Source organism: Lepisma saccharinum, chromosome 26 (genome assembly GCF_977018435.1).
Source record: "Lepisma saccharinum chromosome 26, izLepSacc3.1, whole genome shotgun sequence".
Lineage (NCBI taxonomy): Eukaryota > Metazoa > Arthropoda > Insecta > Zygentoma > Lepismatidae > Lepisma > Lepisma saccharinum.
Window position 1 is genome coordinate 1,231,054 of NC_139254.1, and position 288,358 is coordinate 1,519,411.

Consider the following 288,358-nt stretch of genomic DNA (forward strand, 5'->3'; position numbering starts at 1 on the left):
AACCGGATCCGGATTTCGGATCCGCAAGGATCCGGATCTGGCCACCCCTAGTCTGGAGCATGATCACTCATTTCGTTGCCTTCACTAATAGCTTTCCCCCGCCGTTCTCTTACTTCCCCCAGGTATTTCCCCACTTGCTGCCCCGCTTCCTTTATCTTTATTCTGTCGTCTACCACTTCTATCATCTCCCTGCCTGTTAAGTTTGCCATCCATTTGTCCTGTAGGTCACGTGTAGAAGGGCAATTCAGTAGGATATGCTTGTCCGTCTCCCCCCCTTCGCACAAAGGACATATCGTTTCCCCTGCTTCGTTTCTTTTTCTTAGTTGTTTCCATCCCCCTAATCTGAACCATGCCAGCGCGCCTCTTTAATTTTTTCCCACCACCTGGATATATTTCGCTTTCCCCCATTCTCTTACTCTTAGCTGTTCCCTGATTGAGATCTTTGTTTGGCAGTCTGCTATTATTTCTTGTCTGTCTATGTCGAGTAACCTGTCCCTGATTTGATTTTCTGTTGAGATGCCCCCCCCCCCTTCCTCCCTCTTCCCATACCCAACCCATTCCGCTATTATATAAGAGATTTTTCACTTCCAGGCCCCAGCTGTAAACGTTATCCTCCCTTGTCTGTATTTCCAAACATTGTCCCCTCAGCGTAGTTTGGCCCTCTTGTGATAATCGCATCCAATATTTAACAACCCTCATCCGCGCTTGTACCGCGTCTCTGTTCAGGCCCAATTCCTTAAGAATCCCACAGTTGGCCGTACCTCTGCTTACGCCCATTACTCTCTTATAAAATTCTGTTTGTGTGCCAATTAAAAAACCTCTGGGGAGGACAGACGTGTTTTTTTTAGTGGTGCTACTTGCGACGTTGCCGGGTGGTAGCTCTTAAGATGGGGACGGAGAGCACGTGTGGGGCGATGGAACGCCCGTAGATGCTCAAGTGCTCGGAAATCCTTCGACGTACATAAAGGAAACGTGCACACAGAGACGGCCATTTGTGCCATTCTGCTTACCTTATAAACTACTGAGAGCTGCTACCTGTACCAAAGACTTCGAAACTTATTTTGAAGTAGGAAGGAGAAGTGGGTGGGCATTCCACCACTTCAATTCAAAATAAGTTCCGAAATTCCGTGTATATATAGGGTAATTCCGGGAGAGATGGACCAGTTCGTTATATATAACGACATATGCTAGAATGCACTGGAAGCGATGTTTCCTGCTAATGGTGGAAGTTGGTGACACGCTGTGTTGTTTTTGTGTTCAATGAGCAATTATTTTAGCCAAGATACCGTTTCAATTGGGATCAAATGGGTTAAAGTTCTTTCACTATTTACATGGAATGGTTATACCCGACAATATTTCTGAACCAGCGTCTCCTGAAATGAAAATGATGTTAGTCAATCGTTGTTCTTTGTTGTGCGGTATATATGTGTAAAAAGGACGTTTTTCGACAGAATTATTGATAATTGTATATTTTTAAGAATGGTACTTCGGTAATCCAGTCCATTTAAGGTGTTTTTGTATAGGAGTACTGTAATCTGTCTATATTGGATGCCCCCGCACGAAATTTTGCTCTTTAGATATACTAGATAATATGAGGTTTTTGGCTTCTTGTGTGCCAGAACTAAAATATTGTGACGATAATGTGGAGGCAAGACGGAGAATGTTCTACAACCCTGAGCATACCCCTGTTATTGATAATATTGCACGTGTACTTGTCTTGCGCTTTTGGTGTTGTCGGAGCGAGCGTGGGGATATGTCTTTTAATTTTCACTGAAAACATGCACACGATTTCATTGGGAAACACAAAAAACTTTTGACGTCAAACTCGCTATATTACATAAGCCATATGTCCATATTAGATACACCCAAATGCGGCACAATCACAGCCATTGGACATAGTCACAATGTGCAAGGACAAAACTTATCTCAAATTAAGAAGAACGCTGTTTATAAATCTGTATTGAAAAAAGTGCACAATTTCAGGCGCAAAAACAAGGAAGGTCAAAGGAAGAACATGTCAGCGTACACTCCCCTCCAAGGAAATGAATATACAAATAACCTATCAAAACCGTCGAAATTATTGCATGGAACACTTGCAATTTTATATCTGATGAGTAGAATATAGGTATAGATATTTTAAAAAAATCATACGGATTCGTTCCCATTAAAACAGCATTGCAGTTTCATAACATTTGAGACTCAGCAGTTCGAATTATTACATGTTCGATGTTTCCCATAGATGTCTCTAGCGGCGCTCCACAAGTTCAAATATGAAAAGTATTGTACGGTACATGTAGGGAAAAGGACATCAACGCTTAGAAACTATAAGTACAATGTAGCTAACATAGATATGGTGAAAACTGCAAAAAGCTGTAATTCCAAATAAAAGTAAATAGAAAAATAATAATGTAGCTTAAGATGGCATTACAAGAAAGTGGTGCAGTTTCATAAGGTGTAGGCCACCCAATGTTTGGTATTTTTTAACTTTATCTGAGCGAAATACAAGTTGGAAAAAATAATAATAAAAATTTACCAAAGGCGTTGGTTTTAAGTGCAAACCATAACATTTGTATAATATAAATAGCATACCTGCAATAAATTATTTTGGGAACGCCTTGAAATATGTCTTTTTAGGAGCACCTGTTCCAAATAAGGCCCACCCGTTACAATTTCATGAAAAATGACACTTTTCAAAAATACTACGTACGTAATAACACGATTACTTACTCGTCCATAAACTTGGACAGCAGCCGATGTTGGAGCTTATAGATGTTGCAGAAGGTGACCGCCGGGAAAGGAATGTTCCACACAGGGTACGTTGTGGTGTCGATCACCGTTTGTGTGGGAAGGTTGCGGAAAGAACCCCAGGTGAACCACATCACGACTAAGGCTCCGATTGTGGCGGCAAGGAAGTTCAGAAGCCACAGGCATCTGAAAGAGAACGTCGAGAAGCACAAGAATTAATATTCATGCACAGTGGATTGCACAAACAGTGCTCGGCAAATTGTCCATGACCATTGTTTCGTGTTCCTTTTTAATTCTTGAATCTCTCATTGCATAAAACAAAGTGAATAAACACGATGATGGACAATTCGCTTGGTAATACTTTTGAATCCCACTGTACGATGATTACTACGTCTACGATCTTGGTTGGCACCCCTGACGAATGTTGGCAATATGACAGACATGACTCAGTTAATACCCCTCCTGATTTTTCCCCCGAGTACGCCCCAGATATAAACAATAAATACTGTGCGTTACTTCAGAAATTGTTATGCAACAAGTAGTAGTAATAAAATTGATTGATTCAGTTTATTTTACTTCGCTTTTTTTGCCTCTTGGCTAATTTGCGAAGATGGGGGGGATGAGTGATGACATGGGGGGATGAGTGATGAAATGATGAAATTGATGAATGGATAGTCACAAACAACCAAGCCCGAGCGAGATTCGAACCCGGGACCCTTGGTGTCGCAGCCCGGTGCGCTAACCAGTCGGCCACAGGGTCTGGCTAGTAGTAATAAAAATCTTGATTACAATTATATTTACTTAAAATGACTGAAAGAATATTATAGCATCTACGAAGTTTCAATTGTGAACGCCCATTTGAGACAACTTATTACATAACCCTATGTGCATGCAGACGAGGAAAAAAAGCACAAACAGAATTATTAACCACAGCTTTCCACGTAATAAATTTGTAGTGCAAAGAAAACAATAACGCCCTCTGATTCAAGGTATGAAATTAGAGTCAATTGCAGTACATACGTGATGATGTATTGTAGTTTCCTTCTTTGAATAGCAAATTGAGATTGGAGATAGACTGAATAATTCAGCCTCAAACCTAAAATGAAACTAGTCATAACCATCTATGTGCACAAACCATTTTCATAATCACGCAAGCTCAAATAGGCGGTCACGAGACGATTACTAGCGACATCTGGTTGCTTGTGGTATGTTGACGGCCAATCAATCGCAGATCTTCAATATAACACGTAGGTCTAGTTTAGAGCTCTTATTGCTGAGAAGGGGGAGGGGATGTTTGGAAGTTCGAATCTTACGAAACAACATCAAAATGATAATAACTTTAAAAAATTTACATTAATTTAACAAAATATCAATCATCAGCGTCGTTATCTTTCAATTATCGGTGGAAGAATACTGTAAAATACACATAGGCTATGTATAAGAGGGTCACTATTTATATTTTGAGCCTAACAATGAAAAAACAGGAATTTGACATTGAAAACTGCTTTATTGTTTTTCGAAATATTCTCCTTTATGGTCAATACACTTTTGCATTCGTTCGAACCATTTGTCAAAGCAGTTTTTCCAATCTTCTTGAGACACCTCCATAATATGGTTTTTGAACGCATCAACGGCGTCTTCCACCGACGAAAATCGTTGTCCACGCAATTTATTCTTGACATTCGGGAACAATAAGAAGTCATTGGATGCCAAATCAGGACTGTACAGCGGATGACCCATCAATTCGATTTTTTGACTGTTCATAAAGTCGGTTGTTAGACGAGATGTGTGACAGCTGGCATTGTCTTGATGAAGAATGATCCGACGGCGTTTGTTTGTTTTCCGTATTTGACCGAAGACCTCTGGCAAACAAATGGTTTGTACCATTCAGAGTTGACCGTTCTACGTTCCTCTAAAGGCACAGTTGCCACATGACCAGTTTTCCCGAAAAAAACAGGCGACCATTTGTTTCGATGTGCTTCGAGCGCGAACAACTTTTGTTGGATTGGGTTCATCTTGAAACACCCATACAGTCGACTGCTGTTTACGTTCCGGCTTATATGCATACACCTGTTACAATCTTATATACGTCTTTTGAAGCACCACGATTGTATGTATTGAGCATTTGTTTGCACCAATTGACGCCAGAGTCTTTTTGAGTTTTTGTCAAATTGTGTGGGATTCAACGAGAACATACCTTTCTCACAGCTAAATGATCATGTAATATTTTATATATGCTGGTGGAACTAATGCCTATGGTTGCCTCAATCTCACAGTATGTCACATGACGATCTTGCAGTATTAGGTTTTGCACATCATCAATGTTTTCTTGAACAACAACTGATTTTGGACGGCCACGATTAAATTCGTTATACCAGCGTTTCACAGTGGCAAAGGATGGGGCTTCATCGCCAAATGTGGAAGTAAGTTGATCGATGCACTCTTGTCTTGATAATCCACGTCGAAAATCGTAAAACATCATCGCACGAAAATGTTCACGAGTTAATTCCATTTTATTGTTGTCGCGCAATCTCCAAGGCAACATAAACAACACAAATGAAGCTATTGACAAAACATTTGAAGTACCTTATGGTCAATAATGCCAGACGATTCCGTGCAAACGTCAAATCGTGCCTAACTTCAATCAGTGTTGCCAAGGCTCAAAATATAAATAGTGACCCTCGTATATCTACACATATTTTTCTGGATTATTTTAGGAGACGTGTTCCCCACCCCCTTGTATTCTCTCCCCTCCCTCGCTAAAGACGCCCGTGATTTTAATCGCAAGTCGAATATTTCACTGAAAGTTTTGCAGAGCACTGCTAATATGTTTAAACAGTTTCTCTAAGGAATATTGGTCATCTAAAGCAATTTCTGGATGCGTCTAAAACAAAGTTTTTAGATCCGAAAATTCAACACGGTTTCAAAATACGAGCAAAAAAGGAAGAAATATCTACCTGTCTATCCAGTAACTGTTCTTGCTCGCGATGTACTTTAAGCCATGAAAAGACGAAGCTTGTAAATATTGAACACCATAGGACAGTCTATCGTTTTTAATCTTTCCATAACTTTCGTCCATCTTGCAATCAGTAGAAAAAACATATTCTAGGTGGAAAACTGAGGTTACATTTCTGTTCTATCTGTGATAGTGTATTGAGATAGAGAGAGTTAGCGCAACAAGAGCTTTCAAGTTCGTATTGTCTAAAATTAATGCTGTTTAATGATGAGGCACCATTTCAATACACTTCTCAAGTGTGAAGAAGCAACCATCACACACTTCACGCCTTTTGAAGTACAGTTGTTAAGGAATTCATATTCCTGACAAGAGAAGAGAGTCATCGGAACAATACAGTACTGGAATGTGCGTGGATAATTTGAGTAAGACGTGCTTCCACATCTACCAACTTAAAAAAATATTACAAGACTTTTGTTATATTGACTGTATAAATCAATCAGGTCTCCACTTTATTCAACATACACGTATAATAAACTAATCAGTGCTTCCAAGCAACCACCAAAAAAACACCAGGTTCGCTTAATTTGGATAACACAGCAGTAGTCGAAGGGATGAGATGGTTGGACTGTTCCCCAAAAATCCACAAAATGTGTTTTATATATATGACAGATACACTATGCCCACAGATAAGGATATATATACCCTTATCTGTGCTATGCCCCTACAATAATTCAAAGGCAATAACACGTGAGGATAGCACTTTAATGCAAATGCGAATTAGGGAATGCGACATGACGAATCCGAGACAAATCTAAGCCTCGTCTCACCTTTTTATATGCTATTGAAAACTTTTCCTAAACCACGTTTAATTTATTGTGGAACTTCGAATATAAAAGTGGGTATATACCAGGTGGTTATAATTAAAGTGACGGTGTTCAGAGTGGTACAGCACGGGCTGTAATGAGAGTAGCAGTCTGAAACTTCGTAGATATGATAATGAAGCAATGCGCTCGCGAATTATGCAAAAAAAAAAAAGTTCCAATTCTCGCCACCAGGGTAAAAAATGGCGCTGTAAGCAGTCAAAACGTGGAATTTTCCGTAACTCTGACGTCAAAGTCGTTGACATTGCCTAACCATTGTGTGAGCTCCCTGGTTGTTGTTGGTGACGCTTGTTGCTTTTTTTTTCCTTTAGTGATGTGAATGTTCGCCGAACATTAAAAGTTTGATTTTTCCCGTGTAAAAAGCAATGGCTATTGCGAAGAAAGACCGTGCACTGCTAGTGAAGTTGTTTTACCAGAATGGGAGCAATAGTAACGCTGCACTGCGGAAATATCGCCAACAGAAAGGGCTGAGAAGAGGGCCCATGTCAATTAATGGGCTGAAGAAGATGATGAAGAAATTCGAGGAAACAGGTGAATTGGGTGTTGCACCAGGGAGAGGAAGGCGGCCCATCCCCGTGGAAGTTGTGGACGAAGTTGCTGTAGCTGTAGCTGACCGTGCAGCACATGCCTCAACTTCTGCAACCAGTGCTAGAGCTGTGGCACGTGAATTGTCACTCCCCTGGTCAACAGTTCGCAAGGTATTGCGGTGCATTTTACACTGGTATCCCTACAAGATTCAAATTGTGCACCAATTGAAACCCCAAGATATTCCACAACGCCGTGAGTTTGCCCATCGGTTTTTGGCACGCATGGAAGTGGATGACATGTGACCGGGGAATATTCTGTGGACTGACGAGGCGCATTTTACTCTGGTCGGTACAGTGAATACTCAGAACTGTCGCATATGGGGTTCCACTCGTCCACATGTTGTGCAGGAACAACCATTGCACTCAGTTTACGTGACTGCTTGGTGTGGGTTCACTAGCTCCTTCATTCTTGGTCCGTTTTTCTTTGAGGAGATGACACCTCGAGGGCCTGTTAGGTGTACAGTGACATTATAACAGATTATTTAGAGGACTGATTATTTTTTTCTTCCGAGAAGAAAGAGGTTAAAGAGATTAACGCCCCTCGGGGAAAATGAACTGTCCTTACTATGCTAAGACAAAGGGACAAAGAAAAACGCGGGGAAGTTTTTCGAGTAGTGTTTGTAGAGCCTTTGAGTGAAAGGCCGCGTTGCTTCGCGCGTTGGCTGCAGAAGTTTACATGCAGCAGTTGGTGTCGAGATCTCTTTATATGGAGAATTCGCGAATTTGATAGTGCTATAGGCAGTAAGTTGCAGTTAGATATTCGGGGACTGTTTTTGTAGATGTCGTTTGCCTAGTGGACAGTTAACAGTGATCTGTGTCCCGGAGATCTGAACGTTCGCGTGATTGGGAAAAGAGCGCGCGGAATTTTATTTAAATACAGACTGTTTTCTCGTGGCAACTTTTATAGCGCAAAAAGTGAAAAGAACACTGCAAGTGTGTAGTTGTGAACTGAGAATTGCTAATCGAGATGACGACGTAGATACCAAGTCCGACCTTTGAACTATGAATGCGACGGTGAATTACTTCGAGGGATAGACGTCAAAGATCTTCGAGGGAAAGAAGTCATCAAGGAGCTTCTGCCAATAGTGTCCCCCCCCCCCCCCTAGTGTCGAGAGCTCTCGAGATGTGTACTTTTATATCGGAAGTGTTGATTACAGTCAAAGTGAAAGCGCAGCGCTGAGTAAATTTCGTAAGTAGGTCGACCATATTCTTTTAATTGAGGTTAAAGTGTTTATTTTCTGTTTATTAATCTATGTTACTAACCTAAGATTAATCTAAGGCAACTGGAGGTAATTTTTGTATTAGTTTTAACTATGTAAAACAAAGCCCTCCAGCTTTCCAGGGCAAATTAAAGATTTATTAACCGCTAGTTTATTTTAAAAGTTTGTAATAAATAAAAATAAATAAAAAACAGTAAAGAATCCTTGGGTTTTCTTAAGTAGTTCTAGCGTAAACGAAACTGCGACGTTAAAAGTCCAAAAGCAACTTGCAATGTTATTATTTTAACGTTATAACATCTGCACGTTATAGGGACCTCCTTGTGCAACACGTGATTCCAGCTTTGCAAGAACGGAACTGTGAACACACCACCATTTTCATGCAAGATGGGGCAACACCACATGTCGCTCGCCACGTGAAAGATTTGCTGCGAGAAACCTTCACTAATGACCGCATCATCTCTAGGCAGTTTCCAGATGATTGGCCTTCCAGATCCCCCGACCTTAATCCATGTGACTTCTGGCTGTGGGGATATTTAAAAGATCGTGTCTATCAGGGACATGTCCGGTCTCTGCCTGATCTGAAAGCTAGCATACAACGACATGTCGCTCAGATTTCACCAGACATGCTGCGAGCAACTGTCGATCATGCCGTGTTACGAATGCAGCATGTTGCTGAATTGGGAGGCCATATTGCACAGTTCTTGTAACCATAGTTCCTAATAAACATGCCAGAATCATTGTTCTCGTGTGTTTGATCTTTCCTGCCTATTTCCTGTAACTATACCACGTTTTGACTGCTTACAGCGCCATTTTTTACCCTGGTGGCGAGAATTGGAACTTTTTTTTTTTTTGCATCATTCGCGAGCGCATTGCTTCATTAGCATATCTACGAAGTTTCAGACTGCTACTCTCATTACAGCCCGTGCTGTACCACTCTGAACACCGTCACTTTAATTATAACCACCTTGTACTTCATTATTTGTTGATAAGCAGCATATTTTGCTTATAGTAATTGCAAAGTTAATCCACTAGTGGCAATTATGAACCTGTGATGCGTATATGTATTCTCAGAATAAAAATATTTTTTTCGAGAAATCGTAGCGTTTAAAGTAGACGTCAAATTCGAAAGAGTTATTAGGAAAACTTGATTATCTGATTGACCACTGCCGGACCCCGTGGCGGAGTGGTTAGTACATTGCGCTACGACGCCAGGGGCCCCGGGTTCGAATCCCAGCCTGGACATGGATGTTTGTGAGTGTCCATTCATCAATGTCATCATATCATCACTCATCCCCATCTTCGAAAGTGGCACAAGAAGCGAAGTAAAATAAATCAAATCAATTAATCGACAAACCAAATGACCCCTATACGCTGTGAAAGTTATTGCGATGACACGTTGTATATGTTGCTTATACTACGAGACCCGAGACGAGAACGATCACTTCGAGACGTAGACGAGACGAAACAGGCACAACATACAACGACGAGTCTCGATAACATCTCTAATGCGAATGACGGTACCTTTAAGGTCTGGCCGCACATTTCAGGAATTGTTCGTTCCGTTGTCCGAAATGCTATCAGTGCACAGAAATGAATCGTCCCAACTTCGAGAAGTTGTGGAGCATCTAGAGAGAGGGATGCCACATTCTTTTTACTGGTGACCTCCGTGACAGAGTGGTTAGCACAGCATCCCGAGTTCGAATACCTACCTGGGCATGAGTGTTCTTTGTGAGTACCCCTTCATCAATTTCATTACATCATCCTCGCCTTCGCGATTAGCCAAAAGTGACAGAAAAGGAAGTGAACTAAACCAAATCAATAAAAAATCATCCAAAATTAGATCGTAAAGTGCTCAAACCAGGTCAGAACTGCATGCTTTCCCATTCTACTAGTTGATCCAAAAATAGCAAGGTCCAGTCGACTTGAAATAAACATATAATACGATTCCTGGGTTCGGGTTGCACAGTGGTTCGGATCCCACTTTAAACTGTAGGTCCATTTCCGTTTAGCCTCCCTGTGCATAATGTGGACTTAAAACAACAAATCAATCAATATCACGATTCAATTACAAATTTATTGTAACAAGCATACAATTAATTGTAATTGAATTATTCGGCTAGTAGGTGGAATATAGAAGCTGACGTAAATTTAAACCAGAAATGTGTCTTGCATTACATTCCAATCTAGTGGCAGTGTTGCATTGGAAACTTTATGTGCTTTTTACAAGCTGCAGTTGGCAACTCTGTTGGTGGAATGCAAACGAATCAAGAATCGAAGCCGGCGAGTACCGCGAGTCACTCTCTCGCTGCAAAACTTGAGGAAAAGTTTCGATTCATCATGGATTTTTAGTGGCAAGCGAAAAATGGGTTCAGCATGCACCACAACATGTATGGCCAAAGGGTTCCAAGGTGACGACAAGGGAACCCCTCAGTTTAACGGAAGAATTAACGGGACCAGAGGTTGTTCGCAGGCCGTGAGTGAAGATGATAATCTGATCAAGAAACCTCTGGACAAGACTGCGACGACGCTTTTGCCCAAGCTGCGGATATCTCCAAATGATAAGAAGGAGTACAGGTAATTACTGCTTGGTTTTATGTGCGATTAAAGTCTGCTTCTTGATCTGGCTATTGTGGTTCCAATTTTCTAACTGTTGGGCTACTACGAGACACGAAGAAGGGAAAAATGAGATGTAATTCTAAACTTGTGCAGTTAGACAATATGTATGAACTAGGGATGGCCAAATACGGATATCCTAATGATCCGTTGCATCCAAAACGGATATCGGATAATTTGAAATCAGGATAACCTTTATCTGGATTTTGTGGCCTAGTATGACCAACAAAACTTGCCTCCATTAAGTACATTGTATTTACTGCATAGTTTCAAATACAGGTACTATTTCGCCAGTCTCCGTGGCGGAATGGTTAGCATAATGTACTACGAATCCAGACATCCTTCGTTGGAATCCTGAGTTAGTTTCATTGTGTTCCTCCATCTAATTCCAACATTTCACCATTAAAATGTATCTACACTATGTTGCCATACGATATTCAGGAAAATTATATATGTACTTCTCTCTCCCCCTCCGCACGCGTGTGTGTGTCACAAATACTAAATACAGTATAATTTTGTGCCTGGATAACTGGGTGACAAAATTTGTGGAACTATAGGTGGTACTGGAAACTATGGCAAATCGATAGGCACTTCGATTCCTTGTTGGTCGATTGTGTGTTAGCCGACCTCCGTGGCGGAGTGGTTAGCACAGCACGCCCAGGGGTCTGGGATCGAATCCCGGCCCGGATATTGATGTTCTTTGGGAGTGTCCCTTCATTAATTTAATATCTTCAATCATCCTCATCGTCGCGATTACCAAAAAGTGGCATTACCCAAAAATCTAATCAAAATCAAGCCAATTGTGTGTCGACCCTTGAGCAAAAACCATTACAATCTTATCTCATTTTCTAATTTTATTATCGATTGGTGATGTATACCGAGAGAAAAATGTCAAGTGCAAATGACAAAATCACATGGCATACACGACCTTCGGAAAAACCACTTGGTCAGAGCGGTTGCTATGCAACAAGTAAACACGCCGCATATTGATTTACATGACGGAAACTTGTTTTCCTCGTGCAACCTACTTCTGTAACGTGCGAAGTGTTTGTGATCTATCGATTGTTTAAAAGTGCAGTCTTCCCAGCATTTGGAGAGGATAGTTTTCAAAACTCTAACATTTATCTAGTTATTTTTTAAATAACATAATTGTTATGATAAAAAGATGAGAGTAGCTATGAGTGTTCTATTGGAAGAAAGAATGTTCGTTCACTTTGAGGAATCGCACATTATTCGTTGTTGAAGTAGAATTAAGTCCTACGAGTAAAGTGCCTGCCTATGTATGGGCGCAGCTGAAATAACCGCTCGTGGATAGATCGAAAGAAAAAACGCTCACAGGAAGGATGACAGCAAGAATTCTCTACCCATTTATAGCGGCAGATAATAGTAATACACCTTTGAGGTGGTAGTAGAGTCCAGCGGCGTATACTCTGGGTCACCTAGGTAATCGGAGATGACCCGGCTATAATTTTTTAAAAAGTTGTTTTTTTATTTCTTCACAATATTCTTCCGAACCAATCTTTGTCACATATTTCTTTGCTTCCAGCGCGAAAATGTTTTCAACCGTTTGCCGCGGAATGTCCGTGAGGCTTTTTCTCCAGCTGGTGGAATCTGGTGACGTCATGGTGAGATTCCACCGGCTCCCTTTAAATCCCTTACGGGAGGGGTAGGAAACACTGCTTCTCAGGCGCGGTTATTCCGTGGCAAGGGTAAGCTCCTTCTGGAGAGAGTCCATCGGTCGCACTCTCCACCCCAGAGCCTTTGCCGTTCCCTCGGCTGGCAGTGGCGCCCTCTTCTGCCATTCTTCCCCGATGGCCTTTGTATCGTAGGAGCTGTGTTGTTTACGACAGGGAAATTTCTCGGGGAAAAAAAACAGAATTCTGGGTTCACAAATTGCGTACTGAAAAAGAAAGTAGAGAAAATACATCTGAAAATGCGCGAGAAACAGGGAAATCTGAACAACATTTGCGAACCAATTCTATGTTAATTCTCATTTTACATTTGCTTCTGTCTTACTGATCTCTGCTATTTCAACAGATATTGTAAAAGGAAAAAAAACTTTAATATTGAAAATGAAGGTAATTAAATAAATTAAAATTTGAACTAGAAATTCAACAAATTACACCGACCTCCGTTGCGGAGTGTTAGCACAGCTCCCTACGACGCCAGAGCTACAGGGTTCGAATACAGGCCTGGGTGTTCTTGGTAAATGTCCCTTCATCAATGTCATATCATCACTCGTAGTGATTAACCAAAAGTGGCAGAAAAGCAACGTCAAATAACAATTTAATCAATCGATTAATGAAGTAATTAAACTATATGCTTACTTTTTTCATTTTTGTATTTTAAGATGCGTGATTACTTTCTTTGTAGCCTTCAAAACCAGTACTTCTTTCACAGAAATGAATAATTTTTAAAAGGGAAAGCTATCAGAAATAAATTATATATATATACGTACACATAAATTAGTTAATTTAAGTTGTTTTTCCCCCGCTTTAGATTAATAATGATCATAAAGATAAAAGATGTATGAATAAAATATATAAACAAAAAAAGCAATGATTCCAACTTATAAAACCTTGCGCATCGCAGGGAATTTAAAGCTGGGAAAGGGAATTTTTCAGCATCCATAGGGAATTTAATTCTGAGTCAAGAAGTAAGGAACCACAATAGAAGATTGGCGCAGGGAATTGAATGCGTGTTGTAGGTGGCTTTGTGCTGTTCTTCCTATTAGCGATTCGAAAATGTAATATTTGTTTAGCTGTTAGTGGTTTGTATTCGTGCTAGTGCTGTGTTTACTGAAGTTAAAAGCAATGGATATAATACAATATTTGCGTGTGAAAATATTTGGAACGGGATCTTTTCCGGAGAAATTGGAAATAGTTAATGTAGGTAGGCCAGTAACATCTCTTGTACACAGGTCTTGAACTTAAACTTCCATGTATACAAACAAAAATCGGGAATGCACGAGTAACTGGACACTGGGGTAACTTGAATTTTAGACTTCAATTAATATTGACGGTTTTTATTTCACTACCGCATTCCTTTCATATTCGTTGTTACAGGTTTTTTCTTATAGATTTATTATATTTTCTTGTTTTATTATTTGAAATTCTAAACGTAGATTAACTGCAAGTGCAATCACAACAATTATTCGACAGTGGTCGCAACAATAAGGTAACATTTTTATCACATATATTCATAAATCCTGTATGGATGTTGAGGTAAATTTGCAGGGAGACTTGAGGAGTGGGTGGATGAATCAAGTGTCGGAGATTACCCACTAGTTAAAACCAGGATACGCCACTGGTAGAGTCACGGACACTTCTGGGTTGTAATAAATACATTTACAAGTTATCCAACCTTCTGCATGATTCTTCTCGTGATTTTTCGCCTGTTAATGCTACCCTCTGGTGGTCGAGCGTTTAATTAAGAGTGGTAGTGTAACGGGTCTCACTTATTGCACAACACTTAAGCAACCTTGTGTTCTGACGTCACGGGAGAAATCTTTATATAGCATACATTTTCTGTGGCTCGGGCTATGATACTAATTGACCCATACCAAACTTAAAATTTGTAGGTTGTAAAAATTATAAATATTTATTTTGTAGGAAGACTGATGTTTATTCATTAACTTTAACAACGCCGCATGTAAGAAACGTTTAACGAAAAAAGGAAACTAAATGTAATTAATTGCATAGTTGCCGTTTACTGTGCGGTAAGGGACTAATAGAATGATCCAAGAACAACATTGAGATGAACTTGTGTTATTAGGTGCAAGGCTGCTTGACTGCTAATGCATGAAAATTTATTTCTTTAGAGGATATTTAATCCACGATGCCATGGTCAGGAATTAACGTTGAAATGAGTGGATAATTGAGGAACAGCATACGGACTATTCTAGTGGATCATTATCAATAGGAACTGTTCGCATCTGACTATTTCTTCAGGGCTATTTTTATTTTTTATTTACCCAGTGATTGCTCCTGAGAAATAAGCATGTCATCGATGACATTTGGCCAAAAGTCATTTAATGCAATTCCACCAGACAAAGGTAGTTTTCCATTGGATCATTATGGCGATTGTCAAAGAGTGATGGTAAAGTATATGATATGTTTAAAAGACTGTGGATACGATAGTTCTGCTTGTCGGAAAGAAGCTAAAGAGTACTTGTCGTGCCGCATGGAAAAACAACTGATGGCAAAAGAAGACTGGGCCAAGTTGGGTTTTAGTGACCTAGAAAGTGGGGAAAAAATAGAACAGAAGCCAGATTCCAGCTCTTGAATAGTAGTTGTGAAATCCTGATAGAATGGCATCTCAGGACAAGAACTCGAAAGAACAGAAATATCATATTCTTCTAGCATGTACTGGAAGTGTTGCTACAGTCAAGATTCGAGAAATAGTGGACCAGCTGTTAAGTTCCTCCTATGGGGCACAAATTGAAATTCGGTTAGTAGTGACAGAGCATGCATGCCATTTCTTTCAGTTGAATGATATACCTAGTGCTGTGAAAGTTTATGGAGATAAAGATGAATGGTCAATGTGGTCTAAAAGAGGGGATCCAGTGCTCCATGTAGAACTGGGAAAGTGGTCTGACATCATGGTCATTGCACCATTAGATGCTAATACGTTGGCAAAAATTGCACAAGGTTTATGTGACAATCTTCTTACATGTACTGTAAGGGCTTGGGACACTAAAAAGCCACTGGTATTTTGTCCAGCAATGAATACTAGAATGTGGGAACATCCTGTAACAAGCCAGCACATCAATATATTGAAGTCTTGGGGCTACAAGGAGATACCCTGTATTGACAAGACACTAATTTGTGGTGACAAAGGTCTGGGTGCGATGGCAGATGTGTGTGATATAGTTAAAATTATTTTGAATCGGCTAGTTGAAAGTTAAATATTGTTCAATTGATATCAGGAATGCTCTGCTCTGTTGATAATGTTAAGAGTCTGTGCAAAAGTCAGTGCTAATCAGTAGTTGTGCACTTTGTATTTATTATTATAAGCAGAGCTACACAAGGTTTGTAAAAATATAGCAGTTGTAATAGGATATAAGTTCTTAATAAATTGGTAAACAGAAAAAACAGATTTTAATGAATAAACCAAAGCTGTAATTTAATTATTAAGATATATATATAAGGAAATGCATATTTTGGCACCAACAAAATGTTGGAATTTTTCACTAGGGTCAGGATATGTGCAAGTAAATATTGTTTGACCAAATACCTGGGTATGTACCCAAAGTGAGTTAAATCATGTTTTTATTTTATTTTATACACTAATCAGTACAAAACGGTAGTATAAAAAAAAGAGTGAAAGTACTTCAACATGCTATAAAGAAATGAAACAACATGCACTAGTCCTTTCTTATCAATTTGTACTAACAGGGGTAACAGTTCGTTATATCGGAGACACATTTCTTCATTTTTACAGAAGAAACTACTTACGCAATTGAGTTTCTCCAAGCTTTCCAACGTTCGTCGATGTTTTTTCTTTCATCGTGGAATGTATTTGACCGGGAAATAGTGTATTTTTCAAGAGAAATATCTCACCAACTCACAATTGCCATTGCTTTCGCTACGTGAATTGCATGTTGCATACGTTTGATGACGTAAGCCCCTGTCAGTGTTTCCAACCCCCTTTTTTTCACTATGCTTGCCTAACCTAACCTTATCGGAAATGGTTCGTTGGGCTATCCGTGAATGGTTCGTGGGGCTATCCATCAGCTACCATGCATAATGTAAAATTTTCACACGTGACGAACACGATAGTAGGTATTTTTTCGTGAAGAAGGTTGGAAACACTGCATAACCACAACGTGAGTCAAAATGTGCCCACCATATTGTGTGTTACAGGAGCGAAGAAAGGAATAAAAAAATCACTCTGTATGTGAAAAATTGCGTTTGTTTTTGTGTAAAAGCATAATGGCACCTTGAACTATGTTCCGCAATACACAATTGGTAAGTACGAACCATGCGAAACACAAAATATCAGATTTTAATGTGTCTCTGATATAACGAACTGTTACCCTAACAGGCTGTTTAAATACAATTGTAAGTCGGTAAGTAGGTCACAAATGTTTATTAAGAAAATACTAAGTGAGATACTGATTTAAAAACTTTTTTTTTTCTCAAGATGATCTCCACCGCTTGTCCCATCGCTTTATCAGTTCCTTAAAACCTGCTACATGAAAAGTCTTTGGGCTGCTGTCCCAGCCACAGTTCTACATCTTCTTCATCAAAATGTTTGACCATCTTTGCAAGAATTTTTCGACCCAGTTGTGCACTGCTTTATGCGACAACACACTTCCCAGTGTAAGCAGGAAATTTTCCTTATGAACAAAGTCCTTTTGCCCACAAAAAATGCACAACAGCACGTAGACTCTAACGTAACAGTTAATCCAATTTCTACATAGCTCTGCAATAGTAAAAATAAGCATGCGAAAAAATGAAAATTAAATAATAGAAATAAAAGAAGATTTATTTTGAATTACCAACATTTTGGGGCAACAACATAGACATTGGATGTTTTGAAGATGATTGAGCAACAAGTGGTGAACCAGTTTACACAGAATGCCTCATGTGGAATCATCAAAGCTCAAGTCTCCCTCAGACATACTAGAGACCACTCCACACAGGTAAAACAGCGAATAGTAAGATGAAGCCAGGGCTAGCTCAGTTGGTAGAGCAATGACACAGAGAATCAGGTTTGAATCCTGATCAAACTTGCATTTTTTGCTAAAATTTCTACATACTAGAGACCAGGCTACATTTTTGTTCTTGTAACATCAAAATATTGGTTTCTTTTCCTTTATATTGGAAAACATCGCAGCTACAATCATACATAGAACAAAAAGTAATCGCAAGTAAATTAACTTTAGACATTTAATATGCAATTTGTAATAATTATCCACTTCTTGGGTGTGGATGCCTCAATCTTAGTTCTCTCACATTTCATCACAAGTGAATGTGATACATACAGGGTGTTCTGAAAGACATTCCCCATATGTTAAATTTACTGTGATTCGTAATTTGACCCACCTCTGCATCAGAATGAATGCTCCAGATTATGTTCCCTGTTTACTCAACAACCAGCGATTCCACCTACAGACATGTGGAACTCGACGTAGGACACTGTGAATGAATGCTGCGATTTGGCCTATGGTGCAGGACATTTCAGACACCTTGTATATATTACTTTCCCTAAATAATATTCTTGTTGGATTTCTTAATTTTGAAACCACTAGCAGGTTTTCTTCAGTGTTAAAATTCAGCATCAAATAGTAGGATTAAAAAAAAATGTTAAACAAAAATTCATGTGATGTTCAACCTTTAATCAAGATGGAAGACAAACCGTTAAAGGTTTTGAAATCTCGGAATCCAACTAAAAGGTACGAAGTAAGGTATGCATTTTTTTAAACATTGTCTTCCCTTGTAATATCATTATGTAAATTCAAATAGGCATTTATAGGTGTGTTTCACCTACATCACAAAGTGTTCAATTGTGGCTTCAAGCAGCCATGATTGAGGCTAGTTCTTGTAAGCAGACAGAAGTCAAGCGTGCGGGCCGTATACACTAACACACACATTCGTGATTTAAAACACATGTGCAGTTCGTGCAGATGTAATGACTGTTGGGCAGTGTACCACTTGCAGGCAAGATTATTGCCAGTCTGATATAGGCAAAACACATTTCACTCGTCCATTTCGTCATTTTTTACATTCCGACTTACCTATTATGCATTGCGAAACATTATTTAAGGTGGGATTTTGCTTTTTTCACATTCGAGTATTTATTGTTCGTTGCTTTTTCACTTCCTTTACACGCAACATGGCAGGCAAATCTTGACTAGCGTTGTCTATCATCTGTGGGTATGCAGTGTTTCAAACCATCTTAACCGAAAAATTCCTACTTTTGTGTTACAGATTTTGTATTTTTTCCCAGGTTCCAAAACCCCACAAGCCATGCACGCATAGCCCCACACACCATTTACAGATAGTCCCACAAACCCTTCGATTAGCCCCGCAAACCATTCATAAATAGCCCCACGAACCATTCATGGCAAGGTTAGGTTAGGCAAACAGTTAAAAGTGTCATGTTCAGGGAAAACAATGGCATCATTGAAAACACTGACCGGGGGTTACGTCATTGAACACACAGAACATTTGGTTCACGTAGTCGAAGGTAATGGAGGCAAGAGCTTTTGTGCATCGCAGAGACATTAATGTCAAAAAAACATGTTTTACTGGCCGAATAAATTGAACGAGGGGAGAAAACACTTCCACGACCTTTGAAAATTCTACAGAAACTCAGTTCCGTAAGTACTTTCTCCTGTAAAATTGAAGAAATGTGTTTTGTCTATATCAAAATGTTACCGGCAAGATTTTTTGTTGCATTTTTTAATACCCCATACATTTCTTATTTGTATTTTTTTTTATGTTGCCTTTCTGCAAGTTTTGGCTAATCACAACAATGAGCATGGTGGTGATTAGGTGAAATTGTTAAAGGGAGACTCAAGCCTGGGAACTACAGTGGTCAGATCGAAAGGCCACTACTTATGCTCTTGCCCATCAAGCCATTTGTATTTGATTATTTTAGTCGCTACAGAACTAACAACAACAAAACTGGTGGTTTTTTTATTATTATTATTTAAGTAAGTGAATGCATAATGGTTCCGATTGTTTTATGACTTTTTTCAAATTCTCCTAGCAGAGAGACTAATTATTGTAGAATTTTGGAAATCCTTGTCACACGAAATTTGAACCTTCCTTAAAGTATTGAGCACTCTTTGGATTCGAAAAATTACCTTACGCAAGCATGCCTGCTTCCCATGGACAAGGTATTCTCTGTTGACAAGCGACAGTAAGTGGGAATGAATGTAGAAGTAAATCGGAACATTAGTAGAATGCATTTAGGGACTTTATTTCAATGCTAAGAGAACCAAACCTGACCTGCCTAACCTAACCACGAACAAAATCTTAAGTAATCGCTAAAACTCCACAGTATGTGTTAACAGACATAAATCAAAATCGAACCATGTAAAAATTGCATTCGTAGCATGATGAAATTGCAATAAAAGAAAAGGAACCTGTCCTACTGAATGTTTCAACATGTTTCGATATCTCTTTTTTGGATAATCAGAAAGTTTAGATACCTATTACCTCAGTTACAGTTGGGTTGTTACATGTGACTACACAATCAGTCTGATAAGATTTAATGTCCTGTTCCTACTTCTTTTAATTTCATTGCAACAGCGAGGATAAACAATGATTGTATGAAGTTACTGAACATCATCAACGCCAAGACTAGAACTAAACCACAATTGTTGAAAGTGGAACTGTTTGTTGGCAACTCAACATGCTTGTCCTTAATAAGTTAAAACATAAAATAGGTGCTTGCAAATGGTTCTCATACATACACAGTCTCTTTCTCTCACACAGTATCTACAGTATTGGTCAAATTATTAGACTCATTGAAAAAAAAGAATCACATTTCCTTGTTTTGAAAGTGTTCTAACTAAATATTTTTGACGGTTGTTGTAACTTTTATAGAATTAAACTGTTTGTCTGCTTCCATATTATCTTGTATCTCACAATCCTTTCTTTTACTGTGTACAAAATATAGGTGGCAGCACAATTCTTTGCACATTCGCAAAAATGCCTGGAAAAATGCGTACATTGTTACCATGTTATTTATTCTATTTTTTTGGTTATAAGAACTAACTAACTAACTAACTCTCTAGCCTTCTTAAACCCGAAGGTTCATGGCTGCAGCAACACAGGCCTTCCATCTGTCCCTATCTTGAGCAAGATCTATATACTCTTTTCCATCTCTACCGATTTCCCTTAGGTCCATCTCAACGTTGTCCCTCCAGGTTGTCTTGGCCTTCCTACAGGTCTCTTACCATCTGGTTTCCCAACAAGAATCCTGTAAACTCCTCTCTCCTCTCCCATTCGTGCCACATGGCCTGCCCACCTAAGTCTTCTTGATTTAATTATTCTAATAATATCTGGACATGAATACAACTTATGTAGTTCTAAATTATGTAACCTTCTCCACTCACCTGTCTCCTCATCCCTTTTAGGTCCAAATATTTTCCTAAGGATCTTATTTTCAAATACTCTCAATTTATGTTCTTTCAATGTAAGGGACCAAGTTTCACAGCCAAAATTACTGTTTTGTATATTTTAACTTTTAGTTTCTTAGATATTAAACGAGAAGACAAAAGTTTATGAAGAGAGAAGTAACATGCATTTCCTGAATTAAGCCTACTTTTTATTTCCTCTTTAATATAATTTTCATTTGTTAATATTACTCCTAAGTATTTGAATTTGGAAACTGGTTCAAACAAGTTTTTATCAATAATTAGATTTTGATTATTACCTAACACTTGGTTTTGGCCTGTAAGCATATATTTAGTTTTCTCTTTGTTAACTTCCAAACCTATCTTTAGCAGTTTTGAAAAATATTTTAGCATTATTCTTAATTGTATTCACATCATCCCCCAGTAAGTCTACATCATCTGCATATGCTAACAACTGAGTCACACCATTTAATTTTAGTCCTTCTTTAGTTTCTTTTACCTTCCTAACAGCATATTCTAAGGCAAAATTAAAGAGCAATGGAGATAATGCATCTCCTTGTTTTAACCCATCATGAATTGTAAATTTGTCAGATATATTAATACCCACACGAATTTTACTTTCTGTTTCACTGGTGCATATTTTTATCATACTAATGAGCTTCTTAGGTATTCCAAACTCTACTAATATATTATATAATTTATCTCTTTTGACCGAATCATATGCTTTTTTGAATTCAATGAATAGCTGATGGACATTTTGATTATATTCCCACTTTTTTTCAAGTGTCTGTCTGATGTGAAAAATTTGATCTGTAGTTGATCTGTTACGTTTAAATCCACATTGATAATCACCTATAATTTCATTAGCATATGGGGTTAGTCTTGTTAAAAGAATGTTAGACAATATTTTGTATGTTGTTGAGAGTAGAGAAATTCCACGGTAATTATTGCAGTTCATTTTATCACCTTTTTTAAACACAGGAACAATTATGGATTCTTTCCACTGTTGAGGGATTTCTTCTTTATTCCATATTAAACAAATTAATTTATGAATTTGACATATTAATGAATTTCCACCATATTTAATTAACTCAGCTGGTATTAAATCAATGCCAGGTGCTTTGTTATTCTTTAGCCTTTTAATAGCATCTTTAACTTCACTCAAGTTAGGTTCTGGAACTAAAGGTTCTGCTGTGTATACTTCATTTACTTCTGATTTATCTCCTACATGGACATTTAAAAGGTCATTAAAGTAGTTCTTCCATCTATTTAGAATATCGCTTGGGTCAGCTAGAAAATCACAGTCTTTATCTTTTATCAAGTTTACTTTAGGTTGCCACCCCTTTCTAAACTCATTTACACCTTTATATAAATCTCTGATATTTTTATTTTTGCTGTTTGTTTCAATTTCGTTAATTTTGCTTTTCAAGTAATCTCTTTTTTTACTTCTAAACGTGCGGTTAACTTCTCACTTTATTCTATAATAATTGTTTAGATTTGTATCATCAGAGTTATTTAACCACCTAAGTCTAGCCTGATTTCTTATTTCTATTATATTATGACATTCATTATCAAACCATGACTTACTTTTTCTCAGTTTATGGTATCCTATACTTTCTTTAGCTGCTGATTCTATTGCATTACGTATGTGCTCCCAATTCTTATTTACATCTGTTTCATTTATATTTTCATCATCATTTAAATCCTGCAAAACATCAAATCTATTTGACAGTTTAATTTGGTAATCTTTCTTAATTCTTTCATCAGTAAACTTTCCTGTATCAAATTTTAGAACTTTTAGATTTTGTTGCTTATGATTTATCGCTGAGAGCAGGGTCCGGCTTTAAAATAATGAGTCCAATAATTTGGCCAATACTGTATATAAAATTTTAATCTTGTCAACATACCGAACTACGAGCCGCCACTTCTTTAAATTAATAATGAAAAGATTCTCTTGGAGTATCAACCAGGTGGGTTGTGGAAAGGATTCCAAGCTTTCAAGAGCTAACATCACTCATTGTGAGTTTTTCATAATTTGTCACCAGGAAAGCTTCAAGGTTTACTTTACACTAATATACGAATGACTACACATATGCTCTACATATTTTCATACGATAGTATATGCTTCAGAAAATAGACCTGTATCAAGACTTATGCAACTTTTTCAGAGCCATTCGTCTGGCAAATGGTTTAAGGGCTCTGCTTATAGCAGACCTGAAAAAGCCAACAAACGAATCGTCGCAAGAGACCAAGATTTCAAATGGCGATTCAGGCACAGTTAATGGTAAGTATGTTGTGCTCTTGAACTCGATTCTGGAGATTTCCATTCTGCACATTTTTTAAAAGAAGTCACATTCCATAACACACTATTTGTCTGAACGTGTCGTCCTGTGGGTGGACGCTGCTTTAACGCATTTCACTAACACTGTGCTTGTCTGTTGTGTCTGTGTTTATTGCTTTTCTCACTTCACTTTCTGAACTGAGAGTTTCGGTGTTGAAGCACCTCCTCAACATTTTTCATGCATTTTTTTCCTACAGCCACTGCTTGTTGAATAATAGCCCGTGATCTGCTCCAGAGCCGAATACTTAGTGCCCTTTCTTTTGGGGTGGGCACTCCAAGGTTCAATACCTGCTGGGAACTCCAAAATATTGGTGTTCACCAATCATTGTGAAGATAATTGGGAAGCTACTTGAAAAGAAGTATGTAGTGGACTTCAGTCGTGAAAGTCAAATACCAGCGGAAGTCAATGCATTTATAGCCATCGCCCAATGTACAGGATGAGTCAAAAGTCAGGTTACATACGAAGTTTCTGACCGAGTGATGGAAGATGCTGACAAAAGGGGTGGAGTACTTTCCTGAGTGGCCAGCATGGTCTCCAGACCTGGAACAAATGGAACTTTTTCTTTGGGGTCATTTAAAGGTGCTTGTCTACTCAGTTAAGATTCAGACCAGCATCTGAAGGAAAGTTTTGTGCAATGTGCAGACGTTCTGTAGAACTGGAAATGTTGCATGCGCAAATGCATTGATATTCAAGGAGCACACATTGAAGATATACTTTAAACCCCTATGTAACTCAACTTTTGACTCACCATGGATTTGTATTTCTGTTATTTAGCATTGCTTTTTTGCCACTTTTGGTTAATCTTGATGAGAGCTGACCTCTGTGGCTAGAACAGCACACAACACCACCAGGTGTCCCAGGTTCGAATTCCAGCTGGGGCATAGGTGTTCTTTGTGAGTATCCCTTCATTAATTTCACCATATCATCACTCATCGTAATCATTTCGATTAGCCAAAAGTGGCAGAAAAGCCACTAAGTAACAAAAATCAAATCAAATCGCGATGATTAGATTAAATTGATGAAGAGAGACTCACAAAGAACATCCATGCCCAGGCAGAGACTTGAACCTTGGTACTTTGATGGCGAGATCAAAAGCCAACCACTTAACACATCCCCGCCTGTAAACGATCGTGATCATTTTAAGGTATGTGCTTGTATTTGCTAGCATTTTTTTCAGTTTCTTTTTTTGCATTTTCTCTCCCCCCCCCCTTCCCATGTTCCCATGTTGATTAGGAAGCAAAAAAGGGGTGCACCATGTGACTTTGAAAGGGGAGGTCCGATGCAGTACCCGAGAGCATGACCAGGGTGTCAAATTACCGAGGACTCCAGGCGGCCTCAAGACATTCGGATCCTTGGATGACCAATGGGAAGGGAAGGGGAGGGGGGCATTGCTTGGGGACACCAACAGGAACCCTCAAAATGGTCTGGTTCCTATTTGCCTGGCTGAAAAAGTTGATGAAAAGAGTGCAATTTGCAGCCTCCACGGTGCCATTTTGAAAAACTCAAAAATTTGAGATGGTCACCACATTTTTTAAAAGTAAGTTTGGATTCAGAAAATGCCTGGGCTGGCCGTTGAATTGTTCCTCCAAGAGCTGGGCATGAATGTGTCAATATACTCCAATGAAGAGGTGCTTGGAAGACCTTGAAAGTTGAAAGGGATGTTGCACAAGAAGAAAAAAATGTTTTAGTGGTGGTCCAAAACAAGTAGCACCACCTTGGTAGTGAGCAAATTCAGTGTTTGCCTCAATCCCTTCATCAATTGCATCTAATCATCATTCATCCACATCATTGCTTATTAACCATTGCAGCCAATCTGGTATTAATAGAATTTATTTTTCAGGATTGTCAGAAAAGGAAGCAGAGGAAATATCAAATACCCAAGTAGAAGAAAACATCCAAGAAGATGACGAAACAGAAAAGGAAGAGAATATGGTAATATGTACAGAATGAGCAAGCTATGCCTGTGTATATGAATATCTATGTACTACAGTCCCACCTTCCTTTTATCTGGCACGGTAACCACCTTTATGGCTGTGACCCTCTGTTGCAGCATTTCCCTACGAAGGAACTCGTGGTCAAACAACCAATTAGGCCTAGTGCTTGGGCAAGAAGCGATAACATTTAAAAATCCTTCTCTCCAAAGTAACCAGTAGGGAAACAGCATTTTGTCAAAATAACCGATCTGCACTGTGATGGCACACTGGTTCCTACACCATCCCGGGAAGAGAGTATTCTGAGAGTTGGTATTTTTTCAGAAATTAAATATTTTAGTCCTAAGTTATTACATGCTAGAAATTAGTGGTTCTCACGCAAACACCAATGTGGTGATCTACACTTATGAGATCTCGCTCTCTCTCTAGGCTTCTTAAACCCAAAGGTTCAGGGCTGCAGCAACACAGGCCTTCCATCTGTCCCTATCCTGAGCAAGATCTATATACTCTTTTCCATCCGTACCGATTTCCTTTAGGTCCATCTCAACGTTATCCCTCCATCTTCGTCTTGGTCTTCCTACAGGTCTCTTACCATCAGGTTTCCCAACAAGAATCCTGTAAACTCTACTTTCCTCTCCCATTCATGCCACATGACCTGCCCACCTAAGTCTTCTTGATTTAATCATTCTAATAATATCTGGGCATGAATACAAATTATGTAGTTCTAAATTATGTAACCTTCTCCACTCACCTGTCTCCTCATCCCTTTTAGGTCCGAATATTTTCCTAAGGATTTTATTTTCAAATACTCTCAATTTATGTTTCTCTTTCAATGTAAGTTTCGCATCCATATAATAATACAGGCAAAATTACTGTTTTGTATATTTTAACTTTTAGTTTCTTAGATATTAAACGTGAAGACAAAAGTTTATGAATAGAAAAGTAACATGCATTTCCTGAATTAAGCCTACTTTTCATTTCCTCCTTAATATCATTTTCATCTGTTAATATTACTCCTAAGTATTTGAATTTGGAAACTGGTTCAAAGGAGTTGTTATCAATAATTAGATTTTGATTATTACCTAAAACTTTGTTTTGACCTGTAAGCATATATTTAGTTTTCTCTTTGTTAACTTCCAAACCTATCTCTTTAGCAGCTTTGAAAAATATTTTAGCATTATTCTTAATTGTATTTATATCATCCCCTAATAAGTCTACATCATCTGCATATGCTAACAACTGAGTCACACCGTTTAATTTTAGTCGCCACCCCTGGAAATTTTCATGTACTTTTTTTCAATTTATTGCAATTTATAAACTAAGCACTTTATTTCACCTCATTTTGCGTCATTGTTTAAAAATGGTCTTAAGATATCAAATTTGGCACGAAACTTTCATAATTTGCAACACTGAAACTGTTAATTTGTAACTTTTACATGTTCCGAAGCTTCTCATACTACTGCGTTTGCTGCTGCTACTAATGTTAGAAGTAACTATTATGTAATCTTGGTTGTAATAAGTACTATATTATTCATATAATAAACTTATTCGATGCTAAAATATACTAAACTAAAACTGCTACTGATGCTGCTTCCACTACTACTACTACTATTAGTAGTAGTAATAATAATAATATAATGATAATAATAACAATTTAAAATACAGATAATGCAATAATTTTAAAAATGAACCCCCCCCCTTGACATACTTCTGCATATGTCACTGGTCTTTATCACAATATTTTTGAGCGGAGGGGGTGTCCTCGAGATCTTTGATTCGACCCTCCTAGGAAAATTTCTGGCGACGTCCATGTACATGAACATTTAAGAGTTCATTAAAGTAGTCCTTCCATCTATTTAAAATATCGCTTGGACCGGTCAAAAAATCATCATTTTTATATTTTATCAAGTTTACTTTAGGTTGCCACCCCTTTCTAAATTCATTTACGCCTTTATATAAATCTCTGATATTTTTGTTTTTGCTGTTTCTTTCAATTTCGTTAATTTTACTTTTCAAGCAATCTCTTTTTTACTTCTAAACGTGCGGTTAACTTCTCACTTTATTCTATTATAATTGTTTAAATTTGTACCATCAAGAGTTATTTAACCACCTAAGTCTAGCCTGATTTCTTATTTCTATTGGATTATGACATTCATTATCAAGCCATGGCTTACTTTTTCTTGTTTTATGGTATCCTATACTTTCTTTAGCTGCTGATTCTATTACATTACGTATGTGCTCCCAATTCTTATTTACGTCTGTTTCATTTATATTTTCATCATCATTTAAATCCTGCAAAACATCAAATCTATTTGACAGTTTAATTTGGTAATCTTTCTTAATTCTTTCATCAGCAAACTTTCCTGTATCAAATTTTAGAACTTTTAGATTTTGTTGCTTATGATTTATCACTGCGAGTGTTTCTCTTAATTTAGCAATTACTAAATAATGGTCACTGGCACAGTCAGCACCTCTATGTGAACGAACGTCAATTATACTAGTATGCCTTATCAATGAGAATATGATCTATCTGATTATGAGTTTTACCATCTGGAGAAGACCAGGTATATTTATGGATATCTTTATGTTTAAAAGTAGTACTTACTTATGAGATTGATAATAATTAAATTACTTTCTTGATATAACATTTATTTATTACTTCTGAGGTTATGCGCCAGTCCAAGCTCATGGCATTGAGATGTCTGTGCTAATTTTGAGTAACAATATTCTTACGTAGGAAAGGTGTCAGGTCTCTCTGACTAACTATTGGTTGTTTGCAGGCAGCCGCAGCATTGTGCATCAAGGCAGGCAGCTTCAGCGATCCTCCAGAAATCCCAGGATTGGCCCATTTCCTGGAGCACATGGTGTTCATGGGCAGCGAGAAGTACCCAGAAGAGAATGATTTCAGTTCATTTGTTTCGGTAAGATGCCTTACTATTATTTTAAAACAGAGTTTGAGTGACGGAAGAAACTTTCTTACACCTTGTACTGCAAACAGCACATCCTTTCCTATTGCATGCAGTGACATATTTTAACTAAATATATATACTCTATGTGATCAGAAGTATCCGGACACCCACCTGAAAATAAAGTACAAGTTTGGGCAACCCTCCATCGGGAACACTGGCTGTCAATACAGTGTTGGCCCACCCTTAGCCTTGATGACAGTGTTCACTCTCACAGGCATACTTTCAATCAGGTGCCGGAAGGTTTCCTGAGGAATGGCAGCCCATTCCTCGCCAAAATGAGAAGAGGTATTGATGAGGATCGGTGTGGTCTAGCATGCAGTCGACTTTCCAAAACATCCCAGAGATGTTCTATGGGATTCAAATCAGGATTCTGCGCAGGCCAGTCCATTAGTGGGACATTGTTGTCGTCAAACCACTCCCCCACAAGCCCTGCAGTATGGACGGGTGCTCGGTTGTGTTGAAAGACATAATGGTCGTCTTCGAACTGGTCTTCGATGGTAGGCAGCATGAAAGCTGTTAAAATGTCAACGTAAGCTTGTGCCGTGACATTGCCATGTAAAGCAACAAGGGGGCCAAGTTCCCTCGAGGAGAAACATGATCAGACTGTAACCCCGCCACCTCCGAATTTCACTGTCAGCACTATACAGGCTGGTAGGTGTCGTTCACCAGGCATTCGCCACACCCACACCCTACCATCGGATCGCCACATTGTGTACTGTGATTCATCACTCCACAAAATGGTTTTTCACTGTTCTATGGTCCAGTTTCGACCCTCCTTGCACCACATGAGGTGGCGTTTGGCATTTGTCTGTGTGATGTTTGACTTATGGGCAGCTGCTCGGCCATGGAAACCAAGTTGCCGCACCTTGCGCCAAACAGTCATGGTACTTGGAGTAGATCCTGATGCAGTTCGGAATCTCTGTGTGCTGGTGGCGATGGATGATTGACGATAATGCTGTATGACCCTCTTCAACACTCGATGGTCTCTGGAGGTCAACATGGGAGGTTGGCCTGCACGCTTTTGGGTTGTACACATCCCTTCACTACAACATCGGAAACAGTGGACAGAGGGATGTTTAGGAGGGTGGAAATCTCACACACAGACTTCCTACACAAGTGGCACCCAACCAACTGACCACGTTGAAAGTCTGTGAGTTCCTCAGACCATCCCATACTGCTGTCTCACACTGTCTGCAGACTACTGAGTTCGCTGACTATGTGTTCCACATGGTAAATGGCAGTACTGTGTCGCCCTCTATGATAAACACACGTTTCGTGGTGTGTCCGGATACTTTTGATCACATAGAGTATATTGGAGGCACATAGTGGTTTGGATCCCACTTTAAACTGTAGGTCCAGTCTCGATTAGCCTTTCTGTGCATAAAGTGGACTTAAAACAAAAACTGCATCAACTTCTCATTCCTATCATCAGACCAAATGTTTTTATAAATAACCATTTAGCCATCTGGGATTGAATTTAACATAATGTGGTGTTTATGACAGTAAATAGTGAATAAAATGTTATGTACATTCGTTCCTTGAAAAGGAAGGTATGGTAGCTTTCCTGGCGACAGGATTCGAACAAGTGTTCTCGGGTTACCAGCCAGGTTAAGTCGATGTTGGCTTCCAACGTTTCGAGCGCATGCATTGCTCTTATAATCAGGGAATATAGAAATGGAAACCACTGTAGGGTTAAATATATGACTATTATGTGACAAAGTTTGGACTCTTGTCTTCTTATTGACTCACTCTGGATCCTGGTGTTCTTATTGGCTGGAGCTTTGTTTTTACGGAGGAGTGAGTTCCAGGCGTGACTGAGCTGGAGTCCCACATCCCTATAGAGATTGGTGCTTTCTTGTGATACAGGGACATGGGACTCCAGCCAAAGCTCCAGCCAATAAGATCACCAGGATCCAGAGTGAGTCAATAAGTAAAATAAAGTAGAAGCCTGTGGAATGTGAGAAGAAGAACGATAAACTTAATAACAATTAAAGGAAATTGTATAATAAAAAGAATACTATTCACCATATAAATTGTATAGATGTTTTTCCAGAATATATTTTTGGTTTAGACCTTCCGTAGTGGGTAAACCTTGTGTTTTCTTTCAAGTATAAACGTTATTACTCAATCCTAATAGCCTTAGGTATATTTTGTTTCTACCCAGAGCTAAGCTGGCTCGTGTCAAATAGAACGTGGCAAACAAGAATCCTGTAAACTCTTTTTTCCTCTCCCATTCATGCCACATGGCCTGCCCGCCTAAGTCTTCTTGATTTAATGATTCTAATAATATCTGGACATGAATACAAATTATGTACTTCTAAATTATGTAACCTTCTCCACTCACCTGTTGCCTCATCCCTTTTAGGCCCAAATATTTTCCTAAGGATCTTATTTTCAAATTATGTTCCTCTTTCAATGGAAGGGATCAAGTTTCACATCCATATAATATTACAGGCAAAGTTACTGTTTTGTATATTTTAACTTTTAGTTTCTGAGATATTAAACGAGAAGACAAAAGTTTATGATGAGAAAAGTAACTTGCATTTTCTGAATTAAGCCTGCTTTTTATTTCCTCTTTAATATAATTTTCATTTGTTAGTATTACTCCTAAGTACTTGAATTTGGAAACTGGTTCAAACAAGTTGTTATCAATAATTAGATTTTGATTATTACCCGACACTTGATTTCGGCCTGTAAGCATATATTTAGTTTTCTCTTTGCTAACTTCCAAACCTATCTCTTAAGCTGCTTTGAAAAATATTTTAGCATTATTCTTAATTGTATTTACATCATCCCCCAGTAAGTCTACATCATCTGCATATGCTAACAGGTGAGTCAGACCATTTAAATTTAGTCCTTCGTTAGTTTCTTTTACCTTCTTAACAAGGACACCAATTTCACACAACAAATTCTCAAATCTCAATCATTAAGAACAAACACTAGTATTTTACTGCCTTCACGTTTCATAGGATTATTTTTTTCTACTTCCAGAAGAATGGTGGTACGTTCAATGCCACAACAGAGAGGGAAATTACTATATTCTACTTCTCGATGCAGCAGAAGAACTTTGAAGAGGGCCTGGATAAGCTAGCTCAATTCTTCATATCTCCCCTGATGAAGGAGGATGCTATATCGAGGGAAATCAAAGCTGTGGATAGTGGTATGCGTCGCACGAATGAAATAGCATTCAAGCATCCATACTACATTACACACACCTTGTGACAATTTTTTGGTGCAGTGGTGACCATTGGCATAGGCAGGAATGGGCCAGCACTCCCGATATTTTGCCAAATTACATAGTTCCACAATGCAACTTGTAAATGAAAAAGTGGTCGTTTTAAAATACATTTTCAGGTGCTGAATTTGAAAAATTACACTATCTATTCTTGATTAGCTTTAGCTTTTTTTAAAATGCAAGGCAATGCAACTGAAATCAACACCCAAATGTTATATTTTGTATGCCCCGTATGCAAAGACCTTATTTTTTGTGAATGCAATAACACCGAACATCTTAATCATTCCTTGAAAGGGGGGATTCTACTCTCCTCCTTCCCCACGAAAAAGCCTGCAGATGTCCTTGTTGAAAATTATCTGGAAAAGTTAGGGAATTTGGTTTTGCAAAATGTGAAGAAGCCCTGAAGGTAGTACATGTGTTTTCATATTTGTATTTGTATATACATGTGTGTTGTTATCAGGGCCTGGATTTTGATGACGGCATCTTTTTTTCTTATGTAGTATGCATTGCTCTTAGGTATTAAAATCCTGAATACGAACTTCTGGTTATAAAAATGTGAATTTTATTGTGCATTTTTACGTCATATTTTCTACTTTTCAAGTTTTACGTCATTTTTGGTCATTTTTCACGTTTTAGATCTTTCTCGGGTCTTTTTTTTCTGACATAATTGCAAAAAAAACGTAATTTGCCATAATTGCATTATGTTTCACTCACTGATTTTTAGCCAGGAACTGACATTTATCGCCTTGATGTTTGTAATAATAAAATGAATTCTATCGCCACACAATTGTAGGAACGAAGCAACATGCTGTGCGACATTAGAGGCAACGCGTTTTCGGAACATCTCTGAGTTCTGTCGCTTCGCTAGTCAGCGAGCCTAAAATGGTCTTCTTCCTTCTGACGGCGTAGCAGGTTGCGCAGAACGACATGCTCAGAAATCATTCGTGAAAGTGTTACCGAGGTGCGAGGATCTGGTTTCTAGACTTGAGCGTGCGATTTCGTAGTGTGTTCCTCACATAAAATATGCCTCCTGTTCATTCCAAAGTTTATCGTAGAACGCTTAGGGTACAAACGCGTGAAGTTGTGGCAAACGTCTTGCAATTCATGCAAGAAGAGGCTGACCAAAATGATTTAAAGTTGCCTCTTAAAAAAGTCATTGACCGTGTTTGTGCTGTGACAGGTGTATCTTTTCCCCCATGGCGCAGTGGTAGCGTCATTGCCTTGTAATCGAGGGGTCCCGGGTTCGATACCCGGTGGAGGCACAAGTGGTTCGGATCCCACTTTAAACTGTAGGTCCAGTCCCGATTAGCCTTACTGTGCATAAAGTGGACTTAAAAAACACCAACTCAAACCAAGACAGGTGTATCCTTAAGTACGGTAAAATCAATTAAGAAGGAAAGTTCGGCGGTTCGTGCTGGATCATCGTCATCATACAGTACGCCCCGTAGAAATAAAAATCGTCCGCGGCCGTGTACAGATATAGATGATTTTGACATGTGCGTTGTTCGGAGAACAATTAATGAATTTTACACCGTAGACAGGCAAGTCCCAACAGTAAAATCTGTGCTTGCAAAATTAAGGAAAACCATCGGATATAAAGGGCAGGCAACCAGTTTATTGAAGATCTTCAAAAAACTTGGGTTTAGGTGGAAGAAAGTGGAAACTAATAGACGTGTGCTTATTGAGAGGAATGACATTCGGAATGCAAGGATTGCTTATTTACGGGCCATCAGTAGATATCGTCGGGAAGGCCGTCCTATTGTATACACCGATGAAACATACATTCATAGTTCCCACACAACCACTAAAACATGGTGAGACGATAGTCTCGAGGGCCTGAAATCTCCAATATCCAAAGGGCAACGTCTCATTATTGTCCATGCAGGCAGCGACAAGGGGTTCATCCCTAACGCCCTTCTGATATTTAAATCCAATCAGAAAACTGGAGACTACCACTCGGAGATGAATTCCAGCAATTACATGCGGTGGATAAGAGAAATGGTCATTCCAAATTTACCCTCAAATTCCGTCTTCGTAATCGACAACGCATCCTACCACAATATTCAGAAAGAAAGATGCCCTTCGTCTAACACCAAGAAAAAGGAAATGCAAGAGTGGCTATTAAAAAACAATATACCATTTACGGACGATATGTTCAAGCCTGAACTATACAGCCTTATAAAACTGCACAAACCGAAGATGAAATCCTACATTTTAGATGAACTGATGAATGAACATGGCCACACAGTCCTTCGCTTGCCTGCATATCATCCCGAATTAAATGCTATAGAGAAAATTTGGGGCATTTCTAAACAATGGGTTGCAAATCGCAATGTGACTTTCAAATTAAATGATGTGTGGGAACTTTGTAAGGAAGCGTTTTCGGTGATTGGAGAGGAGGAATTGGAGTCATGTTGCAGCAATGTTAGAAAAACTGAGGAACAATACATTCGGACGGAGGGTTTGCTGGAACCAGAAATAGAGCGTCTGGCTTTCAGGGTTGGCGACAGTAGCAGCAGTGCGGACGATTCATTGTCGAGTGCAGAAGATTCTTGTTGCGAAATGTCCGATTCAGGTTCTGAACTTGACGGCATAGAAGACCTGGAATAAATCATTGGTTTCTTCATTTGATCGTATTTGCAGTATTTACAACACATAAGGTAAGCTTATTGTATTGTTTTCGCTAGTGAGCTTTTGTTGTTCTACAATTCTGCATTGAGTCATTGTGGCCCACTGTTTTTTTGTTCACTTGCAACGCTGCTTGAGAATTGTAAACACGCGCCAACAGTCGCGCGTTGCAACTCCCTCACCAGCTGATTCGGTTTCTGTGCGACTCGCTTTCAACTTGCGCATAAGAACACCTCAGAGATGTTCCGAAAATGCGTTGCCTCATTACCTACTGCAATAATTCTGAATAAAATAAGATTTTGACAGATTTTTATACCTAAATTTCACATACGCGTACACCTTGTAATTCTAATGTTACAGAAGTAAGAACTGTACCGTACGAACTGTCATACCCTGAAATAAAGACAACATTTTCAAGTCATTTTTTATGTCATTTTATTGATATTTTTAGGTCATTTTATTGATATTTTTAGGTCATTTTATTGATATTTTTAGGTCATTTTATAGATAATTTTTTTCTGATATTTTTAAGTCATCAAAATCCTGGCCCTGGTTATAATACATATACTATACAAAATTTCTTTGCTTGACAGAATACGAAATGGCTTTAACATCTGATGGAACAAAACTGGACCAAGTTCTCTGCAGCATAGCAGAAAAGAGCCATCCAATCAACAAGTTTCGCTGGGGAAATAAAAAGACGCTGCAGGATGACGTGAGCGAAAAGGAACTGTATAAACGTGTGCACGAGTTCAGAGAGCGACACTATTCCTCACACTACATGACGCTTACAGTCCAAGCATGCCAAGATCTTGACACGCTTCAGGAATGGGTGGAAAAGTACTTTTCAGACGTTCCCAACAATGGACTTCGCTTTGAGACATTTGGCCACTTCGGAAATCCGTTCAGCAATTGTCCTAGTTTTAATAGGATATACAAGGTTATTCCTAGTAATGATGTTCGTCAGGTGAGTAATAATTGTAGGTAACCTTAGTCACTAACTGAATGTATTTCGAAAGATGGAAAATAGAGTACAATAGAATTTTTAAATCGTGTGCAGAAAAAAGTGCCTTGAAACCTATTTGCTACAGAAGGGATACTTTTGCACCACCAAATACGAGTATATTGCACTGGTTCAGTGGCGTATCCTGGTTTTAACTAGTGGGTAATCTCCGACACTTGATTCATCCACCCACTCCTCAAGTCTCCCTGCAAATTTACCTCAACATCCATACAGGATTTATGAATATATGTGATAAAAATGTTACCTTATTGTTGCGACCACTGTCGAATAATTGTTGTGATCAGTGGCGTGCCCAGGGGGGGGTTGGTGGGGGTTAAAACCCCCCCCATTGGTTTCGTCATTTAAAAAAATTCAAAGCAGAAATACATTTTATTTCATAAATCGCCAATATTGTAAAATGTTTACATTTGGCAATTAGAAATGTATTACTTTTGATAATATTGGAGTTGAGTTACAGCAATGCACAAGCATTCATTCATTCCTTAGTCACTGAAAAGGAAGTAGAATTTCCTTCTCAGTATGGTCAAGAAAAGAGCCGCAACCCTTGGAATGCGAACTGAAGGAATCCCTCCTCCCCTTTCTTTCACCCACGATGACCCTCTTAGGAGAATGACCCTCCCTTTCCTGTTACGACAGTGCTGCTAACTTCCCTTTTCTTTCTTTCCCCTTCTTATACCATTTATGCCAGCAGAGCAAAGTTCTGTTAGATTTGAATCACTACAATTAGTAGGCAAAGTAAGTCAAAATCTTATTTCGCACCTGGATGCATATTTATTTCAAAATATCAATAATTATAATAATAATAATAATTGTTGCAGGCAGTAGCGAGGCATGGTTTTACGAAGGAGGCAAGCGATGTTTTGTACAATAGCATGCCGGGAGGGAGGGAGGGATGCGTTATATAGCGCAACTGGCCCAGTCAGTTTCATAAACAAAATAAAAGCAATTAATGTGCCAAAATATTATACGTTTTACTCTTGTGCTCTTTACAAATTAGATATTTTTTTCTCAACCAATTTCCAGCCTTCAGTTTATTGAATTTTCTTGTAACATGTGTGAAAGATCTCACTTGAATTTGTGCGTAAATAATTAAGCAGTTGCCAACACTACTGACACTACTGGTTGCTGTCAACACTGGTGACGTAATTTGAGCTGGACCAAGTTGGATGCATGTTTCAGACATTCGACCGCCCGGTATCTTTGTCCCAAGTCCTGGTGTTCTCTGGGGTTGTAGCGAGTTGCAGTCTGCAAGGTAGCAAGTTGAAGTGGTTGTGTTGTGTGTTACGTTTCTGCGTGTGTAATAGATTTTTGACGTGGAACTAAAGATGGATAGAGAAAAGAGGAGAAATACGTATTAGATTATTTAAAAAAGAAACAAAAAATGGAAGTTGAAGCTTCACCTTCCACAAATAGAACGTCAGAAAAGGTCGATTTAAGTTCAGAGGAATTCCATCCGAATTGCGAGAGTGAAACGTGCGAACTTTCAGACTCTTGATATTCAACAAGAAGGCATAACAGAAGATATTGCAAACCTTGTTGCAACATTATGTCAAGGAACTGTCGAGGTAAGTGACGTTCATTATTTGATAGCAGATATATCCATAGACGGATTTAGAATTGTTTTTCTGGGAGGGCACAGCATGTGCTGTAAGCATACAATCGTGTGTGTGCAGGGGAGGGGGGTACCCGCGTGTGTATGTCTGGAAGACGTGTGTAGGATGTCACCCTATATCACCAATAAACTTTCGCAGGGCGAGAGAACATGAGGATGAACAAGTTCCCTCAATGATTTCAGGGGCCTCACCGATGGTGGTGTAATCAAAGAGGTCCTGGGTTTGATCCCCTGTGAAGGTGCATTGCACAGTGGTACGTATCCCGATTTAAACTTTAAGTCCAGTCCCGATTAACGTATCTGAATATAAAATGGACTTTACAATCATTTATTTTTGTTTTGTTCACGAACCCTCGAAAAACGATAGATCCACCAAGGCATTTGAAACCCTGGCATCGGAGCAGTGGCACTAGTGTCGCTAGTTAAAGTAACGGGGAAGCCTGTGGTTCACGTATTTTCCGAGGTCCCAGAAAGCTTGGTGCTACTATACAGTGTATATGTATGCAACCACATTATAAAATCAGTTTTATTATTTTGTAGGAAAGGGATAAAATTTGTATTACGACACGGGATAGACTAGATAGGCATCCTATTAACTGTAAATATTCCTTACAAATCTTCTGAATATTTCTCTTATACAAACGCAACAAATACAATAAGTAATATACGTGTGCAGTAATAAATTCATTTTCTGAAAGCATCTTTTCTGGCATCAGTGGTCGAAGTAGGTGATGCTGCCTCCAGTTAAGAAAGTTTCACAAATCATACCCCCAATTAGAATAATTTTCATATTGAGCATCCTCCACCTACTGTATTGTCTCCATGTTGATCCATACAAGGATGTACCCCATCGTATTTCCAAAATCGATCAAATATCCCCTCCCTTTTCGGCTACGAATTTCTATTTCGAGCACTGTCTGGCAAGATTTTGTCGGGCTCAGTGACAGATCCTGTGGTGCGGTACTGGGCTTCGGAGGGGAAGGGGGGAGTGGCCCCTTCAACAGTTGGTTTCGCAGTTCCATAACGTTAACATTATACACAATTCCTCTCCATAGACCTAATATGAAAATGAATATGACACATTAATGACACTGTAGTAGAAAATGTTAATTACTGAAGGGGTTCGTATTTGTTTATCGACTGTCAAACAAATGTTTTGACCAATAATATAATAATACAATGCCAAAAATGTACACAATATTTAGCAAATCCATCTCCACAACAAGTACAATGTTGATTGAATTGATGTTTTAAATCCACTTTATGCACAGTAAGGCTAATAGGGACTGGGCCTAAAGTTTAAAGTGAGACCCGAACCACTATTAGCCTCCACCGGGTGGGTATTGAACCTGGAACACCTTGATTACAAGGCGACGACGCTCACACTGAAATGAAACTGTGGTATCGTCATCTTGCAGCAATGCAAAGACGTCCAGTAAATGCTCTTGAAGCAATTGATATATGCATTGAAGTAATATTTCCCTGGGTAAACACACGTTTGCGCATATTATGTACAATCCCGGTAACAACAACATCAAATGATAAATCATTCTCAACTTTGAGGCGTTGAAGACCTATCTTCGAAATACCATTTGCGAAGAAAGATTAAATGGGTTAGCTGCTCTGAACATTCACTGGGATATAAAAGTTACTTGTGACGACATATTGTCAGAACTCGCACAGAAACCTCGATGCCTAAATTTCAGAATTTAAATTGTTGAACTGTGGTACCTTATTTATTACTGTCTTTAAGACATCAAGTAGTCTTAATCTCTTTAATGTTGTTACAATGTTGAGTGTACATTTTTTGTTTAAAAATTATATTTGAGCAATTAAATATAAAATATTAATAATTTGGAAATATTCAAGCAGGTGCTTTTATATGATGCAATAAAAACATGAAGCATCCATAGCAAATACATTGATTGCGTTCATTGGGGTAAAATCCAAGTATATTAATTATCTAATTTATTACAAGAAATTTGACCTGTGAACTGGAAAATGTATTGGATTCATAACCCCCCCCTTACGAAAATCCTGGGCACGCGCCTGGTTGTGATTGCACTTGCAGTTAATCTACGTTTAGAATTTCAAATAATAAAACAAGAAAATATAATAAATCTATAAGAAAAAACCTGTAACAACGAATATGAAAGGAATGCGGTAGTGAAATAAAAACCGTCAATATTAATTGAAGTCTAAAATTCAAGTTACCCCAGTGTCCAGTTACTCGTGCATTCCCGATTTTTGTTTGTATACATGGAAGTTTAAGTTCAAGACCTGTGTACAAGAGATGTTACTGGCCTACCTACATTAACTATTTCCAATTTCTCCGGAAAAGATCCCGTTCCAAATATTTTCACACGCAAATATTGTATTATATCCATTGCTTTTAACTTCAGTAAACACAGCACTAGCACGAATACAAACCACTAACAGCTAAACAAATATTACATTTTCGAATCGCTAATAGGAAGAACAGCACAAAGCCACCTACAACACGCATTCAATTCCCTGCGCCAATCTTCTATTGTGGTTCCTTACTTCTTGACTCAGAATTAAATTCCCTATGGATGCTGAAAAATTCCCTTTCCCAGCTTTAAATTCCCTGCGATGCGCAAGGTTTTATAAGTTGGAATCATTGCTTTTTTTGTTTATATATTTTATTCATACATCTTTTATCTTTATGATCATTATTAATCTAAAGCGGGGGAAAAACAACTTAAATTAACTAATTTATGTGTACGTATATATATATAATTTATTTCTGATAGCTTTCCCTTTTAAAAATTATTCATTTCTGTGAAAGAAGTACTGGTTTTGAAGGCTACAAAGAAAGTAATCACGCATCTTAAAATACAAAAATGAAAAAAGTAAGCATATAGTTTAATTACTTCATTAATCGATTGATTAAATTGTTATTTGAGGTTGCTTTTCTGCCACTTTTGGTTAATCACTACGAGTGATGATATGACATTGATGAAGGGACATTTACCAAGAACACCCAGGCCTGTATTCGAACCCTGTAGCTCTGGCGTCGTAGGGAGCTGTGCTAACACTCCGCAACGGAGGTCGGTGTAATTTGTTGAATTTCTAGTTCAAATTTTAATTTATTTAATTACCTTCATTTTCAATATTAAAGTTTTTTTTCCTTTTACAATATCTGTTGAAATAGCAGAGATCAGTAAGACAGAAGCAAATGTAAAATGAGAATTAACATAGAATTGGTTCGCAAATGTTGTTCAGATTTCCCTGTTTCTCGCGCATTTTCAGATGTATTTTCTCTACTTTCTTTTTCAGTACGCAATTTGTGAACCCAGAATTCTGTTTTTTTTTCCCGAGAAATTTCCCTGTCGTAAACAACACAGCTCCTACGATACAAAGGCCATCGGGGAAGAATGGCAGAAGAGGGCGCCACTGCCAGCCGAGGGAACGGCAAAGGCTCTGGGGTGGAGAGTGCGACCGATGGACTCTCTCCAGAAGGAGCTTACCCTTGCCACGGAATAACCGCGCCTGAGAAGCAGTGTTTCCTACCCCTCCCGTAAGGGATTTAAAGGGAGCCGGTGGAATCTCACCATGACGTCACCAGATTCCACCAGCTGGAGAAAAAGCCTCACGGACATTCCGCGGCAAACGGTTGAAAACATTTTCGCGCTGGAAGCAAAGAAATATGTGACAAAGATTGGTTCGGAAGAATATTGTGAAGAAATAAAAAAACAACTTTTTAAAAAATTATAGCCGGGTCATCTCCGATTACCTAGGTGACCCAGAGTATACGCCGCTGCACTGGTTGCATAGGTCATTTTGTCATTTAATGTATGCCCCATTAGAGAATACTGTTATACAGTGCGTTCAATTTAAAAGCAGTACGTAAGGTATATTTGAGTCCTGTTTTTGTTGTTGTCGTCCGTTATGTTCCGTCTGTTCCGTTATGCCCACTGTTACAGGAAAAGTTTATTGTAGCGGAAGAGAGGGAAGGGGAGGTGACGAGGAGGGAGGGAGGGGATGGATGCATTGTCAGTTGCAGGTGTTCCGCTGTACTGCTGGGTTGTGTTTGATCTTCGTTGAGTTGAGTGAGTGAGAAATTGCCCTCTACGATGCCATTTAGTGTTCAGGAACGTGCGATTATTATTGAACAATATTTCAGAACAAATTCATTCAAAAAAAGCTGCAGTAAATTCAGGGAAATGTTCGGTAAGAGTGCTCCGACTGTAAGTTCAATTCAGAAAATGGTCAATAAATTCCGTGAAACAGGGTCTGTATGTAACGTGAAACACCGACGTAGGAGGACTGTACTAACACAAGAGGCAGTGACTAATGTTAATGAAATAATGACAAGATCTCCCCACAAACCTTTACGACGCCTAAGCCAGGAGACGCAAATGTCCGTAGGATCAGCCCATACAGCAGTGAGGAAAATGTTGAAATTATATCCACATCGAATTCAAGTTTTTCGGACTTCATTGGGAATGACATCACTGTGTTGGACTACGTGTTCTTTTCCGATGAAGCATGGTTTCACCTCAATGGTTACGTGTCTTCGCAAAATTATCGAACATGGAGCTCTGAAAATCCCCATCTTTTCGTGGAGTCCCCCCCTCCACCCTCAGAAAGTTGGTATCTGGTGTGCCATATCCAGGCGGCGAGTGGTAGGGCCCATATTTTTTAAAACACAATAGATAGTGAAATTTACCAAAACATTATAATGCAGTTTGTTACAATGTTGGAACCAGATGAACGTCGGTGCTGGTTTCAGCAGGACGGCGCAACTCCGCATACTTCTAATGAGACTATGGCCATGTTAAGAGATTTATTTGGACACAGGATTATTTCAAAGGGACTGTGGCCCGCCAGATCCCCAGATCTTTCAATTTGAATTTGAATTTGAATTTAAAATTGTGGGTGCGTCAGCACTAAGGCTATTTTGCACCCGTCACATTATACGGGGTCCAGTCCCTTATCGTTACAAATAACAACTCTATCGTTGCAACTAAAATCATAAAATATTAAAATGTTCTGACTTTCGTTAAAGGCTGAGGCTGTAAAGGGGCACTCAGCACACATAAGGACAAAAAACAGGACAATACAAACAAAATTATACTGACCATGGGGCCAGTCGCCAGAGCCTCGTTAGTCTGCAGTCCAGGGTGTACTATGTGGAAGTGAGGTTGACATTTGGGTGTACTACGTGGAAGGTCACCCCTTACATCCCCCCAGATCTTTCAAGTTCGGACTACTTCTTGTGGAGGGTTTTGAAGCAAAAAGTATACAGGCAGAATCCACGCACCTTAGAAGAGCTGAGGCACCACATCACTGAGGAAATTAGGAGTATAACTGTAGATGTCCTCCATAATGTTGCAAGAAATATGGAAAAACGTGTTAACATATGTATTCAAGAATAAGGTCATCATTTTCAACATTTGCTTTAAGAATCTTACTTGTATATTTTGTATATTGTATATTTGTGCTCCATACCGCTTTTAAATTGAATGCACTTTAGTGGCCGCGGTGGCTCAGTCGGTAACGCGTCTGACTACCATGCTCAAGGTCCCGGGTTCGATCCCCGGCCGGTTCAAATCCGGGAACTTTTCTAACGGTGGAAGCGGCCCCGGCGCCTACCCAGCGTCGAATAACATGGGTACCTGGGGGAAACCCTGGGGGGTAAAGGCGGTCAGGGGCGTGATGCTGATCACATCACCCCCACTCACGACCGGATCAAGAAAGTGTGGGGCGTTACCCCCACACCCCCTATACGCCTTCATGGCGTGGTGCTATGCACAGGGGAACACTTTACCTTTTATCTTTTTTACTTGTATGTTAAATGATCATAAATGTTTTGTTTATGGCTGAGCTGATTCCGATGCTGATACTCTCTGCGATTCCCACAGATACCGATGCTTGAAAGTTGCATTAATTAAAAGTTGTTAAAAATATTGATATTAGTATGTAAAAAAACTCCGTGGAGTAACAGCCCTCGAAGGGCCAGGGCCTGCCAGAGCGGCTTTTCATTGGCTGATGCGTGGTCAGCCCATCGGATCCCATCGCCACTGTTTTCTGGCTTTCGTGACCGGAACCCGCTACTTCTTGAAGTAGCTTCCCAATTGTCCTCACGATGCTGGGTCAGTGCCAAAATTTTGGGGACACCCACCATGAATCGAACCCAGGACCGCTTGCACCAAAGGCGAGAGTGCTAACCATTTGGCTACGGAGGACCCCTGTTAGTATGAAGTATTCCACTTTAATTATGCAGCAATTTAACAGGAGTTTTGCTTTAAAATATTTGAGAATTAAATCTGAATATTAATTTACATGTTATGTTAGCACAAAAGTCAGTCTCTTCAAACAAAACTGGTGCAAAATAAAACATAGTTTCCAGGATAATTTGATTCCGTGAACGTACTGTCCAGTATTTTTGGCAGAGTCTACAAAAGAACAAAATGACGAAAAAGTATCAGCAGATGTCGGTAAATAAATTCCAGCCGATACTTTCCCCTATCAATACTACTGGTATTCATAGCATTTTATAGGTTTGTCGCGTGTTACTCACAAATCCAGAATATAGAAAAGGAAAGTTAAAAATTGTACTTACGTATGTGAGTATAGTGCTCTTATTGTAGAACGACGTTTCAGAGATTGACTATCTCTTTCCTCAGGTTCGTATAAAAACTAAGTACTTGGCATAGTACTGCGTCAAAAATGTAATATGAGGATTGTGGTTAAGGGTTGGTTAGGGTACATTTAAAATATTAAGTTTTTGCTATTAGAAGTACGTAAAAACCAAGCCGTTCCCTAATAAAACTTGTACAGTAGACCTATTCACAGGTAAAAAAGTTAAAATTCTAAAAAACCTGCATAAATCACAATGCAACCTGCAGGTTTGGCCTTTCCTACCCAACTGTGCTTATCTATCCACATGAAGGTCAATTCTCAACGAATATTTCCCCTCCCCTTAATTTTCTCGTTTCCCCTTATTACGTCACAAATCCAACGTGAATTCACGTTCCTCTCTTGCAGCTTGCATAACTTCCGGAGTGACGTGGAAACCGATATTGGGTTCAATCTTCCAGGCTTTATCCCATTTTTTGAGGAAATTGATCCACCCTTCTTCCAAATTTCCTTCGTCCCTATTAAGATTACTCTTCCCCCCCCCTACAAATACTCGCTGTTTCATACACGTTTCTTCCTAATTTCCTCCCCTCTTTTCTGATTACCTCTTTTTTTGCGATTCTATGCCCACTTTCCAAAATATGTTCTGAGAGACCCGTTTTGGGAACTTTTTCCCTTATGTCCTTTTCATGCTCGCTCCATCTTTTACCCATATTTCGGCCCGTCTGTCCTATGTACTCCTTCCCGCATTGGCATTCTATTCGATAAACCCCCTTCTGTTTTTCCGGTATTTCCCTAGTTGTCTTTCCTTTCTTATAATCGGTGAAGTATTTTTCTACATTCTTTGGTGCTTTCATCCCGCAAACGATTCCAAAATCTCTCGTTATTTTTCCGATTTTTTCCGATACGGATTGATGGTAAGGGATGCCAACGTACTTTACCCTCCTATTTTCGATTTTTTCCCCTTCTTTTTGATCCCCTTCTTTCATAATAATTTTCCGTGCTCTCTCCGCTATCTTATCCATTTCTCTATTTGTGTATCCATTTTTTAATCCTGTTTTTCTTATCCACCGAATTTCGTTGTCTTTTTTCTTTTTCATTATTGCATAGTCTACCGGCCCTAATAAAAAGGTTAAGGAATACGTTTTTCTTTGTTATTTCGGGGTGCGCCGATTCCTTGTTAATATATAAGTTCCCCGATAGGGGTTTATGATGTACTCCTGTTCTAATCCTATTCCCTTCTTTCAAGATACTAAGATCCAGGAAATTGATTTTTCCATCGCTTAAGTTTTCCCTAGTGAAGTTTATTCTTTCGTCTTGTTTTTCTAATTCTTCAAAAACCTTGTTCAGTGCTACCCCCTTTCCTATAATCAAGATATCATCAACGTATCTCCCATAATATTTAATACACATTCCTGTTTTTTCCAAAGCTGCCTTCTCAATGAAGTGCATAAAAATGCTCGCTACTATACCCGAAATGGGGTTTCCCATTGCCAAGCCTTTTTTTTTGTCTATAAATACTGTCATTGACATAGAAAAAGTTATATTCCGTTACAAGGTTATACCATCGTACATATTCCCAAGCAGTTAGGATGTCTATTCCTTTTTCTAACAGCCACCTTAGTAAACAATCTCCCGCCTGCCCCCTCGGTACACTTGGGTATAAGTTAACAACATCAAAACTACTTATTGTATCCTCGTCATCAATTTCCAGATTTTCTATACATTCTTTAACTTCTACGGCATTCCTAACGCTATATTGGGTGTTCTCATTTACCTTCCTTATTCTTTTTACCAGCAATTTTGCTAGCCCATATCCAGGATGTTCGTATGTTGGTATAATAGGTCTAAGTGGTATGCCTTGTTTGTGTGTCTTAGGTATTCCAAAAGCAATTGGTATGTTGCCAACTTTAATTTCCTTAATAAGGATTTTCTTTTCGCTAGACAGGGGTAGAGACAAGCATTACATTGGGCACAAGCGAAAAGAAAATCCTTATTAAGGAAATTAAAGTTGGCAACATACCAATTGCTTTTGGAATACCTAAGACACACAAACAAGGCATACCACTTAGACCTATTATACCAACATACGAACATCCTGGATATGGGCTAGCAAAATTGCTGGTAAAAAGAATAAGGAAGGTAAATGAGAACACCCAATATAGCGTTAGGAATGCCGTAGAAGTTAAAGAATGTATAGAAAATCTGGAAATTGATGACGAGGATACAATAAGTAGTTTTGATGTTGTTAACTTATACCCAAGTGTACCGAGGGGGCGGGCGGGAGATTGTTTACTAAGGTGGCTGTTAGAAAAAGGAATAGACATCCTAACTGCTTGGGAATATGTACGATGGTATAACCTTGTAACGGAATATAACTTTTTTCTATGTCAATGACAGTATTTATAGACAAAAAGAAGGCTTGGCAATGGGAAACCCCATTTCGGGTATAGTAGCGAGCATTTTTATGCACTTCATTGAGAAGGCAGCTTTGGAAAAAACAGGAATGTGTATTAAATATTATGGGAGATACGTTGATGATATCTTGATTATAGGAAAGGGGGTAGCACTGAACAAGGTTTTTGAAGAATTAGAAAAACAAGACGAAAGAATAAACTTCACTAGGGAAAACTTAAGCGATGGAAAAATCAATTTCCTGGATCTTAGTATCTTGAAAGAAGGGAATAGGATTAGAACAGGAGTACATCATAAACCCCTATCGGGGAACTTATATATTAACAAGGAATCGGCGCACCCCGAAATAACAAAGAAAAACGTATTCCTTAACTTTTTTATTAGGGCCGGTAGACTATGCAATAATGAAAAAGAAAAAGACAACGAAATTCGGTGGATAAGAAAAACAGGATTAAAAAATGGATACACAAATAGAGAAATGGATAAGATAGCGGAGAGAGCACGGAAAATTATTATGAAAGAAGGGGATCAAAAAGAAGGGGAAAAAATCGAAAATAGGAGGGTAAAGTACGTTGGCATCCCTTACCATCAATCCGTATCGGAAAAAATCGGAAAAATAACGAGAGATTTTGGAATCGTTTGCGGGATGAAAGCACCAAAGAATGTAGAAAAATACTTCACCGATTATAAGAAAGGAAAGACAACTAGGGAAATACCGGAAAAACAGAAGGGGGTTTATCGAATAGAATGCCAATGCGGGAAGGAGTACATAGGACAGACGGGCCGAAATATGGGTAAAAGATGGAGCGAGCATGAAAAGGACATAAGGGAAAAAGTTTCCAAAACGGGTCTCTCAGAACATATTTTGGAAAGTGGGCATAGAATCGCAAAAAAAGAGGTAATCAGAAAAGAGGGGAGGAAATTAGGAAGAAACGTGTATGAAACAGCGAGTATTTGTAGGGGGGGGAAGAGTAATCTTAATAGGGACGAAGGAAATTTGGAAGAAGGGTGGATCAATTTCCTCAAAAAATGGGATAAAGCCTGGAAGATTGAACCCAATATCGGTTTCCACGTCACTCCGGAAGTTATGCAAGCTGCAAGAGAGGAACGTGAATTCACGTTGGATTTGTGACGTAATAAGGGGAAACGAGAAAATTAAGGGGAGGGGAAATATTCGTTGAGAATTGACCTTCATGTGGATAGATAAGCACAGTTGGGTAGGAAAGGCCAAACCTGCAGGTTGCATTGTGATTTATGCAGGTTTTTTAGAATTTTAACTTTTTTACCTGTGAATAGGTCTACTGTACAAGTTTTATTAGGGAACGGCTTGGTTTTTACGTACTTCTAATAGCAAAAACTTAATATTTTAAATGTACCCTAACCAACCCTTAACCACAATCCTCATATTACATTTTTGACGCAGTACTATGCCAAGTACTTAGTTTTTATACGAACCTGAGGAAAGAGATAGTCAATCTCTGAAACGTCGTTCTACAATAAAGCCCCTATCACACGGAACTGGATTTCAAGTAGGAACGCTCTAGTTGACGCTGGACTGGCTACCCATTTGCTAGTTTTCGCCTCACACGGTACTTGTTATACCGTACTTGTCGATAGTCTTTCGTTCCCATAATGGCGGCCGCGCGAGAAGTAAACAACGTATCACATTTTTAAAATACGATAACTATTCAACCGATAGGAATATCGCTTCGTATTAAATGGTTTTAGGTAAAGAAGAACGGCGCTGATAAAATACATACTTTACGACGTTTACTCTACACGTATGGAAGAATATTTTACCTTTTTAATTGTAAACATGCCTTTCGTGCTGTATGCACTCGGAAACCACAGACAAAAAAAAAGGCTACTTTGCAAACTCACAGATTATCTTCACATGGCCAAACTTTGCTCTGATTGGCTGTTCCACAGAATCTAGTCGAAGAAGTTAGTAGCAATTAGAACATGTCCTATTCCTCAAAACCAGTCAAGCAGTCAGCCAGGCGGCCATAATTTCTACCTAGAAAGTCAGTTCATCGCCAACTAGGGCATTCCAACTAGAAATCCAGTTCCGTGTGATAGGGGCTTTAGAGCACTATACTCACATACGTAAGTACAATTTTTAACTTTCCTTTTCTATAACCTACTGGTATTCGCCAATAGTGATACTTTGGCATCGGCTCAGGCGTAGTTTTGATACTTGACAAGAAAATAGAAACCTCTCACGTAATGAAAGATTTATTTGATTACAGTTTTTCATATACATTTTTATTCTCAGATGCCTGTCCCTTGCACTACGGGGTGCGGCTAGCAAAAAACTGGACTGTTGCTACAAAATCTTTTATTGGTTATTTTGTACATATGAACATTATCCGCTTCAAAGTACTCCCCTGCACTATCAATACACCTCTCCATACGAATCTTCCATTGCTGGAAACAGTGCTGGAAATCATTTTCCGAAACCATGTTCATGACCTCCGTCGCTTTTGTTTTCACACATTCTCGGTCTTAAATCTGGTTCCTTTCAGTGCTGATTTGACCTTTGGGAATAAAAAAAGTCGCACGGAGCGAGATCCGGCAAATAGGGTGGATGTTCTAACACTGGGATCCCATACTTGCCTAATAAAGCCTTGACTGACAATGCCGTGCAGGCAGAAACATTGTCCTGATGAGGAATCCATGACTTGCTTTTCCACAAATCAGGTCGTCGTCTTCTTACTCGCCCACGAAGGGTCGTCAGCATCGTAATGAAATATTGTTGGTTGACAGTTTGACCTTCGGGTACACAATTCAAATCAATTCACCAACATTTGAAATGTTTGATTCCGTTTTTGACGTGCAAGACCATCCAGGATGCTTGTCGTTCGCAATCACTTCTCGTCCCTCTCTAAACCTTTGAAACCACTCAAATACTTGAGTGTGTGATAAACACACATCTCTCTACACTTCCTTCAACAAACCATAAGTTTCTGTGGTGGATTTTGCGAGTTTGATAAGAAACTTCAGATTGATACGCTGTTCCACTTTCACACTTAATTTATTTTCTGACGGAGCACAGATGTACGGTTCACTTCGTCCACAAACTACAGAAGAACTGAGCGCTGCACACCCTGGGCAATCGCACAGTCGGTAGGCAAGATATCACGTTATACACCCATGCAACGCTTATCCTTGACATGCTTGCCGTTTGTCGACAGCAACATCAATCCTTTTTTTTTCTAGCCACACCTCGTTATGTACTGAGGAATTTAAAGCCAACCTATTTTCTGCTTTCAGCTTCAGTTGCTTTGGCCGTTGCCATTCATGAGGAATCTGTACAAAACCAAGCCAGGGATTTACGTGGCATGGTTGGTAGGCCATGAGGGAAAGGGAAGTGTGTTGTCATACTTGAAGAAAAAGTAAGTTGGTAAATAACTGTGGCGGAGCTATATATAGACTCTCCAAAAATGGGCCTTTTTTGCGGAGCATCTATATGTAGACGGTATTTCAAAATTAACAGTTCGTAGTCATTTTTATAGACACCATTTTTTTGTACTTTTAGTAGTCTATGTGGGTTATTGGCAATGAAACAATCCATTGTTGACAGGCACATAACGAGGGGGAGGGCTAAGGAGGCTGAAGCTCCCATAAAATCCTACAAATATCTAATTTAAATAGTGTATAGTGGTAATTAATTTTACTTCCTTAGTAGGAAGTAGATGGAAAAAAATTAATGTATAATAGAGGAACCTGGTTATATTTTTATATTCTACCATTTAAACCAAAGAATAGGTAAATGGATCCAGAGCTCCCAAAATTTATAGTTTTCTTTGTGAGAGGTCATACAATATAAACTTTATGAGTAAAATTTGGCCCTAACTTTTAAAGCCTTGTTTTGAATGGAATGTGTACACATTAATAACAAAATACAATAACTATGAATTTCAGTACACTAACTGTACAAAATGTAAGGAAAATAATGGACACTTGTGTTCGATATTCACCCATACAGTGCATCGAGTAGCAAAGCTTCTCCATGTACAGATGGGGGACAAAATAATACGAACACCTGCGAAAAAGTATGCCACATTTCACACCGGCAGTACAGCAGCACCACCTGGCACTGAAGTCTGCCACCTAGTGGCTGTGAAGGGGAAGGTATTAGTTTGCCAACAGCAGTCATTGGTGGTGCATTTGTCTATCATACGCTTTCAAGAGACACTGCAATGTCAGACCTGACAGAGTTCCAAAGAGGCATGATTGTTGGAGCACGTTCAGCTGGAGCCACGTGACTGAAACCTCAAAGCTTGTTGGGTGTGCAAGGAGCACAGTATCAGCCGTTATGACAGTGTACACAACACAAGGTAAGATGGCATCTTCAAAGCACAACAGTGGACGAAAGACAAAGCTTGCTGCTCGGGATAGAAGGGTGTTGAAGCGCATAGTGGCCCGAAAGCACAAGCAATCGTTATCCGAGATAACATCTGAAATGAACAGGCATCTCCAGGACCCCATTTCAACCAAAACTGTCAAAAGGGAACTCCATGCTGCAAACATTCATGGCCGAGTGGAAATTCGTAAGCCATTGGTGACATCACGTAATGCTGTCAAGCGACGCCAATGGTGCAGAGCTCACAGAAGTTGGTCCCCACAGCAGTGGCAACAAGTCATCTGGTCTGATGAATCAACATTCACGTTATTTCAGACCACGGGGCACGTTTATGTGTGGAGAACGCCTCGAGATGCATTTCATCCTGACTGCCTCTTGCCGACTGTGAAGCATGGAGGTGGGTCCATTATGGTATGGGGCGCGATATCTTGGCATGGTGTGGGACCACTTGTTTTTCTGCATGGGAAGATCAATGCCAGTCACTATCGCAGCATTCTGGGGGATCATCTCCATCCTTTTGTCCAGACTTTATTTCCTGGGGACCGACTGCTTTTTCAAGACTACAACGCTCCTATCCACACTGCCGGGTCTGTCCAAACATGGTTTGAAGAACATGACGATGAAGTAGGACATCTTAAATGGCCCCCACAGTCTCCTGACCTGAACATTATAGTACATTTGTGGGGATATTTGGAGTCCAAACTTCGTGCTCGAAGTCCGCCTCCAGCCACACTTTTGGAATTGGAGACTGCTCTGGAGGAAGAATGGCTCCATATTCCCTTAAACATTGTGCATGACCTCTATGCGTCCATCCCACGTCGCATACAAAGTGTACTTCAGTCACAGGGTGGTCCAACCCCCTATTAATAAAGATTTTCTCGACATTCACAGGTGTTCGTATTATTTTGTCCCCCATCTGTATATAATAATAATAATAATAAATTTGGATTATTTTTTATTTTTTATAACTTATAATAGTTATTATTGTAAAATGACAAAGGTAATTATTATTTCTACTAATCAAGTTTCATCAGTGGCGTGCTCCGCTCTACAAATATTTCTGGCGATGCCTGTGCTGATTAGGGATGAGCCCCGCCCCCGCGAAATAAAATCCTGGCTACGGGCCTGATTGTTGATGTTTTTTTCAGTTCCTGAAAGGTTGGGTGTTCTAAGGTCGGAATTTTACCAGCCTTGTCCATGCATAAAGTGGCTCTGGCGCTCACCCAGCCCCAAATATATGAATACCTGGGGGCAACCCTGGAGGGTAAAGGTGGCCGGAACATTGTGCTGATAACATCACCTCCAATTTAGCCGAGATCGAGAATATGTTGTGGTGCCCTACCCTCCAAATACCCTAAATGTGCCTTCATGGTATGGTGCTGTATGCAGGGGGAACTTTAACTTTTACCTTATCTAGTATGTAATGTTTATTTGTGGCAGAGTCTACATATAGCTTGTTTACCTTAGTTTCATTTTGCGGAAAGTCTTTTTATAGTTAGATTTTGCATTATTTACAATGAAGCGAATTTAAACACACTTCTCTTCAAGGTTGCTGCAGGGAAGGGGTATAAGTAAGCTCATATATTTTCTCCACACACATATAATAGTAAAAATATGAGTTAAGAGATGGTCAGTAACACATAAAGACACTTACTTGGGAAGAACTCCTATATTATGGCAGGTTCATAGGCCTCGACTTTTTGGGGGGAAGGAACTTTCTCCACCTTCCCTCAAAATTTACATAGATAGCCAGACATTACATGCATATTTATGCCAACCTTGCCCCCCCCAAAAAAATATTATAAGATGCTGCCCCTGAGCAGGTTCACTGTTTTCAACAGAGTCATTTTGTACTTGTACACACATGTAGACAGAGAGATATGAAGAATTGTATGTTTACGTTGTATGTGTGTGAGTGCGTGCTCACTGTATATACACCAATCATCAGAATTTATTTGGGCATATTTTGGTAATACAAAAGTTTATTAGAAGTAAATCAAATCAAAGACTTTTCCGACTTGCAAATGCGTACAACATCCTAGTAACAAGTGTATATTCCAAATCTTGATTCAGGTTGGAGAGGGGAGCAAGCAAAGATTTTTTCCAGGATGGGGCAGAAAAGGTGTCCCCCCCCCACTGATATATTTCGAAGTTATCATGTTCTTGCAACGATCTATACTAGTCTTAATTGCACTTTACAGTCCTTTATAAAAATTAACGCAAATTACTGTTAATCTTTTGAGTCCCAAGGCCATTTTCACATGTAACACCCCTTGGTCCCGAGCCGATTTTGAGCAAAATGCAGAGTTTTAATTAAAAGAGTGTAGATCGGAGGCTAATTGCCCTAGAGAGATGAGTGATATACCGTTGTACGCGGAATGAACCAGAGATTCAGACTATATGAAATTTATGCAAATTCGGTGTATATGTGGCGGGTGGGAGGGGGCTAACTCTCAAAATTCCAAAATTTTGGAAAAAATGGGGTCCCCTCCCCCCAAGGAAAAAGTACATGACAGTGTCGACATGCACATGGAAATGATTGCTGACATGTAAGAAACACAAAAACACAAAAACACTTGTGCTTAAAATCAAAGGTTTCCTTCAGCGCGCCTCACAATGCATTCTCACAATGCAGATTCAACAACCAGTCTTCCCCCTCCCCCCACCCTCACCCCCTGCTTGCGCCCGCACGGAAAACTTTCATTTTGACATCGGATACTGATAAACAAGCTTCCTTCGAATTCAGTTAACAGGCGGGAGTGAAAAGCATTGCTTTAGAACAACAAAGCCGGTCTTCCTATGTCGGCAAAAATTTTCCCTTGAAAAGAGACGCAAAAGAGAAGTCCCTTTCCCCACCTTCTCCCCTCCATTTTCATGAAGAAAAAAAAGTGCAAGAAACATTTCTGTTAAATACATGTGTTAGGAACAATATATATATAGAAAAGTTATAACGTAAAAACTACGACCTTGACACAGCGTCTCGATCGAAATGCTGGGGACCGCGAGGGTTACATTTGGGTATCTCGACCGAGATGCTTGGGACCCAAAAGGTTAATGCAATCAAATTATATGTGTGAAATATATAATTTTAGACTGACATTCATTTTCCAAGGGGCAACAGCCTCCAGACTTAGGAGCCATTACAATACGTAACCAAATGAAATTTTGTGAATTGCTGGAAAGCTATACTATACTATACCTTCACCCTATTAAATATTATACAGTACTGATGCTAATACTTCCATGGTCATAAAAGATTTCTCTTCTTCCAGGGTGTGGGCCCTCTCGCTTGATGCTGGACTAGAAGAATACGAAACTCACTCGATGTTCATAATTTACATCACCCTGACGGAAGAGGGGCTAGCAAACCTTCAACATGTAAAGAAATGCACTAACGTTACTTATGTTAATGTGTTCTGTCTTTCATTAAGTCTCATGACCAGGGAATGGATTTATATGTAAATGCATATTTATGTATGAAGCTGAAATCAATTATATTTTGTATTATATTTGCGCATCATGGCATGTAGACTTGAAAAATTATTTTCAATATTTTTACATATGAAGGGCTCGGGTGTAAAACATGGTAAGTGACATTTTGGTCATTTTTGAGTTGCAAAGTAAAATATGCCATCCTTCAATTTTTGAGTAAAATTGCCGTGTCACAATTTGCATTGGACTCAGTGAAGCCTTCTGAAATTGATAAACACAACAAGAAAACAATTTATCTACAGTATAGCTTCTAATAACCTTTATTCTTAATGAACTCAGAAATGTCCAAAATGTCACTTACCATGTTTTACACCTGAGCCCTTCATATATTAGGTTTTGGTGGTGGATGTTGCCGTTGTTGTTGTTTTGGGGGATTTTTTTATTTGCTTTTTTTGTGATGGAAATTTTTACTGAATAAAAATTTCAGCATTGGACAGAAGTTGAACATCGTTAACACATAATAATCACTTCATATACCACTAATATACTGCTAAGTGACAGGTAATAAGTATTATTTGGGGGGGGGGGTACAGTGTCCTGTTCTTATTAAGTTTTAAATTGTCTTATGGGGAGATCAAGCATTAATTTTTTTGGGAGGGAACACTACAAAACTCTGGACTATCAATGTTAAGTGATAACCACTCTGCCACTAAGTTTGGCAGCTGCATTACACAGCACGAACTACAATACTGTATACTACAATACGAGGCTTATTTGAATGTTTTAGTAAATTTTCAGGAAATGATGCCACAGTTCGTTAGGTGAATAGATCACTTTCACAATAGCTCAAAAAGTGCTTCTTCAACAGGAAAATGCACCATCCCACAAATCGAGCGTCAGAATAGCGAAATTGAATTAATTTATTCCCCATCCAGCCTATTCACAGGACTCGCCATGTGCAATTTCTTCCTGCAGGTGCATCATTTTAATGATGTTCTATTAGAAATACTACTGTATTGTCTATTCCCTGTCCTGTAATAATTTTACTAAATATAATTCATAGTTGCGCATTATAAGTAACCTGATACAACGAATAATAAATAATATAACTTGTTGCAGGAAGTGAATTTTGCACTTCAGATACAATCCAGAAAATTTTGACTGAAATTGGAGGAAAATTTGTTGCAGTGGGCACTACATTCTGTTTTCACTGTCTACAACTCTGTGTATCAAACAATAATTGAATCAGTTAAACGAACAAACCAGTTTTGGTTAAGACAAAAGCAGTACAAATAGTTGGGGTGCCCACTGGGTTTGGGGAGGGGTGGAGCTGATGGTGCTGCAGCTCCTGACATTTTTGGAAAATTAAAGTTTTCCAATGAAATCAGTAAAAAAAGGCAAAATGATAAAAGCAAACTCCCCTTAAAACGACCCCAATTAACATTTTTGTCGTTAAATAACTTTTAAAAAGAAGGTAAAAAATGATATTTACAAAATATTTTACACTGTATCCCGTCTCCTCTCAGAATGTAGCTATGTAATATCTACCTTTACAATTCCAACCCCCTCGAAAAATAAATCCTGCATGCATCAATAGTGTGCTCAGTTAGTTTTTCTATCTTATCATTAAGTTGCGGGCTTTTCAACAAAAACGTACAACATTTTAAGATAAAACTGTCTACCGCTTTACAGCTATTGCATTCAAATTAAAATCAGTTACTAAATAGTTATCATTATCAAAATAATTTTGGAGGGGATTATGATGAACGAATTTTGGGGGACTGCATCCAGGGTCTTGGGGAGGGGGGATGGGTAGTAGAACAACAACATATCAAATGCTTGGTTTAAACCCTCCCTTTGCAATGCAGTTCTTGAACCATGCTTGCTTGTGTGATGAAGATTATGTGTGGAAGTGATTTTTAAAATACTTGTTGCTATATAAATGCTATACTAGTATAGCCCTCAAAATATAATTGTGTAACTGTTTTTTTTTTTAAATGAATAATACACTATAATCAATATAGACCTTAATACTAAGGGCGTATGCTGACCTGGTAATACCTTGCTTACATAGACCTTTTTTTTTTTCAGGTAGTTCAAGCAGTTATCAGTTACATCGCAATGCTGCAGAAAGTGGGACCCCAGGAGCATATTTTCAATGAAATTAAACAGAAAATGGACACCGGATTTAGGTTCATGGAAGAAAATCCAGCTATGTCATATGTCAGTTTCTTATGTAGGAACATGCACCACTATCCTCCAGAAGATTATCTAGGTGGACCTTTTTTGGTTTACGCTTATGCTCCAGAGGTGGGTAAGCATGCAGCTGTTTAGTTGAGATGATTTTTACAAATTGCTTTCTCAATTTTTCGTTGTGGAAAATTCAGCTGAATACAATTTGTTAAGAGACATCACAATGAATGTTGGTGCTCAGTTAATGTAATTTTTAAAATAACTTTTTTGTTATTATCACATCAGTTTTCAGTGAAATAACTTCTCACAATTACTAATAACCACCAGATATCTGAAGTAACCCAGTTGCAGTTACCATTATTTTAAAAAGTTACCCTAAATTCAGATAAGATGAAAGTTGTGGAACGTGTGGACTGCAAATAGACTGTTCTATTTTTAGTCTTGACCATCTGGAATCAACAATAATTTTCATTAAATTATAAAAAGAAACTTCAAAGAAACAGTTGAAAAAGTTACATTGCCAACATAATGTAATACACACAGGTCTGCTCATTGCTGTATTTGTGTTATTTAGTGCCACTTTTGACTAACCAGGACAATAAAGATGAATGGTGATATAAAATTGATGAAGGGACAAAGAGCACCCATGACAATGCTGGGATTTGACCAGAAACTTTGGTGCAAAAATCATAGGTCGACCACTTAACCAAGTCAGCCCCTGCACATTTCAATATACTGTGAAGGCACTGAGGTAGGGCTCCGGAAATTCACAATCTCAGCCATTTATGGAAGTGTGATCAGTTTTGACCAACTTTACTCCTTCCCTCTAATGTATCCACTTATTTATTTATTTATTTATTTATTTAATAGAAGATTCCAAATACAGAATTAGACATTTTACATTGGAACATATTAACAACAGAAAATAACAACAAAAATAATAGCATGAACTAAACTTACATGTGGTTAAGAGACTTACATACTTTTAGCCAACAGTCTTCTAAAACATGCCAGATTATCAAGAATGTCTATTTGGCTTGTTAGATTATTATATTGGCTGGGCAGTGTATGGAACAGTGAACACTGGATGAGGCACAATTCTTGGCTTCTGAGAAGCCAAAAGTTGAGTGCTTCTTGTTGAGCGGGAGCTACACTCGGAAGGGAATTTCCTGAAGAAGGCGGTCACTGCTGATGTTGCCATTCACTATTTTGTGCAAGAATATATGGTCCACCAGTCTATGTCTCTCGTGAGGAGTTTGGATATTTAACATCTTCAGAAGAATGGGCTTTTGCAAGTGTTTTGTGCTGGAATTCGGTGACTGTCAATGACCAGGAAGAAATTTAGGATGGCATTTAGTCTATCTAAATTTAAGGGGCATGCGATAGACCATATCAGAGAGCAGTATTCAATTTTTGGTGAAACAAAAGATTTGTAAAGAGTTCTGAGTGCGCACAGGTTGTTTATTTCAGTAAAACAATAGAGTAGACTGCGGAAATAGTGACTGCGGAAATGTGCTCAGAAAAGGAAAGTTTGTTGTCAAAATATGACGCCCAGGTCCTTCTGTGCAACAACTCTTTGAACACAATTATGTTTTATGAAATATTTTGTATTTAATATGTTTTTCTTTAAGGAGAAGGTCATCATGGTACATTTTTGAGGGTTAAGTTTTAAGTTCCATAATTCACACCACTTTATTAGAGAATCTAAATTCTTTTGCAGAAGTGCCATGTCACTGAAATTTGAGATTTTACTATATATTTTGTGACACTATTTGGCATGAAACACCAACACTTCACTGAATTTATCCGTATCTGATTTTATCCATCAGCAAATCACTAAATATTTGCGTTACCTCAAACCAAGGCCAATGAGCATACTGCTCCTGTCCAAGTCGTTAGAGAAGGAAGGGATTTGTAACACGATCGAACCATGGTTTCAAGCACAGTATTGTACAGAAGGTTAGTACATCTTTAAATTTTGTCTCTTTTTGCAATCTTGCATTTTAAGAGATATAAAAGTCACACACTTTCTTTTTGTCACTAATATATCTCATTCCTCTCAAATTGAAGTTGCGATTCATACTTCTTTTGCTTTACTTTTTAGTGTTCTTATTTATATATTGTTAATTATTCCTCCTTAATTATGTAGCAATGATTTTTTTAATCAATTTTTTTCTTGAACTTCTGCCAAACAACATTGCATATTCAAGACTTCTATGGATCGTAATCAGTAGGGAGCGGAAGTTAATGACCTAAAAATATAGGTATATGACCTATAGAATGTCCTAAAAAAAATGGGGGAAAATGACGTAAAAAATGGAAAAAATTACCATTAAATTTGTTAGTTTCAGGTTAAAAATTGAAATGAAAAGGAAATTAAACAAAATGCATCATGCTTCAAAAAAAAAAAAAGACACCAAATTCAATTAAAATATGCAACGAGGATTTCCAATGGAAACAACCCAATAATTTTAAAACAATTTAATGAAAAAGTCATATACACTGAATGAATTGGTGTGAAATGCATTAATTTCCCGCATCTTTGCCTGGTGATGTAGTGTGGTGTGTTTTTGTGGCACTGTAAAGAAGAAGAAATTATCACGATCCACGTAAGACAATTTTTGTTTAGAAATTTAACAAATTGTATAAAAAATAGGGAAACCAAAATCATGGACGCATCCGGGAAAGGGTTCATAGACAGGGCCCCCAGGAAAAAGTATGTCTGAAAAGTAATTTTTAACATCAGAAATTGTTTGACATATCTCACATATAAGTGCACTTTCTAAATATTTAACGATTTTTTCCACTTACCTTACACAGAGTTGCAGTATACCACCATTGTCTTTCAGAGGTTCTCAAACGAGAATCTTCTTCTGTTGTCAACCAGACTCAAGAATATTACCAAAATTAAAGAAGTGACAAAATATGATGAAACAATATACCGAATATTGCGAAAAATAATGGGAAAATGCCAAAAATAAAGGAAAATGACCTAAAACCTGAAAATTGGCAAAAAATGCAAAAAAATGCTCTTTAAAATTACCTTTTTTGGGTTCTAGACCAAGTGTAATATTGTGTATACTTAATGGGTGTCGTGTCCGAGATGTCAGAAAAAAGATGACATTTCATCAACTTCCGCTAGTAATCAGGCACATATCTAGAAATTTATTTGGGGGGGGGGGGTCCAAACCAAGTATCTCAGTAATAATAATAATAACTACATTAAATTAAATTAAATATTAATAAAATATGTAAATTTAATTAATATTGTACTGTTATTATTACATGAATAGGTAAAAAGATTGCATAAGAATAGAGATATAACAGTATGTATTCATTATCTAGCTCATGTGTACCCAGGATTACCAAAATTTGTATAAAACAATTGCTCTGGTAAGAAAATTAATGTCAAAAAGAAAAAAATGCTTTACATTTATTGAATAATAAAAAAGAATGTTTTATCCAGTTGACAAAAAGTGAAGTTCCCTTTAATATTTCATGCATATTATCATAAGTATTAATGTGCACAAATCTTCTTTCGTACTGTCCTTCAAATCTGTATTCACTAATCTTTGCCTTCCAAGTTTGGAGGAAATAAATAAGATTGTATACAATAAATGCTAAAGAAGTGCATTTTCATTTTTTATGTACTTCATAAGGCTTTCAGGGGGGTGAGGTCCTAACCCCTGCACCCCCTAAATATGTCCTTGGCAGTAATACAATTTATAATAGGAACAGGTGTAGTATACGCTCACCATGAGCATTTTTTAAAGTGTAAATTAGTCTAAATGCAAATAACATTCATCTCAGTGAGTCATACACGTATGCAAGGCTCATTACATACTCTTGACTTAGGCTTATTTACACTTAAAAAATAAATAAATATTCACTTGCACATGGTGAGCATATACTACACCTATTCCTGCTATAACTGGCACAGTATGGGGGGGGGGGAAGTCTTACATAATGAAAGTTTTGAGCAATGAGCGGGTAGATTGGTCATTCACTGATATGCTTCCAATAAAGTGGTGATTAATCTCTTACATTCCAAATGAGAAGAGCTGAGCAGACACTGATGTCGTTACCAGCCAATATCAGTGGTATTGGTATTAGAAAGTATCAGAATTTATTTATTGATACAGGCCAATACTTTTCAAGAGTTTGGGTATTTCATGGCATCTGCATTACTTCCATAGAGTCTAATTATCTTGAAAATTCAAAATTTGAAGTTTCCATGTATTCTGCATCAGGGCCATTTCACGAAAAGTGGTCCTACGCCATGTTAATAAACAAAATGTATTAATATGAAAATTATTATTGTTTTTAATTGCATTAAGGTTTAGATGTTTGTGAATGCATATAATTTGCACATTTCACCAATAGAAGTTACTAGCATCTGCAGCCTGTATGCTTCACAGGCAAGTGAAGTCAAAATGTGTTACATTTTTAAAGTGTCACTCGTAACATACTTTTGTTAATGCTTTTCGCACGTAAAGCCTATGCCATCATACTAAAGGTTTTTTTTCATTTGTTAGCAGGCACCATAAAGTACATCATAATTCTATGAAATCAGTTCATTATGAATATTTTAATCCAATATGTCTAGAATGTTAAATTTTGTGTGTAAAATGTCACACACATAACGCTGGAATGCCCCATCCGCATTGTGTGAAACACTGAATTTCTTGATTTAATAACAGCTATATATTTACAGCCTCCATTCATATTGGGGGTTAGGCGTAGAGCTGACAACTCTGCACTGTAAAAAGCCATGTCAAGAATCAGCAATATAAGGCCATGGATGTTCCCAAGGTAAAATATTCCGGAGGTAAAATAGTCCCCCGTTCGGATCTCCGGGTGGGGACTACTTTGGGAGGTCCCTGGACTAAGGATAAGATCTACGTTAGGAATAAGGATATTAAATTAGGCACCTGGAATGTTCTGAGCCTTTACCGGCCTGGGGCATTTCAGTGTACAGTTAATGAGATAGTGAAGTATAAATTAGATGTAGTAGCTGTCCAGGAAGTTAGGTGGCCAGGAGAAGGAAATTGTAAAACAAAAAATTATACTTTTTTCTATGGTGGTACTGAAAATCATAATTTCGGAACAGGCTTTTTCATAAATAATAGAATTATCTCGGCTCTTAAAACAGTAGAATTTATTAATGATAGGATATCATATGCAGTTTTACAGGGTAGGTGGTGTAAAATTATTTTAATAAACATACATGCACCAACGGAAGATAAAGATGATAATACTAAAGATGATTTTTATACAGAGTTAGAACAGGTCTTTGATAAATTTTCTCAGTATGATATGAAAATTCTGTTAGGTGACTGTAATGCACAGATTGGCAAAGAAGAGACATTTAAACCCACAATTGGTAAAGAAAGTCTTCATGAATTAAGTAATGATAATGGTATAAGATTGATTACTTTTGCAACCTCAAAGAATTTAATTGTGAAAAGTACCACTTTTAAACATAAAGATATCCATAAATATACCTGGTCTTCTCCAGATGGTAAAACTCATAATCAGATAGATCATATTCTCATTGATAAGAGAAGGCATACTAGTATAATTGACGTTCGTACACATAGAGGTGCAGACTGTGCCAGTGACCATTATTTAGTAATTGCTAAATTAAGAGAAAGACTCTCAGTGATAAATCATAAGCAACAAAATCTAAAAGTTCTAAAATTTGATACAGGAAAGTTTACTGATGAAAGAATTAAGAAAGATTACCAAATTAAACTGTCAAATAGATTTGATGTTTTGCAGGATTTAAATGATGATGAAAATATAAATGAAACAGACGTAAATAAGAATTGGGAGCACATACGTAATGCAATAGAATCAGCAGCTAAAGAAAGTATAGGATACCATAAACCGAGAAAAAGTAAGCCATGGTTTGATAATGAATGTCATAATCTAATAGAAATAAGAAATCAGGCTAGACTTAGGTGGTTAAATAACTCTGATGATACAAATCTAAACAATTATAATAGAATAAAGCGAGAAGTTAACCACACGTTTAGAAGTAAAAAACGAGATTACTTGAAAAGCAAAATTAACGAAATTGAAACAAACAGCAAAAATAAAAATATCAGAGATTTATATAAAGGTGTAAATGAGTTTAGAAAGGGGTGGCAACCTAAAGTAAACTTGATAAAAGATAAAGACGGTGATTTTCTAGCTGACCCAAGCGATATTCTAAATAGATGGAAGAACTACTTTAATGACCTTTTAAATGTCCATGTAGGAGATAAATCAGAAGTAAATGAAGTCCACACAGCAGAACCTTTAGTTCCAGAACCTAACTTGACTGAAGTTAAAGATGCTATTAAAAGGCTAAAGAATAACAAAGCACCTGGTATTGATTTAATACCAGCTGAGTTAATTAAATATGGTGGAAATTCATTAATATGTCAAATTCATAAATTAATTTGTTTAATATGGAATAAAGAAGAAATCCCTCAGCAGTGGAAAGAATCCATAATTGTTCCTGTGTTTAAAAAAGGTGATAAAATGAACTGCAATAATTACCGTGGAATTTCTCTACTCTCAACAACATATAAAATATTATCTAACATTCTTTTAACAAGACTAACCCCATATGCTAATGAAATTATAGGTGATTATCAATGTGGATTTAAACGCAACAGATCAACTACAGATCAAATTTTTGACATCAGACAGACACTCGAAAAAAAGTGGGAATATAATCAAAATGTCCATCAGCTATTCGTTGATTTCAAAAAAGCATATGATTCGGTCAAAAGAGATAAATTATATAATATATTAGTAGACTTTGGAATACCTAAGAAGCTTGTTAGTATGATAAAAGTATGCACCAGTGAAACAGAAAGTAAAATTCGTGTGGGTATTAATATGTCTGACAAATTTACAATTCATGATGGTTTAAAACAAGGAGATGCATTATCTCCATTGCTCTTTAATTTTGCCTTAGAATATGCTGTTAGGAAGGTAAACGAAACTAAAGAAGGACTAAAATTAAATGGTGTGACTCAGTTGTTAGCATATGCAGATGATGTAGACTTACTGGGGGATGATGTGAATACAATAAAGAATAATGCTAAAATATTTTTCAAAACTGCTAAAGAGATAGGTTTGGAAGTTAACAAAGAGAAAACTAAATATATGCTTACAGGCCGAAACCAAGTGTTAGATAATAATCAAAATCTAATTATTGGTAACAACTCGTTTGAAACAGTTTCCAAATTCAAATACTTAGGAGTAATATTAACAAATGAAAATTATATTAAAGAGGAAATAAAAAGTAGGCTTAATTCAGGAAATGCATGTTACTTCTCTCTTCATAAACTTTTGTCTTCTCGTTTAATATCTAAGAAACTAAAAGTTAAAATATACAAAACAGTAATTTTGCCTGTAGTATTATATGGGTGTGAAACTTGGTCCATTACATTGAAAGAGGAACATAAATTGAGAGTATTTGAAAATAAGATCCTTAGGAAAATATTTGGACCTAAAAGGGATGAGGAGACAGGTGAGTGGAGAAGGTTACATAATTTAGAACTACATAATTTGTATTCATGTCCAGATATTATTAGAATAATTAAATCAAGAAGACTTAGGTGGGCAGGCCATGTGGCACGAATGGGAGAGGAAAGAGGAGTTTACAGGATTCTTGTTGGGAAACCTGATGGTAAGAGACCAGTAGGAAGGCCAAGACGAAGATGGAGGGACAACGTCGAGATGGACCTAAGGGAAATCGGTAGGGATGGAAAAGAGTATATAGATCTTGCACAAGATAGGGACAGATGGAAGGCCTGTGTTGCTGCAGCCATGAACCTTCGGGTTTAAGAAGGCTAGAGAGTTAGTTAGTTAGTTAGTTAGTATATATTTACAGTCCAATACTTGCATATCAAAATCAATCAACAGTTTGTTATAATTTTCAATCATATCAGTATTGGTTCAAAGTCCTACTGACCCAACTCTAATAGTAAACAATTGAGTGCTCTATATCCTTTTGATTATTGATTTTTCCCTTTCTTTCAGAAATTCCCGATGAATGGCTTGAATCCTGGGATGCAGAGAAGATAGGAGAGCACTTTCACCTCCCGGAACCGAACATCTACCTGTCCACCAACTTTTCTCTCCTGCCTTTCGATTCCAAAGATGAGCCACACCCGGTAGAGATACTCAGAGAAGACTGTGGTGAATTGTGGTACAGGCGAGACACAAAATTCAAACTGCCAACAGCATCGTATAGTTTCCAAATTATTTCTCCAGTGGCAGAATCTTCCCCACAGAAGTAAATTTCTTTTCTCATTGTATTTGTATGTGGAAACAACAGTATTTTGTTATGTCTGTGCAGAATTCTTGTAGTCGTAACCTTTTGTATTCCTAAGCTTGGTACGAGTCAAGTAGCATTGAGCCATTTGCAGACATTGTGCTTACTTCAACTCCTAAAAAAGGGAATAAATGTGCATGTGACTGTACACTCATGCAATTCACGGCTTTTATATGTCACTCTTGCCCAAGGTGCAATACACAAACTTTCTTTCATTGTTTTTAAGTATTACTTCATATATTTAGTCTTCAATTCTTGTTAATGAAAATTAGTTTTTTCTATATAATTAATTTTAGAAAACATTAAAATAAGTGCATCAGAATTGCACTGTATAAAATGACAAAATACTACTAAATTACTTGACTGAACATTGTCACATAATGAAGAGAGAGACTTAAAAAAAAATGGTTGTACTTGATTGATTTGAAAATTATGGGCATATCAGCACATAGGCTATTTGTACCCATCATGCAATATGGGGATAAGCTCCTTAACTAAAAGTAAATAGAACACAGTATCCTAACAAGAACAACTATTATTTCTCCTGAAGTCTACGGTTGTTAAAACCACAACAAAAACTGCATTTTTTATGCTTGTAACAACCGCACTACAAAAGAATAATTCTACAATGCAAGCGATGCGTACATACAAGAAAAATTACGAACTCTGTGTGTTATAACTTCCTCAATGGATTGATAAAACTAATACTACTAGGGTGAATCAAAAAGTAAGTTACACCCGACCCATGTTCCTGTACTAAGAAAGATAAAATAATCACGCTTGGTGGCATCACTGTCTGGAATACTTTCTTCACACACCAGAAGCAGCCATGCTTCAGCTGGTTTAGTATGTGAATAGTCACAGTGTGAGTATGGTGCATCGTATTGAAGTGGCATCCAAGATTGAGGTGCTCTCCGTCGTCCAATTTTTGTGAGCACAAAGGCATGATTGGAGCAAAATCCATTGCCAAATTGTTGAGGTATATGGTGAGAATGCGATGTCATGCCCCATGATCGCAAAATGCTGCCAGATGTTCGAAGAGGGAAGATCAAACGTGAACGACGAACTGCATGTTGGGTGGCCTGAAACTGTGAACACTATCGACAATGCGGAGCGTGTGAATGCAATCATTGTTGCTAACCACCGCATGGAAATTAAAGAGATTGCAAGTGAACTGAACATATCGTATGGTAGTATATCTATGCTAATTCTTGATCAGATGGGTTATCGTAAACTGTGCTCTCGCTGGGTGCCATGCTTGTTAACCGACGGGCACAAAAATCAACATTTTGATGCTGTGCTGTCATTTCTTCGGCGTTATTCACGGATGGTCTGCAGTTTCTGAGCTAAATCATCCAGGAGAAGAGTCCTGGGTGCACCAATACACTCCCGAGACAAAGAGGGCATGCATGGAATGGAAACACAAGGAGACTTTAAAGAAGCTGACAAAAGCAATTAAAGATCGAAGGCCTGGAAGATTGAGTGATGGGGTTGTTCTTCTTCACGACAACGCTACCCCCCATACAGCTGGTGTCACACAGGATTTACTGCAGAAAATTCAAGTGGGAAGTGTGGTCTCACCCTCTCTATAGCTCCGATTTCGCACCCTGTGACTACCACCTTTTCGGTCAGCGTTTCGCGTCAGATGAGGAAGTGCAGGAAGCAGTCTCAAAGTGGTTCAAAGAAATTGGACGGAATTTTTACACACGAGGAATCGAAAAACTGGTCACACAATACAAAAAGTGCTTGGAACAGCTTGGTGACTATGTTGAAAAAAGTTAAATATTCATGCCTTTTCGTCCAATAAAAAGAAAATGAAAATTATGGTGAAAAAAGTGTTACTTACCTACTCCTGGCAACCATGCAATGCACGTAACAGGCAGTGTAGCTTTACAAAAGATGATGAAAATGATATACATGATGAACGCTATACAGTTGTACGCAGAATGAATCACAGATTCAGACGATATATAATTTATGCACATTCGGCGTACATATGGAGGTGAAAAGGGGGGAAATCCCCTGAAAAAACTTTTTTTAAAATGTTGTTTCTCCTCCCCGCCCCCCCCCCCCGAAAAAAAGGATATGAAAAGTTCAAAATGCACATAGAAATTATCGCTGGCATGTAAGAAACAGAAAAACATTTGCATCATTGTCATATGACCAATGTTGAAAAAAGTTAAATATTCATGCCTTTTCGTCCAATAAAAAGAAAATGAAAATTATGGTGAAAAAAGTGTTACTTACCTACTCCTGGCAACCATGCAATGCACGTAACAGGCAGTGTAGCTTTACAAAAGATGATGAAAATGATAACCATTTTCCCTGAGGCATTCATCAACACGTTTTATCATGTTGGAAGCAACTTTATGCAAGGTTGATTGGTTTATATTGTTAATGGCTGTGCAAATGTTTATTTTTAGATCATCAAGTGTTCTTGGGTTATTAATGTAAACTGATTCTTTTGTTCTCGTTGGGTGGGCGCTCTTATCGCATTGCATGGTCGCCAGGAGTAGGTAAGTAACACTTTTTTCACCATAATTTTCATTTTCTTTTTTTCCTGTTTCCAGTATTTCCATGTCATAGACCATCACTAAACACACCTTTTGTTGCCTTCAAACATCAACAGTGTTGCCACTGTACCTCATAATTTTTTTAAAACACCCATTTGGACCGGTACGCCTTTACAAGGCATTTCAGGATTCTATACGCGAAAACGATCGGTTTTCTTCTCTGAACTATAGATGGCGAAATAGTCCACCTACCCAAGGTGGAAATTGACGTCCAAATTTCCGTACGAATGTTTGACATGCAATTTTCCATGCTTTGTGGAAAAATAAATTTACACTTTCACTTACAATTGGCAACACTGCATGAACAACACTGCACCCCATTTGTTGTTTCTATGTTTAAAAATATCTACTTGGACAGGGCTAACATTTGGTGTATGACTTATGTATGTACAGGTTTCGGTTACAAAGTAACGCCACTCTTAATTCCCAGTTGCGCCGTTCGTGGGACACCCTGTAGAAAGGCAGGTCCCAGTCCTGAAAGGGCTGTTGCACTATCTAGTTTAGTTTTATTATTAGATTTTAATATTCCAGTTCTCATCAACATTCATCAACGGAAAGTAGTTTTATCTAAATCCTACTTATCCATACAGTAGACTCACGATTATCCGAGCTAATTGGGACCGAGATTACATCGGATATGGAAAAACTCTGATAATATGGAGATAATGTGTTGTAAATGACGAAACAACACTTAAAACTGTTTAGTAATTATTTATTACTAGTACAACATAAATGAGAAGATTACTTTTTCCGCTTAGAATAGGCCTACACAGACTTAAACACCACCGTAACAATCGGATACACCGACAATGTAACGAACACGTGCAGCACGAAGGGTTACTTGACTCCATAAACAAACAGGGGGGTGCGTTATGAAGCGTGATGTTTTCCAACCACTCCCTCGATTAACCCGGAGCCTCGGTTAATCAGGACTCAGTTAATCGTGAGTCTACTGTATTATCAATTTTAAAATTTCAAGTGCCTTTCATTGCTTTTGCCAAATTTTTACATCCTTCCGACAGCCCTAAGAAACTTCTTTTTTTTTTTAAATTAAGAATTCCGTTACAAGTTGTGCAAGGTCAGGAACCCATAAATTTTTATGGGTTCTATAACAGGACGAGAAACTGTTTTCTCGCACAATATAAATTTGGTCCAAGTTGCATATTGTTTCATTTCAATACGGAACTTGGACCTTATTTAAATTGATCTGGAAAATGGTTTTTGGACCAAATTAAAATACTTTACATACAAAAAGGTTCTTTACGGTTCAGAACACTCGCTGATTTTCCATTCCGGACCAGAATTGAATTTATTTACAATTTCTGGACCTTTAACAAACCTGTTCTGTTATTTCAGTGAAGCAATGCTGGCGATGTTTTCGTACTTGTTGAGTGACCAGATGACAGAGGAGGGATATGATGCTCAGCTTGCTTCTCTCAACTACTTTGTCTCCTCAGTGGACAAGGGGATTGCCATCAGCATCTCTGGATACAATCACAAGCTCTTGGTAAGTGTTTTGGTTCGAGTTGGCGTTTTAAGTCAATTTTATGCACAGTAAGGCTAATCGGGTGTTGGTATTAATGTGTCTGACAAATTTACAATTCATGATGGGTTAAAACAAGGAGATGAATTATCTCCATTGCTCTTTAATTTTGCCTTAGAATATTCTGTTAGGAAGGTAAAAGAAACTAAAGAAGGACTAAAATTAAATGGTGTGACTCAGTTGTTAGCATGTGCAGATGATGTAGACTTATCAGGGGATGATATAAATATAATTAAGAAATGCTAAAATATTTTTCAAAACTGCTGAAGAGATAGGTTTGGAAGTTAACAAAGAGAAAACTAAATATATGCTTACAGGTCGAAACCAAGTGTTAGGTGATAATCAAAATCTAATTATTGATAACAACTCATTTGAACCAGTTTCCAAATTCAAATATTTAGAAGTAATATTAACAAGTGAAAATTATATTAAGGAAATAAAAAGTAGGCTTAATTCAGGAAATGTGTGTTACTTTTCTATTCATAAACTTTTGTCTTCATGTTTAATATCTAAGAAACTAAAAGTTAAAATATACAAAACAGTAATTTTGCCTGTAATATTATATGGGTGTGAAACTTGGTCCCTTACATTGAAAGAGGAACATAAATTGAGAGTATTAGAAAATAAGATCCTTAGGAAAATATTTGGACCTAAAAGGGATGAGGAGACAGGTGAATGGAGAAGGTTACATAATTTGTATTCATGTCCAGACATTATTAGAATAATTAAATCAAGAAGACTTAGGTGGGCAGGTCATGTGGCACAAATGAGAGAGGAAAGAGGAGTTTACAGGATTCTTGTTGGGAAACCTGATGATAAGAGACCTGTAGGAAGGCCAAGACGAAGATGGAGGGATAACGTTGAGATGGACCTAAAGGAAATCGGTAAGGATGGAAAAGAGTACATAGATCTTGCTCAGGATAGGGACAGATGGAAGGCCTGTGTTGCTGCAGCCATGAACCTTCGGGTTTAAGAAGGCTAGAGAGTTAGTTAGTTAGGCTAATTGGGATTGGAGCTACAGTTTAAAGTTGGATCCAAACCACTATGTGCCTCCACCGGGTATCGAACCCAGGACTCCTTGATTACAAGGTGACAACTCTACCACTGCGCCATCGGAGAGGCCGGCAAGTCTTTGGGATTTGTACTTTTTAGTTATTTCAAAGTTGCTGGATTATCACTTTAGGTTCATTGCAAAAGTAAGGATGAATGATGATTAAATAGATGAAGGAACCTACGAAGAACCCTGAATTTCTGGAGACAACCAACAAAGGGTTCAGAAGCACGCAAAAGTCAACCTCACTTCCACATAGTACAACCGTGTAACTGCAATGTTGCAGGCTAACGAGGCTCTGGCGTCTGGACCTATGTCTCAGTTTTTAATAATTAAGGACATTTTAGTACTCAGAGATAGTATAGTTTTAGGTTGTGTTAAGCAATGAATTAATTAGTTTTCAAAACTTTTTAATAGATATATTTCTGTCCTCAGTTTTGTTAAGGGGCATATCCCTGTATTGAATGACGAACAAATATAGCCTGTTAACTAAAGTGCCATAATATCAAAATCAATTAAAGGTACTTTTTTACCATAATAAAGTAAACACAGAGAAACTAGTACTCACTTTATCCTCAAAATTGTTTTCTTCTTCTTTGTTGTATTATTATTTGTTGTATTATTAGGTATATCCAGAAAGTAAGTTTCCCTGGGGTCATGCACAAAAAGGAAACATTATTTCATTCAATGATTTATTGCCACACTTACAGCATTTGTCCAGTTACTTGTCAACATAATTCTCGTCGGAATTCAAGCACTTGTCATAGCGTTATAGCCGCCTAAGCCCCAAACCACTGTGTGACAGCCGTCTGAACCTCTTCGTCGCTGTGAAAATGTTGACCGGACAGGAACTTTTTCAGGTACAAGCACAGGTGGTAATCACTGGGAGCAAGATCCGGACTGTACGATGGATGATCGAACACCTCCCAACCGAATCTGTCCAGAAGGGCTGCAGTGCACCTAGCCATATGTGGCTTCGCATTGTCGTGCAGCAAGATCACCCCGGCACTGAGCTTATTCTGAATGGCTTGTTGCAATGTCCCCAGTGTTTCACAGTAACGGTTAGCATTCACAGTCTCACCTCTGGGCAGAAACTCAGTAAGCAGAATGCCTTGTCTGTCCTCAAACAATGTGCACATCACTTTTTGTGCCGACACAGTCTGTTTGAAATTCGTCTTGCATGGAGATCCACTGTGACGCCAATGCATGGACTGCTGCTTGCTTTGTGGGGTGCTGAATGCAACCCTCATTTCAACCCCTGTGATGATCCGGTTGAGAATTTCGTCATTATCATTGTAACGCTGCAGAAATGTCAGTGCCGTGCCCATGCATTTTTCCTTTGTGTTCGGGTGTCAGTTCATTCAGCACCCACCGAGCACACAATTTCCAGAACAAGAGGCGTTTGGTAACAATGTCCTGCACCAACGTCGCACAATCTGCTTGCTCATGATGTGTGGTCCATACACCTGTTACAGCTGACGATGAATTTCAATTGACTGTATGTTTTGTGTGTTCAAGGACTTGGGAGATGGAATAAGAGCCGCCATGTTTCATCGCTGTCGCGACGCTACTGAGGACTTTCGGGAGGCATTCTTTAGGACATTCATTAGCAATACATATGACCTGCCACCTGTGAGCAAGTGGGAAACTTACTTTCTGGATGCGCCTAATAATTTCAGTGGCCACTGCCACCATCCTCGTTGGAACTTGTTGTATTGTTGCTTGGTGTGCTTCTATTGTTCTCCGGCTGCCGCTAGGTGCGCTGTTGTTAACTGTACATCTGTGTCCATGTCATCTATTTCCCGGCGCTAACTGTTGTAGTGGGAGAATCCAAGTGTGATGTGCCTGTCCGCTATCGATGTTTAGCTATTTTACAATAGCCATAAAATACAACAGGTACAAGTCAAGCACACTGCCCACACACTCGTAAACACCAAAATTAAGGAAACACATGCCACATGAGTTAAACATCGATAGCGGACAACCACACCATACTTGGATTCCCCCACTACAACAGTTAGTGCCAGGAAATAGCAGACGACACGGATGCAGATGTACAGTTAACAACAGCACACCTAGCGGAAGCCAGAGACCTACAAACAATGGAAGCACGCCAAGCAACGGTACAACAAGTTCCAACAAGGATGATGGCAGTGATCACTGAAATTAATAGAACGAAGAAGAAATAAATAGTTTCTCCATATTTATCTACTACCATTTCTCTCTTCTCCCAATTATGAATAAGAAAGTAATTCTGTATCTCTGCTATTCATTTCAGTACCTTCTGAAAACTATTGTGAAGAAATTAAAAAAATTCAGAAGGAACATTGACCCCAAGATGTTCGAAGTCCTGAAGGACCAGCTAAGTAAAGGATACTACAACAGCGTCTTGCATCCCAGCTGCTTGGCTGAGTAAGTGTGACGTCATCACTCTTCCTTTTGGACAATGATAAAGGCACATTGGTAAAATTGCCAACCTTACAATATTTCTGTATCTAACAATACCAATTCTAGGCTAGGGGAGAGGGGGGGGCTGAAGCCTAGTGCACCATTCGAAGCCTTTTTAAAGACAGCAAAGAATATGCAATGGAGATATTCACTCTACTATACTTACGGTTAATTTTTCCGTGCACTTTTTGTTCGTGATCGATTTTGCTAGCTGTCTGGTACAGAGTGACCACTCTAGGACTATGATAAAATTCAAGTATAATTCCCAGTTTTCAAGGCGAACTTTCCAAAAATTCAAGGCTACAAGCAGATTTTTGCTCTATTTCAACCATACATGTTACCACCTCTCACCACCCACACACATACTCACAAAAATATATTAACAATATAAAAGGTGTGTGTGATTCCAAAGTATCCAAAAATTCTCATAAAATTAAATTAAACAATATATATATATATATATATATATATATATATATATATATATATATATATAAAATATTAAATTTAAGGTGCGGAATTTACATTTGCCAATTCACATGCTCAGACTCGATATACATATACAAGTGCAAGTTACAAATGTTACGGGAAATACTAATTTACATTAAATACTAAGTCGGCACATTCAAGTACATACTATGTCTCAATTATTTGTGCGAAGCGAGTCCGAAAGCCCACTGATCCAAGCCATAAGAGCCTTTCTGCTCCCTCTACCTGCCGTTGAAAACAGCACCAAGGAGGTGTGCACTTTGCAATTTTGCTCACGTCATGCGAAACTTATTCGCCACGCTTGTGGGATAGAAACACTGACGTAAGGAAATAAATGGAAGGAGATGTGGCCCGGGAACATTTTGATGTTTTGAAGAAATTATGTTGAATGAATCAATATAATAAAAATTACTTGCATTGCACATTTATTTGGGTTTGCACATGCGAGTATGCGAACAGGCAGCAGCTGCTACTGCATTTAGTTACAGCCTACATTAGATACTACACTACTGGAGACAGTGTAATTTGTTTGGAAGTTGCCTTCATTATTACTTCACGTATTGGAAAATTGCCCAGAAATATGATATGTGGTGATAAAATCAAATGCCGAAGCTAATAACTTGATAAAATCTGGTATTTATAACATCGGAATTTCTTATAAAACATGATTTTCCAACTACGATACTCTTGTCTGCGAAACTAGGTTTTATGATGTGCTCACTGAAATTAATGAGGCATCATAGAAACCCATTTCACAGAGAAGTGAGTACTTTATTTCAGTACATCAATTTGCGACTGTGCCTTTCATTTTCCAGAGCATGAATGATTTTTCTGCACATATTTCTCTCTTACAGCGAAGTCCGCCTGTCCCTCATCATAGAAGTGTACTGGATGTCTATTGAAGATCATAAAGCTCTTGAAGATGTGACTGTTGATAAGATCCTGTACTATATGGATGATTTTCTGAGGACATCATATATTCAGTGTCTCGTTCAAGGAAATGTTTCCCAAGAGCAGGCTGTCAATGCATATAATATGGTGAAAACCATCCTGCGACACGATTGCCAAGGATCGCCATTAATAGAGGTAAGCCTAGTAAAAGCGTAGAGAGTTTGCCTTTACTGGGGAATGCCTAGTTCACAACTTGATATGTTCATGTTCATTGGTTCACAATAATGTTGCCCGACCCTGTGGCCGAGTGGTTAGCACATTGCGCTGCGATGCCAAGGGTCCCGGGTTCGAATCCCGGTCAGGCTTGGTTGTTTGTGAATGTCCATTCATCAATTTCATCATTTCATCACTCATCCCCATCTTCGCAAATTAGCCTAGAGGCTCAAAACGCGAAGTAAAATAAACTAAATCAATCAATCAATCAATAAATCACAATAGTGTTGGGCAATATATCATCCAGACGATATATCATTGTAAAAAATATTGTCCAGGCGATATTAACTAGATGATATATCGTGATGATATTTTGGCGATATATATCATCACAATATTTGGCAATATATACAAGTATCATGTTGGTGATATATCATCACGATATTTTAGCAATATATATATTGCTGATATCATGATACTTTAGCAATATATATCATTGATATCACGATATGGAAAAATATTGTATCGTATCGTCTGTGACAATATTTTCTTGACGATATATCACGATATCAAATTTCCTATATCGTTCATCCCCAGTCCACAACAATGTACGTCGTCCGTAGAAATTTCAGCAAAAAATGCAGACTTGACCGGGGCTCACACCATTCTGTTCAGTTCTAACTTACTTTTCAACATACTTTTTAAATTTTATATCAGATTGGTATCGGTAAATTTTGTATCAGTACCTTATTGGTATCAGCCAAAATTTAATTCAGTCAAACCCTAATTTATGGAATTATGATAGCAGTGACTACAGTTTGTACAGGAAACATTTCTTTTAGCATTTCTGTACACAAATGAGACATGTTGTAGAAAATCAGTTATACGAATATGTGAAAAGGAAAAAATAACTCTATTCCCTGGGTTTTCCAGTTTTTAAAAAAATATTTTTATGAAATTACCAGACTTTCTAGGTCACAGGAAACCTTGCAAATAAAGCTTTGAGAGTTGATCTTTGGTCTGCTGTGGACAGTTTTGTCTCATTGCTTTGAGCAGTATAGGCCACCCAAACCACACAATAATTCTGAATTACTTTGTATACTTGCTTGAAAAAAAAAAAAACATTTCTATTGCAATTTCTGCCTCACAGCATGTATAACTTTACAAAATTGCACATTTGTGTGTATATGTGCAGACCATGCATCAGTAGAATTCCGTCAAAGTTGAAGTTGAAGTTCATGCTAATTTTGACTTCAGCAGTAGTTAGTCCTTGATGAGTTGAGAGACCAGACGTGTGTGTAAGACATGCAGAAGGTCGAAATGGCCAAGTTAGTGAGATCGAGTGTGGAATACAATCAGAGAGCAACAATTATTGAAGGTCACTGACTGAAACAGTGGCGTAGCGTGACTTTTTCAAAAGCGTTACCGGCCATCAGACGTTATCATCTCCACCCTCCCCTCCCCCCCTAAAAAAAACATGCCTTTGATCTGCATTTTTTTTCTAATCCACTCAATGATTTATTTAGCCACAATCACTCCTAGAAAGAACTACCACTCATGACAGAGTTACCGTGAAAATTCAGTGAATAGTAGTTGAGCCTTGTCAACAATCTCTGTTTTTTTGCAAAGAGGTGGAAAGGGGAAGAAGAACCACACATTCGGGTCAGTTTGACATTTCTGCTTTGAGCAGACGACAGAATGCCCCTCCTCCAGCAGTGGAAGGGAAGTCCAGATGTACATACTACTGTTGCCAACTTAGTTTTTTGGAGCAAGGTTTGTCCAATTCACGAATCGCATCAAGTACTTATCTTTTCGTCTATTACTAAATGGTCTCACTTGTAGTTAGATCCAGCTTTGGCTTTGCAGTCCAGCTCTTGTTGCTTCAGAGAAATAGTATCCCCGTTTTAGGTGGGATTTAGCTCTTTTCTGGAAATCCAATGTGACAACACTTGCTGATCCGGAAGGACGCAGCGGCAACAGGGCCCCTAAACAGGCATATGAATAACCCCCTAGCACAATTGCCTCCAAGTCTTTCCCCGCTGTTCCCTCGCATTGGCGGGCACCCTTTCCTCTTGTTGCCTCTTGAGGGTAGCAGAACAGCCTGTCTCTTCACTTTTGTCGGCTGCAGAAAAAATGTCCTCTGCAATATACACTCAACTGCAACGCTGTCGGTTAGCTTATTTAACAATGTTGTTATTTTATTGAGGGAAAAAACTTCTTAATTTCTTTACATTTTGCTGTTACCTGCGGTAACACCGGTTACATGCACGCCATGCCTCTGGTCTGAAACCATAAGTTTCTTCTGGTACCCAAGATCGACTGACATTGACCACAAGTATGAGACCTCAGAGAAGTTTGAGGAAGGTTCAGCTAATCTGGCAAGATAGATTCTTTCAAAGACGAAGATGGCTAGGACCGGCAGTTGCCCAATGAACCCAACACCCAGGGACATCATTTAGAAAATTGGTGAATATCTTATGGGTGAGTGAGACCACCGTGATATCCAGGATGCCACACGCTGGTTAACACAAGCCATTTAGTGCAAAACTGGCTCTCTGACAATGTGGACATGTTCTGGTCCAAGGAATTCTGGCCTCTGAATGATACAGATTTAAACCCTCTGGACTATTAAGTGTGGAGCATTATTGAAAGGGTTACTAACAAGTCCAGGCATCCCAACATGGCATCTCCCCAGGATGCTATTGAGGCAGCATTAGCAGATTTGGACTGAGAGCAGTTAAAGAGGTCATACTCGTGCTTCAGAGAATCGAGGCAGTGATGGAAGTGAAAGTGGGCTACATTAAATAACAGGACACAGAAAGGATCCCTTCAGTAGAAGCATATAAAAGCTTGTTTTGTAAATGTAAGTTTTTGATGAATAACCACTTGCTATAATACACCGTTTGTTTTGTCCGGAATTTGCTGACACACCATGTATACTGCTTGCAAACTGCTTAACAACACACATACTACATGATATGATTTTTTTTAATCCAGTCTAGGGTTGCCCAGGTGCCTTTGGGAGAATCTGCCTGCCGAGTGAAATCCTTCAACGATGCAGACACAAACTCCATCATCCACAACTACTACCAGTTTGGTCCAAAGTCCCTCAGAGACACCTGCATCATAGAACTCGTTATGGTAGGTTCTTCAAACTATGTGCATTACATGGAAAAGCAAACAACTGGGTTTTGTTCTTTTTAATACCAATAGGTACTGTGTGCACACACAACTATGGGCCTAGCACAATAACAAATTTCAATGTTTCATTGCAATAATCTCTTATGTCATCAAGAGGGCAAAGTCTGGTGAGTATACAAGTTGCAACCACAGCTTCAAACTTTAGCAAAAAAAGTTGCTAAATCTGGTGGATTTGTACAACAGTTGTCAACATTTTTTTTTAAAAAAAAAAGTGACAAAAGGTATAGAGGTTGCAAGCACAGTTGCAAACTTTAGCAAAAAAAGTTGCTAAATCTGGTGGATTTGTACAACAGTTGGCAACAAAATTCAAGCACAACGTGACAGGCAACTTTTCTGGCTACTTTCAGAGTTCTTTATGAACTAATATGGAAATTCAAGCTTCAAAAATTTATAATCAGTCCTTTTAACAACTTATGTGGTTATTTAGCAGTACTACATTCAAATTGTTAGCAACACTGGTTGCTGGACATGCTATATTCCTCATTACTTGTGCCATAAGTAGAGGCTGGGTTTTATAAAATCACACAAAAATACGTAGCAAATATTTTGAAATATTTAATTAAATTTTTAAAAATGGTAAAGCTATGTAACCTCAAAAAACATTTTATTTATTAAACTAATATTTATCCATTCACAAATTTTTGATAAATGTTAGTACATTTGACAAGTAGGCAATGTACAGGGTGGGGCAAAAAATGTTACCACCAAAAGGGAAACATACACATTTAATATACCCCTTCAACCTGTGAATACATTTGAATACATTTGAGCATTCTGTCAACCATTGAGTCCATGACCCTTGAACACATGTCTTGCGGTATAGAGCGTATCATTGTCGAAATTCTTTGTTTAAGGTCTTGTATGTCCCGAGGTTTGGTGGTGTAAACACGCTCCTTTACCATCCCCCACAACCAGAAATTGCACGGGCTGAGGTCTGGTGATCTCGTGGTAACATTATTTTGCCCCACAGTATAAGTGGTAACATTATTTTGCCCCACCCTGTATTTAAAAATGTGGTATTTAACTTTCCTACTTTTTTTTTCAAATATGAACACATTTTTAAATTCATATTTTTATGAAAATCTATCAAATCTTATTGGTTCGGTATTGTGCGTTTTACTTATTTTGTATGTCTCCAGGCTAATGACAGTGATGAGGATGAGTGATAACTAGATTATACTGCTGAGACAACAAACATGCTCATGCCCCAGCTGGAAATTGAACCTTGAACCTTTGATGGAAAGATCATAGGTCAGGGAGGTAAAGGAGGTGTTTGGAAAAGTATATACATGAAAGTTGCGTGAATGAGAATACAAGAATTCAGGGCGAGAAGGTAGTAGTTTTTTACATGAAACAATTTACATTTTTACATGTAAACATAATTGAATTTTTTACAGTACTGTAGAGATTACACATACACTTTGAATAGGGATGGCCAAAAATTTCAGATAGTGAATATCCAGATTTCAAATTATCCATTGGATGCAACAGATAATCCAAATATCCAGATAATTTGGATAGAACAGATCTGATGAAGGATATGTAGAAAATATGTACAGTGAAATACGAAAATGACAAATGAAAGAATATGTGGATAGCCTGTAAAATGGATAAATAATAAAACTGACCAGATAATGCACACATTCGGATATCCAGACATTTAAGATAATCTAAAATCTGGATATCAGATATCTGGATAATTGGACAATTTGAATATCTAGATAATCTGGATATCCAGATATCAGAATATCTAATATCTGGATGTTTGAAACCCGGATAAAAAATTATCCAATATCTGGATAAAATTTTATCCGGATTAAAAGTAATTGTTTGTGTACAGTTTGTTATTAACTTATGGGATGCTGGTGCTTCCAATCAAGCAACTAATCAGTTTTTTTCCCCTGACTACAGGGATTTTTTTGGCACACTTAAAAATATTGAAAGTTACTGATAAAGTAATAAAAAAAATTGTGTTAAATATTTCAATAAAAATAATTAATGTGAATTCATATTTTAATGAAATCCTAAAATGAAAGTATTATTTTACACAAAACACGTAAATTCATTACTGTGTCAAAATTTAATGAAAAGTAAACAACAGGGCCTCCCTGATGGCATAGTGGTAACACTGTTGCCTTGTAATCAAAGGGTCTTGGGTCCTGTATATCTATATAATCTGAATATCCAGATAATTGGGATTTTCGGATAGTAAAGTTTTGATGACGAATTGGTAGAAAATCCATACAGTGAAATATGAACATGACGAATGAAAGAATATGTGGATAGCCTATAAAACTGATAGATGATAAAACTGAGAATAATGCACACATTCAGATATGTGGACATTTTGGATATCAGAATATCCAATATCTGAAATCTGTATAAAATTTTATCTGGATTTGGCCATCCTTAACCCATATGACTCCATGGCATTTCTGCAATGTGCGGGGGGGGGGGGGGGGGTAACTTGAAAAAGGATTTTAAAAAAAATGAGTGTCCTCTTGGTGAAACAAACAGCAAAAATAAAAATATCAGAGATTTATATAAAGGTGTAAATGAATTTAGAAAGGGGTGGCAACCTAAAGTAAACTTGATAAAAGATAAAGACGGTGATTTTCTAGCTGACCCAAGTGATATTCTAAATAGATGGAAGAACTACTTTAATGACCTTTTAAATGTCCATGTAGGAGATAAATCAGAAGTAAATGAAGTACACACAGCAGAACCTTTAGTTTCAGAACCTAACTTGACTGAAGTTAAAGATGCTATTAAAAGGCTTAAGAATAACAAAGCACCTGGCATTGATTTAATACCAGCTGAGTTAATTAAATATGGTGGAAATTCATTAATATGTCAAATTCATAAATTAATTTGTTTAATATGGAATAAAGAAGAAATCCCTCAACAGTGGAAAGAATCCATAATTGTTCCTGTGTTTAAAAAAGGTGATAAAATGAACTGCAATAATTACCGTGGAATTTCTCTACTCTCAACAACATACAAAATATTGTCTAACATTCTTTTAACAAGACTAACCCCATATGCTAATGAAATTATAGGTGATTATCAATGTGGATTTAAACGTAACAGATCAACTACAGATCAAATTTTTCACATCAGACAGACACTTGAAAAAAAGTGGGAATATAATCAAAATGTCCATCAGCTATTCATTGATTTCAAAAAAGCATATGATTCGGTCAAAAGAGATAAATTATATAATATATTAGTAGAGTTTGGAATACCTAAGAAGCTTGTTAGTATGATAAAAATATGCACCAGTGAAACAGAAAGTAAAATTCCTGTGGGTAATAATATGTCTGACAAATTTATAATTCACGATGGGTTAAAACAAGGAGATGCATTATCTCCATTGCTCTTTAATTTTGCCTTAGAATATGCTGTAAGGAAGGTAAAAGAAACTAAAGAAGGACTAAAATTAAATGGTGTGACTCAGTTGTTAGCATATGCAGATGATGTAGACTTACTGGGGGATGATATAAATACGATTAAGAATAATGCTAAAATATTTTTCAAAACTGCTAAAGAGATAGGTTTGGAAGTTAACAAAGAGAAAACTAAATATATGCTTACAGGCCGAAACCAAGTGTTAGGTAATAATCAAAATCTAATTATTGATAACAACTCGTTTGAACCAGTTTCCAAATTCAAATACTTAGGAGTAATATTAACAAATGAAAATTATATTAAAGAGGAAATAAAAAGTAGGCTTAATTCAGGAAATGCATGTTACTTCTCTCTTCATAAACTTTTGTCTTCTCGTTTAATATCTAAGAAACTAAAAGTTAAAATATACAAAACAGTAATTTTGCCTGTAGTATTATATGGGTGTGCAACTTGGTCCCTTACATTAAAAGAGGAACATAAATTGAGAGTATTTGAAAATAAGATCCTTAGGAAAATCTTTGGACCTAAAAGGGATGAGGAGACAGGTGAGTGGAGAAGGTTACATAATTTAGAACTACATAATTTGTATTCATGTCCAGATATTATTAGAATAATTAAATCAAGAAGACTTAGGTGGGCAGGCCATGTGGCACGAATGGGAGAGGAAAGAGGAGTTTACAGAATTCTTGTTGGGAAACCAGATGGTAAGAGACCTGTAGGAAGGCCAAGACGAAGATGGAGGGACAACGTCGAGATGGACCTAAAGGAAATCGGTAGGGATGGAAAAGAGTATATAGATCTTGCTCAAGATAGGGACAGATGGAAGGCCTGTGTTGCTGCAGCCATGAACCTTCGGGTTTAAGAAGGCTAGAGAGTTAGTTAGTTAGTTAGTCCTCTTGGTGTAATTTATTGATGTTTCAGTACTTTGTGTAATTAAATATGCTGGATAAAATATGTACATAATTACAAAAAAACCTAGGGTTCAGTTATAATCTCAATATTCATTACCTTTATTTGTTAGCTAATAATGGAGGAACCGGTGTTCAATATTTTAAGGACAAAGGAGCAGTTGGGCTACAATGTCTACTCTATGGATCATGACACTAATGGAATTCTGGGATTTTCCATAACAGTTAATTACCAGGCTCATAAACATAAGTAAGTTGATTCTTGTTTTATTTCTTTATTCTGCTGTCTTTGCATATATGAATTCCATTACAGCTAGTCTGATACCTATGATAGCATGTACGAGGGCTGATTCAAAAGAATTGCTTGGAATTTAATCACCTACACAGGCTGATAGTTTCTGGAGTCCAGCTAACATCATATGCCCATAAAATGACACTTTTTCACTTAGCCCATATGATCTCCAGTCCCAAACCCATCAAATGCTGCACATGACCCATATATTGGTCGCAAATGACAAATTAATATGTCATCAGTAGAAAAACTGGGCATATATTGGGATCAAAAGCTGTATATAAAATGGTATTTCACTGTTAAAATGTTGAATGTAACCCGAAATTTGATTTAAAAACTATACTTACCAGGCTGTCCCAGAAGTTCTGCACCATACAAGGGCGAAGATGAAACACAGAATATCAGAAACAAAGACAGACTTTATTCAGCAAAGTACAGGCCTCCATGTTCAATTACCTTCACCCATCTCTGCGACAACAGTTCAATCTGATGGCGATACCAGGTGGCATGTTTAGAATTGAAAAACTCAGAACAGGCAGAATTTACCTCATCATATGAATTGAAGTGCCGACAACACAGGAAATGTGAGAGAGAGCGAAACAAACCGTAATCCGATGGTGCGACTTCCAGACTATAGGCGGGATGAGGTAACAACTCAAATTCGTCAAGCTCAGCTAGTGTGTTGGTCACTCTTCGAGACCGCTGACTGGGAGCACTGTCATTTTGCAGCAGTAACCTCTTCTTTCTTGTTAATGCCGGGTATTTCCCGTTTAGAATGGCATACACTCAGCGTAATTGTTCAGAATTGGTCACTCTTCGAGACCGCTGACTGGGAGCATTGTCATTTTGCAGCAGTAACCTCTTCCTTCTTGTTAATGCCGGGTATTTCCCGTTTAGAATGGCATACACTCAGCGTAATTGTTCAGAATACAGTTCACCTGTTACAGCATGACCTTCTGGAACAAACTCATAATGGACAATCCCGTCAATATTCCACCACACATTCAGCATGAGCTTTTTCCCAAAGCTGTCCTGTTTCACATGGGCGATGGCCTCCTGTCTTCTTTTCACCCACTGTTTACATGTATCAGGGTTTTCAGAAACACCCACTTCTCGTCTCCTGTCACAATTCTCCTCCAAAAACGAAGATCACGCGGGTTTTGTAGCAATGTCTGGCAAATTGCAACTCTGCGCTGGGCCTGCACCTCTGTCAGCTCGTGCGGACTTTGTCGGGGCTGTTTAATGGTGTAATCCATGTCACATAAGCGACGGTTTACTGTCGATTTGGATGTCCAACCACTCTTGCTAACATACGTGTGCTGGATTGTGGTGTAGCATTCACAGCATCCTGCAGAGACTTCTTAATGTCCATCGGAGGTCTTCCCGTGCGAGGGGTTGTCCGCGAGGCGTAGATCACCTGAAGCGAATTTTTTGAACCAACGGAAAGCTGTCGGTCGATTCACCACTTCTTCGTTCTCCACACGACAAATTTCCTCCGCTGCCGCTTTTGCTGTTAGTCATTTTTTTCTATAAAAACCCGTAGCACTGCACAAAGTGCAATTTGGTCCTCACTCATCGTGCCCACTTTAACTTCACGGGAACACTCGCTACACATGCAGTGCGTGCCTTCACTTGATCCCACGAACCTGTCCTCTATTCCTGCCAACAGCCTTTCACCGGTGGCGACACCTACCCTTGCAAACTTCAGCTCTTGGAGCTCAGTGTACTGATGGTGCAGGACTTCTGGGACAGCCTGGTATTACACAAATAAACATTTCCCTTCTAATAGCACATTTTATGTAGTTATCAGAGTATTAAGTATATTCCTGTGCAAAGGAGTCCATTTTTGCTCCTCAAATATTTACAGCAGAATTAATCAATTTTCAGTGATTTGCATAATTCTCAGGATAATTCAGACTTCAGAAAGTGTCGTGTCAGTAAATAAACTTTAAATTTCGTGTTTAAGAGCTTATTTTTCATTTTGAAGTTTATTTCACATCGTTTCATGACAAAACATAGCAGGAAAATGCACTTCACACCTTTGATAAACATGAAAGTGTGTTATTTCATATTTCGTGTTTCCGTCAAAAACAAAATATGCATGCCTGTAGTCATCAGATGTCGTCTAAGTATGGCCCTTTGATAATTTCATACATATTTTATTCACCCAAAAGTGGTATTCTAGAAAAAAAGGAATAATGTTGACTTTCATCATTGATGAATTTACAATATTTCCTACATGCAGTAAATTAATAAAGTTAAGCATTGAAAAGATATCTCCATGGATGAGGCTTTTTAATGTAGAAAACCAAATGTAAATATATCTTATGGTTTTCATGTTATGAGCCACTTTTGCCACACAATGTTGGCACAAAATGAATGAAAATTGTGCATTCTGTATTTTTTCAGGATATTGAGACTGCAAGAAAGTTGCACGACATTTTGCAGGTCTCATGAAATATCCAGACTACAGAATAGTGAGAATGAATGATACTGGTATACATTGGTATTGATTCAGTCCTGTAATAATTCATGTAAATTTACTGAGCCTTGTTCAAATTTATTAAGCAATCTTCAAATACTAATGAACAAAAATTTAAATGATCAAAAAGTGAGTACACTTGACTTCTTGTTTTAAGTCCACTTTATACACAGAAAAGTTAATTGAGACTGGGCCTACAGTGTAAAGTGGGTTCTGAACCAGTGTCTCCACCGGGCATTGAACCCGTGGACCTCTTGATTACAAGGCGACGATGTTATCAGTACATCGGGGAGGCTCTATCAAAAAGTGAGTTAAGACAAAAAGTAAATTTATTTTCATTCTCTGATCTTGCAACATAAGCATGCAGGATCATTTTTGTTTGCTTGCACTGTGTTGCAATATGGATAAAATAAAACTCTTCTAGTTTAGTGTAGAATTCTGCCATTTTGTTATTTCTTAATGAATATAAAAAGATATAACTCACGTACCTTGGTTTTTACAAAGTAAATGTCCGAACACCTGGTTACATGCATTAAGTGGGTGAACATTACATTCAGATTCTTAATTGAAATTTCAATTGGTACAATATTGGTTGAGCAATTTGATTAATTGGTTATATTTCCTTTGCTTTTCTGCCACTTTGACTAATTGCAAAGATGAGGATGAATTGTGATATGATGAAATGGTTCAAGGGACAATCACACAACATGAGCCTCCCAGGGGATTATACTGGTTGAGAGTCAGACACCAGAGCCTTGGGTCTCTTCTTACATTCTGATAAGCAATTTGATATCAAATCAGAAGAATAATGGTTATCGGTATTGGTTATGTAATTTTATGTTGGATCAGTAGAATATTGGTTAAGTAATTTCATAGTGCATCATTAAAATATTGGTTATCAGTAGGGCTAGAATTTTGATGACATTAAAATTGTCAAAAAATGGCCTTTAAGAAATGCATTTATAACCTAATACATGCAAGAAAATACCCTATAAACTTTAAAAAATGACCTAAAAATTCTGTAAGATTTGGAAAACAAATTTATAAACTACCAAGAGAAATTCAAATTACAAATTAATGTTACAGTATCTATCACATGTTCATTACGTATGGTAGTACAATACAAGTAAGAAATATCACTTTTTGTCATCTTTTACACTTTAAGTACTGAGCTGCAGTACACAACGGAAAACAAATGCAAATTTTCAAAAGTGAATGATGTTGGTTGTCTGACAAGAGAGCCTTGACTTCCACCAACACAAGAGGAGCAGAATTTCTCTCTCTCTTCAAACACAGTCATTCAGAACTGAGCTGAAGGCAGGCAATGAGACGAGAGTCGAGAACCTCTCTCCTTCAAAGGGTTACACTTGCATGTAAAATGCCCCTTCTTTCACCAAAATGTAGAAAAATGCATAATATGACTTTTAAAAGGCTGAAAAATGACAAATGGTTTAAAAAGTTTAAAAAATGACCTTTACTCCAAAAAGGGCCAAAAATGCAAAAAAATGCTCTAACAAAGCCATCCCAATATATTCACTTACATGTAAAACACGTTCCTATCTACTTATGCAATGTTTCTACCTTAACAAAAAGAAAAAAACCCAAAAAATCGCATTTGCATCAAAATTCAAGCCCTAGTTATCAGTATTGATTAATCCTTAATTTAAATTAATACCAGTAGTGATTTGTGTGTAGTAATTAGGGATGGCTAAATCCAGATATTGATCATTTTCTATCCAGATTTCAAATATGGATTAAATCTGGATATCCAAATAATGGATAGCATTTTGTAGGTTAGTCACGTGTTACTCACAAATCCAAAATATAAAAAAGGAAAGTTAAAAAATGTACTTACGTATGTGAGTATATAGTTCCTACTGTAGAACGACGTTTCAGAGATTGACTATCTCCTTCTTCACGTTCATAAAAAAACTAGGTACTTGACATAGTACTGAGTCAAAAATGTAATATGAGGATTGTGGTTAAGGGTTGGTTTGGATACATTTAAAATATTATGTTTTTGCTATTAGAAGTACGTAAAAAGCATGTTGTTCCCTAAGAAAACTTGTACAATAGACCTATTCACAGGTAAAAAGTTAAAAGTCTGAAAAACAATGCAACTTGCAGGTTTGGCCATTCCTACCCAACTGTGCATCCTAATCCACATGAAGGTCAATTCTCCACGAGTGTTTCCCCTCCCCTTAATTTTCTCGTTTCCCCTTATTACGTCACAAATCTTTCCTAATAATTTTCTGTGCTCTCCCCGCGATCTTATCCATTTCTCTATTTGTATATCCGTTTTTTAATCCTGTTTTTCTTATCCACCGAATTTCGTTGTCTTTTTCTTTTCCATTATTGCATAATCTACCGGCCCTAATAAAAAAGTTTAGGAATACGTTTTTCTTTGTTTTTTTGGGGTGCGTCGATTCCTTGTTAATATATAAGTTCCCCGATAGGGGTTTATGATGTACTCCTGTTCTAATCCTATTTCCTTCTTTCAAAATACTAAGATCCAGAAAATTGATTTTTCCATCGTTTAAATTTTCCGTAGAGAAGTTTATTCTTTCGTCTTGTTTTTCCAAGACAGGATTAAAAAACGGATATACAAATAGAGAAATGGATAAGATCGTGGGGAGACAGAAAATTATTAGGAAAGAAACCAAAAAAGAGGAAGGGGATTAAAAAGAAAGGGAAAATATCGAAAAGAGGAAGGTAAAGTACGTTGGCATCCCTTGCCATCAATTCGTATCGGAAAAAATCGGAAAAGTAACGAGAGATTTCGGAATCGTTTGTGGGATGAAAGCACCAAAGAATGTAGAAAAATACTTTACCGATTATAAGAAAGGAAAGACAACTAGGGAAATACCGGAAAAACAGAAGGGGGTTTATCGAATAGAATGTCAATGCAGGAAGGAGTACATAGGACAGATGGGTCGAAATATGGGTAAAAGATGGAGCGAGCATGAAAAGGATATAAGGGAAAAAGTTCCCAAAACGGGTCGCTCAGAACACATTTTGGAAAGTGGGCATAGAATCACAAAAAAAGAGATAATTAGAAAAGAAGGGAGGAAGTTAGGAAGAAACGTGTATGAAACAGCGAATATTTGTGGGGGGGGAAGAATAATCTTAATAGGGACGAAGGAAATTTGGAAGAAGGGTGGATCAATTTCCTCAAAAGATGGTACAAAGCCTGGAAGATTGAACCCAATATCGGTTTCCACGTCACTCTGGAAGTTATGCAAGCTGCACAGGAGGAACGTGAATTTACGTTGGATTTGTGACGTAATAAGGGGAAACGAGAAAATTAAGGGGAGGGGAAACACTCGTGGAGAATTGACCTTCATGTGGATTAGGATGCACAGTTGGGTAGGAATGGCCAAACCTGCAAGTTGCATTGTTTTTCAGACTTTTAACTTTTTACCTGTGAATAGGTCTATTGTACAAGTTTTCTTAGGGAACAACATGCTTTTTACGTACTTCTAATAGCAAAAACATAATATTTTAAATGTATCCAAACCAACCCTTAACCACAATCCTCATATTACATTTTTGACTCAGTACTATGTCAAGTACCTAGTTTTTTTTATGAACGTGAAGAAGGAGATAGTCAATCTCTGAAACGCCGTTCTACAGTAGGAACTATATACTCACATACGTAAGTACATTTTTTAACTTTCCTTTTTTTAAATAATGGATATTCAGATTATCTGAATTATCCATATATATAGAGATTATCTGGAAATTCAGATTATTCAAAATGTCCGGATAACCGAATGTGTGCATTATCTCGACAGTTTTATCACGTATTCACATATTCTTTTATTTTTCATGTTCATATTTCACTGGTGGAATTTCACTGGAAATTCTTCATCAAATATTCAAAATATCTGGATATTCAGATAAAGGAATTATATGGATATTTGAATATCTGGATTATCCGTTGCATCCAAAACGGATGTAGGATATTTTGAAATTCAGATGTCAGTTATACTGATTTTGTGTCCATCCCTAATAGTAACCAGACTGCCTTTTATTGCCCCCACAACAGCGCTGACCATGTTAACGAGAGGATTGAGGAATTTCTGAAGACCTTCAAGGATCAGATGGAGAACCAATCAGAAGAAGAGTTCAAGAATTTCAAGAAGTCTCTAATCAAGAGCAAACAGACTGTTGATCTCGATCTGTATGATGAAGTTAGCAGCAATTGGTCTGAAATCACATCTCTGGATTACATGTTCAACAGAAAGACCCGGGAGGTATGCACTTTTAAAAGAAACATTGATATTCAGTTGTACAGTTAATTATAAAACGTAGTTGTAATTTATGTTGTGTAGAAGTTAAGTATAGACAGCAGGAGCCAATGCCTTGCATTGTTATTAAAGCTCAAGCAATATACAGGGTCAGCCAGTGAATCAGGCGATTTTTAAGATTGGATATCATGATGCAGTTACATTTATTACGAAGGGCATACCTTAGCATTTGCAGAAACCATTCCACTCAAAATATTACATCCTCAAGATGCCCTCCATTATGCTGCACACACTCAGCAAACTGATCGTGAACGTAACACATCTGTGGGGTGCGAACAGTTTTAACATTACCACCTTTCTTCTTAACAGTTGAGCCGATCTCTTCAAAGTTGTTTACCCACCTTTTTGTGCCATGAGCTGATGGCACTTTACTGTTTTGATGATGAATCCCAAATTTCTTGTGAAATTCACATTGGGCAGCATAGCTACCATTGTTCTTATAAAATGCTTTACGGCGAATGCACACTGTGCAACAGTCCAGGACTCCATTTCAAACTGAATGCTATTCAAGGCCATGCCACTTGGCGGTATCATTCCCTTTTCCCGCTCATGCTAAAAATAGAAAACACTGTTGCCGATCACCGGATTCACTGGCAGACATGCTAATAATAGAAAACACTGTTGCCAAATCACCCGATTCACTGGCACATCCTGTACTTGTTCTTACTGATTCCAGACAGTAAAATAAGAATAGTTATAATCTTGAAGAGGTTTTCTTGCACATTCAGCCAGGTGATTTCCAGATAGGCTTCCGAGCTATCCAGAGCTAACGTCACTCTCATCTTCAGTGATTTAAGTGCAGAGATAAGTTATATGTATTTGGTGTGGGAGGGGTCCGGAGTAGGTGGCGTTTCTCAGACATCCGTGCTCCCAGTCGACTATCGCTATCCAGGCTGGGTCCAGTTTGAGTCCCGTGTCCCTGTTGAGGTTTTCCATTTCTCCGTGTATGGCTATTGCTTCTTTGATGAGACGCTCCCAGTAATTTGATGATTTATTGATGATCTCGGTGGTTGTGAAGTCAATTCTATGGCCCTCCTGGATGGAATGTTCTGCTAACCCTGATTTTTGGGAATGCAAATTCTTGATGTAGCTGCATGTTCTTTGCAACGCTGTTCTATTGACCTCCCCGTTTGTCCAATGTAGGCTTTACCGCAGGAACAGATGATGTGGTAAACCCCAAGTGTCTTCTGTCCTAGGTCGTGTTTAGGGTTTCGAATGTATGGGACGATGGCTATCTTCTTGTCTTCTTGGTTATCAGGTGGGTCCGGGTTTGTTCGTTGGTTGTTCCTGTGTGTTACTCTCTCTAGTGTCCTGTTGATAATGCCTTCACTGTATCCATTCTGTCTCAAAGCTGTGCGCAGGTGTCTTATTTCCTCTTGAAGGTGCTCTGTGTCGCTGATGGCGATGGCTCAGTGAAACAATGTCAAGATTACGGTTGATCGCTGCGCTGCATGGTGAAAACTCTTTGCGTTGAGGACACTGATCCTAAAATCAGGGTTAGCAGAACATTCCATCCAGGAGGGCCATAGAATTGACTTCACAACCACCGAGATCATCAATAAATCATCAAATTACTGGGAGCGTCTCATCAAAGAAGCAATAGCCATACACGGAGAAATGGAAAACCTCAACAGGGACACGGGACTCAAACTGGACCCAGCCTGGTTAGCGATAGTTGACTGGGAGCGTGGATGTTGGAGAAACGCCACCTACACCGGACCCCTCCCACACCAAATACATATAACTGCACCCTGACTTATCTCTGCACTTCAATCACTGAAGATGAGAGTGACATTAGCTCTCGAAAGCTCGGAAGCCCATCCGGAAATCACCTGGCTGATTGCTCAAGAAAACTTCAATATTCACAGCCAGGAAAGGTTCAAGAGTTATAATCTTATGCAATATTGGTGTGGCCACTCTAGTAAACAAACTTTAAAAACAGTTCCAGTTTTTCCTGGAATATATTTCCAAAAATTTCAGACTTGATCTTTTGTGATGAAGTTGACAATAAGCTAAGGACTGACGACCTTCACTAATTTTCAGAACCAAGCCATGATTCCACTGCTTTTACATATTTATTTTAGATAATGTTGGGCAACCTTAAATAAATAAATGATCTTATGTAGCAAAATGCAAAGTGCAAATTTACAGGGGGATGTCAGGGATTGCCCCCCTCACTAAAATTTTGATCCCCAGCAGAATATTTTTTTTTAAATCCCTGCCAGGGATATTTTTATCCCCGCCAAAGAAAATGAAATTGCATATGATATACCATTTCTTAGTTTTGGAACAAACACCATTGAAAATCATTCGGGGAAAACAGTTAATTAACCTTTAAAACAATTGCATCCTACTTAATGTTCTATTTTTAAATATCATTATTTGTTTATTGTTTTCGGGTGCCGAGGTTTTATAAAAAAGCTTCCAGAGTAATGCCGTTGCTTTGTACATTGTCAAATAAACTACGAAAGCCTAGCGCCATGGCAAGAAGAGCAGATCTTGCCAGGTTTAATTGTTGGAGTTATGTAGATCGAATTTCTCGCCGCACGCTGTCATTGAGTCAATAGCTCTTTTTGTGTATGGGCTTCCTTAGAATTTAAATATACTGATCATAAATTATGTCTAAATATCATCATAAGATTTGATGCATTATGTAGGTACTTAGAACTGGAAGGCAATATTAGAATTTACTAACTAGTAGCATTGATACACAACTTTGTATACCTAAAGAAAACCAAGTCTGTCCTCCCTGCCAGAAATGAAATGATAAATACGGCACCGAGTGGGCAACCCCCCCCCCCCAGCAAAAAGCTTAATTCGTAATTGGCAAAATGCATAAAAAGACTAGCACAAACTCATGAAACACAACTGGGGCTGATTACATTGTCACAGATAGACTTCAGGTAAGTCTTTTATTACTTCTAGATTAATTTGTTCATAGCCATTTTTCCTGTTTTAGAAGAGCTGAGCAAGTGATTATCAAAATGATTCTCTTTATTCTTCACCAGGTGCAATGCATTAAGACACTGACGCAACAGGAAGTTAAAGACTGGTTTTTCAATCTGATTGCGTGCGGCACGAAAAAGAATTTCCGAAAGTTATCCATTCAGGTAGAAACATACGTAACAATCATTGCTTGTTTAAATGCAAGTGTGTAGCACTTTCTAAACTGTAGTCATGGACACTTCCGGGTTGTAATGACAATATTGACTTCCAACAGGATTGCTATTACATAGAATTGTCCATGACTGTATATTCATTGCACACATACAATATACTCGTATAATTATAATTGACTATGATGATTACGTATCTCAGAGTTGCATAAAAACAAGTTTTGACATGTTGATATCAATCATGTAGGTAGCTATAAGCACTGGTGTTTTACAGGGGGTGAGCCGATGGGGCTACAGCCCCTCCAAAATTTTGAGAAAATCAAAATTTTCAAATGATAACAGTAAAGAACTCAGGAAAAACAAAACTTGTAAATGGAAACTCTCTTTAAAATGACTCCCGATGACCATTTTTATCTTTGAACAACTTTTAAAACAAAGTAAAAGATTGCATTTATGAAATACCTTATAGTGTATCCCCCTCCCACCTTTCCAGAATGCAGTTATATAATATTCACTTTCACAATCCCACTCCCTCGGAAAAAGAATGCTGTGCATACGCTAGTGGCTATACATCCACATGTCATTCATTTTGCAAGGGAAAAGACAACACCACCCTGATGCCGCATCCTGCAGCTCCACTTACTGTGGTATCTTAGGAAGAATTGATACTAAACAGTGAATGAATACTAATCAAGAAATAAGGAAGACTAAATTTTGCTGCACACTGGAATTGATTGATTCAGGATGATAGATGGATAGCAGAAGGATGGCACATGAACTCAGTCACCTATCATAGATCGCTTCAGTTGGACACCAAATAAGGCAGTATTCGACCTGGCTGCCAACACAGAGTTCCGGTAAAACTGACACATTTCTTGTAACACCAACATGTAGGCAATAAAAAGGGGCACCATGTTATTGCTCACCAGGCTTATATACTAGAGAAATACATGGCTTCCGAGTTGGACATCTTACATGGAGTTCAATGTCTTAGAACTTGTGTGTGTGTTAGGTAAGGTTCATGAATCATTTGCACCTTACAGTCTACAATACATATGGGTTATAGAATAATTTGTTATGATCCTGTACAGTCATGGACACTTCTTCTTTGTAACAACCCTATTCAAACTTAATGAGATCCGTACAATCCAGAAGTGTCCGGGACTGTACAAGATATCCTTCTTCATTCTTGCATTTTCTTCTTTCTCCCCCTCCACTATCTTTCTTTTTCTATTGATGTGATAACATGTGCAAACATGAATAGCAGAAAAAGATTAATAAAAGTCCAGTTTACAGCTTTAAACTGGACCTTGTGACTGTCTAGCAAACACATTTTTTTCTCAAATGTTTCCAATTTTGTTTAGTGCATTTGCAATAATCTTTACATGGATTGTGTAGATACTTGGAAATAGTTAATGATCCTACGCAACTTTGCAAATAATAGACAGCAGCATGTGCAATTCATACCAAGTTTTTCCTGATGACTCAGAGCAAAAATCTAAACTCATTTAGAATATTAGAGCAGTTCTTGAAACATTTTGAAAAAAAAAAAAATGTTTGTACCAAAACTTTTTAGGTCAAAGGTGAGTGGAACACTTTTAAGTGCACTTATTTAAGCCTTTAAGGACTGAGCCTATACAAGTTCCGATGTACTGGTATCAGCCAATACCAGTGATACCAATCTTGGATTGATTGATTGATTGATTTGGTGTTTTAAGTCCACTTTATGCACAGTAAGGCTAATTGGGACTGGACCTACAATTTAAAGTGGGATCCAAACCACTATGTGCCTCCACCGGGTATCGAACCCAGGACCCCTTGATTGCAAGGTGACGATGCTACCACTGCACCATCGGGGAGGTCCACCAATCTTGGAAAATGTAAGTTTAACTTTAATCACCGATACCAGCTTTCTCAGTCTAAATATTCTGGAAATTATACAAAATGAAAATTGAAAATATTTTTACTACTTTAGATTGTTTGAATTTCCCAGTATTGACATTGGTATTGGTGGGAATTGTTAAAGAGTATTACATCAGAATAAGGCCAGAGTTGTATCGGCTCACCACTTTTTTTATGTACCACGGATGACAATATTAAGGTTAGGCATGAGCACTATGTGTGATAGCACAACACTTTGCAAAGTGTATACCGGGTGGGGCACCTAAAAGTACCACAGGAAATATTTATAGTGGACAACAATAAATATTGAAAAACTGCTTTCGCAGATATATAGGTATGAGAGGGGCTCATGAAATTAGTGGACACAATACGTTCAACTACGTAAGGAAGTACGATTTTCAACAGAAACTTAGTTGTTGTTTTCTAAATGAAAAATCCCATTTTATTTTCAGCTCATTTGAAAGTACGGAAAAATTCATCAAGAATGGAGTTTGTTACATTAGTTCTCAAGTAATTGTAACCTGAAGCTGGCGCTTGAAACAAACATTCTCACAAGTTGATTAGTGTGTCGTAACACATATATTCCCCTTTTGACGCCATTCGTGCATTGTAACAAACATGTTAATCTTCTGGAAACTCTGCGTTGTGTTTAGGGAAGTTGTTATGTTCCAACAACTGCGAGTTACAATAAAATGTGTAGTTTATACATGAGTAAGCTTTGACAAATTATCTAAAAGGTTCTAATACTTCTTTCAAAGTTAACAAATATTTGTTAATTAAAAAGTATAAATTTTAAACATTCCGCCATCAGTTACATACATAAATGTTAGTACATTAACATCTTTCTAATTTTTAATTTTCGTTCATTCATTTACATCATAATTTTTAGTATATCGGAACTATCAACTCTTCTTGTTTGGTCATGACAAATCTTTCAACTTCTAACTTTGCACCTTATACATTTTTCTTTCTTTCAAATTGATTTATTAAATAAAGCAAGGGCGTAACAAAGTACACTAATTAACAAGACGTTTGTGATAGTGTACATATGTCAGAACTGTTGCTGAGAAAATAGTATTTTCAAACTCTGAACAGGCCGAGATGATACTTATCTATGGCAAGTGTAGGAAAAATGCAGCACAAGCACCTTCAGGTTACAATTACTTGAGAACTACTTGACGTATTTTAATGTAACAAATGCCATTCTCAATGAATTTTTCCGTACTTTCAAATGAACTGAAATTAAAATGGGGTTTCCATTAAAAAAAACAACAACTAAGTGTTCCTTACGTAGTTGAACGTCTTGTGTCCACTAATTTCATGAGCCCATCCGGTGGTACTTTAAGGTGCCCCACCCAGTATATGTACATAACTAACGAGCCACAGAATAGCTTAAGTGTATGTAACTAACTATCGAAACAAATACTATAGATCCACCAACACATCTGAAACCCTGGCACGGGAGCAGCGGGGAAGCCTGTGGTTCGCATCTTTTCCGAGGTTTCAGAAAGCTTGGTGGATGTATTAACAAGATATGTGACAAGTGAAAAGTGGCACGTAACCTAGCATCAATCTGGCATGCTGTGTTATGTTGCCTCGGTCTGTTTGCTGACCGTGTCTTGAAATTGCAGTGAAGTGTCCCACACCACTTGTTGCTTTCGGCGAAGAACTTCCATAAGACTGGGTGATGCAGTGCTAATCTAATTTTATGTCCTTTTCCTACCCATTTGGTCTAATCCCAGAGCCTTCAGAGGTGAGATTGAGCCCACCAGTCAATATAATAAGCCACCTAGACACCAGGCAGTGGTATACAAACACAATGAACACAGTCAGCAACATTCAAACTAGGGATGTGACGAAGCTGAAAATTTACCGATGCCGATGTACTCACCAATAATTTTTGGAACCGATGCCGATACACAGAATTATTAAAGAGAAATGGGATGTTATTTTCAGCATGACAAAAATAAATTTGCTATGTACATTTCTATTTCATATCATATGTATATACATATATATTCTCAAGAGGTGCGAATGTACATTTGCATCTACAAAATGTTATGTGAACCTTTAAGAAGAACATGGATTCTCAAGAGATTTCACATTAGTAAACAAGCAGTTCTTTGAAATGCAAAATGAATTCCTTTTCTGCCAGATTCAACTTCAGAAATACGAGATTTGGAAGCACTTCAGGAAGTTACCTACTTCTTCTCTTATCTCGAATCTGTTCAGCAACACTGAACACTCAATCACTAAACACTGATGCAGCAGGTATGCCCAAGTATTTTCTCTGAACTTGCTTCAGGTTTGAATATTCATTTTTGAATTTCCAATACAACAGCAGATCCTGGTTCAGCAATGTACCAGTTATATGAATGAGAGTTTGCAATAATTTTATTACAAAAACTCTACAATAATGACGAATCATAACCAAATTTTCAATAAATCTTACAAAACTAGAATATAAAACTTATTAGAAGTTATCTAGTATAACCTGTAATATGGGATTTTTGCCGATTCCAATACAGATGCCGATATGTCAATTTCTGCCAATTTTCATACATCTGTAATCGGCTTCGGCACATTCCTAATTCAAACCAATGTAAAACTCTATTCTGAAACTGCACAGGGCTCATATTTTTCTCATGTGTATCCATTCCCTGTAATTTGTAAAGAATATCACAAGTTTCACAAATAGAACACACCATTTTTTTGCACATTTGTTATTAAATGATTCCTTTTGTTTCTTTAGGTTAAAGCTCGGCTGGATCTTTAGCCAATGCCAGCAAAACCATTTTCAAAATTTTCTCTTGATTAGCTGCTATGATATTCCAAATTCATAAAAATTACACATGGTTAGAATTCCTCCTAGAGTATTCACATGAATTTTCATGTGGCTTACTTTCCCTGTTGTCTAGATTAAAATATATACGTAAATATTAACTAACTAACTAACTCTCTACCCTTCTTAAACCCAAAGGTTCATGGCTGCAGCAACAGAGGCCTTCCATCTGTCCCTATCTTGAGCAAGATCTATATACTCTTTTTCTATCCTTACCGATTCCCTTTAGGTCCATCTCAATGTTGTCCCTCCATCTTCGTCTTGGTTCCTACAGGTCTCTTACCATCAGGTTTCCCAACAAGAATCCTGTAAACTCCTCTTTCCTCTCCCATTCATGCCACATGGCCTGCCCACCTAAGCCTTCTTGATTTAATTATTCTAATAATATCTGGACATGAATATATATGTAAATATGCATTATCAAAATAATATGTAGCTAAATATGTAATTTTGATTGATTGATTGAGTTGGTGTTGTAAGTCCACTTTATTCACAGTAAGGCTAATCGGGACTGGACCTACAGTTTACCACTACGTGCCTCCACTGGGACACCTTGATTACAAGGCGACGACGCTACCACTGCGCCACCGGGGAGGCCCTAAATATGTAGTATCCAAGAATAATATTAATAATAATTGAGTATCCAAGCAATTTCAAGAATTCTGCTAGATATTTATTTTATCTGAACATATTCAACATAATTTTAAGGACATCAGTTGTTCAAATTAAAATTTGTATCAAATTTATAAATTAAAAAAAGCATACAAACGTGTACAATGTAATATTTAAGAAACCAATTTTGTCAACTATTAATTACTTTTCACATCACAAATTATTGTAGAATATGCAAATATGTAAGAGAGCTCTGTGTCACTTTCGAAACACAATGTAAAAAGAAGCGTCTACAGAAAGAACAATCAAATGAAAATACAGTTACTTTTATACTTTTTGTACAAGGGAACATATTGTGTAACTCGCAAATTCAGGAAAGTAGCTTTCTTGTCCACCGATGCCAAGTCTCTAGGTGCTTTGCCTAAACCTAAAAGCTAAACGAAAATAGGTACCCGGAAAGGGGGGAGGGGAAAAACTCTAGCATCTTTCGATAAATAAGTTCCGTTTTTTTTGTTTGTTTGTTTTCAGCCTGTCTTTCGACTTGGCAGCCAATTTTAGGTGACTGTAAGCACTGATTTCTCACTGATTAGAAAATATGACATCACATAAGCTACAAATTTTCTTCATGTTCCAGAGATGGAAAACGTAGGAAAAAGGATCAAGATAGGGAAAAAATACCAAAATATGTTGTTTTATGTACACTAAATTAGCAAATATATAAAATATGTAATATCCTGGCAAATATGTAAAAATATACAACATAAAACTTGTGCAAAATCATGTCAGTTATGTAATTCGTTGACAATTTCCTGTTCAAGGTATGTATCTAGAAAGGAATAGAATATGTAATTACATACAAATCCGAACTCTACAAATAAGATTGAAAGCAAATCACATGATGCTCTAGAAATATTTTTTCAGATTTTGAAATATCAAAGCTGTTTCCTGAAAAGAGAGGAAATTTTGAAAATGGCTCTGCTGGCGTGTCTCAAAAGTCCAGTTGAGTCTTAATGGCAATGTTGAGTATAAAATTAATACCAATGTACTGATTGAAACCCAGATTCTGCTGTGGCAAATTAATGTTCTGTAGAGTTAGTACCCACTTCTATACTGGTCGCATTCCCAGCTGGCAGCTGACATTCACGGCTATTTCTGGCACTTTCTATCCCCTGATCGTGGCTCGATGAGTGTAAACAACCTGAATTGCGAAGTGAAAGCTGTAGGGGTAACATCGCTCTCCCAAAGCAATGTTGCCAAGCATACTTCTGATTTTGCCAGTTGCATACCAACCTGTGGGTGCTTGTTCCGGAATGGTATGTTTGGCAACAAGTGGTGTAACCGACGCACATTTGTTTCATCCTGCTAACAACATTCGGTGCCTTGCGACTCGAAAATGCCCGATGTCAGTCGCTGATTCACTGTTTCCCAGCTGCCAGGTGAAAATGTGATCAGTATAATGCAACCAGTACACCTAGCCTAGAACAAACATTTCATGTAAGACATCCAAAATGTTTTATGTAACTGAATCACAGCTGTTTACTCTGCAGGTAATTGGAAATGAAAATGCATCCACAGCAGACTCAACTCCTGCACCCACACCAACACCGGCACCTGAAGTGCCTCGTGCCAAAACCAAACGCCAGCTCCTAAGAAGGAAAAGCAGTGAGTTTCTTTTGTCTTCGTCTAACATTTACAGACCATTTCCTAAGAGAATGTAACTAAATAGTTTACTTTCTTGCACAGACTCATCTTGAATTCTCCAAGATATTAAAACTCCAAGTTGACTGTAAGTTCTTGCACTTCTAACCTTTGGCAGGCAGAAGCAAAGTCATATCTTGCACTAGTTGATTGATGCTTAGTTCTCCAGCTGCTATATTCTCTATTTTGATCTGTACTGTATATTACATAAAATGTAAATTATTTTGTTTAATATTATCCCTCCCATAAACATTTGCTGTAGTGATGCTGTGCTGCTAAAAATGCGCAAAATTTGTTGCAACTAAATCTGCCGCAAATTCAATGCCGAAAGTTGGAAATTTCCCTTAAATTCATGGCCGAAAGTTGATTGATTGATTGATTTAGTTTATTTTACTTCGCGTTTTGTGCCTCTTGGCTAATTTGCGAAGATGGGGATGAGTGATGAAATGATGAAATTGATGAATGGACATTCACAAACAACCAAGCCCGACCGGGATTCGAACCCGGGACCCTTGGCGTTGCAGCGCGATGTGCTAACCACTCGGCCACAGGGTCGGGCCATGGCTGAAAGTTGGTCACACTAATATTGGTTTGGTTTGAGTTGGTGTTTTAAGTCCACTTTATGAACAGTAGGGCTAATCGGGACTGGACCTACAGTTTAAAGTGGTATCCGAACCACTATGTACCTCCACTGGGTATCGAACCCGGGTCACACTAATATTGATCGATAAAGACAGATATCAGTAAAATTGCCAATAATTTTACAGATCAGATATAAAAAGCCTGTACTTGACTTCTGCGAGTTTATTTCTATGAATATAACCACTGAGGTACTGGTATGAAACATTCGCAGATATAAAAAAAAAAAGGTATTGATATAAAATCAATTGATATTGATAGGTTGTCTCCACACTTTTGGCCCACCCTATATTATTTTTGCAAATGAAATAACATTTTTATTGTCATTAATTCTAGTATGAATGTCAGTAAGAGGACAATATGCTCATATTTCAGTTGTCAAGATTGCTATACATCTGGAAAACAGGAAGGTGTCAGGGAAAAATCAGCGAATTTTGAGGATCACCTGGAATTTATGTGCATTTTGTCTGGGATTTATATTTTGGTGTAGCAAGAAATGAAATTTTGTTAGCAAGATTATAGAACTAGCAGAATGTTACGTAATGAATGTTAGCTGTTGATTCTGCATAATAGTATTAAGTACATGAATAGTGCAGAAAGTGAACATAGTGTCATAGAAAAAGCTGTTGCTTTTTTTAGTTTACGTTTATAAGTGAACATCATCTGGAGAAATTATTGTTGCATACCCTATAAAGTCTAAATATTTGGGGATCGTTGATAGGCTATGACGGCCTTTAGCCACTCGCTTGCTAAGCGAGAGGAACGTTGTAAGAGAAAGGGGGTAGCTCTGAAGAGCAACGTCGACACTCAAACTGCAAGGGGGCTAGCCCCGTGAAATAAGAACAGACGGGACATATATTTAAAAACACTACCATTGACTGAACAGGCAGGGTGAGAAAGGACATAAGGAATGTTTGTTACCTGAAGCTTGTTGGAAGTTCTCGTCCTTGGAAGTCCTTGCTTCGATGTGGTCGTACCCTGTAATAAAGACGGATGCAGGAGTGCTTCTCGGGGCTCCTAAACTCTAGACTTGCGTATACCGATGTTCTAAATAATATTCTTCAATTTTCCGCTTGTTCTTCCTTCTTCTTAATTAACAATAACTCAGGAGCTCTCTCGCGATAAGTGAATTGACGTTAAAGCAACTCAGACGGAGTTCTTTCACAACTACTGACTTCGATGGAAAACGGGAAACAACTAAGACTGAGATTTTCTCACGCGACCTATTTAAGTTAAATTCGAACTATCGGCCATTACGACGGTTGCTTCGATCGTGTCCTTTGGCAACGGCAATTCTCAGGAAAAACGCTGATTCCTGATTTCATTTTCTAATGCAATGTCAGCGGAGTTTTTCCAACTCCGCTGAAGGTCGCTGTTGCAATGAGCTTTTAAGAAGCTCATTTTCAATGCTTCAGTGGAACCCTTTTTATAACGTGATTTGCAAAAGCTGCAGATTTGCAGACCCGGGTCCTAGGTTCAATTCACGTCTGCAGCATGATACGATACAGGAATGGTATAGCAAATCAGCTGAGAAACTTTGTATGATTATGAAGATTATGTTGTTCATGAACGTTTTCTGTTGTTTTTAGATCGAGGATATGTGTTATGGTGAAACAATGTACCTCTGTTACCTTAGCCTGAAGGCTAGATGCAAGTGATTATAGCACCCAACATGTTTGATGCCAATAGTAATTTCACATTATTCTTCAAATTGTCTTGTTTTTTTTGAATGTGTAGAAAAACTTGCTTTTTAAAAAATTGGTGAATGCGAACAGTTCCCTTCTATCTCTTTCAGCTCAACTATCAATGAGCCTGGATGCTCCGACCGACACCAAGTACCACTGCCTGCAGTTTCTGAAAGATACAGGCAGCAGCTCAGAGGACATCACCTGGATCGACAACATAAAGGCGTTCAAACAGCGAGCCTTCATCTATCCAGACGTACAAGGGAAATCGTCTCAGTACAACATGAAGCTTAAAAGAAAGGCTTTCTTTGGAGACAGTGAAAACTCATATTATGCACTTTGAGTTTGGAAGCTTTTTTTATTTCAGCACTCTGGCCATTCATGCTTGGCTTCAAAGTGACTATATTCAGTATTATGAACTGTGATATTTCAGAGAAGTGTTACTCTTCGTTTTTACCTCAATGCCCAGTGCTGCTGGCTGGCACCACTTTGAACTGATGTCCTTACTATTACCAATGTTTTGACATCGTGACAACTTAAAGTTGCTCAGAATAATCAGACATGCTAGTACTGTGGAACCTCGATTTTATGTTTTTCAGGGAACTAAGCTGAAACAAAACCAACTTAAAATGTGTGAAAATATAAATCCGAGGAAAATTTTATAACATTTTGCTATGATGGATTTATCATATCAAGATTGAATGTATAATGCAGGAAAATGAAAATCTGGGAATGTAAAATCGGGGTTTCACTGTTTATAAGTACACCATTGCAACCATATCAATGTACCATTTTGCAGCCTAAAAATTATTAGAGAAAAACATGCATTACTTGGTACTCAATCCATATCAACCAAAATTCTCAGTGTACTGGAGGGATTAGTGATAGGGTGTCTCTCAGTCTGGAAAATTTACTCTTGTCTCGAAACATCATTATTTTGTACTAGAAAATCTCGTACAACAGAGAATGCTGAAAAAAACAGTAGACACATTCACTATATCCAATAAGAAATATCTGAAAGGAGTGGTCATGATTTACTAAGAATACATTAAAAACTATAAAGTTGATTATGTTTGGGATTCTAAGTTTTAATGTTAGTTAAGTACAGTGACTTCTTTACACAAGTGTTTATGTTCATAAATTGCCCTAATGATCTGGTTTGGAAAAGTCAGGGAATTTTGTTTTCATGAAATTGTAGTCACTGTGACTGATGATTTTTCCAAGCTGATATTTTATTTTTCAAATGGCATGCTAAGTATCGTCAAATGCAACAGAATGCATGTACAGACCAGCATGTATTTTAATATCGACAAATTTAAGAACGGCGATAGCAGCATATCCACGTCAATAATACGAATATAGATATCAACATATCAAATACTGACATCGAATACTGATATTGACATATCAAATATCAACATTATCAATATGGAAACACTGTGGAAAGAGAGGAGTGGTGGAAGACCAGGAAAAAATGGAGAGGCTTGTCTTCTATGACGACCCAGCCAGAAGCAGGAAACGGCGAAGGATGGTATTGCTGATTATCAACATCAATATCGATGCTTCGATGTTTCAAAAATATAAACTCGATATAGATATATAGAAATATCACACAGCTCTATTTTGAATCCCACTTTAAGCTATAGGCTTAGTGTTGATTGGCCCATCCGAGCAAAAAGGAAATCCAACACAACTAACATTAAACCAAATTTCTACAATTTGTTGTTCTTAGGTAAAAACCATTTGCAGTTACATAATTAATGAGGTGATTAAACCATTCAGTACAATATCCATTGTTGGTATATGTTTGCTTTATATCAGCATTTTATTGGAATGAAGTAAAACTTAATACCCGTATGTTCCTACTAAACAATATCCATAGCTTCATGTAAAAGGTGAAGAATAAATGACCAAAGAATGGTGTGATGTCACTGCTTGTTCTATTAGAACGTTTCAACACCATGCACAGGTATCTTCTCAGTTACTCTCACATTTACAATATTTGTGCACCTATTATTTAAGCACAAAATCAAATTTTCACAGAATTGGAAAAGAAGTCATGCAAACTGCACATTTTGATTAATTCTCAGGGTGTGGATGCTGCAAAAGTGTCTGTCTGTAGTTTGCATGTACGCTGGTGCTTACAAAGACTACAAAAGTACATTGGGTAGTATTGGTGTCATGGGTCATGGTGTCATTCTGCTTTAAATGCTACAAGGGTCATTCAAGGTTGACTGAGACTTTTATTTCTAGGAAAAAAATTGGAAGTCCTACAAGGATCACTGCGAGTCCCGCTGAGCATTCAGGCACCTCTGCCCTCATTGTGTCAGTTCCTTGAGTCCTTTGGTGTAGAAGGAAGTTGGCTGCTGTCGTAGATGCTGCAGGATATATTTTGTCAGTGCATCATCTGTCTTCAATTTCTTTCCCCTCATATGCTCACAAATCTGGTTATCACCAAGGGCTAAGTTTGGAGTGTAAGAACATGTAGCAAAAACCCTTTCAGAGAGTTGTTGCTGTCAAATTGACCAAGTGGGGCTGTGTATTGTCATGGTGAAGAATGATATTTGCAGACAGCATCCTCAGTCTTTTCTCGCGAATGGCATTACGTACGACACCCTTCATCAATGTGCAGGACTTCTGGGTATTAATCATGACCCTTTCAAAAAAAACAAAAAAACTTGCATATCCCAGTTGGACAAATGTGTCCATGCGGTTCATTCATCAGCTACTAGTGTTCTTCGCCAAAGTGTTGACAACATTCGTACACTCTTGCCCGTGACATCATTTGTTCCCCATACTGTGCTTGCAATCTTCTCAAAATTTCAGCTGGCTTCAGGCTCTCCTTCACAAGGAATTTCATCGTATACCGGTACTGCACAGCTACAGAAGCACTACTTGCTGCCATTGTTGCTAACACTACTGCGCATGCACCAACTTCATGGGATCGAAAGCACAATACTTGAGAAGGATGAAGGTACATCCTCTGGCAGTTTTATCCTTCTCCAGATATTTACCACTTTCTCATTCACAAATGTCTCGGTCAGTTTTGAACAACCCTTGTATTTCGCACCGTAAAATGGAGAATAGTATTTATTATTTCTTCTGCTGTGGTGGGGAAAGAAAATTGTATGACCTCCTCAGTTGTATATATGAAATATTGCCAATACCACAGATCACTGTGAGCAGATGTTCACAAATATGAACCCAGGGACCCATATTTTTGTTATATTCAATAACATTACCCACACTACAGTCACAAAATGCACACATTCCTTTTGCTGTTTCCTGAACTCGTGGATCAACCTCAAGTCACTCTTTGTCCAAGATTGTGTTCACGGAAATAGCCAGCAATTTCTTGAGCTTCAACTTATACTGTATTATAACAAAACCAATATTGAATGCAAACATTTTCATGTTTCATCAAACTCCTGTACATAATTCTCATTGTTTTATCAAAGACAGTACGCACACAATAAGAACAACTCGATTTTTAATGTTTCAATGCAATAAACCAATTGTATACTATTTTACAGGAAACAAATTATATCTGGAGATGACATCTCATACTGTAATATGTTACCTGCAAATATGAAAATATTTTTGTAAAAGTTGGGATCATTTGATAACTGTGTTAAAATTCACAGCATTGCACATACATGGGAAATGTTAATAAACTTGTTTAGTTATTTATAGTATAAATTTCTCTTTTGCATGCTACCCTCAAGTTGAGCAAACATAACTGATTCAATATTTAAAAAAGATAAAAACTTTGCTCCCAAATATACTTACATAATTTGATAAATATCAATAACATTGTCATCAAGAATTGACAGAAGTCACTGAAATTACTAAAGTTACGTAAGTATAATTGTGGACTGATTTTGTTTTTGAATAAACCATGATTCCCACTTTACATAATAAAAAGCTAAAGTTATGGCAAGAAGAAATTTAAAGGTTCGTTGATTTGGTGTTTGAAGTCCACTTTATGCACAGTAAGGCTAATCGGGACAGGACCACTATGTGCCTCCACCAGGTATCACACCATCATGTAGATTTCAGAAAAAATGTTAATTCGGCTGTGAACTGGGATGCCCAGCCCCGTGCCCCACTATGATGGCATCACTGGTTCCAACCCACATAGACCAACTGTTGTCATAATTATACATTTTGCACGTGACGTGATATTGTTATATTGGCTGCGTCCCCCCCCCCCCCCAGCTACTTCTTTATACCGCCGTGTTTGACGTTAAAATTGATATAATATTGTTGTCAGGGAATTCTTTATTTTAGATTTCATAACCATCGATGGATTATTGAGATGGGCGATGCTGCTGGATCTAGATGTTGAAAACTAAGAATAAATTGTCAGCAATTTAGAGTTAACGATAATAGCAGTGACAACTAACATTATCCTAGGAGGCACTTTATCCAGCCTTCGTAAATCTAGCTCCATGGAAATCAGTTTTAACTCCATTTAAGGTGAAATTAAGTTATTTTATGCGCATCAGTTTTGGCAACACTGCGAGGAGGCAAGGGGAAAACATTGATCATATGGGATTATGATTTGATTCGTTCTCTTTGGAATATAAAACTTCCGATGGAATAGAAAAATATACCAACGGGAAGAGGACAGTTTGAAGATGCATTTCAGCAGCGGAAAAGTCAAAACTTCCATTTGATTAGCCGTAACTTGATGTTGAAGTTGATTCCCCATAGTGAATACATGGGATTTCGAAAATTCTTATTCATCATATTTTTCAAACATCGTGTCCAGCTTAATAATCAACATAGAAAAACGCTTCCACTTGCAACATGGAGAGAAATTCATGCTTTTGGAAACACCCAGGGTTATCTTTAGTAGCAGTGCCCATTCGGGCGATATTGAAATAAATGCACAATTGGTGCGTAACTGTATCTCCTCCCCTTAATCAAAAAACTGAGTCTCAACCAGGTTTCTGGCATACTGTGCCATGCTTCTTCCAATTGAGCTACCCAACCAGCCCTGCTTTTACTAAATTTGTTTTACTTTCGCTGTTTTACCTGGGTGGAACTATTCTGTAGGAGTACAATCAGGGAACAACATAGCATAAGCACTGTCTGTCAGTAGCTCTGAAAGTGGGAACTCTCAGTAAAAACTTTTTCGTTCTGTTCCTCTCTGTTTGGGCCCTTCACAGTAGAGCCAAGGCCACCAAGTCAGTCTCACTTAGAATATTCAACAAACCAGCTCACAATGACACTACATATTACAGAAAATCCATTTGCATTTGGAAAAGATGACAGGCGATGACATGAAATTGATGAAGGGACGCTCACAAAGTGCCCAGGGCAGGTCTCAAACCCACAACCTCCTGAGACACCAAACAACAAGTACAGTGGGATCCATGAGTATTACCATGCAAATTGCCCATCACGATGTTCGTGCACTTTATCTGACCCAATAAGAGCTTCAAGAATTAAAAGAAAACTCAAAACAAGCTGCAGGCAACTTCTGCACCAGCATACATAAAAATACATAGCTTAAAAACACACAGGATGCAAGAGAAAAATTAATGAAAATAGTCATGGACAATTTGCATGGTAATACTCATGGATCCCACTGTACAAAATCAAACCCACCACCGCATACAAAAGCTAAAGAAAATTTCACTTAACAAATTCAAGAAATAAACATATATTTTTCTGCCGAAAACTATTTCTATAAGAATATCAACAAAAGTGAATACATCACTCTTTGTAAAAAAAACTGTGCTTCTATCTGTACATAAAAGTGCAATATAAAACAAACATACGTGATGGGAACGTGCGATGGCACACAAGCATACAGTATCTGCTACTTAAACAGTGGAAATTTTATTTTCAGTGCTCCTAGTCCTTCTCACAACACACGCACACCTCTCACTTCAATGCATATCTGGAAAAATGTAGCAGTGCTTCTTGAAAGCATTTATGTTCTCAATCCAAACAATGTCATTTGAGCTGTTAATCGGCTCATTCAAGAATTGCAGTGTGTGTTCAATACCATTTTCCAGGCTTCCTATCTCTGGAACTGGAATTAAAACATACAAATAATTACCTGATGCAAAATGTTTAAAAACATGACACAAAAAACTGTCTTACACCTTGTGCTGGAAAACACATTTGTATCATGAAAAGATTCTCTTTGGTTATCGACCAGGTGAGTTGTGGAAAATATTCCAAGCTTTCGACGGCTAGCATCACTGCACTGCACTTCTACCGTGAAGAAAAGAGTGAAGTCAAAAGCTTGGAATCTTTTCAACAAGTCAGTTGGTCGATAACCGAAGAGAATCTTTTCATCATTCGTCGCCAGCATACGAGGGTCACTATTTATATGTTGAGCCTAACAATAAAAAAACAGGAATTTGGCATTGAAAATTGCTTTATTGTTTTTCGAAGTATTCTAATTTATGGTCAATACACTTTTGCATTCGTTCGAACCATTTGTCAAAGCAGTTTTTCCAATCTTCTTGAGACACCTCCATAATATGGTTTTTGAACGCATCAACGGCATCTTCCGCCGACGAAAATCGTTGCCCACGCAATTTATTCTTGACATTCGGGAACAAGAAGAAGTCATTGGGTGCCAAATCAGGACTGTACGGCAGATGACCCATCAATTCGATTTTTTGATTGTTCATAAAGTCGGTTGTTAGACGAGATGTGTGACAGCTGGCATTGTCTTGATGAAGAATGATCCGACGGCGTTTGTTTGTTTTCCGTATTTGACTGAAGACCTCTGGCAAACAAATTGTTGTGTACCATTCAGAGTTGACCATTCTATGTTCCTCTAAAGGCACAGTTGCCACATGACCAGTTTTCCCAAAAAAACAAGCGACCATTTGTTTCGATGTGCTTCGAGCACAAACAACTTTTGTTGGATTGGGTTCATCTTGAAACACCCATACAGTCGACTGCTGTTTACGTTCTGGCTCATATGCATATATCCATGATTCGTCGTCACCTGTTACAATCTTATATACGTCTTTTGAAGCACCACGATTGTATTTATTGAGCATTTGTTTGCACCAATTGACATGAGCGTCTTTTTGAGTTTTTGTCAAATTGTGTGGGATCCAACAAGAACGTACCTTTCTCACAGCTAAATGATCATGTAATATTTTATATATGCTGGTGGAACTAATGCCTATGGTTGCCTCAATCTCACAGTATGTCACATGACGATCTTGCAGTATTAGGTTTTGCACATCATCAATGTTTTCTTGAACAACAACTGATTTTGGACGGCCACGATTAAATTCGTTATACCAGCGTTTCACAGTGGCAAAGGATGGGGCTTCATCGCCAAATGTGGAAGTAAGTTGATCGATGCACTCTTGTCTTGATAATCCACGTCGAAAATCGTAAAAAATCATCGCACGAAAATGTTCACGAGTTAATTCCATTTTATTGTTGTCGCGCAATCTCCAAGGCAACATAAACAACACAAATGAAGCTATTGACAAAACATTTGAAGTACGTTATGGTCAATAATGCCAGACGATTCCGTGCAAACGTCAAATCGCGCCTAACTTCAATCAGTGTTGCCAAGGCTCAAAATATAAATAGTGACCCTCGTATTATTTTTTTTTTTAAGTAAAGTATAATTTCACAACCTTTCACTTGTGTCAATAGAGTTGGAAGAAAACATTTGTATATTACATAATTTTATGAATGAATTGTAAGATGTTCCATTATTTATTGTTTATTGGAGACCTACGAACAATAGAAACACACCAAGGAACAGTGCAAGAAGTTCCAATAAGGATGGTGACAGTGGCAACTGAAATTAACAGAACAAAGGGAAAAAAAAAACAGTTTCACGAATAAAGTGAGTACTAGTTTCTCTGTATTTATTTTAGGGATGAGACCGATTAATTGGTACTCTATCGGTATCGGCCGATATAGGCATATCGGTGTATCGGTAAAATTACCGATTATTTTACCGATCCGATATATCGATAAATATCTGATAATTTAGTGCAAAATTCTGTCATTTTGTTGTAATTTTTATGGATAATCTCCATGCCCTACTTTCTAAAAAAGTAAATGTCTAAATATGCAGTAATCTTGAAACATACATTTATTAAGGAGGTCAATGAACCTTTCAGGTTCTTCAAGGACCATTTCTAATGTTATATCGGATCGGTAGAATATCGGTTATCAGTATTGGTAAATTTAATATCGGTACTTTATCGGTATCGGCCGAAATTTCATATTGACCCATCCCTAATATATTTATTTCTTGTAACTGAACTCTTGATCTCACTGTTGTCAGTAACTGTATTTACATGTCAAACTTTTTTAATCACTAGATTATATCATCTCAATTACATACCATATTTACTCGTGTATAATGTGCACTCTCTTCCAAAATGTTTGCCCCCAAAACTGCGGTGCGTATTATGCACGGAATAATTCAGACAGCCAACAATGAAACCAGGCATGTTTTCACTATGTCACTGCATATAACACCACATATATATATCAACAGGTGCAAATACAAATTACCAAGTTGGATTTCTTTAGAAATAATAATTTTAAAAATGAAATAGCCATTTCCCATGATTTTTCACTTTGTAATGGAATATTTTGCGACACTGAAAAAAGTGGCACTGCGCCATTCTGGCAGAATTTGATTTTGCACCTCCTGTCACATGGAATATGCAAAAAAAGGTAAAAGGTAAAGTGTTCCCCTGTGCTTAGCACCATGCCATGAAGGCGGTGTGGGGGTAACGCCCCATACTTTCTTGATCCGGTCGTGAGTGGGGGGTGATGTGATCAGCACCACGCCCCTGACTGCCTTTACCCCCCCGGGTTCCCCCAGGTACCCATGTTATTCGACGATGGGTGGGCGCTGGGGCCTCTTCCAACGTTAGAAAGACAAGTTCCCGGATTTGAACCGGCCGGGGATCGAACCCGGGACCTTGAGCATGGTAGTCAGATGCGTTACCGACTGAGCCACCGCGGCCACATGGAATATGCGACAGTGGTATTTGTTGGGCAAGAAATAATAGAAAAACTGAGCCCTGCAAATCCATAATGTAATTTTGATCTCACTTTCTTCTACTACAGAATAAACAAGGTGGTTACTGAAGTAAAAGCTTTGGGATGCTAAACACAGTGGAGGGAGAGAGGAAGGTGGCGTGGGAGGCGACGCAATGCATACACAAGAGGATATTCTCCTCTTGGTCCACATAGCAACAGGTGACTCATTGAATATCTATGATGTCACTCACTCTTCATCGGCATAGCCACAGCTTTACAACCTACAACTAAGAAAGCCATTTCTTGAAGCTGAATTGTGCTGAGCATTATACATGAGATATAATTGTTTGTCACCACGGTGCGCATTGTACACGCATACTACACAGAATTTTCTTCAGTGTTCGTTCCCAAGTGAAGAAAGGTTTCCAAATTGATTAATTTAACTTTTTTGCTTTGTTGTTATAACTGTGATGCCTTCTTTAATGTTCCTTACTAATTTATTATTTTTACTTGTTTAACCTACTTGACAATATACACTGTGGACCAAAAGTCACAAACGGAAACTTTAAGTGGAATCCGAACTTGAGGCCCCTTGATTACAAGGTAACAGCGTTACCACTACACCATTGGGGAAGTTCACTTTGCAAAATAATTTTGTGCTAACTTTTTCATAATGCACTTTGGGGAGGGAGGGGGGTACAGTCCCATCAACTCAGACTTTAATATCACCCTATGCAAATACCAAACAGAATCTTAAAATTACTATGAAAAATTGATGAGCTAGATTAATCAATATAGTGTCTGTATATTGGTCCATTAGTAATATTGCAGGAAAAATAACCAATGCAAGAAATACTGGGCTACCGATTGCACAATTTTGCCATTTCAGCAAAATAAAATTCTACAATGTATTCTTTCAAAAGACACTACAGTTGCTTATACACTAAAAACACTTCACACATGAAGTTTACAGCCTATATCAGGGTGTCTAGACACAAAAACACATGACCATGAGATTGTTAATTCTTATCTTGGATGTTTTCTCTACAGAAATGTACGTGCATGTCGCCTCTTGACAGTTGGCTGATGGCTCACCATCACTGACAGGTGGTTGACAGTGCCAAAACTAGAGATGGACCATATCGGAAATTTGATATCATGATATATTGTCAAGAAAATATCATCACAGACGATACGATACTTTTTCTGTATCGTGATATTGGCGATATATCATCTCTACGATAAATATCACCAAATATCATGACAATATATCGGACACAATATATATCGCTAAAATATTATGATGATATATTGCCAAATATCATGACAATATATCATTGACATGACATATATCGCTAAATATTGTGACGATATATCATCTAGTTGATATCACCTGGATGATATTTATTTATTTATTTAATTAAAGTTTCAGATACAGTACTGAAAGACCATTTTATACTGAAACTGTAACAACAAGAAGAAAATAAAAACAATAATAAAAATATAGTGATATATCGTCTGGACGATATACTGCTCAACACTATTCAAAACATCCAAGAAAGGACTAACAACCTCATGTGTTTTTGTGTGTCTACACATCCTGGACAAGGAACTTCACTTCAAGATTACTAAGTATCGCTAATCTACCCTTCTTTCATTTCAGCTACCTTTCCTTAACACATAGCTCAGGATATTCTGCATATATCAGCCACATCTGTTATCTATAATAAACCTTGTTATTGTTAATCATTACGTATGCACCTAATTATGTCTACACCTTACAGGTTCTCCTATTTAGTATTAAGACTCTTCCTAGATAATAATGCATTCTCTTTCAGCTCTACGCCCAGACATCTGAGTTACATAACCCCTAACGGAGGTGCTTGGGCACAGGCCCGACAACCGTTACAATGTGTATCAACACCTTTCTAGTTGTGCATTACTTCATTTTAGTTTAGTTTTCAGTCTGAGAAAAACCCTGATATAGGGTGGAAACGTCATGTGTAAACCATTTTTAGAGTATAATGGAAGTCGCACACCATGCCCATGCAGACTAAGGTGCAAGCTATGGAATGCACGCAGGTACGAATCTCCTGGGGGAAGCGTAACAACTTTTCTCCAGATTTTGGCAAGTGTATGGAATCAGTTGCCACCCACCATCGTGAGGAAATTGGGGTACTACAAATGAGTAGAGTAACCTTACAACAATGACTGGGGGTTCACCGTGCTGATTACACATCACCCTGTAACTGATTGGACAATCTCCCACCTCAGCATATACATAAGAGTGAAGCCAGCAGTCTCACGTAGTGAGCAACTGCCGTAGTGAGTTAACATGGAAACAAGGCTTAATAGTGTTACTTTTTAAAAAATGAAATACTCCTCAGGATTGTACAGTATGGCCAGAAATGAAGTATACTGAAAGTTGGCAACATTGTACACAGTTGGTAACAGCAGATGCAGGGAAGCAAAGCCTCAGGTGAAGCCAGTTGCTCATAGAGAACAGGTGTGGTGAACGGCGGGTCATAATGGCGTTGAGTATTCGTTGAGTACTATTTCCGATCGTACGGAAGTGGCCGTAGTGTAAAACAGGTGCTGATCTTATTCGAGCAAGAGTTCCGGAAACCTTCTCCAACAAACCACACCATTTTGTTGCTAGTGGCAAAATTTTGTCAAACGGGGTTGGTGCTGTGTCAGTGTTGGGGTTAGTACTGGAGAAGATTCTGCGATCTCCGAGAAAAAGTCAGCAACGTATTGTGAAAGAACAGGGTATGAAGAGAATATCCATGCAGACACTTGTCTGTGAACTGGGAGCTTTTTCATATCGTATGCAGGTGTGTCATCTGTTACGAGATGTGGACAAGAATGCACTGCGTCTATTCTGCGCCCGTACATTGGCCAATGTGTACGAAGATGAAAATTTCCTTGTCAATATCTGGTTTTCAGATGAATGCCACGTTACCCTGGATCGTTACTTGAATAAACAAACGACACGATTTCTGGAATTTGAACAACCTACTGATGTGATAACATGACCTTTGCACCCACAAATGGTTACTGTGTGGTGTTTCATCTCCGGTCATGGCATAATTGGTCCCTACTTTATCGAGGATGACTGTGGAAATCTACTTACTGTTAATCAAGAGATGTACAGAGACCTGGTTGTCTCGAGGTTTGTGCGTGATCTGAAGCATTTTTGTCAGGCTCGAAATCTGTGTTTTAACACACAATGGTTTCAGCAAGACAGAGTGACACCCAAGACTACTAGAAGGAGAAGGCTGGGGCCATACCTGATCACGTAGTCCTTCGACGAAAGCATGACATCATTGGGCAGACAGATCGCTCCGCACCCCGGTTTGGCAGCAGAAATTATGAACAAAGAGGATCCTTCGTTATGCCCAGAAGCTAGTTGGGACTGAATGTACAGATTCCCTTAGGATCCGAGGTAACGCATGTCTTCAGAATTGGATAACACAGCTATTAACATTTGCATTGCAAGGGTAGTTTTTAGGTAGTCACATTTCTCTGTGAAACGTAAAGTTTCATGTAAAATTGAAGTTAATATGCCTGGCCATGCATTTTGTTAAACGTAACGATAGAAAGCACAAGTTATGGATGTCTAGAGTATGTGAAAACGAAAAAACTTATCTACTGCTCGTATTTAGGAGTGAGGGAGGAGCTATTTTCACTTTAACTTCTTCAATTTGGTAAATTTGCTTCACTAATTTTCCTTATTAGGATTCCAGTTCGGAGTCTTATGAATCTTTGAATTTCACTAGGAAGAATGTGAGGAAGTTCACAAACACTTTAAAAACCTTTAGACTTGGAACGAAAATTTTTAAAAACATACTGAAGAAAGTGGGGAATCACTTTCTGAATCTTTGAATTTCACTAGGAAGAATGTGAGGAAATTCACAAACACTTTAAAAAACTTTAGACTTTGAACGAAAACTTTTAAAAACATACTGAAGAAAGTGGGGAATCACTTTCTTTACATGTGCAAAAAATTATTCAGTAGGTTGTGAAATAGGGGCCCATAGGAGGGTTTGTGGAAGCTGGTTGTGTCCACCTAACTTTGGGGGGGGGGGATTGTGATGAAAATTTGACTGAATAAATAATAGAGCAATAAAGAACGGAAGTTGACTATGTTGTCATTTAAACATCACTGCTATATAAATAGAAAGTTGTGGATTCCCAAGGGAATTATAACAGTTACTATGTATTATTAGAGTAGTTTACAAGACTACACACGAGAAGGGATGAAATTTTCACGAGACGAGACAGGCCGAAGTGTCGTCTCTGGGCAACACTATCTACTATTTGAGGTGCACAATGTCCAGCTATTAAGTATTATACCTTAAATTCCCACATGAATTCTAGTTGGGAATTACACTTGGTAGGGGAAGTTTCCAACTCTAGTAAGGTTTGATTGATTGAACTGATGTTTTAAGTCCACTTTATGCACAGAAAGGCTAATCGGGACTGACGTACAGTTTAAAGTGGGATCCGAACCTGGGACCCAATTTTAGTAAGGGAATTGAGCACTATGTTGGGATATATCCAAGTCTTGAGCATCACTATTGTGCTGTTACCCTGCCCCCGTGTCAGGGCAACAGTGTTTTTTATCTTATTGTAATATATATTAATATGTTAATTAATTGGGTAATCAAGTGTATAAACATATATATGTGATTAGTGTAAATCAATTTATTATGCAATTTTTTAGGTTCGTATTATTCCATGTATAGATACCATGTAGCTCTGTTCTTTCTTCGGGTTTCGAACGTTCATTTCTCTAATTATTTATCAGGCCAAACTCTAATTTTGATGTTGGAATCTCTATTGTTTGTACCTGGATGCTTTACATTTCATGAATTACATCGGGAGTACGCTTGTCACAAGGTAGACTCGCGTTACTCCAAGAAACGTCTTAACAGGCGCTAGGCCGCCCGACGTGTACATTTCTCAACCTCCACGGTGACAAGGCACTAGGCTGCCCGGCGCACCGTAATTACTTCAAAATAACATCCAGTACAAACTACCTTTTTACCTGTAAACTGGACACCAAGGCACTAGCTTGCCCGGCAATCCAATCTCTTACAGCATCCGTTTCGGGAGACCTGTCCTCCGGTCCTAGCTAACCGAAGCAAAAACAGCCTCTCCCTTCCAAGTCTCAGTTCCAACAGCCGACCTCCCCTACTCTCATCTGGGAGTTTATATACGTTTTGTTGGCGTCTGTTGCCAACGGCCCTTCTTTCAAAATTTTTAAGCCCGCCTTTCTTTTGAACGTTCGAAACCCGAAGAAAGAACAGAGCTACATGGTATCTATACATGGAATAATACGAACCTAAAAAATTGCATAATAAATTGATTTACACTAATCACATATATATGTTTATACACTTGATTACCCAATTAATTAACATATTAATATATATTACAATAAGAAAAAAAACACTGTTGCCCTGACACGGGGGCAGGGTAACAGTGCTTAGACTGTTGTGGGATTTTTGGTGTGAAGATTGAGAATTAAATTATTTGGAGGAGGTCAATATTCAACTCCAATAAATGAACCTAAAATTATGATGAAAATCTTGGTGGGGGACTGGATATTAAATTGGGGGGGGATGCAGCTCTGATCTTACATGGTCAATTGATTTCTGTAATGTAGCACGGTTGAACATTAAATTTTGGCAGGGAAGAAATTAGCGATTTGGTATAAAATTGGTACACTGATTTGCTATTTTCCTAAAAGTGCCAGTGGTATTACTTTATATTATCATGGACAACGGACCCTATTAAGATGTTCTGTTGTTGCGGACCACCATCCCAAACAAAACTGAACTCGATATATACTCGTGAGAATCTTTATTATAACTTACAATATTAATTTATTATTGTAATAATTGTAACCCAATTGAAGTGTATGGAGCCTGATGTGTAATGAGACTACTGGTATCGCAATTCACTAACAAGTCTCGTTATGTGCATTTGGTTCAGTTATATATTATCACTCGCTGTGTCCTATTTTTCGTCGGAGACCACGTGCCTCAACACTTCACTCTGAAGGCATTATAAATAGCAACACTTCACAACCCAACAATCCAGAAATACAAGAAAAAAAGAGCGAAAAGAACAAAACAGATCAGCCTTTCCAAACATTTCTTTCCGTATGGGGTAAAGGCTCCTCTGGGGTTTGTCCGCCGATGACATCACAACCACGCCGGTCGTGAAAAGAGGCGTGTCTGACCCCAGACTTTCCTTCTAGTAGTCTTGAGCAACACCACACACCAGCTGGGAATCCCTACAGCTTCTGCAGCGTCACTTTTAGCAGCGCATCATCTCACGGCGAATGAATTGCCCGGTCCCTGTCAAATCACCTGATCTCACCCCACCTGATGCATATTTGTGGGGGATGCTGAAAGAGCTTGTCTACCGTGATCCAGTTCCTCGTGATATTGATCACTTGAAAATGAACATCACGCACGTATTGCATTCAGTTACAAGGGACACAACTGCAGCAATGTTTAGCAATTTGCAGTGTCGCTAAAAGAAATGTTTGGTGTTGGACGGAGGATATTTGGAACATGTACAGTAACTTTGCCTTCTGGTCTGTTCAGCTGTGTAGATACACGCAACGTTTTCATATAAGACGTAAACGAGTTACTAAAGATATATCTGCGAAACTTACTTGTAAATGTTCCATTAATTTCGGTGGCCTCTGCCACCATCCACTTGGGAACTCGATGCTTCATTGCTAGGTTCACTTCCAGTTCCTGTTGTTGTTTCCTCGAATACCGCTAGGGGTGCTGGTGTAGCCATTTCATCTGGTGCGTGTGATGGGTTTAAGCTGTTGTAATAGCACACATCACACACCCTAATCGACACCAAAATCAGAGAGACGCATGCAATTATGCACTTTCCGCATAAGCTGAATATCTACAGCGGTCAGGCTCATCATATTTGGCTCCCGCTATTACAACAGCTCAAACCCATCACGTGTAGCAGACGAAATGGCTACACAAGCACCCCTAGTGGTAGTCGAGGAAAGACATGGACCGTATGGCAAATATCTTCACCGAATTGGCAGTGCCCTGGAACCGAAATGTACCTACTGCGGAGCTACGGAGGATTCTCCCGAGCATAGAGTCTTCTTCTGCCCGGAAACAACTGACAGGATCAAAACTTTGCGAAGAGAACTTCCTACGTTTGATATTAGAACACTTCTATGCGAGCAGCAAATTCAAAATCTGAAGATCTTGGCTGACGAAGTCTCAAAAGAAGAAAAGAAGAAATTCAACCCACGACACCGTAACACGGCCCCCACAAACAGCCAACAAACACCGGAAGAACCTAGGAGAAGTACGAGAATACAAAGGCAAAGGATCACCCCGGCCCTCGAGCAGGAGGAAGAGAATGATGAAGAACAATGAGGCACCACCAACTGTATCAAGAAGAAGGCACTACGTGGTATCAACTGGAAGACGGGAAGCCACAGAAAGAAGAAGAATTCGTCCTGTTCGGATGCTGGGGGAAAAGCACAAAGATTATTTGTTGAGAGTGGCGGAAGCCAGGTTAAAATATATAGTAATTAAATAAAATAAAAATAAAAGGTTAAAAGAAAATATGGTATGCTGGTATTCCAGCACCCGGTGACATTGGCATTCCAATGTCTAATCTAAACCCCAAACTAATTAACATCAAATTAAACAAGCACTATATTATTATTCATTTAAATTATTTTTATTCAAATTCTAACACTCAAAAAAAAAAAAAAACAACTTAATTCACTGTATGTCATATAATGAAGATCAGAGTGTACCCATTTTGATCGACAACTTAGCATTTCAATATTGTTTTATTTTATTTTTTATTTTATTTTATTGTTGTCATACCTTATTTCCTCTTTTGTACAATTAATATTAACTTTAAAATATTTCAAACGCAACTCAAGCTACATAAGTCATGGACTGAAATAGGAGGAGTAGGACGAACCGACAGGGATAAGAACACCTAGCCTCTGGGGTGAGCAATCTCCCAAACAATAAATTCAAATAACTAAAGGTCCTCAACCTATTGCGATCTGTCCTTGGCGGTTCGTCTTGCGGCATGGATCAAGCATACTATAGATTCCGGGAGTCAGGAATCCGGATCACAGTGCATACATAAAACAAGAAAAATAATGTGAAAAGAAATAAAATAAACATAACTAAATAAAAATGACCCAATTATACTAAAATATAACTATGTGCTGGTATCTGTGAAGACCACTAACGATACTGTAATGTGTAATTTGTGACTTGTAATTTACATATAATAATCAAATCACTGTATTGGGAACCATGTATATGTATATGTCTTATATATTTTCTTTACTGTTATTTTTTTTTTCTCTTCTTATATTTGTTTTATATATATATATGTGTACTGTAGTAAAGGATAATTTAAATAAAGGTAGTGTGTGCAACAATAATGGGTGAACCGTAATACGAGCAACTGCCGTCCCAGTTTATATCAGAGGCACTGGGACATGCGCATACCCTCGAATGTATGCGGGTGGAGGTTAGGATACATTCGGGGGTTCCCCCATTATTGTATAGTCGAGGAAAGAACAACGGGAACCGGAAGTCAACGTAGCAGTGAAGCATCGAGTTCCCAAGTGGATGGTGGCAGACGCCACCGAAATTAATAGAACATTTACAAGTAAGTTTCGTGGATATATCTGTAGTAACTCATTTACGTCTTATATTATCAACCGCGTTGTTTATTCCCCTCAACATGAACGTTTTCATGATCATTATAAGTTACATTAACACCTAACAAATTAAGAAAACAGTATGTATTTCGGTATACTTCTTTACTTCCCCGTCTCCGCTGTTACCGACTGTGTACAATGTTGCAAACTTTTGGTATCCTTCTTTTCCAGCCATACTGTACATAAATTAAGGAAGTGAAATATTCATTTAGGTTCTCCATGAAAGGATTTGTGTAAGTAAACTTTATGTTTTATACTTTCATATATTAAATGAAGGAAGCTCACCACTCTGTTTCCCAGCATGGCCCTTGCTCTTCGAACGATGAACTTTCGACTCTGAAGCTGACTCACCTGGGGCAGCCTTTTCATTCCCAACAACCTACCAAAGGAAATTATGACATTGGCAAACAACAAAAATACACAACTTGTCTATGTATTAGTGACAAAGTGTACCATCTGCGGAACAATTATTACTTTTTTGTTATTTCACCTTATTGGGTGGGGTAGAAACTATGACCTATGAATTTGATCAGTGCCATATCCTCTTCTCCACCTAGCCCAGGGGTGCCCAAACGTTTTAATGTGAAGGGCCAGTGAAGCCAATCGAACGATTGGCCATGGTCCATATTACATTTACAATGCAAATAATAATAATATTTTTTTTAAGTACTGAAGAGGGGCATGTAAAACACTGGTGGACTAGTCATAGGTTGGGCAACCCTGTTTTACCCTTTCCGGAAATCTAGAGTGGCAAGTATGATTTATAAAAAAAGTCAATGCTTACAAAACAGAGCATGACCACCACTGTGATAACTAAAATTATTATTAATATTAAAATTATGCAGAGAATGTATGAATAAAGAGGACACAGGTGTAAGGTTGCTGCAATGCTAGCAAGTTCTTTTTACACTTTAATACCGTATTTACTCATGTATAATGCGCACTTTTTTCCAAAATTTTTGCCCCCAAAAACTGTGGTGCGTATTATGCACGAAATAATTCAGACAGCCAACATAAAACCGTACAGGGTCATTCCATGATTTTGGGACACTTGCATTGATTTTTCATGTTTACGGAACCCTATCATATTATATATCGTTGTAAAGCTTGAATCCTGCAGTTTCTGAATATGGAAACAGTATTCCATACAAGATAACGACACTAATGTGAAATGCGGTTAAAATAAGTTCATCAAAAAATGAAGAAACGTTCTGATTTTTTATGGTACTTTGGATGAAAGAAAACATAAGGAAAGAGATAAAAAAAATTAAAATGTACCGTGCGTTCATTTCGATCTGCAGCCGAGAGATCGGGAGAAGCGTGGCGGGCGGCGCTGACGGAGATGCCGACATTTGCGGCCTGTAATGCCCGCTTATTTTTATGGACTAATGCAGACATTTATATAAATATTGCAAAACGAGCACTAACCTGTGTTATAACACGCAAAAGTTCTTCTGTAATTCATCACACAAATAAATACGCTTTAGAAACAATGTTAAGAGCCACAGATAATAAAACATTTTAATCATAGTTTTGACCAGTAACGTCCTGCTTAAGTTTATATCCTTGAAAAAGTTTTGTATCGATGGGGATCGTTTGGAGGTTTCGAATGTGCAACACTGTATCAAGATTACGCTGCAGACGAAACCGTCAAAAGTCAATGGTTTTCGTGAGCTTCCTTGCAATCCGAAATCTCCGAGCTCGAGTTTTTGTTCCTTCACGACTAGATTAAGACAGAGCTGTGAATATAGTGGCGAGCAGATGTATACCAAGAGCGTGTTAATTTCGTACTGTGCGCAAGAGTGTTATTCTTGGTTACTTGTCGTTACTTGTGTTATTGCAGTGTGTGTGTGTGTTGTGTCAGTGAGACGATTGGAATGCCAGCTCAAGTTTCACTTTAAAACAAAGAATTTTTATGTATGACACTTACGTGAAAACAGACTCGTGTCGGGAAGTGTGTAGGCAATTTGTACATAAATTCCCAAGCATTTCACCTCCACATAGAGATACGGTTAGACATCTTGTCCTTAAATTACGATAAACTGGATCGTTAAATTTTAAAACACCTAAGCAAAAACGACGGATTCTAACCGAAGCAAAACTCGATGATATTGGTGCAGCGTTAGAACGTTCTCCAAACTAACCTCTACGCCGTGTTTCACAGGAGATGGGCGTGTCAAAATCATCAGCACATACAGCCACTAAGGTACAAAAATTAAAACCGTACTCTTATAACAAAGGTTAGTGCTCGTTTTGCAATATTTATATAAATGTCTGCATATGTCCATAAAAATAAGCGGGCATTACAGGCCGCAAATGTCGGCATCTCCGTCAGCGCCGTCCGCCACGCTTCTCCCGATCTCTCGGCCGAAGATCGAAATGAACGCACGGTATTACTGGCCAAATAATATCACATACATGGAGCGGTAAATTCCTTAATGGAATAAATCTTGTGCTGCTGGAAGGTTCTGAATGTGCCTCGTATAAATGTTACATAAGTTACGGAAAGAAAAAGTATATATTTTCAAAAAGGAATGAGCAATTGAATAGGTATGACATCATTCACTCTTGATCAGCATAGCAACAGCTTTACGATCTACAACTAAGAAAGCCATTTCTTGAAACTGAATTGTACTGCTCATTATATACGAGATATAATTTTTTGTCACTTTTACCCATCCAAAACCAGAGTGCGCATTATACACGCACGCACACTATACACGCGTAAATACGGTAACTTTACTTTTCTGTATTAGAGCATGTTGCCACATGGCACAATTATTTCATTAACTTATCAATGTAACATTCATAAAAAAAGAAGATTATATTTAATGCCATGTGCCATCAACACGTTAAAAATAAGATAAAAAAATCACAACATGGGCTAACCTTATTGCTTCAGGTATAGGGAAAAATAATGTGTACAGGAAAGCTTAAAATACTTCAAAAAGTTTAAAAGTATAAAACAATGTTGTCCTGTTCATGTTGCAGAAGCAATCAACTGTTCCTTCCATCTACCTGAGGCAACACATTTTTATACGTTATACATTTCCACCAACACATTCTTCCCTCCCAGTACTCAAGATGGGTCAAAGTGGGTCTGGAAATTTGGAAGACAAAACAAAGTACATGTTGTGATTTTATCTCATTCTTAATAATGTAACAATGTACTCCCCCACCTACCTGAATTGACAACTTCCTGAAATTATTTCTTGTGCCGCATGCAACCTGATCCATAAACCATTCCCTTGCCTCGTTGAGTGTTATGGTCCTTATGCAGTCCACCTGCAAGATAAATGCTCAAATTGAAATAAGGTAGAGCATGGTTAAAATTCACTAGAAAAAAAACAAGAATCTATGTGTGCATTTCCCACTACACTCTGTCCCAAGTATCTCTTGAGCAAGCGAACGAAAACAAGTCTCTGCGCAAGTAGTGATGCGAGACGGCTCCACCAATGAACACGTGAGGGGGAACGGTATTGCATTCACTGGGGAAGGTGACTGCAGTTACCAGCGTTCAACCAGTGTGTACTGCTTCGCTCTACCCACTAGATTCCCCTCGCTTCTCTGACGCTATGCGTGGCCTTGCTCCAGAGATGGTTGGGACAGAGTATACATAGCTAGAGCCAACCCTATACTATTGACTGCAAGTATCTGCTCTAGATTTATCTTGTAAAACAATGAAGGATACATAACATGTATCTTGGCTAATAGTAATAACAATAACCCACGATGCAACAGCCTATGATGGCCAGGGCCTACCTACTGACTGACGGCGTCACTTCCACCAGAGGTGGGAATTCATCCAACCGGTTGCAGGAGATGCATGGTCAGCACGACGAACCCCCAATCATTGTAGTAGGTTTCCATGACTGGATTACACTACTCATTCATAGCTCCCAATTTCCTCACAATGGTGGGTGGCCACTGTTCCCATACACAAGCCGAAATCTCAGGAGACATCTTGGTTAATTAATATGTTGGAAATGAAACACAATAATCAATACTCAATCAATCATAACTAATCAGTAAAATAAATAATTTTATCCATTTGAAATATCCATGAAAAGCATTTTGCTATTACTTCCATTAAGGGTAAGCCACTTTGAACTAATACTGATATTCTTACTGATTGCCACCAATACTGATACTTCACTTGAAAGAAGTTCAGTGTGTTTACAAATTTTAATATATATTGTAGCTCTGCAGATCTCGCAAACTCCATACAATTGCCTTCCTTAGCAATCCTACAAAAGAGCACCAGCTCATGACAAGTTCAAACCCTCTCCTCCAGTCAAACTCCAAACCATGCAATCTGACAGGTCTCCAGGTGGCGCTGCAGTCTCGCAGTCTTGCAACACAATTATCCCACCTGGCGGCCCAACAGCGAACCAACTCGAAGCGTTATGTCACACAGTGCAAAACTTGGCGGAACAAATACAATAAAAAAACGCCGATCAATTTCAGACCTGGCCTACTTTTACGACCAGGGGAATGGCAACCACAGAGGTTCTACTTGCAGTATAAGACGTAATTTCAGATCTCGAGGTGGAAATAAGAACCTAGTCAGGGGGCGACAAAATTCACAGTTTTCACAATGCCAGATTTGTTTCCGTTCAAATCACTCTACCAGGGACTGCTTTTATAACCCAAATAATGAAAACAAGGTCAATTTAAACTGCAAAGCTGTGTGAATGAACGGAACAGATTCGCACACAAGACAAAATTTGACAAAGTTCCTATCCTTGGAAAAAAAAAACCAACCTTTCTTCATCCAAGCTCATGTAAATAATAGCCCCCTAGTATTTGTCCCAAACATTTAATTCCACCCAATGCAAAGAAAATTCAAATGACAGCATCATTAAAGGCGTCACTGGTAACAGACTTCCCCTACACATAGGAATATATAAAGAAGTACTACCATCCCTTCAGAGTTGTGCAATCCAAAGAACTACAACCCCTCCTTGGCAATGACTTCTTGAAGACAGAAATGTGACATTTCGCTCAATACTAACTTATCATAAATATCATAAATTGTTGGCCGACTGAGTTGGAAATGTCCCAAGGATTGTGAAATTCCTGTCGACTACACACTGTGAATGTACATTTGGAATAGTCCTACTACATGTTTTTTTGGCATCTTTTACATGTTCCTCGATCCATTCTTGAACAGTGTGGATGGTTCTGCCGATGTAGCTGTCATGGCATTATCTTTTGAAGTTAGGTAGGATTATTCCGATTTGGGATGTGGGTTTGTGTGCAAGTTTTATGTTAAAGGGTTTGAAGGCCTTGGATAATTGGCCTGACGTCGTGAAGTGATATGGAAAGGCAATCCGTTTGGGTTCTTGGTCTATGTTGTCTCTGTGCTGTGGGTGTTCAAACTGGGTTTCTGCTTTTGCGCACCACACTGATAGCTATCATGTAAAGTAGCGCCAATCATCACCCAGCAATGCCAACCAAACTAAAACAACAGCCAGCAGAAATCACAGCAGACGACACAAGCCAGGAAACACACACACCAGCACCACCACATGGGAGAATATGGAACTGCCACCACCTGGGAACAAACAAAAAAAGTGAAGTACCATCCCACCCCAGATGCTGTATCCTCTGTGAAAGAAGGCAGTTAGCTTTCAAAATTAATCGGAAAAACTATCAAATTACCAAAGTGGAAACATGAAATTTCTCTTAGACAATACTAAAACAGCATCCATCATGAATATCTACCTCTTTCTTCTTCCTATCGAATATGTACTCTAGAGAGGTTACTTCGTCCCAGTTTCTGTTGACCTCCTCCTCCAGATGCAGATCGACGCTCATCTTTACCTTGATCAGGGACTTCTTCAAATCCTCAAACTCCAGCTGCGACAACTCTTTCAGGATGCCTTTGAAGGTCTTTAGAAATGTCTCAATCCTCTCGTCAACGTACCCTGCACTGGTGGGATACAACAATCAGTAAACATGGAGCAGAAAAATTGCTGCTCTAACAGCTGATATTAGTGTGCTGGTAAAATGTCCACAATTTTACTGATGTGATATTTCTATAAATAGCGTGAAATTTAGTGCAAAATGTTGCATTTCTAAATGAATATGAAGGTACAGGGTGTTTCACTCGCTCTCGGCCCCTGATTTTCACTTATAAAAATCAAACTATTGGTCATAATGTAATAAAATTTGCTAAGGACATACCTTGTTATAGTCATGCTTACAGTACAGTTATGAGTCGGTACTCAGTGGAACAGCATTGTTTATCGTTCGCACGTACTGGGAAAGGAAAGGTCTATCGCAACAAGCCATGGACTATCATGGAAGACAGCATTCGCCGGGAAATTGATGCTGTGACTCGTGATGTGTTGGTGTAACATGGAGAGGTACGTGCAGGCATGAATTGATGCTAATGGCGACCACTTCCAACACTCGTTGTGATATCACCATACTTCTCATACACCAAGGCAAGTCCGTAGCAAATTTCATTACATTATGACCAATAGTTTGATTTTTATAAGCGAAAAACAGGGGCCGAGAGCGAGTGAAACACCCTGTACCAAATTTACTTAATTCTAATTTTCCACTCCAATTTTCCAAACATTCAAATGAAAAAAAGTTAAATTTGTGTAACAATGGGTTTATGTTACAAATTTTTAATTTGATTATAATATATGTATTAAACAGTATTCTGTTTAATACAGCTACGGGCTTATGTTAAGAATTTTTAATTATATACAATATAACACTATCCTTAGTTAAACTATTTTTTAAAAACTAAATCTGCAGAATACATTGTAGTTGAATCCAGATTGATTTGGTTTATTTTACTTTGCTTTGGGCCAATCAATCGTGAAGATAAAGATGAGCGATGATATGATGAAATTGATGATGGGATGCTCACCAAGAACACCCATACCCAGGACAAGGTTCAAACCTGGGACCTCTGGCATCAGCATCCCGTGCACTCGACTCTAATATGTCATCAATTCTAACACATACCTTCTTAATTTTCAGAGACAAAATTTGACAAAAAAAATGGACATAAGGTTGAAGTAAAATAGGTACAGTCTTGTAATGCTACAGATGCAAAACACTTCAGTTAACAGGGAATGAACATTTACCTGATAAAATCATAGAATTTCCTTCTTGTTTCATTTGCAATGAATTAACAGTACTCGAGATACAAGAAGGCAACTCACCTATGCTTGTGAGCCTGGGTGCTCACCGTAATGGAGTACCCAAGGATTCCAAACGTGTCCCGAACAACAGAATAGACATTGTATCCCAGCTGCTCCTTGGTCCTCAGCACATCAAACACTGGTTCCTCCATCAGAAGCTGGCACAATACGAAAAATAGAAAGCATCAATAAATAAATTCTACAATGTTGCTCAAAAACATGGTTATTCCAATTTGGTTTCCTCCTTAAACTTAAGTCCCACACCGTGGCCGTGCAGTCTAAGACGTCATGCTTCAGCTATGGTTATGGAACACTCGCAGGTTAGAATCTCCTGGGGAAGCGTAACAATTTTCCTGAGATCTCAGCCAATCGGACCATATTGGGGAAATTGAGGAGCTATAACTTGACAAGTTTAAAAACAAGATGCTGCAAATAGCTGTTGCACACCTCACACCACATTTCCCCACTCCCTTCTCCACGTCGACGTTAGTTCGCAGTGTTGCAACCTGGAGGGAGCGGAATGGTCTGAGGATTTTCAACGAAATTTGTATTAGCTTTTTCCTGGGATGTTTTCTACCTGTCGGAGTACAGAAATTCAGCTCACCTTTCGCCGACGACTCTTTTCCTTCTTTTAAAACTTGAGAAACCATCTATTTAGATATTCCCGTGGCGGCACTTGTGGACTCGACAACATTATACTTAAGTTTATGTAACTCCTCCTGAGTTCACCAATATGTTGCAACATTGTAAACAATTTCTCTTGCCTGTCCTCGAAGGGGCTTTCCAGAGCAGATTGTGGATTTCGTTGGACCCGGCATGATTTGATTCTTGCATTTCAAAAATATGCAACGAAGAGTAAAGAGCAAGAACATTTCAATGCTTTAAAAAAGAACACAGGAAAGCATGTTAGTAGTGCAGGTGCACGGGTTCTGCGCCCGAAAGTGGAGCTCGGTGGAGCTCGGTGGGGCTCGCAGTGTTGCCAACCGCTTATTCGAAAAAATCACCAAGGTTTTTGGTCTAACCTAACCTAAAACAGCAAGGAGTTGGCAACTTTGCTTGAGAGTTCAGAAAACCGGAAGTGAGGCTCGGTGAGGCTCGCAGTGTTGCCAACATTTTACTCGAAAAAAAATCACCAAAGTTCTTGGTCTAATCTAACCTAAAGCAAGGAGCTGGCAATTTTGCTTGAGAGTTCTGCAACCGAAAATGGGACTCGCAGTGTTGCCAACATCTTACTCGAAAAAAATCACCAAGGTTTTTGTCTTGGTCTAACCTAACCTAAAGCAAGAAGCTGGCAACCTTGCTTGAGAGTTCTGCAACCGAAAATGGGACTCGCAGTATTACCAACATTTTACTCGAAAAAATCACCAAGGTTTTTGGTCTAACCTAGCCTCAAGCAAGAAGCTGGCAACCTTGCTTGAGGCTTGTTTTACAGTGCATAAAGCAAGGTTGCCAACCTACTGGTACTTTTGCCATAGTTTTTTACAAAAAAGAGAGAGGAGAGAGAGAGGGAAGAGTTAAACAGCCGACAGCCTACCTACAGCTTTTTTTTTTGTCTAACCTAACCTAAAGCAAGGGGCTGGCAACTTTGCTTGAGGTTTGCTTTACAGTGCATAAAGCAATTTTTGCCAACCTACATATACTAAACAAAGAGAGCCGGCACTGCCGTAAAAGAGAGAGATGGATGGATAGGAACACTACACGGGTTCAACGTCATCAAATAAAAATCGCCTTAATGGTTTTTTCTTGTAAGGCACGATCTCTATTTTCTCGCAGTGCTGCCAACTCCTACCTACACTTTTTTTAGTTGGCAAGGGCTAGAGAGAGAGAAAAACTTATAGCTGGGAACGGTAATGAGCGAATGTGCCATATCGTAATTTTCCAACTCCCGGGGGCCAATGTTTGTATATCGCGACCTTTGTAAACCTTTTTCTCTCTCGGGGGAACGATGTGCCGCGCACACACACACACACACACGCACACACACACACACGCGCGCGCGGGGCCAAAATTTTTGAATTTACGGCTGGAAAAATGTTTTTCTATGACATGTTTTCGTTCGAGGCAAATTCGTAGGTAGATATTGTTAAATAAACATTAATATTGTAAATATATATATATACTTATTGTATTTAGTTTTTCGGTATCGAAAAGCGACTGTCATACAACTTCGAAGTTTGCAGATGAAGATGAGCATGCAATAACGAGAGGAGTACAAAACGCACCCAAAAATACATATTTCATTTGGATGAATGCTTTGTACGCCACCCACTATCGCATGCGCTCGGTAGATGCACCATATCATGTATGGTCCAACAGCGCTACCTGCATGTTGTACATTTTCTGTGCATTTTTTGTATATTTGTATGCGTGAGTGAAGAGGTGCCAGTTTGAGGTAGATTGGTTTGGTAACACAAGGTTTAAAAAAAGCCGTAAAAACAAATTCTGCCAGCTGACTAGCTAAACCCAATTCATAACGTCGAGTAATTCTGACGGAGGCTAAAACCCAACAGACTGTTCAATGTATAACGTCAAGTAATCTGCCAGCTGACTAGCTAAAACCAATGCATAACGTCGAGTAATCTGCCAGCTGACTAGCTAAAACCTAACAGGTTGCTCAATATAACATCAAATGTAGAAAATAAAAATAACGTTTACATTGGGAGATGATGATTAGTTTATTAAATTTTGTACATACTGTGTAGCCTCAACTAACACGCACGTTGAATAAATATGTTTGTTTGAATTGCATCTAAGCTAGTTGCACTGGCTCCCGTATTTTTCCAAACACCTCTCAGTCGAATGTACCACGCGTAATTCTACTCTTGTACCTCGTTTACATCCGGCTAGTCACGCTGGTTCCCACGACGCGCCGATTGTTCCGAAACCTTTTGTTTGCAGCTAGTCGTACTGTCGGTCGAACACACCCATCCGGCTTCGCATCTAGTAGCATCCGCTCCAAACCACTCGAAGAATAGGACGCCGTCATGCCTGCTTGCTATTACATCCGTACGTGCTCCGGATGTTTATGGGCCCCCATCCTGTTGCAGCAGTCGCCGCCCAAGTAGTTATCCCGAAATCAAAAATTACACGAGGCGACAACCTCGTGCTTCCTGTACCCGTCGCTCGTAAACACAATAATACAAATTCAACAATACGTAGGCCTTGGGACGACGGAAGTTATACTTCCTGTTTTTTTTAGTGACGCCAGTTAAAATGATGTGGCTGAAATGTAGGGGGGAGAATGTTCTAGAGAATTTGGTTCTTGGATTTCTATTGGTCCACGTTGCGTTGGCTAACATATCATTTTTGACGTTATTAGAAAACCGTATAAAACTTAAAGCGCTGGTGTAGAAAGTTGTGTTTTATTTTCAGCGTTAGTGAAGAGCATTTCTGCAGAATTTCTAAAAGTAAGTAACTTTGTTTCTTAGCTTGCATAAGTTGGCTTTGATTTATAAGTATTTCATGTCTCTCTCTGCTTTTATATATTTGAAGCATGCATCTTGGTAGCTAGAATATCTTTTTTCTTCCGTGTGCCGTTGTTGGTAGGTAGGAAATATGTGTGTGGGGCATATTTCAAAAAAATAAATGTGTTAAATTGTTAGAAAAAGACAGAAAAAATAGAAAAGAGTTGCGTGTTTTTGATATCTAGTGGAAGTACTGATTAATTAATCGAGTTGGCGTTTTTTTTGAAGCCCATTTTATGCACAGTAAGGCTAATCGGGACTGGACCTACAGTTTCAAGAACCACTTGTACGGGTATCGAATTCTTGATTACAAGACAACGACGTTATCGCTACGTCATCGCAGAGGTTAGTGGAAGTACTGATTGATTTGATGTTTTAAGTCCACTTTATGTACAGTAAGGCTAATCGGGACTGGACCTACAGTTTCAAGAACCACTTGCACGGGTATCGAACTCTTGATTACAAGGCTATCGCTGTGCTAACGCAGAGGCTAGTGGAAGTACTGATTGATTTGATGTTTTAAGTCTATTTTATGTACAGTAAGGCTAATCGGGACTGGACCTACAGTTTCAAGAACCACTTGCACGGGTATCGAACTCTTGATTACAAGGCTATCGCTGTGCTAACGCAGAGGCTAGTGGAAGTACATAGTTATTCGAATCTTATTTATTTAAAACATTTAGTTTTTTTTTATGCACACTTATTGATTTTAAACCTAAAATTAAATAAAATCCGGCAATTATATCCAATTATACTTATGGCTACAACGAGCATTGAGATTTTTTTTGCTACGTAAACAAAATGGCTGACATGCCAAATATGAACAGGCTATATAGATTTGAGAGAGATGGATAAAAGAAGTTAATTAAAATTTAATTTCATGATTGCAACACGGAACTTAATGATTGATTTAGTTTATTTTATTTTACGTTTTGTACCTCTTGGCTAATTTGCGAAGATTGGGGATGAGTGATGAAATGGACATTCACAAACAACCAAGCCCGACCAGGATTCGAACCCGGGACCCTTGGCGTCGCAGCGCGATGTGCTAACCACTCGGTCACAGGGTCGGGCAAGTGTTGGTATATACATAGACCAAAGTTACATGGTTCTAGGCCCCATAGGAGCCGAGAAAATCAATGTCTTGGAAAACGTCTTAAGACAAATATCTCAATCTTTAAGAAAGTCGACTTCCGGTATCTCAAGATGTTACTTCCGGTCTGTCAAGAAAATTTTCTTAAGACAAAAATCTTAAGACGTTTTCCAAGACATTGATTTTCTCGGCTCCTAATTAAGCTAGGATGATGATTTTAGGTTTGTTGGATAGGATTCGACGAGAACTATTCAACTAGCAAATAAAATCGATTCCACCCCCTCAAGTTTCGAAAATATAGACAATTTTTTTAATTTTTTGAGAAACTTGATTTGCTGGCTTAGTTTTTACCCTATTTCGAAAATTTTAATGACATTTGATAAAAAATTAAATGTACTCTACAACCTATTGGAAACATAATGATTAGTGCTTACTGTTTTCGAGTTATTTTAAATTTAAATTTCAAGATGTGATTTCAAAGTTGTTTTGTAACTCGTAAACTGGGGGTCGTAGAAAACCCATTCTTGTTTTATCTGCTATTGCCCGACAAATACTATAAACACAAATAATGTTTATTGTTTTGATTTAAAAAAATCGAAAATAACTTTGTTTTCTGAAAATAACTTTGTTTTCTGAAAATAAAAAATGTGTGTATGGAAAAAAAATACGATTGTGTAATTTTTTATGATGTATGTTTGCATGTAAAAATAAGTATACCTGAAAGTTTTAGAATTTCAAAATAGCTATATATATATATATATTTGCTATTATATCAGCCGAAACAATAGAATATATATAAACAAGTACATTTTCATAGTTTCATACCTCTACTAGATTGGTAGAAAAATATACTAATGGTCAATAAAATCTGAAGAAGATTCGTGTCTAGCAAAAAATAAACTAAATAGAATTACACATGCATACAATATTTATTGTGCTTTTTCCTATCTACAATCATATTTTTCTTATATATTTTTTTAAATTTTTTTACAGGGTTTATTTTGTAAACACTCTACCACCAACAGATCACATATAAATAAACATACCCCCCCAAAAAAATGCGCTCCATGAAAAGTTGTCCTGTGTGCAAGAAACCCAAATCAAGCCAACATTTTGCAAGACATTGTCGCACCTGCGTGCCAGGCAAGCATTTGGCTGCCACTGAACTATGTCCCGGATGCAATATACAGTTCACAATTGCGTATGTCGAGGAGCATAAGCTTAATTGTCTAAACAAAAATACATCTGGGGCCCAGCCTTCGACCTCCACCAAGAGGAAGGCAGAAGCAGCCTCCATCAATGCACCACCCACGAAACGCGTCAAGCCTGTGGCGAAAACGAACCAGACTGCTTTCGAGCGGTTGTTAGAGGACTTTGTCCTCACTTCGGAGGGCTCATGCGACGTGCGTAGCTTTTTGGAGAACGTGCAAGCCAAAATCATTTCCATCCTCGGCGATGCACTGGCTACGCACTCCACTAAATTCTACGCATCGCTACGTTGCCAGTACAAAAAGCCGTCTGACGAAATTTACAGCTTCTGCCACAACACCAAGGCGAAGACGCTGCATCTGGCGGATGTCGACAACCTCGAGGTCATCTACAACCAGTTTACTGATGAGCTGGTGGCAAAACGGGAGGAACATCAAGCTAAAGGCTCGGGGGGTTCGCTGTGTGGCGAGCCTCACGAACTGTGCGTCAAACTTTGTAAGTTCATACCTCTCTCCGCCTCCAGCTACGCCCTCTTACCACCTACCATTGTGGCAAAGAAGGCTGTCCTGAACATTCAGAACAATGACGACAAGTGCTTCGTATGGTGTGTTCTGGCAGCGTTGCACCCAGTTGAGTCAAAAAACCATCCACACCGAGTTAACCACTACCGACCCTACGAGGCAGAGCTGGAAGTTGCGATGGCTGGGATCAACTACCCGGTGGCGCTTTCGGACATTCGAAAGTTTGAGGTTCGTGCGCGGTTGGCTATCAACGTTTACGGTCTCACTGACGAAAATGCGGTGTACCCCATCAGGGTGAGCGACGTAAATGTTGATGGTGCGCAGGAAATTCACCTTCTGCTCATCAAGGACGAGACCCAGCACCACTACACCCTTATCCGTTCCCTCTCTAGACTTATTTCGAGCCAGCGGAGCAAAGACAAAACCCACGTCGAGGTGTGTCGCAGGTGCTTGTCTACATTTCATAATCAAGAACAGCAGGATTACCAGCGCATCAGAGGTCCCAACATCGCTGCAGAGAAGCTCGCTCGCCACAAACTTTATTGCAATGCCAACGAGCCTGGGGTGGCAGTCTTGCCCAAACCTGGCACTGTGGAGCGTTTCCACATGCACGGTGCCATGGTGGAGCACCCCGCTATCATCATCGCGGATTTCGAGGCCTTCCTCAAACCCCTGTCCACTTGCGATCCCGACCCTGAAGTTTCTTCCACCACCCCTTACCAACTCCACGAGGCATCCAGTTAAGCATACGTTGTGGTGCGACGAGACCAGCATATCGCCCCCGAGCCCTACGTGTACCGTGGTCCCGACGCAGCCAAACACTTCCTCGAGAGGATGGTTGTCGAGGCCAACGAGATAGGGAAGGTACTGTTGACCCCCAAGTCTATGCTCCCACTGTCTCCCGACGATCAGCGTAGACACGACGAGGCCATCGCTTGCCCTGTCTGCGTCAAGGAGTACACCACCAACAACCGTAAAGTCCAACACCATGATCATTTTAACGGTAGGTATGTTGGTCCATGGTGCAACGGATGCAACCTCATGGCCCGGGACCCGCGCTTCATCCCTGTGTTTTTTCATAATGGCTCGGGATACGACTTCCACCATCTGGTGCCTTACTTTGGGTACGACGACATGCGAATCAACGTCCTGGCGCAGAACGAGGAGCGTTACATTAGCTTGAGCAAGTGGGTGCGAATCTCAGGAACACACTCTACCGTCGAGCTTCGCTTCCTCGACTCTCTGAGGTTCCTCCCGGCCAGCCTCGATGCTCTCGCAGGGAAGCTTAGCGACGAGCAAATGCTCATCACCTCCGCGAACTTTCCGAACTTGGACGCAGGTCTCTTCAGGCGTAAGGGTGTCTACCCCTATGAATACGTCACAGACCCTACCAAGTTCGCAGAGACGTCGCTACCTCCTCGAGCAAACTTCTATAGCAAGCTGCGAGGCTCGAACATCACCGACGAGGAATATCACCACGCCCAGTCCATGTGGCGCGAGCTGGGCTGTCGAACTCTCGGGGACTACCACGACGCCTACCTCAGACTTGATGTGACGCTCCTCGCCGACGTGTTCCAGACGTTCCGTGCGACGGCGAAGACCATCTACAAGCTGGACCCTGCATACTTCTACAGTCTCCCCGGACTGGCATGGTCAGCCATGTTTCTGGTGACGAAGATCGAGCTGGAGCTTCTTTCGGACGTGAACATGGTGCTGTTTGTGGAACGTGCCGTGCGGGGTGGAATGGTCCAGGTGTCGCAGCGACACTCGCGCGCCAACAATCACCACATGTCCACCGGTTACGACCCCTCACAACCGTCCAGCTACATCATGTACACGGACGTCAATAACCTCTACGGACACTCCATGATGCAGCCACTCCCCTTTAGAGGCTTCGAGTGGGCTGACCCTTCCAACTTCGACGTCGAAAGCTTCGACGATTCGGAACATGGGTTCTTCGCCGAGGTGGACCTTGAGTTCTCCGAGAAGCTGCAGGATTTGTTCTGCGATCTTCCCCCTGCACCCAAGTTCAAGTGTCCACCCGATTCCAACCAGAAGAAGCTCGTCATGGACTTCGAGTCCAAAGAGCGTTATGTCCTGCACTACCAGAATCTCCGGTGGTTGATGAAGCAAGGGGTTACCGTCCGCACAGTACATCGAGTTTTGATGTTCGAGCATTCTCCATGGTTGAAGCCATACATCGAGCTCAACACCGAACATCGCACAGTCGCCACTTCTGATTTCGATCGCGATTTCTTCAAGTTAATGAATAATGCGGTGTTTGGCAAAACTATGGAGAATGTACGGAATCTCATGGACATAAAATTGGTAACGAGGGAAGCACAATGTCGCAGGCTCGTAGCAAACCCATTATTTAAATCGAGGACCATTTATAATGAGCAGCTTGCTCTGGTGCATATGAGGAAGAGTGAGGTGAGGCTCGACAAGCCAATTTATGTTGGTGCCTCAGTATTAGACCTGAGCAAGCTGCACATGTTCGAGACGTACTACGACATATTACGTCCACATTATAGCCACAACATCTCGCTTCTCTACACGGACACGGACAGCTTGGTGTACCACGTCCACTCAGCCGATGCATACAGGGATATAGTCATGGCACCAGCTTTGGTTAACCTCTTCGACACCTCGGGCTATCCCCAGCCGAACCAGTACGGCATCCTGCCCCGAAACAAAAAAGTACCTGGCAAACTCAAAGACGAGAAGGACGGTTATGTAATTCTCGAGTTTGCAGGTCTTCGCGCCAAGGCCTATGCCATCAAAGCCGAGGGCAGCGTTACCAAGAAGGCCAAGGGTGTCGGCAGACAGGTAGTTCGGGAGCATCTCGCATTCGAGGACTTTGTTGATTGCCTCAAGACCAGGTCGTCGGTTCTAAGAGAAGAACAGCGCATCCAGAGCGTCGACCATGTGTTGACCACAAACAAAGTTAGAAAAATTGCGCTGGATCCCAACGACGACAAGAGGTGCGTCCTCGAGTGTGGTATTCACACATTGCCGTGGGGGCACTATCGCTTAGCAGAAAGCAAAACCTGCAACATATGTCCATCTTCAACAGAAGATTCATAAAAACAAAACAAAACAAAAAAAAATCATGTTGTTAGTTATTACAAAAAAAAACATTGACTGTCATTACAAAAAACTTTGACCGTATTCTTAAATAACCAGCATGCCTATGAATTTGTTCGGTTTCAAAAAACAGATCATTATGGAAACCATACCAGATCATGAAGTCTTACCTTCCGTGTTACCTAAACTCAACGGTCTGTTGATCATTCACCTCAACAGCATTTGGACGAAACTGAATGACGATGTGGGCAAGATGTTTTATGTTTTTAATAACAATTTACATTTCTACGAAATTCCGATCGACGGGAAACTTCAAATCACCGTGAATCCGGAAAATGCAGGCGAAATCAAAATTTCTACCGGCAAGAACATTTTTCGAATCAAGCACGACAAGATGCTTTCTAACATTACGTACGATGTGTCCGCAGGAGATTATCTTTACATGGAACTCCTCGGAGATTACGACAAACTCATTCCTCTTTTTGTAGAATTACGAATCATCTATCCTATTATAAATAACCGTTAACCAAAAATGCCTAACTACATTTTCGGCAACACCAAGCGTGTAGACCACGCAGAAGAGATTCTCATGTTGGACATTCAAGTTAAGAAGTTGAGGACCGATTTGATCGCTTTGCAGGAAACCTTAAACAAAAGTTTAGAGTCGGAAATCGCTACGCTCCAAACGCAATGTCTCGACCCCATTCTGAAAATCGATTCCGAACTGAAGATGCTGATAAAAAATTATGTCGACGTACCTTCTTACGACAGCGTTCAAAATATACAGTTGAGCGTGGATTCGCTTCAAAATGATTTGGCCAAATTACAGCAATTTCAATCGAAAAATGAAGATTTGGAAAAATTGAAACTCGAAATCGAAGAACGAACTTCCGCAATAGAAAAGAATTTCTCTGAACTTCAAACCGTCGTGAACATTATAGATGCAGAACGCTTGCATGTCGTTGTTTCCAAATTACAAGAAGAATTCACCAGCACGTTGGAAGAAATTAAATCCAAGTTGCAGACTTTGGAAGATACAATGACGAACCTACCATCGTCGGACGAACTGCAGGTCATCGGTAAAAGCGTCGCGAACATAACAATTCAATTGGAGGCCTATCAAGATTTCGAACACATTCAAACCACCATCGCCACGCTTCAGGCGTCCTTGGAATTGATCAACGAAGAAATTAAAAATATTCACGCTGAAGCGAGAGCGTTGACGAGCATTCAAGACACGTTAAGCACGGTTCAGCAGAAGATCGAATATTTAGAAAATTTAAACGTCGAAACGAATCTCGCTCATTTTCATCATGTACTGGACAACATACAGGGTGACTTGGAATCGTTACGGACGAGCGTACCTTCGAGCGAAGATTTGGAAAAATTGAAAACGGCGGTGACGGCACTATCCGATTCGAGCGACATCAAAAGTTCTTTGAGCGATCTCGAGAGTAAAGTGGCCAATCTCCCCACCTCCAAAGAATTGCACGCTTTGAAAAGGAACATATCTCGAATGCTGAAACGATTAGAAACGGAAACGGCGAACGTGGAACAGATTCGAGACGAAATTAGTTCGCTGGTGTCGACGCTGCCCACTTCGCAGAGCGTCGCCGACCTTCACACGCAGTTTACAGAGATGCGAAGCATCGTGAACGATCTTACCGAGAAGAGCTCGAAATTGAATCAAGTCGAGAACCTTCAGAATATCGTCGTCAACATCAGAGATCAAGTTGGAGTGCTGGAATCCACGCAGGAATCGACGCTGGCCTCTTTCGGTGCCAAGTTGCAAGAACTCAACGAAAACTACAAGCAGTTGAACGTGGAAGTGAAAATCAAACCGTCGTTTTCTGCCGTAACGGATACCATAGTCGAGCATTTGCTGCCCATCGAAAATAAACTCGGACAAGTTCACAGTAATCTGCTCGGCGTCGACACTAAATACGCTAAACTGCATTTTCTGCAAGCCATCGAAATCAACAGCGTACCCAATCAACAGAGAATCTCCACGTTCGTCGAAGGTAACAAACTGTACATGTTGCATCCTTATCATCCGTACTACAAGTTTCTCCTCGATGGCACGATTCAGATAAACGAATTTTCGTACTGGTCTCACGGTAGAAAAGCTAGCGTTCCCACCATGACTTTGATATCGAATCGTGGTGTCCAGAAAGCAGGAAACATTCCTCTGGCACGTTGGAACGAAACGCGCAACATATATGAAATACACGAAGACGAAGATCTCACCGTTTTCGACGTGAGTGCTGGCGATAAGCTGATCATTCAAAACACGAGCGAAGTGCCACCCTCTTTGAATCCCATCACGCTTGTGCTTCTCTTGAAACGTAATCTCTAAAAAAATGTCTAGGCAAGCCATCGTCGAAGAATTGCATAAACCTGCACGCCGTAACTACGAACGTTTGGCTGTGGTAACCAAGGGCATCGACGACCTCTGGCAAAGCGACCTCGTGGAGATGAGTAGCGGCAATTTGAAAAACGTACATAAATTGAACAAGGGCAACAAGTATCTTCTCACCGTCATAGACACATTTTCGAAATTCGCATGGGCTCTACCTTTGAAGGCGAAAACGGGAACATGCGTCACGGAAGCATTCAAGACAATTTTTTGCGAAAGCGGCGGCAGACAACCACGGTTTCTGCAAACAGACAACGGTAAAGAATTTTACAACGCTGTATTCCAAAAGTTTATTCAAAAACACAAGATTCGACATTATTCGACTTTCAGTCACATCAAAGCCAGCATCGTGGAAAGATTCAATCGAACCTTGAAAACACACATGTGGAAACGATTCACGCTTCGGGGAAATTACAAATGGGTCGACATCCTGCCGGAACTCGTCGACACCTATAATGATACGGTACACAGAACGATAGGCATGAAGCCAGCTGACGTTACGAAATCTGACGAGCAGCGTTTAATTTCTACAGTTTACTGTCCAAAGTACACACCCACGACAAAAAAAGCTAAATACAAAATTGGAGACCAGGTGAGGATCAGCAAATTCAAACGCACCTTCGAGAAGGGATTCACAAAAAATTGGAGCACGGAACTCTTTACGGTGGTTCGAGTTTTACCCGGAAACCGACACACGTATATAATAAAATATAGTAGCGGCGAGATTTTGAAAGGAAGATTTTACGAAGAGGAACTCTCTAAAACGAAACACCCTGACACGTACCTCATCGAGAAAGTATTGCGTAGGAAAGGTGACAAACTGTTTGTCAAATGGCTGGGACTTCCGGAAAAGAGTTGGATCGACGCGAACGAAGTGATCTTGTGAGTACGTGGAACGTGGTGAAGCGTCTACCGGATCCGGAAAATCAAACGAGAAAAAAAAAAGAACGGCAAGTTGCTTCCCGACAGCATCCGCTGTCTGATCGTAGGTCCTTCGGGGTGTGGGAAAACGACACTGCTCGTGGACAATTTTCTCCTCGCACCGAATTGGTTAGATTGGAAGAACAGGCACCTGTACGTGTTCTCGAAAAGTTTGGAGCAATCCAAATACCAGCAACTGATGAAACTGTACGATGGTCTGGACATTGCAACGTTTGCCTCGGAAATAAAACCACTTGACGATTGTCGTGAAAATTCAGTTGTTGTGTTCGACGACGCCATCCTGGAAAATCAAAATGAAATTCGCAACTTTTTCACGCAAGGTCGTCACAAAGGAATGGATTGCTTCTACCTAGCTCAAACGTTTTCCAAAATTCCAAAACAGTTAGTACGAGACAACGCTAATTTCATATGTTTGTTTCGTCAAGATCACACCAACCTCAAGCACGCGTACGATGACTACGTAGGCGGAGACATGAACTACAATCAATTTTCGGAAGGCTGCTCTACTTGCTGGAACGGTGACGATTTCGGATTCGCGACGATCGACATGACGAGAAAACCCAACGACGGAAAATACAGAAACAAAATCAACGACTTTCTAAACGTTGCAACGTTGTGAGAAACGACGTATATAAATAACGTCATGACGAAACGAAAAATCGAAGACGAAAATCTCAAGCTTCGCGATTACCTCGCGAAACGCTTCCAAGGTTGGAAATCCGAGAATCGCGGATTCTACGAAGAGAAGAAACGTCAGGATCAACCTGTGATCGATGCCATCAGCAGTCTAGGTAAAGAAATTAAAAGTGTCACGGAACAAAATAAAAATTTGATCAACGAACTCGTGCCGCTCGCAGCTAAAAGTTACGCTGTACCCACGCCCATTTCGAGCATTCCTTCGACGCCGTTCGAACTGAAGGATGCACCGGCACGACGTCGAGCCATTGGTAGCACGTCGTCGTCTTCGGATAAAATCGAGTTGGGACCTTTGGCACGAGACTACCTGAGCACGGGGAAATTCGACAAGGATGAAGTGTTCGGATTGTATCCCAGCATGGAAACCAGCGAAGGCGGCGGTGTGGTGTGGAAGATTGGGAAATCGAAGGTGACCTTCGAAGGCAACGACATTAAAGTCAATTTAGGCGACAAGGATAGTTGGAACAGGTATCCGGGTACGGTGGGACTGTGGGAACTCGTCGCCAAAAAGCAGCCGAAAGATTACACCGACGAAGATTACCAAAGTTACAAGGAAATTCTGATCATGACGGATGCCTTGTACCAGAACAACGACGCCTCGCAGAATAGGGTGAAATCGAGCAGTGGTGAGAAGTACAAGAATCTCATCAAACCGATTTGGAACCAGGTCAAAACAGGCAGCGGTGTCAAACGCTACAACACGTTACCCAAAGAATTCGTTTGGGTGGACGACGTTCGGAAGCTCGTGGACCGATTGTTGGTGATAGCCGGCGAAGAGAATGCAGGCAACCGTAATTTCTACAACGAGAAGGTTGGCATCGTGGACATGATCAGCACGAAACTTTCCAACTTCATCGTGAACGACGACAAGGGCATAGGTTACCTGATCAAAATCATCAACACGCTGCCTCCGAAATTTTGGAACGTGGCCGAAGGAAAGGGACTCGTGAACGACATCATCAACAAGTTACCTTTCGAGATGCATCTACCTGGCTACCAGTACTGCGGACCGGGTACCAAACTCGAGAAAAGATTGGAGAGAGGAGACAAGGGTGTGAATCCGTTGGACGCGGCATGCAAAGATCACGACATCGCTTACAACACCACGCAGACGGATCTGGACGCACGTCACAAAGCAGACAAAAAATTGGAACATGTAGCTTTCGAAAGGTTCGTGAGCAGAGACGCATCGTTGGGTGAACGGGTCGCCGCACTGGGTACCACCATCGCCATGAACACAAAACAAAAATTGGGGTGGGGTATATAAATAACATACCGTAAAAAAACTACACAAGAAAAAATCTCAGAATATATATATAAATAACATACCGTGAAAATAACACATAGAGCATCAACATGAAGCCCAAGGGTGTCGTGTACCAGATACCATACTCCAATCTAAAAAATCTAGGTACCCTCGATGGGTTACTCACCAAGAAACAACGCGAGAAGAAACGTTCTTGCTTGTCGAAAGGACACGGAATGAAATTGCTGCTCAGCACACCTCAATTGAAAAGATTGCAGCGTTCGCGGAAACAGCAAAAGATCGGAGGTTTCATATTCAGCATCCCGGCCATCCTGGCAGCATTGGGGGCCGTTGGAAGTTTGGCCGGCGGAAGTGCCGCCATCGCGAAAACCGTCATCGACTCAAAGAAGAACAAGGCGGAATTGGAAGAACAGAAACGTCACAACCTGGCCATGGAGAAGAAAAAGGGGAAGGGCGTGATGAAAAAGTTTAAAAAAAAGAAACAGAAGCACTCACCAACCGAGACATTGAATCTCTGATCGAACCGTTACAAATCAAACACTTCAGAGGAGTTTTCATGTCCGACTCGTTACCTTCAAGCGTTAAAAGAAGAGAATGCGGAGTAATCAACTTGGACGGTCAAGAAAATCCAGGCACGCATTGGATATGTTACCACAAAAACGACAATGATAAAGCATTCGTTTTCGATTCTTTCGGAGGTGTTCCACCTACAAATTTAATTCATTACCTGAAAACGAACAAAACCTCTATATACTACAACGACGAACGCATTCAAAATTTCGGAGACGTGAACTGCGGTCATCTCTGCCTCTCCGTGCTCGCGTTTCTCTCTAAAATAAATAACCCTACGATCGAGGATTTCCAGAAAGCATTGTGGAACCTCAAACAGCATCACTAGGATGGGCGTGTTCCATCTCACGAGCGAATCATCGATCTTGAAACTCACGCTGCACGACGACATCGTCTATCCTAAATCCGTGGCTCTGCGTGCATTCTACAGCATGTACCTCATACCCAACGTTGCGCAGCACAACAACAAAATTAGCGCCGGAAGCGAACACATCGTCGTCACGCCAGGACAATACAATCTTTCCACTTTGCAAGCTCAATTACCCAAAGGCACATACCTTTCTCAAAATTCGGTCACGCACAGAGTGGAAATCCTATCCGCGACGGAGACCGTGGACCTGGGCACCATGGGAGAACTTTTAGGTTTCGAGAACGACACCAAACTCGAAGCTGGCATCAAGCACGTAGCAACCAACATTCCTAAATTCTTGGCCATAGAGACTCTGAACGTACACTGTAACGTGGCCGAAGGTATGATCACGAAATCTTCGGACGGATTGTTAGGAAGTCACAAGCAGACGGGAATCATAGCCACTTTCAAACCAAGTTCCGAGTTCATGGAACCGATCATCTACACGCCCTCTTCGCCGATCTATTTTCCAGTATGTCGCAACCGCATAGACGACATAGAGTTGGTGGTGACGAACGAGAAAGGAGACGTGGTGGATTTCGCAGGTGCCACTACGACGGCCATCGTGGAGATCAACGTATAATAAATAACCATACATGTAAAATGGAGCAAATCGAAAGTTACGAATTGCAATCTTTCCCTCCCAACCGTCGCACGTTCGCCAATCTGAACGAGGCGAACAGGGAGATCGAATACGACGTGGACGTAGGCGATGGGTTCGTTCATCCTCACAGAGCGGACCTCTACCTTCAATTCGACGTGGTGAAGAAGGAAAGCGGAGACGCGTTTCCCGCAGCAGCAAACTTGATACTCGTGGACAACTTCGTGCCTCACCTGTTCTCGCAGGTGGAGGTGAGGAAACACAACACCGTCATCGACAGAATAGATTATCCAGGCATCACGTCGACGGCAGTGGGAACGTTGAAATTATCCAAAACGGACGCAGCGTACTACCAGGCCGGGGGATTCGAAGCCGGGACCAAAATATCGACGAGAAGTCACACGGTGCTCTTTCCCATGCGTCTGCTGCCTGGTTTCTTCTCGGACTACAAGGAGATCATGTGGAAGGGAGGACTGCGCGTTACATTTCGAAGAGCGGCCAACGACAACGACGCACTGATGCGATACGCTACTTTGGGTCCGGACGGCACCACGCCGATAGCCAACACTTTACCCGAAGCGGCGAAATGCGTCATCCGGAGCATGGAATTGAGAATGCCGGTGGTGGAATACGAAACGAACTACGCCCTCAAGTACAAAGCGGAGATCTTGACGACGTGACGACGCAGTTCAACAACATACAGTTCGACATGCCAGATTTCGTCGTAGTGCTCTTTCAGACCGGGAGGGACAAGAATCAGGAAAAAGATTCCAGCAAGTTCGACGACTGCAAGATCAAGAACGTTTATCTGAAGAACGGACGCAACGAAGTGTTCCCGCGCGAGAATTACAACCTCGACGTGACCAAAAACGATTACCTCAAACTTTACGAAGCTTACACAGCTTACAAACGCGTGACCGAGGGAAGCGTGGACATGTACTACACGCCCAGCGAGTTCAAAGCACGGAGACCCATGACCGTCATCAACACATCTAAGAGGAAGAAGGTTGTGGTCAACGATCGAACCAACATCAAGGTCGTCTGCGAGTTCCACGATGCCTTGCCCGAGGATACCCTATGCAGTGTCATCCTGATTGCAGAGAAGTCCTTCGCCTACGACGTGAAGAACGAGAGGATCACATAGCAGTTTTAACAAGTTTTTAACATCTTTTCTTGCACAATAAGAAATTTTCTGCACTAGCACAATCAGTTACAATGGCACAATACGAATTTCACTAGTTCAGATCAGTTACAAATGTCAATTTCATTAGTTATCAGTTACAATATCTTTTTTTGCACTATAGCACGAGACAATCAGAAAATTTGCACAAAAAAATTTGTTGTTGTTTTTTACACGTGAAAATTAACAATAAAATTTCTTTTTTTATCGTTTCAGATGCTGTCGAAACATCAAAAACACATACACACACACTAGAAAAAAGCATGCAACTTTATTTGTAACACGCACATATTCTCCATCTTCATCAAGAAAATATTATAATAAACATAATTATTTTTATTTATATCTCACAATAAAACTCTATATCCAAAAATATCACAACATCAAATAACACTAGAGTCGTTAGTACACGTTGCATGCATTACGGAGGTCCTCTGTAGGGTTTCATGGAAGTTTGGGGGAAAAAAAAAACACGTGAAACTCTACAGAGGTGCGGTAATCTATAACCGCAGCCATTAGAAAACTTTTACATTTTTGGTTGGGCGAGGTTATAGGGGCCAGGCCTCCTAAAAAAAAAATAATTATTATTTTGTTTGTTTGTTTGTGTTACAATACATACGCGCGTGCGCGCGTGTGTGTGTGTGTGCGCGTGTGTGTGTGTGTGTGTGCGCGGCACATCGTTCCCCCGAGAGAGAAAAAGGTTTACAAAGGTCGCGATATACAAACATTGGTCCCCGGGAGTTGGAAAATTACGATATGGCGCATTCGCTCATTACCGTTCCCAGCTATAAGTTTTTCTCTCTCTCTAGCCCTTGCCAACTAAAAAAAGTGTAGGTAGGAGTTGGCAGCACTGCGAGAAAATAGAGATCGTGCCTTACAAGAAAAAACCATTAAGGCGATTTTTATTTGATGACGTTGAACCCGTGTAGTGTTCCTATCCATCCATCTCTCTCTTTTACGGCAGTGCCGGCTCTCTTTGTTTAGTATATGTAGGTTGGCAAAAATTGCTTTATGCACTGTAAAGCAAACCTCAAGCAAAGTTGCCAGCCCCTTGCTTTAGGTTAGGTTAGACAAAAAAAAGCTGTAGGTAGGCTGTCGGCTGTTTAACTCTTCCCTCTCTCTCTCCTCTCTCTTTTTTGTAAAAAACTATGGCAAAAGTACCAGTAGGTTGGCAACCTTGCTTTATGCACTGTAAAACAAGCCTCAAGCAAGGTTGCCAGCTTCTTGCTTGAGGCTAGGTTAGACCAAAAACCTTGGTGATTTTTTCGAGTAAAATGTTGGTAATACTGCGAGTCCCATTTTCGGTTGCAGAACTCTCAAGCAAGGTTGCCAGCTTCTTACTTTAGGTTAGGTTAGACCAAGACAAAAACCTTGGTGATTTTTTTCGAGTAAGATGTTGGCAACACTGCGAGTCCCATTTTCGGTTGCAGAACTCTCAAGCAAAATTGCCAGCTCCTTGCTTTAGGTTAGATTAGACCAAGAACTTTGGTGATTTTTTTTCGAGTAAAATGTTGGCAACACTGCGAGCCTCACCGAGCCTCACTTCCGGTTTTCTGAACTCTCAAGCAAAGTTGCCAACTCCTTGCTGTTTTAGGTTAGGTTAGACCAAAAACCTTGGTGATTTTTTCGAATAAGCGGTTGGCAACACTGCGAGCCCCACCGAGCTCCACCGAGCTCCACTTTCGGGCGCAGAACCCGTGCACCTGCACTACTCATGTTATCAGATTGCCTTCTCGTAGTGATTGTTGTACGATAAACAAAAGCCACTTGGCTTTAAAATAAAACCAGGCCACTGCTCGATGTTGCATTCAGAAAATGAAGTCATTCGTCCTGAACTTTCTCTTCGTTATAAACCTTAACGTGCATGTGTAACACTACAGTTTACGATCCGCGCACCGCATGCATTTTCAAAGACCGGATTAAATCAATTGAACCACTAATAAACTGATATAATATGAGCCGGCACAGTCACTCTGCACAGTAAAAATTATTTGTCATATTTGTTTTAGCTTAATTTTGCTGATTTGGCACCACTGGTACTCTCAAGTGTGGTGGGGAGGATGACGTAATAGGAAGTGCTCCGCAGCGATCTGCACATATTGGGACTTAACTTGTCAGATTATATGAATGAGTAGTGTAACCTGGTCACTGAAACCTACAACAACAACTGGGGGTTCGTCGGCAGGTGGGAGTGAGCCTGGCAGTCGGTAGTAAGCTCTGACCCTCACGAGCTGTTGCGCCACGAGTTAATACTTTAAGTAAGCTTAATAATACAGTTGAACCAATAGCAGTCAATGTTATGCAATTGAAACAATTGATAGTAGTTCAGAATATTTATAATACAAGATTAATACATAGTTTTTCATTACAACTATACCATATCATTCTATGAGAGTTTTCTTTTAAAATATTCAAAATTTCACAGAATGTAATTATCAAACGAAGGGCTCCAGGGAAAGAAGGGGGGGAGTAAAATGTGGTAAGTGACATTTTGGTCATTATTGAGTTCATTAAGAAGAAAAGTTATTAGAAGCTAACTGTAGATATTTTTTGTTGTTGTGTTTACAAATTTCAGGAACGTTCAATGAGTCCAATGCAAACTCCATGATATGGCAATTATACATGAGAATTGAAGGATGGGTCTTTTTACTTTGTAACACAATAATGACCAGAGATATCACTTACCATGTTTTCCCCCCAAGCCCATCAAATATTACCTTACGTAACTCATTTAGATTTGATTGATTGAATTGGTGTTTTAAGTCCACTTTATGCACAGTAAGGCTAATTGTGACTGGCCCTACAGTTTACAGTGGGATCAGAACCACTATGTGCCTCCACTGGGTATCGAACCCAGGACACCTTGATTACAGGGCAACGACGCTACCACTGTGCCATCGGGGAGGCCCGTAACTCATTTAGAATTGGTCCCTTATATTAAAAGAGCAACAAAACTTAAGAATATTTGAAAATAAAATCCTTAGAAAAATATTTGGACCTAAAAGGGATGAGGAGACAGGTCAGTGGAGAAGATTACATGATTTAGAACTGCATAATTTGCATTCTTGTCTGGATATTATTAGAATAATGAAATTAATAAGACGTAGGTGGGCAGGCCATGTGGCACGAATGGGAGACGAAAGAAGAGCTTACAATCTTCTTGTGGGGAAACCTGATGGTAAGAGACCTTTAGGAAGGCCCAAGATGAAGATGGAGGGATAAAGTTGAAATGGACCTGAAGGAAATGGGTAAGGATGGAAAAGATTGGATTGATCTTGCCCAGGATAGGAACAGATGGAAAGCTTGTGTTGCTGTAGCCATAGACCTTCGGGTTTAAGAAGGCTAGAGAGTTAGTTAGTTAGTATTAAAAAATGGCACAAAATTTATGTCTCATATCATAAACATGATGGCAACTTATTAGCATTTATATTACAAAGATCATTAATATATTATTAAAATACTAAACTGCAAGATGTGTGAATATATTATGCTGTACAAATTATTTGCTACTATCAATGCAACTGGCTACAGTGTAAATGTAGATTCAGATGTCTTACCAGGATGAGCTCCAAAATGCACATGTCCCTCATGGTCACTGGCCCAAACTGGTAGTAGTTGGTGATGACAGAATTTGAGTCTGCAGCGTTGAAGGACTGGATTCTAAGGCAAGATTCACCATGAGGCACCTGGACCACTCGCATCTAGGAAATACATCACCGATAATGAAGCATTAATTTGAAGAATAAGTACATGGAATGGCCTATAGCAATCTGTTAAATGACATTGATTGAACATGGACATTCATTTTCTGTTACCAGGATGATTATTCTAGCAACGTTAAAATTCCACCCAAGCATTTTCAAATATACAGGGTGTTTCATAAAGGACTTTACAACTTTGTAATGATATATAAATTTATTCACACAACTTACAGAGGTGGTTTTGGTATAATTTTGTAGCAAAATACATCACGTTTTTACCCTATAAGTCAGTAAGGTTCAATGTGACTTCCATTGCTAATTTGGCAGACATCCCATCTGAAGTCGATTTCTTGCCAAACCCACTAGAGCATGTCAGGCGTAGATTCTTGCTTTGAGATCAGCGAGTGTAGCAGGTAGGGCTGGTCTGAAAACTTTATCCTTGATAAATCCCCAGAAATAAAAATCAAGAGGTGTCAGGTCTGGTGAACGAGGTGGCCATACAATAGGTTCACCTCGACCTATCCACTGATTTGGAAAGCAGTTGCTGAGGAAATCCCGGAGGTATCGTTGAGGTACTGCGGCGGTGCGACATCGTGCTGGAAGTGAATTTGCAAACTCTGCAAACACTCGCTACAAACCAGTGAAGGCAGCAATTTTGGTACAACTGTCGCTTGCACTAGCGGTGGTGTGACTCGGAACTATGCTACTATGTGAGTAAAACTTGATGATTATATATAATTACAAAGTTGTAAAGTCCTTTATGAAACACCCTGTATTTACAGATTACTGTACAATGTTCTAAGTTATTTAAATACATTTCCAGTATATTTTTGGAGTGAAATTACCACAGCCACTGGAAAGAAAGAAGGAAGAGAGGAAAGAAAATAAGGAAGAAAGAATGATGGAAAACACAAAGAAAGAAAGAAGGAGAGAGAGAGAAAGATTGCAAATTTCAAGAGTACTTCTTGTACAAATATATAATAATTCCAAGGAACCCAAAAACTGAATTTACTCACCTAACAATTTCAGTGACTCAACAACATCCTGTGAACGGCGACAGTCGATGAAATTGATAAACAAATAAATCAAGTTTCTTTTTTCTTCACAAAAGTTACATGAGTTGTTACATATACCGGGTGTGGCAGAATGAAGTCCCACATTTGAAAGGTGAATAAAAAAGGTACATAAAAAACATTTTTATTTTTTTATTTCTGAATAGTACATGTAATAAGGTTGCATTTCCTTAGGATTTAAAAATTATGTCGTGCAAATGGCGGCCACCATGGGCTATACACATCCGAAGTCGTTCCTTGAAGTTCCGCATCACTCTCTAAAGCATATCTCGACGAATAGTGGCGATTTCTTCTATCGTCTCCTTAAGATGTTCGAGAGTTTGAGGCTGATGTTTGCAGACCTGAGCTTTGAGGTAGCCCCACAAAAAGAAATCCCAGGGGCTCAGATCAGGGGAGCGAGGTGGCCACTCAATTACGCACTGTAACAAAATCAGATGTCCAGGAAGTATTCCTTGCAAAATGGCAGGGGAGCGACGACTAGTGTGGGATGTAGCCTCATCCTGCTGAAACCAAGTGCTCTGGATCATGTTCTTGAAATCTGCCACTTGGGCCTGGAAAAAGTTCTGGGACATGCTACAATAGCGGTCGGAAGTCACAGTTACGGTGAACTCACCCTCTTAAAAAAAAAAAAGGGCACCACAATGCGCAACCTGGACACCGCCCACCACACAGTCACTTTCGGGCTCTGAAGAGCTCTTTTGTGGAGCATTCGGGGGTTTTGTGGAGCCCAGTAACAAAAATTCTGCTTGTTGACTGTTCCAGAAAGATGGAAATGGGCTTCGTCGCTGCTCCACACAATAGCATCGGGAGGCACAGCTGCAAGAATTCCCTGACACAAATTTCTCTGTCTTTCCCAGTCCTGCTGACTTAATTCCTGTGCAATCATCATTTTCTACGGGTGGAAATGCAGGTCCGAGTGAAAAATTCGCCTCACAGAACGAACAGAAATCCCAAGTGCAGCAAAATATTTTTGAGCCGAACGCCTTGGAGACTGCTCTATAGATGCTCTGATGGCAGCGATGTTTTCAGGCATTCTAATGCTCCTTGGACGGCCAGCTGGTTTTCTCGGTAATACAGAATGAGTTGCCTTAAATTTGCGATCCTTTTCAGTATCATTTTTATCATTTTCTGAGCTGGAACTGCCGCGTTCGGATTTAGATGGAAGAGAGTAAGACACGTTGTTCACCTGACCAAGGCATGGTGTCTACTGGCAAACCTTATCGCCCACCCGAGCGAATGAGACCCACCCGAGCGAATGAGACCCACCCCCTCTACCTATGCCTCAGCATTGTCAGTGACCTTGTGAAACATGGGACTCCATTCTGCCGCACCTTGTATGTGTATAAAACATGAATTTAAAGTCGTCAAATACTCACTTCTGGCAGTGATGTGGAAACCGAGGAGTCGCACTGGAAAACAGTCTTCAAAATGTTAAATGCATTTACGGCCTGCTTGTCAGACACGTTCCCCTGGATGAGGCACTGGACATACACCTGGCGCAGGAATCTGTTCATGAACGTCAGAAGCTTGTTGATGGTCACGTTGTGCAGGGCTTTGTGCTTCTCAATCGTCATCCAATGCACCTTCATAAGAACTGTCATCCGAGAATCCCTACAATGCAAAATATGAATACAGTGGAACCTCGATTTTATGTTTTTCAGGGGACCAAGCTGAAAAAACTTAAAATGTAAAATTTGGGAAGATCTTGTAACATTTAGGTATGTTGCGGCCATCAAGATAGAATGTATAACTAGAGCCATATATTTGTGGTAAATAAAAAAGCAACATTTTGGTACGAAAACTAAGTCAATTCCAGATTCAAAAGCGGTAAATAAAATAAAATTTCGCTATTATAGGGGTGAAAAAGCAGTATATATAAATTTACATTTTGGTTTTAAAAATGTGAATATAATCCCAAATTTGATTTAAAAGCTGCACTTACTACACAAAAGAAACATATCCATTCTAGTAGCACATTTATGTCGTTACCAGAGTATTAAATTTATTCCTGTATAAAGGGGTCCATTTTTGCTTCTCAAATATTTACAGCAGAATTAATCAATTTTCCGTAGATTGCATAACTCAAAGGATAATTCACACTTCAGAAAGTGTCGCATCGGTAAATAAAAACTAAATTTTGTGTTTAGGAGTCTATTTCGCATTTTGCAGTTCACTTCACATCATTTCGTGAATAAACAGGGTAGGAAAATGCACATCTCACCTTTCAGAAACATGAAAAATTAACATTACAATGTGTTATTTCAAATTTCGTGTTTTGGTCAAAAATGAAATATGCATGCCTCTATGTATAACAGTTAGAGCCACATATTTAAGATGAATAAAAGATCGAGATTTTCGTACAAAAATTGGCCACATTTTAGGATGTAACGCAGCATATAAAATGTTATTTCAGTGCTAAAATGGTGAACGTAACTAACTAACTCTCTAGCCTTCTTAAACCCGAAGGTTCATGACTGCAGCAACACAGGCCTTCCATCTGTCCCTATCTTGAGCAAGATCTATATACTCTTTCCCATCCCTACCGATTTCCTTTAGGTCCATCTCAACGTTGTCCCTCCATCTTCGTCTTGGCCTTCCTACAGGTCTCTTACCATCTGGTTTCCCAACAAGAATCCTGTAAACTCCTCTTTCCTCTCCCATTCGTGCCACATGGCCTGCCCACCTAAGTCTTCTTGATTTAATTATTCTAATAATATCTGGACATGAATACAAATTATGTAGTTCTAAATTATGTAACCTTCTCCACTCACCTGTCTCCTCATCCCTTTTAGGTCCAAAGATTTTCCTAAGGATCTCATTTTCAAATACTATCAATTTATGTTCCTCTTTCAATGTAAGGGACCAAGTTTCACACCCATATAATACTACAGGCAAAATTACTGTTTTGTATATTTTAACTTTTAGTTTCTTAAGATATTAAACGAGAAGACAAAAGTTTATGAAGAGAGAAGTAACATGCATTTCCTGAATTAAGCCTACTTTTTATTTCCTCTTTAATATAATTTTCATTTGTTAATATTACTCCTAAATATTTGAATTTGGAAACTGGTTCAAACGAGTTGTTATCAATAATTAGATTTTGATTATTACCTAACACTTGGTTTCCGCCTGTAAGCATATATTTAGTTTTCTCTTTGTTAACTTCCAAACCTATCTCTTTAGCAGTTTTGAAAAATATTTTAGCATTATTCTTAATTGTATTCACATCATCCCCCAGTAAGTCTACGTCATCTGCACATGCTAACAACTGAGTCACACCATTTAATTTTAGTCCTTCTTTAGTTTCTCTTACCTTCCTTACAGCATATTCTAAGGCAAAATTAAAGAGCAATGGAGATAATGCATCTCCTTGTTTTAACCCATCATGAATTGTAAATTTGTCAGACATATTATTACCCACACGAATTTTACTTTCTGTTTCACTGGTGCATATTTTTATCATACTAACAAGCTTCTTAGGTATTCCAAACTCTACTAATATATTATATAATTTATCTCTTTTGACCGAATCATATGCTTTTTTGAAATCAATGAATAGCTGATGGACATTTTGATTATATTCCCACTTTTTTTCAAGTGTCTGTCTGATGTGAAAAATTTGATCTGTAGTTGATCTGTTACGTTTAAATCCACATTGATAATCACCTATAATTTCATTAGCATATGGGGTTAGTCTTGTTAAAAGAATGTTAGACAATATTTTGTATGTTGTTGAGAGAAGAGAAATTCCACGGTAATTATTGCAGTTCATTTTATCACCTTTCTTAAACACAGGAACAATTATGGATTCTTTCCACTGTTGAGGGATTTCTTCTTTATTCCATATTAAACAAATTAATTTATGAATTTGACATATTAATGAATTTCCACCATATTTAATTAACTCAGCTGGTATAAAATCAATGCCAGGTGCTTTGTTATTCTTTAGCCTTTTAATAGCATCTTTAACTTCAGTCAAGTTAGGTTCTGGAACTAAAGGTTCTGCTGTGTGTACTTCATTTACTTCTGATTTATCTCCTACATGGACATTTAAAAGGTCATTAAAGTAGTTCTTCCATCTATTTAGAATATCGCATGGGTCAGCTAGAAAATCACCATCTTTATCTTTTATCAAGTTTACTTTAGGTTGCCACCCCTTTCTAAATTCATTTACACCTTTATATAAATCTCTGATATTTTTATTTTTGCTGTTTATTTCAATTTCGTTAATTTTGCTTTTCAAGTAATCTCTTTTTTTAATTCTATACGTGCGGTTAACTTCTCGCTTTATTCTATTATAATTGTTTAGATTTGTATCATCAGAGTTATTTAACCACCTAAGTCTAGCCTGATTTCTTATTTCTATTAGATTATGACATTCATTATCAAACCATGGCTTACTTTTTCTTGGTTTATGGTATCCTATACTTTCTTTAGCTGCTGATTCTATTGCATTACGTATGTGCTCCCAATTCTTATTTACGTCTGTTTCATATATATTTTCATCATCATTTAAATCCTGCAAAACATCAAATCTATTTGACAGTTTAATTTGGTAATCTTTCTTAATTCTTTCATCAGCAAACTTTCCTGTATCAAATTTTAGAACTTTTAGATTTTGTTGCTTATGATTTATCACTGAGAGTCTTTCTCTTAATTTAGCAATTACTAAATAATGGTCACTGGCACAGTCAGCACCTCTATGTGTACGAACGTCAATTATACTAGTATGCCTTCTCTTATCAATGAGAATATGATCTATCTGATTATGAGTTTTACCATCTGGAGAAGACCTGGTATATTTATGGATATCTTTATGTTTAAAAGTGGTACTTTTCACAATTAAATTCTTTGAGGTTGCAAAAGTAATCAATCTTATACCATTATCATTACTTAATTCATTAAGACTTTCTTTACCAATCGTGGGTTTAAATGTCTATTCTTTGCCAATCTGTGCATTACAGTCACCTAACAGAATTTTCATATCATACTGAGAAAATTTATCAAAGATCTGTTCTAACTCTGCATAAAAATCATCTTTAGTATTATCATCTTTATCTTCCGTTGGTGCATGTATGTTTATTAAAATAATTTTACACCACCTACCCTGTAAAACTGCATATGATATCCTATCATTAATAAATTCTACTGTTTTAAGAGCCGAGATAATTCTATTATTTATGAAAAAGCCTGTTCCAAAATTATGATTTTCAGTACCACCATAGAAAAAAGTAATTTTTAGTTTTACAGTTCCCTTCTCCTGGCCACCTAACTTCCTGGACAGCTACTACATCTAATTTATACTTAACTATCTCATTAACTGTACACTGAAATGCCCCAGGCCGGTAAAGGCTCAGAACATTCCAGGTGCCTAATTTAATATCCTTATTCCTAACGTAGATCTTATCCTTAGTCCAGGGAACGTAACTAAATTTGATTTTAAAATCTACACTTATTATAAACATTTCCCTTCTAATAGCACATTTATGTAGTTATCACAGTATTAAGTTTATTCCTGTGTAAAGGAGTCCATTTTTGCTTCTCAAATATTTATAGCAGAATTAATCAATTTTCCATGAATTGCATAACTCTCAGGATAATTCAGACTTCGAAAAGTGACATGTCCGTAAAGAGACCTCTAAATTTCGTGTTTAAGAGTTATTTTCACATATTGCAGTTATTTGCGCATCATTTCGTGACAAAATATGGTAGGAAAAAGCACCTTACTCCTTTCAGAAACATGAAAAATGATCATTAAAGCAAAGTTATTTCACATTTCGGGTTTCCCTCAAAAACGATTGATTGATTTGGTGTTTTAAGTCCACTTTATGCACAGTAAGGCTAATCGGGACTGGACCTACAGTTTAAAGTGGGATCCGAACCACTTGTACCTCCACCGGGTATCGAACCTGGGACCCCTTGATTACAAGGTGACGACACTACCACTGCGCCATCGGGGAGGCCCTCCCTCAAAAACGAAATATGTTCCTAAGTGGAAAATGAAAAATCTGTGTTTTTACTCTATATTACTGGGTTAAATTGCAAGCCTGAAATGGAAGAATGAACATCATAACAGGAAAACTGCTACCCTGTTCTTAACTGAGCTGACTATCTTCAGGGTTGACATTTGTTTTGCAAAACCAAATTATTTGACTTCTCCAGGGTTTGCAGGTATTTTTTTAATAACTTTCCAGACCACTGTATAATGAATTAACATACTAATAACTTGGTCCACTCGGTAGGGCATATAACTGCCATGGGGGAAACCTTGGTTTGATTTCCAGGGTGTGATCTAAGGTAGTAATTTTTCCTAACTTGTATAAAAATGGTTCTGCGGTTCACCCAGCCTCTCAATGGGTACCTGAGGGCAACCAGGGTGGGTTAAGGTTGTTGGAGCATGATGCTGATCACATCACGTCTAAAATGGCCAAGACCATAAATATGTGGAGCCCTACCTCCATATTCCCTGTATGCGCCTTCATGTGCAGTGGGATGCACAAGTATTGCTCGGCAAATTTTCCGAGTCTATTTTCATTCATTCTTCTGTTGTATCCTACATGTTTCTAAGGACTGCACTTTTGTGTATGCTTGTGTAAAGGTTGTCAGCAGCTTGTTTGGTGTTTTGACACAAAACAAAAGAGAATAAAAATGGACAATTTGCTTGGTAATACTTATGCATCCCACTGTGCTATTACATTTCACTTTTTATTTTCAACTCCGCATGTTAATCAAACAAATAAAGTTTAGTCAACATTGATGAAAATAAATTTCAAAAATGAAATAGATCAATATTTGTCTAGAAAACATTCCCCACCCTAGTCATAACATACTTTATGGCTCATTTAACAATCCGAACATGAAACTCCACATCATAAACTGAGGTACAGGATGCTCTGAAAGTCACCTTCAGGGGTAATATGTCTTAGCTCAGCATTTAAGTGCTAAACCTAATTTCTTTCTTACACGCAAATAACTCAGTTTTTAATTAACACTCCTTGTGCACACAATGTTAATTTTGTTCTAATTTAGTGCACAGTGGCATTTCATTCCTTGTGCCTGAAAATACATCTACATATTAATTGTGCTAGTTGTAAACATTTCGCTAAACATCCCAATCTATGAATTTCAACAAACCAGTCATTACCAAGGCAATTGTCTGGAATAGTCAACCCATCCTAAAATCAATTAATGATGTTTTTCAGGTACATGCATTGTAAGCAATCATCACTTGCGCACTTCTGGTCCTCCTATTGGCCTGCAGGAATTTTGACTTCTTTCTTATCTTTCACCAGTTTGCAAATCCTCTGAGTGCCACAGTTCTGGATATACTATTAATATAAAATAGGGATGGGTCGATATGAAATTTTGGCCGATACCGATAAAGTACCAATATAAAATTTACCGATACCGATAAGCGATATTCTACCGATACGATATAAAATTAGAAATGGTCCTTGAAGAACCTGAAAGGTTCACTGACCTCTTTAATAAATGTGTGATTCCAGGTGACTGCAGTGCAAGATAAATTGCATATTTAGGCATTTACTTTTTTAGAAAGTAGGGCATGGATATTATCCATAAAAATTACAACAAAATGGCAGAATTTTGCACTAAATTATCAGATAATAATCGATATATCGGATCGGTAAAATAATCGGTAATTTTACCGATAAACCAATATGCCAATATCGGCCGATACCGATAGAGTACCGATTAATCGGTCCCATCCCTAATATAAAATAATAACCCATGGCTTGACAGCCCTTGAAGGGCCTTTGCCTATCTCCGGACTGCCAGTCTCCCTCCCACAATCCAACCTAGAGATGTAGAGATCTTCAACCAGTAATGGGGTGACCTGGGGTCAGCACATCGAACCCTCAGTCATTACAGGACACTCACTCATAGCTCCTCAATTTGAGGTTGCACCTGTCCATACACAGGCTGAACCCAGGTGGAATCGAACCCATGCCATCCTGCAATCATAGTCCAAAGCACAGTGCCTTAGATTGCACGGCCACGGAGGAGGACTCTGGAAATACTAGCACCAAATTTTCAGGCACCAACAATCGTCCTCCACTTTAAAATTCTCTTCTTTGTTTCACTTGTACCACACATGTTAGCAATCCCAACACAGACTGAAACAATGAAAGTGGGCACTGTCTCCTTGCAACATCTGTTGGTGTCGCTGCATATGATACAATTAAGTGAATCTTCAGTGCACAATCAATAAAATACTTAAAATAAGCACAAGACAAAAATAACATACTTACTTGGCCAGTGAAGAAGGCTTAATGAACGAATTGTAGTAAGCTTTACTCTGTACATCTTTGAGGGCTTTGAATGATGAAGGGTCAATGTTTTTGCTGAATGCTTTGAATTTGTTCACTATAGTTTCCAGAAGTAGCTGCCAGACAGAAACAAAGAACAATAAATTTCTTCATTTTAGTATATTAATACACTAATAAAGTTCATGGTGGTTGCGGTAAACGCGGTTTAAAATTACTTACGTGAAATTTAAAAGATTTCGTAATTCCGCGTTGCACAATTTAATGGTTCAATCCTATTAATTTCGAAGATCCACTGTCTTCATTCACAAAAGGGTAAGGCGTTTGAAGCGGAGATGGTACCGCGTCAGTACATTGTTTGTTCCGGCTCTGTCATAGAAAACACCATCAAAGAAACCCATGCTATCATCCAGCAGAAACCAACACTAAACCTGGACATTGGACAAGCACACCCAACTTGGCACCCTGTCCTCAGAAAGATCCCCGACCTGAAAAAGAAAAGATGCTATGCACATACTCGACCCCCCTCCAGCCACGCGGGGAACAGGAACGGCACATTACCGAGCAACACGGCCCAGCCCCCCAACCCCCAACTGGCAACGCCACCGGACAACAGGAAGCAGACGACGCAAACCAAGATGCGCGCGCCAGTGCTGCCGAACGGGAAAAATCGCAACCACCGCCGCCCGGGAACAAACAATGTACTGACGCGGTACCATCTCCGCTTCAAACGCCTTACCCTTTTGTGAATGAAGACAGTGGATCTTCGAAATTAATAGGATTGAACCATTAAATTGTGCAACGCGGAATTACGAAATCTTTTAAATTTCACGTAAGTAACTAATAAAGTTGACCACTTTTTCCACCCACAAAATCTCCCATGTAATTCCTAGAATTCAAGATTCCTCCAGTAATCATAAGATAATCAGAACAATCATTCTAGCCCTGTGGTGCTTAATACTTCGAACAGAGGTTCCAGGTTCGAATCCCAGCCTGGACATGGGTATTCTCTGTGAATATCCCTTCATCATTTGATTTGATATATCTTTGGTCGCTTTTCTTCCAATTTTGGCTAATCACAAAAATGAAAATGGTGAAGGGACAAACACAAAAGGATAGCACACAACACGATTGATTGATTTGCTTTATTTTACTTCACTCTTTGTGACACTTTTAGATAATTTGAGAATAAGTGATGTGATGATATAATGAAATTGATGAATGGATACTCGCAACAGGTCGGGATTCGAACCTGGAACCCTTGGCATCGTAGCGTGATGTGCTAACCACTCTGCCACGGGGACGGCTGCACACAACACGAGCCCCATGTAGGATTCTACTGGCCACGAGTCCAGAGAGCAGAGCCTCACTTGTCTGCAAAATGCAGTCCAAGATGTACTACGTAGAAGGGAGGTTGACATTTCGTTGTCTTCACAAAGGGTCACCAATTTCGTATCATCGCTCATCCTCAGCAAAAAAAAGTGACAGAAATGCAAAGTAAAAATAAACCAATCAATACTTCCAATAGTGTGGTACAGTCAATGAAAATGGAAAATTAAATGTATCTCAAAGTATTTACTAGTGAAGGGGTAGATTAATTGGTACTATTGGTATTGGTCGTTATATAGGCAGATCGGTGTACCACTTTATCGGTAAAATTACCGATTATTTTACTGATCCAAAATATCTATAAATATCTTAAAATTTAGTGCAATACTGTGCCATTTTGTAAAATCATGATTTATATTAAAAAAAATCATTTTTGATGATTTTTTTATTTAAATCGGATTTTTTAAATTTAAATCGATTTTATTTTATTTTTTAACAAATCACACTTAAAATTGCTTGCATGGTTTTTGGCACCATGTATGTTTTTCATAGAAAAGCTTTTTCTAGTAAACAGCACTGTAAAATATTTGAACAGTTTGATTATAGCAAATACCAAATTACATGTAAATATTAGGGATGGGACCAATTAATCGGTACTCTATCAGTATCGACCTATATAGGCATATCGGTGTATCGGTTTATCGGTAAAATTACAGATTATTTTACCGATCTGATATAACAATAAATATCTGATAATTTAGTGCAAAATTCTGTCATTTTGTTGTAATTTTTATGGATAATCTCCATGCCCTACTTTCTAAAAAAGTAAATGTCTAAATATGCAGTAATCTTGAAACATACATTTATTAAGGAGATCAATGAACCTTTCAGGTTCTTCAAGGACCATTTCTAAATTTATATCGGATCGGTAGAATATCGGTAAATTTTTTATCGGTACTTTATCGGTATTGGCCCATCCTTAGTAAATATACATTTTTTTTGTTTCTGATATCGTATATATGAACCTACTATGGAAATGTTTGTTGAGTGTGTTAATGAAACTAAAATATTTATCTACAGTTTAATGATAATGATACTATTTATGATTTAACATGATTAGTATTTTCTATATTTTTTAACATAAAATGTTTGCTATTTTTTGCCCATAAAAATTATTGAATTTGAAATCAAGAGAAATGCAAGTGTGTTTACAGTTAACATATTACATTTCCTTTCGTATGATCTTCACCACATCAGTACATTTATTGTTTCCTTTCATTGAGCCTAATAAACACCATTAAATGCTTACGAGATTAATGTACTTTCACCAAAAGTGATTCCGATATCTACTAAATCCTTACATACACTATTCTTTAAAGTTATATAAATCGTGATGCAAATCAACCGTTAACCTTTTTTTGAGTCCCAAGGCCATTTTCACTGGTAAGCCTCTCGGTCCCGAGCCGATTTTGAGCAAAATGCAGAGTTTCAATTAAATGAGTGTAGATCGGAGACTAATTGCCCTAGAGAGATGAGTGATATACCGTTGTACGCGGAATGAACCAGAGATTCAGACTATATGAAATTTATGCAAATTTGGCGTATATGTGGCGGGGGGAGGGGGTTAACTCTCAAAATTCAAAAATCTCTGAAAAAAAATTTGGTTCCCCCCCTTAAGAAAAAAGTACATGACAGTGTCGACATGCACATGAAAATGATCGCTGACATGTAAGGAACACAAAAATATTTGCATTATTATCATATGACCAATGTAACTTGAGTTGTACCCCCAAAAGGAATGGTCGGCACGCCACTGATTGAAGCTTCAAAATGCAGTGGTACCTTGAAATGACTATAGCTCAGAAACTAAATGCCCTAGAGATATGAACGATATACCATTGTACGCAGAATGAATCACAGATTCAGACGATATATAATTTATGCACATTTGGCGTACATATGGAAAGGGAAAGGGGGGAAATCCCCTCAAAAATACTTTTTCTTAAAAAAAAAAAAAAGGTGTTTCCCCCCACCCCCCGAAAAAAATGTGAAAATGCAAAATTTATGCAAATTTGGCATATATATGGAGGGGGAAGGGAGAAAACCCCCAAAAATTATTTTCAAAAATTGTCACTTCACCCAAAAAATGTCCTCGCACTTGGGCACAAAACGACACCTACACACAACATTCACGGATGAAAAGCTAGAACGCAGTGAAAAATGAACGTCGATTCTTGCAGCTGCTTGAAATTCTATTTTTAGACAATGCAGGGTAACCTATGTTCAACCTTGTGGAACACTTGTGCTCACAAACAAAGGTTTCCTTCAGCGTGCTTCGAAATTCCATTCTCACAAAGCAGATTCAACAACCAGTCTTCCCCCTCCCCCCACCCACTGCTTGCGCCCTCACGGAAAACTTTCATTTTGACATCGGATACTGATAAACAAGCTTCCTTCGAATGCAGTTAACAGGAGGGAGTGAAAAGCATTGCTTTAGAACAACAAAGCCGGTCTTCCTTTGTCGGAAAAAATTTGACCTTGAAAATAGATGCAAAAGAGAAGTCCCTTTTCCCGCATTTTCCCCTCCACTTGCATGAAGACAAAAAAAATGCAAAATAACATTCCTGTTAAATACATGTTAGGAACAATATAAAAAAAAATCGAAATTCTAGCCAAAAATAGAAAAGTTATAACATAAAAACTACGTCCTTGTTTGGATATCTCGATCGAGATACTTGGGACTCAAAAGGTTTTAAAGTATATTTATTAAGGAGGTCAGAGAACCATTTGGAGTTTTATATCGGATCGGTAGAATATCAGTTATCAGAATCTATAAATTTTATATCGGTACTTTATCATATCGGCCCATCCCTAATATTTACACTGAACTGCATGAAATTTAGTTTCATTGAAGTCACAGAATACTAAAAGCTGCAAATCAAACTTACCGAGAGCTTATCATTAAAACCAGATACTTTGAGGATGATTCCTTTATCGGATGGAAACACTGTGTATTCCAGCTGGGCCACCTGAGCACTGTACGTGTCCTCCACTAACTGCTGCTTCAAGATGCATACAAACAGGTCCAACATTGCCGCACTGAAATTATACATTACTTTTAATAGGGATTGGGTAGATTAATCGCTAGACAAAGTCTTCTGTGCTGATTGAAAGAATGAATGAGTAAAAATTTTTGGGTTCATTGACCAACATGACTATTTTGCACCCTTCAAAGTACACAAGGAAAATTACCCTTATCTAAAATCCTTACCTGAAAGTTAAAAAAAAACTAAAAATTCCCTTTGAGAAAGGTTAAAAGTGCAAAGTTGTAAAGTCAAATAGAAACGTTTAAAAGATAAGAAGATCCTCAGAAACAGTGGGAAAGGCCTCAAAAGTTAAAAATATTAGTTAACCCTCTGTTAGGTGTGTAGGGTACAGGTGTCACCCATCAATATTCATTGTCAGATTCCAACACTGTCATCTATATTTTTTACATAGAATTTTATTTCCTAAACAGTATACAAGATATGGTTACATAGAACGATTATTATTTTATGTATACGGATAAAAGTAGTCAAGCTACTTTCGGAGGTATGTGCTTATGCCCTGGTACCTGAAAATTAACCCAGGGTGTCAGTTCCGTGAATTTTTTATGGATTCCCCCGCTTTTCTTTGATACATCCTTGATTTCCATTATTTTTTTTAATTACAATAATTCACTGTGACATTGGCAAGAATGTCCCAGTGTGAAGAACCAAATTTGTTCGGTTTTCCTGAACAAAGTTGCTTTCACATCATTCTACAAGGTAAGAAGATTAAGATAAAGGTTAGAAATAGTAGGAAGTAAATAAGTGTTAGTGTTTAACATTAATATTATTTATGATCACAGATACGAAATTACATAAGTGTGTAATTGGCTGGGTAATGTTTTCTTAGGATAAGTTTTATTGTGTGTCGTGTGCATTAGTGTTGATGGATGAGATGAGGAATGGACATTAACACGATTCTATGAATGTTAAGCAGGGTCTATGTTCTAGTATGCACATGGGTGCTTTTGTGTAGGTGAATATTCTTTCTTTGTCTCTGTTCTAAGCTCAGCTGTGTTGTTCTGTTGCACTTGAAAGCCATGTAATATTATAAACATCAGTTGCATGCTTGGGGGACTTCTCCTCCTCTTTCCCCTGTATTCCTTTTTCAAATGTCTTCCAGGGTCTACCTCTTGTGTCCTTCCCTCGTTCTAGCTTCCATTAATTGTTTTGTTTTTCTATCTTCGTCCATTCTTACCACATGTCTGAATAATTTTAATTGTCTTTGTGACAGTTTCTCTTCTATTGGCCTCTGATTTAATTCATCTCTGAGTCATTCATTACGCACTCTATCTCTTCTTGTTTTACCAACTATTCTACGGAAGCATTTCATCTCTATTTTCGTTATTAGTCTTGCTTCCTTTCCTCTTACTGGCCAGCTTTCGCTTCCGTATAGTAAAATTGGTATAGTGAGGAAGGGATAGACAGGTAGGTGTGTGTCAGTGACGAAAGCGAACAAGACTGTTCTTACGTATTTAGGTGCAGGAAGGGGGGATGTTTTTTCCAAAGCATGTGACCGACATTAATCTTAATGAAGATGTGATGGAATCCCACACATTCACGATATTGGCCATTTCTAAGAGGTAATGTGATCAGCACCATGCTCTGGCTCCCTTTACCGCTAACTACCAAGAACTTGTCACCTTATCCAGGGACATTGTTGTAAAAATTCCTATACTGGGAATTAGGGATGTGCCGAAGCCGATTACATATGTATGAAAATCGGCAGGAATTGACATATCGTCATCGGCAAAAATCCAATATTTAAACCGGTACAGATAATACTACAGTTTACCTTCTAATAATAAGTTTTATATTTTAATTTTGTACGATTTATTGAAAATTAGGTTATGATTTTTCATCATTTGTAAAGTTTTTGTAATAAAATTATTGCAAACTCTCATTCAGAGGATCATCCTACCTCAAAATCAGAAATGAAACAGTACATTGCTGAACCAACTATTGCACGTGACCAGGATCCGCTGTTGTATTGGAAATTCAAGAGTGAGTATCCAAACCTGAAGCAAGTGGTGAGAAAATACTTGGGTGTACCTTTTTCTGAAGTTCAATCTGCCAGCATTAAATTTACAACATTAAGAACAAGAATTCATTTTGCATTTCAAAGAACTGCTTGTGTACTAATGTTAAATCTCTTGAGAACCTATGTTCTTAAAAGTACACATAACCACTGTTTTTTTTTAGATGCAAATGTATCCAATAGAAATATACATAGCAAATTTATTTTTGTCACGCTGAAAATAACATCCCATTTCTGTTGAATAATCTTATGCATCTGAATCGGTTAAATATTGGTATCCGTTCCAAAAATTATCGGTGAGTGCATCAGCATTGGTAAATTTTCAGATTCGTCACATCCCTACTGGGAATCAAACCCGGTCTTCCTGTGGAAATCAGACACCCTACTTTCTGAACCAACGCAGCTCCAATTAATTGGTACTTTATCATTATATGCTGATATAAGCATAACAGAGTATTGTTAGAATTGATAATTTTACGAATCCCATTTCTCTACAAATAGCCTTAACTGAGTGTAATATTTTGCTTTTCGTTATTTTTTGCAGGAATTGGAAAGTATAATTATGCACCCATTTTGTAAAGTAAATGTATAAATACACAGTTTTATTTTCCACAGCAAAAATTATTGCAGCCCTCTAGTCACATGCCATAAGGAGGTGAATGAGTCATTCTGGTTTTTCATGTAACGTTTGCAATTTTGTATCAAAACCAGTGAGGGGGTGGGGAGAGGGAGAGAGAAATTATCTGCTATTCTTTCAGGAGCTACGGTGATCCAATCAGCAAAGAACCATCTGCTTGCCACGTGGCAGATAGTAATAATAACCTGTGTTGCAACAACCTGGGAGGGACAGTGCCTATCGACTGCCGACCTCAATCCCAAATGCCTCAGCAGAGGTGGGTGATCACCCTACCAGTTACAGATCTCATTCATCGCACCCAAGTTGAAGTCCACTCGTGCTCTGCGCGTTATGCCTTCATTGTTAGATTAGTTCTGTTATCAAAAATTATAACTTTTTGGTCAATCCCCGAAATATTGCATTGTATTTATACTCATCATCGTCATCATCCTTCTCAGTTTCCTACCTCTGGCTGGGTTTGCATAGAAGTCAAGCCTCTCCAATTTTTTGTCTTCCACCACTTCTCTCTTTCCACGGTGTTCCAATCTTGTTCTCTTCTAACATTCTCCACTATCTGCTCTTTCGACATACATCTTGGTCTCCCCCTTGGCCTTATTCCTACTCCTTGTGCGTGGTAAGTTCTTACTGGCAGTCTTTCAACATCCATCCTCTTCATGTGTCCAAACCACCTCATCTGTGCCTGATCTATCCTGCCCTGAAGCTTCACCACCCTCATTGTCTGTCGGATCTCCTCATTCCTTATTCTATCCCTTCTAATCTTCCCCAACATACTCCTTAAAAATTTCATCTCCACTGCCTGCATCTTTCATTTGTCTCTCTGTCATTGTCCAAGTCTCTGCTCCGTACATAACTATTGGCACATAGTGTGTGTTATATATTACCTTGTTGCATTTCATAGGTACATCCCTGTTCCATATTAATCTTCAAACGCTTTGACTCCATCCATTTGTCCTCTTCTGTTTTACCTCCTCATCTACTCTTCCACTTCTCTCAATTATGGTTCCTAGATATTTGAAGCTTTCCATTACCCTCAACACTTCCATGCCCATCTTTATTCTTGGTTCATTTCTGCCTCTCTTTCTTGTTATTAGCACCTCACTCTTTTCTGCACTGAATTTCATTCCTGCTCTTCTGATTTCCTCATTCCAACTAAAAAGCTGTCTCTGTACTTCTTCTTCCCTGTTCCCCATATTACTAAGTCATCAGCAAACAACAGGGCCTTCATCTCTTAGTATTTATACTAACAGAACTAAACCTAACATACCTATCCTTACAATGAAGGCATAGACATCAGAACACAAGTGGACTTCAACTTGGGTGCAATGAGTGAGACCCACCAGTTATGGGGTGATGAGAGTTCAAAATGATGAACCCCCAGTGGTGGTTGTACATTTCCATGACCAGGTTATACTACTCATTCCTAGCTCCCCAGTGGTTCTTGTAGGTTTCCATGACCAGGTTATACTACTCATCCCTAGCTCCCGAGTGTTTTTTAGGTATCAATGACAAGGTTATACTACTCATTCCTAGCTCCCCAGTGGTTTTTGTAGGTTTACATGACCAGGTTACACTACTCATTCCTAGCTCCCCAGTGGTACTTGTAGGTTTCCATGACCAGGTTATACTACTCATTCCTAGATCCCCAGTGGTTCTTGTAGGTTTCCATGACCAGGTTATACTACTCATTCCTAGCTCCCCAGTGGTTCTTGTAGGTTTCCATGACCAGGTTATACTACTCATTCCTAGCTCCCCAGTGGTTCTTGTAGGTTTACATGACCAGGTTATACTACTCATTCCTAGCTCCCCAGTGGTTCTTGAAGGTTTCCATGACCAGGTTATACTACTCAATCCTAGCTCCCCAGTGGTTCTTGTAGGTTTCCATGACCAGGTTATACTACTCATTCCTAGCTCCCCAGTGGTTCTTGTAGGTTTCCATGACCAGGTTATACTACTCATTCCTAGCTCCCCAGTGGTTCTTGTAGGTTTACATGACCAGGTTATACTACTCATTCCTAGCTCCCCAGTGGTTCTTGTAGGTTTCCATGACCAGGTTATACTACGCATTCCTAGCTCCCCAGTGGTTTTTGTAGTTTTACATGACCAGGTTATACTACTCATTCCTAGCTCCCCAGTGGTTCTTGTAGGTTTCCATGACCAGGTTATACTACTCATTCCTAGCTCCCCAGTGGTTCTTGTAGGTTTCCATGACCAGGTTATACTACTCATTCCTAGCTCCCCAGTGGTTCTTGTAGGTTTCCATGACCAGGTTATACTACTCATTCCTAGCTCCTCAGTGGTTATTGTAGGTTTCCATGACCAGGTTATACTACTCATTCCTAGCTCCCCAGTAGTTCTTGTAGGTTTCCATGACCAGGTTATACTACTCATTCCTAGCTCCCCAGTGGTTCTTGTAGGTTTACATGACCAGGTTATACTACTCATTCCTAGCTCCCCAGTGGTTTTTGTAGGTTTCCATGACCAGGTTATACTACTCATTCCTAGCTCCCCAGTGGTTCTTGTAGGTTTCCATGACCAGGTTATACTACTCATTCCTAGCTCCCCAGTGGTTCTTGTAGGTTTACATGACCAGGTTATACTACTCATTCCTAGCTCCCCAGTGGTTTTTGTAGGTTTCCATGACCAGGTTATACTACTCATTCCTAGCTCCCCAATTTTCCTCACAATGGTCGTTGGCCACTGGTGCCATACACTGGAAGAAATCTCTAGAGAAAAGTTCTTATGCTTCCCCCGAGGAGACTTGAACCAGCGCTCATCCTGTAGCAATTGCATGGCCACATGGTGTGACCCAAGGGAAAGGAGGAGGAGGGTTTAAGACAGCCAGAACACAATGCTGATCACATCACCTCCACTACGACTATGATCTCTACCTCCACAATCTCCATCTGCCTTCACAGTATGCTTCAAAACACAGGAGACAGCTTGATCCATTCTAGATAATGACCACAAAAACATTGATTGTGAACAAAAAAAAATCATACCCAACTCACACTTCAAGTATTCATCTCATTCATTTCTAAAATAACTATTTAGTGTGAACAAAAATAATACTTACTTCTCAGGGCATGCCTGCACCACAGGAGAAATAATATAGAAGTTGAAAAACGCTATGGGTAACTTGAATTTTGTGTCACGGCGATACCAAACTTCACCGTGGCTATCCTTGTGGATCTTGATAGGATACGGCTCTTCCCTGGAATCAAAGGGGAGCAGAGAGAAATTGGCAGCCAGGAAGATATTGGGTTCCGGGAGATGAAAATGCTCCTCAGTCTTCTTCCCTTCCCATGATTTCACCCACTCCTCAGGTATATCTGCAGAGGGGAAAAAAGTAGGTAAGTTGTGCGTTTTACATAGGGCTGAGTCAATACTAATTTGGTTTTAGAATATTCACAATTTCACACGAGATAATAATTTAATCATAAAATCCATTTCTCCCCTCAACGTTACCAAAACGAAAATTAAGCATTCCACATAATTTTCACAACATTTAGACTCCGGAAATGCATTGGGTGGCATTTTCTTGCAGACCTTGTGACATTTTCCTACGCGGATTAATAATAAAAGCATTACGTTATATTACCGCGTGAAAACCTCCCAGTTTTCCTCATTGCTTCGGTACGCATTGCGTCAGTCTTTTGATAAGTTTATAGATGTCTGAATCGCCGCTAGAGGCCCTCAGCTTCATCACTTGTTTCCGTGATTACGCATAGACTCAGCAGTAGTTTTTGGGAAGCAGTCTCAGCTCGGAAGAACACAGGACACGTTGGTCATGATATATTTCCTCCTCCTCTTGTTCGACCTTCGAGAACAGTGCCTGCGTTTAACTCCCACTCTCGGATCACGTCGAAGAAGTTCTTTCTAAACTGTATTGTGACGAATACGTGAGAGAGTTGAGAAGGAATCAACGAAATATTGGGACTATACGAAGTGTTTGACTGTTGCCCACTTTGATTCCTGTTTTCTCGAAGTTGACTACGCACGAGACGAGTGTAATCGACAATGTTTGTGGGAAGGAAAGAAGCTGTCGTCATGAAGTCTTGTTAGAATGCTGATGTTGGAGCGATCGCAAGTTTGTCAAATGGAAGACTAAGTTTGAACTATTCGCCTTTTCTTCGCTGTTGCAACGTATGGACGTCGTTTTGAGAAGGAAAGTGTTTGGCCAAAACAACGCTCAGAGAGAGGATGATTGAGTTTTGACGTTACATTTGTACAAGGAACCACGCAGTCGAACGGCTTGTCGCTGAGGTATGTACTTTTTCGTGATTGTTGGTAGTGAATAACTAAGTGTTATTTTGGAACGTACATAGTCATGATGAATTATTTGCACGTGTGAATTATAAAGAATTATTGTAAGGAGTGCGAGCAAAAGGGTTGAATTTTTCTCTTCGCAACTGTCAAGACGACCATCGTCACGATTGGCCCAGAGTGACGAGGTACGAAGTTTTGCTCCCCCTTTTGCCCACTTTTGGCGAACTACTCGTGTACAGTATTATCGTAGTGTTACGCTTTATAATTATTGAAGAAACATGTTCGCTACGAGTCTCTAAAAGGAATTTAAAATGCACTTACGCACTTTCACGTGGGTGTATTGGGAACAAATTGATACGCACATACCTTAGAAATACCTTGTAAGAGCATCAAAGAATTAAGATTTGTATAATGTTGTTTAAAGGCCAAAAATTCATGATTAGGTCTTCATAGTATAAAAGGAGACGCTCTTTATAGAAATCGATGCTATTTATTGTCAAATCAGTAATGGTTTAATATGGAACACATTGATGTCATTTCACTTGGAAGTACTTTTAAGAGATAGATCTAATCTATTGTTATAATTTCGTGAAAGGTTGAACTATTGAATGGACGCTGGTTCGTCTAATTGTTGTTATATTGTTGTATTTGATGTTGGGAAATAATAGTCATTCTTCGTTGCGGGACTATTATAATAAAACTTGACTACGTGTCGCAAATCATAAATTGTGTTACCTATTTGTCCTAGAAACTATACTCTTGATCAAACTTGGGTAATTAGAAATTGTACGTATTTGGACACGGAACGAACCCTCAACTTCTCTTCTAGATTAAAGTGCCTTTTTTTAGAAAGCTAGCATCTCCTTGCATTAATACTGGTGATATTCGTTTAATCAATTGGGTTGTCCCGATTTGTGGTTGTCTTACGAGACTGAGGCGACTGTGCAAAAACACGTCATTAGCTTCAAACAAAATAACTATTGTAACAATTAGGTTGGGGTAAGTTTAATTTTGATTTCACGGCCTCAGTTCACGTCTTCCCTTTTACTTATTATTTAACTACCCACCTAATTAGTTACAACCTTGAAAGATTTCAATCTCCAGAAAAGTATCTGTGATCAAAGTTAAAACTGGTAACTCAGTAACAGGATCAAAATATGGGATCCCATAATAACCAAATGACAAAATTAGCAATTAGCTACTACACTATTGGGGAGACCCAACATCACTTGTTAAGCATTCACTGATACAGGGAATTAGTGGAAAATGAAGATTGTTTATCAACAAGGATAGAATTCTTTGACATGAGAATTACCAAAACATACAAAATTAAAAAAAGTGCACTTACAACTTAAAACACACCATAATTTTGTGACAAATAAATTGGGGTTTCATCATTGGATGGATTATTTACATATAACAGAGAAAATAAACAAATTGAAGTTTAAAAGTATGTAGGCCTATTTATTTCCTTCCAAATAGCAGTACCATATGCTTGGATATTTTCACGTGCTTCTTCCTAGTTCACATTATAAACTCCAAGTCGCAACGTAAATTTTAAAATGTAACTTGAACATAAAAAATCTTCGTTCTACTTCAATATAATACACACTGGAAATAGCTACGAGTTTGAAGAAGGAAAAAAAGCCCAAATATGATAATTGTGGGCTAAGTATGGTTACAATATGATCTACTGGCAGAAAAGAGAACATAAGTATGCCCTAAAGAAGCAAATTGATTTAGATTTTCGTAACATGAATTTCTACATACAGCGGAAACCCCGATACGTATTATGTTCCCAGATTTTACATTTTCCACTATTATACATTCAATCTTTTTGATCCCAATGTAGCGAAATGTCATAAAATTTTCTTTGATTGTAATTTTCATGGTCTGACCTAGACTTTGATATTTACATGCTATTTGACAACTAACATTTAACATTTAGGGGCTAAAGCTGACAACTTAGTCATCACTTGCATAAAGTCGGGTGTTAAACTACTGTAAGAAATACACATTGCTAAGAATTTTAGGACCACACAACAAGTATGAAATTAGGAGGGTCATCCAGAAAATAAAGACCATTTGGTTATACAAAATCAAAAAAACAATATTTATTGGAAAAAACAATTCTGTTACATACCTGAAGCTTCCTTCACTTCTCTACATAATCACCTCCTACATTTAAACATTTGTCGTATCTGGGCATGACCTTCAGAATTTTCATGTTATACTCTTCTGCCACCAGTTCATTAAGCCAGGTGGTCACTGCATTCTCCAACTCTTCATCACTTCCAAAACGTTCACCGCCCAGAAACTCTTTCAGCTTAGGGAAAAGGTTGAAATCGCTAGGACCAAGGTCCAGACTATAGGGTGGATGATCAAAAATTTCCCATCTGAATTAATCCAACAATTCTTGAGTTGCACCAGCGGTGTGAGGGCGGGCATTGCCGTGCAGAAGCACAATTCCTCCAGAAAGCATTCCTCACCTCCTGTTTTGGATGGCTCGCCGTAGTTTTCTTACAGTCTCACAATAACGATTTGCATTGATCGTAGTACCTTTGGCATGAAATCCACCAAAAGAACACCTTTACAATCCCAAAAGACGGTTGCCATGACCTGGCTTAATGAACTGGCGGCAGAAGAGTATAACATGGGAATTCTGAAGGTCGTGCCCAGATACGACAAATGTTTAAATGTAGGAGGTGATTCTGTAGAGAAGTGAAGGAAGCTTCAGGTATGTAACAGAATTGTTTTTTCTAATAAATATTGTTTTTCATTTTGTATAACCAAATGGTCTTTATTTTCTGGATGACCCTCGTAATTCAATCACAATTTATTTAAATTCTGCTTTATTTTTGTGCTGAAACACAGCAGCTGACACAATGTGACAGATGCATGTTACATCCCCCCCACCCCACCCCTCCCACCTCCAAACAGAACTGCACGCTCACCATTATAAGCAATCACAGCCACACTAACCTTCCACACAGAAGCGAACCTCAAACCATGGCTCCACCAAGTTGCAAATATTCTGCTTCTCAAATGTTTTCGAGAGCACTATGATGTTCACAGTGTTGCGAGTTAAAGAGGCCAAGCACTTACTGATTTCCTGGTGGCAAAGAGAAGAAACAAAATGCTTACTTTCACACTGAACCACTTGCACCACACAAAAAACATTAAATCTTGCATCATGCATTCACAAAGTAAAAAAAAAAAAATTCAAGATATTTACATAATTTAAAACCCCCAATTATTTTCAGCTTTACACTTTTCCTTTATATTGTAGGTTAAACTTCTGAATTTATCCTCTTGATTGCATGCAAAAACAATTTAGCACTATTTGTCAAGTTGTCGAGCCTCCATCAACTAGGAACGTATTCAGCAAAAAATGTGGGGCTGTTAATCCACTGTACATCCTCAAGAATTATGTTTATTTTTTTTTTTAATCAACAGATTTAGATGTTTTATGTAATATAAAATTGATTTCAGCTTGCGGAAAACACAAATAACAAAGATATTTGATCACAAAGTATGACCACGTAGTAAAAACCTGCCATCTCAGAGTACATATACCACTTTTTATTAGTAAAAACAGTTTGTATGTACACCAAAATAGCGAAAGAACACACTGGAAATTGCTATCAATTCCAAACCTAACACTCCTAACGTAATGACATAAAATTATAGCTGCTGCTGTTGTGGAATGTTGTGTTGGGTGCTATATTCACTTGTATGAAGCCTTCAGGCTATTCTGCTTCACGAGCAGAATAAGGTAACACACTAAGGTAACAACACACACATATAACACATTTCCTCGACCTAAAAACAACGGAAAACATTCATAAGCAACAAAATTCTCATAAACCATGCAAAATATTTCACTTTCTCGAGAGGGTACAGAGGGTCAAGGGTACAAAAAAATATTGTGGAGGAATTCTTTACCCCAGTTTTGGGGAATAAAGAGTGAATACACCCCCAGTCACATTCTGCTCTTATTTAGACTTGTATTTAGTAAAATAAATGGTTTGCTTTGAAGTTTGGGATGCTAAAGAACACTAAAATATTATCGAGTTTAGCTCTGGAAATTTTACAAAATTGGAAGCTGCATCTCACAGTTTCTGACCATCTGTTTTACTCATGTTACTGTATTCCTTCCTTTAACATTTGTTTCTTTGCGCACACTGAGACTACTTCAGAAGTAAGGAACACACACTGTACAGGTTTCATTGAGGATTTTAAATTATGTGGGAAACATTTAAATCTGTAAAACAAATAATAATATTGCCAATACAATTTTATACATCATAGAATTTTTAAGCAATACACACAAAATTAGAGACAGGCATCAATATAACACACATTTTGTGTAATTACTAGAGCCATGCATATTTCGTTTTTGATGGAAACACGAAATATGAAATAACATGCTTTAATGTTCATTTCTCATGTTTTTGAAAGCCGTGAGGTGCATTTTGCTACCATGTTTTAGTTATGAGATGATTCAAAATGATTACAAAATGTGAATTAAACTCTAAAAAACAAGAAATTTAGTTTATTTGCTGACGTGACAGATTCTAAAGTCTGAATTATAATGACTTATGAAATTCAAGGAAAATTGATCAATTCTGCTGTAGGTAAAGTAAAAAATGGACTCCTTTACACAGGAATGAACTTCAAACTCTTGATATCTGCATAAATATGCTATTACCAGAGAAATTTTGGGTAATAAGTGTAGATTTTGAATCAAATTTAAGGTTATATTCACCATTTTAACATCAAAATGCCATTTTATATACCACTATTTATCCCAAAATATGTAGTTTTTGTACCAAAATCTTGATCTTTTATTCACCATAAATACGTGGCTCTAGTAATTACACACACATTGGCAGTGCTGGGAGGTAAGAAGCACATGAGAAGATGCATTGTGTTGCTGATGAGAAGCTCGCCGTGCACACAGTTCTTGCCAGACTCCACTAGTGCACATTGGTTACCCAAACCTGCTCAAAGAAATAGAAGTAAATAGAAAAATACTTATACAGGGCATTGCGTAATGTTCTTCAGGAGTAGGATAATTTATTACAAGACGAGCATTGCAGTTACCACAATGAAACCAGCACCAGTCAAAACAGGTTTTTTCCCCTCACAGCTGTTAAGATAAACAGTTTAGTGAAACCGGTTGCTAGCATAAGCCCAAGTCGCCTATCTAGCATGCATTTGGATAGGAAACAGAAATCAGTTGCACATGCAGCTACAAAACTAGATACGTCAAAAACAACTGTTTTCTGTGTGTTCGTGATGAGTAAAAGCTGTGCATCAGCAGCAGTAAACATTATCCATGCCCATGTCAGAACAAGTGTGACATGAACTAGAACATCATGTTAACGTGTCGTGCCACCCGGGGTACACATATTTAATATTTGTAGGTGTAAAAATAAAGTGTTTGATTTCCTGTTTCAATTGGTACTGGTTACATATAAGTGCAATACTCTTCTTTATGGGCATGCATAATTTATTTTTGATGAAAACATGAAATATGAAATACATTATACTCTAATGTCAATTTTTCATGTTTTTGAAAGGGGTGAGGTGCATTTTGTCACGAAATGATGCGAAACGAACTGAAAAAGGTGATATAAACTCTTAAACACGAAATTTAGGGTTTATTTAGTGACGCGACACCTTCTGAGGTCTGAATTATCCTGCGAGTTATGCAAATCATGGAAAATTGATTAATTCTGCTGTAAATATATGATAAGCACAAATGGATTCCTTACATAGGAATAAAGTTAATACTCTGACAAATATGAATGTGCTATTAAATGTGAAATGCTAATTTTGTGTAATGAGTAGTTTTTAAATCAAATTTAGGTTTTGATTCACCATTTTAACACCGAAATGGCACATTTATATACTGCTTTTGATCCCGAAATATGCCAAGTTTTTGTACCGAAATCTTGATCTTTTGTTCATGATAAATGTGGCTCTTCTCTTCTTATAATAAAAGATCCTAACCCTCAAAAACATTATGAAATGTCCGAATATATCAAGCACAAACGCTTACCTCAGGAGAGTATGTGAACAACAGGGAAGGTCCAGTGATATAATCCTCTGGAGGATAATGGTGCATGTTCTCGCAGAGGGTCTCCACGTAGTCGGATGCAGACGTCTCCTCCTTGAAGCGGAAAAGGTTGTCTTCGCTTTGTTTTATTTCATCGTAAATGCGCTCCTGCGGACCCACCCTCTGCAGCATGCCGATGTAGCTGAACACAGCATCAAGAACCTGCGTAACATGGAATGTGAGAGAATGAATTTGAAAACTTACTGTAAAAATATCTCATGGTGAACCTAGACAATCCATTTAAATGGGACAAGTTGAGACTGTCTTCTTCACTCACAAATAGCAAATATCTATATCATTTCTATTGTACATATATCAACAGGGACTCATACAGTTCAAGAATACAGTATCAATGTCAAAGCTTTAAAGTTTGATTTTAAGAGTGCCCTTTGCTCTCAAAAGCTCATCATTCACTGGCAGAAAAGCTTCAAGAATTTATTCACATGTTGCATTACAATACTTAAATTAAGTACTCGCTTATCCATGAAACTGGTTTTTCAGAAGGTTTATCAATTTAAGTGGCCACTCCACTTTCACAGAAAAGTCAGTACTTCATTTCACATAATAATATGCTATCACATCTTTCTTTCACAGAAACATGAATACACTCCATTGTTAATGACTATCCTGTATGGAGGGACCATTATGAAATTTTTGCCAATATCCACATGGTACTGAAAAAAAAATTTACAGATTCAAGTAATGGATATTCGACTGATTGAAAATGTCTCCAGAACATAAATAGTCCTTTAGTAGAATATGTAACCAGGTGACTACAATGGGTTTTGCCTTCAAAAAATAAACACACTATCTTACAAAACCAGGACATACAAATGATACAGGGGTCTCCCGATGGCATAGTGGTAACATTGCTGCCTTGTAAACAAGGGTCCTGGGTTTGATACCTAGTGGAGGCACATTGTACAGTGGTTCAGAACCAACTTTAAACTGCAAGTCCAGTCCTGGTTAGCCTATCTGTGCATAAAGTGGACTTAAAACAAAAATTCAATCAACTCAATGAATGAATGATACTTTTACATTCATAAAAATACTAACAAAATGGCAGACATTTAAATATATTACAGATTACTTATACAGAGCATTCCCTGACATTTGCTACGAGACTCGGCGGCAAGCGGCCTGGCGTCAGTGCTTGTCTTTCCCCGTGAATGGGGTCTGCGACAGTCGCACACTACAGTCTGTTTCTTTCGCTCTCCCTGCCTTCGCTCTCTTTCCCTTTCTGTTGACGTTGCAGACTGACGCCAGCATAATCCTCCCTCGGAAGTTGTGTTGTGTCGAGTCCCTGTGTTGAAGATTGTGGCTTAATATGGCACCACAAAAGTTTACATTACAACAAAGGATTTATCTTGTCGAGTGTCACTTTGGAAAGAGGAATTGTGGAGAAGAGCGACGTTTTGCAATGAAATTTCCTGGTGTTCCCGTTCCACACAGGACCACTATATCAAACCTCGTAAAAAGTTTATAGTAACAGGGTCAGTTCTGAATAAAAGTGGAAAGAAAAACCCACGTGTACTTACTGAGGAAAAACTCGATGAGATAGGACAAATGTGAGAACAGTCTCCTCGGAAATCTATCCGCCGCCTCTCACAAGAAATGGGTGATTCAAAACCCCTCCAGGTCTCCCAATTTGTCAGCCTGCGATTTTTATTTATAGCGAAATCTAAAAAATAAAGTATACAATGACAATCCGCACACCATCCGTGAGTTAAAAGAGAGTATTGTACGAGGAATCGGGAGAATTACAGTACGAACTTGCACGTGTAAATGCCAATTTCCTTCGGAGATGCCAGGAATGTATTGCAGCAGAGGGATATCATTTTCAACACCTTCTGTAGTCAAAGTTAGTACACAATATGAAAACTGTAATTTTAATAGCCGACTCTAGCGACTGTCACGGAACGTGTTTGCTGGGAAAGACAAGCACTGACGCCGGGCCGCTTGTCACCGAGTCTTGTAGCGAATGTCAGGGAATGCTCTGTAGTACCAATAACCTGATTCATCATTTTGTCTATATCATTTTATACCAATTATTCCATCCAATCCCTGATATTCTGAACAGCTTCAAATTGCAATATTCAAGTATAGGGTCCGGCAATAACTATCTACCATTCCTTGCAGCCCCGCAGTAGGGATGAAACCGAGCATGCTAGGTAAGAGCACAGCATCTGGTGAAATTTTTGTTGCATATAGGAATTCTATAGGAAATGCCAACAAGACTAATATCTATAAAATAATAGACGATAACCTCATCTTCACCAACCTTTCCGATAATTATGATCATATTGTCAATGTACTTTAGTTATCAATCAGATATCTGGACTGCAAGCTTTACTTTGATATTCTTTCTAATATATAGTATTATAAAAGTGAAATTTATTACAGAAATTCAAAGGAAGCATAATTTTGCACAAGACTGAGAATCATAAGAACTAAAGAAACAAGTTTCTAAACTGAATCTTTCTTGGGAGTGGAATCCCAAGAACCGAATCCAGAAGTGGATTTGAACTTGTTTCATTTTGCAACTTTTTCTCTTGCAGACTCCAAAATACATGTAAATTCCAGACGATCGATGTGCAAAATTCCCTGACAAGCCAAATTCCCTGACATTTCAGTTTTCCAGATGCATAGCAACCCTGGAATTTATTTTGTAAACAGTTTTACACAAAATTCCAGTCGCTTCAGCAAGTTTACTCACAATGTAATTAACACTTTTGCCAGGATTTCTGTGCTTTAAATATTCAAAAATATTTATTACAATTTGTCTCTCTTTACTTTTAAGACACTGGCCACTTTTTCGCTTAATGACACTAACACTTGGCATTTTGCAGTTGCATAATAATAATAGAGCTAAAAATTAACTCCTTGAAAGTTCTACTCAAACGAGAATGCACGGACACAATAAACCACTTGACCACATGGAATGTAAGTCTGTTGACGAACTTTTGCCTGGACATTCCCCACCCCCTTCCCTCTTCAGCGAGTGGCAACAGGCGGAAGGCTGTTATTTTTAGCTGCCCCAAATCAAGGTAAACACAAGAAAGAAGAATGTTTTTTTTAGATGGTTTGAATTGTAAAAGAAGGCATAGATCATCAAAACTTTACATCCCCTTTGCTTATTGCATATTTATTTTTCTCGTTTTGAATGCTAACAACTTCCCTTTCTGACAGAAACACTGTTATTTGGCGGTGGTGACACCAAAAGAATCCATAACAGACCATACTGAACTCTCAAGTTGGGCTCCCCAATACCTGATGTGATTTTCAAGAAATAAGAAGTGTTGTGTCATTGTGTTACAAATGGCATTATGTTATCTATCAATTAGCCCTATCTTGTTCTACATTAGCTGTATTCTGTTACTACAGTAACTATATTAAAATAGTAAACATATATTGCCGGACCCTTTTCTTTGCATCAATCATTGGCTCAGTCCGAACTGACACTTGTACTCATATCGAAGAGGACTTGCAACTACAGAATAAGCAAAGCACATGCCTGTTGCAGATTCGCCAGCCCTTCCTCCGTCAAAGTGATGGTGACGACAAACATGGACACGGTTGCATTTTCCGCAAACTCCTCTCCTTCACTGTCAGCTACAAGTCCCACAGCCCAAACTCTATGAGGACAAAGCCATTTCAGGTTACTAACATTTAGACACTCAAGATTAATTAATGAATCACTTGATAAATGTACAATAAATAAATAAGATAGATTAAGTAAGCAAGCAAGCATGTAGGTAGATATGTGTGTGTGTGGGAGGGGGGGTGCATGCACACCCATACGAAAAATACAATAATAATATATTGTTTTGTCATGCCTTTCCAGAACATTTTCAAGCTTACACCAAGATAACATACAACTCCACTTCTAAGGAATGTCTCCTCATCTTGATGGCACCCACCTTAACTGAAATCTTCCACTTTTGTGCTGGAAATTTAACCAACATTTGCTTTCCAAACTAGTTTCATCTATTTTGTTTCAATTTCCCCTTCATTCTTGTTCAGCTACCACATTTATATTTCGTTTCCCCTCCTCTCTTTCATTTGTACTTTTTTAATCCTCAACTTGTGCTCACTTGGTGATGTTCTTGGATCTTCCTATTTAACACTAGAAAGGCAGGAGGGGTCAAAATGACCCCTACCTTCACAGTTTCTTTAATAACTATCCGGTTTTTCTTAATTTTTCCTCGAAATTTTGTGACTTTTTATAATTTCTCGTCCGTTTTAAGATAGTATATTGAAATCTACAAAACATAATTTCTTTCTGTGAAATTTCATGTTATACCCCTAGAACATCGGGAGGGGTCAATTTGATTGACCCCTGTCAAGTTTCATTTATGCATGCTGCAATATCAGCGTTAGGTTTCGGTTCCTGTGTCAACCTGTCTTTAGCATGTTCACTTGTCACAGTTTACATGTCGTCATATAGGTAGTCTTCTTGGACCGGGAAGGACATCTCCGAACATGTCACATCAAGTAGCAGTTTCTCGTTGTGAAATGTTGCATGTTCTGGAGTGTTCAGTTGTTGATGATTATAATTTTTATTTTTAATCAAAATGCATCACAAACCAACTCAACACTTTGATTATAATACATAAAGCACAGAAAATAATACAAATTAAACATATGTTCCCATTCTAAAATAATTAGAATTTTAAATTAATTTCTTGTGGAGGCAAAATGACCCCTTTCCACTGTTCTAGGGGGTACGTATCAGATCCTTCGCCATTCTAGTGTTAATCTCTCTCCTATATTCCTTAATTCTCTCACTGATACTTCTCCCAGTCTCACCTATGTGTTTGCTTGTACATCCACCAAATTCTACTTCATATACCTCTGCCATTGCCAATTCATCATTCTCCTTCTCTCCTTTGTATTCAAAAGAACATTTATTTTTGGACGTTTGAAGGTTGCTCTTAGTCCATACTTTTCATAGATGTTTCATATCTGTTTATCCATCTTCCTTCTGTATGGCACACTCACATTTCTTCTCTTCTTCTTGTGCATCCTTATCTAGGCTTACCATATTTTTTGGGGTCCAACCCAGGACATATTCGCGATCAACTCGTTACTGCTGATTTTTTTTTTTTACAAAAATAAATTGGAATTACTTAAAAGCCTTAACATTTTATTGGAACATTAAACTATAAATAGTACAAGAAAAAATATTAACATAATTTTCTGAAATCAATCAATTAATTTTCAAATGTTTAATTGAATAATACATTTTCTGATGTTTAGGAAACCTCTCTGTTCTAGGTAGCATTATCTCTTAGTTGACTCAGTTGCACTTTTCACTAGACATGACTTTTTTCGGAAATGGCTTGTTTGTTTTAATAACATCATAAAATTCACAACATGAAAGTTCTGAATTAATTTTAACATTCAGCAGATGTTTAACTACCTCTTTCTGCAGACCAAATATTCCCCATAATTGAAAATACTCCCTCAACTGGAGCATATGTTCCAGGCAAAGACATAGCAAACTCAACCATTTTAGAAATGTTGGTACATGAAATATCAGTCTTTTAAAACACCTTAAAAATTGGTCGTGAATATTCAATACCGGTAGCTATTTTCATGTTCAGATTCTCAAAACCCAGGATATTTTGCAATCCCGGGCATCACTAAAAAACCAGGACTGTCCGGGCTAATCCTGGACGTATGGTAAGCCTATCCTTATCCTCCTCCTCCTTTTCCTTGAGAATCGCTGCTCTAAACTAAGGAATTACCAAACAAAGGTCTCCATCACAAATGAAGCAATTTGCACCATCACTGAACCCAACTATCAAATCCTCCTTGAAAAAAATCAGGTTTTCACTTTTATACCCAGTTCTTCACAGCCTTTGTAGGCCTTGGAGAAGAGGTGTGATGACTCTTGGTATAGCCCACATACATAAAATATATCAGAGTTGTGTGTTAGCGTATGAAAGGTGCATAAATCTCTCATTCGCATGTGTACTTTTTGGCAAAGGGGCAATACAGCAACCCTAACAAAAACAAATGAAAGAAACCTTAGAGCGGCCCACAAATATTACTGCCTAAGATGATCAACAAAAATAAGAAACTTTGTAATCTTTACCAGCTTACCTTTTCCTTAAGTACGCCAACAAGCTGCCCTTTCCTTCGTGCCCTATCAACCACGCCACGTAATCCTTGGGCTTGCTTCTGTACAGCCTCCTCATGGGTGGCAAGGGCCACGTCAACTGCACCTGCAATGGAAAGAAATAATGTTGTTGCTAAGTTTGTTTTTAAGCCCACTTTTTGCACAGAAAAGCTAATTGGAACTGGACCTACAGTTTAAAGTGGAATCACTATGCTCCTCCATTGGGTAGCGAATGCTGGACTCCTTGAGTACAAGGCGAAAATGTTACCTCTAAGGGAAAGGGAGGACTGTCAAGGGGCACTTACAGTTTCTTACTAATAACAACGTAACGAGGGTGTGTTCCGAAAGTCACATGTGTGAAATGCATTAATCCTTTAATGCCAGGGCTGATTTCTCTTGTGTAGGCACTAGAGTTTGAAGTGGCTGGGGGGAAATTTGCTTTTTTTGGGGGGGACTGAGTTTTCTTCCGTGGCTTTTTTCCCTAAGTGTTTGAAATCAATGAAAATACATTACTTGGCTGCATTTTTAATGTTCCACAGCTTTCCTTTATCTATCCACTATAAAAAGACACACTTACCTAAAGTCAAAATACAACTTTCAACTTGGAATTCATAACCAGACACAAGGTGTAATGCAAAAATGACTGCTTTATTGAATGGATGGTTTTCACCAAGTGTTAACTTCATATTTCAGTAGGCTTATTAAATATATCTACGTAGTATAAACACTCGCATAACTTGAGTAGTTTTGTACATTTTTTGTAAATCGAATCTAATGATATGATTTAATTTTCATTGTTTGAATTTGACACATGAAGTAACAAAAGAATGAAGAAAATAGCGCTACCTCTTTTAACACACTTATCAAATGTACCGTCAATAATACCATTTTTACTTTAACTACATCTAAAATAGACTGACTTTCAAGTGCATCATGTATAATTTGACTTAATGGCTAGTAAATCGGCTACCTACTGTGGTTGTCAACTGCTGTGAGACGAGAGTGCGGTAAATTCATTTTAAAAAAGTCAATGTCCTGCTCAAAAAAAGTTACCCCTTTCTAATTCTTTAACCTTTAAACATTAATATGCACCCTTGAAATGAAATATATAAATCATGACACATGGTATATGTCTAGGTTTGTTGACAAATATAAAATCAGGTTGGCAACTACTGGTTCTAATGAACGCTCGGGACCAGCCTGGCAGTTGAGAAACACTGTCCTAGTTCATGGTGGTGCTAAAACTGAGACAGCTCAGAAACTGAAACAAGTTGGCCACAAATGACAATAAAAGTCCATTTAAAAAAAACTGGCTTTCTCTCAGTAAAAGTTTGTTTGTTAAAGTACACTTTATGGTCAAATATGCTAATTGGGATTGGTCCTACAGCTTAAAATGAGACCTCAACCACTGTGCCCCCATTGGAATTGAACCTGGAACCCCTTTATTACAAGGTGACGACATTATTTCATGCAATCTGATTTAAGTATTAAATGGGGTATATACACATGCAGTTCTGTATACATACAATGAATAGTCAAGTTTTTAATTGTCCTGAAACATATATTAGTTTAATATTAACATTTGCTTCATTTTTGTGTCAACATTTAAAGTTCATTTTATACTCAGATAGGCTAATCAGGATTGCGCCTACAATTCTAAAATGGAATCTGAATCTTTATGCAATATGTCTCCACTGAGGATCAAACCTAATACCCATTGATCTCAAGACAACACGATATCATTGTGTAAGAACATACACTACCGACAAAAAGTTTAAGACCACCAGGAAAAAGTGCCAAAAGTCAGTAGAAATATATGTATTTCGTAATTAATGTACAAGAAACAGATGTAAGAATCTGCTTGGCAATGTACAAACGTAGGTACATCCACTATACATACTAATGTCACCTCATATTTTGCTTTCATCAATATGTCCACCATGGGCCTTAATGACAGCAGCGCAAACACGTGGCATGGGCTCCAATAGTTTTTCCAGATAGGATGGTTGAATGTTACGCCAGGCATCCCTTATGAATTCCCATAGCTGTTGAGTGTTGCTGGGTAACTTCTACCTGATGTCCCTATCAATTTGGTCCCATAGCAGTTCAATTGGTGAAAGATCAGCAGACTGTGGTGGCCACGTCAAGAGAACTAATGCCCCTTCTGTTGCCTTGTGTTCCAAATACCGCGTGCACAATTTGGATGTACAAGGTGGTTATAATTAAAGTGACGGTGTTCAGAGTGGTACAGCAGGGGCTGTAATGAGAGTAGCAGTCTGAAACTTCGTAGATATGCTAATGAAGCAATGCGCTCGCGAATTATGCAAAATAAAATAAAATATATAGTTCCAATTCTCGCCACCAGGGTAAAAAATGGCGCTGTAAGCAGTCAAAACGTGGTATAGTTACAGGAAATAGGCAGGAAAGATCACACACACGAGAACAATGATTCTGGCATGTTTATTAGGAACTATGGTTACAAGAACTGTTCAATATGGCCACCCAATTCAGCAACATGCTGCATTCGTAACACGGCATGATCGACAGTTGCTCGCAGCATGTCTGGTGAAATCTGAGCGACATGTCGTTGTATGCTAGCTTTCAGATCAGGCAGAGACCGGACATGTCCCTGATAGACACGATCTTTTAAATATCCCCACAGCCAGAAGTCACATGGATTAAGGTCGGGGGATCTGGAAGGCCAATCATCTGGAAACTGCCTAGAGATGATGCGGTCATTAGTGAAGGTTTCTCGCAGCAAATCTTTCACGTGGCGAGCGACATGTGGTGTTGCCCCATCTTGCATGAAAATGGTGGTGTGTTCACAGTTCCGTTCTTGCAAAGCTGGAATCACGTGTTGCACAAGGAGGTCTCTATAACGTGCAGATGTCACTGTACACCTAACAGGCCCTCGAGGTGTCATCTCCTCAAAGAAAAACGGACCAAGAATGAAGGAGCTAGTGAACCCACACCAAGCAGTCACGTAAACTGAGTGCAATGGTTGTTCCTGCACAACATGTGGACGAGTGGAACCCCATATGCGACAGTTCTGAGTATTCACTGTACCGACCAGAGTAAAATGCGCCTCGTCAGTCCACAGAATATTCCCCGGCCACATGTCATCCACTTCCATGCGTGCCAAAAACCGATGGGCAAACTCACGGCGTTGTGGAATATCTTGGGGTTTCAATTGGTGCACAATTTGAATCTTGTAGGGATACCAGTGTAAAATGCACCGCAATACCTTGCGAACTGTTGACCAGGGGAGTGACAATTCACGTGCCACAGCTCTAGCACTGGTTGCAGAAGTTGAGGCATGTGCTGCACGGTCAGCTACAGCTACAGCAACTTCGTCCACAACTTCCACGGGGATGGGCCGCCTTCCTCTCCCTGGTGCAACACCCAATTCACCTGTTTCCTCGAATTTCTTCATCATCTTCTTCAGCCCATTAATTGACATGGGCCCTCTTCTCAGCCCTTTCTGTTGGCGATATTTCCGCAGTGCAGCGTTACTATTGCTCCCATTCTGGTAAAACAACTTCACTAGCAGTGCACGGTCTTTCTTCGCAATAGCCATTGCTTTTTACACGGGAAAAATCAAACTTTTAATGTTCGGCGAACATTCACATCACTAAAGGAAAAAAAAAGCAACAAGCGTCACCAACAACAACCAGGGAGCTCACACAATGGTTAGGCAATGTCAAAGACTTTGACGTCAGAGTTACGGAAAATTCCACGTTTTGACTGCTTACAGCGCCATTTTTTACCCTGGTGGCGAGAATTGGAACTATTTTTTTTTTTTTTTTTCATAATTCGCGAGCGCATTGCTTCATTATCATATCTACGAAGTTTCAGACTGCTACTCTCATTACAGCCCGTGCTGTACCACTCTGAACACCGTCACTTTAATTATAACCACCTGGTATGTTTGGGATCATTATCTTGTTGAAAAATAAACCCATTACCAGGAGCGTATATTCTAGGCTACCTAGGCTATCGCCGAAGCCCATATTAAAATACAGGAAATAATAGACTAGCAAATTTAACCGATGCTTCACTCTCACGTAACGACCACGGGGGAGAGCGCTAGTGTAAGGTCGCCTTTATTTATCGCCAGGCTTCTTCGTCTGAGGGAAAAGTCTTTGAACCAGCAGGCGGTCCTTTCAAACCATGACGTATTTGTGCTGGCAGGGACGACCTTGGTGGTCCCTGATGCTGGCTTCCAAACCCAAGCGCTGGAGAGTGAAGACTTCTCTACATCTTGGCGATGTTGTAGTGTTGCCAACAATGGAAATACGAAATTCGCTAAATCGCTGGGGAAAAAATATATAGGCGGGGGTGCCAATGCAAATTATTCAAGCTAGGGGGATGCCTCATGAAAATTACATTACCTCCCCCCATCTCTCTATACCTTCGAGCATTGCCCGTCTCTCTTCCAGTTCCATGAATTTCGTCACATATAAGCATTATAAATCCGCCAAATTTAGTGATTTTCCCCTGAAGGTGGCACTCTGCTTCTCCATGAAATTCGACTGTGGTTGCAGCCGGTCGCAGCTATATGGGACATTCTGATGACGTCAGCCATGTTGCCATCCTGTTTACTTCTGTTTCAAGCAAACCCCCTCCCACCTTACCCCCCTGTCAAAATGTCAAAACCTTCGCCCTCGCGGTGGGGGTTTTGGCCCGAGTCATCCCAATGAAATACGTTTGGCAACATAAACAATCCATGTTGTCATAGCAACCATTCACGCACGTGTTTTCAACCACGCGGGTCGGTGGTGGTTTCCGCAAAAGGAAGGGATATATGGTCAAATTTGTTGTGTCCGAGATCCGAGTTCTTTGTGTCGCCCGCGTATCGTGTTCATGGATGGGAATCCTTTTGTTGTGTTTTTGTTCCGTGAGCGTGTGAAAATGGATTTAATCACCGAACTTGTCTCCAAGACGCCAATCTCACGGCTTCCTTACGAGGATATGATGCAAATAATAGAGACAGGTAGGCCTCTTCCACCTCTTCCGGACCTTACAGTCGTGCAGAAAGACAAAAATAAGGTATATATTAGGCGTTTTCACGAGACCAGCTACCAAAAATATCTTTGGTTGACTGGGTCGAGTGCACTTAATAAGTCGTATTGCTGGGCATGTTTGCTTTTTTCTACCGACTAAAGTCCTTAGAATACAACAGGATTTAGTAATTTAAACTATTTGGTAACTGCTTGCGATAAACACCAAAAATCACTTAGTCATATACGTGCGTTCAGTAACTTACAGACATTCGGTTCTCAAAGAATTGATCATTCCTTGAATTTGCAAGAGAAGATTGCCGACAATTTGCATAATGAAAAAGTGAAGGAAAACAGAATTATTATAAGAAGATTAATTGATGCAATAGCATTTCTGGGGAAGCAAGAATGTGCATTTAGGGGCCACAATGAGCAACACAGGGACAAGCGCGGCTTAGCAATTTAGCTATAATGTCTATTGAGAAAGGGGTTCTAATCAACATCAGAAATTCATGTGAGGACACATTCTTCGATAAAGTGACAAAAAAATTCACGGAAAAGGAGAGAAGAATGGAGTTTACCTTCAAGTAAGGTAAGAAGTTAATTATTATTTCATACTCGCATGTAGGTCCTACATATTGCATGTTATAGAACGCTCCTCTTTATAAATAAGCATGAAATAGTTTATGTCCATTGCCTACTATTGTTGTTTTTAATGGCAAGATATCGATGTAAACAAAAAAAATCCAAAATGAATGAGGAAGAGCCCCCCCCCCCCTCTTTTTTGCCGGACACATTTTCATTTAAAATTCAAACACTACTATATTTGGAGATAGCCCAGATCTTGGTCTCAGCATACGCCACTGCCCATTACAAACAAGGCGACGACCAGAAGGGATGGCATGGTGCACCAATATCTGATGATACCCTTCTTTTACCAATGTTCCCTGAATTTTATGAAGGTTCCCCATCTGGTTTCCGGCAAAACATCCCCACACCATTACACTTCCCCCCCCCCATTTTTCACTGTGGGAACAAGACACTCTTCTTTCATTCTCTCACCGACCTTTCGACGCACAAAGGTTCGCCTATTGCTGCCAAATAATTCATATTTGGATTCGTCGGTCCAGAGTACCCGTTCCCAGTTATCCACAGTCCAAACTTGGTGCGTTTTAGCCCAGGCCAATCGTTTCGTCTTGTTTACACGTCGTAACAATGGCTTTCTAGCAGCTACTCTGCCATGCAGCCCTTCTTCACACAACCTATTCTTCACCGTTGACACAGACACAGGCGTCACTCTGCTGTTATTCAGGGAAGCAGCGATGACTGGTGCTGTTAGGCACCTGTTCCATTTGCTAGTTACTGTAATATATCTATCGTCAGCTGCAGACGTTACACGAGCTCTTCCACTACGTGCACGGTCAGCATGACTGTTGGTTTTACGGTAACTGTCCAATGCACAATGAACACCAGTCTTGGAAATATTTAGTTTTCTTGCTATTTCGCGTTCCGAATAACCTTAATTTTTCAGTGCACATATCACAGCATGCTTTTCAACCAAAATCGCCTGTTCCCCACGATGACGTGCCATTTCACTCAGCTTCACTTACCTTGCACACCTCACACACAATAATGGGCTCACAATGTCGCCTGCATGAACAGCAACTGACCCTGAGCCACTGATAAGGATGCGCATGAGACTGGCTACCGTACTGACCGGTTTCACGTACACAGCTGCAATGTTGCCAGCTTCAGCAACGTTTTTGTCACTTTCCATTTTGTAAACCACATGCTACATATTCGGAAAAAAAATGGTTTAGCGTCTTGCGAGGTTCAAACTAGACTACATTGTATTTACCATGTGTATCATCGTCACGTCTTTCTTGGACAGGAACCGTTGGTTCCATACAACACTCCATACTGATTTTTTGGCCGTTTTTCGTGGTGGTCTTAAACTTTTTGTCGGTAGTGTACATAAACCCACATATGGAAAAAAAAATAGTAACTACAGGGAATCCAAAAAGTCATGCAACCGAGATTTTCACCATACGTAACTTTTGTACAAAAAGCGATGCAGACATGATTCTTATATTGGGTATTAACCCCTTCCCTGCAGCAATGTTGAAGAGAAGTGTGACCAAAAAAACAATCGTCAAATTATAGATGCAACCGCATATTCGTGTCATTGTAAATACGAGGGTTGCTACTTATGTATCTGGAACTGACAACACTAATGTTGCTAGGTAACATCTAATATATCCATCGTAAAGTTGGACATTTCTATGGTATATGTACCCAGAACGTTGTGCTTACGAATGCTATTTATGTTTGTTACAGGGACCTGAAAATTTCATCAAAGGTCAACAATGGAATTAACTCGAGAACATTTTCGAGCAATGATTTTCTACGACTTTCGACATAGATTATCTCAACAGTGCATCGATTAACTCACTTCGATTTTTGGCGATGAAGCACCATCTAAAAACACTGTATGTATATCATTGGTTTAGTGAATTCAATCGTGGCCATCGTTCGCTCATAGACGAATCTAAAGAAGGCGGTCCAAAATCGGTTGTTGTGCCAGAAAACATTGATGCTGTGCGAGAACTGATAATGCAAGATCGTCATGTGACATATAGTGAGATTGAGGCATCCTTGGACATTAGTATGACTAGGATACATAATATATTGCATGAACATTTAGCTGTGAAGAAGATGTGTTCACGTTGGATCCTGCACAATTTGACAATCACTCAAAAAAAGGCTTGTGTCAATTGGTGCAAACAAATACTCACAAAATACAATCGTGGTGCTTCAAAAGCCGTGTATAACATCTACACAGGTGACGAATCTTGGATCTATGCATATGAGCCTGAAACCAAACAGCAGTCGATGGTGTGGGTGTTCCAAGATGAGCCAAACCCAACAAAAGTTGTTTGTGCAAGAAGCACTTCAAAGCAAATGGTCGCTGTTTTTTTGGGGGAAATGTGGCTACAGAGCTTCTAGAGAATCGTCGAACCGTCAATTCTGAATGGTACACAACCATTTGTTTGCCAGAAGTCTTTGGGGAAATCAGAAAAAACAACCAGTGATGCAAGATCATTCTTCACCATGACAATGAGAGTTCTCACACATTGGTCCAAACAACTCAGTATTTGACCGGTGAAAACATTGAATTGATGGGTCATCCGCCGTATAGCCCTGATTTAGCACCCAATGATTTATTTTTGTTCCCGTACATGAAGAATAAGCTACGTGGTCAACAATTTTCGACACCAGAAGAAGCGATTGATGCGTTCAAAATGCATGTTTTCGAGATACCTCAATCACGGAATGGACAAAGTGCTATGAGAATTGGTTCAAACGTATGCAAAAGTGCATCGATCATCATATTTTGGAAAACAATAAAACCATTTTCAATTATATATATATATTTTTGTTTGTTATTCCGGATACATAAATAGCAACCCTCGTATTGCAAAAACTAACTATAAAAAGACCTGCCGCAAAATGTAGGTTTGGAAACAATCCATATGTAGACTCTGCCACAAATAAACATTACATATTAAATAAAGTCAAAGGTAAGGGCCTTGAAGGCACATTTAGGGTATGTAAGGGTAGGGCCTTACACCTGCACTACATATTCTCGATCTTGGACATTTTGGAGGTGATGTGATCTGCACCATGCTCCGGCTGCCTTTACCTCCAGGGTTGTTCTCAGGTACACAATTGATTTGAGGCTGTGTCAGCCCAAGAGCCGTTTTATGCAGGGACCGGTAAAATTCTGACCTGAGAACATCCACCCCAGGAATTGAACCTGGGTCTCCTGCATTGCAGTCAGACACCCTACCAACTGCGACAGTACACCTCTAATTCCATATTGCAAAATAATATTTTTCAGGAACTGACAACGCATCAACAATGGATTTTTGATTGCCAATAGCCCACATAGACTAATAATAGCACGAAAAATTGGTGTCTGTAAAAATGACTTGCCAGAATACAAGAACCGTTAATTTTGAAATACTGTCTATATATAGACACTCCGCAAAAAAGGCCCAATTTTAGAGTCTATATATAGCTCTGCCACAGTTAATGGGTTAATATTGCTCATTTGGATATTTTTAAACCTTAAACTAGAAATCATGCTGCGTAACATTCAGTATGGGGAAAAGGTACTAAGATGTAAAACTTTTTTGAACAAAGCGAAAATAAACATGGATAAAAGACAACTGTGAAATCACTTGGAAAAATTTCAATGTGTATCGATGGTCTCTGTACATAATTTTTCAATCATTAGAGACAATTTACGGGGTTCATTATGGCATATTCATAAAGGAGCTTATATATATTTTCAATTATGAGATGTACTGGCAACATTGGTCATGTCACAAGGTAGTATCAGGTGTGCCCGACATCTGGCTACGTTATTGAATCAATGTCCAAATGAAAGAAAAGATTTGAAATTTATTGTACAGAAAACCAACCTGCCTATTTTTTTGTACGATAAACTTCAATTTTTTTCTTTCATCCGAACACTGATTGACTATCATAGGCAGATATCAGGCACACCTGGCACTGCCCTCTGACATGACCGATCTTGCCAGTACACCTCGTACTTTTTTTAAAAAAACATACTTTTTTATGAGTGTGCCATAATTAACCCCATAAATTGTCTGTAATGTGTACAATGTGTACGAACTTATCGTTCTTTTATTAGTAAATATCTACAGAGATCATCAATACACAACAAAAATCTTTGCTAGTGACTCCACAACTGTATTTTAGCCATGCTTGTTTTCACTTCATACAAAACCTTTTTTATTGAAGATTAGGCACATACAGGAGATGTACTACGTAGAAAGTTTTCAGCGAAAAATGCAGGCTTGACCAGTACTCAAACCCGGATCTCTGCCATACCGTGCCATTGTAGGCCAGGCTGGCTCAGTAGCTCAGTGCAAAATGGCACAGTATGCCAGAGACCCGGGTTCGAATCCTAGTCAAGCCTGCATTTTTCACTGAAAAATTCCTACGTAAAAGCTTTTTTTACACCTTAGTAACTGTTCTTCCATACTGAACGTTCATTTACAGCACGATTTTCTGGTTTGTTTAAAGTATATCCACATGGACAAAGTTAATACCCAGTGGAAAATTCATGTTTCTATCACTACATACATTCAGTCTCGGTTGCACGACTTTTTGGACACCCTGTAGAAGAAATGGCAAATATGTGTATTTTGGCTGCTACACCATGTGAAATTATTTACTTAATTAAAAAATATGACATTACGAAACTCTAAACACTTAACTAACACTGCAAGTGAAATTGGTTAGCTGAAATTAGTAAGAAGCCAAAACAAGCCAAAATGTCAGTTTTTTCTCCAAAAAAGCCAGCTTTTAATAGAAAAAAACATCCATTCAAAAAAGCCAGTTCTTTTGCACTGTAGTAGGCACCGATATCAGGTTTTAAATAAATATTTACATCTTGGAAATTATGACTGCTAGAGTTATAAATTATACCTCGTTTTCTTCACTGCAAAATCTAATTTTCATTTATCAAGTAGAAGAAGAATAAGACAAAAGTAAAAAAGAAACTTTTTCAATGATAATTCAACCCCATAGAAGTGTTGTGTGACATTTTTGTGGTTCCCCTAGAACAGCCAGAATGCCAGAAAGTATCGGTGAATAAATTCCAAGCAATACTTTCCGATACCAATACTATTAGTATCTGCTGATACCGATACCTTTGCATCTGCATCAGCTGAGCCTTATTTATTTTTTCTCATTTTATGATGCTTCTTCAGCCACTTTTGGCTAACCACGACAATGAGGACAAACAATTCTTTTCACCGAGTTTTGCACTTTTTGCCCAGAGAGGCTAATTGGGGCTGAATCTGCAGTTTAAAGTGAGATCTGAACCTATGCCAGCAGTAGGTTCAAATCGTGTGATTTCATAAACTGGATGAAGGGATATGCACAAACAACCAGACAGGGACTCAACCACAGAACCTTGAGCAATAAGATCAGGACTCAACATGCTTGGCCAGTAAGATGGATATGCATTAACTGATTGATAGATTTAATTTATTTTACACCACTATTCTACCTAATTGTGACAATGAGGATGAATGACAATAAGATGAGATCGCTGAAGGTACAGTCGCAAACATATAGGGATGACACAACACGAGACCCACACAGAATTATACTGGCTGTGAGGCCAGAGCCTCGCTAGGCCTCACTAGTCTGCAAAATGCAGTCCAAATGCAAAGGGACATTTGAATATATATTAAGTATCTGCAGCCAACTGATAGTTTAATTCTTTACTACGAATATTAATGAGATATACGAGGTGTGGCTAGAAAAAAACCGGATTGATGTTGCTGTCGACAAATGGCAAGCACATCAAGGTCAAGCGGTGCATGAGTGTATAACGTGATATCCTGCCTATCGACTGTGTGATTTCCCAGGGTGCGCGACAATCAGTTCTGCTGTAGCTTGTGGACGAAGTGAACCGTACATCTGTGCTCCGGCGGGAAAATGTTAAGTGTGAAAGTGGAACAGCGTATCAATGTGAAGTTTCTTATGAAACTCTGAAAATCCGCAGAAACTTATGGTTTGTTGAAAGAAGTGTACGGAGATGAGTGTTTATCACGCACGCGGGTGTTTGAGTGGTTTCAAAGCTGTAAAGGTGGACGAGAAGTGATTGTGGAAGACTCGCATCCTGGACAACCTTGCACGTCAAAAACGGAATCAAACATTGCATATGTCGTTGAATTGATTCGAAAAGATCGTCGCTTGAGTATTCGAGCTATTGCAAAAAACTAACATTATTACATTACGGTGCTGACGACCCTTCGTGAGCGAGTAAGAAGTTGACGACCTGATTTGTGGAAAAGCAAGTCATGAATTCATCATCAGTACAATGCTCCTGCCCACGCGGCATTGTCAGTCAAGGCTTTTTTGGGCAAGCATGGGATCCCAGTGTTAGAACATCCACCTTATTTGCCGGATCTCGCTCCATGAGACTTTTTTTTATTCCCAAAGGTTAAATCAGCACTGAAAGGAACTAGATTTACGACCATAGAATCTGTGAAAACAAAAGCGATGGAGGTCATGAACATGGTTTCAGAAAATGATTTCCAGTACTGCTTCCAGCAATGGAAAATTCGTATGGAGTAGTGTATCGATAGTTCAGGGGAGTACTTTTAAGGGGATAATGATCGTATTGTACAAAATAACCAATAAAAGATTTTGTAGCAACAGTCTGGTTTTTTCCTAGCCACACCTCGTATATCAGTTGAAGAAAATAAATTATTTCTCACCTCACAAATGTCATTTACAGGAATGACCTTGTATATCCGATTGAAACAAGGGGTGCAATACGGATTTCCAAAGTGATCGAACGTCTGGCAAGGAAGATTGTTGTTAGGGACGTCGGAAAAGCACTCCTCCACCCACTTTTGAAGCGTGTTGAGGTCCTCGCAGGCTTGGACGGCAACCGTCATGTAGTGCGACGAGTAGTGGCGTTCCCTGAACTCGTGAAGGCGCTTATAGAGCTCTTGCTGCTGTATGTCTTCCTGCAGAGTCTTTGCGTTGCCCCACATGAACCTGTTGAGCGGGTGACCCACCTGTGCCAGACTGCACAGCAGCTGCTCCTTCTTAAAGGCATCGGACGGTAGAGCCATCTGATATTCTGTTCAAAGAGAAAGAATTAACTTCGTTCAATCCTTCTTGAAGGTTACAACATAGCTGAGGTTGCACCTTCATAAAATACAATGAGTCTGCTTTTAATTGATTTTAATTGTCCAACAGGTATTCATTGATTTTAAGAAAGCATATGATTCAGTTAAAAGAGATAAATTATATATAATATGTTAGTCGAGTTTGGAATACCCAAGAAGCTTGTTAATATGATAAAGTATGCAATAAGGAAACAAAGTAAAATTCGTGTGGGTATTAATATGTCTGACAAATTTACAATTCATGATTTTTTAACACAGGGAGATGAATTGTCTCCATTGCTCTTTAATTTTACCTTAGAATATGCTGCAAAGAAGGTAAAAGAGACTAATGAAGGACTAAAATTAAACAGTCTGACTCAGTTGTTAGCACACGCAGATGATGCAGACTTACTAGGGGATGATATAAATACATTCAAGAATAATACTAAAATATTTTTAAATGCAGCTGCAGCCATAAACCTTTGGGTTTACGACGGTTAGTGAGTGCGTTAGTTAGTCTTTTTAATTCAAACTCTAAGGCAACATAAAAAAAAAAAAGTTCAAATTAAAGATAATTTCAAGGGGAATAAACTTCTGTTCAAAAACCGGGTAATTCGAATTATCAAAGTTTGAATTAAAAAGAGTCCACTCTATATCATTCTATTCCCTTGCCATTTCCTCTGTTCACGTACATTGTTATTAAGACTGAGCAGATACTGATATATTGGTTTCGGAAACGATCGTTTGGATGTCATTTAGTGACACCAGTACACACTCTTCTAACGTTTTGAATGTCTGCGGGTCCACAAAAATGCTTCATGCAGTAATTATCCTGGAAGTTGTGCAAAATCTTAAGTTTCCATTGATTTTGCGCTAATATTATGTTTAAAAAAAACTGTATTATACGATTACATTTATATATTATCTTAGTACGGTTACATTTAAGCTGTACAATATTCCATTTAGTTCATTATTAATACAAGTAATAGGTTGATGTTCTATATAGTAAAAATGCCTATACAATAAAAATATGTCTAAATAAAAGGAGATGATTGAAAATGTTTACATGACTTGTAGAATATTCGATGGTATTATACATAGCATATATATTGAAAAGAAATCGGAAGTTAAGGATGTGTGTGTGTGTGGATATGGAATTGCCTTTTCGCGAAAAGAGATTAAAATTTTAATTAATTATATGTAGAGATATGGGGAGGGAGCACTGAAAACAATATAGACTGTGAGCTACAAGTTTATAGACATGTGAACGTAGAAGATGGCAGAAGTGCGCTTTGCTGGTACAGAGTTTGACCTTCGTCGGGAGTGAATTCCAGATTACCTACCGCTGCTAGGTACGAGAAGGACTTCTGGCCAAATCTGCTTTGGTTAGGTTTGGGGATTACTAGGTCTCTATGCAAGGATGATCTGGTGTAATGGGCACTGACCTCAGAGCGGTGCTGTGCTTAAGCCTATTATCCAGGTATTTTAATATTCTAGTATAATTTTTTAATATTTTAAAACAAAATCTCTGGTCAATTTATGCTTATAATTGTAGTGGAATATTCACCCACTGATATTATTCAATGTTTAGAACAACTTGTTAGGTGTTGCAATTTTCAAGTATTGGTACTTATGGGAATCAGTACGACTATCGGTTTAAAGTGGTATTGGCTCAGCTCTAATTGTTAAGAATCACTTTACACTAGGAATAGACAAATATGAAATATTTACTGATACAGGTAAAGTATCGAAGTAAAATTGACTTATACTGATAACCAATATTCTACTTCAAATTGCACAAAAAGGACACTAATGGTTCATTACTCTCCTGGTGACTACAATAGGTTTCAGCTTTGAGAAAGTAACTACATAACTATGTTTTGGATAGTGTAGGTATGCTGTGCACTAGAATACTGCATTTGACCACTTTCGCTCGAAAATACTCGAGTGAATTTCTGACGCTCGAATACATAGATAGCAAATATCATTTCAATGGGACAATTATTGTACAGATATATGTGTAAAAATTAATCCTGGTAGTTTCAGCCCATAATCATGTATTCATTTTCATATATTGCTATGTATTGGTAAGATAAACAAAAATATGTTAAGAGTATTAAATTTAGTCTACTTACGTAAAAAAAAAAAGTAAAGTGCTCCCCTGTGCTTAGCACTATGCCATGAAGGCGTATAGGGGGTGTGGGGGTAACGCCCCACACTTTCTTGATCCGGTCATGAGTGGGGGTGATGTGATCAGCATCACGCCCCTGACCGCCTTTACCCCCCCAGGGTTTCCCCCAGGTACCCATGTCATTCGACACTGGGTGGCCGGCAGGGCCGCTTCCTTGCCAAGATGAAGTGTGCGAGTAGCTGGTGCCACGCAAGGAAGTTGTGGGGTACTTTCTCTCCTAAGAGTGGTGCGAGCAGCTAGCGCCACGCTACAGAGTTGTGGGATACTTCCTCTCCTACCCCAGAACTCTGTAGTGTGCGGCAGGCAAGGAACTAGGGCTTTCAATGGCCACTCAAGCATACCGTGTTGGTGATTTTAACATGTTTTTACGTGAGTTTTAAGGGTTTTTAACAAAGATAATTTTAAATTTGTATGTGTCGAGCATATAGAATTAGGTCAACCAGGAAGTTTGATTGGAGATGATCAAATCTACAATGTAATTGTACATGAAGTGTTTTTAACCCCAACCTTTTACCTAGTATCCTCGTATGACACTTCTCCGACGTGGCTTGATGTTCCAAGCCTAAAATATGACCACCTGAAGAAGGAAGCAGTAAATCTTCCGAAACGTAGTTTACAACGAATATATACTCATTTATGTAAGTAGACAAAATTTAATACTCTTAACGTATTTTTGTTTATACATAGTGAGTAATATGCACATAACCAATATGCTATTAGTAAGATAGACTAAATTACATTTTAACATGGAGACGACGACTATGTTTACTTTAGTTTCAATTTCACTGGGTTTTTCACTTCACGATCCATGCTTGAAGGCCCACTACCACAGACAAATTACGGTTATACGGGAACAAATGTATAGTGATCGTTTGCCTGTTTGAGCATTATTCGCTCGAGCAAAGAAACAGTCAATTCTGTAAGCCATCTAGTGTCATCCGCGAGAACTATTAGTCGATCGAGCAAAAAGGCCTCTATGTAGCACTCTACTGTGCACACATTGCTCACAGAATAAAAGTATGTGTATATTAATGAAGAAGTTTGGACATACTTTACAGGGGCATACAAATTATGTGTTTATAAACGACAAAGATTTGCACTAAATTACAGGCTGTTTTATATATATATCAAACAGTAAAATTACTGGTAATAAGCAACTGCGAAAAGAATCTTAAAAATAAATGCAATCTTTCATATGAAGTCACATTACAAGCAGTATTTGTTGCTTGTCGCTTACTTATCACTTGGCCATTTTCTCAATAGTGCATGCATTATGTCACCTAAGTCTGTTGGTTATGTTTTATCCACAGACTGAAGGGACCTGTGTCACTTACCACTTCGCTGTAAAACCCAAAAGCTCTGTATCACTTCTTGCTTGTCAATGGACCATATTAGTGGTGATGTCACAACAGACAACAGCTGGATTTCAGTCCAAAAAAATCTGACGTGTTTTCTACTATTCAAAAGCATTGAAATTTCCATTGGAAGAGGTAGTTTCAATGATTGTGACAGCAATTATGAAACAAACTTTTGATGTGTATCGTACATCAATGTAAAGAAGAGATTTCGGAGAATACGTATCAAAAAAACACATACCTTGGAGAGAATAAGGTAAAGAATAACAGGATTTGATCGATTGATTTGGTGTTTTTAAGTCCACTTTATGCACAGTAAGGCTAATTGGGACTGGACCTACAGTTTAAAGTGGGATCCAAACCTCTATGTGCCTCCACCGGGTATCGAACCCGGGACCCCTTCATTACTAACACTGTGCCATCAGGGAGGACCAAAGAATAACACAAGTAAGAATTTTTCAAGCAAATCTAGACATTCCAATAGCCGAAGCCACCATTAGGAGTATTCCCTTAACTTGACTTCCTACTCCACTTATTCTTTACATTCGCATCTGTAAGGTATGTGTTATATATAGACATATTCTCCAAAATCTCATCTTTCCATTGATGTACGATCGCATCACAATTTTGTTTCATAACTGCAGTCACAATCATTAAAGCTAAACCTTTGAATGGGAAATTCAGTGTTTTTCAATAGGCTAAAACCATGTGACTGCTTTGTTTGGACTCAAGCTTGGAGCATGTCACACTAACAGTCTGAAAGCTCCCATATGGTTACAAAGGAGAAGTGTAATACATATTTATAAATATTTTGAACAACTTCAAATTGCAACAATGCACAAGAATCAATAAGACTTTTGACTGTAACCATTCACCTCATTTGAACAGTTTAATTTACATGTGTTGTACAAATATTACTCTTCATACACTCCATTATGCATAAACTTCTGTGTTACCCACCGCTGTCCACAGCCTCAATCTCCCTGGATATGGCATCCTCCTTCATGAGAGGGGCTATGAAGAATTGAGCGAATCTGTCCAAGCCCTGCCTGAAGTACTTCTCCTGGATGTCGAAGTAAAAGGTGGTGTACTCACAGCCTGTTGAAGCATTGTCCGAGCCACCTTTTCTCTGAAAAGAAACAATAAAACAACTAAGCAATAAGTTTATTCACTTCAGATCCTGTAGCTCTTTTATGGAAGTAACAGTACCAAATTACAATTATGCTAAAGAGGAACTTACATGCAGCCTTAATTCAAGTCATACATGGAACTTTTCACAACCACTTATCTTCTTCCTTAAGAACATGAGGAACAGTTTGTGTCCAGCCAGACGCAAGGACCCTAAAGTGCTCCTCATCCACAGACTTTTCCCTATGGCGAGCTGGAGAAATACGAGGTCTGTGCACTGGAGGGTTGTAGCAGAAAGAAAACTTAGCATTATGTTTATGGGAGTATTATTTTACTTGTTCTCTTTGGGATATCAAACTTCCGATGGTGTAGAAAAATACAGGGACGGAAAGAGGACAGGTTGAAGATTTTGTTTGTGTTAGGAAAAGTCGAAACTTCCATTTGATTAGCTGTAACTTGACGTTACCTCTCCATAAGGCAAATATGGGATCCTGCAAATATGTATTCATTATATTTTACACAGATCATACCTGGCTTAATAATAGGCTTACCATACGTCTGGGATTAGCCCGGACAGTCCTGGTTTTTTAGTGCTGTCCGGGGTGATGTCCGGGATTGCAAAATGTCCGGGGTTTTGAGAATCTGAACGTGAAAAGAGCTACCAGTATTGCATATTCACGACCAGAATTTATGACCGGCAAGGATCGATTGATTATGAGGATCGATTATACCTTTTCTTTCTTTGAGATATCGACTTCCGAGCGTTTCCGTTTCCATACTTTCGTGGGCGTCTTGGTGGTCTTGCAAGCGTGTGAAGTAACTTGTCTACACATTTTTGATAGAAGGAACATCTGCACCAGTTGAGAGAGTATTTTCAATTATGGGGAATATTTGGTCTGCAGAAAGAGGTAGACTTCCAGTATCCACTGTTAAACATCTGTTGAATGTCTAAATGAATTCAGAACTTTCATGTTGTGAATTTTATGATTATTAAAACAAAAAGCCATTTCTGAAGAAAGTCATGTCTAGTGAAAAGTTCAACTGAGTCAACTAACAGATAATGCTGCCTAGAACAGAGAGGTTTCCTAAACATCAGAAAATGTATTATTCAATTAAACATTTGAAAATTAATTGATTGATTTTAGAAAATAATGTTAATACTTTTTCTTGTACAATTTATAGTTTAATATTCCAATAAAATGTTAAGGCTTTTAAGTAATTTCAATTTATTTTTGTAAAAAAAACCCTGAAATTCAGCAGTAACGAGTTGATCGCAAATATGTCCTGGGTTGGACCCAAAAAAATATGGTAAGCCTACTTAATAATCAACTTGAAAAACCACTCCCAACGTTGTCCTTCAATAAAGGAAAATTGAAACATGGGGAGAAATTCATGCTCTCATTTGGCTTTATCATTTCCTTCAATAGCAGTTCACATTTCCATTCTTGAAAATAACGTGCTGATGATCACATCACATTCACATCCCCCTTAACAACTCTCTGATGATACATTAATCAAGTGGCCCAGCATTTGATACTCAGTGCATGCATATCCAAATCCCACTTTAAACTGTTGATCAAGTACCAATTAGTCTTTTTGTACATAAAGTGGACTTAGAACAAAAACTCACACATTTCACCATGTGTTATTTTCTTGTAGTTTACGGTTATTACAAGCATAAGAAAACAGTTTTTCTTTGTGACGTTTCAGGAGAACACACGCTCCTTTCATCAGACATTTATTTTCATTTTGACTAAAGATACAGTTATAACAATGGTTAGTAATTTTTAAACAAAAAGAATCCGTTATATAATGGACGTTGTCAATGTTACATTGTTGTAATATAGCAACTTAACTGTGAAAAAAAGCAGTCTGTTGTATTTTTATTTGAGATTTTTTAAATTATGAATCCCAAATATCATCAGGTAATTCAAATTCATCATTGTTTTCACACAGTCTCTTGATGTTTTCTGTTACATTAAATTTCAAAGATGGTGGCTTACTCCATTTGTGAAAAAGAAAACTCCATACTGGATCTACATTACCATTTTCATTATTTAATTTATTCTGCAATGAACGAAGCTTCCCAGACATTCAACTCTGTGTTTCCCGTTAATCTTTTTAAAACCCTTCTCTTTTTAATCAAATGTTTCTCTTCGATGATATGAGTTGACAAACCTGTTCTTGGGTTTAGGTTTATAATGTCCAAATCGTGTTCGTGCCATCTTATTGCCATTTTCCTTGCTGTTTGTCCCACATAATCCTTTGAACATGAACAACTTATATTATATATTCCTGTGGTTTCCGCATCTGGTAGAGAGTTTCTCATTTTGAATTCATTAAATGTACATTCCAAACTTCACCATGTGTGTTTTTTTGTGTGAGATCATAGGCGTCGCCAGAAACCTTTGCAGGGGCGGTTGAGCTAATGATAAAAGTTGAATAGTAGATAAATAATAAGTATTATTACCATGGTTATAAATTTTATTATACAATAATAAAGTTATAAACTAACAAAAATAAATTTAATTCAAAATAATAATAATTATTATTATTATTATATAAATGGGGAGACTCAATCCACCAAACGAGTCACTACCAGCACAACTATTTTCCATTATTTCTTTTGCATTTTATGCAGTTAGTATGTGAAAGCATTTTGATATTAACCTTTGCACGTCTCGTTCAAGAAGAGGCTTTAAATATTAGGGGGATTTTTTAGTGTGTTATGTGACATCTAATCTACAACAGTAATTATTAGAACTTTGAAAATTGTGAAATCAATGGTAGAATATAACCTTCTTCCTGTGTTTTTCACTCAATGTTTTCGATCCAATGCATTTTTACTTTGATTATTCTGTTTGAATACTAACTAAATTAACTTGATTTCTGTTCTTAACAATAAGAGTAACAAACTTTTGGGTTTCTTGTATCTTCAAATGAATGATGTCAATTTCCAGGGGGGTCCACCATCCCGTTCGACCTCCCCTCCTAATGCCCATGTGTGTTACATATTTACTAGTACTGACAAAGTAAAAATAAAAAAAATACATTGAAAACAATAACAAAATGACAGAATTGTGTCTTCAATTACAAGCTATTTATAGGAATATCAGTTAGCACAGAGAAACTGTAGTCATCAGTAGGGCATCTGACTGCCAAGCGGGAGACCCAGGTTCGATTCCCGGGGTGGCTGATCTAAGGCTAATATTTTTCCAACCTTGTCCCTGCACAAAGCAGCTCTGCATCTCACCCAGCCTCAAATTAATAGGGGGGTTATCAACCCAGGTGTATACGATGCAGAGTGTGAATTCAAGGCATATTATATCGGCAGGTCCATCAGATCTGTCAATGAAAGAATCCAACAGCACCTAACAGATGCAAAAAAAATACCAATCCACTACTGGTCTTGCCAAACATATCAAATACAATAGCCATAAAATTCAAAAGGTTCCAGTCAAACGCACACCATAAAGCACTTCCCGCACGAGCTAAACATCAATAGCGGGTAAGCACACCACACTTGGATTCCCCTACTACAACAGTTATCGCCCGTAAATAGCAGACGACACAGACCCAGATGCACAGTTAACAACAGCGCACCTAGCGGCAGCCAGAGAACTACAAACGAAAGATGCATGCCAAGCAACAGTACAGCAAGTTCCAACAAGGATGGTGGCAGTGGCCACTGAAATTAATCGAAAAAAAAAAAAACAGCTTTGCGGATAAAAGTGAGTACTAGTTTCTCCGTATTTAATAATATCCAGGTACAACATCTACTAGAACCAATACACATACGTGTTCCTATCTCCAAGACACGATCCAAAGGGGTTCTCTTTTACTGTAGAAACAGAAGATCGAACATAATAAATAAATCACCTATCAGGAGAATCTGTGAACTGTATAACAGATGTTCCGAAAGTGAACAAAAATTATATATATTTCACATGCCTATTCGGACATTCAAAAAATCTATTTAAAGGATGGAAGAATAAATGACAACCATGGAAATATGAACGTATTTTTTGTAAATTTATATTTCTTTCGTAGTTTATACTCAATTATGTACAACACCATAATTCGACATTAGCTTGTTGTGGTCAATGAATAAATAAATAAAATAAATAAATATTAATGTAGATTTATAAATGAATAAAAAGGGACTGTAAAATTACGCTAATATTTATTAATTAATAGTTTACCGAATGCTAGTTTTAAATATCAGCTCATTCGAATACTCAGAACAAATGAGGACTTCAGTTCCAAATTAAGTTTTATTTTATTTTACTATAGTTCATAATGGTATAAAGACAAGCCCCTAGATTATATCTTCCATCCTTGAATTTTACTGTGTTTATATCAATTTCATATTTCATGTAAATTACAATGCAATATGCAAGTATCTCTTTACATTTTGTTTTGTCTGTGGTGGTTCAGATCTGAAACATTGAGTGTACAAATATTATTTGTACGTTGTAATATTTGAAATTTTGTATTCATGTACGCAATTTTTGTATTGGATAGTTACATCTGACATTTTATGTTACTCTTTCAATCGTACTGGTATTATTATTTTAATGTTTTTGTTTTTAATAACTATACTTTCTTTTGTGTACATGTACTATAGCATCGGCATACTTTATGTTTATCAGAAAATATGTAACACTATAATTAGGCATTCGCTTGTTGTGTTCAGGTAAATAAACTTATCAGTTAGCAATTTTACAAATATCTCCATCACATCTTTTTTTACCTTAATATAGGCATCAAAATCATTCTCCTGGGGGTACTTCTCGCTTCCCATGAACACCATGTGTTCCAGAAAATGAGCCAATCCTGGGATTTCCGGAGGATCGCTGAAGCTGCCTGCCTTGATGCAAATCGCAGCAGCTGCCTAGAAGTAAGGCACAAACTCAGTTATGATATTCATTCATCACTTTCACTATTATTAGACAACAATAATCCAGGGTGGATAAAAATTATGATTTTGATTTAAGAAATCATTTTTCATGATTTTTTTATTTAAATCAATTCTTTCATTTTGTAAAAAAAAAATGCTTAAAATTGCTTGTATGGTTTTTGGCACCATACATATGTTGTTTTTATTATTATTTTATAAAAAAGGCTTTCTCTGGTAAACTGCCGTGTAAAATATTTGAACAGTTTGATTATAAAGCAAATAAAAAAATACATACAAATATACATTTTTGTTGTTTCTGATACTGTATACATGAACCTGCTATGGAAATGTTTGTTGAGTGCGTTAATGAAACTATAATAATGAGATGTTTTATAATTATAATTGTATTATACAGTGGAACCACAATTTTATGTTCCCGGATGTTACATTTTCCTGAATTATACTTTCAGTCATGACGGTCCCCTGAAAAATATAAAATCAATGTTTCACTGTATATTATAACTGCAGTCGTGTTGAGAAAATGTCTCTATTTTGTAAACCCACATTTAGAGATGTTCTCTATTTTAATAATAATCATTGCTAATACATAGAATTTAATCTACAATATTTGTTAATTTGTGGAACAGAGTACTATTCAAAAACTTCTGAGAATTGAATGTAAACAATAAGAACCAGGCTGTACCATGTGACAGCTTTTGTCCATGAGCTGATGCTGATTGTTTGTCAGGTCAGAGGGCCTAGAGGTGTGTTGATTTTCCCCCCAATTTCTTTGAACCATAATATTGCAACTATATAATTGTACATTTTGCTCTAACTTCAAGAGAAACACACCATTGGTGGTCACAATATTCCAACTTCACCATCCCCTTTCACACAGTGGTTAGCACAGCAACTCCAGGGGACCCACGTTCGAATCCCCGCCTGGGCATGGGTGCCCTTTGAGAGTGTTCCTTCATTCTTCATCAATCTTATATCATCATCATTCATCCTCGTCATTGCGATTAGTGGCAGAAAGTAACATAAAAGTCAATCAAACAGCATTTCGGATCTCCTCTTTGTTCCACATTTTCGGATCTGGCCCCTCCCTAAACACAATCCTGGGTACAGGCCTGACCCGTACTCCTGCACTCCCACACACTCACAACAGACTTCTCTGCTGACCTATTTATTACCATTTTTTCCTCCTGCTTCCCCTCCTTCCTTTGTGCCCCTTCGACATCTGCTTCCGGCATGTCAGTCTCCTCATCCCCGGAGTCAGATTCTTCATCATCATAATCTTCTGAACCTGCATAAGAAATAACAATTTACTTTCACTACGCTTCAAAGAACAAAATAAAAAATGTATTTTTGCATATTTTATTCATTTTAGGTCCGATATGAAATTTTGGGCAATACCGATAAACTATAGACATAACATTTACTGATGCTGATAACCGATATTCTACCGATGCGATATAAAATTTCAAATGGGGCTTCAAAAACCTGAATGGATCATTGACTCCTTAATAAATGTGTGTTTCCAGGTGACTGCAGTGCAAAAGAAATTGCATATTTAGACATTTACTTTTTTAAAAAGCAGGACATGGAGATTATCCATGAAAATTATAACAATATGGCAGAATTTTGCACTAAATACATATATACATTTTTACATATATACAGTCTTCAATTTAATGGACAAGCTTTTATAAAGTTTACTTTTAACCGTAAGGTTGAAAACAGTTTTGAAAACACTTGACATAGTTTTAGAAGTCAATGCCTCCCGGTGAATAACAGAAATGTAGCGTTTAGACTACGTACAACATGGGTCGAATTTAAATTGTTAAAACAATATCTCTTGGAAGTTTAAATGTAGCAGGTTTTTATGACACAGTCAATAGATTTTCGAGCTCAACTTCACGACCCACCAAACGTCCCCTCGGGACCCAGCAGTGGGACATGCCCCATAGGTTGAGAAACAATGTTCTAAGGATTTCACTGACATTATTAGCATGCCCTTTTGAAGGACTTGTGCATAATACATCCAGTAACCATTTTTTACAAAATATACTTTTGGCAACAACAGCCTTCATAGGACAGACTGCTTAGTAGTAGGAATTGCACCATAAAGGATAAACCTTCTGGCTTATAAAAGCTAGGAAAACAAGTCCTAGACATCTTAGACCCTCCGTATCCCCTGGAGAAAGTGAAATATTTTGCATGATTTATGATGATTTTATTCTTTATGAAAGTTTTCAGTTGATTTTTGCTCGTGGAAATGAGTTACTGTGAAGTTAAGTAAGTCTGTTACCTTAGCATGTTACTTTACAATGTAGAAGAACAGTCTGAAGGCTTGCGCAAGTGAATATAGCACCCAAAACAACTTTCCACAACAGCAGCTATAATTCTACGTAATTAGGATTGTTAGGTTTGGTACTGATAGTTATTTTCGAGATGTTCTCTTTCTATATTAGTGTGCATATAAACAGTCTTATTAAAAAAAAGCTGCGAAAATACTCTGAAATTGCAGGTTTTAACATGCGTGGGCCATACTTTGGGATCAAATATCTGCTATTTGTGCTTTCCTAACGCTGGAACAACTTTTACATTACGTAAAACATTGTAATATGCCGATTAAAAATAAACTGATGTAATTCTCGAGGGGGTACAGTGGATAAAGGGCCCCACAACCTATTTTTAAGAAGCAATCAGAAACTGAAACCAAAGGTGAGAAATTGTTCATGGTACCGATGTAAAGTTAACACACGCAGTATTCAAATAGTATTCTTGGAAATTCAGTTTGAGGTGACAATTACAATACTAAGTTATTGAGTATGTTTTCAAGTACACTTTATGCATGGATAGGGATGAATCGGGACTTGAACTATAGTTTAAAGTTTGATCCCAACAACTGTGTGCCTCCACCAAGTACTGATTACAAGGCGACAACTTTACCACCTTACCATTGGGAAGGCTGAACAAAGGTACTTACCACTGATTGTCTCGGTTCCATCTATTGAATCTTTTGGTTCATCTGTTATTTTGTGCAAATCAGAAATAAGCAAAGCAGTTATACCATTCGCCAATTGAATAACTCTGTGAAGATGGAAGAAAATGCACGGTAAGTAGTAGCATTACAAAAAAAATTACATTATATATTTATAAAAATACAAACTTGGATGAAGATTCTGTACAATAAGCAGTGCTCAAAGTGAGGGGGTTGTGGGTGGATGTTATAACCTTCAGTAACGGTTCCGATTGTTTTATGATTTCTCCTAGGAGAAAGACTAACCACGAAAGCATATATTGAACAAAATCTTAAGTAATCGCTAAAACTCCACAGTATGTGTTAACAGACATACATCAAAATCGAACCATGTAAAAATTGCATTCGTAGCATGATGAAATCGCAATAAAACAAAAGGAACTTGGGCCTAACCTTCTTACAAGAAAATTTACTCAAAGCATTCCCCTGGGTTAGTCTCAAAGTTTGAGCAAACATACCTCACCAGCCTAATATTTCCACTGCAAGGGTTGATAATAAACTGACATAAAGAGCTAAACATGACAGAAAACCTTGCCATGTAGAATCACCAACACCCAAAGGGTTTGCAGATGTTGACAGGTCAAAGGGACTGAGGGAAGGAGATACAGTTACGCACCAATTGTGCATTTGTTTTAATATTGCCTGAATGGGCACTGTTACTGAAGTTAATGAATTTCTCTCCATGTTGCAAGTGGAAGCATTTTTTTTATGTTGATTATTAAGCTGGGCACTATGTTTGAAAAATATGATGAATAAGAATTTTCGGAATCCCATTCATTCCTTATGGGGAGTCAACTTCAACATCAAGTTACGGCTAATCACATGGAAGTTTCGACTTTTCCGCTGGTGAAATGCATCTTCAAACTGCCCTCTTCCCGTTGGCATCTTTTTCTATTCCATTGGAAATTTGATATTCCCAATAGAACAAATCAAATAATACTCCCATAAGCCCAATGCATTTCTCCTTGCCTCCTACGGCCATCCTTTCAGTGTTGTCAAACCTGATGCACATGAAAGAGCTAAATTTCACCTTAAATGGAGTTAAAACTGACTTTCAAGGAGCTAGAGTTGCGAAGGCTGGATAAAGTGCCTCCTAGGGTAATGTAAGTTGTTAAAGTGATGGGGCGCTGCTATTACCGTTAACTAAAATTAATTTATTTTTATTTTTTACCATCTAGATCAGGCAGCATCACCCACCTCAATAATCCACCGATGGTCGTATGAAATCAAAAATAAAGGATTCCCTGATAACAATATTATGTCAGTTTGACGCGAACACGGCGCTATAAAAAAAGTAGTTGGGGATAGAAGAGGGTATGACGCGACGCAGTGAATATAACAATATCACGTCATGTTCAAAATGTATAATAATGGCAAAAGTTGGTGGGCTGGAACCAGTGATGGCATCATAGTGGGGCATAGGGGCAGAAAGAGCCAGATCTGGCTCTAAGAGAGCTAAGTTGGCAACACTGCCACGGGAGAGAGAGGTTGGGAAGAGCCCCATGAAAACTGTCCCGCATGTCCTTAAGCAAATTTGGTACCCTCGATGCTCCGTACCCCCACGATAAGGTGATGATTTTTGTGTCATTCATGAAGATTATGTTATATACAAACGATTTGTGTTGTTTTTAGCTTTAGATGTATTATAGTGGAGTAATGAGAGTTTTTTGATGGGACTATTTATGAAGTCATTTTCATCGTTGCCATCTGCATGTGATATGAAGGAACACGTTGTTACGTTATTTGTGTTCTGTAACTTGGAGCCGTGTTGGAAATATCTGAGATTGAAGGTTGGCAATCCTGGTGTTACGTCAGGCCGTGCAGTAAGCAGACGATGTTTCGGTTCATGTCACATGGTACTGGGATTTTGTTTGCAAGATGGGCGTGCGATTTTAGTGTGGTAAGTGCTATTCATTGAAAATGCATATTGGGGAGTGTATACACATTTTCAGTATTGTGATGTTCTTTGGCCGGGAGCTGGAGGTGTATATCCTTGAGTTGCACGAGGATGGTTTAGTGACCGGAAAAAAGAAATGTGTCAAATGCAGTGGACGATATCGCAGGAATGTGTGGATGAAGTTTAAAATACAGCGGCGAGCAGAGAGTGGCGAATTTCTTTCATTTTTCACATAGTCGATAATTTAGGCCTCGTAATCACGAATCTGCAGTTAAAATTTGGTGCAGACATCATGCACGGGTAGCCCCACGAACCTTGCACGATAGGGTTAGGTTAGGCAAACATAGTTAAAATTTGGGATCGTAGTAATGTCATGATATGCCAAGAATTTTAGTTTTGCTGCTGTCTGGGAATTTATTACGGGAAAAATGAGCGAAAGTAGTCCAGAAGAGGAGCTTCTTGTGCTTACGCGGGTCATACTTTGCGATCAAATATCTCCGTTATTTGTGGTTTCCTAATGCTGGAACCATTTTTATATTACGTAAAATGTTGAAATCTGTTTTTCTATTCATCAATTCCCACATGGTGGGACACTCACCACACTACTTCAACCTCCTTCCCCTTCAGAGGCCAAAAGACTAGCTCTCTTGTTCCCTTACCGTGTGGACTGTAGGGCTAGAAGGTTAGGCAATTAGGTTGAATTGGTCTCTAAATATAATACCAAGAATCTTTACTTCTTTCATCCTTTACAGCCCAGTGCGAGCGACTGAACATACATCAGTGACAAGTAAAAATAACATAAAACTGCGTTAAAAATCGGAATTGAACATACTACAAAATAAATTAACTTTCAGAATATATTCTAAGGCCTGTACTCTGTAAATACACCTTTACGTTAAACAAACAAAAAAAAACAACGAACACACCAGCTAGGATCGGTAAATTACATTGCACTTTACAAGGGATTTTCTTTCTCTTGTTACCTGTATTCTTTTCTATCGTTAGGTGACTTCCGGGGTGTTTCCAAAAATATTGTTGAGCCCCTTTGAACATGCCTGTCTGACACGTTGAGGTCCAGCTGCTCACTCTCGTTCATTGCGTCTACCTTCCGAAATTTAGGGACGAGGTTAACGTCATCTGGTAATCTTTTGGCCATGTGTTTTGACGTGCATAATGAACGACATTTCTTCAAGTCTGGTAAAAATTCATATTTCCTGTAATATGTATCGGTAATAAAATAATTCTTTGCACTCAGTATCAAATACCGGCACACTTGCTTGCCTACTATCATTCGGGGTCACGCAAAGTATCCACTACCACAGGTAACATAATGAAAATATTTCTCTTTCGGCTAAGAAGAATGATAACATATTTTACATATGTGTATTTTATATTTATAGTCTGTAAATAAATTCGAATATCCTTTAGGTAATAGAAACTTGTGTTGTCATTACATTGGCCACGTTTCTCTCATTGTGTGGTAATTTCACACGAAGCGTTGGTATTATACACGTGCATATAGCAAGTACTCAGTGATGCCAACCGTAGGGACATGTCCCTACACATAGGGACTTTTCTCTATATTTTTGCCCGCGTAGGGACGTAGGGACAGATTTTGCCAAATGAGAAATAACGTAGGGATTTTTTAACATTTTATTGTGCAAAGGTGCAAAGCTTACTCGCCGGTCAGTTGCACTTTCTTCGCGCTAAGTTTACATTTGTGTATGATTATTGCGCAATAGGGGTATGCGGGATCCCGAAAAGTCGGGACCGGGATCGAAAGAAAAAATCCCGTTGTTTTTTTAGTCGTTTTACTTGGCGTAGGGACATTTGGTCAGTTGTAGCTATGGTTGTAGGGACTAGGGGTGTGCGGGACAGAATTTTTTTGGTCGGGACGGAAAAATTTTTTAATCCCGACATTCGGGACGGGAAAAAAATCGCCATTTCCCTACTAAGTCGGGAAATTTTCGGGACGGGAAATGCTTGAAGTTTCCCGAAGCTCTGAAAATCTCGAATACTACACATTTTTTTCAACGTAATTGATTGGTTTTGCATTTCTGGAATAAAAACAAACAATTTCCGATAAGTTCCAGACACTTGCAATGCAGTGCATTTTATTGTGCAAAGGTGCAAAGCTTACTCGCCGGTCAGTTGCACTTTCTTCGCGCTAAGTTTACATTTGTGTATGATTATTGCGCAATAGGGGTATGCGGGATCCCGAAAAGTCGGGACCGGGATCGAAAGAAAAAATCCCGTTGTTTTTTTAGTCGTTTTACTTGGCGTAGGGACATTTGGTCAGTTGTAGCTATGGTTGTAGGGACTAGGGGTGTGCGGGACAGAATTTTTTTGGTCGGGACGGAAAAATTTTTTAATCCCGACATTCGGGACGGGAAAAAAATCGCCATTTCCCTACTAAGTCGGGAAATTTTCGGGACGGGAAATGCTTGAAGTTTCCCGAAGCTCTGAAAATCTCGAATACTACACATTTTTTTCAACGTAATTGATTGGTTTTGCATTTCTGGAATAAAAACAAACAATTTCCGATAAGTTCCAGACACTTGCAATGCAGAAAACGTCGAGAATTAACAACTTTATGAAATAACCATTCGGAATTTCCCGACTAGACGGGAATTTTTTTTCCCGATCCCCGTCCCGACTTTTCGGGATCCCGCACACCCCTAGTAGGGACATTTTGACTACGTCTTTAGAAACATTGCCGAAAAGTGGATGGCAACAGTGAGTACAGTAAGTTATTAGACCATCCATATGATTGATGACGATCAGCTAATCCTTGCGACGGTTGTCTATGCTGCCGTCTGGATCAGTGGCGAAGCTTGACATTTTTACGTAGTCATCGCAAGACTTGTCAAGCGTCAAGGTCAATCTTTCAACGGTGGAGGGGGAGGAATTCCTACACTGATAATGGTGATAACAGTGTTCGTACAGACGTGTGAAGTAGAGATGGCCAAATTTATTTAATTCTAACCGAAAAATGGAACAATTGTTAAACCTCTCTCTCTCCCCGAAATTCGGATTGCCTGCGAAATCCGTGTAGTAAAATTTCCGAATCGAGATTTTAAATTTTCCGGAATCCTGATGTTTTTGACCATCCCTGGTGTGAAAGTAAGATATGTTAGGGGAAAAGGTTCTGTCTAAGTAAGTATGCCTGTCACCTCCTGAACAAAATCTTGATCAGTCTTGTAAACTCAAAACAACATGAACAGTCTCGCAGGAACGTTTTAATTTGGGGAGGGGTACAAAATTCAGCCTCCCATACACACACGCATATATATATATATTACGCATATACTACTTCAAAGGTAGTACCTATAGGTATAATGTGAAGGCATCGGAAATATTCCATTTTAGAACAGCACACGAATTTCATGTTTTTTTAATTAAAAATTTGCATAAATAATTTTTATTTCTTTGTTTTTCTTAGTATGTATGGCCATTTTAAAAACACATTTTAACGAGATAACAATTCCGAAAAATATAAAGCTCTGGACCTTGTTCATGGGCTCATTTGGAATTTAACGAAACGGAATATCAGGAGTTCGAAATGTGAAAATTGCGAACAAAGATACATCTATTGATTTTTAATGCAGGGTGATATTAAAGGGGGTGAGGATGATTCCCCCTCACCTCTATCTTCAGCCATCCCAACCAGGAATAATTGTCTCTCACCAACTGGATATAGAACCATATTATTGAATATATCATACTTATAGAGTCCACATCAGTTCAGTTCATTTTAATTTTAAAGTCCCATAGCTAAGCATAAAAATATCTTTGGATGTGCCATAATTTGTCTTTTAGAAGCCATGTATTCGGTATTTCTTCAGACATCTATAGGGTGTTGTATTTTTTAAAAAATATATTGAGTTGAGATGGTTCCCGATCAACTCGTAAGAGGTCTAAGTTTGGAATATTTGTAAAACATTTGACAAAGCATTTATTTGTAACATAATTATTTGTACCTAATGACGTTCTTCAAGCACTGAAAGTACTATCATTACATACAAAACCGAAACACTTCAGATCTCAGAGCAAGCAAGGAAAGTCAAACGCTCGACAGTTGTTTTATTTTTATTTTCAATCTTCGGGCAATATAAAGAGTCGGCCAAGGTTTCTTTTCGTATTTAGTAGTATTATATGCATATAGGCCTACATGCGTGTTTAAGGTGACGTGTCAATTCCTTGTTTACATAGGGGTGAACTTTAATGTAAGCAAAAGCATGTGCGCGTCACAGTTAAAGATTTTCGCATCTACAAAGAAAATCCAAAACACATTCCCACCTCGCCGGCCTCCGTGTCGGAGTGATTAGCATAGCGTTCTACGGCGCCAGAGGTCCCCGGTTCGAATCCCGGGCTGGGCATGGGTTTTATTTGCGAGTGTCTCTTCATCAATTTCATCATATCATCACTCATCCCCATCTTCGCGAATACCCAGAAGTGGCAGAAATGCCAAGTAAAATAAACCAAATCACTCAATCAAACATTTCCATCTCGCTCAAAGACCTTGTGAATTCAATCAAAAATCTACCAATATCTACCAGCCGAATGTGAAATGTCATAAACCTAACCTTAACTGATTGGAAAAATCATTTAGAAGTTTTAAACATACTTTTCCCTTCCTTATATCCACAGTGCTTGCTTTCATGCAGAAAAATTTGCAAGAAATTAGATAACACAGTGGCCTTGACAAGCCAACTGGCAAACCATAGGACCTGCAGTGAGTCTCATTTATACCGTAGGACTGGACCTACAGTTTAAAGTGGGATCCAAACCACTGTGTCATATGCCTCCACCGGGTATCGAAACCGGGATCCCTTAATTACAAGTCTACGACGCTACCACTGCGCCATCAGGGAGGCCCTTCTGTGTGGTGAGGTCCTTCTCGTTCTTGTTTGTGCTTGTTTCGGTGTCCACTCAGAAGTTCTTAAAACTTATTCTATGTATATTCACTTCATGGGCTAATCGGAACTGAATCTGCAGTTTAAAGTCGAATCCATAACTCTGTGCATGTTGTATCCTTAAATTACAAGGCAAGATATCTCGTCCTGACCCACGAAATGTTTAGTATAAGCAACACGTGCATACATTGTGTCACCACTCAAAGTTTCACAACGTACATGCCATTAAAGCAAAACTTTTCTTAATACCGTTTATCTGCTTTATATCTTGTTTCGATGCTGTGAACCGTCTAAATACGGAATTATATCCTAAATAGATTAAACCGGGCAGCACAGGCTCGCAATTGTTACTAATGCATTAACTTTGCAATTACAGTAAACAAAATACACGACATTTTGAAAAAAAGAAGTCAATAAATTATACGCTTGGTATGTCTGGATAAGACACACAGTAATTTAAATTTATTTTTACCAATTTCTTCAAATATGATACCAGAGTTTCGAACGAGATCGTCTCGGACATCAAGTATCGCCTCGCTTTGATTTTGCAGTGATTTATTTCAGTTTCATTTCAAAATTTGAGAGGAGACACAGACTTTTCTTGTCTCAGTATCATCTCTATGTTCAAAAATCTCTTAATATATAAGTTTAAGTATAGTTTCCCTTCTTACAAAGTTATGAAAATTATGGGTGATACAGGAGTACATTGTACAGTCTTGGACACAGCTGGCTTGTAACGACCCTATTGAAGAAGCAGTGAAGCAAGCCATCCATGTCTGGCCACCAAGCGCCTTGTGACTAGACAACCCAAACAACATTGCAATTTTGCGGCTTGTATACCAGTCACGGGTATACATCTCTGTAAATTGAGTAGTGATGCCAAAGAGAAATACGAGATGAAGATTGTCGATCGTAATGTCTCGTGTTCTCGACATGGAATAATACTCGGTCCACGTTACGTTCCATTATTTAATGTTGTTTGGGAATGAACCTGACGGACTAGGTTTATATTTTCAATCCTTGCATTACAGTAAATTCCATATTTTACAATTACATTAATGCTTTGAACGAAAATAATGCCCAGAAAAACATCGAACACACGTTCACACCATTCTTCTCACGCACATGCACGTGAAAACAAACACACAAAGCTAAGTTTTAACTTCCAAGTGAATGTCCAAATAACAGTAAATGGAGAAGCACGATGTGCGAAACATGGGATTTTTCACAGAAAGAATGCGTCTATTTGTGACATACGTGGTTTCTATTAATAGACAATGAAACAATTATGAGAGAAATTAACATGCATTTTCGTCTTCAGGTGCTGAGGAAGGAAACAGACTGACTGGAAAAAAGAAAGCATGGTGCTATTGATAGGCTGTTGGTTAGCGTACAGAGCTTTCATCAGTGAGGTCTAGGTTCGATCCCCACCAAGGACATTTATTTTTATTCTTTTCTATTAGTGAAGAAGTATGTAATATTGTTTTCTAGGCATTTTGACGAAAGGATACGCATCAAATTTGTTCGTTTAATCTGTATTTTCATTCTTCTAATAAGTTCTCTATCGCAATGGGATAAAGAGATTCTCTATCTAGGCGATGGATATCTTCTCAATGGTTACGTAGCTGCGATTCTCCATCCCTTACACCCACTTGTCTTATTTATTTACTTCATTTCATATCTAACGAAAACACACAGATATAGTTAGAACAAGAAACACACCTCGCGTCGAAGGTTCCAGACTCGAATTCTGGCTTTTTTTTTTTTTGCGAGGGTGATTATTCTTGTGTGTCTGTTTATCATCTTTGTCAAAAAAATATTCCTCATTATTGCCGTGATAACCTAGGGAGAGACCAAAGCGACTGAAATAACAAAAGTACAGAAAATGCAAGACACATCTGCCTAGGCATGTTATACCTTGGTAATTAGCAATCTGAAAATTAACTTGCGTTTCAGTCAACTACTTGCGAAAGAGTTTCGTGTTGTCTCGTTTGGAGTGTTGGTTATCGTGTCGGACTAGCATGCGGCCAACCCGAATTCGAGCCCAGTGGAAAGCAAGTTTTTTTTTTTTTTTTTTGTCTAATTTAATCCAACCTTATTTATAAAACTGAAGTTTCTGCAAAACCTTTTGAATTGCATGCCACTTCGTATGTTGGTAATCTGAAAGCATCAAAGATGAAAATTTGATGTTTCGAAGCGACGATGTATTTGTGTATGTGTTGAAAAAACGCAGTTATTTATTAACGAAAAACATGCAGCCACGTGATCATTGAGAACGCTTCCTAGTTGTCAGTGCTAATATGGCAGTAACTACAGTCTGTCAACACACACCAACTTTCACGTTTCCCGTAAAATGATTACCTCTTCCACGTTTCAAAATAATGAGTGCTGTCTAAAGCAATACTTTGATACTTGCGTTTGCATGTTCGAATCTAAAGTAAAACGAAACTTTTTTCCCAACAAATGACATTCAAACCATTAATAACTGTTTGAAATGTGATACTGATATCATATATAGAAAGAATAAAAATGGAGAATTTCGCTTAATACAACTTATAAATAGGGAGCGGAAGTTGATGAAATGTCATCTTTTTTCTGACATCTCGGACACGATGCCCATTAAATATACACAATATTACACTTCATCTAGAACCCAAAAAAGGTAATTTTAAAGTGCATTTTTTTGCATTTGTTGCCATTTGTCAGGTTTTAGGTCATTTTCCCGGATTTTCGGCATTTACCCGTCATTTTTTGCAATATTCGGTATATTGTTGCATCATATTTTGTCACTTCTTTAATTTTGGTAATATTCTTGAATCTTTTCACCAAGGTATATATATCTCGCAGGATTGCAATTTACGAGCAAAAGAAATGCTGAACTGGTGACAGCCTTTGTTGTGCCGGGAGAAACCACCAGGTGCTCGTCTGGGGCAAACTCAGATTTAAGATCAGATAAGGAGAGGCTTGAAATACCATAGCTAGACCGCGTTTGCACTGAAAATCCTCGTTGCATATTTTAATTGAATGTGCATGTGCTATCATTTGGTGCCCTTTTTTTTAAAGAAAGATTGCATTTTGTTTAATTTCATTTTCATTTCAATTTTTAAACTGAAACTAACAAATTTGATGGTCATTTCTTGCATTTTACGTCATTGTTTCCCATTTTTTAGGATATTCTATAGGTCATATACCTATATTTTTTAGGTCATCAACTTCCGCTCCCTACTTATAAATATATTAAATTATGTGGATACCTGATGTGAAACGTACGATGCACGATCAGAGAGCCTGAATGTTGCATTGAAAACTGTAGAGAACAATGACTGACTTATGAACAGTGAAAGGTTTTTCCATGCTCCAATGGGATTTTATTTATAACTATAAATAAACAAGGGAGAAGGACACAGGTGGGTATGATAAACTAAATTGTAATCTAAAAGTTTTAATTGAAGAAACAAAACACGTTCGCGGTTAAAAATAGAAAAGATTCAAGAATATTACCAAAATTAAAGAAGTGACAAAATATGATGCAACAATATACCGAATATTGCAAAAAATGACGGGTAAATGCCGAAAATCCGGGAAAATGACCTAAAACCTGACAAATGGCAACAAATGCAAAAAAATGCACTTTAAAATTACCTTTTTTGGGTTCTAGATGAAGTGTAATATTGTGTATATTTAATGGGCATCGTGTCCGAGATGTCAGAAAAAAGATGACATTTCATCAACTTCCGCTCCCTATTTATAAGTTGTATTAAGCGAAATTCTCCATTTTTATTCTTTCTATATATGATATCAGTATCACATTTCAAACAGTTATTAATGGTTTGAATGTCATTTGTTGGGAAAAAAGTTTCGTTTTACTTTAGATTCGAACATGCAAACGCAAGTATCAAAGTATTGCTTTAGACAGCACTCATTATTTTGAAACGTGGAAGAGGTAATCATTTTACGGGAAACGTGAAAGTTGGTGTGTGTTGACAGACTGTAGTTACTGCCATATTAGCACTGACAACTAGGAAGCGTTCTCAATGATCACGTGGCTGCATGTTTTTCGTTAATAAATAACTGCGTTTTTTCAACACATACACAAATACATCGTCTCTTCGAAACATCAAATTTTCATCTTTGATGCTTTCAGATTACCAACATACGAAGTGGCATGCAATTCAAAAGGTTTTGCAGAAACTTCAGTTTTATAAATAAGGTTGGATTAAATTAGACAAAAAAAAAAAAACTTGCTTTCCACTGGGCTCGAACTCAGGTTGCCCGCATGCTAGTCCGACACGATAACCAACACTCCAAACGAGACAACACGAAACTCTTTCGCAAGTAGTTGACTGAAACGCAAGTTAATTTTCAGATTGCTAATTACCAAGGTATAACATGCCTAGGCAGATGTGTCTTGCATTTTCTGTACTTTTGTTATTTCAGTCGCTTTGGTCTCTCCCTAGGTTATCACGGCAATAATGAGGAATATTTTTTTGACAAAGATGATAAACAGACACACAAGAATAATCACCCTCGCAAAAAAAAAAAAAGCCAGAATTCGAGTCTGGAACCTTCGACGCGAGGTGTGTTTCTTGTTCTAACTATATCTGTGTGTTTTCGTTAGATATGAAATGAAGTAAATAAATAAGACAAGTGGGTGTAAGGGATGGAGAATCGCAGCTACGTAACCATTGAGAAGATATCCATCGCCTAGATAGAGAATCTCTTTATCCCATTGCGATAGAGAACTTATTAGAAGAATGAAAATACAGATTAAACGAACAAATTTGATGCGTATCCTTTCGTCAAAATGCCTAGAAAACAATATTACATACTTCTTCACTAATAGAAAAGAATAAAAATAAATGTCCTTGGTGGGGATCGAACCTAGACCTCACTGATGAAAGCTCTGTACGCTAACCAACAGCCTATCAATAGCACCATGCTTTCTTTTTTCCAGTCAGTCTGTTTCCTTCCTCAGCACCTGAAGACGAAAATGCATGTTAATTTCTCTCATAATTGTTTCATTGTCTATTAATAGAAACCACGTATGTCACAAATAGACGCATTCTTTCTGTGAAAAATCCCATGTTTCGCACATCGTGCTTCTCCATTTACTGTTATTTGGACATTCACTTGGAAGTTAAAACTTAGCTTTGTGTGTTTGTTTTCACGTGCATGTGCGTGAGAAGAATGGTGTGAACGTGTGTTCGATGTTTTTCTGGGCATTATTTTCGTTCAAAGCATTAATGTAATTGTAAAATATGGAATTTACTGTAATGCAAGGATTGAAAATATAAACCTAGTCCGTCAGGTTCATTCCCAAACAACATTAAATAATGGAACGTAACGTGGACCGAGTATTATTCCATGTCGAGAACACGAGACATTACGATCGACAATCTTCATCTCGTATTTCTCTTTGGCATCACTACTCAATTTACAGAGATGTATACCCGTGACTGGTATACAAGCCGCAAAATTGCAATGTTGTTTGGGTTGTCTAGTCACAAGGCGCTTGGTGGCCAGACATGGATGGCTTGCTTCACTGCTTCTTCAATAGGGTCGTTACAAGCCAGCTGTGTCCAAGACTGTACCCCCAAGTTGGTATATCGTGTCTCGTCTCGTTTGTGTAAGTATTTCGTTTCGGAAAATTCCATTTGAAAAATTCAAAAGGTCAGTCACATACTCATCTGATGAAGATTTATATATTATCTTTGAATAGACGCGACCACTTCTTTAGAAATGTGTACCCCCACCCCCCTTACGGAAAGGAGCATTCATCTGGAGCGTGATTTTCTGAGAGTAAACTATATCTGATTCAATCGTTTCACAGATATTTTACACAATTTTCATCTCCTTAAAGAGGTTTCCAAGAACACAGGTCAATGAACTAACTACATAGTAGTAAGCACAATGTAGTAGAATAAGTTTACAATGGTTTGAATTTCTGTGGTAGCTAAGTAAGATAAATTAGATAATGCTTGTAAGTTATAAACTATATAACTAAACCTTTTTATTGAGCGAATTAAAAATATGTTCCTTTAACAGTAGCACCTTGCGTCTGTCAAATACTCGTAAACTAAGGGGGTACGGGGGTACAACGGGATTTACGGATTTAGGGGGTACAGTACCCCCTTCAAATATTTGAGAGGGTACAATGTACCCCTGTATCCCCCGTTCCTGCGCCACTTAACATGAAGTACTTCGTGTTTTGTAAAGCAAGAACATTATTTTCTGAAATCGATATTTGAACCGCAGAATCAAAAGAAAAATTGGAGAGGAGAAATACTGTGAAGGAAAATACAATGGATCTAGAACTGCTTCTCCCCCCCCCCCCCCAGTTCTTTCTATCACTAACCGTAGGGAAATTTATGCTCTTGCTTACTTATATTTATTTCAATGTGTAAGTTGCGTTGCGATGCTCTTCAATGTGTTTTTCTCTTAAAAACAAGAGCGTTGCATGCTTTAGGCCTACATTCTGAGAAGTTTCATCTTGATGACGTCACAGAAACCCTGCCGTGTTTGTAAACAAGGGGGCTGAAAAAAAAAGGTCTCTTATGATTGATTGATGATTCATTTAGTTTTACTTCGCGTTTTGTGCCTCTTGGCTAATTTGCGAAGATGGGGATGAGTGATGAAATGATGAAATTGATGAATGGACATTCACAAACAACCAAGCCCTAGCGGGATTCGAACCCGGGACCCTTGGGTCTCTTATGACCAGACCTTCAAGAACGGGGGAAAGCGGTCGAAGGACCTGGCCCACCTGACACCATTGCACTCAACAGGAAACGTACACAGAGAAAAATGTTTGTTTGGATTAACCAAAAAAATGGTAGTGGTGAACAAATCGTTTGTTTAAATAGGCATCAACCAAGTAATTGTTCACCAGTACCAAAAGATTTGGTCAAGTTCTATTTGTTTGTCGTAAACAATTTTTTGGTTACCAAAACCAAATATTATTTTGGTAAATCTAACAAAATGTAGCCCATTTGTTTAGGAATACCAAATAATTTAGTCAAAATTACCAAACGATTTGTTAAATAATTTATTCATAATAACTTATGTTGTAATTCATCTAGGGTGGATAGTTCGTAGAAAATAACTGATCTCAAAATACACATACAGAATAGAAAGTTCACGTGAATTAACCGATTTTGGAATGTGTTTGTTTTTTCTGCGGCACACTTAACTTCTATATATATAGTCCAGGATCAAAAGGTTGCTCACGGGAGATTCACTTTTATTCACTGCAGTACATTTTCTTCTTTAATTTGTAGCTTTGATGTTCACATATCTTTTGAAGAATGTTAAAGCACAATTTATCACTATAATTAAAATCAAACGTACCACCATTTGTTGTACAAAAACTTATGTTTCTTGTAGACATTTTGACAGGACCATCTAGCGGCAGTGTAGGAAACACAGTATAAAGTAAGTATATTCTGAGCTTTTTTTTTTTTTCAGAATATTAGGTTACAGCAACATAAAGACTCGCTTCGAGTAATTATCTATATACATGAGTTTCAATTTTCGACAAAAGATTTTCATACTACATTCGACGAAACTGGACAATCGTTATTTCAAATTCTTCGAAAGCACGCTCACGCACATATAGTAAATTTAACCAAACGTTTTGTTTCTCCTTACTTACATATGTATCATTTTGTTTACGAGTACCATATTTTGTCTGACCAAATTTTTTGGTATTCTTAAACAAAATTATTTAGTAATTACGAGCAACATTTGGTTATCGAAAACAAAAAGCATAACCAAACAGCTCAACCAAACTTTTTTGGTAATTCCAAACAAAGCAGTTTTTTCTGTGTACCGGGACGGTTTGGCAAGGGGGTAGAATTGGGCTCTCCTTTTGATGCACTGAACTTAGCGAATCTCGTGTGTATTTCTAGCTGTTTCATGGCGTCGAGTGACTAATTTCGCTTAAATATGCGAGTATTCTGACTTATTTTTTACTTCGTCTCTAAAGTATTTAAAAAGCAAAATTTTTATTATTTTGCTTTGTCATCGCCGCATCTCCCGATGACCAGCCTCTGATCTGGAGATAGAATTGGTAACTACGTGCTGAGACCACACCTGATATACTCGCTATATCATCTGCGTATAGTTCAGTTGGTTGAATGGCAACAGCTATTCTTTAATGTTATTTTATTTGATTTATTTCTTCCTTTTTTTACACACTCTGTTTATACATAATTACTGCTTTGGCGGCCCCTTCCTGGTGGACCAGAGGGTTGGGTGGTCGAATTTATCATCGAAAGTTCTGGGTTCGAAGCCCGGCTTCCAGGGGCGCTTTTCAGAAACCCGTCTAAAGTTTCGTCCAATATCATTGATTTTCATTGTCGCGATTAGCCAAAACTGGCAGAAACACAGGGTAAAAATTAAAATATAAAACTACTTTGCTGGGGGGGGGGGGGGGGACATACAGGTAATGAATGACACAACACCAGAGAAATAATTAGAGCAGCCTGTCATATTCAGTTTTACATTACTGCGAACAATAACTGTTACAACTGTTACATATTGTTAGGTCTAAGGCTGTCATCGTCATCTGTTGATTAGTCAAACTTCTCAACGCTTACTGCTGGGAAAGGGAACAGATGTTTACAGAGCGCGCCACGATATACAACTCAGTGATTAATTTAGACTTCAGCCGAATCTCTGTCACTCGGGAAAACAATTCAATCTTGAAGTGGCATGTGCAAGAATAATTATGTCCAAGAGCAACAATGACTCCTTTGATAACTTTTTCTAAAAATCAGTGCTCATTGTTTGCATGCCAGTTGTGAATCAGAAATCAATGCCCTCTCCCTGAATAATTAATATGTAGTGCATGATCAATATTTTGTAGACCTCACTGCATTTACTGCCATATCTGTTCGGTTGAATTAGGACCTGGAAATCTGTCAATTCTGGTACTCGTACTTATTGTTACATACTTTCTCTCTAGGATCTAGGCTATTCACAAGAAACACAAGAAACTTCCATGATTCTGCTTTCATGATTTGAACCTAGGATCTCTGGCCATGTTGCCCTCTGTGCTAACCACTAGGCCACGGAACTGACTTTCCTTTTCTGGTAAATTGTAATTTAGTTTATTAGCGGGATCTCCTAATTTATGTAAGTGGGTGACGGCTAGAGAACAGAAACTCACACGATCAAAGTCCCAAAAACAAATGTATCACAAGCAGTGGTGACGTACTAATAGGGGGAAGCAGTGACGTGCACTGAGGAGTAACGAGTCTATCACTGATAGAGCAACCGATTTATTTTCAAATTGCAACATTTATTTGCAAGAAAAGAACAGGAGCTAGGAAAAGGACAGGAAGTAGCAAAAGAACAAAGGACGGTTAGGAAAAGACACGGTCACCAAAAGACGAATCTGAAAGAAAGCATCCCCAAAACTGAGGATCATCGAAAGATAGTGTCGCCAAGACAGTGTATCCGAAACAAAGGCCGCCAAAAAACATGGTGCCATGTTTTTCTGATTGCTGCCTCTGAGCGTCAGTGTATTTCAGTGGCGTGCGGTGACATTTAAACTAGGGTACGCAACATGGGCCAACCGAAATGAATTATGGGGGCCAGAACCCCCCTCCCCTCCCTGGCCATCATGTTATTCAGAAAATAACTTTTTTCTACAATTTTATAATGGGAAATTTCTCATCCTTGTATCAATATCCAAATGTAACGAGGTAAAATATATGTATGATATTTTATATTTGCAAATATATTCTGATAGTAGCTACGTAGAGTCCAACAATTCAACTTTGATTATTTCCTTCATGCAGTGCGATGAACATTGAACGGGAAGGAAATGGCACAATCATTTTCCGTCCTTTCAAATTTCATGTAATAAATTTGATAAATCTCAGTATCCTCTACTATTTCACACCTTTCGCAGAGGAAACCAACGAATAAGGCCAACAATAAAGTTTCACTGTTTTTCTACTCAGTCAATCACTCTGTAGAGATATTTTTTCTTCTTCTCAAAAATGCCTAATATACTGCTTACCATCCTTCGCAACTCCTGCCTGAAACAATTTTTCCAAATCAGGAACAGACCTTCCATTTCGGATTGTTCACACTTTTTTCGTAAATTCCGAAAATACCTTCTCCAGTATGTCATCAATAACTCCCGGTCCCCCTATTTTATCACTTCACAGCACCGACAAACAATAGAGATCCTGTAATGTAAATAATATGAACGAAACACTCGCTGCAAATTTCACACGGTACGTTGTGTCCGGTCCGCTATGCCCGAAAACCACGCGTTCTTGTGGACGAATGAATCGGAGTTGCCAGTCGACAAAGTATTTTGTAGAAGGAAGATAATTAAGGACAAGTAGAAAATACGTCAGCATACATCCCAGAACACTTCAAAAGCTAAACTAATGTACATCACTTTGCAATGTCTGGCGGGAGGGAGGGGGGGGGGGACTCATTGAATCCCATTGTAAGCATTGTGTTTTATTATGTTTTTCTTTTATCATTCATTCATATCGTCGGGTCAACAATCAACACCCATGCTATGGAACTCAAAGGAAATGTTGATCCCGAAAGGAGATAAACAGATACTCTCATACTCTGAGAATTGTGCGAAACTTGCAAATTGTTCACATATTTTCCCCTCGACACAGTGACAGTCCATTCTGGTCCTCGCCTCCCTATACGAAAAAAAAAACTTTCTAGTGTAACTTTAACCTCACATAAATATTTTATATGTGATAGTTTACGCGTATATTAAATATGATCTTCCACCACTACATATTCTTGCCCTCCTCTCTGATTCCTGCATCACTTTTTATAATGTATTTTATTGCAACCCAACAGTGATCTATGTACGCGTGGCTGCTAAATGATAGTAAGCTAAGCATTCCAGAAAAAAAATATGTTAACTACTGTCAACACTGCATACGCTGTCAAAATCTTGGGTACCCTCGATGCTTAGAACCGGGAAAGAAGTGGGAGAGAGGGTAGGCGCGGGCAGACCCAAACACGTGGTCGAGGCTGATATGAGTCAATGGGGTTACCTTCCGAATTTCTAGGGTACCAAGCAGAAGAAACAGCGTCTTTCTGCGGAAATTGGCAGGAACGCGGATCGGGTGGGTGCCGAAGTCACAATCGGGATCATTCGGGACTGCCTTCAGGAAGGCAGCAGCACGTTCGTGCGGAAATCGGAATTTCTTGCAGTGGAACTGCTTTCGGAGCGATAATTGTTGAATTTTCATGTTCGGGGAAGACGAAAAAATGTTTATTTTTTCTTACTGTGTTGTGGGTACGCAGTGCGTACCTTCCGTATCCTGAATGCACGCCGCTGGTGATTTAGTGAACATATAATTTCTCATTCCTTTCTTTTAGTGCTCATGTTTTTTATGGTTTCTGTGTTTTAGGTTTCGTGCTAAATTATCAGTTCCATTGATCTGAATTCTTTGGTCTGTGTGTGTGTGTAAGGAGAGACATAATCGATGCTTTTGCGCATCCCCTATTGCCGAGGTCACCGTACGTCACTGGGGTGGGAGAGGGAGCTGTTTCACTTCTTACGTACATAATCCTAGCTTACAGGCCGTGTCCGAAAGGTGCAAGACCGTACTTGAAGCGAGCATCCTCCGACTATGGTCTTGCAGTGCGGTCTTCAAGTCGTGGACTGGAATTGAAAGTCTTTCGAATTGCACTTCGACTGCAGCGCCAAATACGATCAGTAGATAAAACTGAGTACTCGTTGTTTTCCCCACGTTTTAAACACTTATTTTTCACCATAGAAATCACATAGCATTTTCAAATGTTCGTACACATACATTTCCACACATTAGAAGAACTATAACCAACAACTTGCTGGCCCATAACGTATATCTATCTGTATCGTTGGCTTTCTACCTCCGTGATTATAAACAAATTAAGAACGAGTGCGGAAACCACGTGACCTAGTCACCAACCATCTGCACTGCGAGCTGTGCACTTGCGTGCTTCTGTTCTTGGCGCTTTCGAACTGTACTAGGTGACGTCACTTCCGTCAAGAGCATACTTCAAGTCTGTACTTTGTACCTTTCGGACAGAGCCTCAGTCTTGTTTGATTTTTAGCCAGGCAAACTGAAGACGTAAGTATGTGAGGTGTACAGGTATTTTAATTTTATTTTCAAGGTAAGATAATGATGCAGAAATCCGTTTACGACTTTCGAAAGAAGCCGAAGCTAGACAGATTAAAAGGAATGTTTCTCTGTTCCCCACTAACCGAGTACTTCCTATCTTCATCTCTGCATGGAGTAAAGTACATTGCGGAAGAGAAAAGGCATTGGATCGAGAGGTACGTTCAGATATTCCGTGTCTGTGTTTTCTTGTAGAAAGCTTCAGAAACAATGGTTAGATTTATTATAAATACATCTACAGAGTGATACAGTCACGATTACAGTTTGTTTCTATACAAATTTTCCTGACCTTAACTACACGTAAGCTATATAATGAGTACGTGCCATTATATCTCTATTCATATACCGTATTTTAACCTATTCGTGTAAAAACAATTAAATTTAAACATTTATATTATTATTTCTTAGACACTAGGTTCGCGCCCTCGCCTCGAAATATATTTCTAGATACGTGACTCACAAAAACGTATTTACGGGGGTTCATGGGGTCCGAACCCCCCCCCCCCCACGTACTAAAATTAAATAATGAAAATTTACTTTGTTTAGCATTTATTGTTTTAATCGATAGTTATAATTTCCTCTGAACTTATTGAAAGGTAAGGATTATACTGGGACCATATGGTTTTGAAGGACAATACCAAAGTTTTATGCTTGCACATAAATATGCATATTATGATAATATGCATAAAATGAAATCTTAATAATTGAACTTTACTTTTTGCCAACTGAATCTAACCTCCTTTTTTAATTCAATAAATATTCTTCATCTATTTCACATTATTTTTTTTGCCAGGTACTTGTTTTTATTGAAATTATGTCGAACTTAATTACAGGTAATGTAGATAATGAATTTGTGCTATTATAACACCATTAAGCCTTGTTTCCATATGAAAAACTCAATATGCTGACCAAGACAGAAATTTATTTTATTTTAAAACATAAACTAAACGTAACGTTTCAACCTTCTATCAAGGTCTTCTTCAGACTCTGCACCAAGTGCAAATTAAACAAGATACAAAACAGGAAGATATATATACACAAAAATCACTTCCCTCCAGACACAACATTATTAAAAAGTTGTTTCTGGAACATTCCAGCAGGTGGCTTTCCCTTGTCAACTGTACTTTCACCTGACAGGGGATTTAGCTAAACATTTCCTTTCATCTGGAAAGTGGTTGGCTCACGCTCTTTTTCCTTTCTTTCTTTCTTCATTCCTCTTCCTTCTTCTCTCCTCTTTCGCTCTTGTCCTTTCCACTCTTTCTAACACCTTCTTCCATTCTTTGTTTAACTTCAGTCCCCCATTCCAGTTCATTGTGTCTTCTTCTCCTTTCTTCTCTATGTCCTTGGCCTCCTTCCATTTTCTCACTAGTACTCTCTTCTCCCTTCCTATCTGCTTAGCCTCATCCCACTCTATGTCATGTCCTGTTTCTCTCGTGTGTTTAAATATATGGCATTTCTCTCTCTCTTAAGTCTGTGTCTGGAGGGAAGTGATTTTTGTGTATATATATATATATCTTCCTGTCTTGTACCTTGTTTAATTTGTACTTGTTACAGAGTCTGAAGAAGACCTTGATAGAAGGTTGAAACATTACGTTTAGTTTATGTTTTAAAATAAAATAAATTTCTGCCTTTCTCAGCATATTGAGTTTTTCATATCATGGAAACAAGGCTTAATGGTGTTCTAATAGCACAAATCCAATATCTATATTACCTGCAATTAAGATCTCATTCGGTCTTTTTACCTACTTATGTAATAATAATATAATATTAAATAATTTAGATATTTTAAGTCGTGTTAATTGAATTTAATTTATTTATATTATTTTAATTGCACTATTATTATTATTATTATTATTATTATTATTATTATTATTATTACTGAGATACTTGGTTTGGACCCCCCCCCCCCGAAATGTATTTCTAGATACGTGCCTGAGTGTGTCCTACTTCATCCTTGTAGCGATCTGGTAGCCCTGTAAAGCCGCTGTTCCTTCCAGGTGCTTCTGGCTGCTGTGCACCGCGGCTGGTGTCACTGGTGCCTGCATGGTGATCTCTCTGACGTGGACCAAGTTTCGCACCAGTCCCACGAGGATCGTGGTGGATTCCACGAAGTACCCTGTGTGGAACGTTCCCTTCCCCGCCGTCACCATTTGCAACGAGGTCCAGGTGCAGGTCGACCTTGCCAGGGAGTTCTTGGAGCAGTGAGTGTGGCTGAGTTAGGTCCCACAGGCAGTGGCGGATACAGAAATTACAGTTGAGAGGGGCGAATTTCAGTCGTGTACTTCACCTCACCGATAAATCAATTCAATCGTTTATTTCAGAAACCCCCAATCGACCACTTCTGGCGAAAACGATATTTGTACACCCAACGGCGAAAGAAACGGTAGGCGAATTATCCATCACCATTTTCATTCTGACTGAATTACACAATGTGATGACAATGAATTGAAATAGAGACGTCAATAAGCAGAGAACAATGCCTGCTTCGAACCAACATAGTTTCATTCTTTAGAACAACACAGGATGTAGAATTAAAAAGTAATGAAAATAGCTGTGGACAATTTGCTTACCATTATATTTGCCGTTGACTGTACAGTTTCATATAGCCCTTGCCAAGACGCATCGTTTGATGCAGAAATCGATCACTTAACTATGTAACTAAAGGTTCGCGGTTAGAGCAAAAGGTCTAAATATGGGCCTCCCTTTTTATGTTGTCATTTTAATTAATTAATTAATATATCAAACACCTGCCTTTAGAACGCATATCTATGAAATATATACTAAAGTATAGAAGGTCTGCATTTTTTTTAAAAAAAAGCAATTTCCAAAAAGTGGTAAAATGATGTATTTCAAAATTGTGGTCTAAATATGGGTTACTAGTGACAATATCACAAAAAGCAATTAAAATAAAAAGTCACTTATCGCTAAAACATTATAAAATTCATATTTATGAATAATCTATTGTTTTGAAAATCACGCGGAATGGGAAAAATCGAAATTAAGAAAAACATCCAAATATTTGTTGAAAATGTGATCTCAACATTAGACCTCATGTCATAGCCCATATTTAGACCATCTCGCTATTTTTCTTCTTCAATTTATTTTCGCTCTCCGTGGTACATATTTCACAAACAAATCATGGCATTATAAAAGCCCACATTTGTTTTATGTACCGCTAATATTATAACCTATACAAAGCAGATGAAAATTCAGAAAACGGTGAGTTAAAACATACCTGCAAAATGTTTTCGGAGGCCGAAATTCTATAACAGCGCCCAAGGTCGAAACTAACCACATTCTCTTGCGAATTGGCTCCGCAACCTTTGTCCTTGACAGATAATCAGTTCCCATAGCTAGTGTTGCTCACGGGACGGGACATGTCCCGTCTCGTCTCGTGTCTCGTCTCGAAAACGAGACGACACACGAGACGGGACAAGCCTTTTGAAATTCGAGACGGGACGAGACGGAATGCCTTTCTCGTCTCGTTTTCGAGACGAGACACGAGACGGGACGGGACGGCTTTTGAAAAGTCTCGTCTCGTCTCGAATGTCTCGAAAATATAAAAGCAAAATTTTTAATCAGTTGCAAATACTTGTTTGCTTGGAATAAAGTATTTCAATTAGAAACGTTGATAAGCGTGTATTAAGTCAAAATAAGAAGACTATTCTAGAGAGAGGCATGAATGAATACCTAAACTTATTTCCTATACTCTTTCGAAACACAGCGTTACTCCCCATTTTTTTAAAAAAATATTCCAGGTAAATAACTTTATGTTACGATAGTACTCCAGATACTAATACAATTCTGAATAACATCAAGTAAAAGGGCAGGTAGAGAAGGTGGAAGGAGGGGCCAAAAGATCGTGGAATGTCTGCGTCCGAGGTTTATCTTGTAAAAATAGTCTCAGCTCTATAGGTTGGAAAGATAAACGGACCGACGGATATGGTTTATTATTATTATTTAATTTTTACATCAAAGGGTGTACAGAAGTGATTGTTATTAGGAAGTAGGAAAAGCATTGTAGGAAACATGGCAGTACAAATTGATAAGGAGTTGTTGGGAAAGTTATTAAGGAGTCCAAGATATAAGCAAGACTAAGAGAAGGAGATAATTAGGGACAAATAATCTTGCATTATCCCACTCCGAACAGCTGAGAGCTAAAGAGGAGGAGAAAATACGGGAAATATGGAAAGAAGTAATTTGGTGATTTTAGTGTTTACAGGGAACCACGACAAGATTTTACCACATGATTATTTGCACGGGTTGCGAAATTATTAGAATGTTATGGAAATTTCGGATGTCTTTGTTGAGAAAATTCTTGTTGTTTCCCTCAGGCATTCTGCAGGTGGTTGGATTCGATTTTTTACGTCCGTTTGAAGATTATTTCCAATGTCTTTTTTTTTATTATTTCTTTATTTCTGATTTAAGGAGACTACTATTCCTTGGATTGTAATAACGAAATACTGAGGCTGATATAGAATAGATTTCAAATGAAGGAAGTGCACTAAGTTCTGTATAATCGTCGTAGAAGGAAACTTTGTTCTATGAGGGGACTCCCCGATGGTACAGTGGTAGCATCGTCGCCTTGTAATTAAAGGGGTTCCGGGTTCGATACCCGGTGAAGGCACATTGTGATTTGAACCCCACTTTAAACTGTGGGTCCAGTCCTGATTACCCTTTCTGTAAATCAGATGAAGGAATGTTGTAGCTGTTCTTTTTATTCTGTAAATTTAGCCTTCAAGTTTATGTGCAAAATACATGTAGTATCTACTGTCTACATTTTCACTCGTTATTAAACACATTTCACAAAGTAGTTTTATCGAACTTCAGAGGGAAGCTGACAGCAATGTCAGGGTGGCGGGAGCTTGTTTACGACCAGGGTGTATTCCGAGACTATTTTTCGCCCTTCCCCACTGACAAAGCTTTCGTTTTGAACAATGGACACCGTTGCTTCAAGGGGCAAACACCAAACATAGGGCGATGTTGACCTGCAGTAGCGGGTAAGTGCCATAAATCCAGGCCTAAAGTAGGAATGAAAGTTGATGCAAGGGAGGGGCAATAAAAATTATGTAATTTGGTTTGCTTGCTGACAGGAAGTTTTGCAGGAAAAGCTGAAAAGGAAAACGGCAGACTTTGAATGAAAGAGGGACAGTGAACACAAGTTCTTTGTATTATTCGCCGACACACAAGCTTCCATTTCGAAGGTGAGGCTATCAGCAGCGAAGTTATTAGAGGGTTGGAGGCAGTGACGACGCCAGAGGGGGCAGGGGGACGCCCCATGTCAGACACTTCGCCCCCCCCACTCGGGCCCCCCAACTGAAGTTAATTAAATATCGAATAATAAGAGAGTTCATTTATAAGAGTATGACGATTTTCCCCTTTTCAAAGTGGTGTATTCTGCATGCTATTACTTTCCTGCTTATAATCCGAACTTGATTAACAAATATTAATTTGTTTCGTCCAAGATTACAGCGCCGACCTAGGCATAGGTGATTTCTCATTCATTTTTGTCCTGTAATAGCCGAGATTAACCTAAGTTTTAGCCAGTCTTAAGAACTGGGAAAAAGTGTTGAAGGTGGATGGTTTTAAAACATCACGAATATTTTGAGGACCACAAGACATCATCTGTAGTACGGGCAAATTATTCTAATCGTACTCGTTAGTGACAACGCTAATTATTAAAAGACATTCAAAGTTGATTCAAGAATTGGTTGGTTGGTTGATTTGGCGTTTGAAGTCCACTTTATGCACAGTAAGGCTAATCGCGACCGGACTTATAGTTTAAAGTGCCTCCACTGGGTATCGAACCCAGGACCAAAGGTGATCCAAGAAAACCCGTCACTACATGTCATTGTTGTGGATTCATCGCGGCTTCTTACTATTCAGGGACTTGAATTTCGAGATGATGAGTCTGAGGAAACCTTAACAAAGGGAATTTCTTTGATACTCTTGAAGTTAATGAGGGGATATTATTTGGAAATGTATTGAACGTGAACCTTAAAATGCAAATTACACTTAAAATTCGATTCAAAACATATCGCGGGCAGGTAAAAGAACGCTTATTAGGATTTGCCACTCTTCAATCATTGGATGCAGGTTCGCTCTTTCTCGTACATATCAAAATCGAAGAACTTCTTCCCACGAACTCCATAGGTGCCTGTAATTGTGTAGCACGGACGTACGTTGGAGTGGTAGAGTAAGAGTAAGTATTGCCAGGGTCAGAATATTTCTTGAATTATGAGATAACAGTAACCTTTGTCTGATTTTTTATCCTGTGATAACATTTCCCTGAAAGGTGAAACACAAATTTTGCCCAAAACTCTTCAGCTTTACGAAGATGGTTGTCCTTAAAATCTTTGAAAAGGCTTGCTCGAAAAAGGATGCTGGATGCAAACTGCCTCATTTGGCTGTTCTTGCCATTGAGAAGAAATGTCAAGTCCTGGACGTACCAAAGGTGGGCAATGTGTTCTCCAAAGCACATACAGCAGAATTCTCCTACAGGAGAATTGCACTTCACTAAGTGCCTCACATTGTTTCTAGTACTTAAGAAGATTAATTTCTTCCAACGTCAAGTTTATTTTGAAAGAAAATTAAACTCTTAGAAGCATTATTTTCATCATTTATATTATTATCTTATAACTTAAATATTTATATCAGTAGTTTCATCTCAAGAAAGACGATGAATTATAAAATTATGAATGTCTTTCAATACTGAAATAGGCCACTAGAGACAAAGCAACTTACCAATAAAAAAGAATTAATGTCTTTATTAAAATGAATCATGTGGAGATAAACTCGTAATCAAGAAGTAAATTTAGGCAGTAAACGTCCACTCTAAATAAAAGACACACACAAAACATCATACATGAATATAATAATAATTATAATAATAATAATAATTATTATTATTATATAAGTATATATATGTGTAGTGTTTTCGGGCGTTTTAATGTGACTGCCCCCTTACAATATTTTGTTGCCAGCCTTCCCCGCCCCGCAGTCAAATTTCCCTGGCGCCGTCACTGGTTGGAAGTAAATTTATTAGGACGAGGAAAGTAACATTAGCTGTTGACAGTGTTGCACCAAAGGACGTGATATGTGCTACTGTTTGTATAAATGATAGGAAATTTAAGCAAAAATTTATAATTGTTGAGACTTGAGAGTTGGTTCCTTCATTTGATCTTAGGAAGAGGTTTTCTGAGACAGAGTGGGATTATTTTACACATACATGGGAAAGGGTGGTTGTTTAAAGATAGAGACGTATTTTGCACATTTTTTAAAAGTTCAGATAAAACGAGAATTTAGCCTTACTGTTATGAAAAGAAATAACGCAATACGGGGAAATAATAACTTCACATTTTTCGCACCTGGTGGGATGCAACACAAGAGTATTGCAGGAAGTCTATGAATGAGGATGAAGAAGGATATGTGAAATTTGACTTACCTGCGGGTGAATTAGTTTATTCTAATATTCTTAAGGTTGATATTGTTTTGTTTTTTTGTTTTTTTTAAGTCCACTTAATTCGCAAATAGGCTAAATCGCGAACCGACCTACAGTTTAAAGTGCGATCCGATCCACTTTGTGCCTCCATTGAGTATCGACGCGAGGACCCTTCATTACAAGACCTCGACGTTATTACTACGCCATCGGGGAGGCACCCAATTTACACAAATATGTTGATTCCAATAACACGTTATATGCATAATCTGATAATGATGCACTTTGGGTGCATCTAAACATATTTTTTTCAACTATAGCATGTCTAAAAGAATCATTGAAGATGGGATTTTTATAACTTCAGGAGGTACGGCTCTGTAAACGTGCGATATAAACTTAATGCAGGTTTGCCTTCCATACGTGGTGGTTTTGTCACGTTTCTTCGCTTCGTAAAACATACACTTTTGCAGGAAAGGCTTCTTGCATCCTCCTGGGGCCTTGCTCTAGCTAAACAAAAAAATATATTTGTTTAGCATAATCGAGGGTTACATATTCCTGCCGAACTTACTAGAAAACAAGGATTCTATTGGGATCATACTCCTTTGAATGACAGTATGAATGAAGTTTTATGTACGCTACTACTTATAATAATGAGCATAAAATATTAATCAGGAACTTTATTTTTCGTCAACTGGATGTAACATCTTTTTTTGTTATTCAGCAAATATTCAATTCATCACCTTTTTTTACATTAATTTTCTTGCCAGGACAGCTGTTTTTATGCAGATTTTGACGATCTTAACTACACGTAAGCTAGATATTAGCTAATATTCGTGCTGTTATATTACTATTCTTCTACCATCTTTGTAACATGTCATGCAATAACAATAATAGAATTGATTAATTTACATATTCAAGTGAATAGACCTATGAATTATATTAATGCATTAATTTAAACATTTGCTTAATTGTTGTCGTTAATGTTATTATTATCATTTTTTCTGAAACACTTGGCTCAGACACCCTCCCCCGACATATATTTCTATATGCGTGCCTGCCGAAGGATAACTTAGATCAAGCGGTGGTGGTACCGGACTTAGAGGCTAAAGGGAAAACAAAGAAGTATGTGCGTCATAAGCTGAGCGTAAGAAACAGCACAATATCACAAAGAAACACTTTTTGAAATTTATGTCATAGAAGATGTTTAACAATATTAAGAACAATAAATGCTTTCTATTTGTAATATGTTAAATATTGAAATTTTAAATAGTATTTTGTGTTCGTACTACACATTTAAAAACTTTTTTGTTGCTCCCCAGCGCCAAGCTTAGAATTTAAAGAAAAAATGTACATTTTCATAGTGCACGGAAGTTCGACATTCAGAAAGAAAGAAGGTCTATTGAAAAACATTTCAAGACTTCCAAAAGTATAGCAGTAATGAAAAACAGTAATCACTTATACCGTGTTTGTTACAACCTGTCCGGCTTCCCGCGGTAGCTGATCGCTGGCTTTTCTAGCATAAACCAAGCGGTGTTGCTGCTGAAGACCGCCTGAACTCCGTGCTGGGGAAAGCCAAAGCCAGGCAGCAAATTAAAATACGCAACTTGGCAACAACGTCTACGTAAGCTCCTCTCTTCTGGCTTCCATTCGCTCCTCGCTGCCCAGCAGACGACTTTTTTCTCGTTTCTCATTGGCACCAAAACTGTCGAGCGATCGCTAGCGCGGGAAACGGGACAGGTTCTAACAAACTTGGTATAAATGTACGATGGATAGACAGTTGTATGAAGCGAAAAAACCACAAGGCAGATTTCATAAGATACCTAGCAATCAGTAACCAACAAACTGCATTTTTAATATTAATGTCCTCATGATTAACGAACCTTATTTATTCTAACCACCCAATGGGTAAAATATTTGGAGCTTTATCCCACTTTCCGGAAAAATATTTCGTGTTTCTGCTACTTTTGACTTTTGTTGGCATGATATCCCGGATCACTTTTACGAGACGAGACGGGACAAAACGAGACGGGACGAGACGAGACGAGACAGAATCCTTCGAGACGGGACACGAGACGGGACAAACGAATATTTTCGAGACGAGACACGAGACGAGACAGCATTTTCACGAGACGGGACGGGACAGACCAAAGTCTCGTCTCGTCTCGTCTCGTGGGCAACACTACCCATAGCCTCTGCCAGGCTGCAGCACCCGGGAGCGCTGATAACTCCAAAACCCATATTTAAACCTTCGCCGCCCATATTTAGACCTTCTCTTCTACTTAATCGATTTCTGCATCAAACGATGCGTCTTGGCAAGGGTTATGTGAAACTGTACAAATACCGTGGTGAATAGATTCTCTCTGGCTATCGACCAGGTGAGTTGTGGAAAATATTGCAAGCTTTCGAGAGCTAACGTCACTCCACTTCAACCCTGAAGATGAGAGTGACGTTAGCTCACGAAAGCTTGGAATATTTTCCGCAACTAACCTGGTCGATAGCCGGAGAGCATCTTTCATCGTTCGTTGCCAGGAAAGCTTCAAGGTTTACTTCATGTACAAATATCGTTTTTGCCAGAAGTGGTCGATTGAGGGTTTCTGAAATAAACGATTCAATTCTAACCTAGACTTGTACTGTTTTAGTATACCTAGGTACGTACGTCTAAGCAATAGCAGAATCCCAACTGAAATCATCTGAAAGTTACGTTTTATAAGTAGTTGAGTTATGCAGTTATATAGTTTGGTTTTTGAACCGAGTAACTGTAACGATCAGGGTACGAAATCACTGCAGATTGGTGGGGGGAAGGAGCAGACACACACACACAAACACACAAACACACACACACACACACACACACACACACACACACACACACACACACACACACAAACTACATATAGATTTAATTAAATATGTATCAATTATTACATAATTAAATTATATTATAAAATATACAATACGAGGGTCACTAGTTATATTTTGAGCCTAACAATGAAAAACAGGAATTTGGCATTGAAAACTGCTTTATTGTTTTTCGAAGTATTCTCCTTTATGGTCAATACACTTTTGCATTCGTTCGAACCATTTGTCAAAGCAGTTTTTCCAATCTTCTTGAGACGCCTCCATAATATGGTTTTTGAACGCATCAACGGCGTCTTTCGCCGACGAAAATCGTTGTCCACACAATTTATTCTTGACGTTCGGGAACAAGAAGAAGTCATTCGGTGCCAAATCAGGACTGTACGGCGGATGACCCATCAATTCGATTTTTGACTGTTCATAAAGTCGGTTGTTAGACGAGATGTGTGACAGCTGGCATTGTCTTGATGAAGAATGATCCGACGGTGTTTGTTTGTTTTCCGAATTTGACCGAAGACCTTTGGCAGACCTAAGACCGAAGACCTACGTTCCTCTAAAGGCACAGTTGCCACATGACCAGTTTTCCCGAAAAAAACAGGCGACCATTTGTTTCGATGTGCTTCGAGCGCGAACAACTTTTGTTGGATTGGGTTCATCTTGAAACACCCATACAGTCGACTGCTGTTTACGTTCCGGCTCATATGCATATATCCATGATTCGTCACCTGTTACAATCTTACATACGTCTTTTGAAGCACCACGATTGTATTTATTGAGCATTTGTTTGCACCAATTGACGGGAGCGTCTTTTTGAGTTTTTGTCAAATTGTGTGGGATCCAACGAGAACATACCTTTCTCACAGCTAAATGATCATGTAATATTTTATATATGCTGGTGGAACTAATGCCTATGGTTGCCTCAATCTCACAGTATCTCACATGACGATCTTGCAGTATTAGGTTTTGCACAGCATCAATGTTTTCTTGAACAACAACTGATTTTGGACGACCTTCGCGAATCTCATCGGTGAGCGAATGGCGGCCACGATTAAATTCGTTATACCAGCTTTTCACAGTGGCAAAGGATGGGGCTTCATCGCCAAATGTGGAAGTAAGTTGATCGATGCACTCTTGTCTTGATAATCCACGTCGAAAATAGTAAAAAATCATCGCACGAAAATGTTCACGAGTTAATTCCATTTTGTTGTTGTTGTGCAATCTCCAACATAAACAACACAAATCTAGCTATTGACAAAACATTTGAAGTACGTTATAGTCAATAATGCTAGACGATTCCGTGCAAACGTCAAATCACGCCTAACTTCAATCAGTGTTGCCAAGGCTCAAAATATAAATAGTGACCCTCGTAAGTAGTGTAAAATACTATATTACTGGCTCGATAAAGTATGAGCCCCTCTCAGGCAGATTTGGCTACACTTAAAACTAGCTCAAGATGTGCATATGAGCTTATTGCTCAAGTGTGGTACTCTGTCTAACCCAAGATTTTTGTAAAAATGCCCTCGGGAATTTCCCGTGAAAGTATGACCCCCCTCAGATTGATTTGGCTACACTTACAAAAGCTGCATCTGCCAGAATGTTGTCCATAAGCTTGTTAAAAATATGCCCCTCTTGATATTGTTTTGGCTACACTTAAAACTAAGCCAAGATGCTCATAAGAGCTTATTGCCTCTAGTGTAATACTCTGTAAAGTGTAATCTTATTAGCTACATATACACCCACACCCACCCACACCCACACATATTTACTTCCGGTTCACTTCCGGTCCACTTCCTGTCCACTTGCGGTCCACTTCCTGTTCACTTCCGGTCCACTTCCGGTCCACTTCCGGTTAAGTTCAGAGAATTAATATGTTACCTACAATATGCTCAATATTTTAATTGGACACCAGGCTCAACTTGTATATCTAGTACTAAGACAATGCATTTTGCAGAGGTTTTCTAGAATTGCTCTGTGACTCTCTCATTTCTTACATCATAAACATATGATTTTTCACCTATAAGAATAACACTACATATGGTGTCATCAGGGAGTGTATCATGGAATTCACAGATAATTTTAATGTTTGTCCTGTCATTAACCACAACTTGTTTCCTTTTTGAGGTGTTGATGACAAACATGTGTCTCTGTGCTTTGAATTCATCTGGTGAGTAATACATATCTGTATTCCCGGTTGTAACCCTTTTGTATGCTGTAAATGCTTCATATAATTTAAGGAAATCATCCTTGGACATGTTTAAATTATAATTTTCTCTGGGGAACACCTCATTTCTGCCATTTTTAAGATATATGTTTTTGATGTTGCAGTTATCAAATTTACTTGAATTTTTTTCTTGGTTATTGTGTCTTCCAGTCTGAAACAGTACCACCACAAAATCTGGCATGTCATATTGTATACTGGAGAATGAGTTTGTAGCATCAAATTCATAATAGCTACCAGTGGCAGGCTTCTGCACACATTGATATGTATAAAATTGTAAAGGCACCTGTGGATTTTTTAGGATATCTGCTTTGTATTTAACAGCATAACTGGCTTCATATTCAACTACTGGAATTCTTAGCTCCATAGTCTGAATAAGACATTTGTCCTCATCAGGTAGGGTATTAGGCAGAGCTTCCCCAGTAGAATTTAATGAACTGTACCTCATCAAAGCATTATTATCATTGGCAGCTCTTCTAAATGTAATTCTTAAACCACCCTTCCACATAATTTCTTTGTAATCTGAGAAGAATCCTGGCAACAGGCGCATGGGGAACAGCACTGTGTGGCTTTTAGATATAATTTTATCACCAGCCTCAAATCCACCTATTTTGTAGTATGATGCCTCTGTTTTGGATAATCTTAGTGTGGCCAAAGCTGTAGAGGTAATACCAGGGTAATCTACTCTATTTATAACAACACCATGTTTTCTGATCTCAATTTCAGAGAACAGATGTGGCACAAGATTGTCTACCAATCTTATATTTGAATTTGCCGGATAATCTGTACCATCGAGCTTTACAACATCAAACTTGATGTATAGGTCTGCTCTGTGAGGGTGTATAAAGCCATCTTCTACATCAAGATCAACCTCAATCTCTGTGTTGGCTTGATTTAAATTTGCAAAGGTCCTCCTGTTTGGGGGGAATGATTGTAGCTCATAACTCTCAATATTTTCCATTTTTTTGTATGTATTTTTATTTAAATATTAATTTCTATGATAGCAGTTGTTGTGGCTCCAGCAAAATCAACTAATTCTTCTTTTTCATTAGTGGCCATCAACTCAATGTAATCTGTTCTATTATGGCACACAGGAAAATATAATGTTGGTGATGGAGTGTAGATGATGGGCTCCATAAATTCAGAGTTAGGTTTGAATGTTGCAATGATGCCAGTTTGTTTGTGAGTGCCTAAGCCATTTGATTTGGTGATCATACCCTCGGCCACATTACAGTGAATATTTAGAGTCTCTATGGCTAAGAATTTAGGTATATTAATAGCAGTGTGTTTAATGGCTGGTTCAAGTTTTGTGTTGTTCTCAAAGTCTAACAGCTCTCCTATAGTACCCAGATCCACTGTTTCTGTAGCAGACACAATCTCTACTCTGTGAGTGACAGAATTTTGAGTTAACACTATACCTCTGGGTAACTGAGCATTTAAAGTAGACAGATTATACTGCCCTGGAGTGATGACAATTTTTTGATCACCAACTGCAATTGTGTTGTTGTGGTGTGTAATATTGGGGATCAAGTACATGCCATAAAATGCTCTCAGAGCTATTGTTTTGGGATACACTATATCATCATGTAATCTGAGTTTCAATATTGGATTTTGGCTGGTGAGATGGAATACTCCCATGATGTTTCAGATACCACAGGGCCTTTTGAAAATCTTCAATTGATGGTTTATTTATTTGAGACAAATATCTAAGAACAGATAAACACAGATGTCCACAATTAACATCTTTGAAATTTTGAACACGGGCATTATTGTAATAAAGATTAGTTGATTTTAGATATTTTACTAAATTTTCAGGTGGAACACCTCCAAATGAATCAAACACAAATGCCTCATCTTTTAAATATTTAAGATAACAAATCCAGTGAGTGCCCTGATTTTTGTACTTATCCAAATTAACTATGCCACACTCTTTGTTGAGTGCTTGTTCTGGTAAAGAATCAGACATGTACACACCTCTAAACTTTTTGATGCCCAGTGGTTTGATTAAAGTTTCAATATCTTGGTTTGTAAGCGGCTCTTGTTTTTTTTAAACTTATTCATGGCTCTCTTAACACCTTTGCCTTGTTTCTCTATGGCCAGATTATGGCGCTTCAATTCATCTAATTCTGCCTTATTCTTTTTGGCATCTATTACTGTTTTTGCTATAGCAGCTGATCCCCCAGCCAAGCTGCCAACAGCCCCCAAAGCTGCTAAAATAGCTGGGATACTAAATATGAAGCCACCTGTATGCAATTTTCTTCTAGATTGCTGTAATTTTTTTAATTGAGGGGTACTAAGTAATAATTTCATACCATGGCCCTTGGCAAGACAAGAGCTTTTTTTCTTGCGCTGCTTTTTGGTTAGAAGACTATCAATAGTTTTAAGAGATTTAAGACCTGCATAAGGTATCTGATACATAACACCCTTGGCCTTCATCCTAGGTTTATTATATACATATTCTGGGTTTACATAGCTTAATTAAGTGGCTTAAATTTATTTAATTTATCACAACCCCCACCCCAGTTTTTGTTTGGTGTTCATAGCTATGGTGGTCCCCAATGCTGCTATTCTCTCACTTAAAGAAGCATCTTTGCTTACAAATCTACCAAATGCAGCCTCTTCTAATTTCTTGTCTGCAACATGTCGCCTACCAAGATCAGAATGTGTGTTGTATGCTATGTCATGGTCTCTACAAGCAGCATCTAGAGGATTAACACCAGGGACACCTCTGTTTAATCTATGGTCCAATTTTGTACCGGGACCACAATACTGATAGCCTGGTATGTGTAGTTAAAATGGCAGCTTGTTTATGATGTCATTAACCAGCCCCCGACCCTCAGAGATATTCCAAAATTTGGGGGGTAGAGTATTAATAATTTTTATAAGATATCCAATGCCCTTAGTGTCATTAACTATAAAATTAGACAATTTGGTGCTTATCATGTCCATAATTCCAACCTTTTCATTGTAAAAATTGTGGTTACCAGCATTTTCTTCCCCAGCTACCACCAGCAACCTATCTACAAGTTTCCTGACATCATCTACCCACACAAATTCTTTAGGCAGGGTGTTGTATTGTTTGATCCCACTACCAGTCTTGATCTGTGACCATATGGGCTTGATTAAGTTGTTGTATTTTGCTCCACTGCTAGACTTGACTCTTTTTTGTATGGGATCATTGTTCTGGTATAGAGCATCTGATTTTATTAATATTTCTTTGTAATGCTCATAATCTTGATCTGTATAGCTGCAAGTCATCAGTCCGAGTCATCAGTTCCCACAATCCAGGTGTGCCAGGGTACTTAACAAAACCACCTTTTTCTCCAAGATGAGATTCTGAATATACAATTACATCATCTCCCATAAATGTTACTCTAAAATTGCCAATTCTATGTATGATGCTACCATCACGCTCTGTGTCAGCATATAAGCCAAAAACCTCATCTTTGTTGTCTTTATGTGTGCTTAAATATTTTTGAGCAAGAAGACCCAATTCAATAGGATCCTGAGTAGCTTCAATTCTTCGAGGAGCAACAGGACTAGGTGTATGAATACTAGAAAGTGGGGTGATTGGATAATCTAATATGTTCCTAGCAGCTACAGGTACAAGCTCTGTGATCAAATTTTGATTTTGCTCTGTAACAGTTTTGATATTTTTACCTAATTCACTAATAGCATCAATAATAGGTTGTTCTGTTTGCTTGTGTTGTTCATAGATTCCTCGGTTCTCTGATTTCCATCCCTTAAATCTTTTTGCAAGATAATCTCTTAATTTAAGATCATCAATAATTGGCCTTTTCATGGTTATTTATATATGTTTCAATGTCTAGAAAATTGTTGATTTTATTTCTGTATTTACCACTATTGGGTTTCCTTGTCATATCAATTGTGACAAACCCATAGCTGTCCTGGTTCCAGCACCTACTGCAAAATTTAGAAAAATCATTGTAGCTCAAGTCCCCACCTACATATTCATCATGTATGTGTTTGAGGTTGGTATGATCTTGATGAAACACACATATAAAATTGCTGTTGTCTCGGATCAGCTGTTTTGGAATTTTAGAAAAAGTCTGTGCCAGGTAGAAGCAATCTATGTTTTTGTGTCGGCCCTGTGTAAAGAAACTTCTAACCTTGTTTTGATTATCCAGTATAATGTCATCAAATACAACAACAGAGTTATCAAGACATTCATGAAGTGTTTTAACATCTGGTTCAAAAGTGGCTATATCCAGTCCATCATATAGCTTCATCAGCTGCTGATATTTTAATTGTTCCAAGCTCTTAGAGAAGACATACAAGTGCCTGTTTTTCCAGTCTAACCAGTTGGGGGCCAATAAAAAATTATCAATCATTAGTGTAGTTTTACCACAAGCCGATGGTCCAACAATAAGACATATAATATTATCAGGCAGCAGCTTTCCATTTCTCTTAATCTGCTGTTCAGGATCTGGTAGTCTCTTTATAACATCCCAGGTGTTCATAGTATCACTTTGTCTGCCTCGATCCAGCTTTGTTCTGGGAGACCTAGTCATTTCACCAGTATCTTGTTGCCTTTTCTGCGGATGATTTTTTCTATGAGATATGTGTCAGGCTGTTTAGTTTTGCTGAGTTCTTCTTCATAAAACCTGCCTTTGAGAATTTCTCCTCGGTGGTCTTTTATTATATATGTGTTAAGGGTCCCAGGTTTAACTTGAACCACTGTAAATAATTCAGTGCTCCAGTTTCTGGTAAAGCCTCTTTTGAATATGTGCTTATATTTGCTGATTCTTACTTGATCACCTACCTCGTATTTGGCTTTTCTTGTTGTTGGCTGGTATCTAGGATAATAAACAGTACTGATCAATTTTTGCTCATCAGATGAAGTTACCTCAGAGGGTTTCATGTTGATTGTGGAATGGACCGAGTTGTTATATCTATCTAAAAGTTCTGCTAGGATACTGAGCCATTTATAATTACCTTGAAGGGTAAATTGTTTATACATATGATTTGTTAGGGTTTTGTTGAATCTTTCTACAATAGAGGCCTTGAGATCACTGTAACTCAAGTAATGTTGTATTGACTGGCTTTTAATAAATTGTTGGAACACCAAATTATAGAATTCTTTGCCATTATCTGTTTGTAGATAGCGCGGTGATCTTCCACTCTGATTGATGATTGTCCTGAAGGCTTCTGTAACACATGCTCCAGTCTTGGATTTGAGTGGCACAGCCCAGGCATATTTTGAAAATGTGTCTATAACTGTGAGTAGATACGTGTAGCCCTTGTTGATCTTGTCTAAGTTTTTCATCTGTTCACTTGCCATCTCATCCAAGTCACACTGCCACAAATCATCAATGCCTTTTGTGACTACTGGCAGTCTCTTATAATTATGTCTGGCTTGTCTGTGTAATTCATCAACAATAACACTGTGTAACAAATTTACAACTTTTTTCTCTTTCCGAAATGAATGCATCTGTTTCCGATAGAACTTGTCACGCTGATTACAGTGGTGTAACTGAAATTCCTGTATCAGCCTCAGATTTCGAGAAATAATAGTTGAAAATTTTATTATGTAATGTAAATGCTATGCTGTTTGGAGCACTGCAGGACATGGGATGTAATGAAGAATGAAACTAAAAGTAATTCGTTTTTGAAATTACACAGTACAAGAAGCAAAGATTACATGACGACAATGCTATCGATCTGCATAAATACCAGTACCGGTACCGAAATATATACATAACCTGCCCGACCCCTGTCCAACATCCCTAGCTGCTCCCTTATCCCACCCTGAGCCAAAGGTACCTACGTAAACGCCTAAATGAAATTAACATCAATTCAAGAACTACAAATATATATTATGAACAAACTATGTTATGTATTACACCAATAGGTATCAGAAGTAGCAATACAGATCAAATTAAGTAATGTACATACATCCAAGGATGGAAAGGATGATACATAAAGTAACATGTATAAAGATGTTCAAGGTAGTCTTATCGGCGCTTCCGTTTGTACTGAGCAACCTCGTTTTCTCGTTTCAAGCTCCAACAATAGTCAGCTAACATAGTAATCCCACACTTTCCCTTGTACCTTTCTTCCAAGACACAAATGGTCTGATGAAATCGTTCACCATGTTCATCTGATACTGCACCTAAGTTTTCTGGGAAGAAGTCTAAGTGACTGTGTAGATAATGAAGCTTTAGGGACATGTGACAACCCATTGCATGAAAGCTCAGTAACAGTTCTTCTACAAGTTCGGCATAATGTTCAGATTTTCGGTTTCCAAGGAAATTTGTTATAACATTCTTCAGTGCAACCCATGCTCTTTTCTCGTTTTCATGCAGGATTTCGTCGAATGTTGAATGTTTAATGAGTTCTCTAATCTGTGGTCCGACAAAGATTCCTTCCTTTAACTTTGCATCTGTGATATGTGGAAATATTGTCTTTAGGTACTGGAAACCACCACCCTCTTTATCTAGTGCCTTCACCAACACATTCATTAATCCTAATTTTATGTGTAATGGTGGTAAGTACACATTTTTTGGATCAACAAGAGGCGTGTAACTAACACTTTTCTGTCCAGGAACCATCGATTTTTTTGTGGGCCAGTGTTTCTCTTTCGCCCTGCTATCCCATTCACACAGAAAACAACAGTGTTTTGTATATCCTTACTGCATTCCCAAAGGCAGACCAAGAACCTTAAAATCAGCACAAATGTGCCAAGGATGATCAGCATACTTCATTCTGTCAAGCAAGAGCTTCATATTTTGGTATGATTCTTTCATACCTACAGTATAGGCGACTGGAATAGCAGGGTGACTATTGCCGTTGTGTAATAACACAGCTTTAAGACTGAATTCGGAAGAATCAATAAATAAACGCCATTGATTCATGTCATATGCAATGTTTGATGCAGACGTAAGTCCACACACATCTGTACAGTACACCAAACCTTCCTGACAGCTGAAAAAATTCACTAGATCACTTCCACGACAGCGATACATTGTTACTTTCGAGTCCTTTCCCAAAAGGTTCCAACCTTGTAGTCTGGAAGCTAATAGTTCAGCCTGTGATTTGGACAATTGCAGATCTCTCACGAGATCATTTAGTTCTGCTTGGCATATTATATGCGGTTCCTCTACATTCCACACATACACAGGATCTTCACTTCCTTCACTTTCGGATTCACGTTGAGTATCACAGTCACTCAACGTCCAAGCATTTGGTGGTACAGGAACAGGTAACTAATTACAGTGTGGAACAGGCCTAATAGCAGGAAGGTACACATGGATAGTTGATTGACTTGTTTTTTTTTTTTTTTTTGCGGTTATTCCACGAATGTTTGTTAAACAAAAATAAGTCTGTGGTGTGGTCTTGCCACACCATTGGCATGGCAAATGGCATTGCATTGTGTGTTCCATTCAACCATCCCCGAAGGTTCACAGCACAGGATTTACAACACACGTGCGGAGCCCATTTTTTGTCCTGGTCCCCGACTTTGCAGGAAAAGTACAATTCCTAAGCCTTTTTCACAGCAGGTGTCAGGTGAGTAACATTGAACTTAACAGTCACTCTTCCACATATGTAACAGAACTTGTTTGGGTTATTTACACAACTTCTTGGCATGATTTACAGTAAAGATATATCAAACACATATAATGTCAGAACCGGAGATACTTGTCGCATCCCAACAAATATATCTAACAGTCAGACGTAGCAATAAACTGAAAACTTTGTGCTGCAAGTCCAGCTTTCAGTACCTTCTGAGCAGTACATTAACACTGTGTGAACTCATACAAGAGTTCTCGGAACAGACAAACATCCAGAGCAACAATGAATAACAACACAGAAACGCACTCTCAATAATGTACCATTGGCTTCTGATACAGATTTTCACGCAGTGTTGCAACTCCACAAGGGGAAGTGTTGCCAGCTTGAAAGAGGGAAATTTCATATTTTAAAAATCCCTTTTTTCCCATTTGCGGGAAAATGGAGGCTGATACAAACAAATGCAGTAGTGCTCCTACATCAGGGTACCAAGGGGTATTATGGTCACTACATACCATCCAGGAAAGAAAACCTTTGTTACACAGTGTAATTTGTCTAGACATAGTATGTAAACAAGAATATTGCAACTATGGGATGTTCAGCAGCTGATACTACAGGATTTTCTAAATATAATTTGTCTCCTATTTGTATATTAAATTCAAGAGAACCATCATCTTCAGCATAAGATGTTTCTAATGTATTGGGGTCTGTAAAATCCTCTAACTCTACACTGGTGATTTTTGGTTTGTTGTCAGCATTAGTTATTGATAAGGTAGGGTAGTGGTGTGCCTGTGGTTGTAGCCAATATTTGATCTTGATTGGTCTAAGTGTGCCCCCAACAAAAAACTGGTAATAAAATTGTGCAGGAGACAGCATATATATTTTGCCACCTGGTGTAAATGGTGAATCATATTCTTTGTTGGGGATACTGTACAATTCAAGAATTACTGTATGTTTAGGATTCTCGATTAGGCCAGTTATTTCTTTTTCTGCTGTAAGCAATCTACTTACTACAGATTCAAGATGCTCATTGATAGTCCTAACAATCTCATCGTGGCCTGGTTTGATTCTCACATCCACAGCAAGTTTTTTGTATTGTTGCACAATCTCTTGTAGCTGTGTGGCAAAAACGGACAGAGCATTTGCTTGGTTGGATTCCATGGTCCCTAGCTGTTGCTTGATGTTGGCTACAATTTGCTGTAGATTTTCAACAACTGCCAATTTTGAATTTTGACCAGTAAGATCATGGACTTGACTTCTGATATCCTCAAATAAAGCATAAAGTTCATTAATATGTTGATTAGTTGGTAGAGTGGCCACTGTCTGAGTAAGTTGTTTGATCTCTGTCTGGATATTCTTGATATCTTCTGATTTCAATATGCGATTCACAGCTCTCTTAATTTTTTAAGTTCCTGTGATGTAGGCAGATTTGATACAGTATTCTGCAAAGATTCAAGTGCCAATTTCACATCATTTAATTCAGAAGCATCAGCCACACTACGCATAGCATCTTGGAGCAGGGCTATGTCTGCCTGAGTGGGTGTTGATTGTTGTAAAATTTCAAGCTTTGTTTGGATATCATCGATCAAGTGATGAAAATGAGATAGCTCAGATTCAGTGTTGAGGTTTTCAAGTTTGGTGATTTGTTGCTGGACACTGACAAGGGTGTCTACAATACCAGGCAGGCGGGATTCTAGAGTTTCTTGTACATTTGTCAGATCACCTTGTACTGCTGCTATTGTACCCTCAAGATGGGTTATGGTACTCTGAATTTTTCCAAAATCTTCATATGTTTCAAGTTGCAGCTTGATGTTGGCAACACTACGAGTTATAGAACTCAGAGCATCAGAAGATGGTAGGTTGTTCATAAAATTTTCAAGTGTCTCAATTTTTTCTTTAACCTCCGCTATGGCATTGTTCAGAGGGTTCAGATTAGGTATCTGTAGTGATTGAATCTGTTCCTTTAGAGTGGAAATTACTAGATCAAAATCTTCTTGTGATTTTATGATTTTGACAATTGTTTGGAGCTGTGTCTGGACATTATTAATCTGTTCTTCTACTTGTTGTTTCAATTGCTCAGAGTTGGTAGCCTGAGTCTTAAATTTGGCTTGAAGAGCTGCTACAGCTTCCTCTAAACTTTGAAAATTATCTAATGTTGCCAAGTCAGTATATTTTTGAAGCAGCAATTTGAGTTCTGAATCAATTTTAAGAAGAGGGTCCATGCATTGTGACTGTAAATTTGTAATTTCTAGTTGAAGACTGGCATTGAGTGTGGTTTGTAAAGCTTGTAAATCACTTCTTAATTTTTTGACTCTGACATCAAGCATCAGAATCTCATCACTGTGATCTTCATGCCTTGTATGGCCAAATATATCATTAGGCATTTTGTTTTAGTGGTTATTTATTATAGAGTATCTAATTCTTAATTCTATAAAAAAAGGTATAAGCTTGTCATGGGATCCTGGGACCTCAATATATAAGCAGTCACCAGCAGAAACAGTATATACAGTGCCAGAAACCATGTTTGAGTGCTTAATTCTATAAATATTTCTCCCTACTGAAATCTTGACATTACCCTCGGGGGTTGTAATAAATTGTAATTGACCACCTACAGGTAATTGGTAATAATTTAAATTATTGTTAAATATGTATAATATTTTACCTGTTTTATCATCAACATCTGTAAGTATGCTGTTCAGATGAATAATTAACAAAGCACTTAGTTTAGATATCATAGATTGTATATCAGAAGAGGGTGCTGGTGTTGGCAGGTCCATAATAGCCTGTTTTTTTAACCCAAATAAGTTCATTGGCATGTTTATTTATTTCAAATCATGCTCTGTAATTGGGCATTGATTGCCACTTTTCAAATCACAATGACCCCATGGTAGAGTATGTATGCCACATGACAAAATACATCTCTTATAATCATGTGGGTCCAGAGCCACTTTTCTTACAACATTTGTAGTCAACAAGTGATCCACACTCTGAATTCTGCATTCTGATGTTCTGATTAAACTCTGGGTTTTGAGACAATTTTTGTAATCTTCAAATTGGAGCTCTTTGTCAACAATTACTCTGCCAATGCCCTTGGCTTTTTTGGCAACAGCACCACTACATGTTTCAAAACTGTACATCTTGGCCCTAAACCCAGCAAATGCCACAATAACATCACCAAGTGTCTCATCTTTTAACTTGCCAGGCACCTTTTTGTTGTGGGGTTGAATCTTTGTATGTTCACTGGTATCAAAATATTCAAGCAATGCAGGCTGTGACATATCTTGATAAACATCTTCTGTCTGAATATCAAGAATAAAGCTATCTGTGTCCATGTACATCAGTTTTACACAATCATCATACAAAGGCTTGAGCACATCATATTAGAGCTCCAGCATGTGTAATTTGGCCAATTCCAATATCACAGACCCTACATAAATAGGCTTATCAAACATAATCTTTGTTTTTTTCATGTTGAAGAGTGCCATATTGTCATCATAAATTCTTCTATAATTGAAATTAGGCTTTGCCACCAATTTTTTGCTCCGGCTGGGGTCAGTAATTAATTTAACATCACTATGCTTTCTGACATTTTCTATGGTTTTGCCATACACTGAATTTACCATCAATTTAAACAAGGTCTTATCAAATTGGCTCATTGCAGATGTTCGAAGCTCTGTGTTTGTATCAATATATGGCTTCAACCATCTTGAGTGCCTGAACCTTAAGACTTTGCCAACTTTGGTCACTTGAACACCATGATGCATTAGGAACTAGAGGTTTTTGTAATATATGACATAACCCTGTTTTGGCTCTAGAGTCATCATTAGCTTCTTCTGTTTAGAGCCAGGTGAACACTTAACCTCAGGAATAAGGGGGCAGATCAGAAAATTTGTTGTGTAAATCATCAGGAATTGTCAGATCAACTTCTAAGAACAGACCATAGTGACTGTCATCAAAATCCTGAAGATCTCCAATATTGAAATCTTCAACCCACTCAAGCCCTGCATATGGCAATTTATCCATCATAGCATAACCATACAAGCTGTTTGCATCCACATAAAGTATATAATTTGATGGCAGTGCTGGATCATAATTGGGAATATACTTGTTATTTGCTCTGGCATATCTCTGAGAACATTGCACCATGCCTCCTCTTATACATTGTTCCATAAACAGATACATATCTTGATCTTGGATCAGATCCAATTGCATTTTAGTGTTTAAAAACATTGCAGACCATGCTAGGCCTGGAGCACTGTAGACATACATTGGATCCAGCTTATAATTTTCCATCGATGATTTTCTAAATGCCTGAAGTATATCAGCTAAGAGAGTCACATCAAGTTTTAAATATGCCTTATGATAATCACCAAATGTCTGGCATTTTAAGTTGCTCCACATCAACTGGGCATGGTGATAATCTTCATCAGTGATTCCAGATGCTCTCAGTTTGCTGTAGAACTCTTATTGTGGTGGCAGAGCACACTTATCAAATTTAGAAAAATCTGTAACATAGTCATATGGGTATACACCCTTCCGCCTAATTAATTTCAGGTCCTGATTTGGAAACAAAGCACATGTGATTTTGAATTGATCATCAGATAATTGACTGGCCAGTGTAGCCAGGCTAGCCGATAAAATTCTGTAGGAATCAAGAAATCTTAAGTGAATGGGAACACCATTAACTTTAATTATCTTGCTAATAGCTATATATTTCTCATCATTTTCTGCTAAAATATTTAAGTTCTGCTTGTCAAACCCCTCGTACCTGATCAGATGATGAAAATCATAATTAGATGCACCATGGCAAAATATTGGGACAAATTTTGGTCTCTGGATCTTTATATTACAGCTATTACACAGGGCCATTTTGAATTTACCATCTGTATGAGAATGATGATGCACCTTGATATTTGTATCTGAAAATTCAGAATCACATACCGGGCATTTTTCTGCATTGTTGAAATCTTCAATCTGATCCTCTGTTAAAGGCAACATAGGTTTTGATTTTAATAAGACATTAGATACTATGTCATGGCATTTATTTTCTATTCTATGTGCAAATTCTTTGATGGCATCTGGTCCCATGTATAAATATTCTTCACTAACAACACCATCCTGTACAACAACATAATAAAAACTAGAAGGCTCATGTAACTGGTATGATGTACTTGAAGATTCATCAGGATCTGGGCTGCATAATGCAAGGGGTTTGAGGTTTGATTCAAAATCACAGACTATATATGCTGGGTGTTCCAACAAGGCTTCAAATTTTTTGAATTTGGCATTTTCATTTCGCTTAGGCATAACCATATGAACAGGTTTATGGTTGCCACAGTATTTTAGATGCTCAATTAACTTGTTTTTAGCAATTTCTGCATTTTGTTCCCGAACCCCATTTATTATTTTTTGACCATCAAATACAGTCAAACATCTTCTACACAACTTGAATATTTTATTAGATTTGCCTTGTTGCTTTCTGACTAAAGCTTCAAGACTATGTATCAGAGTGTAATGATATGTGCCATCCTCTTCAATTAAGAGCAGATCAATCGGAACAGCAGAATCATCATCAAGTGTACTGATTCTGAGAGGATCTATCAAGCAATTGCCACGGCCAGTAGAACAAATAAAAACATTAATAGATAATTGTTTACCATTGATATCTCTGGCCTTTTTTTCAAATTTATCAATATTCTGAACTGACATTGAATACTCTAAGCCCTCCATAGCATCATCAAAATCATGTTCATGTTGCTTATAATAACTTATTCTCTGAGGATTCCTTAAAACTGGATACAAAGCAGGTAAAATACACCACAGAAAACATTTCTCATCATTATTTTCTATGTTAACCACGGCTTTTTTGTTTTTGATATTGGCAGGTAATGGCAGATATGTAGAACCTTGTAGTGGTCTGAATTCAGAAATATTAATATAGAGCTTGTGCGGAGATCCACATAGGCTCCATCCTGATTCTTTTGCAGCAAATTCAGAATGTTTAATATTCAATTGCTCTATCAAACTGCTTATTATTTTGTCTAAATTTGTATTTGAATATATAGCTACAGTTTCTGTTATGTGGGGCTGTGTAAATTTTGTGCCATTTAGTTTCTTATATTGTGTAAACAATTTGAGGGACAGCTTATAAGAGCCATTTTGTGCATTTAGAATAGCCTGCACATCAGGATTTATACTGTTCAATAAATTCTTAATGTCACATCTTGGCTCTGATACAAAACAATAATCACTAAGTTGCCCAGCAAAACTGCTATGAATAGGTTCATTGCGCGGCTGCTTTGCCGGTCTAGCATTAACAGGTGTTTCTAGCTTCCTTTTCAGACCAGATGTAGATGGTTGTGGGGGCAATGTTGATGACTGTGCAGAACAAGTACCCATATGTTTATATGTGAAGTATTCCATGCTATATTTTCTATGGCATTTTGGGCATATTTTTGTGGGAGTTCTGCATTTGTCTGGATTACAATTCTTTTGGTGCTTAGCCCAATTGGGGCTGGATATATTCTTATTGCATTGATTACAATATTTTTGATTTGGCATTTTTGTTGTTGGTTTATTATATAAAATTTCTTGGGGTTCAAATCAAAATTCTATGCTTAATAAAAAATATCAGTTGGGTTCAGCAGTGTGCTTTGTATACCTAGTGTGTATACTTAGTGTCTTAATATTCTTGGCTTTGGTATTTTTGTTGTTGGTTTATGATATAAAATTTCTTGGGGTTCAAATCAAAACTCTATACTTAATAAAACTATGACAGGTTGTATAAAGCTGATAGCCTACATGCACAAAAGTAGAATAAGTATTAATCTACAGAAGCACTAAACCACCACAAATACATGTCTACACAGGCATGTCCTAGAAAGGCAATGACCTAATACCATGTGTCATGTATAACAAACTGGGACAGATATAAACCCTTTGTTCAATATATTAGAAATATGTTTGATATGAATAATAAAAAAAATCTGTATATTAAATCAAACAAACCTATAATTCAATTTATACAAATCTGCTATATTTTTGTGTTTTTTAAAAAATATGAGGAGCACTGCAACAACATACCCATACCCTTCAGCCACTCTCACAATACTAGCTGATATGTAATGCAAAATCTCTTTATATAGCCTAAGCACGGACCGCATTGAAAACATCTGAAACAATAAGCCAATCAGAATATAGCACATCATCACATTATGTCATAACCAACCAATCAGAAAACAACACATGCCTAATAATTTATTGCATAATATTGGATAATAATTTGTTGCACAACATGATGCAATAGAAATAAACCAGAAGTAGGCCACAAGTGGGCCGGAAGTGGACCGGAAGTAAACCGGAAGTTGACCGGAAGTGGACCGGAAGTAAATATATGTGGGTGTGGGTGGGTGTGGGTGTATATGTAGCTAATAAGATTACACTTTACAGAGTATTACACTAGAGGCAATAAGCTCTTATGAGCATCTTGGCTTAGTTTTGAGTGTAGCCAAAACAATATCAAGAGGGGCATATTTTTAACAAGCTTATGGACAACAATCTCACAGATGTAGCTTTTGTAAGTGTAGGCAAATCAAACTGAGGGGGGTCATACTTTCACGGGAAATTCCCGAGGGCATTTTTACAAAAATCTTGGGTAAGACAGAGTACCACACTTGAGCAATAAGCTCATATGCACATCTTGAGCTAGTTTTAAGTGTAGCCAAATCTGCCTGAGGGGGGCTCATACTTTATCGCGCCAGTAATACCACAAACCCCACTACTCTCGTATATTATATCAACTGTCCTTCAATCAAAATTCGATTGCAAATTGAAGATTTTAATATACTACTAATGCTATGAACAATGATTTGCGTGACTAAGCGGAGGGGCAAGAATCAAAACACATTAAGAAGACAATAGTTTCCTTCATAAAATTGACAACTAAATCGTATTACGTGCTTTTTTAATATATTTATATACTTTGCGATAGCTGACGAAAGGCGATGAGAAATGATGAAGATATAAAGTCTGACTAATTTCTGTGTTCTTGGGATTGATGGGTTCAGTGTCCTTAGAGATGAGGCTCTCTGTTGTCCGTTCTTTGTGTAGCTATGCGATATTATTCCAGTAAAAGTATATTCCACTCCAAAACTAATCGTTCATGTGTGTTGTTCGAACAAAAACTCTCCCTCATGGAAAAGTTTGGTGGCGGGGGGGGGATTTCAGGACAATATTTATTTATTATCCTGCGCACAACATGCATCTGCCCTTTTACAGTGCACAGTAAATGTCTTACATTTGAGGATTTATACACATAAAAATAATATTTATACACATTTTCAGATATAAAAAAATACATATAGAGGTTATATATATCATCCTTATACATTACCGTGGATACAAAATGAATCAAATCTTACACAATTACATTCATATATGTATGGGTATATATATATACACATAAAGAAGGTAAAATAATAATAAAAAATATATTAAGAAATAAAATAAAATAAAATAAAAAAATAAGTAAGAATGTTGTCCATTAAATAGCGTCTTTACTCAGAAAATTTAGCAAATATGTCCAAGTGTACGCCCCTCTCTAACCATTCATTATGCAAGCTACACATTCTTCGCAGGGGAGCCACTTCTGCGGATTTTGTACGGGTGCGGGAAATTGCAAAGAGTTGCTTTCTTGATCGCAACTTTGGATGGGGGACATAGAAAGCTATTTCTGAAAGCAGAGAGGAAGAATCCAATTTGTCGTTAAGAAGTTTGAAAATAAAAAGTAGCTGATGTATGGTTCTTCTAACAGTTCGGCTGAAAAGTTCATAGGCTGACTCATAGATGGCGTTACTAGAATTAAATCCATGTGATTTTTACTTAGTACTAACCTTCAAAAGATACGTGTATAAATTTCACAGCTGCCGGATAATTAGTTCGTGAGATATAGCATTGTGAGTGAAGCAGCTTTTGTTATTGTGAAAAAAATGGATAAAAAAGAATTTCGTGTGTTAATAAATCATTGCTTTTTGGCGAAGAAAATACTGTTGAAGCCAAGGCTTGGCTTGATAAACATTATTCGGACTCTGCACCAGGAAAATCAACCGTTGAGAAGTGGTTTGCTAAATTTAAACGAGGCGAAATGAGCATCGAAGACGATGCACGCAGTGGACGCCCCAAAGAGGCGAAAACATCAAAAAAGTCCACAAAATAATTTTAAATGATCGTAAAGTGAAGTTGATCGAGATAGCTGAGACTTTAAAAATATCAAAGGAACGTGTTGGACATATTGTGCATGAATATTTGAACATGCGAAAGCTGTGTGCAAAATGGGTGCCGCGCGTGCTCACAATCGATCAAAAGCAACACTGTTTTGATGATTCGGAGCAATGTTTAGCGATATTCAACCGTAATAAACACGAATTTTTCCGTCGATATATTACAATGGATGAAACATGGCTCCATAACTACACTCCAGAGTCCAATCGACAGTCAGCCGAGTGGACTGCACGTGATGAACCGAATCCAAAGCGTGGAAAGACGCAACAGTCGTCTGGCAAGGTTATGGCATCAGTATTGTGGGATGCGCATGGTATTATATTCATCGATTACCTCAAAAAGGGCCAGACCATCAACAGCGATTATTACATAGCGTTGCTGGAGCGTTTAAAGGATGAAATTACGAAAAAACGGCCCCATTTGAAGAAGAAAAAGTGCTGTTTCATCAAGACAATGCACCGTGTCACAAATCAATGAAAACGATGGCAAAATTATATGAATTAGACTACGAATTGCTTCCCCATCCACCATATTCTCCAGATCTGGCCCCCAGTGACTTTTTCTTGTTTGCAGACCTTAAAAGAATGCTCGCTGGAAAGAAATTTAGCACTGATGAAGAGGTAATCGCCGAAACTGAGGCCTATTTTGAGGCTAAAGAGAAATCGTACTATAAAAATGGCATCGAAAAATTGTATGACCGCTATAATCGTTGTATCGCCCTCAAAGGCAACTATATTGAATAATAAAATCGAATTTTGTCAAAAAAATATTTTTTACTATGTTAGCCTACGAACTTTTCAGCCCAACTGTTATTTGCAAGGGAGGTAATGTGTAATTTAATTAATAATTCGTTATAAGGTTGTCCCCGTCCCTGTCCACCCCCCCCCCCATTCCCCGGGATTTCGCATCCTGGTAACTATTCATTTTAGAAAGTAACTCAGTTTAGTTACTGGTCTTTAAAAGTAACTGTAAATTACTTTTACATTATATATACGCACCGTGGCTTTGTGTCATGCTTAGGGCTCCAGCTGCGGGAGTCTCCGGGGGGAAGCGTAACAACTTTTCTCCTGAGATTTCTCCTGTGTGTGGACAGGTGATCACCCACCATCGTGAGGAAATTGCGGAGCTACGAATGAGTAGTGTAATCCGGTCATGGAAAACTACAACAACGACTGGCGTTTCGTCGTGCTGACCATACGTCACCCCGTAACTGTTTGAATAATAGCCCACTTTTGCTCAGGCAGTAGGTAGGCACTGTACAGTGGGATCCATGAGTATTACCATGCAAATTGTCCATCACCATGTTCGTGCACTTTATTTGACCCAATAAGAGCTTCAAGATTTAAAAGAAAACTCAAAACAAGCTGTTGACAACTTCTGCACCAGCATACATAAAACTCCATCGCTTAAAAACAGACAGGATGTAAGATAAAAATTAATGAAAATAGTCATAGACAATTTGCCGAACAATACCAATGGATCCCACTGTACATAATGGGTTATTATAGATCTTGTTGGTGGAATGGTTAGCGAAATGTACCACGAAATCACGTATCATTCTTAGGTTCCATTCTCAGATAAGGTATTCTCGTGTCATTGCCATTTATTTCGTCAGTTCATTATTCATCATTGTCGCGATTAGCCTACGGAGGTAGATGGGCGACGTAAAATAACCAAAATAGAAAATAAATCTCTTACTTCCTCCTCTCTCTCTCTTTTACTCTGCATTTTCTGCTTAGGAGGGCAGGGGAGGGGTCAGAAATCCTAGATAACGCCATTGTTAGTTACTTTGCAGGTACTTGGTGGGCGTCGAAGAGGAAGTTGCAGCTGACATCCGTAGCTTCGTGTTGGGCCTCACAGAGAGCGACACAAGAACTTTCCGATTTAAACGACCTCAATCCGCCAAGTCCCTCAACAACAGCAAGTGGAAGGACTTCAATGTGACGGACTTCATATTATCGGTAGGTCTATGCAGGGGCGATTCCTCCATGTAGGAAGTGAGGAACTTCCTACAGTTCATTTTTACTTATTTCCAGTTCTCTACTTTTTAGGAGTTTAATAATAATGCGTGTTATATAATTACATGTATGAGCGCAATGTACGAATACAAGGTTAGCTACTGTCAAGAGTTGACTATAATACTCTCGGTCGCTCCAGTAACAATCGAAAGACGATGGCTTCTATGCCGCTCGCTGAGGAACCTCGGTGGTCATCCTACAGACAGATGGGTGGGGGTAAGAAGCAGTGTTGCCACAATCTGTAAGCACAATTTCCCTTTGCAAGGGGTAAAATTTCCCTTTTTCGTCCATTTTTCCCCTTCATCTAAAGAATTAATAATAATAAAAATAATAAATATTATCGTTGATCCATGTTCTTATGTATGTATAAAATGTTAAACAATTTAGCTTTGAAATGATACGACGCGAGTGTTCCCGGTTCGAATCCCGGCGGGCCTCCCCCATGGCGCAGTGGTAGCGTCATTGCCTTGTAATCAAGGGGTCCCGGGTTCGATACCCGGTGGAGGCACAAGTGGTTCGGATTCCACTTTAAACTGTAGGTCCAATCCCGATTAGCCATACTGTCCATAAAGTGGACTTAAAACAGCAAGTCGAATCCCCGACTGGGATGGCTGTTTGTGAGTGTCCATTCATCAATTTCATCATATCATCACTCATCCCCATCTTTGCAATTAGCCACCCAATTCCAAAGCCGAGACATAAGGGTGAATGGTCAATGACCTCCAGCCCCAAACGGTAGCTAGATGTGGACCAACCCAAATTCCACCCTTCCTCTCAGAACAAAGTATACGATTTTTTTTTAAAAAAAAAATCTCATTTTCAAAACTGGAATCTCTTATAATGTTTAATATAATTAATGTTCAGTGTCTTAAAATTTCCCTGCAAATCCGCTATTTTTCATCGAATTTCCCTTTTCCCTTTTCACTTAAAATTAGCTCCAAATTTCCCTTAAAAGAGAAATTTCCCTTCATGTGGCAACACTGGTAAGAAGGGGCAGTGCAAGGGAGTGGGGAAAGGTTTCAAAGATCGGCGAGGATCGAGGAACCAGCAAGACTTTCCTCAATCAGCGATGCCAACCCCAACAAAATGTTACTAAACCAAGCACAATGTGATCTTTTTTGGCACTTAGCACCGTTTCTAGCATAATCTGCAAACGCCAATCCCTGGGAGAGGGAAATCGAATTCAAAAGAATATGTTTTCAGGAAATAAAAATAAAATTATGTCCAAATCTTATTTCTACTTCACCAGCAGTTTCAAACGAAAGGGAGTATGCCGATCCAGCGGAAAGCTTACTTGCAACCATTCCACGATCCATCCTCTATCTTTTCTTCATCCTGCCGATTTGGTTCGTCAGGAGATTCTATGGTAGGAAATCGGTAGAAAGTTAGGGGTAAACAATTTTCTCAAAGCTTTTTATGTTCGATGTTGAACCCAAGTCGTTTGTTGCACTATTTTAAACCATTTCGGGGGGGGGGGTTACACTATTACATAACTGTTATAAATAAGTAACGCAAGTTCAAAACTCTAGAAAAGCAGATGCAGAATTACAATTATCCGGAAAAAATAATTAATAATAAATCTTACCACAATTTAGAAGCATTTAGCATAATTTCGAAGTTTAAGCAACACTTTTTATTATCGTCAATCCACACGACAGGGCGGGGGAAGGAAATATAAATTCTTGAAAAATATCGTCAATGTTATTTTCGTCGATTTTTATAGGTTCACATTTAAATATTTCGTAGTTCAAAGTGAGGAGCAAGGGCCCCTTGCCACACGTTGAGCGTGGGCCTGCAGCTAACATTCTAAACGCAATGGTAGTACAAGCGATGCGTGTGAATGTACTAGGTCGTTCAAGTCAATCGGGGACTTTTTTTTTAAAAAAAAATGGAAGAACAAATTTCAAAGTGTGGTAACTGGATTTATTTTTCCACATAACCTCCTGCTACAGTTATACACTTATCCCAGCGTTTAACTAACGCCTGGAATGCTTCCGCATAGAAGGATTTATCATTACGGCGGAACCATTGTAGGACAGCATTCTTCACTTCATCATCAGTGTTGAAATGTTTTCCTCCAAGGAATTCCTTCAGGGGTCCAAACAGGTGAAAATCACTTGGCGCTAAGTCAGGACTATAGGGGGGGGGGGTGGTAATATCTCTCAGCCGATTTCCTGGAATGTTTGGAATGTGTGTTGAGCGGTATGCGGTCGTGCATTGTCTTGCAAAAAGAGAACACCCTTTGTGATGAAACCCGGACGTTTCTTCCGTAAACACTTATGCACATCACGCAGAACACGGCAGTAATACTCACTGTTGATAGTGACACCATGGGGTAAAAAATCAACGTGAATAATCCCCTGTTTATCCCAAAAGACACTTGCCATCACTTTACCAGCAGACGCAACTGTTCGAGATTTCTTGGGAGGTGGTGATTCCGTATGCTTCCACTGCATCGATGCTCTTTTGGATTCTGGAGTGAAATGGTGAACCCATGTTTCATCACATGTCATGATGCGATTCAGAAAATCCTGGCCTTCCATGTCATAGCGGTCCTTGAGTTCTCTGCAGACTTCAACTCTTCTGTGTCGGTCAAAAGCGGACAGCTGCTTTGGGACCACCGTGCACTCACTTTTCGGAACAACAAATGATCATGAATTATTGTGTTCACTGTTCCTAACGACAGATTACACACCCTTGCAATTTCACGACAGGTTATGCGACGATTGTCCAGGATCAGCTGCTCCACGCGCTGAATGTTTCCAGGAATGATTGCCGTGGGCTGTGATCCACCACGACCGGGATCGTCAGTAATAGAGATACGGCCATCTTTGAAGCGCTTACACCATTCAAATGTCTTACTGCGACAGAGTGTCTCATCACCGTACTGAGCCTGAAGTCTTCTGTAAATTTCTGCAGGTTTTCTGTCCTCGTTCACTAAAAACTTCATCACAACACGCTGTTCCATGTAGACATTCACACTGTTGTCCGCCATCTTGAATAACGATCTATGCATAAACGCGGGAAATGAGCGCCGCCTAGAGTAGTCTCAAGAAAAGCTTGCCACAATCACCGATGCGCAGAGAACGCAATTTCGCCTGGGTGACCCAATGCTCATCACGGGGCTGCTCTGCTTGATAATACGCTCGTTGCAGGGCACAGTCTTCAACATCGGATCGAGCGGTATGTATCGTCCCGCGGTGCACGCCCAGCAAGAGCGAGTTAGTGTTATTGTGGAATTGTGGCGGCTCGTGGCGTTCTGTGCTTAAATATTTAAATATCAGCTCTACGTGACTGTGTATGTGCTGTGTAGAGCGTAACAATGGCCCCACGTAAGTCTAAATTAGGAAGTGCCAAAACATTACATAGTCAAACAAGGGAAGTTATTTATAACGTCTACAAATTCATGAGAAATGAAACAGGTGCTCCTCGCAATGTAAAAGAAATTCAAGTAAAAGTAGCTCAAAAGAATGTCACTTTCAACCTCGATGATGCAAGAACGTTGCTCATGGAAAAGATATAGTAAATTGGAGCAGAGGATTGGGCAGCTCGCTGTAGCCATGTAAACAGCATTGATTTGATTTGAATTTAAAATTTTGGGTGCGTCAGCACTAAGGCTATTTTGCACCCGTCACATTATACGGGGTCCAGCCCCTTAACATCGTTACACATAACAACTCTAACGTTGCATAACTAAAAGCATAAAATATTAAAATCTTCTGACTTTCGTTAAAAGCTGAGGCTGTAAAGGAGCACTCAGTACAAATAAGGACAAAACACAGGACAACACAAACAAAATTATACTGGCTATGGGGCCAGTCGCCAGAGCCTCGTTAGTCTGCAATCCAGGGTGTACTACGTGGAAGTGAGGTTGACTATTGGGTGCACTACGTGGAAGGAGCACCCCGTAAACAGCATTGAAAACAAGTACATTGAGAGTGACCACATATTGGATGAAGCATCCGAACGGATTGTCATCAACCTGGGAGCCGACAGCGACACTGATAGCGATAATGATAGCACCATGGATTATGATGGCAGTGAAGATGAAATGAGGTGGATTCATCCACTTCAAGAAGATGCAAACTAGGAACACATTATGTAAGTATTATTATTAAAATTATTACTATTATTCATAATTGTAATAAAGTACTAAATTCGCTGCGCCTCTTACAGTTTTCAATTTGTGTGTTAACATTCAGTCGGTCGAGACCCCTAGATCGGCTGTCGCCTTTCAAACATCCGTCTACGCGTCAACCTTCGTTCGGACGAAGGGCGGAGCTACCGAGTTGACCCGAATGTTGGCGAAAGTCCGCGCAGATTTTTGTGGCAAGCTTTTATTGGGAGTACTCTACCAGTAACAGCACACAGTTGCCAGTTCCTACTGCATACAAAACCTGCAGCCTAGGCGTCTATTTAAACCTGGAAAAAAAAAAGTCCCCGATTGACTTGAACGGCCCACGTAATTGAACGCATTTTTCAAACCTTCTTCGGTTTACCATAACTTCTTCCTACACTCCGAAAAAGCCACGAGTCGCCACTGGGTCTATGTAGCTTAAATCCGTTAGGAAGAAAAGGGTTTGAAATTTTGATATTGATTGGTATTTTGCTCCCATACAGCTAAGAAAAGGCACACTATTCATTTTACAGGTTGTGGAGCCGCCAGACAGGATCTTCGGAAGCTGCCACTTCAGACGAGTTCCGCTCAACTGTTCGGAGGTGATGTCTCTGGTCCGGACAGAGCTTGGGTTCTGCTACTCGTTCAACTCGAGATTCGAAGACGGCAGGTATTGTTTCTCTTGAAATATCAACGTTCAACCGTTGATCAAAACGTTCGTGTAACAGTAAGAAATCTAATAAAGGTGCTGGGAAGGATCGTAAAGTGTTTGTCGTAGAGTAAAACCTGGATTTGGAGACGATTGGCCTACGTGCATTAATTCAAAACGGAAAGGATAAAAATATACGAAACAGAAATGCGAGAAATGATTCCGTGTTCGTAGCGAACACGTGCTCCTAGCGAACATCGGAAGGAAAGGATTTGCAGGTGCGTGCTGTTAGAGAACACATAAACTTGCCCTGTCTTGTTTGTCCTTGCAAGTGGTCAACATGCAAGTGTTGCCAGTGATACCTTATAATCATTTTGTGTTTGAAATTAGCTAAATGAAGGATTCTCAACAATTTAGGTTAACTATGAAAGTTTTTGTTAGCTATATATTTTTAATTCTATTTCACTCATCTTGCTGGTTTCACAGTCGATTGAAGAAGATCTCACTTAAAGCACAACACTTGAGCAACCTTGTGTTTTGACGTCACGGGAGAAAGCTTTTTAATTTTAGGCTAGATGCCTACGTTGTTAGGTTAGACTAACTATGTTTAGTTCTCTTAGCTTAAATAATAATTTTTCATTGTATTTGTGCTAATGGAACCTAACCTAACAGGCCTAACCTTACCTTGTAGGCATTCCTCCTCCGACGTCAGAATACAAGGTAGCAAAACTGTTGTGCTATAAGTGAGACTCTTCTTCCATCGACTGTGAAACCATGTCCAATATATATAAAGCCCCAATCCCACCACTGACTGACTGACTCACTCACTTACTGACATAAATGTTCTCCATGAAGGAAGCCCCGGAGGCGAAAAATGCCCGATTACGACCCCCCATGAAATCGTCCAAAAAGACCGAGAAAATTAAAAAATCGGTCAATTAGTCCTTTTTTAAGGGTGAAAATGCCCTTTTTTCACGTCCCTAGCAACCGTCTCCACGGACATTTTTTTTGCAGCACACATTGTTTCCTTCAATTCTTAATTGTCGAGATACATTATATTTCTCACAGATCAACAACAGATGAATCAACTCCTGGTTAGAAAAGGTGCTTCAAACAAGGGTGACATCTGCTACATAAGGAGTTTCATCCCAGATACAATTACGTATAGGTACTTATATTTAGTAAACTCAATGCGAAAATATTTACATCGTGGTTGTTTTAATTAAATGTTTAGAGGTATAATTATCAAACAATTGAAGGGCTCGGTGCAAGAAGGAGCTAACCCTCAAAAAGTTGTTTTCGAGATATTAGCATTTGAAACTTTGAAAAAATCCATAAATCTGAATTTTGTTTGTATTGTCGTATAGTCGATTTTAAAAACATGTCTGAAGTTTCCAGTTTACATGGACACATTCAAATGTGGTACAATTATTGCAAAGATGATTAAATCAGTTTTTTTCAGTTCATTATTTCCCATTATTGGTTAGATCCTTATTGCATCACAATCTTCGGTGTCAGTTCTGTGGAATAACAACAAACAGGAATGCATGACCATTATATTGTGAACAAAAAAAAAATATACATAAGAATGAAAAATCAAACTTAATTTTGTAGGGAGAAAAAATGACATACAAGTTTAATTCATATGCAGTATCACCCGAAATATTCTCAGCACTGACACCAAATAGTGGCATATGAATTCAGGTCACACAAACTATTCTGAATTCAACTGATCCAGGCTCTCCTAATGTATCAGTCATCAAGTCCATCCAGAATTTCTGCATTCTCCTCGCCAGCTAGTTCCGTCGGAACAAGGGTGAGATAAAAATTATGGTATATTGGATGGATCCATTCCAATAGGGACATTATGTCTGAATATTTCCGGACATCTATGGGAATCTGTTCCGTGTACTTGCATGGCAAATCACTTAGGGGTACCTCTGACAGTGGACGGCCTCTTTTCTTTAGGGTGCACCTAGCCCATACTGGCGCTTCTTTCTGGTATGAATAACTCGCATGCAGAATATGGCGAGTAGCGGATTCCATCATGAACACCGCAGCCTCTTTAAACTTGAGGGGCTCCTTATCATCTGTGGTGGTTTTCTTGGAAATTGATGCCACAAGTGATGTGAGATCTTTGAAGTCGGTTTGCTGCATGCGTGTTACATGAAATTTCTTCTTTCTGTTTGCACTGCTGATCACATCTGCCCATTCATCTCTTGTATATTGTATATTATAGGAAAATGTGAATGACCTCCTGGAAGATTGTCCCTTTGTGTAGGAACGTTTCGTATTCTGAATTCTAATATTTTGCATGAGGTTTGTGTTTTGTGTTGCATAATCAGCCAAGTCCTAGAATGTGTGAAAAATGAACTCTGCATCCCCCTAAATTTTGTTCCAGCATTTCTTTGGACAAGTATATAGCTCACCTATCTTCCTTTTTGTGCCCGATGTGTACTGCTCCCCTTTGTTTCTTCTTCTCTTACGTTTCACTCTCTCCCAGTTATCTTGGTCGCATCGTCTCCTTATGGCTGGAGGATCGCTCTGTCGTCCTTGTGATGTGAAGGTCATTCTGAAATGGATCAGAGTAACAAATTTATTTGAAAATGTCAACTAGCACTAAGCAATCCAATCCACTTGACAAACAGACATTTCCGAAACACATCATTTTTGCAAATGACAATTCTGATTATTTATCTTTACATTATTTCTACAATGCCTTTCCTGTTGATTGATTTGTTGTTTCAAGTCTACTTTATGCACAGTAAGGCTAATCGGGACTGGACATACAGTTTAAAGTGGAATCCGAACCACTATGTGCCTCCACCGGGAATTGCACCCGGGACCCCTTGATTACAAGGCGACGACGCTACCACTGTGCCAATGTCCTTGATGGTACGTTGTCAGAATTTGTCATTATTAGGGAACCATGTACGTGTGTCATGTCGATTTCTTCGTGATTAATCATTTCAGCAATATGGTGCTAACCTACATTCATTATGTTAGCAGCAGTTGTCATCAGAATAAGTTCATGATTTTACTGTACCAACTTGCAAGAGGCCTGACGAATGCATAGTGAGCTGATTTGCGCATTAACAAGCACATCACGACGCACACTTACCAACCGTTTTCACTGTGCCCAAGTCTGAGACAATAAGGTGCTAACCAACATTTTCAAAAATACCAAAAATAAAAACTTCTTTCTTACCTCAGAGTCGGTGCTTTCGCTGCTCGACACTCCACACACATAGTCCGGGTCATCAAAGCTGTTGTCACCGCACAGAAGGCCATTTTCCTCATCAGAATCACAAATATATGAGGAGGTGCTCAGCAGACCTTCTTCGTCATCCGACATTTTCCTTTGGCTTGACACCTTGTTTCACAGAACTTTTCGTTCGTACGTTCCTTTCGAAGAAGGGTACCACGTGATTGCACGCGAATGTGACACAGCACCAGCACCACCTCTTGGTGAATGCAACACACGTTCATGCCGCACGTACTGCACAGTGTATCTCAATTTTGACAGAAGTGAGGGTTAGCTCCTTATTGCACCGAGCCCTTCAATTATTTAGAGAGTTTGCGTTGCTTGTTGTTCACCATGGAAACGGACGTTGCTAAGGAACTTAAAGAAAGTTTATTATCACCCCGAAAACTACTGTAAGTGAATTATGAGTAGTATAATTGATACTACGGACAGCACAACTTTTAAGTGTAGAAAAGGCGAGGCTATTTGATTGAACAATCAGATTTGCTTATACTTAAAACAAAGCCAAGAGAGGCCTGTACCCCAATTTTTCAGGTGTGATATGCTCTGATTTTTAAGAAATTCTGAATTTCTAGTGTAGAAAAGGCGAGGGCTCAACAGATAGATTTACCCGTACTTAAGACAAAGCCAAGAGGGGCCTATACCCCAATTCTTCCAGTGTGATATGCTCTTAATTTTAAGAATTTTGAATTCTAGTGTAGAAAGGGTGAAAGCCTCTCAGACAGATTTGCTTATACTTAAAATTATGCCAAGTTCCCATATGATCTTATTGCTTATAGTGTGTTTTTCTGTCAAAATCCCAGGAATTGAATTTTAGTGTAGCTCAGATTGATTCTGCCATGTATATTAATATAAAGCTTATAGTTACTGGGTTCTGAGGCCCAGTGGAGTGTGGTGCATGGTTTTTATTGCCTTGCAATCAGGAGGCCTCTGGGTTTGAGTCCTGATAAAATGTGAAGCCTCTCCTGATGGCAAAATGTTAATATTGTTGCTTTGTAAGCAAAAGGCTCGGGTTTGAGTCCTGATAAAATGCAAAGCCTCTCCTGATGGCAAAATGTTAATATTGTTGTCTTGTAAACAAGGGGCTTTGGGTTCGAGTCCTGATAGATTGAAATATATACAACTGCCCACACATAAGATATTCACTGCTAGCTGATAATACAGTTGAGGTTTGTATGTTGTACAACAGGATAATAGAACAAATATCTTCTAGAATTGCTCCGTGACTCTCTCATTTCTTACATCATAAACATATGATTTTTCACCTATGAGAATAACACTACAAATGGTGTCATCTGGTAAAGCCTCATGGAATTCACAGATAATTTTAATGTTTGTCCTGTCATTAACCACAACCTGTTTTCTTTTTGAAGTGTTGATTACAAACATGGGTCTCTGTGTCTTGAATTCATCTGGTGTGTAGTACATATCAGTATTGCCAGTAGTAACCCTTTTGAAAGCCGAAAAAGCCTCATATAATTTGAGAAAATCATCCTTGGACATGTCTAAATTGTAATTTTCTCTAGGAAAAACCTCATTTCTGCCATTTTTAAGATATATGTTCTTGATGTTGCAGTTATCAAATCTACTTGAATTTTTTTCCTGATTATTGTGTCTCCCAGTCTGAAACAGTACCACTACAAAATCAGGCATGTCGTATTGAATACTAGAGAATGAATTTGTAGCATCAAATTCATAATAAGTACCAGATGCGGGCTTCTGTACGCATTGATATGTGTAAAATTGCAGAGGAATCTGTGGATTTTTTACTATATCTGCTTTGTGTTTAAGAGCGTAACTGGCCTCATATTCAACAACTGGGATTCTTAACTCCATAGTCTGAATAATGCATTTTCCTGCATCAGGTAAGGTATTAGGCAAAGCTTCCCCTGTAGAGTTTAATGTGCTGTATCTCATCAAAGCATTATTATCATTTGCAGCTCTTCTAAATGTAATTCTTAACCCGCCTTTCCACATAATGTCTTTGTAATCCGAGAAGAATCCTGGCAACAGGCGCATGGGAAATAGTACAGTGTGATTTTTAGATAATATTTTATCACCAGCCTCAAATCCCCCTATTTTGTAGTATGGAGCCTCGGTTTTGGATAATTTTAATGTGGCCAAAGCCGTGGAGGTAATGCCGGGATAATCCACTCTGTTTATAACAACGCCATGTTTTCTGATCTCAATTTCAGAGAACAGATGCGGCACAAAATTGTCTACAAGTCTTATATTTGAATTTGCCGGATAATCTGTACCATCGAGCTTTACAACATCAAATTTGATGTACAGATCTGCTCTGTGGGGGTGTATAAAGCCATCCCCTACATCAAGATCAACCTCAATCTCTGTGTTGGGTTGATTTAAATTTGCAAATGTCCTCCTGTTTGGAGGGAATGATTGTAGCTCATAACTCTCAATATTTTCCATTGTATGTATTTTTATTTAAATATTAATCTCTATGATAGCAGTTGTTGTGGCTCCAGCAAAATCAACTAATTCTTCTTTTTCATTAGTGACCATCAATTCAATGTAATCTATTCTGTTATGGCACACAGGAAAATATAATGTTGGGGATGGATTGTAGATGATTGGCTCCATGAATTCGGAATTAGGCTTGAATGTTGCAATGATGCCAGTTTGTTTGTGAGTGCCTATGCCATTTGATTTGGTGATCATACCCTCGGCCACATTACAGTGAATATTCAGAGTCTCTATGGCTAAGAATTTGGGTATATTCATAGCAGTGTGTTTGATGGCCGGTTCAAGTTTTGTGTTGTTCTCAAAGCCTAACAGCTCTCCTATAGTACCCAGATGCACTGTTTCTGTAGCAGATACAATCTCTACTCTGTGAGTGACAGAATTTTGACTTAACACTATACCTCTGGGTAATTGAGCATTTAGAGTGGACAGATTATATTGCCCTGGAGTGATGACAATTTTTTGATCCCCTACTGCAATTTTGTTGTTGTGGTGTGTAATATTAGGGATCAAGTACATGCCGTAAAATGCTCTGAGAGCTATTGTTTTGGGATACACTATGTCATCATGCAATTTGAGTTTCAATATTGAATTTTGGCTGGTGAGATGGAATACCCCCATGATGTTTCAGATACCACAAGGCTTTTTGAAAATTTTCAATTGATGGTTTATTTATTTGAGACATATATCTGAGAACAGATAAACACAAATGTCCACAATTAACATCTTTGAAGTTCTGAACACGGGCATTATTGTAATAAAGATTAGGTGATTTTAGATATTTTATTAAATTTTCAGGTGGAACACCTCCAAATGAATCAAACACAAATGCCTCATCGTTTAAATATTTAAGATAACAGATCCAGTGAGTGCCCTGATTTTTGTACTCATCCAAATTAACAATGCCACACTCTTTGTTGAGTGGTTGTTCCGGTAAAGAATCAGACATGTACACACCTCTAAAATGTTTGATGCCCAGTGGCTTGATCAAAGCTTCAATATCTTGGTTTGTAAGCGGCTCTTGTTTTTTTTAAACTTACTCATGGCTCTCTTAACACCTTTGCCTTTTTTCTCCATTGCCAGGTTATGGCGCCTCTGCTCATCTAATTCTGCCCTATTTTTCTTGGCATCTATTACTGTTTTTGCTATGGCAGCTGATCCCCCAGCCAAGCTCCCAACAGCCCCGAGAGCAGCTAAGATGGCAGGGATAGTAAATATGAAACCCCCTGTATGCAATTTTTTTCTTGATTGCTGTAATTTTTTTAATTGGGGGGTACTAAGCAACAATTTCATACCATGTCCCTTTGCAATACAAGAGCTTTTTTTCTTGCGCTGCTTTTTGGTTAAAAGACTGTCAATAGTTTTAAGAGATTTGAGACCTGCATAAGGTATTTGATACATAACACCCTTGGCCTTCATTGTAGGTTTATTATATACATGTTCACAACCCCCACCCCAGTTTTTGTTTGGTGCTCATAGCTATGGTGGTTCCCAATGCTGATATTCTCTCACTTAAAGAAGCATCTTTGCTTACAAATCTACCAAATGCAGCCTCTTCTAATTTCTTGTCTGCAACATGTCTCTTGTCAAGATCAGTATGTGTATTGTATGCTATGTCATGGTCTCTACAAGCAGCATCTAGGGGATTTACACCAGGATCACCTCTGTTTAATCTATGATCCAGTTTTGTGCCTGGACCACAATACTGATAGCCTGGAATGTGTAGTTCAAATGGCAACTTGTTTATAATGTCATTAACCAGGCCCCGACCCTCAGAAACATTCCAAAATTTAGGTGGTAGAGTATTAATAATTTTTATGAGATATCCAATCCCTTTAGGGTCATTCACTATAAAATTAGACAATTTTGTGCTTATCATGTCCATAATTCCAACCTTTTCATTGTAAAAATTGTGGTTGCCAGCATTTTCCTCCCCAGCTATCACCAATAACCTATCTACAAGTTTCCTGACATCATCAACCCACACAAATTCTTTAGGCAGGGTGTTGTATTGTTTGATTCCACTCCCTGTCTTGATCTGTGACCATATGGGCTTGATTAAGTTGTTATACTTTGCCCCACTGCTAGACTTGACTCTTTTTTGTGTGGGATCATTGTTCTGGTATAGAGCATCTGATTTTATTAATATTTCTTTGTAATGTTCATAATCTTGATCTGTATAGCTGCCAGGCCTTTTCCTAGTCATCAGTTCCCACAACCCAGGTGTTCCAGGGTACTTAACAAAACCACCTTTTTCTCCGAGACGAGATTCTGAATATACAATTATATCATCTCCCATAAATGTTACTCTGAAATTGCCAATTCTATGTATGATGCTACCATCAAGCTCTGTGTCAGCATATAAGCCAAAAACCTCATCTTTGTTGTCTTTAGGTGTGGTTAAATATTTTTGAGCAAGAAGACCCAATTCAATAGGATCCTGAGTAGCTTCAATTCTTCTAGGAGCAACAGGACTAGGTGTATGAATACTGGAAAGTGGGGTGAATGGATAATCTAATATGTTCCTTGCAGCTACAGGTACAAGCTCCGTGATCAAATCTTGATTTTGCTCTGTAACAGTTTTGATATTCTTACCTAAATTATTAATAGCATCAATGACAGGCTGTTCTGTTTGTTTGTGTTTTTCATAAATTCCTCGGTTCTCTGATTTCCATCCCTTGAATCTTTTTACAAGATAATCTCTTAACTTAAGATCATCAATGACTGGTCGTTTCATGGTTATTTATATATGTTTCAACGTCTAGAAAATCGTTGATTTTATTTCTGTATTTGCCAGTATTAGGTGTTCTTGTCATATCAATTGTGACAAACCCATAACTGTCCTGGTTCTAGCATCTGCTGCAAAACTTGGAAAAATCATTGTAGCTCAAGTCCCCACCTACATATTCATCGTGTATGTGTTTGAGGTTGGTATGATCTTGATGAAACACACATATAAAATTGCTGTTGTCTCGGATCAGCTGCTTCGGTATTTTAGAAAAAGTCTGTGCCAGGTAGAAGCAATCAATGTTTTTGTGCCGCCCCTGTGTAAAGAAATTTCTAACCTTGTTTTGATTATCCAGTATAATGTCATCAAACACAACAACAGAATTATCGAGACATTCATCAAGTGGCTTAACATCTGGTTCAAAAGTGGCTATATCCAATCCATTATATAGCTTCATCAGCTGCTGATATTTTAATTGTTCCAAGCTCTTAGAGAAAACATATAAGTGCCTGTTTTTCCAGTCTAACCAGTTGGGTGCCAATAAAAAATTATCAACCATTAGTGTAGTTTTACCACAAGCTGATGGCCCAACAATAAGACACCTAATATTATCAGGCAGCAAGTTGCCATTTCTCTTATTCTGTTGTTCAGGTTCTGGCAGCCTTTTTATAACATCCCAGGTGCTCATATTATTATTTTGTTTGCATCGATCCAGCTGTTTTCCGGATGACCCAGCCATTTGACAAGTAACTTGTTGCCTTTTCTGCGGATGATTTTTTCTATGAGATATGTGTCAGGCTGTTTAGTTTTGCTGAGTTCTTGTTCATAGAACCTGCCTTTGAGAATTTCTCCTCGGTGATCTTTTATTATATATGTCTTAAGGGTCCCGGGTTTAACTTGAACAACTGTAAATAATTCAGTACTCCAGTTTCTTGTAAAGCCTCTTTTGAATAAGTGCTTATATTTGCTGATTCTTACTTGATCACCCACCTTGTATTTGGCCTTTCTTGTTGTTGGCTGGTATCTAGGATAATAAACAGTCCTGATCAATTTTTGCTCATCAGATGAAGTTACTTCAGAGGGTTTCATGTTGATTGTGGAATGGACCGAGTTGTTATATTTATGTAGAAGTTCTGGAAGAATATTAATCCATTTATAATTACCTTGAAGTGTAAATTGTTTATACATAAGATTTTTTAAGGTTCTGTTGAATCTCTCTACAATTGAGGCTTTGAGGTCACTGTAACTCGAATAATGTTTTATTGCCTGGCTTTTAATAAATTGTTGAAACACTGAATTATAAAATTCTTTGCCATTATCTGTTTGCAAATAGCGCGGGGATCTTCCTGAATGATTGATGATTGTCCTGAGGGCTTCTGTAACACATTTTCCAGTCTTGGATTTGAGTGGCTCAGCCCAGGCAAATTTTGAAAATGTGTCTATTACAGTAAGTAGATACTTGTAGCCCTTGTTGATTTTGTCTAAGTTTTTCAACTGTCCAGTTGCCATTTCAATCAAGTCGCTCTGCCATAAATCATCTATACCCTTTGTGACTACTGGGAGTCTCTTAAAATTATGTCTGGCCTGTCTGTGTAATTCATCAACAATAATTTGTCTAGACATAATATGTAAACAAGAATATTGCAACTATGGGGTGTTCAGCAGCTGAGACTACAGGATTTTCTAAATATAATTTGTCCCCTATTTGTATTTTAAATTCCAGAGATCCATCATCTTCAGCATAGGCTGTTTCTAATGTATTGGGGTCTGTAAAATCCTCTAACTCTACACTGTTGATTTTCACTTTGTTATCAGCATTTGTTATTGATAAGGTAGGGTAGTGGTGTGCCTGTGGCTGATGCCAATATTTGATCTTGATTGGTCTCAATGTGCCCCCAACAAAAAACTGGTAATAAAATTGTGCAGGGGACAGCATATATATTTTGCCACCTGGTGTAAATGGAGAATCATATTCTTTGTTGGGGATGCTGTACAATTCAAGAATTACTGTATGTTTTGGATTCTCGATTATGCCTGTTATTTCCTTTTCTGCTGTGAGCAATCTGCTTGTTACAGATTCAAGGTGCTCATTGATGGTCCTAACAACATCATCATGGCCTGGCTTGATTTTTATGTCCACAACAAGTTTTTTGTATTGTTGCACAATTTCTTGTAGCTGGGTGGCAAAAACAGACAGAGCATTTGCTTGATTGGATTCCATGGTTCCTAGCTGTTGCTTGATATTAGCTACAATTTGTTGTAAATTTTCAACAACTGCCAATTTTGAATTTTGAGCAGTAAGATCATGGACTTGTCTTCTGATATCCTCAAACAGGGCATGCAGTTCATTAATATGTTGATTGGTTGGAAGAGTGGCCACTGTCTGAGTGAGATGTTTGATCTCTGTCTGGATATTCTTGATATCTTCTGATTTCAATATCCTATTCACAGCTCTCTTAATATTTTTAAGTTCCTGTGATGTGGGAAGATTTGATACTGTATTTTGCAAATATTCAAGTGCCAATTTCACATTGTTTAATTCAGAAGCATCAGCCACATTTTGCATAGCATTTTGGAGCAGGGTTATATCTGCCTGAGAGGGTGTGGATTGTTGTAAAATTTCAAGCTTTGTTTGGATATCATCGATCAAGTGATGAAAATGAGATAGCTCAGATTCAGTGTTGAGGTTTTCAAGCTTTGTGATTTGTTGCTGGACACTGACAAGAGTATCTACAATCCCAGGCAGGCGAGTTTCTTGTACATTTGCCAAATCACTTTGCACTGCTGCTATGGTACCTTCAAGATGAGTTATGGTACTTTGAATTTTTCCAAAATCTTCATATGTTTCGAGTTGCAGCTTAATGTTTGCTACACTCCGAGTTATTGCATTCAAAGCATCAGAAGATGGCAAGTTGTTCATAAAATTTTCAAGCGTCTCAATTTTTTCTTTAACCTCGGCTATGGCATTGTGCAGAGGATCCAGATTAGGTATCTGGAGTGACTGAATCTGTTCTTTCAGAGTGGAAATGACTAGATCAAAATCTTCTTCTGATTTTATGCTTTTGACAATTGTTTGGAGCTGTGTCTGGACATTATTTATTTGCTCTTCCAATTGTTGTTTCAATTGCTCGGAGTTGTTAGCCTGGGTCTTAAATTTGGCTTGAAGAGCTGCAACAGCTTCTTCTAAACTTTGAAAATTATTCAATGTTGCCAGATCAGTATATTTCTGAAGCAGCACTTTGAGTTCAGAATCAATTTTAAGAAGAGGGTCCATGCATTGTGATTGTAAATTTGTAATTTCTAATTGAAGACTAGCATTGAGTGTGGTTTGTAAAGCTTGTAAATCACTTCTTAATTTCTTGACTCTGACATCAAGCATCAGAATCTCATCACTGTGATCTTCATGTCTTGTATGGCCAAAAATATCATTAGGCATTTTGTTTTAATGGTTATTTATTATAGAGTATCTGATTCTTAATTCTATAAAAAAGGGTATAAGCTTGTCATATGATCCAGGGACCTCAATATATAAGCAGTCACCAGCAGAAACAGTATATACAGTGCCAGAAACCATGTTTGAGTGCTTAATTCTATAAATATTTCTCCCTACTGAAATCTTGACATCACCCTCAGGGGTTGTAATAAATTGCAATTGCCCACCTACAGGTAATTGGTAATGATTTAAATTATTGTTAAATATGTACAATGTTTTGCCTGTTTCTTCATCAACATCTGTAAGTATGCTGTTCAGATGAATAATTAACAAGCCACTCAGTTTAGACAGCATATCAGGAGAGGGTTGTGGTGTGGGCAGGTCCATAATAGCCTGTTTTTTGAACCCAAATAAGTTCATAGGCATGTTTATTTATTTCAAATCATGCTCTGTAATTGGGCATTGATTTCCACTTTTCAAATCACAATGCCCCCAAGGCAAAGTATGTGTGCCACATGATAAAATGCATCTCTTATCATCATGTGGGTCCAGGGCCACTTTTGTTACAATATTTGAAGTCAGCAAGTGATTCTCACTCTGAATTCTATTTTCTGATGTTCTAATTGAATTCTGTGATTTGATGCAATTTTTATAATCTTCAAATACAAGCTCTTTTTCCACAGTAACTCTGCCAATGCCCTTGGCCTTTTTGACAACAGCACTACATGTTTTAAAACTGTACATCTTGGCACTTAACCCAGCAAATTCCACAATAACATCGCCAAGTGTCTCATCTTTTAACTTGCCAGGCACCTTTTTGTTGTGGTGTTGTTGAATCTTTGTATGTTCAGTGGTATCAAAATATTTAAACAATTCAGGCTGTGACATATCTTGATAAACATCTTCTGTTTGAATTTCAAGAATAAAACTATCCGTGTCCATGTACAATAATTTTACACGATCACCGTAAAAAGGTTTCAGCACATCATAATACAATATTAACATATGTAATTTGGACAATTCCAATATCACAGCCCCTACATAAATAGGTTTATCAAACTTAATCTTTGTTTTCATCATGTTGAAAAGTGCCATGTGCTCATCATAAATTCTTCTGTAATTGAAGTTGGGCTTTGCAACCAATTTTTTGCTCCGGCTGGGGTCAGTAATTATTTTAACATCGGTATGTTTTCTGACATTTTCAATTGTTTTGCCATACACTGAATTCACCATCAATTTAAACAAGCTCTTATCAAATTCGCTCTTTGCAGATGTTCGAAGCTCCGTGTTTGTGTCAATATATGGTTTCAGCCATTCTGAGTGCCTGAACCTCAAAACTTTGCCAACTTTGGTTACTTGAACACCATGTTTCATTAGGAACTGGAGGTTTTTGTAATATATGACATATCCCTGTTTCGGCTCCAGGGTCATCATGAGCTTCTTCTGTTTAGAACCAGGTGGGCACCTAACCTCGGGAATTGGGGGCAGATCAGAAAATTTATTGTGCAAATCATCTGGAAATATCAGACCAGCCTCTAAGAAGAGGCCATGTTCACTGTCATCAAAATCCTGAAGATCTTCAATATTGAAATTATCAACCCACTCAAGCCCTGCATATGGCAGTTTTTGCATCATGGCGTGACCATAGAGGCTGTTTGCATCCATATAAATTATATAATTTGATGGCCGTGCTGGATCATAATCAGGCATATGCTTGTTATTTGCTCTGGCATATCTCTGGGAACATTGCACCATCCCCCCTCTTATACCTTTCTCCATAAACAGATACATATCTTGATCGTGGATTAGATCCAATTGCATTTTGGTATTCAAAAACGTTGCAGCCCATGCTAGACCAGGGGCACTGTAAAAATACACTGGGTCCAGTCCATAATTTTGCATGGAAGATTTTCTGAATGTCTGGATTATATCAGCTAAGAGGGTCACATCAAGTTTCAAATAAGCCATGTGATAATCACCAAATGTCTTGCATTTTAAACTTTTCCACATCAATTTGGCATGGTGATAATCTTCATCAGTAATTCCAGATCCTCTGATTTTGCTATAAAATGCTTCTTGTGGTGGCAGGGAACACTCATTAAATTTAGAAAAATCTGTAACATGGTCGTATGGATATACACCCTTCCGCCTAATTAATTTCAGGTCCTGATCTGGAAACAAGGCACGTGTGATTTTCAAGTCATCATCAGATAATTGAGTGGTCAGTGTGGCCAGGCTAGCAGATAAAAATCTGTAAGAATCAAGAAATCTTATGTGAATAGGAACACCATCAACTTTAATTATCTTGCTAATAGATATATATTTCTCATCATTTTCAGCTAAAATATTTAAATTCTGCTTCTCAAACCCCTCGTACCTGATCAAATGATGGAAATCATAATTGGATGCTCCATGGCAAAATATGGGGACAAATCTTGGTCTCTTGATCTGAATATTACAGCTATTACACAGGGCCTGTTTATATCGACCATCTGTATGAGAATGGTGATGAACCTTGATATTTGTATCTGAAAATTCACAATCACATACCGGGCATTTTTCTGCATTGTTGAAATCCTCAATCTGTTCCTCTGTTAAAGGCAACATAGGCTTTGATATTATTAAGATGTTAGATGCTATGTCACGGCACTCATTTTCTATTCTATGTGCAAATTCTTTGATGGCATCTGGTCCCATGTATGAATATTCTTTAGTAACAACACCATCCTGTACAACCATATAACAAAAACTGGAAGGTTCATGTAGCTGGTATGGTGTACTTGAAGATTCTTCTGGATCTGGGCTACAGAATGCAAGAGATTTGAGGTTCGATTCGAAATCACAGACAATATATACAGGGTGTTCCAATAAGGCCTCATATTTTTTGAATTTGCAATTTTCACTTGGATTGGGCATCACCATATGAACAGGTTTATGGTTGCCACAATATTTCAGATGCTCAATTAACTTGTTTTTTGCAATTTCTGCATTTTTTTCACGAATCCCATTTACCATTTTTTGACCATCAAATACAGTTAAACATCTTCTGCACAACTTGAATATTGTATTGGATTTGTCTAGTTGTGTTCTCACTAAAGCTTGAAGATTATGTATTAGAGTGTAATGGTATGTATCATCCTCTTCAATTAAGAGCAGATCAATCGGAATTGCAGCTTCATCATCAATTGTACTGATTCTGAGAGGTGCTATCGGGCAATTGCCAGTGGAACAAATAAATACATTAATAGATAATTGTTTGCCGTTGATGTGCCTGGCCCTTTTTTCAAATTTATCAATATTCGGAATAGACATTGGATATTCCAAACCCTCCATTGCTTCGTCAAAAAGATGTTCATGGTGTTTGTAATAAGTTATTCTCTGAGGATTCCTTGAAACTGGATACAAAGCAGCTAATATACACCACAAAAAGCATTTCTGGTCGGTGTTTTCAATATTGACCACGGCTCTTTTGTTTTTGATATTGGCAGGCAATGGCACATAAGTGGATCCTTGTAATGGAGTGAATTCAGAAATATTAACATATAGCTTGTGTGATGAACCGCATAGGCTCCATCCTGACTCTTTTGCCGCAAATTCAGAGTGTTTAATGTTCAATTGATCAATCAACCTGTTTATTATTGTGTCTGAATTTGAATTTGAATATACAGGTACAGTTTCTGTTATGTGGGGCTGTGTAAATTTTGTGCCATTTGGTTTCTTATATTGTACAAACAATTTGAGAGAGAGCTTATAAGATCCATTTTGTGCATTAAGAATTGCCTGCAGATCAGAATTTATACTGTTCAAGAAATTCTCAATGCCACATCTTGGCTCTGATACAAACCGGTGATCCCTTAATTGGCCGTTAAAACTGCTACGGATAGGTTCATGGCGTGGCTGCTTTGCTGCTCTGGCATTAACAGGTGCTTCGTGCCTTCTTTTCAGACCAGATGTAGATGGTTGTGAGGGCAATGTTGATGACTGTACATAAGAATTACACTTATGCCATTTGTAATATGCCTTGCTTAATATTTTATGGCATCTTGGACATATTTTCATGGCCTTTCTGCATTTCCTAGAGTTACAAATACGGCAATGCCTAGCCCAATGAGAACTAGATATATTTTTATTACACTGATTGCAATATTTTTGTTTTGGCATTTTTTCTTGTTGTTTATTATATAAGATTTTCTGGGCTTCAATTCCAAACTTTATACTTAATAAAAATATCAGTTGGGTTCAGCAGTTAATGGCTGAGCTGGTGCTTTTATACCCAAACAACAGCAGTAACTAGGTTTTGGTGATAGTTTTGCTGATGTACAACACACTTCACCAGGTTTAAAACCTCATCTCTATATCAACTAAATACAATTCAAAATTGGATTTTGAACTGTGCAATAAATATTCTGTAAGTCTCACTTGTGTTTATATTAACAGAACAAGACAAAACCAGAATTGTATTCAGGATTGCATGTTTTCATACAAAAAAGCCATATTTTTGACAAGTTTATAAACAACAATCATACAGATATAACTTTTACACACATGGCCGAATCTGTCTGAGCAGAGGAGAAAGAAGTGTTATTCTCATAGGTGAAAAATCGTATGTTTATGATGTGAGAAATGAGAGGGTCACGGAGCAGTTCTAGAGACCCGATTCAAACACAGAAACCCCTTGATTACAAAGCAATAATACCAACACTTTGCTGTCAGAGAGGTCCCAGACACTCTACCAGCTTTGAAACCTCAACTGTATTATCAGCTAACAGTGAATATCTCATGTGTGGACAGTTGTACATATTTCAATCTTTTATCAGGACTCGAACCCAAAGCCCCTTACAATGCAACAATATTAACACTTCTCAATATGGAATATGCCCACATTTTACTGCGTTCTGAGACCCTTATGCAGACAAAATTGGATTTTGAACTGCCATAATATTTTCTAAGTCTTTGCCTAGGCTCATATTATCAGAATAGAATTGCTTTCAGCACGAGGGGGGTACAGTTCATTGCCACTGTGTGAAAATATGTTTTTATCTCAATAATCTTTGTTACACTTTTACATGTTGCAGACATGTTACACGCACAGAAAGATTAATGACCTCTTCAGTGAATCATACAGAAAAATCATTAATGCTCCCTTCTAGCGTGTCTCTTGCGTGCCGGCAAAGCACGCAAACAATTAACTATGCTTACCCGCTCTTCTCCTATTGTATGGCTGAGCGAGTGGTTATAAAACATGAAAAAATAAGAAAATTCAGTTTTTTGTACAATATATTATTGTAAAACACTTTTTACCAGGTTTTCAGATCTGGGAGTTGTATATCAACTATTCTCAAAATCTCACTTGTGGACATATTATTTTGCCACATGTTTTCAATCTTAAATATTTTATCAGGACTCGAACCCAAAGCCCCTTGTTTACAAGACAACAATATTAACATTTTGCCATCAGGAGAGGCTTTGCATTTTATCAGGACTCAAACCCGAGCCTTTTGCTTACAAAGCAACAATATTAACATTTTGCCATCAGGAGAGGCTTCACATTTTATCAGGACTCAAACCCAGAGGCCTCCTGATTGCAAGGCAATAAAAACCATGCACCACACTCCACTGGGCCTCAGAACCCAGTAACTATAAGCTTTATATTAATATACATGGCAGAATCAATCTGAGCTACACTAAAATTCAATTCCTGGGATTTTGACAGAAAAACACACTATAAGCAATAAGATCATACGGGAACTTGGCATAATTTTAAGTATAAGCAAATCTGTCTGAGAGGCTTTCACCCTTTCTACACTAGAATTCAAAATTCTTAAAATTAAGAGCATATCACACTGGAAGAATTGGGGTATAGGCCCCTCTTGGCATTGTCTTAAGTACGGGTAAATCTATCTGTTGAGCCCTCGCCTTTTCTACACTAGAAATTCAGAATTTCTTAAAAATCAGAGCATATCACACCTGAAAAATTGGGGTACAGGCCTCTCTTGGCTTTGTTTTAAGTATAAGCAAATCTGATTGTTCAATCAAATAGCCTCGCCTTTTCTACACTTAAAAGTTGTGCTGTCCGTAGTATCAATTATACTACTATTATGCTAGACTTTTCGTATTTCAAAATTAAAGCGTCAGAATTTATTACAGGGGCAAGGTAGGAATTTGAGGGAAATAACGGAAAACAATAATTTTCCAATTACGTTTAAAAATGTGAAAATGACAAAATACGTAAATATTGCATTTTCAATTTAGTGTCGCTATTGAATTCGTTTATGCAAAACACCCTACTAATTATCTTAAACGGTTATTACTTACTCAGTTTATTATTGAGAAACTAGACAATACTATTTATAATAATAATAATAATAATAATAATAATAATTTATTTCCGTAAACCTGCAATACATAGGTATGGAAAACGTCAAGGATTACATGTGTATTATTGAGAGTTTTTCTACAAATAGTTTAAGATACATGATTGTTAAGAATATGGTATATCCTAAAAAAGTTACATAAAAATTATCATACACAAAAGGAGATATTATTGAACAGAATTTCATACATGAGGGCATATATGTTACAACTAATACAAAATAAAGTATATATATATATATATATAAAATGAGTAAATATGGTGTAATTACATATGATAAAAATTAGAGGTAGCCTATCATTAGTTAATTTCTAGACCTGGATTTTCCATAAATTCAGTTAGACTATACAGTGCTTTGTTTAGCAAATAGTCTTTTATAGCTAATGTCTGTTTAATTTGGGGTGTGAGTATTTTAATATTGTTTGGGAGATTATTATAGTACCATATTCCAGAATTCAATGGTGTGTTTTTTGATAACTGCAGTCTGTTTTGTTTTAGGTGATAGTCATTCTTGCTTCTAGTGTTGTGGTCATGTATTTGGTAATTTTTGGTCACTAGACCAGTATTTAAAACAAATAAGATGACTTTGTATATGTATAGAGAGAAAACAGTCATTATTCGTTGCTCTTTAAAAGTTTCTTTACAGGAAGTTCTATAACCTAATTTAAACATAATTCTCAATGCCCTTTTTTGAAGTCTTAGTATTCTGGAGATTTTAATATGAGAAGCTCTACCCCATGCTACAATACCATATTCAATATGAGGGTAAATAAGTCCATAATAGATTGTTTTATTGATTTCAGTTACGTTATAATGTGCTAGCTGTTTCAAAAGATAAAGATTTGTGGCTAGTTTACTACATATATTGTTAATCTGCTCGTCCCATGTTAAATCATTGTCTATGATAACACCCAATAATTTGGTAGAATATTTGTACCTTATTAGAGCCCATACACACATAAAGTTATTTTCTAAACTTTTCAAATTAGCGGGAAAGGTCACGCATGTGAGCGTACAAGACGTGGCCAGAGCCCACGTCGAAAGTACGTGAGTCACGTTCTATAAAGATAATAAACACAGTTTACTGCCGATGACAAAGTTTCACATTTTCAGGGCCCTATCCGGAAGTCACCAGAGAACATCGGAAGTGACGTCGCTTCGCAGTAACTCCGCCGGTAGAGCCACTGGATTCAGTGCTTTAATCAAGAACAGAGTGGACAAAATTAAACGAAAAGTTTGGGTGAGTCAGAGGCAACGTAAAATATAATCGTGCTACCTGATGGTGCTAGCTATCTACATACAGTGTTTTTTTTTTTCTGGGAAGAATTGTTCCGGTACTCAGTGGCGTAGCAAGGGATGGGCGAAGTGGGCGACCGCTCGGGGCCTGCGTCCGATGGGGTTGATACGAAAAATGTAATGACTATAATATTAGAGTAGTGGTAATGACAATTTCCATAATAAATACCCGAAAAGTGTCGTATTTCACAGGTGTTGGTGCACCACCCGAGAATGCTGCCACACAGCGGAATCTTCCTTCCGGCCAAGATCCGCGAGTCCCTGAGCGTGATGGTGAGGCCGAGTGACACCTACAGCACGAGCGAGGTGTCGCAGGTGGCCGTGCAGAGGCGCCAATGTCTCTTCTCCAGCGAGGTGGTCCCCAGATTCCCAGGAAGATATACGGAGTCCAGGTGCATCATGGAGTGTCGGTCTTCTTTCATCCAGAAACACTGCAACTGCAGCCTTTACGTCTACCCTCCGGAAGGCGAGTCTTAAGTTCTATACATTTCTCACAAAAGTTTGGGATATTGTTATAGGCACAGTCTTGGAATGCAACAACACATGGTGCTCGACGTTCTTGTGTTTCCGCCGACATATGCCACCGTGCCTATCACCTATTGACTAATATAACAATATCCCAAACTTTTTCTGAGGAGTGTATTTTACAAGGTGACTACGTACGCAATAATCAGGTGGATGCGGGGGCTTCGGAAATATAATATTCGCCGGGCCTATAATCAAATATATCAGATATTTTTCCTTAGTCTGAAGTGCAGGTGTCCTTTATAATTATAATATAAACATTATTACATTTAATTTTTATATTTCGCATTATTATCTAAAAGCAAGAAGCAGAATATGTTCAAGGTTAAAACAGAATTATGCGAGGCTAAGAATTCATGTACTTCTGGTGCGACGTTCATTATATACGTATATATTATACAATGGGAGTATTAAATGTCAAAATGTTACTTTCAACTATAAAAGTGGCCAGGCCGTAGCCATAATTCTATTTCTGGAGGCTCATCCCTTAACAGTCCGGGCGTCGCCAGATATATTTGAACAGGGATTCAGGCCATTGATAAAACTTGATTTGTACAAATACCTATTAATGACAATAATAATTATTGTTATTTTACAATAATAAATATTATAAAATATTTAAAATATACCAATTTTAATCTAAATTTATTGTTATTATTACATACATGTAGAGACTTTTCTAGTCGATCGACCGTATCAGTGAATATCTAACACAATTGTTGTCCATGTACTGAAAATCATACTTATTGAATTTTGTTATTAACTTTTACACAATCGCTCAAAAAAAACGCTTTAACAGTTAGTGGCAAATTTTACTCATAAAGTTTATATTCTGTGACCTCTAACAAAGAAAACTATAAGTTTTGGAAGCTGCGGATCCATTTATTCTTTGGATTAAATGGTAGAATATAAATATATAACTTGGTTCCTCTATTATACACTAAACTTTTTTCGATGTAATGCAGTTTTTAATAATAATAACCCATAGCTCTACAGCCCGTGAGAGCCTTGGCTTACCTACCGACTGCTGGTCTCCCTCCCACACTGTTCCTCCGTCACATGTTGTAGCGTGGAGATCTTAGACCAGTATTGGAGTGTCGGGAGATCAGCCCGACGAGCGCCCAGCCGTTGCAGGTCTTCTTGATCGGGTTACATTCACTCACTCGGAGCTTCCCAACTTCCTCACGATGGTGGGTTGCCACCGGCTAATGCAGTTTCTACTGTGGTTATAACTTTATTTCTGTTATTAGCAATAAAAATAACATTTAAATTAGATATTTGTAGGATTTCTGGGGGCTTCAGCCCCATTTAGCTCTTCCCCCGGGCTACTTGGCTGAAAGTGGCAATGTTTAATCACATCCATAATCCATAACATAATTGTGTTTTCATCATTGGATTTTGGGAATCCCTAAGCTTATTTGCTTTGGTGGGGTATATGCGATTTCATTTCGGGGGGTACTATTGCCTTACAGTTGAAAATACCATAGAACAGTGGTGCTAACCTAGGACATGAAATCTTATGATAACATTTACACGTAATTTAGGAACACTTATATTTGCATTCTAAGAAAAGCCAAACTCATACAAAATAAGAGATATCGAACTAGTAACAAAGATAACTTGCAGAAATTTCTATTGCCCGTTCAACTCGACGAAGACGTACGGCGAGAAATGTGATCTACCTCCAATAAACAAAGCTGACGAAATCAACTCTAGTTGCAGGTTCTCGTACTTTATTTCACAATGGGCAGAGCAACGGCAGGAGTCTGGGAGCTTCATGTAAAATCTCTGACGTGAAGTAGAATGCAATTCTTTTAAAGGTTGAATACTGCTTTCCGAAATAATTTTTCAGATGTTTTTCCTCCATAGCTAAGAAATGGTGCGCTATATGCTTTAATTCCACATTTTTTGATTGATTTGTTTTATTTTACTTCGCTTTTTATGCCACTTAGGCTTATTTGCGAAGATGGGGATCAGTGATGATATGTTGAAATTGATGAATGGACACTCACAAACATCCATGTCCAGGCCAGGATTCGAACCCGGGACCACTGGCGTCGTAGCGCGATGTGCTAACCACTCCGCCACAGGGGCCGGTAAGATGGGAATGAGTGATGATATGATGAAATTGATGAATGGACACTCACAAACATCCATGCTCAGGCGGGGATTCGAACCGGAACTCCACATTCTTTGGAGGGGGTGATTTTGAAAATTTTCTTTTTCCGGGAATAAACATTCGTGAATAAATAGAGGGAGTCCACCGTATCCCCCCCGTTAATTAACACACTGCCTAGGCATAGCTTGGTGTGGCCACGGTCGTCCCTGGTGTGACAATCCGAAATTTCTAATTTAATTCATTTCTCATGTTTCAGACGGCTACAACTGGTGCACTCCACCCGGAATACTTTGTATACAGAGACTGCAAAGTAAGTTATTCATTCCTCGACCCTTTTCATATTAGACATTGTTACGTCCTTGCACATTTTGTAACTTTGAGGTATGATTATGAATGTACATGTAAAAGGAAGAATGATGTAGTATCATCTTGATTGCTTGATAATGTTTATAAATTTACATATTGTATAACTCAGTTTGTGACGTAAAGGTGAACGCACCAATCAGGATGTTTATGATCTAATGAATTAACCTTTGTGTAATACACTAATGAAGTCAGTTCGTTTAACGCAACATGCACAATGCTATGATGTAAATATAAACCCGCCAATCAAATCTTACCAATGTTAATGAACTAACCAGATTGTGTTTAGATAATGGCGGAACGTTTAAATTTGTAATTTTTCCCAAATTGTAAGAAGTTTATTAACGTTAAAGAAATAATTGTTAATTCAAATGAATACGTAAATTTTCTTTGTAAATTACTCAAAGCAAAACTATGTATATTCTAAATATCTATTTGTTATAATTCAGAATATTGTATCAAAAAATTACCTAAAGCCCGGAGTTCGAGGCTGGAAACTTGAGTATGAATAATACGACACATTTTGCGTTGAAAAAGGTGAGTCAGTGTCAGTCTAGGAAGAAGTGATGCTTCTCTGCAAGACGTCATGTGTGTTGCCTAACTCTACGGATGTGGTATTAGTTGCCACTAGAAATTTGCTATTTCAATCCACTCGTTGCCGTAGAGTTAGGCAACACACATAGCACCTTGAAGGATAGCGAGCATTTCAGTAAAGTCCACGCGTTTGCTTCGTTAACGTCGAAGAACTAAGGAAACCCGCCGCCACAAACGTGGGTGGGGATAAATAGCAGGCGAGTTGTATTCGTCCAATGACACCTGACCTTCAGCCAATGGGCGCAGCTGTCATTCTGCTCGTCTACTCCACGTGGAGTCTCAGTCACATGACTGCGGATACGCTGTTGCCGTACTTTGCAACTTCAATATGGAGACCGTGGGAAGGTGGTTGTGCGCGGAGGGACAAGGTGGCGTAGAGTAGATGTGTGGCAACACTGTGCGTTGAATGTGATTGTTGCAGCTGGTGGGCGCGCTCCGTCGACTTCAAAGCCAGCCTGTTATTAACGTAGCTAACGCGTCGACTACATCTAGATATCGCACTTTTATTCCCGGTGAATGTACGTATTACATATTATCCTAATTAATTTTAATGGCTCAGTTTAAAAATATATATTTGTGGTGCACACTACTACAATTTTTAAACAGCTTGATAAAATGATAGAATTTAATTTAGGAGAGGACTGTATACCACTTTGTAAATAAACATGAAGAATCTCAGTGTTAATCGTAGAATATTATAAAATTTAAGGATATGTTCCAACACTGTAGCAGACCACTGTCATTTCTGTGCGTGAATAGTGTGTATTTTTTCTTCAGAAGCTCTGTATGTGCGTAAACCCCCTGAGGGAACTCCGGGCTTCACAGACAAAATGTTTGGACTGGAGTGCGACTGTCTGCCCAGCTGCTCCGAGACCGACTACCATATGGAGCACAGATACGAACTTCTGTAAGTCCACTTCGTTATTTAAATATTGTGTTCATCTCGGGCCATTTGATGGTAATTGTATCTTACTTCATCATAAACAACTGAATACTTGAGAAGATATAGCAATCCAGAAAGTAATCTCTTTCTGTATTTACTTATTATTTTCTTTTCTTTTTTTTACCAAACAGGTATTACTTGCTGGACCTGCCTCTTATAATATAAAATTTAATATTAAGGTTAATTCTACCTCTATGTCATTGTGAAACTACAATTATTTACTTTCTATTTAGACATATTCACTCCTGAAAATTGTCATTAAATTATAAGTAATTTAAACCTAATTTTACTGTATATTTGTCAACAGATCATACTTCAGACATAGCCTAATCGAATTAGCACACTTTATGATTATGCTACAATTGATTTATTAATAGTTGATATGTTAGCGGTCTCGCCTTCCGTGCGAGTGGTCCTGCGTTCGATTCCCGATGGGAGCACATAAAATTTCGGTGTTGGAGCAATTTGGGAACTACTTCAAATCCGGTATTGAAAGATAGAAAACAACGGCATTGGGACTCGATGCTTTGCCCATGCGTCACCCAATGAACCACTTCCCACTCAACTACAGTAAAATATCAGATTTTTAGCTGTTTGTCCACCTGAAAAGAGAAAGGGACATGTTTTTTCTAAAATTTCGTATTTTGTACAATAACTTTAAAAGCTTCTGAGATTCAACCCCTTACCTTGATACGAATGCTCTGAAAAATACATTTTCGACAAAAATGACTCGCGTATTTAGACTAAATTATGTCATGTAAGGAAGATAATTACAGAAATCACTCTAACAATATTAATTTTGATCCAAAATGTTCTGACTAGAATGATCCTTGTTTCATTTGTCTAGGCTTTACCGTTTCAGTATTGCTGATTAACCAAACGTCTGCAAATACAACATTCACTGCACGAGTGCACGCTATGAATGAAAACATAGCTATCATTCTAAACCACACATGATAATAAAATGTTATATATTTTTTAAATATAGATACATATGTGAAATCATATGCCAATTAATTCAAAGTTGGACCACTACATACGGATCAATACACATTTGGTTCCTTTTCAGAGATAACAACAATACCTTTCTCGACGTGTTCTTCAAAGACTTAACCATGATTCGCTACAGGCGTGAAGTTCCTTTTGGATGGATTGATCTCTTAAGTAAGGAGTTGTTGCTTATTATTATTTGTAACTTAGAAACAGTAGCGTGCTCAAGGGGGGGTTGGTGGGGGTCATAGCCCTTCCTTTGGCCAAGTATTTCCAAAAGAAGAACGTCGATAGCAGGAAAAGATGGCAAAATGAGGGCTGACTAGTAAAAAAAGAGTATACGTAACCCCCTCTCCACCATTCTAAAATTCTGGGTACGCTATTTTTTGTAATATCTGAAAATTCCTTCCACAGTTTTCCTAAAATATAAAGATAGTAATAGAAAATGCCACAAGGAAAATACAGTTGCAAAATATGACAAAATCAGTTTTCGAATTTAAGAGGAAACTTGGAAACTCCCTTTTCTTACCTACGTTCTGTATTTATCAACCGATAAAAAAAAAATATCGTAATTTCATTGTGTCAAGGATCTACAGCATTAAAACGTAATTTAAGAAAGATTATTAACTTATGCCTTAACTCAAACATTTCACGCTTATTGTTATTGTCATAATGAAATAATTTGAATCATCTTCCATTAAATAGATCACAACCTTTATGTCAAAACCCTCTAGCTTCGAAATACACAACTATTTAGCTTTATTGATTTTTCCCCCCCAAAGTGACGTCTGTTCAGGAGGGCTCCTCAAAAGTGGACGAATTATTTTCAAAGCGACTCTGCTTTGTTACTAGTGAATGCTAATATTCTCTTTCTTCCCTCTTCACATTGAAATCTTCCTTTTCACCTATCTTGCTTTCTCTCCACCTTCCTTTGCACGTTTCTATCTTTCTTACTTCTCTTCCTATACAGGTTTCATCTTTTCTTCTTACCAGGTTTCTTTATTTCTCTCTTTTCAATGTTTCTATCTTACTCTCTCCCTTCTAACTCTTTCTTCCTTTCCAAGTTTCCGTTTTCTACTTTCTCTCTCTCTCTCTCTCTCTCTCCTTCCATGTTTCCATTTTTCTTTCCTTCTTTTTCTTTCCAGACTTCTTTCTCTCTCCCGATTCTTTCCATGTTTCTACCATTCTTACTATTTCTTTTCACGTTTCTCTTATTACTATATTTCTTTCACCTTCTCTCTCTTCTTTTCGTGTTTTCTTTGTCACTATACTTCCTATCATTCCATCTTTCTCTCTGTCACTTTTCTACCATTCCATCTATTTATCTTCTCCCATCTCTCTGTCTTCCTCTGTTTCTTGCTTTCTTCCTCTATTTTATCATTTTCTCTTCTTATTTCTGTGTCTCATTCTATCTCTCTCCTTTTATCTCTGGGTAGTGTTTCACATACTTTTATCTTATATCTTTACCAGCAAATTTACAGTGCATTGAAGCTTTTTTCTTAAATTTCAAATTATCTACAAATCTTGTTGAATAATAACGTACTTCTCTTTTTTCCTGAAGGTTCATTTGGAGGCATTATTGGACTTTTCCTCGGTTCGAGCCTTATGAGTCTGGTAGAATTAGTGTATTTCTTCACTCTTCGTGTACTCTGCGTTAAAACGCAGTGTAAGAAGGTTAACACTATTCATACTGCGAAGGAAAATGTCTGGACAACTCCCACTTCGAGGATTCAACACTTCAACTATTTGCCTTGAAATTCTACATTTCATACTCTCCACATGGTGGTGCTGCGGTCGCAAATCATCACAGCCATTAATGTTTTCTTCTTAAGATACTGAGTAAAGTGTGTTGTGAATTAAATCTGATGTAAAATTACTTATTTCTTATTTATGTAATTTAGCGTAGCTTTTCTGCCATATTTGGCTAATCGCGACGATGAGAAATGATGATGATGTGATGAAAATGGTGAGACAATAAAAATACCCATGCTCGGGGCGGGATTCGAACCTGAAACTCCTGGTGTCGTTGCTCTATTTATATTAATATTTCATATTTTCTCTTTTGTTCTGTAAGAAAGCATAAATATTTATACTTCGTAATACCATTTTGCGTTTTTGAAATCAATTTGTTTTGAGAAAAAAGTCGAACGTGTAGAAATTGATTTCCACTACGTGTATTTCTTTGTATATGCAATAACAACCGTATGTGGCCTTATTCTAGTTTCACATCAGGTAAAATTTGATATGTGTTGGGACGTGATCAAATTCCTCGCTCCAGCATTGCCAACTCACAATTCTTAGCGCGAGCGAAAAACTCGGATACACTCTTTGGCCAGCTTCTTATTGTAGGATCTTTTGTGTCATTTAATTTTAGAATTGTTCCTCCTTAAAGGAAGACACAAAGGTTATAACTAAAGTCAGTCCAATAACCAAGCAGAGTGGAAGACTTGTAATGTGAGATTTAAGCTGTAAAATTGTGAGCTTTGGAGATAGAACTACTACTGTATATTAATATGAGGTTTATTTGACATTTCGCCTGACGGGCTTTAGAAAACAAAAACACCCGGGTTCGATACCCGGTGGAGGCACAAGTGGTTCGGATCCCACTTTAAACTGTAGGTCCAGTCCCGATTAGCCTTACTGTGCACAAAGTGAACTTAAAACACCAAATCAATCAATCACTCAAAGAAACAAAAACAGTGTGAATAAAGAATATAAACCCTAAATGACAATCAGTAACTGAATAATTCCACAAGAAAATTATAGAAACCAAATGACAAATAATTCTTTACATAATGATACTGTTCCGTTCTATGAATTCAATATGGCAATGACTTCCAATCTGTTTTATTTTAATCTAAAGTATTTCCCTTTATTTCGACTTAAGAGCTGTTTTTTAATAGTCAACTCTGGCAGAGGACCTAGTTAAAACCAGATCAAAGAGTGCAGTGAATTTACAAAAAATACCCAACTAATCTAAAGAAAGTTAAAAAGATACTTAACATACTAAACCACTACTTCCTGTCTTTGTTCTATTTTAACTCGTCCATTTTTTAACTTACAAAAAACTCAACTTAAAGTGCGATACTCTCAGCCAATCAGTAGGACGCTGGACGTTTGACGTGGCATTACGCAAGGTTCGTGCGTCGCTTGCACCTTACCGTCTACAGCAATGATTCTCAAAGTATGGTACGCTTAACCCAGGTGTACATCAACGACTTGAAGGGGGTACACGATCAGCTCGACAAAGACATATCGAGAATATCCACACGACAACATTTCTGCTGCAGGTGCATAGAG

The 288,358-nt window shown here is 38.4% G+C and overlaps 5 protein-coding genes across 5 annotated transcripts; 4 read left to right on the forward strand and 1 right to left on the reverse strand.

Moving 5' to 3' along the window:
* Positions 1–10,664: 10,664 nt before the first annotated feature.
* On the forward strand, positions 10,665–101,387 carry LOC145979354 (nardilysin-like). The gene is made up of 20 exons (XM_083112217.1): positions 10,665–10,963; positions 23,264–23,379; positions 25,278–25,369; positions 28,149–28,289; positions 31,329–31,497; positions 34,794–35,167; positions 49,131–49,252; positions 53,496–53,601; positions 55,747–55,965; positions 57,678–57,807; positions 63,889–64,144; positions 68,113–68,263; positions 71,629–71,762; positions 73,142–73,373; positions 76,383–76,532; positions 81,022–81,158; positions 87,731–87,938; positions 91,001–91,102; positions 98,012–98,126; positions 100,597–101,387. The coding sequence occupies exons 1-20, from the start codon at positions 10,752–10,754 to the stop codon at positions 100,827–100,829; spliced, it is 3,399 nt and encodes a 1,132-aa protein (XP_082968343.1). The 5' UTR covers positions 10,665–10,751; the 3' UTR covers positions 100,830–101,387.
* Positions 14,740–15,286, forward strand: LOC145979777 (cytochrome c oxidase assembly protein COX19). The gene has a single exon (XM_083112756.1). The coding sequence runs from the start codon at positions 15,002–15,004 to the stop codon at positions 15,284–15,286; it is 285 nt and encodes a 94-aa protein (XP_082968882.1). The 5' UTR covers positions 14,740–15,001.
* Ppcdc (phosphopantothenoylcysteine decarboxylase) lies at positions 15,312–16,086 on the forward strand. Its single transcript, XM_083112755.1, has one exon. It carries the CDS (start codon positions 15,312–15,314, stop codon positions 15,906–15,908), a length of 597 nt encoding a protein of 198 aa, XP_082968881.1. The 3' UTR covers positions 15,909–16,086.
* Positions 101,388–106,141: 4,754 nt separating the features above from the next.
* On the reverse strand, positions 106,142–208,054 carry LOC145979479 (nardilysin-like). Its single transcript, XM_083112398.1, has 20 exons — positions 207,753–208,054; positions 204,819–204,922; positions 203,020–203,132; positions 201,680–201,820; positions 196,759–196,927; positions 191,854–192,224; positions 179,513–179,634; positions 176,919–177,039; positions 173,348–173,566; positions 170,263–170,392; positions 166,088–166,343; positions 160,202–160,352; positions 155,910–156,043; positions 149,016–149,250; positions 146,423–146,566; positions 125,432–125,568; positions 123,972–124,179; positions 121,428–121,529; positions 118,530–118,623; positions 106,142–106,532 (listed from the first exon to the last, which is right to left on the reverse strand). Exons 1-20 carry the CDS (start codon positions 207,923–207,925, stop codon positions 106,387–106,389), a joined length of 3,270 nt encoding a protein of 1,089 aa, XP_082968524.1. The 5' UTR covers positions 207,926–208,054; the 3' UTR covers positions 106,142–106,386.
* Positions 208,055–277,956: 69,902 nt separating this feature from the next.
* On the forward strand, positions 277,957–286,934 carry LOC145979555 (pickpocket protein 19-like). Its single transcript, XM_083112526.1, has 7 exons — positions 277,957–278,009; positions 279,342–279,468; positions 279,717–279,990; positions 282,425–282,478; positions 283,903–284,032; positions 285,138–285,232; positions 286,620–286,934. Exons 3-7 carry the CDS (start codon positions 279,738–279,740, stop codon positions 286,811–286,813), a joined length of 726 nt encoding a protein of 241 aa, XP_082968652.1. The 5' UTR covers positions 277,957–278,009; positions 279,342–279,468; positions 279,717–279,737; the 3' UTR covers positions 286,814–286,934.
* The last annotated feature ends 1,424 nt before the right edge of the window (positions 286,935–288,358 follow it).

Bases quoted from the DNA above. Each gene is read 5' to 3' on its own strand.
- LOC145979354 (XM_083112217.1), top strand. From the start codon at position 10,752: ATGGGTTCAGCATGCACCACAACATGTATGGCCAAAGGGTTCCAAGGT. The intron at 25,370-28,148 runs GTAATATGTACA...GGTTGTTTGCAG, and splicing joins CAGAAAAGGAAGAGAATATG to GCAGCCGCAGCATTGTGCAT. The intron at 57,808-63,888 runs GTTAGTACATCT...CCTTTCTTTCAG, and splicing joins AGCACAGTATTGTACAGAAG to AAATTCCCGATGAATGGCTT.
- LOC145979777 (XM_083112756.1), top strand. From the start codon at position 15,002: ATGTCATCGATGACATTTGGCCAAAAGTCATTTAATGCAATTCCACCA.
- Ppcdc (XM_083112755.1), top strand. From the start codon at position 15,312: ATGGCATCTCAGGACAAGAACTCGAAAGAACAGAAATATCATATTCTT.
- LOC145979479 (XM_083112398.1), bottom strand. From the start codon at position 207,925: ATGGCCAAAAGATTACCAGATGACGTTAACCTCGTCCCTAAATTTCGG. The intron at 201,821-203,019 runs GTAATAAATAGG...CCTTACTTCTAG, and splicing joins GGAAGCAGGAGGAAAAAATG to GCAGCTGCTGCGATTTGCAT. The intron at 125,569-146,422 runs GTAAGACATCTG...GTATTGTGCCAG, and splicing joins GCATTTTGGAGCTCATCCTG to CTTCTGATGGAGGAACCAGT.
- LOC145979555 (XM_083112526.1), top strand. From the start codon at position 279,738: ATGCTGCCACACAGCGGAATCTTCCTTCCGGCCAAGATCCGCGAGTCC. The intron at 279,991-282,424 runs GCGAGTCTTAAG...CTCATGTTTCAG, and splicing joins TTACGTCTACCCTCCGGAAG to ACGGCTACAACTGGTGCACT. The intron at 284,033-285,137 runs GTAAGTCCACTT...GTTCCTTTTCAG, and splicing joins GAGCACAGATACGAACTTCT to AGATAACAACAATACCTTTC.